We start from the raw sequence: 288358 nt of genomic DNA, 5'->3' as shown, positions 1-288358 counted from the left end.
ACAAAAGGCAGGCAGAGGACATGGAGGGCGAGGACCAAAAGGTCCTGCTTCCTTTCACTGACGTTCTAGGATTCCAGGTTTCCTCTTCCCTTCTTATCTGCTCACTTTTCTTTCCAAACTCTTAACACCTTTGTGGTCATGTTATTATTAATTTTAAGTTATTACATAGAAAGGTTAAATAAAAGAGAGAAAATCCTCTCTTCTTGTCCCATCACTCCATTCCCTATGTCCACTCTTTGTATCCATTGTTGACCAAAGTCTTGAACTACCAATATTGAGCAAAATCTACTGAAGCCCCCTTCCCAACACCTTTAGAAAGGTAAGACATTGGTTTATTATCCATTCCCTCTGTATTTCTCTTCCCTGTTTTTAATTAGTAAGATATTAATCTTCAGTTTGTCTATTGGTTACCTTTGTAAATTTAAGTAATGTGCTTCAACATTTATTTCCTGGTCCATCCACTCTAGTGAGACAGGGACTTTTTTGTGTTAGATGCCATTGGAAGAAACTTGTCCCTGCTGGAGTCATTTTGGTAAAAGACCAAGCCTGGTTTTTGCACTGTAAGAGCAGCACATCCAGGAAAACTACCTGTCATCAGGTTGGAGATAAATACTTTGGGACCAAGACACATTGGAAACCAATATCATAGAAGGTTTAGTAAAGTTAAAACTGATAAACTCAGGGTAAAAAACAAAAAATCAACATGATAAACAGTAATTGGGAAAATCACTCACTTAAAAAAGAAACATTATCCAACAATTAGCCGAATTAGCACCTCTATTGATTCTTGGAAGTATTTTCTCCCATTTAACCTACTCAATTAATCAATTAGCTTGGCATCTGCCTCCAACTTCATATATCAGTATAACTGTTTTCTCCTCAGCCTAACTGCTACTTAGGAGATAATGGGAGGGGTGGCCCATTTTACAAGACAATAACATGGTTCCTGGAGAAAGAAATCGAGAGGCTGAAGGAATCAGATTTATTTCCAAAAAAAGTGGTACATCCCTCCCTTGGTGCCTAACACATCAGTGGTTAAACAATTAAGTTTATTTTTGGATACAAAGTTAATTACTTTGAAAAGTCAGTGAGACTACCACTGACAAATACTACCCTTAAAACCCTTAGAAATAACAAGGCAGTCACTCAGAACTGCTAAAATGGCAGAATTTGGCATTTGTTATTGCAGGAATTATGGTCTTCCTGTGGAGTTACCTGATCATTCTTACCTTAACTGAACCTCAGCAGGGCAGGCTTTCGAAGTTATCTGGAGGTGGAGACTGAGAACCCCACCATTTTTCTTGTTAGACCCAGTGAATATTCCCCAAATGCCTCCACTAGCTGTCAAGCACCTTTCTCTCAGTTCTTAAGTCCCTTGATTTTAAATTCTGTTTAGGATTGAGGCTGGCCCTAAATGTCAAAGAACACCGTCACAATGGCCAATGAGTGGATTGAAACTTGGTTTGCTTTCTGCAAAGTGTAGCTCCCTGCTAGAAGCCAAGGATCACAAACAATGGGGAAGAAGATGAACCCATGTGCTATACGATATAAGATTTATATGGCCATTAAAAAAAATCTCTACAAATAATATTTAATGATAATGAAAATGCTGCAATATATAGTTAGGTACAAAAAGGCAGAAAACCAACTACCCTGTTTCTTTAAAACAGCTGCATATGGAACACCTGAAAAAAAATGGCTGGAAAGAAATAAGCTATGTTTATTTTAGGAAAGTGGGATTATGAATTTTTAAAATTTTACTTCTTTATATTTTCCCACACTTTTCAAATATTTATTTGACATCCATATCTCTATTAGCTGAAGAAATAGGCTATTTTTAAATAATTAAAGGGACACAAGGTTTAGAAATTCAAGGGCTCCAGACTCTTCTGCCCTCACCCTTTTCTACCTACTATTTCTTGACCTACCACAGGCAAGGAGCTGAATATCTCTACATTTCTCTTCTCTTTGCAGTTAAAAAAGGCTGATATCTACTTTTCTTTGCCATAGTGGGACACAATGAAGGATGATAAAATGATGTCTATTGAAACATTCACAACTTTAGAGAACAAAAGTTTATATACTCTTTTCTCTTCACTTTAAAAAAAAATTGAAGTACAGTTGATTTACAATATTGTGTTAGTGTCAGGTGTACAAAAAAGTGATTCAGAAATATATATATATTTCAGATTCTTTTCTATGATAGGTTATTACAAGATATTGAATATAGTTCCCTGTGCTATATAGTAGGTCCTTGTTGTTTATCTCTTTTATATATAGTAATGTGTATATGTTCATCTCAAACTGCTAATTTATCCCTTCTCCACGCCTTCCCCTTTGGTAACCATAAGATTGTTTTCTATGTCTGTGAGTCTGTTTCTTATTTGTGAATAAGTTCATTTGTATCATTTTTTTTTTTTGGATTCCACATATAAGTGATATCATGTGATATTTGTCTTTCTCTGACTTCACTTAGTATGATAATCTCTAGGTCCATCCATGTTGCTGTAAATGACATTATTTCATTCTTTTTACAGCTGATTAATGTTCCTTTGTGTATATGTACCACGTTGTCTTTATCCATTCACCTGTCGATGGACACTTATGTTGCTTCCATGTCTTGGCTATTGTAAACAGTGCTGATATGAACGTTGTATATGCTCTTTTCATATTGTGTTTCCTACGTGATGGTGGGTCAATTAGAGGCCCAGCAGGAGACAGAGGGCATAGCCACAAGGGATCATTGACAAGAGTTTCATAAAGTGGCTCTTTAAAAAGATGGCAGAAGACTTAAGGGAAACCAAAAAGGATGGTGGAACCAGGGAAAATACCAGTTGTAGGAGAACCTATACGAAAGTAGCGAATGTCGGTCTTTGTCGTGATAGGCCTGAAATGGAATACTACAATGCAATAACCTGTAATGAATTACTGATAGACTCAACAGCATAGATAAATCTCAAAATAATTATATTGAACAAAAGAGTTCGTACTCTGTGATTCCATTTCCATTAAATTCTAATCAAGGTAAAACTAATCTATACTGACAGAAATCAGATCCATAGTCACCAGCGCCCGGGAAGTCAGGGACTGACTGCAAGGGGAGACTACATAACATTTTGTGGTGATGGAAGGCTTTCTTTCTTGATTGCGGTGGTGGTTACACAGGTGGTGGTTACACATTTGTTAAGACGCATTGAACAGTACAAGTGAAAGGGGTTTCGTAACAGGCAAATAAAGTTGATAAAAAGAAAGAGAGAGACAGGGAGAGACAGAGAGAGAGAAAAAAGAAAAAAGTGAGAGGAGAGAGAGTGAGAAAGGAAGGAAGGATTGAAGGAAGGAAGGAAGGAAGCCACATTTAATGATAGGTCCAGCAGAAAGGAAACTGGGGGGATAAAATACAATCTTCCTCCCCTCCCATCATCTCTCATAGGTAGGGTAGCTACCCAGAAGCCAGAGGACCAGGAGTTCTGTGAGGCAGAGCTAGGAGGTCAGCCTTTTGGGGCCCAGAGCAGAGTAGGGAGAGATCCATAGGAGCAAGTGGAGAATATCCAGCAAAGAATGTTTTCACGCCATAGGAGATCCTTGAAGAACCACCGGGGAGAAAAATGTTAGGTAGGAAAATACTTCTTGGTTAAATGACTTGCAAATGGGACAATTGAAAATACAGGGCAAATTGATTGAGGGACCCTCTCTATACCAGGAAAGTACAGTGTGATATTGTAAAAGAGTCATCCACGGTGTGCCTCTGTATTTCCCATCACTGCACATAGAAAGAAAAATCCAGGCACCATAGTTTGAAACTTCTTTCTCACCTGCAGAACCCTCTGTCTGAGAGTCCCAAGGGACATGTGAAACATAGATGTGCCCGTCTTTCTGGATGTCAAAATCAAACATTAGGGGCTACTTCATGCAGCCTAGCACCCCTCAGTGATTCATTAGATGTCTGAGATCTTTTTTTAATGCATTTATTTAATATTTTATTTACCTGCTGTCACAAAGTTAGGGAGATTTATATTTGAATTCAATGGATGACAGAAATGTGACATTGTATATAATTTTTAATGAAGAATAACAATAAAATTTTTTTAAAGTTATGGCACATTTTCACGTTTAGAGAGAGAAAACGCAAAACATAATTTTTTGCATCTTTGGAAAGATTCAGTTTAATCAGAATACTTACGTACTTCCATAAAATAGGGATGCACTGATGTTATGTGTTAAGTAGGACTTCCTTCCTCTTCATTAAATGGCCTTGGAGTGCTCTTATTATTGTTTTTCAGGTGTTGTCTGATTTTTTGTCATTTGTCTTCTTTCTGTCAGACTAGTGCTTCCCAGTACTTCTAGCTTGTTTGACTATGCAACTGAGCCTAATCTAGAGAGGACTGAAAAATTACATTTCCATATTTGTTAGAATTGTGTGTAAACAAAAGCTAAACAGGCACCAAGAAACTAAAAGTGACAAATTTTCATGAATAAACATTGTGACACTTATTCTGTCTTTTACTGGACTTTTCTTCTCTTTTTCTAAGATTTTCAGATAAGCTCTGGGTTTTCAAATCCCCTTTCAGTTCTATATTTCTGAATTTCCATTTCATCCCATACCATTTCTCAGGTTTACTAGTTTCTTATGTTTATTACCTATTTTACACAGTCATTTTTAAAGTTTATTTTTCTCAAAATAAGTGACTCCTGCTTCCATATGGGCTTGGAGGATGTGGAGAAAAGTTTGAGATCTAAGTGTACCCCAATTCGTTTTAAAGGTTTAGTTATAGTCATGCTCGGTTAGAAATTCCTGCCTATAGGTTTTCGATCTCCCAACATGAGTCATTTGCTTTTCTATGGGATCCTCGTAGTTGACCCTCTCTGTATTTTTCCTACTCAATGATACTGTTTTTATTTAAGGCAAATGAGGCCATAAATCTTTTTTTTTTGTTTGTTTCTTTGGATTAGAAATTCTGAACCTGGGGTTTGGACCATATAAATCTTTAACAAGGTAGATATCATGATACCTATTTTACAATGAAAGAAATAGAGAAGTTGAGGCCTTGGAGAGATTTATTCACTTCCTCCAGATATCTTTGTTAGTCAGTGGAGAGTCAAGACTTATATACAGGCTTGTCTGGTTCAATATTCTTTTAAAATTATTATCAGATTTATTAAGTTCTCATTTGCTCAGAATTCTATAAAGGGTGCCACTATATGGAGTGATAAGAAGACTGTTGTGTTCCTTCTAGTTTGGAAGGTCCATTTTGGAGTCAGAGAATGTATCGTATTCACTTTCTGACACTTAGTGCCTTCAAAAAATTTTGTTAATTGAATAAGAATCTCTAATTTCTATACTTATATTTGTGTAGTTTCGGATTGCAGAGTAAACTAAAAAAAGTTGCTTTTATAAATCTCTGAATTCATATGTCTTAATTGCCAATCAAGAGTCGGAAGATATTCATTTGGTTACTTGAAGAACATTGATTGAGCAACTACCAGGTGCCCTACATCAGTGTGTTAGTTATCTATTGCTGTGTAATAGGTAATCCCCAAGCTTAGAGGCTTAAAACAACACGTATTCATTATCTCAGAGTTTCTGTGGGTTAGGAATCTAGGAGTGGATTAGCTGGATGCCCCAGATTCAGGGTTTCCCACAAGACTGAAATGAAGGTATCTTTGGGGGCTGCAGTCATCTCAGGCTCAGCTGGAGAAGGATCCACTTCCAGGTTCATTCACATGGCTGTTGACAGGTGCAAGAATGTCCACGGCCAAGCTCACTCACATGGCCATGAGGAGGCCTCAGGTCCTAGCTGGATGTTGATGGGAGACATCAGTTCCATGCCATGTGGGCCTCTCCTTAGGGCTACCCAACAGATAAGGAGGTTTTGTGTGGCAGTGATGAGTGGGCTCTATGACAGCCAAAAGATGGGTGTGAGTCATTTCCATTTCCCAAGAGAATTGCTGTGGCGTTGAAGAGAGGGCCTATAACCAACAGGAATTGTTAATTAATACAAGGCTGTGTGTAATTCTTTGTAAAAATAAGTGGCATTGCTTATTACAGATGAAGCATGTATCTGAATACCTGTGGTTTAATCTAAAAAATCACAAGTTCTGCAAGAAAGAGATTGTATAGGAGTAAAAAGAAAGGGAAGATGACTGCAGAATTAAGGTACTAGTAAAATCTAAAAATTTACCTGGGAACCCAGTCATAATTTTTAGGTTTCAAAGAAAGGCTCCTAATTAGTTTCATAAATTTTAATTCATTAAGCATTTACTCTGCATGCCCTGTGTATGAGACACTGCGCAAAATATTACAAAACAGAATCTTCTGTAATGCACATAACTCTGAAGGTAGTTATCATTACTCCCATCTTTACAGGTGAGTTCACTGAGACTCAATTATGCGAACTGGCATGCTCAATGACAGAGTTGGGATTTAAGTTTGCAATGCCATGTTGCAGGTACTGTATCATTCATTCTTTTCTTTTCCTTTTATTTGTTCAATACTTTTATCTAAATAAAAATGTCCCAGGATCTTTTTTTTTTTTTTAAATAAATTTATTTATTTATTTATTTATTTTTGGCTGTGTTGGGTCTTCGTTTCTGTGCGAGGGCTTTCTCTAGTTGTGGCGAGCGGGAGCCACTCTTCATCGCGGTGCGCGGACCTCTCACTGTCGCGGCCTCTCTTGTTGCAGAGCACAGGCTCCAGAAGCGCAGGCTCAGTAGCTGTGGCTCACGGGCCCAGTTGCTCCACGGCATGTGGGATCTTCCCATACCAGGGCTCGAACCCGTGTCCCCTGCATTGGCAGGCAGATTCTCAACCACTGCACCACCAGGGAAGCTCCCAGGATCTTTTTAAGGCCTTGGAGATACAGAGATGAACAAGGTAGAAGAGTGCCCTGATGTCTTGTGGTTTACATTCTAGTGGGAGGAGCAGTGGGCTGGGCAGACAGTTAAGAAATGAATAAACCAGAAAAACATCAGGTAGGGATAAGTCACTTATCTGTCTTTCCCCACTGGAAGGTAAACTTGAGAACAAAGACTTTATTAGTCCACGAAAGTATTCCATAAAACCTGGAAGAGTTCTCAGCACAGAGTAAGAGTTCAATCAATATTCTCAATTAATCAAAAATAAATTACCAAGTAATAGAATATAACAAGTAGAAAACAAAATCAAGATGTGATCGAGGGGGATTGAGGGATTATTTCAGATTAGCTAGTGAGGGAGTACTTCACCGAAGAGTTCAACATTAGATCTGAGGTCTGAAAGGCAAGAGGAAGTCAGCCATGCAAATACCTGGATGAAGAACGTTCTATTCAGAAATGAACAGCTAGTGCAAAGGCCCTGAAATGGGAGTAGGCTTTGTGATTTTTTAACAACAGAAAAAGGTGAGTGTGCTGAAGCATGGGGTATAAGGTGGGTAAGAGAGGAGGCCAAAGAGATGGGCAGGGCAAGGTCATGTGAGGCCCAGGAGGCCACTGGGTAGAGTTTGAATTTTACTTGAAATGTGATAGAAGCCACTGGAAGGTTTTGAATAGAAAAATAAGACAATCTTTTGTAAGAGCCCAGACAAGAAATAATGGAAGCTTAGATTAGCGGATAGCAGTGAAAATGGAGGGAAGGGGGCAATGTTACTCACTGACGGACTGCTTATTGATTGGTGGTTGGAATACTGGGAGTTGTTGGAGAAAATGAACAAATCAAGGATGACTCTTAACTTTGTGACCTTGGTATTTTGGGAAATACGGGTGATGTTTCCTCAGACATGGAAGACTGAGACAAAAATCTGTATGAGTTTGCTAGAGCTGTCTTAACAAAGTACTATAAACCAGGTGCCTTAAACAGCAGAAATGTATTGTCTCACAGTTTTGGAGACTAGAAGTCCGAGATCAAGGTCTGGTACGGATGGATCCTTCTGAGAACTGTGAGGGAGAATCTGGTCCATGCCTCTCCCCTAGCTTCTGGTGGTTCGTTGACAGTCCTTGGTGTTCCTTGGCTTGTAGATGCATCTCCCCATCTCTGCATTTGTCTCCATATGGCATTAGCAGGCTGGGGACAGGGAGGAGATCTCACAGTTTCTCTTTTGACTATGCTAACAAAGGTTTGACTATTCGATTCCAAGGAGTGATGCCAGTTACTACAGGAGAGCAGAGAAGGAAGAGGCAGATCATAGCCGGAGAGGTTTCATGGAAAAGTGCCTCGAGGATGGGTAGAGTTTTGGCAGCATTAAATTCCAAGCTTCTCTGGGACTCCCTTGTCATTTGGATAAGTAAACGGATAAGCAAATGTATTATAACCACAGAGAAGCATTTATATTGAACAGTTTTTCCTTTCACAGAGGGGAAGATTGCCAAGGAATTATTACACTTGTTATTCCAACAAATAAGTTGAGCCATTTCCAGATGGAGCTGACATCTGCCCAGGAGGGAACGCTGACTTATAAATATCCCTTGCTTCCCAGTGACAGCATCTCTCCTACAGTCTGGGTTAAGCGAGTAGGTCTCAACTGCTATTGGTTTAGTCTCGCCCATGTCAAGGAATATGAAATGAAGATAATGGGGATAACAAAATCACTGGATTGGGAAAGACTCCCAGCTCTAACATGGCATAGATATGATGTAAGGGATTGGCTAAAAATTCTAGTCTGATCATGCCCCTTCCTTGATTAAAGACTTTTAATTGCTTCCCATTGCTTTTAGACAAAACCCCCCAATCCTAAACTTTGCTTAGAAGAGCTTGCATGTTCTGGCCCTGCTAATTCTCTCTCTCTGTGAATTCCAGCCTCACTGGCCTTCCTTTATTCCCTCCTCCCGTCCACACATAGCTTACTCCCTTTTGCATCAGGGACTTTGAATGCACCATAAGGGCCTCTCCTGTAAATTTGAGTTTTCTTACCCTCCCCCTACTCCAACTTATGAATTCCACTTAGCCTCCAGATGACTGAAGTACCTATGTTTTTAGGGTGCCTCAGAAACCTGTTTCATCCTCATTTGACATTCCACACTCGTCTGCTGCTTCTTTTTGTAATATCTTTCAAAGAAGTAGGTAGGTTTTAACAAAACAACTCATTTGTAACGCAGGCAAATTTAGGATATTCCCTGCATCACCACTAGGGGGAGGGCTGCACTGCCCAAGTTTTCTGCTTCAGAACTTTGGTTATAGGTTATTTGATGGAATAAAGTACAAAAGAGAAAGTTCAGGGCAGATGCCCAGCTGCAGTGGAGAAGTGGGGGAGTGAAGGCAGTGTTGGTACCGGAGGATAACAAAACAGGACAACACAAGACAAAAATCAGAGAGGAATGGTTGGCGATTACTAGTGTTGAAGGGATGCGGCACCAGGCGTTAAGGATGTAATACTGACGGCATTTGAGAGGAAAAGACATCTTTGCAGAGGGCACTGCTAGGGTATTTGGTGCTTGGGGGCTCTTTGCTTACTATCTCCTGTTGCCACCACTATGCAAAAACGAGATAACCAAGCAGAAGGGCTAAAATGGGGATCTTACAAAACTCTTGCTAGGTAATCTGCAGATTTGAATTTTGTTGCACACAACAGGTCCAGAAGGTGGGGTTAAAAGCTTGGGCTGTGGTTCTGGAATCTCTGACTCTGAGTCCCAGGTCTGTCATCTACTTGTTGGGTTACCCTGGACAAGTGACATTACTTCTCTGGGCCTTGGTTTCCTCATCTGCAAGTTGGGAATAATGTGAGTCCTAGGAGGGTTATTGTGAGAATGATTAACAATTAAAAACAACATCCTGCTTATTATGTGTCAGGTGTTATTCTAAGTCTTTTATGTCTGAATCCTTTGGTTCTCAGGGCAACCTATGACAAAGGTATTATTATTATTATGATTATTATTATCCTAATTTTACAGCTGAGGAGTCTGAGGCATAGAGGAGTTTAGAAATTTGCCTGAAGTCGCTCAGTCAGAAGTGGCAGAGTCAGGATTTGAACCCACCAGGTGCTTGGAACAATGCCTGGCTTACATGAGGTGCTCAGAAAGGGTGCGATGTTCTGCTATTTCCTGGGAAGCCCCTGCCTGGCTCTATTTGGGTTCAGGAGCTAGACATCTAGTTTTCATAATTTGATTTTGTGTGGAAGGGGAAGTCCGGCGGGAGTGAAGGGAGGCTGGGGAAAACCTCAGATGCCTGGGAGATTCAGCTTCTTGGACTACTTTCTGTCGACTTTGAGAGGATTCTAGGTGCCAGGGTCCCAGCAGCACTTGCATGGATAGCCTGGGTGGGTGATCCTTCTCTTCGTTTCCGTGTGAAACGTGGCTTGGTGCCTCTACCTCTGCGAGTCCTGAGAGGGTGGCAGTGCTGTTTTGGGATCCCTCAGCTCACAATGTGGGGAGGAGGGACATTCTGACTCTGACCCCCAGGTGGACATCTTTGATCCCACTGAGGACCCTGGATGAAGTGAAAATGGGAGAAGCTTCTAGAAGAATAGGGTGTCAACTGATGGGCTGGAGTGGAGCAAGAAAACGCTTCAGAGGGTACGTTACACACCCGGGAGACCTCAAGAAATAACCAAGAGAGAATTTAGAGGAGGGAAATTGAAATACCTTTTGCATGCACGTCAGGTCATCAGGCATCCAAGAACGATTACTCTCAAAGGGAACATATTCACACTTAGTCTGTTATGTTTGGGGTTATGGGAGAAACAGGGATCTCTTTCCTTTTAATTCTCTCTATATTATAGAAACAATAGAACAATTCTCTCTATATTATAGGAGGGATATGCCTGATGTATTGTATGGTATTTATTCCCTGGGACATCCACCCAACATCGCTCAGAAATCTGCATCTTTGCACTGGAGTTTGACTGACGTGAAAGGAAGAGGCTGTAGACGGCACCAAGTTCAATTTATGGTTCAGTCTTGAAGCAAAATGGTAGTCAACACAAGTTTTAAGAACATACTCTCTTAGGAAAGTACTTAATACACTTCTACAGAATTTGCTATGAATAGAGACCACAGTAATAAGTGCTGTTGAAACCCAATATTTTTATGTTATATAACTGAGTGCTGTGTCTATCACATAGGAGCTAGAAGTGCACGCTTGAAGCCTATATGTATCCACAGACTTGGTATGTGTTTAAGCTCCTAGAGGGCAGGATGGCCTCTACTTCTCTGGTTTTATATGATGCCCAGAGCTCTGCTGGGAGTAGATGGATACTCCATTGATGCTATTTAAAGCTGCTGGTGCTGGTGATTTCTTTCTGTTCACTCACCAGAAAGCACAATTGGAAAATATATCTAACTCTCCTAAGAAATAATGACCCCATGAGATATGAAAGATTTAGATTCCCCTGCTAGAGATATGGATCAGAAGGACCCGTAACCAGCCTCAGAGATTAGAGGGATGTCAACGTGTACTGTGGTCGCTACAAATTAACATTATTTCCATCAAATTTATTACAGTCTGGTCAAGGTTAATAAACTTGTAGTTCATTTCTCATCAGCGTATTAAAGATGTAGAACAATAAACGATCATTTCTGCCACCTTCCTTAGAAGATATAATCACAATAACTGACTGTGGAAGGTGACAAGACATGGAGGTGGTAGGGGGGGACTGTATGAAACACAGAGGGAGTAAGCTGCCGCAACGATGAGTTTGTAAATATTCTCTCAGGTTGAGACAACTCTACTTGTGAAGGCGTTTTCAAATAATCACCCCTCCCCCCAGTGCTGCACAATGGCTCACTGTTACTGAGAGTAGATAAAACAGGAAGTGATGCTTCCAAGTTTGAAAAGATTTATTAGAGGTATACAGAGAAATGATTAGTAAAGTTGGATCAGAAATGCTTAGAGGGTTTCACTCAGCTTTGCATGTTTTACCAGAGTTTTTTTTTTTTTTTAACATCTTTATTGGAGTATAATTTCTTTACAATGGTGTGTTAGTTTCTGCTTTATAACAAAGTGAATCAGCTATACATATACATATATCCCCATATCTCCTCCAGAGTAGTTTTTAAAATGGTAAAACTCCAGTCCTAAGTATAACGATAATACCTAACATGTACTGAGGGTTTACATCTGTGAAAGGAGACAGGTGCAAATGAGACATTAGCCAAACTTGATACCTTTGTTGTTTTGATTTGTACACTAGGCAGGTGTGGATTTGCAGCTCTGAAACCAAGCGACCGGTTTTCCATTGGATACTAGAAGGTAGAGCATCGGGGAAAAGTCAGGTTGCTTGCTGTTTTCTGCACTGAAGTTTGGAGGCAAGGAAAGCTTGGCTATGGGACAGGTTACAGTTTAAAACGGGGTCAAGAGATATAGATAAACAGTCATATAGATAATTATGTAGTAATATAGATAATATAGTAATAGAGCAATACAGGTAAAAAAGTAATAATGGGATTCAGCCACAAAAATTTTAATACTGCTTTGCTTTCCCTGAATTTTCTTTTCCCAAATGGAGCTTTGTATCTAACAGTACAATTTTAGCTATTTTTTAAAAGATAAATAAGCTTGGAGATAGACTAGTATAATACAAAGAACACAGGATTAGCTCTAGACCTTAATGACTAAATAGCTTTGTGAAAAATAAAATCAAGTCAAACTCTTTCTGGGGTAGAATTGCCTTATTTGTAAAATAGAGAGATGATGATGATGATGATGGTGATGTAAAATGGAGAAACTAGATGACGTCCAAGATGCTGATTAGTACTAAATTATATGATTTATACTATGAGATCATATATATTCTTGACAGTTTGGAACCCAGCAGCAGTGCTATGTGACTGTTTTGCCAGGACATCTGACAGTCCTCAACTGCAACTCCAAGAGGCTGCATGAATCCACTGTTAATATGTTAGAGGAGCAGTAACCAGATCTTAATTTACAACTAAAACTGCAAACCCAGCATCGCAGGCAGAGACAGTTTTGGTAGAGATGCTTTAAAAAGTTGAAAAACAGTTATTTGATGCATTGAACTACATGTTACTGGGAGAGAAAAAAATTGTATTTACAGGTAAACTGGCATCTTAAAAGTGGTTGGAGAGAGAAAGAATAAAAGAAAATGAGACATAAAGGAAGGAAGAATAGGATGGGAAGGAGAAAGGAAAAGACAGGAAAGGGAAGAAGGCAGAAAGGAACAAAGTCGAGAAGGGAGAGAGGCTGCTGGCAGACTCAGTGCTGTGGTAATTAAGAGAATGGCTTAAAACCAATGCATTGGACTCTCAGCTCTGTCTCCTACTAATTGTGTGACTTCGGGTGGTTACTTAGCCTCTCTGAACCTCAATTTCCTCATCCATAAAATGTGTCTAATAATGCTTGGTGTCTGCACTTTCCTTACCAGAGTGCACACTCCATCGTGATGCTGTAAGGTGACACAGATGAGGTGCTTTGCTCAGCACCTGGTCAAATCTCTACAAACATTGGCTGTTACTGTATTATTGTTGTGGTGGTGGTGGTGAGGATTAAATGGTAAAATGTATCTGAATTCTTGAAAACAATGTCTGGCACCTGCTAAGCCGTAAATGGTAGAAAGAAAAAGGAATATAACTGTGTTTATGGAGACTATGGATAATGGTCTCTACTTGTTGAGAGATTCGTTGTCACCACCATGACATGGCAAGGCTGTGTCATCCCTTTCCTTTGTGCGTGAAAAAAATTGATGCTTGGAGATTACCTGACCCACAGCCATGATGCTGGGAGAGACACGTACTCAAAGATGTTCCAAGCCCTTTCTTCTACAGCATTGCCAGGCATCATCTTTGACTCTTTAATAGTTTATTCATTTATTGTTTACAATAACTCTGAGACATAAGCATTCTGCTTTTCATTTATAGAAAATCCCAGAAAGAGGATCTAAAGCCATAATTCTCAGATTCCAAAGCCTACTCACTTTCCATACTGAGAACATACAGATGCAGGGACTTCCCTGGTGGCGCAGTGGTTAAGAATCCACCTGCCGGTTCAGGCCCTGGTCCAGGAGGATCCCACATGCCACGGGGCAGCTGAGCCCGTGCACCACAACTACTGAAGCCCACGTGCCTAGAGCCTGTGCTCCGCAACAAAGAGAAGCCACTGCAATGAGAAGCCCGTGCACCGCAACGAAGAGTAGCCCCCGCTGGCCGCAACTAGAGGAAGCCCGCGCACAGCAACGAAAACCGAAAGCAGCCAAAAATAAATAAATAAATAAATAATAAATTTATTTTAAAAAAAAGAACATACAGATGCGTATTTTATAAAATGTTGAGTGTATAGCCCTTTGCACACCACTATTGTCCAATGGAAATAGAATGAGCCCCCAAAACAGGACACAGATGTGATATAAAATTGTCTAGTAGTCACCTTAAAACAAGTTAAAAAGAGAGAGATGAAATTAATTTTAATATATTTTATTGAACTCAATATATCTGAAATATTTTTACATGTAATCATGTAATCAATATGGAGATGACTAATGAGGTGTTTGCATTCTGGTTTTCCCCCTTGTGCTTAGTCTTTGATATCTGTTATGTATTTTATAGTTACAGCACATCTCAGTGGCGGCTAGCCACATTTCAAATAGTAATTGAAATCCTCCAGTGGCTCGTGGCTACCACATTGGATAGAGTAGCTTTAGACAGCAGCTCTGTCAATTTGGATGATTCTCCAAGCTATGGAAGGGATTGAACTTGGTAGCCACAGCAAGATTGTCACAGTATAACTAACAAAAAGGAAAATGTGATCAAAGATTTTATGCATCAATCCTGTCAGTGAAATTTTGGACTACACTCGCTAAATCTACAAAGAAAAGAAGAGTCTAACTTATTTTTCTCTTAAGAAAAAAAACAGATTTGTTCATTCAAAATAGGAACTCGGTTGCTTTTACTTTTTTAAAAGCAAATTTAAAAAAGGTAGTGAGGGGCTTCCCTGGTGGCGCAGTGGTTGAGAATCTGCCTGCCAATGCAGTGGACATGGGTTCGAGCCCTGGTCTGGGAAGATCCCACATGCCACAGAGCAGCTGGGCCCGTGAGCCACAATTACTAAGCCTGCGCGTCTGGAGCCTGTGCTCCGCAACAAGAGAGGCCACGATAGTGAGAGGCCCGCGCACCGCGATGAAGAGTGGCCCCCGCTTGCCGCAACTAGAGAAAGCCCTCGCACAGAAACGAAGACCCAACACAGCCATAAATAAATAAATAAATAAATAAAAAATTAAAAAAAAAAAAGGTAGTGAGGATTTTATGTAGAACAGGAGGAAATACTTAGAATTCGTTTACCGGATATTTAGGCAATACGAAACAGGGAGATGGGAGAATGAAAACTGTGAGGATGCCATCAAAGTCTTTTATCAGCAAAGCTGTCACTTTATAGAGATGTAATCTGACAGGCCCTATGCTGAGTTTGCTTTGGTTGAAAGCATCCACTTGTAAGGTAATTTTATGAACTATACTCAGAAATTCATGGGAAAAGGCAAGAGACAATATCACATGCTTCTGCCTCTTTTATTTACTTATGTCACATGAACCAGACGTCAGAACTCTTCAATTTGGAGATTTTTAAGTCCCGATGAACTAGATAATAAAGTTGACAGGGTCAAGGAGTTTCAAGAAAATGCTAAACTTCTGGCATTCAGAAGCCACAGTTACATAATACTTCACTGGGGTATTTAATAGTTCCAGAGAGCTACAATGGTGTTCTCAGAGTTTTCTCTCCAAACCTAGACCATAATCAGCTCCATTTTTATGTCTATAGTTCACCCAACCAAAATACCTGTTTGTGCCTGGGTTGTATGTAATAATTTTAGGTGCATCCTCGTTTAAATGTTGTTTCTTCTTTTCCTATCCCTTGCTTGATTTTTTTCATCTACACCATTGCTTTATCAAACTCTCCTTATTTTTATTATAATTCTAGAACAACTAGAAATACTAGTAATTAAATTGCTGAAATCTGCCTGGGTAGAGTAAGAACATTTCAATTCTATCAGGATGGGTGTTAATTATTTTAGGCAAGCTGTCATTTAGGCTTTCTAAAGTGGATTTTGTTCTTGCAGTCAAGAACATTGCTTAGCGCAGAATTAATTAATCATTATAAATATAAAACCTGCAGTATCAGCTCCTGTGTTCAGTAAGGTTTCAAGAGGCAAGGTTGAAAGAGTCAATAGTCTGCTGAAGGGAATCTTATCAGGCACACCCACCCCCAATCTGATAAAAGGACAATTAAACTATGTACTTCATTTTTATACAGGCTTTTACTTCAAGGATCATTCCAGAAACTGGAAATGTGCTTTTCTAACACAGATTTTTTTTTCTGAATATCTTCTTTTAAAAAGATTTTTAAAAGCAAGATTGACAAGGCAGTGACTGAAAATTAGAATTTACTTTGGTTGAAGGAAGATTCCTCCCACTCCGCCTTCCACAAAAACCATTTTTGTAGCACTATGCTAAATTGAACACACATCTTCTGTGGGCTCTGAATTTTCTCAGATACTCAGTAGCTACTTAAATGTACTCTATGATGACCACAATAATTGTATTCCTCGCGTTAAGGCTCACAGTCATCTGCTACAAGAGAAAAAGTTCACATTTCCATTGCCTTTCCCACTGGTTTTTAAAATAATGATTCTACAATATTGTGTCATATCTCTGCTTTAAAATGGAAGCAAAATTCAGCCAAGTTATACTGGAATACATTGACCAAAACAGGGAGATCATGCCTATATGGGTAAAGAAACCAATTGGTATAATAGTCTAGATAATGATGTTATTAACTAGCATTAATAAGCTCAATGATAGGCACTCTAAGTGCTTTAAATGTAATTGCCTTGTATAAGCACATTACATGTAATTGTCTCACTTAATTCTTACCACTCATAAGGAAAGGATGCCCTCAATATAGAAAAAAAATGGGCTCAATTTTTAAATGTAATTTTGCTAATACATCAAAATTTAAAAAGAATTTATTTAAAATTGTACATTGAGATTTAGTTCTTTCCAAGGCACTCTCTTAAGAACAAGGCATAGTGTACTGCCTCTCGACCTTGAATGTCTAGGCAAACTACCTGAGCATCTGGTCACACTGCTGATTCTGATTCAGCAGGTCTGAGTGGGTCCTGAGACTCTGCATTTCTAACAGATTCCCAGGCGATGCTAATGCTGCTGGTTTGAAGACCACCCTTTGGGAACAAGGACAGAGTCTATACTGGAAGCAATTTTGAAGTGATAAAGGCCAAAGGACTGTGTTATAGTTGTTCTAAGAAGCCAACTAGTAACTGCAGCTGAGAGAAGCGGGCTTAGCTTTGTCAGAAGAATAACATTTGAGTTGGATCTTGAATAAAGTAAGTAGAAGGGGGTGTTGTTTAGTATGTTCTTACTGGTGAATTAGTTGATAGAAAAGATGTAGAATGTGTCTGGAATCATGATGGGATATACATAAGGCTTTTGGCTCTCAGAAGAGAACCAGTGGGAATCTATACATTTTATTGGTGTCCACACCTGCATTTGACATGCCCTTCCAATTGTTCCTTCTTCAGTAAAGGAAGCATCTACCTGCATCTGGGCAGGTGGTGACTGAAAAGTACAATGCTGTCTATGTGGTACCAAACCTTAATTATGCCAGCATCCCCCATTTTTTAGTTTATTTTAAAAGATATCATTTTATGATTTGTATCACTACAATTATGTTCCTAATGGGATTTTAATTGATTTTGAATCCAATTAAAGAAAATCTATTTTTAAAGCACATCTCAGCTGCTGCCACTCGGAAGTCATGCCAGGCTGGCACAGTGTAAGTCATCAGAGTGTAATTTGAATGCATTCGGTGTGATCGGCCAGGGAGATTTGTGAGTGACCTATATTTAATATTGTTTAAAAAAGTGTCTTGATGCGTTTTGTATTTCTCAAGACTTTGTGTATGTTAATGATATAAATAACTATTTTTACTAGAGAGAGTTCTATGGTCTTTTCATTGAAAGTTATTGGTTCAGGTTTTGGGAAAAGGACATTTTCTAGGATGCAGTGCCCCTTTGTCCATATAATGTGTCTGTAAATTATGATTTTTTTTCCCCAAAGTCACATCTATTCTGAGCTCCTACAGAGGCAGATCATTAAGTTTTTTCTCCCAGACTTGGTTTAGTTATATTGCTCACAAACCTAAACGTTTTAGCAGTTCCTCCTTGTCTATCGAATAAACTCTGTAATCATGGATCTTAACAGTATGGTCTAAACTTAAACTGAAGTCAAACTCTAGTTCTTGCTGTCCCTTCCAGCCCACTACTGTTTACTCAGTGTTGTCACTTTTATTCTTCCTGCCTAGAATAAGCCCTTTAATAGTCTGACTTGAAGATATTTTGAAAGACCAGTCAGAGCCAACTTGAAGCCATGCGGTGATTGGGAACAAGGAAGCGGGTGGATTGGTGGCATGGAAAGAGCATGTAGCCCCTCCACAGTCCTTTCATTGGCCCTGTATACAGGTGGTTCAAAAGAGATGGAAAGTTCCAGAACTTCAGGCAGCAAACTTAACATCACTTCTTTATCCCCAAAAATATCAGTTAAAGGCTCAAACCTCATAGAAATAAAGCAAAAATAAACAAATGGGACCTAATCAAACTTATAAGCTTTTGCACAGCAAAGGAAACTATAAACGAAACAAAAAGACAACCTATGGGCTGGGAGAAAATATTTGCAAGTCATTAGGCTGACAAGGGCTTAATTTCCAAAATATAGAAACAGCTCATACAACTCAATAATAACAAAACAAGCAACCCAATCAAAAAATGGGCAGAAAGACCTAAATAGACATTTCTCCAAAGAAGACATACAGATGGCCACTAGGCACATGAGAAAATGCTCAAAATCGCTAATTATTAGAGAAATGCAAATCAAAATTGCAATGAGGTACCACCTCACAACAGTCAGAATGGCTATCATTAAAAAGTCCACAGATAATAAATGCTGGAGAGGGTGTGGAGAAAAGGGAATCCTCCTACACGGTTGGCGGGAATGTAAATTGGTGCAGCCACTATGGAAAACAGTATGGGGGTTTCTAACAAAACTGAAAATAGAGTTGCCATATGACCCAGCAATCCCACTCCTGGGCATATATCTGGACATAACTATAATTTGAAAAGATACATGCACCCCTACATTCATAGCAGCGCTATTTACAGTAGCCAAGACATGGAAACAACCTATATGTCCATTGACAGATGAATGGATAAAGAAGATGTGGTACATGTATACAATGGAATACCACTCAGCCATAAAAAGAGAATGAAATAATGCCATTTGCAGCAACATGAAGCGACTAGAGATTATCATACTAAGGGAAGTAAGTCAGAAAGAGAAAGACAAATACCATATGATATCCGTTATATGTGGAATCTAAAATATGACACAAATGAACTTATCTATGAAACAAAAACAGACTCACAGACATAGAGAACAGACTTGTGGTTGCCAAGGGGGATGGGAGCGTGAGGGAGGGATGGACTGGGAGTTTGGGTTTAGCAGATGCAAACTATTATATATAGAATGAATAAAGAAGAAGGTTCTACTGTATATAGCACAGGGAACTATATTCAATATCCTGTAATAAACCCAAATGGAAAAGAATATAAAAAAGCAAAGTACTTAATATTACATATTTTTATCCTTAAAATAAGGCTCAAACCTCAAAGGCCAGTAGTTTGTAGCCCAGTGGCACTTTCTACCCTTTGCATCTTAAAGTAGGGGCCTCAAGTAATGTTTAAGAAACATAATAAAAGTGGCATTAGAAAAAAAAAAAGAAAAGAAAACAGTGTTCAAAAAGGCAACATACAGCAGCTTTGCCCATTTTGAGAGGAGCCTTAATTGGACTGAAAAAGTCCCTTACAATGAATCCTTGCTTCAGCTGAGCCTGTTAGGCTAGGCATCCACGGAAGCCCACACAATTCCAAGTTTCCTAACCCCTGTACAGCCCCAAGCAGCCAGACAACTATAATTCTCCTGGTCTACCTTGCCACCAATGAGGCTTAGTGTTTCCAGGAGCCTGGCTGTACTGAGAGAAAGTGATTTTCCGCTCTATTACCAAAGATGGGTTTTACGTATGAAGAGGCAAGCCTGTCTCTCAGAGGTCATCAAGGCTACAGCTTGTAGAGGAGGCAGGCTATCACATCCAGTTGTCTCTTAGTATCTCTGGGGGATTGGTTCCAGTTTCCCCTGCCGACATCAAAATCCTGGGACGTTCAAGCTCCTTATATAAAATGGCATAGCATTTGCATATAACCTAGCATATCTTCGCATCTACTTTAAATCATCTCTAGATTACTTACAATACTTAATAAAATGTAAATGCTATGTAAATAGTTGCCAGCACATGGTAAAATCAAAGTTTGCTTTTTGGTTGTAGGGAAACCTGGAGAAGACTGGTTGAGTGGGAGGGGCTTGAGGTGGGGATGAGGATGGATGCGCTGAGTGTAGGCCACAAAAGAGACCACGGACCACAGTGGTGGTGTTAGTGCCATTTCAAAAGGATTCAGGTGTATCCAGCTAAACCTCACTGGATTCTGGGGCAGGACATCCCATGGCCTGGTGGAACAGTTGGACCACGTGAGAGTGTGTGGATGAAAACAGACCCAACAACTGCTCCTCTGGTAATACCATGAGGGTTGGACTTTCTAGGATTTTAGATCAAGTCCAAGGGGAAAAAGAAAGCAAAACGGTGGGCAGAGATCCTGAAAACAAAAGAAAACAACAAACAACAAAACAGACCATCCTTGAAGTTTGTTCAAACCAAAAGAAAGTGTTAAACTGGAAGAAATTGTTTCAATAAAAACTGATGGAACAACCTTGAAATGGTATGATTGAATCTTTTGACACCAAAACAGTAGGAATTAGGGCTCATGAGCAAATTAAGTTGAGTTATAGATAGTTACATGCATCAAAGAGTGTAAACCTCTATCCACCCTGTCCTATTTCTAATGTCTCCTTCTCCCTGATATCTTGTCCATTCCTTCAGTTGAATATTTTCTCTTACTCATAAAGAAGTTTCCAATATAACCTACTTTTTATTGTCTTGGTTCATAGAAATTGGTAGCCCTAAAATCATAGATTCTCAGAATAAAAAATGGCCATCATTTAGAACTATTCTCCTTTCCACAAGATAATTCTTGAAGGAAGAAAAGTCTTTCATTTGTTCTTGTATAGCTCAAGGTACCAGTGTAGATCTTTGCTCATCCTCGGTATAATCAGTGTGTGTTCAGCTTGTGATACAAAGCCTTGTGATTTTCTCATCTGTAAAACCATGAGAGACAATGTCATCTTGAAAGTGGACAAGGTTGACTCTTCCTTCAACCTATCTTAATTCCTTTGGAAGGAATTGACCCTTTTTTTGTGATAGTAAGGACCAGAGAGAACAACAAGCAAAGTTTTAAAATTGTGTATCCTTGTTGTTGTTTTTGCTGTTGAAACTCACTTGGGCTGTGCTGAGCCTAGTCAACTGGGGATTGAATGAACTGACTTTTAAAGCTGACTTTGACCTTTCAGGCTTAACTGAGACAGTGATTAGATTATAAGGAAAAGGCTATTTTTATTTTTTGTTAGAGCTCACTTCAAATGAGTAGATCTGCAACATGCTGACTTTTTATCTATCAGTATTTGTCACAATATCTTTATTGTTGTTGCTTTTATTGTGTTCTTACCTAGAACTTCAGAACAGGACTTGAAAATGCAAAGGGCAGCTAAGTTCCACTGGAACAGAAAAAACTATATTTTATATTTGAGCCTTTAAATTGTTTTTGCTAGGTATAAAGGGCAATAAATTAGCTGCCCCAATTCTGTTTCTTTTCGCTCTCTCTCGCTCTCTTTCATCTTTTCTGTGAACTACCAATAAAGAGGGTCAATGATAGGACTCTGGAAGGACCAACATCTTGGTTGCATGTGGATTGTTCACAGAGTCCTAGAGCCATTAATTCTCTCCCCCTTCCCACGCCCCCCCATCACGTTGTTCCACTTTGGTTCTAGACTTGTCAATTATAGAAGTTCTGACAATGGTTTTTATTCCAGAAACCTGGACACTGGTTTCAGTCATGGAAGAGTTGTGTGTTTTATTGATAAACAGATTGAGATTAGTGGTGCTCTTGATCCACTGGAAAGGTTTCTATGAAGAAAGGAGGAAAAAAAGTTGCATGAGATCATCACAAACCCAAAGGCCACAAATTTACCAAAGATAGCTTTTATCTGGAATGTCTTCTCTCAGGAATAAGTTGAACATGGGAAGAATGCAAAGACCTGGGAGACCAGATAAACCAAACTGAAGATATTTTAGATGAACGTAGAACCAGAACTCAGGCAAAGTTTTTAGCTCTGGAAACAGCAGAGAAACTGAGGTAGAACCAAAAAGTTAAAAAAAAAAATTAGAGGGAGCTGCTGAGAAGAGTTCTGTGATCACAGGGTACAGGAGAAAAGGGGGGATGTCATGGGGTCTAATTGCTCTTAAAAGTATTATTAGAAGAAGAACACAGAAGAGTTTGAGAATTCTGAATTCTAATTTGTCTTCCAGGTTGTATTTTTATCTAAGTAGGAGGATAGAACATATTGTATTTCATAGTTTGTTAACTTGATCTGTAACTTTTGAATGTTTAGACAATGGTATGAGGGCTTCCATTTGTATATATTCTTGCTCCGGGCCCCATAGTTATTAGGAGTGGACCTGCTGGAAAGCATAAAACATAGTAGTAACCATTTTACCACTAACATTCCTCCTTCACTTGGATGTCTTCACTTATTTGGATATTTCCTGCTTTACTAGGATTATACCCACTGCTAAAAAATGTAACTTTTCTTTGGGTACTGGGGATTGTCTTGTTCTCTAAATTGTGTGGACATGAGGGGTATTGTGATTATCTGTGTGTCCTATTGACTCTTCAGACTTTTGAGAGAAAAAAGCACACACACACAAAACTATATTGAACTAATTCTTTATATTGAACTAATTCATGGACGAATCACCTCCATTCCAGGTAGTACTATAGGACTCCTGGAGGAACACATCATGGAGAGATGTTCTGGTTGAGATGCAGCAGAATGAGATAAATTTGGGGCCTTAATTTCAGATTTTTTGGACTGTAATATCATTGGACGTTGACTTGAAAGGCAAGAACATTTAATCTTGAAGCCTTAATTTTTCTCTAGGAATGGAAAGATTTGTTTAAATCTGGAGCTCTTTTAGGTAGGTTGCTGATGTTGTATCATCTTAGTACCTTTATGTATTTATGTGATAACTTTGGGTTACGGGTTGAATTGTGTACTTCCAAAATATGTGTTGAAGTTCTCTCAGTACTCAGAATGTGAACTTATTTGGAAGAGTCATTGCAGACGTGATTAGTTGAGTTAAGAAGAGGACATCCTGCAGTAGGGTAGGCACTTAATATGACTGGTGTCCTTATAACAAGAAGAAAGGGACTACAGAAAATAGATCACCATGTGAAGACACAAACACACAAATGGAGAAGACAGCCATTTAATGATGGAGAGAGAGAGATTGAAGTGGTGCATCTATAAGCCAAGGAACTTAAAGGATTGCCAGCAACACCAGAAGCTGGAAGAAGAATAAGGATTCCATGTACAGGTTTCAGAGGGAGCATGGCTCTAACTGATTTCAGACTCCTGTCCTTCAAAACTTCGAGAAAAGAAATTTCTGTTGTTTTAAGTCACCCAGTCTGTGGTAATTTGTTTTGGCAGCCTTAGGAAACTAATACACTTTGTATAGCTCTGGGAAGCCATGTAGAATAATTTACTGGGCAAAATTTTGGATGATAAATAGACTAAGAAATAAATTTGCAACCGTGGGTGGGACTTGGCTTTGGTGTTTAATCAATTAAAAAAAAATATTTCAGAGCCTTCTCTAAGGAAAAACTCAGCTGTCCTGCTGCTCTTCCAAAGAAGCAGTGGTGAGGGGAACCATCTCATGAAAGTGGAGTAAGTTTGTTCCAAATAAAATGCTAATCTTCCACTCCTCCTTTATCTGCAGCCAGAAAGGTAGCTACATTCCGATTGACATTGTTGAAAGGTATTAGAAAGGGCCTCAATTCTCACTCCTTAAATTTCTGTGACTAGCAGCGTGAGGAATGCTGGTGGAGTGGGGTTCCACTACACTTACCGGAGGGAAAATTTTAGAAGGTATGCTTCTGATATTTCTCCATCACTCACTCCTTCCTCTCCTTTGGAGAAGTGTGACTCTTCTGACTGCTGAGATTGGAAAGAAGGTAAACATGCATAGGTGAATCCATTTCTGGTTTCTCCCTTTGGATCTGCCTGCCTACAGCACGGCTGCTTTCTGCCTTGGTTTTCCATATGACTAGTACATGTGAATCAGGGCTAAGCCTGGCTTCTAAAGGGTGGGCTGGAGTTCTGACTCTTCCTACTAATAAGAAAAAAGGCATGTGGTCCAAAGTTTCTGAGTAACTGTGTCTGATCTGCATGTCTACATTCTCCCTCAGGTGGGTCTTCCCAAGGTCCAGATTTGGGGGGTCAGTATTGGAAAGCCCTAATGTGGATGCCCATTTAAGCTGGCTTCTCTCTTCCACTTTTACCTGTAATAAAGGGGATACTTATTCTCCATCTACCTAACGTTTCTTCTCCTTTCTTAAGAAATGGATGTGGGAAATAGGTGTGATTATTTATGAACCCTAACACAAACACATATTAAAGAGTTTGTCCAGTAAAAAGTGTGATAAAATGCAAGGGAAATATTTATGTAATGAAAAGAGCATCAACCTTGGAGTCAGCCTTGAATTCAAAGCTTGCCTCTTTGACTAACCATTTATCAACCCAATTATTCAACCTATCTGAGCCTTATCTGTGAAATATCACTAACAAACCTATCTTACAGGATTGTAAAGATTAAATGATGTAAAATGTATAACTTCATTATCTCTCAATATCACCAAGGCTGGCATGTAGTAGAACTCTGCTTTGAATTATTTTCCTCATTTCTCTTCTCTTGAACAAGTAACATTTATTTATCTTCCACCCCCTCACATACACATCTTCTGTACATTCATAAGCCCATTTCACTTTATCATAATCACTTGACCTATTGTCGAGGGAGGACATGTTTGCTGGGAATACAAACGACCCAGGGCAGCATCTAGCATATACACATTCAATGAAAATTATGCTGTTTTTCTTTTTTTCTTACCAACACAGCCCCATTGAAACTCTGGGTTTTTTCCTTATGATATACCTGCATTTTAGAGTGTGATAAAAATGATTTAAAAGAAATTAATCTTAGTTACAAAATTATGGAATTTTATCATACGACTGGAAAGAAACCTTTCTGTTACAAAAGTATATAGTTATATAAAATGCCACAGTGTTATTACCCTTGAAACTATTTTGTTATGCTTGTTCCATATAATTTCCCTAAAAATTAACCAATGCTTGTGTTTATAGTGCTTTTATATTTTTCTTTCATTCCATAGAAGGATAGAGAAAAACAGAATTATTTTCCATTATCAGCAAAACCAGAAAAAATATGACCACAGTGGGTTATTATAAAATCACACAGAGGCACAGAAAAGCCTATTTAAATGTGCCTTTGCCATGGGTTCAGCCTATGTTGATTAATTATTTCATTCAATGTACATTTACTAAGCTGGAGTCTGCCAAGTCCCATAGGTACTGGGATCACCGACATGAATGAGATCTGCTCCCTGCCCTTCAAAGTCTCCTGATCAAAAAAGGCAAAATAAAGTGTAAGGTGGTGGCCACAGAAGACACATTACCTTGATATCAATTAGTCAGAGAAGCAGAACTGGCGGGAGATACATAGTAAAAGATTCATGGCAAAGAAATGGCTTATGCAGATGTGGGGACTGTCTAGGCAAGTCTCAAATGCATAGGATGGGCCATCAGGAAGGGCCTGTTGGAATCCATGGGATCAAGTGAAGCTGATGACACAAGTAGACTTGTACTTCATCAGGGAGGCCCCAGCTGCAATTAAGACCTTTCAATGGATTAAATCAGGTCCACCCAGATTATCTAAAACAAAGTCTCTTACTTGAAGTCAACTGATTATAGACTTTTACCCCGTCTACAAAATACTCTCAGAGCAACACCTAGATTAGTGTTTGATTGAATAACCCGGGGTTAGAGCCAGCCAAACTGACACATAAAATTGATTATCACAATCATCATTTGCAAAATCCTCATGAGTCAGAGATCTAATGTAAAGCTCTTCCAAAATCACAGTGACTGGTGAGCAAATATGAGAATCTGTTACCTAAAGTGCTAACAATTTTACTTCGAAATTATAATCACTAGTTTTACCTTGTTTTCAGAAGTTCAGGACTCTTGCTTGTATGTCTCTAGGGAGGAATTAGGTGGAGAAATGAGTTTTATATTACTCCCTTAATTCCATGTGTGTGTAGAGTGGGAGAAAAATACAAGCATATGGTATTAAAAAAGAAATATAAATGGCTATTTCTAATAAAACATACTATTTCGTTGTGAGTCGATGAATGTTACAGGGTCCGCCTTTCCTAAAGTCGGTTCCCCAGAACACTAGTTTCTTTTTTTAAAATATTTTGAATTTTATTTATTTATTTTTTATACAGCAGATTCTTATGAGTTATCTATTTTATACATATTAGTGTATATATTTCAATCCCAGTCTCCCAATTCATCCCACCAGCATCACCACCATCCCTGCCCGTTTGCCCCCTTGGTATCCATATGTATGTTCTCTACATCTGTGTCTCTATTTCTGCCTTGCAAACCAGTTCATCTGTACCATTTTTCTAGATTCCACATATATGCGTTAACATACGATATTTGATTTTCTCTTTCTGACTTACTTCACTCTGTAAGACAGACTCAAGGTCCATCCACCTCATGACAAATAACTCAATTTCGTTTCTTTTTATGGCTGAGTAATATTCAATTGTATATATGTACCACAACTTCTTTATCCATTCCTCTGTTGATGGACATTTAGGTTGCTTCCATGTCCTGGCTATTGTAAATAGTGCTGCAATGAACATTGGGGAGCATGTGTTTTTTTGAATTTTGGTTTTCTCTGGATATATGCCCAGCAGTGGGATTGCCGAGTCATATGGTAGTTCCAGTTTTAGATTTTTAAGGAACCCCCATACTGTTCTCCATAGTGGCTGTATCAATTTACATTCCCACCAGCAATGCATTTGGGTTCCCTTTTCTCCACACCCTCTGCAGAATTTATTGTTTGCAGAGTTTTTGTTATTGGCCATTCTGACTGGTGTGCGGTAATACCTCATTGTAGTTTTGATTTGCATTTCTCTAATAATTAGTGATGTTGAGCAACTTTTCATGTGTTTGTTGGACATCTGTGTTTCTTCTTTACAGAAATGTCTATTTAGGTCTTCTGCCCATTTTTGGATTGGTTTGTTTGTTTTTTTGATATTGAGCTGCATGAGCTGCTTGTATATTTTGGAGATTAATCCTTTGTCAGTTGCTTCCTTTGCAAATATCTTCTCCCATTCTGAGGGTTGTCTTTTCGTCTTGTTTATCGTTTCCTTTGCTGTGCAAAAGCTTTTAAGCTTCGTTAGGTCCCATTTGTTTATTTTTGTTTTTATTTCCATTCTTCAAGGAGATGGGTCAAAAAAGATCTTGCTGTAATTTATATCATAGAGTGTTCTGCCTATGTTTTCCTCTAAGAGTTTTATAGTGTCCAGTTTTACATTTAGGTCTTTAATCCATTTTGAGTTTATTTTTGTGTATGGTGTTAAGGAGTGTTCTAATTTCATTCTTTTACATGTGGTTGTCCAGTTTTCCCAGAACTACTTATTGAAGAGACAGTCTTTTCTCCATTGTATATCCTTGCCTCCTTTGTCATAGATTAGTTGACCATAGGTGCGTGGGTTTCTCTCTGGGCTTTCTATCCTGTTCTGCTGATCTATATTTCTGTTTTTTGCCGGTACCATATTCTCTTGATTACTGTAGCTTTGTAGTATAGTCTGAAGTCAGGGAGTCTGATTCCTCCAGCTCTGTTCTTTTCCCCTCAAGATTGCTTTGGCTATTTGGGGTCTTTTGTGTATCCCTACAAATTTTAAGATTTTTTGTTCTAGTTCTGTAAAAAATGCCATTGGTAATTTGACAGGGATTGCATTGAATCGGTAGATTGTTTTGGGTAGTATAGTCATTTTCACAATGTTGATTCTTCCAATCAAGGAACATGATGTATCTCTCCATCTGTTTGTGTCATCTTTGATTTCTTTCATCAGTGTCTTATAGTTTTCTGAGCACAGGTCTTTTACCTCCTTAAGTAGGTTTATTCCTAGATATTTTATTATTTTTGTTGCAGTGGTGAAAGAGATTGTTTCCTTAATTTCTCTTACAGATATTTCATCATTAGTTCATAGGAATTCAAGAGATTTCTGTGCATTAATTTTGTATACTGCTACTTTACCAAATTCATTGATTAGCTGTAGTAGTTTTCTGGTAGCATCTTTAGGATTCTCTATGTATAGTATCATGTCATCTGCAAACAGTGACAGCTTTGCTTCTTCTTTTCCAATATAGTTTCCTTTTATTTCTTTTTCTTTGATTGCTGTGGCTAAAACTTCCAAATCTATGTTGAATAATGATGGTGAGAGCGGACAACCTTGTCTTGTTCCTGATCTTAGAGGAAATGGTTTCAATTTTTCACCATTGAGAACAATGTTGGCTGTGGGTTTGTCATATATGGCCTTTATTATGTTGAGGTAAGTTCCCTCTATGCCTGCTTTCTGGAAGTTTTTATCATAAATGGGTGTTGAGTTTTGTCAAAGGCATTTTCTGCATCTATTGAGACGATCATATGGTTTCTCTCCTTCAGTTTGTTAATATGGTTTATCACATTGATTGATTTGCGTATACTGAAGAATCCTTGCATTCCTGGGATAAACCCCACTTGATCATGGTGTATGATCCTTTTAATGTGCCGTTGGATTCTGTTTGCTAGTATTTTGTTCAGGAATTTTGCGTCTATGTTCATCAGTGATATTGGCCTGTAGTTTTCTTTCTTTGTGACATCTTTTTCTGGTTTGGTATTAGGGTGATGGTGACCTTGTAGAATGAGTTTGGGAGTGTTCCTTCCTCTGCTATATTTTGGAAGAGTTTGAGAAGGATAGGTGTTAGCTCTTCTCTAAATGTTTGATAGAATTCACCTGTGAAGCCATCTGGTCCTGGGCTTTTGTTTGTTGGAAGATTTTTAATCACAATCTCAATTTCAGTGCTTGTGATTGGTCTGTTTATATTTTCTATATCTTCCTGGTTCAGTCTTGGAAGTTGTGCTTTTCTAAGAATTTTTCCATTTCTTCCAGGTTGTCCATTTTATTGGCATAGAGTTGCTTGTAGTAATCTCTCATGATTCTTTGTATTTCTGCAGTGTTAGTTGTTGCTTCTCCTTTTTAATTTCTAATTCCATTGATCTGAGTCTTCTCCCTTTTTTTTCCTGGATGAGTCTGGCTAATGTTTTATAAACTTTGTTTATCTTCTCAAAGAACCAGCTTTTAGTTTTATTGATCTTTGCTCTCATTTCCTTAATTTCTTTTTCATTTATATCTGATCTGATCCTTTTGATTTCTTTCCTTCTGCTAACATTGGGGTTTTTTTGTTCTTCCTTTTCTAATTGCTTTAGGTGTAAAGTTAGGTTGTTTATTTGAGATATTTGTTGTTTCTTGAGGTAGGATTTTATTGCTATTATCTTCCCTCTTATAACTGCTTTTGCTGCATCCCTTTGGTTTTGGGTTGTTGTGTTTTCATTGTCATTTGTTTCTAGGTATTTTTAAATTTTCTTTTTGATTTCTTCAGTGATCCCTTTGTTATTTAGTAGTGTATTGTTTAGCGTCCATGTGTTTGTATTTTTTACAGATATTTTTCGTGTAATTGATATCTACTCTCAGCGTTGTGGTTGGAAAAGATACTTGATAGGATTTCAATTTTCTTAAATTTACCAAGGCTTGATTTGTCACCCAAGATATGATCTATCCTGGAGAATGTTCCATGAGCACTTAAGAAGAAAGTGCATTCTGTTGTATTTGGATGGAATGTTCTATAAATATCAATTAAGTCATCTTGTTTAATGTATCATTTAAAGCTTGTGTTTCCTTATTCGGTTTCATTTTGGATGATCTGCCCATTGGTTAAAGTAGGGTGTTAAAGTGCCCTACTATGATTGTGTTACAGTCGATTTTCCCTTTTATGCCTGTTAGCATATACCTTATGTATTGAGATGCTCCTGTATTGGGTGCATAAATATTTACAACTGTTATATCTTCTTCTTGGATTGATCCCTTGATCATTATGTAGTGTGCTTCTTTGTCTCTTGTAATAGTCTTTATTTTAAAGTATATTTTATCTAATATGAGTATTGCTACTCCAGCTTTCTTTTGACTTCCATTTGCATGGAATATCTTTTTCCATCCCTCACTTTCAGTCTGTATGTGTCCCTAGGTCGGAAGTGGGTCTCCTGTAGACCGCATATATATGGGTCTTGTTTTTGTATCTATTCAGCTAGTCTATGTCTTTTGATTGGAGCATTTAATCCATTAACATTTAAAGTAGTTATCCATATGTATGTTCCTATTACCATTTTCTTAATTATTTTGGGTTTGTTATTGTAGGTCTTTTCCTTCTCTTGTGTTTCCTGCCTAGAATAGTTCCTTTAGCATTTGTTGTAATGCTGTTTTGGTGGTGCTGAATTCTCTTAATTTTGCTTGTCTGTAAAGGTTTTAATTTCTCCTTCGAATCTGAATGAGAGCCTTGCTGGGTAGAGTAATCTTGGTTGTAGGTTTTTCCCTTTCATCACTTTAAATATGTCCTGCCACTCCCTTCTGGCTTGCAGAGTTTCTGATGAAAGATTAGCTGTTAACCTTATATGGATTCCCTTGTATGTTATTTGTTTTTCCCTTGCTGCTTTTAATATTTTTTCTTTGTATTTAATTTTTGATAGTTTGATTAATATGTGTCTTGGTGTGTTTCTCCTTGGATTTATCCTGTATGGGACTCTCTGCACTTTCTGGACTTGATTGACTCTTTCCTTTCCCATATTATGGGAGTTTTCAACTATAATCTCTTCATATACTTTCTCAGTTCCTTTCTTTTTCTCTTCCTTTTCTGGGACCCTTAGTATTCGAATATTTGTGCATTTAATGTTGTCCCAGAGATCACTAAAACTGTCCTCAATTCTTTTCATTCTTTTTTCTTTATTCTGCTCTGCAGTAGTTATTTCCACTATTTTATCTTCCAGGTCACTTATCCGTTCTTCTGCCTCAGTTATTCTGCTATTGATTCCTCCTAGAGAATTTTTAATTTCATTTATTGTGTTGTTCATCATTGCTTGTTTGCTCTTTATTTCTTCTAGGTCCTTGTTAAACATTTGTTGTATTTTCTCCATTCTATTTCCAGATTTTGGATCATCTTTACTATCATTACTCTGAATTCTTTTTCAGGTAGACTGCCTATTTCCTCTTCATTTGTTTTGTCTGGTGGGTTTTTACCTTGCTCCTTCATCTGCTGTGTGTTTCTCTGTCTTCTCATTTTACTGAAATTAGTGTTTTGGGGTTCTCCTTTTCACAGGCTGCAGGTGTGTAGTTCCCATTGTTTTTAGTATCTGCTCCCAGTGGCTAAGGTTGGTTCAGTGAGTTGTGTAGGTTACCTTGTGGAGGGGAGGGGACTGGTGCCTGTGTTCTGGTGGATGAGGCTGGATCTTGTCTTTCTGGTGGGCAAGATCGTGTCGGGTTGTGTGTCTTGGGGTGTCTGTGCCCTTATTATGATTTCAGGCAGCCTCTCTGCTAATGGGTGGGTTTGTGTTCCTGTCTTGCTAATTGTTTGGCATAAGGTGTCCAGCACTGTAGCTTGCTGGTCGTTCAGTGTAGCTGGTTGTTAGTGTTGAGATGGTTATATCTGGGAAAGCTTTTGCCGTTTGATATGTGGAGCTGGGAGGTCTCTGGTGGACCAATGTCCTGAACTTGGCTCTCCCTCCTCAGAAGCACAGGCCTGACACCTGGCCAGAGCACCAAGACTCTGTCAGCCACAAGGCTGATAAGAAAAGGGAGAAAAAAAGAAAGAAAGAAAGAAAAATATATATAAATAAAATAAAGTTATTAAAATAAAAAATAAAAAAAAATTTTTAAATAAATAATGAAACAAAAGAAAAAGAAAGAAGGAAGAGAGCAACCAAACCAAAGAACAAATCCATCAGTGATAACAAGCACTAAAAAATGTACTAAAAAAAAAAAAAAGAACAGACAGAACCCTAGGACAAATGGTAAAAGCAAATCTATATAGACGAAATCACACAAAGAAGCATACACATACACACTCACAAAAAGAGATAAAGGAAAAATGTATGTTATCTATATATAAAAATAAAAGGAAGAGAACAACCAAATCAATAAACAAATCTACCAATGATAATAAACTCTAAATACTAAACTAAGATAAACATAAAACCAGAACCAACCTCAACTAGAGACAATGAGAAGCCAGTTCACTGCAGTAAAGAGTAGACAAAGCCCGGGTGCAGCAACAGAGACCCAGTGCAGCCAAAAATAAAAAATAAATAAATTAAAAAAACAGAAAAACAAACAAAAAAAAACCCCAGAATCAAATTAGATGCAGAAAGCAAACCACAAGTCTACAGTTGCTCCCAAAGTCGACTGCCTCAATTTTGGGATAATTCGTTTTCTATTCAGGTATTCCAGAGATGCAGGGTACATCAAGTTGGTTGTGGAGATTTAGTTTTCCACAACCTTAGAAGCTGCTGCTTCTGAGGCTGCTGGGAGAGATTTCCCTTTCTCTTCTTTGTTTGCACAGCTCCTAGGGTTCAGCTTGGATTTGGCCCTGCCTCTGCATGTAGGTCGCCTGAGGGCATCTGTTCTTAGCTCAGACAGGAGAGGGTTAAAGTAGCAGCTGATTAGGGGGCTCTGGCTCACTCAGGCCAGGGGGAAGGAAGGGGTACGAATGATGGGTGAGCCTGTGGTGGCAGAGGCCGGCATGATGTTACAACAGCCTGAGGCATGCTGTGTGTTCTCCCGGGGAAGATGTCCCTGGATCACGGGACAGTGGCAGTGACGGGCTGCACAGGCTCTCAGGAGGGGAAGTGTGGAGAGTGACCTGTGCTTGCACACAGGCTTCTTGGTGGCTGCAGCAGCAGCCTTAGCATTTCAGGCCCATCTCTTTTGTCCATGCTAATAGCCGCGGTTCACACCCGTCTCTGGAGCTCGTTTAGGAGGTGCTCTGAATCCCCTGTCCTTGTGCACCCTGAAATAATGGTCTCTTGCCTCATAGGCAGGTCCAGACTTTTTTCCGGACTCCCTCCTGGCTAACTGTGGCACACCCGCCGCCTTCAGGCTGTGTTCACGCAGCCAACCCCAGTCCTCTCCCTGGGATCCGACCGAAGCCCTAGCCTCAGCTCCCAGCCCCCACCCACCCTGGCAGGTGAGCAGACAAGCCTCTCGGGCTGGTGAGTGCTGGTCGGCACCAATCCTCTGTGTGGGAATCTCTCCGCTTTGCCCTCTGCACCCGTGTTGCTGCGCTCTCCTCTGTGGCTCTGAAGCTTCCCCTCCGCCACACCCCGTCTCCACCAGTGAAGGGGCTTCCTAGTGTGTGGAAACTTTTCCTCCTTCACAGCTCCCTCCTAGAGGTGTAGGTGCTGTCCCTATTCTTTTGTCTCTATTTTTTCTTTTGCCCTACCCAGGTACGTGGGGAGTTTCTTGCCTTTTGGGAGGTCTGAGGTCTTCTGCCAGCGTTCAGTAGGTGTTCTGTAGGAGTTGTTCCATATGTATATATATTTCTGATGTATTTGTGGAGAGGAAGGTGATCTCCACGTCTTACTCCTCTGCCATCTTGAAGGTCTCTGATCATATGGTTTTTACTCTTCAATCTGTTAATGTGGTTTGTCACATTGATTGATTTGCATATATTGAAGAATCCTTGCATCCCTGGGATAAATCCCACTTGATCATGGTGTATGATCCTTTTAATGTGTTTTTGGATTCTGTTTGCTAGTATATTGTTGAGAACTGTTGCATCATATTCATCAGTAATATTGGTCTGTAATTTTCTTTTTTTTTTGTAGTATCTCTGTTTGGTTTTGGTATCAGGGTGATGGTGGCCTTGTAGAATGAGTTTGGGAGTGTTCCTTCCTCTGCAATTTTTTGGAAGAGTTTGAGAAGGATGGGTGTTAGTTCTTGTCTAAATGTTTGATAGAATTCACCTGTGAAGTCATCTGGTTCTGGGCTTTTGTTTATTGGAATATTTTAAATCACAGTTTCAATTTCATTACTTGTGATTGGCCTGTTCATATTTTCTATTTCTTCCTGGTTCAGTCTTGGAAGGTTATACCTTTCAAAGAATCTGTCTGTTTCTTCCAGGTTATCCATTTTATTGGCATAGAGTTGCTTGTATTAGTCTCTTCTGATGCTTTGTATTTCTGTGGTGTCTGTTGTAACTTCTCCTTTTTCATTTCTAATTTTGATTTGAATCCTCTCCATCTTTTTCTTGATGAGTCTGGCTAAAGATTTACAATTTTGTTTATTTTCTCAAAGAACCAGTTTTTACTTTTATTGATCTTTGTTATTTTGTTCTTTGTTTCTATTTCATTTATTTTTGCTCTGATCTTTATGATTTCTTTCCTTCTACTAACTTTGGGTTTTGTTCTTTTTTCTCTAGTTCTTTTAGGTGTAAGGTTAGATTGCTTATTTGAGATTTTTCTTGTTTCTTGAAGTAGGATTGTATTGTTATAAACTTCTCTCTCAGAACCGCTTTTGCTGCATCCCATAGGTTTTGGATTGTCATGTTTTTGTTGTCACTTGTCTCTAGGTATTTTTTGATTTCCTCTTTGATTTCTTCATTGATTGCTTAGTTATTTAGTAACATATTGTTTAACCTCCATGTGCTTGTGTTTTCTACGTTTTTTTCCCTGTAATTGATTTCTAATCTCATAGCATTGTGGTCGGAAAACATGCTTGATATGATTTCAATTTTCTCAAATTTACCGAGGCTTGATTTGTGACCCAAGATTTGATCTATCTTGGAGACAGTTCCGTGTGCACTTGAGAAGAAAGTGTAGTTTGGTGTTTTCAGATGGAATGTCCTATAAATGTCAATTAAATCTATCTGGTCTACTGTGTCATTTAAAGCTTGTATTTCCTTATTAATTTTCTATCTGGGTGGTCTGTCCATTGGTGTAAGTGAGGTGTTAAAGTCCCCCACTACTATTGTGTTAGTGTTGATTTCCTCTTTTATAGCTCTTAGCATTTGCCTTATGTATTGATGTGCTCCTATGTTGGGTCCATGTATTTTTAGAATTGTTATATCTTCTTCTTGGATTGATCCCTTGATCATTATGTAGTGTCCTTCCTTGTCTCTTGTAACATTCTTTATTTTAAAGTCTATTTTATCTGATATGAGTGTTGCTACTCCAGCTTTCTTTTGACTTCCATTTGCACGAGATATCTTTTTACATCCCCTCATTTTCAGTCTGTATGTGTCCCTTGGTCTGAGGTGGGTCTCTTGTAGACAGCATATATATGGGTCTTGTTTTTGTATACATTCATTGAGCCTGTGTCTTTTGGTTGGAGCATTTAATCCATTCACATTTAAGGTAATTATCAATATGTATGTTCCTATTTTCTTAATTGTTTTGGGTTTGTTTTTGTAGGTCTTTTTCTTCTCTTGTGTTTCCTGCCTAGAGAAGTTCCTTTAGCATTTGTTGTAGAGCTGGTTTTGTGGTGCTGAATTCTCTTAGCGTTTTTTTTTTGTCTGTAAAGCTTTTGATTTCTCCGTCGAATCTGAATGAGATTCTTGCTGGGTAGAGTAATCTTGGTTGTAAGTTCTTCCCTTTCATGACTTTAAATATATCATGCCACTCCCTTCTGGCTTGTAGAGTTTCTGCTGAGAAATCCTCTGTTAACCTTATGGGAGTTCCCTTGTATGTTATTTGTCATTTTTTCCCTTGTTGCTTTTAATAATTTTTCTTTGTCTTTAATTTTTTGTCAATTTGATTAACATTCGTCTCAGTGTGTTTCTTCTTGGGTTTATCCTGCCTCGGACTCTCTGCACTTCCTGGACTTGGGTGGCTATTTCCTTTCCCATGTTAGGGAATTTTTCAACTATAATCTCTTAAAATATGTTCTCCGGTCCTTTCCCTCTCTCGTCTCCTTCTGGGACCCCTATAATGTGAATGTTGGTGCGTTCCATGTTGTCCCAGAAGTCACTTAGGCTCTCTTCATTTCTTTTCATTCTTTTTTCTTTATTCTGTTCCGTGGCAGTGAATTCCACCATTCTGTCTTCCAGGTCACTTATCTGTTCTTCTGCCTCAGTTATTCTGCGATTGATTCCTTCTAGTGTACCTTTCATTTCAGTTATTGTGTTGTTCATCTCTGTTTGTTTGTTCTTTAATTCTTCTAGGTGTTTGTTCTTTAATTCTTCCAGGTCTTTGTTAAACATCTCTTGCATCTTCTCGATCTCTGCCTCCATTCTTTTTCCAAGATCCTGGATCATCTTCACTATCTTTATTCTGAATTCTTTTTCTGGAAGGTTGCCTATCTCCACTGCATTTAATTGTTTTTCTGAATTTTATCTTCTTCCTTCATCTGATACATAGTCCTCTGCCTTTTCATATTGTCTGTCTTTCTGTGAATGTGGCCTGTGGTCTTCATTCCACAGGCTGCAGGATTGTGCTTCTTCTTACTTCTGCTGTCTGCCCTCTGGTAGGTGAGGCTATCTAAGAGTTTTGTGCAATCTTCATGATGGGAGGGACTGGTGGGGGGTAGAGCTGGGTGTTGTTCTGCTGGGCAGACCTCGGCAAAACTTTAATCCTCTTTTCTGCTGATGGGTGGGACTGAGTTCCCTCCCTGTTTGTTGTTTGGCCTGAGGCGACCCAGCACTTGAGGCTACAGGCTCTTTGATAGGGCTAATGGTGGACTCCAGGAGGACTCATGCCAAGTAGTACTTCCCAGAACTTCTTTTGCCAGTGTCCTTGTCCCCACGGTGAGCCACAGCCACCCTGCCTCTGCAGGAGACCCTCCAACACTAGCAGGTAGGTCTGGTTCAGTCTCCTATGGGGTCACTGCTCCTTTCCCTGGGTCCTGTGTGCTCTCCAAGAGTGGAGTCTCTGTTTCCCCCAGTCCTGTTGAAGTCCTGCAATCAAATCCCACTAGCCGTCAAAGTCTGATTCCCTGGGAATTCCTCCTCCCATTGCCGGACCCCCCAAGTTGTGAAGCCTGATGTGGAGCTCAGAACTTTCATTCCAATGGGTGGACTTCTGTGGTATAATTGTCCTCCATTTTGTGAGTCACCCACCCAGCAGTTATAGGATTTGATTTTATTGTGATTGTGCCCCTCCTACCATCTCACTGTGGCTTCTCCTTTGTGTTTCGATGTGGGGTGCCTTTTTTAGTAAGTTCCAGTGTCTTCCTGTCAATGATTGTTCAGCAGTTAGTTGTGATTCTGATGTTCTTGCAAGAGGGAGTGAGTGCACGTCCTTCTATTCCACCATCTTGAACCAATCCAGAACACTAGTTTCTTAAGATGAAATGTCTATTTGCAATATTGTTATTTATATATCTATCTGCATTGAAATCTTTATTTACATACAAATAAACATTTTATAAATTTATGCATTATTTACATTTGTATATATATTTATATATATAAAATTTTATGTAATCAAATACATGGCAGAAATGTTGGAATACATTTAAAAAGTCTTCTTTGCTGCTGGATTTTTCAGAGTCTTTAATATGTTGACATCATTCTCATCTTCAAGAGGGAGATTTGGAATTTAGCTTTAGTCAAACTCATTTGACCATGGAACACCTTTATTCATTGGCTAATGGTTTGGATTATTATTCACTGCCATGCATGTTGAAAAGCTGGGTAATAAAGTATTGTTTATGGGGGTTATGGGATGGGTTAGTAATTAAACAACTACATACTCAAATCCAACTGAAAGTTCTACCATAACATGCCAGGGATGGAAGAGAGCTTAAAGGTTGTCAAGTCCAACCACTCATCCAATGGATAATACTTTTATTTTCCTTCAATCACACAGACGGTCAATACCTCATATATAAAAGAAACTGTAGAGTCTGACAACATGATCCATCATATTGTCTCCATCATCATTTTGATAATGCCATTTGTCACTGTCAAAGTCTCCAAAAAAAAATTTCTAAAAAGAAAACCAAAAAAGTAAGAGTAAAAGCAGTGCCACGCAGTGTGGTCCATCAAGCATTTATTGAGGATTTATTACATGCAGACCATGGAGCAGCTCACCACTCTCTATCTGGGGAGATACAGATACTAATTGATACAATGCATTACAAGTCATGTCAACTTATAAACACATTACTACAAAAACACAAGTGGGTGAGGCCATTTCTTCCAATTGTAGATATGTGAGTATTGGGGGAGATAAGGGGACTTTATAGAGGTCATGGCTTTTGAAATTGGCTTTTTTGGTGAGTAAGATTTCACCAAATTGAATAAGACATGAAGGAAATTCCATATGCAGAGGGAAAAGAATGAGGAAACCCCTGGTGGTGTTAAAGAGTATAGGATGATTTGGGGACCTGAATATTAAATGGGATCAGAGCATAGGATGAGAAAATATTGGATGGGAGATGGGAGGTGTTATGGATTGAATTGTGTCTTCCCCCCAATTTATATGCAGAAGTCATAAGCCTCAGTACCTCAGAAAGTAACCTTACTTGGAGATAGAACCTTACATAGGTAATCAAGTTAAAACAAAGTCATTAGGGTGGGCCCTAATCCAATATGACTGGTATGCTTCTAAGAAGAGGAGATTTGGACACAGATACACATAGAGAGAAAGTGATGTAAAGAGACACAGGGAGAAGACAGGCATCTATAAGTCAAGGAAAGAGGTCTGGAATAGATCCTTCTCCCACAGCCCTCAAAAGGAACCAACTCTGTCAACACATTGGTTTTGGACTTCTAGCCTCCAGAACTGTGAGACAATAAAATTTGCTAAAGCCACCCCATCTGTGGTAGTTTGTTAGGGCCGCCCTAGGAAACTAATACAGGAGGTGAAGCAGGAAATGTAAATTGGGGCTAGACTGTGAGAGCCCTTCATTTGTGTGCCCAGCAGTCTGAGCAGCCGGGAGCTTCTGAGGTTGTCTGAGACTGAGTAGCCTGGTTAGAGGTACCTTAACAAGCTAACTTTGCAGCAGAGTGGAAAAACTTTAGGCTGAAGGAGGAGAGGGTGACAGCAGGACGCCAGAGCCCAGGGCTTCTTCAATGGGCCAGGTGAAAAATGTTGAAGACCTAAATTAGGCCAGGAGCTTTGGGTGGGATTTGTAAAACATTGCATAAGTAAACCTGATCAGCCATAGGACAGAGCTGACAAAAAAGGAGAAATCAAAACAGCTGCTAGATTTGTAACAGTTTTCTCCTCAGATTGATCACAAGTGGGTAACGTGAAAATTAAGAAACAGAAACCTTATTTATTTATTTTTGTGGATACAATTTAAAAAATTGAAGTACATTTTACAATATATTATAAATATTATAATTTACAATATTATATTAGTTTCAGGTGTGCAACATAGTGATTCAATATTTTTATGGATTATACTCCTTTTAAAGTTATTATAAAATATTGGTTATATTCCCTATGTTGTACAATATATCCTTGTAGCTTATTTATTTTATGCATAGTATTTTGTACCTCTCAATCCCCTACTTCCCCTTTTCTCTCTCCTCACTGGTAACCACTAGTTGGTTCTCTATATCTATGAGTCAGTTTCAATTTTGTTATACTCATTCTTTTATTTTTTAGATTCCACATATAAGTGATAACATAGAGTATTTGTCTTTCTCTGTCTGACTTACTTTACTAAGAATAATACTCTCCATCCATGTTGTTGCAAATGGCAAAATTTCATTCTTTTTTATGGTTGAGTACTATTCCATTGTATGTACATAGCACATCGTCTTTACCCATTCATCTGTTGATGGACACTTTGGTTGCGTCCATATCTTGGCTATTATAAATAATGCTGCTATGAACATTGGGGTGTATGTATCTTTTCCAACTAGTGTTTTTGTTTCACAGAAACCTTATTTAAAATGTAGGCAGGAGGCCAGAGGGGGAGCTGTCATGCCCTACCACTCCACCTCATTTGCAGACCCACAGGAAGAGATATATCTTGCATCTCCAACAGAAAGAAGGTTACTACTTTACTACTCAGCAGGAGGAAGGAAGAATTTTCCTTGTCTGGCAAGACCCCAGCCAATGAGAGACTGTCACAACTCAGTCATTGAAAAGCCACTGCACTTCAAACTCTCAGTTTCCTCCAATGGACTTATAATAAGCCTTCCCACCTCCCCTTTCTCCTCTGTAAAGAATGTTCCTCTCCTTTGTTCTCCAGACTTGCCTGTGGTTCGCCATAGATTGCATGTCCCGAATTGCAATTCTTTGCTGTTGTTGAATAAACCCATTTTGCTGGTTAAAATACCTGGCTGTTTTACTGTTTTAGGTCAATAGTAAGAATCCTGGGTCCAAAGGTAATGGATTGATTTTGAATATAACCCTCTCATTGGCCATGAGGCTTTGCAGATGCACTCTTACAGTCACTTTCTTTACATAAATACCCCATCCACTGGCTTACTTTGTGATCTGTAAACATTCCAAGTGCTCTCCCAGCCAGAGCCTTTGCATTTCCAAATCTCACTCCCTGGAAGACTCTTCCCTCACTCCCATCATCATCTGAATGGCTTATTCCCATCCTTCTGGTATTAAAACCAGCTCCTAGAGGGTTTGCTTCCTCTCCTGAATGCTCTGCTCCCGGGGTCCTTTGAGTCCCTACCCTGTTTGTTTTTTCCTCAAAGCACTTCTCATGCTCTGAAATCAAAAATCTTTGTTTGTATATTTGTTTATACTTATTGTCAGCCTCTCCCACTTCAACTCCCTGCCCCCCAATTATAATGCAAACTCTAAGCTTGTAGAGACCCTGTCTATTTAGTTCTATTGCTTCTTCCTGGAGTCTAGAACAGTCTCTAGCACATAGTAGGTTCTCATTAAATAGTGGTTGAATAAATGAATGGATTACTCTGTTTCAAACTGAATTATAGCATTGTAATTTCCTGAGAGTTAAAACCACTTCAATATTTTATATCATTTCACTTTCACTCAAAAGGAATGATGTTTTCGGTTAATACTTTTACAATTAAAGGCCTCATTCCTAATAATAATAATTTTAGAAAATATTTAAGTTTCAGAAGATGTAACAACACATTGCAGTGAGTAATGGAAAAGGTGAGCTTTTAATCTCACATTTTTCATAGAAAATATTTTATATTATTAACAGTTTTGAAAATTTGCATGAACATATGGACAAGACAAAGGAGAAGGAGTTTCATGATTGTATCTGTTGTTTACTCTCCCTCCCTTGATTCTAGGAGTCTGTAATTTGCATTAGGTTTTGCAACAGCAGATAAAGGCATCCTCTGACCTTTGGGCCACTTAAGCATTTAGACACCTGATGGCAATCTTTCACTAAATTTGGTATAGCAACAGTCATTCTGGCAGGTTGGAGAGAATTTGTTTTTCTTCAGCAATCTTCGTACCAAATTTCTGAAAATGTTTCCCAGTGACAGACAATACTGAGAGCTTAATGTTTTTTCTAGATGAGAATGGTGGCTTTCATCGAGAGAAAATGATGTGGGTGGATGAGCTCAATGAAAAGTAAAGAAAAGAGGAAGGGAAAATGAAGTTTATGCATGGTTCAGATACATTTATGGACTTGGGCAGCCTACTCAGAGAGAGAGCAGGATGCAATGATAATAGGCAGGAAACAAGTTCTGTGAGATTTATGTTGTGTTAAAATGCAGTATAATCCGGTGAGCCAGTGTTTCCTCCTCCTTCCTTGGTTTCTCCCCACAGCTTTCCACTTGCCTTAGGCTGGGAATAAAAGGTACAGTTTTGGTAAAAGGGTGGATGTTTCTCCCCAGCAAGAATGAAAAGAGCAGAATTGAATAAGGATGTTTTCTGAAGTCTCCCTACTCGTTCACTGGGTCAACATTTTCTGTGACCTTAATGAGTAATAATATTAGTTAAGGGCTACCTTTAATCAAGCACCAGCAACGTGCCTCAATTGCCTTTGTCTTCATGTAATGAAGAAACTAAGCCAGAGAGTATTTAGTAACTCTCCCAAGTCATTCTGGCAGAGGATGGATTTGACTCTGAGACCTAAGCACTCACCACTGAACAAACAGCCTTCCTCTGTGCTTAGTACCCGCTGATCCCATCCACTCCCACAGCACAACATGTCATCGTCTTACTGACGACTCCCTATTGAGTCCTCCTGTCTCAGTCTCTCTTCTGAGCAAGACCTACATACTCAGTTGCCTAAAGCCATCTCCACCCAGGTATCTCACAGGCATCCCAAATTTACTCAGGACCAAACTCTGCTTCACTTCAAGTCCTCTCATTTTAAGAAATAATACCTAATGCCAAGTATACCCAGTCTTCATTCCAAATCCTCAGGAGTCATCTTTGACACTCCCACCCCCAACACTCACATGCAAACCATCACAAAGTCCTGTCCCTTTTGCCTCTAAGATATACTACCAATCTGACCCCATATTTTAGTCTCCACCAGCTTGGACTAAGCCACCATCACCTGGACCAAGACAATAGACTCTTTTTTAATTCTTCATTTTTATTGTGAAATATAGCATACACACATTCTATTTTATATAATAGAAGAATTTAGAGGACTTAAATGTATTGTTTAAAAGATAATAATAAAACGACGTCCCTGTATCCATCAACCAGTTTAAGGTTTAGGAATCACCAACATCTTTGAAGATGTTGATTGCATGCGCCCCTGCCTCCTGAGAAAACCTCTATCCTGCATTTTGTTAATGATCCCCTTTTTTTCTTTATAGTTCTGCCACATATATATATGTATTTTTACAATATATTATACAGTCATCCCTCTCTATTGGCAAGGTATTGGTTCCAGGACCTGCTATGGTTACCAAAATCTGTGGAGGCTCAAGTCCCATAGTCTGCCTTCCCTATTCAGGAATTTTGCACCCAGGGATTCAGCCAACCATAAACATAGTAGTATGTTTTGAAAAACATCGTCATGTAAGTGGACTCACACAGTTTAAACCCATGGTGTTCAAAGGTCAACGGTGTTATAAGGTTGGCCCTCCCTATTAGCTGTTCTATATTCGTAGATTCAATCAACCACAAATTGTTTAGTGCTATGCTTACAATTCCTTCCAGGTTGGTTGAACCCTAAGATGCAGAATCAGCAGATACGGAGAGAGGAGGACAGACTGTGGGACTTAAGCATCCCTGGATTTAGATATCCAAGGCACATCTTGGAACCAATCCTCAGTGGATACCAAGGATTGGCTCTATTATAGTTTTGCTTGGTTTTGAAATGTAAACAAATGGAGTTATAACATGTTTTATTGCTACTTGTTCTTTTCATCCAAAGTTGTGACAGTCTCTCACTGGCTGGGGTGTTGCTAGGGAGGAAGAAATTCTTCCTTCCTCCTGCTAAGTAGTAACCTTCTTTTCGTTGGAGATGCAAGATATATCTCTTCCTGTTGGGTCTGCAATTGAGGTGGAGTGGTAGGGCATGACAACTCTCTTTTCTGGCCTCTTGCCTCCATTTTAAATAAGATTTTGGTTAAACAAAAACACTAATTGGAAAAGATACATGTGCCCCAATGTTCATAGAAGCATTATTTACAATAGCCAAGATATGGAAGCAACCTAAGTGTCCAACAACAGATGAATGGATAAAAAAGATGTGATACAGGGAGATCAGCTCAGTGCTTTGTGACCGCCTGGGGGGGTGGGATGGGGAGGGTGGGAGGGAGGGAGATGCAGGAGGGAGGAGATATGGGAACGTTTGTATATGTGTAGCTGATTCACTTTGTTATAAAGCAGAAACTAACACACCATTGTGAAGCAATTATACTTCAATAAAGATGTTTAAAAAAAAATAAAAAATAAAAATAAAAAGTCAAAAAAAAAAAAGATGTGACACACACACACACACACACACACACAATGGAATATTACTCAGCGGTAAAAAAAAAAAAGAATGAAATTTTGCCATTTGCAACAACATGGATAGACCCAGAGGTTATTTTGCTTAGTGAAATAAGGTGGATAGAGAAAGACAAATACTGTATATTATTACTTATATGTGAATCTAAAAAATAAAAGAATGAATATAATAGTAACACACTCATAGATATAGAGAACAAACTAGATCAGAATAACTGAGAATGATTCTTACTTTTTCTTTCTCAATCCCAACATTCAGACAGTCATCTGGTTCTATTGATTTCACCTCAGTGTCCCACAGAGTTAAAAAAAAAAGCCACTAGAGATGTGGATGGACCTAGAGTCTGTCATAGAGTGAAGTAAGTCAGAAAGAGAAAAACAAACATCGTATATTAACGCATATATGTGGAATCTAGAAAAATGGTACAGATGAACCTACTTCCAGGGCAGGAATAGAGATGCAGATGTAGAGAACAGACATGTGGACACAGGGGAGGGAAAGGGAAGGCGGGACGAATTGGGAGATTAGGATTGACATATATACAGTACCATGTGTAAAATAGATACCTAGTGGGAACCTGCTGTATAGCACAAGGAGCTCAGCTCAGTGCTCTGTGATGACCTAGATGGGTAGGATTAGCGGTGGAGGTGGGAGAAAGATCCAAGAGGGAGGGGATATGGGGATATATGTATACATATAGCTGATTCACTTCATTGTACAGCAGAAACTAACACAACATTGTAAAGCAATTATACTCCAATAAAAAAAGCAACTCTAAGAACTGAAATCTCCTGATTCTTAGACAACGTTTAATTTCCATCTCACCATAACATGATTTTTTTCTCCCCTATGTTGTATTGTCCAGAACATCAAAAGGTCATTGTTCAGTGCTGAACAAGTCCTGGTTGCTTTGCAGATTAACAAAATAGTTCTCTGTCCTTAAAACTAGAAGACGGAAGAAAAATGTGAGGAAAGGTTAAACATTTTCTGCAGGGTAAGGATCTTACCCATGACTGATCATACTTCATTGACTATTTTGCCTTGTATCGGTCATTATCTTAAGGGGACACAGATAAATAGCAATACTTCATAGATAATACTTACTGAGGTCATTCAGTGTTTCAAGCATAGTTGTTTGGATTTTCTGTACCTTATTCTGTTCTTATAATGACTCCATGATATAGGTACTATTATTATCCCCATTTTACACAAGAGGCCAATGAGGCATAGGAAGGTTAAGAAATTTGCCCGGGGGACCTCCCAGGCAGTCCAGTGGTTAAGATTCTGCGCTTCAACTGCAGGGGGTGTGGGTTCAATCCCTGGTTGGGGGAACTAAATTCCCACAGGCCGTGAGGCCAAAAAAAAAGAAATCTGCCCAAAATCTCATAGGAAGTGAAGGAACTCAGGTATTAACCCAGGAAGTTTGTACTTAAAGCCCACGATTTCAATCATGACACTTTAGAGCTCTCAACTGGAATAAAATACAATCCCTTTTTATGAGGATTTTATGGTTGGTGTGGAAGAGAGATCCATAAATATATGACAATATGGTAAGCTGTGATTCATTCAAGATATGATTGAATTGAAGATATGATAAGATATGATTCATTCAACATACCTTTCTGATGACTGCTATGTAGTGAATATTTTGTAATGTGCTTTCATTTACATAGTATAGAGCAAAGAATATGAACTCAGAAGTTAGAGAGTTTGGGGAGAGTTATTTAATGCCTCAGAACAGTTGCCTCATAAATAAAACATGGATACCAATACCTATTTCAAAGTTTTACTATTAGTGTTAAATATGTTAACATATATCAAATAGTCAGCACATAATAGGCCAACATGAAAACTTTTATGAATTGTGGGAGTACTAATAAATAGGAAAGAGCTATGTATAATGCATCAGATGAGCATTAAGGTGGAAACTATTAGCTTCGCCTGGGGGATAGGGGGATTCCCCACAGCTGATGAGCTGGGACTTGAAAGATGCACTTAATTTATTTCTCTGTTTCTCCTTTCAACATCCAGATTTTTCTCTGGGGAACCACTCTTTCCTCAAGGTGTGTATGCTCCATCCCATGTAGACTTTGTTGCTGCTGATATTCATCCTGTAACCCCAAGATGAACCTCCCAGATACTGAAATAGATACTGTAGAAGGCAGAGAAAAGGGATGGCAAGACGTGAACCCTTGATAATGCCGATGAGTCATTGGTTAAACCAACTTTGAATCCTGTCCACCTCTTGACTTTCCAATCTGTGAGCCGATGCATACGCTTCATTATTGAAGACTGTTTGAGCTGAGTTTTCTGTTACTTGCAACTGATCTATCCTAACTGCAGGGAATTCTAGATAGGAGGGCTACATGTGCAAAGGCTCACAGAGAAGAGGGCATGATGGGTTTGGAAATGTTACATTAAGAAATGAGACTAGAAGGCAGATGTCAGCTTTTCAAGACATTGACTTCCAGTTTAATGAGTTTGGACTCTAGCCTGTAGGCAGTGGGGAGCAACAGTTTCTGAGCAGAGAAGTGACATGATCAGATTTGCATTTTAGAAATATGACTCTGGCTGTGAAGTTGAGTTTGGATAAGAGCAGGGAAGGCTAAAAGTAGAGAAAAGAGTTAGGCAATAACTGCAATGTCAAGAAAATGGTAGTGGGGATAGAGGAAAGAACCAGGTATCATTTTCTTTCTACATCCACCTTATTATTACATACTTACTTTTATGGATTCTCTTTGGCTTTTATTTATGAGTTCCAGATGCCTCACCAGTTACAGCTGCATAGTGGTAGACAGGGGACTCTGCTCTCCAGGTGCACTGAAGAGCCTTCAAAATCCAAGACATGAGGCATAGGAGCTTTCTAACTTTTAATATTTCTTTGCTTTCCTTAGTTCTACATCATGGTGACGCTCTTCAGCTACACAGTTATAAAGTCTGTGATCATCACAGACCAAAGTTCAGGAACCCAAATTAAACATCTTTCTGAATGCATAGTTAAGTTCCCTTGTTTCTTCCCTTTCAGGCAGGTGATGCCCCAGCAGCAAGTACCAAAATATTGTCATAAAATTCATGTTTATTGCCTCTTTTTCCTATATCAGAAAATCTCCAACTAGTTATCATGGAGTTAATTTTTGTTCCCACTCTTCTGAAATCTTTGCAATAGAGGAATGTTGGAATTGTATGGGGGCAGAGATGCATAAACAGTTGGGAGCTTGGTTTTAAGTATATACATTTAAAAAAGCAGGCCTTTGTATCTAGTCTCTCTGGCACTATGCTTTCATTTGCTTCATGCAGTTTGGTGCAAGTTTGAATAGTCAATTAAACATCTGTTAATAGGACCAGGGAAGAGTTATAACTCCATGGTTCCATGAGTAATACTTTCTATGTTATGCTAGTCTTCTGCTGAACTACAAAGTCATAGCTAGAATCACATTGGGGGACTTCTAGGGATTTAGGCCAGGAAAATCCTTTTCCAATCTTCTACTGTCAGCACCATCATCACCACCATGAATTAAACCCATTCCTATTCCTCACCATGGATAGATGGGAAAATGACATCATTAAATTTTTAAATTATAAGTACTGGAAATAACCTGAGAAGTTATCTACTCTAGAATTATTAGTTAACCAGTTGAGTTGTTTTTGCTAATGCTAAAGATACTAGAAATCATACCCCAAAGAGTGGGGCTAGAACCCACCATGCAGGACTTGCCACAAAGGGGATGACTCAGTTCCTCATTTGTGAGATAGAAATGATTATAATACATACCTTTAATGGCTGTTAGAGGATTAAACAAATTAATATATTTAAAGCACTTCAAATGCAGCTGGCATATATTAAGTACCAAATTAAGCTATTATGACATGGTTGTTTGGAGACTCCAGTTTGCTGTCAAGTTCCAGCAAGAATGGGCTGGCTGGGTGAATGATCAGTTTGGTAAAACAAAGGCAAGTTTGCTGCATTGAGCCGCAGGCACTTAAGAGTTTGTGAGGGTAAAGGAAGAATTAATATTTTATATGAATCCATGTGGCTACACACAAGAGACATCTGCAAGGAACCATCTTAAGTCTCATCCAAAAGTGGTGAGCAGATCTAAGCAGGGAGAAGCTGGAGATGCTACAGGATTCCTAGGATCTGAGAAAAGGAGTAAGAGTCAGCCAAAATAGAAACGCATTCACCCCATCTATGGAACTGCAGGTGAGACCCTCAGTGATGGAAGGACACCAAATGACTCTTGAAAGCTTCATAAGGGAGTCAGTTGTCAACAGCTGACAACTTCAGAAAGAGTCAATGATAAGTCAACGTGATAGTGTCAGCTAATAAGAAATGTCCTTCTCCCTTTACTTTCTTCTCTTACTTCCCTAAATGTTGGGTTTGGGGGGAAGCCATCAAAAACCCTGTATGGCAAATTGGGGAAGAGGGAAAAATACTGTGAAAGGGAAAAGTCTGAGACAGAGGTGAGGGAGAAACTTTAATTTTAATTGAAGATATACTGTTTAATTGAAGATATACATGGAACTACACATTTTAATGACTGAACAGAGAGAGTGTTTTGTTACTTAAAGTGAAAAAAAATTAATTATAAACTGAAGGATGACCAAAAAAATTAAAAAGTCATGAATCCTGCAGAGGTTCCTGGCAGGACTAGAACCATGAGAGTGGGTTTAAAAGGACAATGGGAGACAAAGCAAGGTTGTTTGGTGATTGAATACGTAAATTTTGCCAGTTCAACATAATGGCTGCACAATTAGAAAATATTTATTGAATGCTACTATATGCCAGGCATTACTCTGGTGCTCAGGATATAGCAGTGGACAAAGACATATCTCTACTATCTTAGGAATTAGATTCTACAGGGGAAAGTGGATGACAAAGCAATAAAGAAATGATGACATAAACAATCATTCTGTAATAATCAGGTCCTTGGTGGGACATCATGGGAGTAAGAGAAAAGGAGTGAGGAGAGAGTAAACCTGATAGTGGGAGCACAAGAAGTTCCCTTCTGACTGCTTCTATTCTCTCAGTGCACTTGGAAGTGACATCATTGTGGGGAGTAAAGACGAGGCAGGAGGCATTGAAATTTTAAAGGGAAGGTATAAAATTGTCACCTAGGATCATGGGAGAGAAAACCAAATTGGGACCTGTCAGGCAGCTTTAAGGACCCTCTTGAGAGCCATGGTAATGATTGTAAGTGACATGAGTGAGCATTTGTGTATGTTTTTCTCCAACTAAGTTCAATTACCCTGGTGTAGGCACAGAGAAAGTGGGGGATTACATTTATTCAAGATTGAGGCTTGGCCCGGGAATCATGATGGAGGAAGATAGGGGAAGGGACTTGAACTTGTTTGCAAAGGACCATGGAGTTTAAGTTGGGGGACAGTGGGGAAATGAGGACAAAAGAAGAATGAGTGCTGGGATGGACGGTCTGCTGGTTCCTGTGGGGTTTGTTAATTCTTTGAGTCATGACATAAGAGTGAGTAAGCTGCACAGAGAGAATGTGTGGTATGAGAAGAGGATACTTGAAATGGAAACTATGGTGATGACTAAGTTCAGGAAATAGCCTAAGGATTGGATGGCTGAAGTTGAGTAGACAATAACATGGAGAGGGGAGGTCAAAAAACATCTAACCAAGAGGCTAGAGTAATAAAAGAACTGTCTAAATGGATATGGAAAGTCACCAAGAGTCATGACAGGAAGAATACTGGAGACTAATCATGAGTCAGGTACTGAAATTGTTAAGAAATGAGGAGTGACTAAGGGCTAGTGATTAAGAAGGAGGGTGGCAGTGGTAGCATTGTCCAACTGAGCTAAGTTTAAACCTGGGAATTTCAGTGAGAGGAAGAGACAATGATCTAGAAATGGCTAGGAGGTGCAAAGACAGCAGCCTGCCCCTAGGTTCAGTGGTATAAGGAGTATGGGTGAGAAAGGAACAAGTACTTAAGAGTGCTATGAGGGAGCCGGGGTCTTCAGCAAAGAGCAAGATTTCAGTTAGAGTAAGTAAGAGAAGCAGAAGGGAATGCAGATAAAAGGAAGGGGTTGCTGTCAATGGGCCATGAATTCTAGAAGGCTCATGGGGAGGAGTGGGAGATGGAGTCACATAGAAGATATGCAGAATTATAAGGTGGTGAAAGATGAGCTGGGAGATGGGGCATCTGGTGTGGACTGACATAAATATGGATGCAGGGTAAGATCAGTTCATCCAGATGTCCTGGTTTAGGCTGATTTGGGCAGTGAGGATGCTGGGCAGGAAGGAGTGGAGGTCTGGCTTGGAGAACTCATTGCTCTGGGTAGTGCCAAGGTCAAAAAGAACGTGATGATTTAGTCACGTTGGGCTGGACTAGCTGTAGTAGACCCTACACATCTGAGGCAAGTGTTTCACCATATATATATATGCCCAACTCTAATTAATTAGAATAGCTGCCTGGAGCCTCAGTGTGAGAAAGGGCTAAGAAGGATTAATGAGCTCAACCATGGACACCTGAGAGAGAAGTGGTTTACAAGTTGTAAGTGGGTGACCTTTCATTTTTACGTTTTAAAACACAGAGATACAGAAAGATAAGCGGTTTGCTCAAAATCACAGCTGTTTAATGAGAGAATCAGAAGCATTCCACCAGAAATACATGAAAATTCTTCTGAGGTAGCTCTCATCATCAAATACATCTTATTTTGTATTTTCGTTCAGTTGATGAAGATTCGTTGTACAGATACGGTGTCTTGGCTTTGCCACCAGCTACCTGTGTAACTATGGGCAATTTATTTGCTGTGTCACTTTGGGCTCTCTAAGAAGCAAACACCAAATGGGATTAGATGTGCCAAAGATTTACTGGGGGGGGGTAGTGTCTGTGATGGATAAGTGATGAGGAGCAGGAATAGGTGGAGGAGCGAAGTACACATCTGATGTGTTAAAGAAGGAGAGGGAAGCAGAAGTGAGTGGAAGGAACCTCAGCTTGCAGCTCAGTTGTAAGCAAAGCTCGCCTGTGAGAGGGGTCCTGCATTGGGCAGGACTGGTACAGCTCCAGTACCCCTGCTGTGCCCCATCATTGACTGGGAACAATCCACAGAGGGCATGGAGTTGGGACATAAATACTGTGGTAACTGGAGGCTGTCAGCCAACCACCTCCCTTGCAGCAAGTCCTCTTAGAGCAAGAGCTGAGTGGAGTACCTCCATGGCCACCACAGACTCTGTCTCATTTAAAAACTTTTATTATTTTTAAGATGGAGGTGAAATTCATATAACATGAAATTAACCATTTAAAATTATATAATTCGGAGGCATTTATTACGTGCACAACTTGCATACAACCATCAACTCTACCTAGTTCCAAAACATTTTTATCACCCACAAAGGAAACCTTGTACCCATTAAGCAGTTACTCCCCATTTCCCCCTCCCCCACCCCCTGGCAACCACTAATGTACTTTCTATTGTTGTGGATTTACTTATGATAGACATTTCATATAAATGGTATCATAAAATATGTGATGTTTGTACCTGGTTTCTTTCACTTAGCACAATGTTTTTGAGGTTCATTCATATTGTATTCATGTGTATCAGTCCTTTGCTCCTTTTTGTGACTGAATAACATTCTGTTACGTGGCTACATCACACTTTGCTTATTCATTCATCCATTGACACACATTTGGGTTTTTCCACCTTTTGGCTATTGTGAATAATGCTGCTATAAACATTTGTGTAGGCATATTTGTTTGAATACCCATTTTCAAGCCATTTGGGTATATGTACACCCAGGAGTGGAATTGCTGGGTCATATGGTGACTCTATGTTTAATGTTCTCAGGAACCACTAAATTGTTTTTCATAGTTTATAAGCCTCATTGTTCTCATCTGTAAAATGGGGTGTACAAAAGACCCCACCTCACAAGGTTGTTGCCAGACTGAATGAGAAAATGCTCAGAGAACACTAGCCCAGTGGCAGGTACATGCCAGAAGTCAATGCCTCATAAATGGCGGCTATTATTTGTAAAGGATACAACATATTTACCCAAGAGGCTAACTTACTTCCAGAAAAAGATGTGAGAGCTTCATTTTTTTTTCTTTCCTAAAGAGTGAAGGTGTGAAGCTGAGAATATTCTTTACTCTTAAAGAGAAATGAACAGTCGTTCAACATGGCTCACTGGGGTTTGTGAAAGTGAAGAGCCCTCAGGATTAAAAGCATGATCACAGCCTGTGGCTAAGGGTTTCTATTAGGGATGAGTTTGTGGGCCCTTCTCTCACTAGAGACCACACTCTTTGCAAATGATTCCCTCCTAGCAGAGCCGTCCTTGAAATACCATTCTGCTTTGTCATGCTGGTCACTGCCTCTCACAGCTCACCAAATTTGGGCAGGCCCTCACAGACTCTCATTTTGACACCTATTTTTTTAAGGGGGAAGAGGAAAGGAAATGTTTGATTTAAAAAATCAGTCATCACTTCGGTCTCCAGGGAGGGAAAGAAAGAGTACAGAAGATTAACTTTTCCACAAGTGATCTGGGAAGAGCAGGGGAAGAGAGTCACCAGCGGTGAGATTTCTTAGTAACTGGGTGGATTACTGAGGAACATGGTCTAATTTTTTGTCTACAGGTATTTAAAATACTAAAAACAATACTGAAAGCATCTCCCTTGTTCCCCACATAAAATCTTTGCTTTCCTCACAGTGATTACTGATATCGTGATAGGATAGTGTAAGGGATGACCCCGTGATGGACAGTTTTCCTTCCTACTTTTCTAGTTTTGTTTGTTTTCTGATCGACTTGTTTGTATCCCAAGCAATGTTTGGCATTCAGAAGGAGCTCCACGAATAGTGTTTGAATAAACTTTCCATTGATGGCTGTCATTACCTCTTTTTGGCATCTCTGGTTACTTGAGACTGTTTATAGAGTAGCAGTGGAATCCATGGGCTCCAGTATTGGACTAAGTGTGTTTGAATCCTGGCACTACCACTTAGGAGTTCTGTGATTTGGGGGCAATTAAGGTACAAGTGAAGATAATATTAATCACTCTCTCTAGAGATTGGTGTGAGGAATAAATGAGATACTTCATGTGACATGCTTGAAAAATGTCTAGCACATAATAAGTTAGGTTGGTGGATGTTAGCAACTAGCCTTATTGTCTGTTGGCCCTTCTGGCTTTGTTTTTATCCCTTCATGTCTTATGTCTCCCAGTAGAAATCTTAATTCTTGAGAATAAAGAGTGTGGTTTAGATATATTCAATACCTACATAGCAACAGACACACATACATGTAAATCTGATTTGATCAATGGATCTAATGCTAAAAATGTGCCATGGAAAGTAGTTAAATCCAGATTTTTCATAAGCCAAAAATTTACCAAAAAAAATATATAGAGATAAAAACAGGAAACATCTGGGCAAACAGAAGTAATGCTTCAGTAGAATGTAATCCCCATAAGGGTAGGGTCATGTTCTCCAGCACTAAGAATGGTGCCTGGTCCAGAGGAGGCATTTAATAAATTCTGATGGAATGGTTAAATAACATAATTAGCACAAAGAAATTCCAGAAATTCTGCTCATGTTCATTTCAAGTCTCACAAGACCTTAAGATATAATTGTCTCTATGTTAGTTAAGAATTGAGTTTGGCTGCAAGTTGGTGAGACCTGACTATAATGATGGCAACAACAAAGGCTTAATGTCATCAGGAGTCCAAGTGTCACTGACTAGAGTTTACGAGCTCATAGTTCAGGACCAAGATTTCTGCAATTCTTTCTGTTTTTCCTAGTAGTCCTGAGGTGGTTGCTGCAGTCCAGCCATCACACCCTGTTATAAATGGAAAGGAAAAATAACAAGAGCACTTTTCCCACCTAGGACATCTCCCTTTAAAGAGATATCCTTGATAAGCTTGTCTTTAAGGACTTCTACTTACTTCCCATTGACCACCACCATCTGCAAGCAAATAGGGAAGATATAGGGCTCCTCCTTTTCCTCTCATTCTTCTTCTCCTTTTCTTCTCCTTCTTTTTTCTCCTTTTCATCCTATTCCTGTTCCTGTTCTTGTTCTTGGCCTCCTCCTCCCCTCTTCCTCCATACCTGGGTACATCGTTGCCTCCAAAAACCATGGTTCTTTTGCTAAGAAGTAAGGAAGGAGACACTGGTTATGGGGCAGGTACTAGCAATCTCTGTCATGGTCTCCATTTTATAGGTGTAGGTAGGAAACAAAGGGTCCACCCTGTAGAGCTCCTTATTATTCTTACTGTGGCTTTAAGGATTTTGTTTATCACATCACACAGTGATCCCTTTGGAGAACCCCAGAACAAAACCCTGTTGCTAGTGATTCACTGAGCAGTCGGTGGCTTATGGGAGCTGTATATTTTGCAGATGGCTGTGTGTCCCTCTTTACTTATACTCACTGCTAAGAAGCTCTAGGAAGTATAGAGGTCTATCTGACAACCATTAGGGAATATTCTACTCTTGCTTCATTTTTCTTTTCCCAAAGCTCCTTGCTATACTACATGCGTTTCTTTAAGGCGCCTGCAGCTATTTTGAGGATAAAAAAGGTGTAAGTGAATAATAACATACACATACTTAAATATATCAATGCATAAAATGGAAGATCTGAGAGTTTGTATAATAAGCTTATGTTACAGACAGTTAGAGATGAGTCAGGAGTCCACTCTATCTCCCTAACTCCAAAATCTGTTCTTGTCCCTCTCCTGCAGGTGTTCTTAATCCTGGCTGCACATCAGAATCTGTTGGGAGCTTTAAAAAACCTCAGTGTTAAGGTCACAGCCCAGATGAGTTAAAAATCAGAATCTCTGGAGGTTGAACCTAGGCATCAGTATTTTAAAAAATCTCCCCAGATGATTTTAATGCACATCTAAGGTTGAGGATCACTACTCTTCAACTTCACTTAAGCAAAATAAATGAAGTGTAGGGTTTTCTAAAGAGAGTGCTTTTAAAAAAATTATTTTAACTTATCCCAGTGGTTTTCTCATCTGCTTCATTTTCTCCTGGTGGGATCACCACTGGGTAAAACAGATGAAAACAGAGCTTCCTTCACCGAAGAAGAAGGTGGTGGGTGGGGGGGGACCCTGGCTCCCATTCATCACCCCTCAGGCCGTGCATCCCTTGCAGATGGCCATTGTGCCCACGCCCACCCCCAGGACAGTGACCGACCGACTTCAATACATCCCATGGAGTAGAATTTTAAACTATCCAACAGACAATCTGACCATCACAATGACATGCACGACTGGGAAAAACCTTGGTCCTATTTGTGATCGTAGGGCCATCTTCTCTTCCTATGCAGATAAGCTTCAATTTCCACCCCTTTACCTGTGGTTGTTCAGAGGACAAGTTTGCTAAAAAGAGCTCCAGGATCAATAGCAGAAACACACAAGTATTGTTAAGGTTATGCTTTCTCTCAACTCATGTGGCCTCGTGTGTGTGTTGTGTGTGTGTGTGTGTGTGTGTGTGTGTATCCCCACAGCCCCAGGGGTGTAACTAATCATTTGGATTCATAAAGCAGAGTGCTCAAACTCAAATGCCTACAGAGGCCAGGCAGAAAGCTCAGCTTCCACGTTTAGGTGGATCCCGTGGAGAACAAGAGTGTATATATATCCTTCCTAAAGCCATTTGTATTAAAAAAAAGTTCTAAACTCTACATTGGCAAACAAATAGACAGACACATACACATATTTTCTGGGCATAAGTAATTTTGGTGATATGCCTGTGAGGGAAAATTTATTTTATTTTACTTAACTTTAGATTGTAGCTATAGGGGCTGTGAACTGCTTTGTTAGGTGGACCCAGCTAGTGAGCTTAGAGCACCATTGTATTTTCAGGGAAGAGTTAGTTTTGCAACTGTGTGATGAATGTGGATGCATTTGTGTGGGACTGAATATTTTGAGTCCTGACCAAGGCTACCCCTTCCTAATGCAGAGTTGATCAGACAAGTGTGGGGCAGCAAGTCTGCATAGGGGCCAAGGTATCTCCTAGAAGAGCAGATTGCAACTAGAATCTCTTTGATGGATCAAGATAGTCCCAACTGACTGGCAGAAAAGAACCCCAAGATCCCCAGAGAGACCATATTTTCCACAAGGAAAGAGGATGCGTGAGTGACAGAATCATGTGATGCCTAGGTGTTGCCATGTGACTGGCGTGATCCTGCATTTCACTGCCATTTGGAAGCAGAACTGGCCCACATCTTCAGATGAGTGCATCCCTCTAAACTGAAGCCTGTGGTGGAAGAGAGCCTCCAGAGGAGACCCCCGGACTCACTGCTAATAGAGGCACAGGGATATTTGAATAGTTGATTGGATGTGTGATGATATTTGTACCTTGAAATTGGGTAAGCAGGGCACAGGCGTGTCAGAATAAAGATTCTTAATGAAACGTAATCCCTTTTGACAAACCTTGTCACAGGTGCTGTAGGAACTGTGAAGATGATTTGAGTCCCCCATCATCCCTGAACTTGAAGCTCAGTCATGTGAAGAAGGGGATGAGGTTGGAGTCGATGGCATGGTGGTGTGTGGGTAGAGTTTAGCAGGGCAGATCAAATAAATTCTAAAACTACAACTCAAGGCAGAATGAAAATGGCCACAGAGTCACATTCATGACAAGCCACGGTGTTCAGTGGAAGAGGGGAGCCCACGTGGGTGCACACAGTTCCCCAGCATTAAAAAGAGCCTAAAAACGTTTCATAGTGGAAACCTGGCAGGGAGGGCTGCAGAGTTAAGGAGATAAGAAGAGGCATGGAGCAATCCCAGTGGATAGTGCAGAAGCGAGTCAGTAAGGAGTGACTGTCTGAGACGTTGGTAAATCACACCTGATATTTTCCTTCCTGAGTATGGAGCCAACGGAGAAGGAAATGCAGGAGTTAGAATCTGGATCAGCTTTGTGACTGATAAAGCTGATTGGTGGTGCAGCTTGGGTGTCTGTAACTCAACTGAATTCCTAAGACTTGCTTTTACTGAATTACAGTCACCCACTGAGTGGAAGGCACAGGGGGCAGTTGCTGTCTTGCTCTGCCTCACCAGGATCCGGTTTCTTACAGAAGTGCATCTTAAAGATAAACAGTTCTGAAAAACAGAGGACAGAAAAGACTAAGCCACACTTGCCTAGTGTCTTTGCCTAATTTATGAATCCCCTGTCTGTCCTTCTTCTGAAGGATCCATAAGAACAGGAAAGAGAGACCAGCATTTTCACTCTAATTGAATTTTTCTCATGAGAATACAAGGACAGGAGGATGGAGATTCTCTTCCAAACCTTTTACAGACTTTTTACCCCAAAACAAAGGAGCATCACACTTTCATTACTTAATTGTACTCAAAGGCTCTCTTTCTCTTTCTCTCTTTTTCACTAAAGTGGACCTTTGCCATTTATCTGTGGTCCCTCATGGTGTCTTTTAAAATCTTCAGTTTCTACAATGACAATAAGTTACTTGGTTTCTCTTAAATTCCATGTCTGTAGATGTTTTGTAATCTTTAGAAGCACAAGGCAAGTTATATGCCTTTTCAGCTCACACCAAAGTTTTATCTCAAAGAAACAAAGGTTTTGTCACTCACTAGAGTAACTATGTACACAAGATGAATAGAGAACAGTGAACCTGTACTGAGTTGCTGATGTTGGGCAGTTAGCTAGACTCACCCACCAAATAAACAATTAAACCTGACAATACAAATTTGTGTAAAAAGCGCCTTCATCTCATTCCTAAATATGTGAAACTTCAGTGAAGTCTAAGAATTCCCAAAGCCCATGCCCTAGCATTTATCTCCATGTGTTATAAATGAGTGTTTGTGTCTCTTCCTTCATAACCATAACTTGAGTCCCATGTCTTTTTTTAAAAAAGAATTAAGTCCCCAAAACAATGCACTTAAAAATATTTGTCATACAGATGGCCAATAGGCACATGAAAGAATGCTCACCGTCACTAATTATTAGAGAAATGCAAATCAAAACTGTAATGAGGTACCACCTCACACCGGTCAGAATGGCCATCATTAAAGAGTCTACAAATAACAAATGTTGGAGAGGGTGTGGAGAAAAGGCAACCTTACTACACTGTTGGTGGGAATGTAAATTGGTGCAGCCACTATGGAAAACAGTATTGAGGTTCCTCAAAAAACTAAAAACAGAGCTACCATATGATCCTGCAATCTCACTCCTGGGCATATATCCGGAGAAAACTATAATTCAAAAAGACACATGCACCCCTATGTTCATAGCACACTAAAAGACATAGAAACAACCTAAATGTTCATTGACAGATGAATGGATAAAGAAGATGTGGTATACATATATACAATGGAATACTTCTCAGCCATAAAAAAAAAACAATGAAATAATGCCATTTGCAGCAATATGAATCGACTCAGAGATCATCATACTAAGGGAAGTAAGTCAGAAAGAGAAAGACAAATACCATATGATATCACTTACATGTGGAATCTAAAATATGACAAAAATGAACTTATCTACAAAACAGAAACAGATTCACAGACATAGAGAACAGACCTGTGGTTGCCAAGGGGTAGGGAGGGTGAGGGAGGGATGGATTGGGAGTTTGAGATTAGCAGATGAAAACCACTATATACAGAATGGATAAACAGCAAGGTCCTACGGTATAGCACAGGGAACTATATTCAGTGTCCTGTGATAAATCAAAATGGAAAGGAAAAAATTATTTGTCAAATGGATGAATGGAGTCACTTATCAGAGCAGCATAGTATTTATCTTGTGCTCATCTCACATAACAATTCTTGGACTAGGTCATTTACGGAGATGCCCACATGGCAGAGCAACATCCTGACTCTAGGCAGTGTGCATTTATTGTCTGTCTGCAGGGTACGGAGTGAGCACATGTGAGTTCATGGACAGGGACAGTCCTATCATCTGTGTTTTCAAGTATAAATGAAGTTTGCCACATTGTACTTATTGTCTGTTAACATGACTGGGCTTTTGAGTTCCTGCAGTGATTTTATCACTCAAGAGTCTTAAACCTCTGAAGAATCCTGAGCTGTTATTATGTAGAGAATCAGAAAGGGTTGTGATAGAAAAAAATATGTCTTATGGTTTTCCTTGTCAGGATCTTTAGAAAAAACTAAACTCGTTCTCTGTGGATCTCCACTGAATCCTCTCACTTTTCAGGCTAGATCTGGCTAGAATTGGGTGCTGAGGCCTGGGACAGAGAAAGATTGTCTCATTGAATATTGGGGGATGCCAGAACCTCTGTTAGGAAATTAAGAGTCTATATTATTTCCTAGGGCTGCTCTAAGTGGGTGGCTTACAACAATAGGAATTTATTATCTCATAGTTCTGTAAGTCAGAAGTCTAAAATCAAGGTGTCGGCAGGTTTGGTTCCTCCTGGAAATGAGGGAGAGGAGAGGGAGAATTTGTTCATTGCCTTTCTCCTACCTTCTGATGATTGCTGGCAATCTTGGCATTGCTTGCCTTGTAGACATACCGTTGCAATCTTTGCCTCCATTGTTAAACAGAGCTCTCCCTGAGTGTTTGTGCCCAAATTTCTCTCTTCTTACAAGGACATCAGTCACTGGATTAGGTCCCACCCTAATCCAGTATGACCTCATCTTTACTTGATTTCATGGGCAAAAAACTTGTTTCCAAATCAGGTCACATTCTGAGGTTCTGATTGGGATACGAATATTTGGAGGACACTATTCAACCCAGTATAGAGCCCGAGAAGCTAAAAGGGAATTACACCAATTCCCCATTCTAACAATGGGGTCCAGGGTCAGGGCACTGGCACTGTGATAAAGGAGCAGGAAGTCAAAGCCAAGGAGAAGAGAGTAAGTACAGGCACTTCCATAGGAAGGAATGGGTGTGGGGGGCAGATCCTGTGATCATCTTGAACAGCAGCTGTCCTGTACTTTTAGCTTTAGTAAATCTCTCAGGTCCCCTCCAGCCTTCATGCTGTCCTTGGACTCTATTGCTCTGACACAGCAGTAAAATTGAGCATCTTTTTATTTCCCAGAAAAGTTCACTTACCTAAGATTATGAGTGATCAGTGTAGACCCTACTGAAGATTTCATAGAGGAGGGCTGTATACTATGTACCCACCAGCAAACAATTTGCAATTCACAGCTCACAATTTTTTTCCCTCCTAAAACGTTGCTATTGACAGTTTTTCTCTCCTGCCTTCTTCTCGTCTCAGTCCAGAGTCTATCTGGAATTCTCCTTCTGTTATTCACAGCAATTGAGTTCTCCCTCTGTCTCCCGCTTATTCATTTAAATACTCTCTAGAAAAAAATCTCTGCTTTTATCATTATCTAACCTTTTCAGAAGGCAATCTGGATTAGCCAAAGCAAATACTGTTCTTCTTTGTTGCGCCCCTAAACTAGGTAGTAAGCTTCTTTGATGGCAAGAACAATTTTGTTCATCTTCGTGTCCTTTACAGCACTTAGCATGGTATTGCCCACATGTTGGGTCCTTAATAACGACTGTCTAATAATGACACTACTGATGCATGAGTCTATACTTTTATCTTTCTATTAAAACTTTGCTGTGGTGCGTATAGACATCACCTTTGTTGTCTTTTTGAAGTGCCAAATTTATAAAGATGTTGGGAAGCAGAGAAATAATTTTTAAAAAGTTACTTATTCCCCCTCATGAACAAGTTTCTAAATACATTTGTATTTGTTCTAGGAGGGAGTCGTCCAATCCAAAAATATTTATTAAATGACAACTTGGTGAACATTAGAAAATTCAAAGAAATATGAGATATAATTTCTTTCTTGCACAAGCTTACATTCTAATGACGATTATTTTTGTGCATGTAGGAGGAATATAAATCCTTGTGATTTGCTATGATAGACCTGGCATTCAAATTCTTAATCTACCACTAACTGGTTACTTCACTTTGAACACATTTTAACACGTCTGAGACTCGTTTCTTTATCTAGAAAATGGGGATGAAAATAGTACACAATAGAATTATTGGGATGATAAAATCAGATAATGTTTCCTATGCACCAATATAGTGTGCACTCAATGAATGCTAGTTATCATTGTGATTACTATTTGATATTGATGATGACAAAAAGTGCTATGAGATTTCCAGAGGGAGGTCATTTTTATTGGGAGGGCTCAAAAAAGCTGCACAGAAGATGGAGTTTTTGAGGTGGTCTTGTAAGAATCATTAAGATTTCCATAGGCTGAAGTAAAATATTCTTGAAGGGATAGTGGTAACAGTGCCAAGATGCAGAGAAAGCTTGGTGTAGGCTCAGACCAAACTGGGGAAAGAAAAGTATTAGAGAAAAAGTAGCCATTCTCAAATGATGAGGATAAAGTTCTGTGGTCACACAATTGCATCTTGTTTCCACTCTTCCCATCTCCCAGGTCATACTGCAGTCATTAGTGACGTATTTCACATTCTATAGGTGTAATCACCTGGTAGATACAAACTAGTAGGAAGCATGAGGCTCAAAACTAGCTGAAAATCTCTAATTAACTAGTCCTAGATCTTGATGTATTTCCTGTGAGTTGTTGCAAGCACACATTTGACTACCTTCTAAAAGTTCAGATTAAAAGGAAGCAAACTTCCAAAATTAGACTTGTAATTAAAATTTGACTTTGATCAGTAGCTGCTGAGAGGGTCATTAAGAGCCATGAATGTACCGACACAGGGGGTTGTTGGGTGGATGAGGTGAGGAGAGAAGCAGAGAGATTGGAAACAAATAAAAAATTGTTAAGAAGCACTATCGAATTGCAAATATCAATTATTATGGGTCTGTGGATGAGCAATTATTACATTAAAAACATTCTTGGCAGGCAGCTCGTATGGGCGTAGATAGCTGCGTCTCCCTCAGAGCTGGGCTTTAATTTGATTTTTGCAAACATGTTTTTGGTTTCTTTACTTTTGAATGGTTTCAGAGAACCCTGGACAGCGCCTGGGTAGAAACTGCATCTAACTGTCTGTAAAACTTGTCGAAAGATGATTTCTGCCTCCTGCAAAGCTCAGAACATGTCATCTCTGAAGGAGTCATGTGAGGGAGAGTGGGAGGGGAATTTGGCGAAGGAAGAGGGGTTCTCACACTGAATATGGAAGAGACGAGGCTGCGTTTTCCAGAACCAAGAAGCAGTGATCAAGGAGGGACAGACAAAGAAACTCAGGGCTTGCTTTTCTTTCCTTGATTAAGAGTAATGACTCACTGGCATGAACGATGAGGGTTGATATGGCAAAACAATGCAAGAAAGATGTGGTTTTAGCCTTCTGTGAGCCAGCTGTGTGTTGTGGCTACCCAAAAGACTAATATGATCATAGGCTGCAATTATAGAGGATAGAAGAAAGTGATCATTCCCCTTTTTCTGCACACCTGGAGCGACACATTCCCTTTTAAGTGTGTGGCATGCCCCCTTGTTTGCCTGGTAGATTCCTATTCATCTTTCCAAAGCCAGCTCAAGGTCACCTCTTGTCTTCTATGACACTTTTCCTGACCCCATTCTCACCAGATTTAATCACTGCCATCTTGCACAGACTCAGTTGTACTATTACATTCATCACTTTTCATTGCCATGTTGCTTATGTGTCCGTCTGCCCTGGAGGCAGGATGCAGGTCTAATTCAATTTTTTACCCAGAGATCCTGGCACTTAGTAGGGGCTCAGTACATATTTATGGAATTGAGAGGAACAGACCAGCTGGAGCATGTTTGGAGAAGATCAAGTAGAAAGGTGAAAGGACTTGAAGTCGTGTTGAAACCCAGTTGGAGTCAGGTCATGCTAAGTTAGCAAGTTGACCGGTAGTGGGCTTCTTCCTTGTAGGGGAGGACGAGCTCATCCCCTCATAGGAAGTACTATGGAAAGGGTCTGTAAATTGACTGGGAAGAGAGACTCCAGGGGAAGCCAGAAGGTATTCTTTACCTTGTTCCAAGAGCAAGAATGAGAAAGCTATATGTAAAGGGATAAAGCAATTATCTGATGCAAAAAAAGAAGTTATGAGTTTTCTTTCTTCTTCCCAGCCATTTGGCAATACATGTCCATGTATTTTAAAAGGAATTCAGGTATCCAAACATACAATGGAATTTATGCCAGAAATGGAAGGATTTTCTTTGAGTCTTGGAAAATAATGCCAGTGACTGAAGCCCCAAGGATGATGAAGGCCAGAAACACCACATTGTATACAATGGAAGTCAAAGTGTAAGCAAATCAAGGAAACTTGAGATACCTCAGTCATCAAGAGTGAAAAAAGGATGTGTAGAACAGTGAAATTTTGTGGCATGGGGAATTCCAGCCTCCACTCACCATATGTCAACTCATTGGTTTTTGTATTTATAGTTTTACAGTTTTTCCTGTACCACCTTTACAAACCATTGCAAAAGCTCTGGAATAAAAATTGGGCAAGCATTTATCATCCTGTATTTCAGATATTTTCAGGAATACCTGACAGTGGGGGAGAAAAGGGAGAATGAGGGCAGAAAAATAAACATATGACACATAGCAGAAGTTGAGGAAAGGTGAGTTGGCCTCTTAAAAAGTCATACAAGGAAATAAAACTGATTGAAGAACATGCTAACTAGTCATGCATATGAAAGACTGTAATATTAAAGAGGGAGTATGCCTGTCTACATTTCTCCCAGTGGCTACATACAAGACCAGTAAGGTAGCAAATATGTTTTTTGGTTGAAAATAATATAAATTGATTTTTACCTAGTTTTAGGCAAAAATCAAATTTATGAGAAAGTACTGTGTGCTCACAGATCTGAAATTTAAGTTGAAGAACCTGTTCTTTAAGGAAACTAGGCTCTTCAAGGTACTGCCATTAGGATAAATTGGTTCCAACTCTTTTTCTCTCTTACCCCCTTACACTCAGAATTTAAATCCCTGGGAGGTAGATTTGGATTGTCATAGCTTGGATCACATGAGCACTCCTTGGCTAACAGAGAAGAGGACACCTCAGCTGATGGTACTATTAAGACAACATTAAATGCAGAAGGACAATTCCCCAAAGGAAAACCAAGGTGTATCCTCTGGAAGAAGAAGAAATGCAAGACGCAGAGCTAAAACATTAGTCATCTGCTGCAAATGCATAGTCTGTTCCAGGAATTCCTTTTGGCTCAAGGTACTTGGACAGGGGTTGAATGACTATTTGTCAAGCATATTGTAGGAAGAATAATTGAATAAATAATTGGATTGCATAACTTCCTCTCTACCCCTGAAATTTTTACATCTTTGTGATTTTGGAAAAAGGATCAAATCACGAGACTCCCTTTAGGAGGAATAACAAAACCATCTTTACTATTCCTATTCACAAGTTTATTTGCAAATATCCAGGATCAACCGGTATATACACAAACAAAAATACATCAATAAGCAACCCACAGTGCAAACAGCTTGTAATTAAAGAACCAGACTAATGCAACATTTTCCCACTTACAACTCTTCCCCACTGCTAGCATTCTGTAAGCCTTCTGTTATCAGATAAGTTAGTTATACACAATAAATACATACACATGTGTGAAGAGATTTAAATATATTTTCCCAAATGTAAATTAAGAATCTTTATCCACCCGCTCTGGATTTTGAGCCAGGTTTATAGTGGCTAAAAATTGCAGCTGAAAATAATTCCCCAGATAAGGTCCATTTCTTCTCATTTGAGAAGTACTGGGAAGGCTATAATAGGATTCTTTAAAGGTTTGAGATATTTGGGTTCAGTTACTTGACAGATATTAATGATGTTTTCTATTCTGATTATATTATGGGATCATAGATATCTCAAGGTGGAGGACATGTTGAAACATCCTCCTGTACGTGTCCCTGGGACACCAAGAAAATTACTTTAGATGGAATGGAGAGACACAAAATTTGGAGAGTTGGGCTCTACTCAGGGAAAGATAGCATAATATGGTTTGAAAATGGTTTCTCTCTTATTTCTAGTTGTAAGGAGCAGTCTTAGACATGTAGCCCAATTCTCTGAAATATAAGATCTTCAGGGACCATTTATAATTGAGGTATTGAAATAGTTCTCAACCTACCTGCAGAATTTACCTGAAGAATATTTTAAATTACCCTTAGCAACAGTAATTTACTAAGGTAATGCTTCTCAATGGTGTGGAAAGGGAACACTTAGGGACATCAAAATCTTGGGGGTTTGCAGGAGTGTGTTACAGCTCCCGTATAGTAACTCCCTCACTATACCTCATCACTTCCAAGTTGAGAGTAAGTGGTTTAGGGAGCAAATGATAGATGATTGAAATTGAGATAGTTCCTGAACCTGCAGTTTGCTGACCCTGAGTGTCTGATTGGCTTACCGCTAGGGAGAAAAATTGCAATAAGTTATCCTCATATTCTTCTGCAAATCTTCAAAGACTTGGGAGAAACAAATGAACTAACCTTTATAATGTACATAACACATGACTAGAACACGTCCCTTTATCCCCATCATCAATACTGTTTCCTCAGTTATCTCTGAATGCATCTCATTGTCACATTTAAATTGGTGTCTCACTATGGTAACCAGATATTTAAGTTAAATCTTGATCCCTATCGCTGAGAAACTGTACATCTAGTCTTTGTATCTCCGTGTAGGGGAGGACAAAAATTCTTTTCTCTTTGTCCCATCTGAGGTTCATTGGCTGGGCCCTGTAAATTAGATGGTCAGAAGACAGATTAACAAGAGAAAAACAAACAAAAGTTTATTAACATGTATGTCACACATACATGGGAGCCCTCAGTGATGAGTAACTCGAAGGGAATCATTAGAACTTGAGCTTACGTAGCATCTTAGCAAAGAATAATAATTTTGTAGAGAAGTGACAAGACAAAGAAAAAGGACTTTGAGCTTCTAGGGGTGACACATTGTGGGAAAGCAAATACTTAGGGAAACTAAGGGTAGATAAGGGCTGCTTTTAGGGAAGTTTGTTATGTAGCTTCCTCTGATGGGTGTCTGGGCTGGTAAGGTCCTAGAGTTGTCTCCAGTGATTTACTTCTGTCCCTCCTGATAGGGAAGAAGGGACACTTCTACAGATTATGTCCCACTGTTAGGCAAATAGAGGAAGATCAGAGAGCTTTTCTAGTATCTGCTTCTTCTCAATTGCCTTCAGCTCAGAATAATCCTTATGTCAAAGTGACATATTTTGGGGTGGCATATCCTGCTACACTTCTCTTGCATTGTCTAGTCTATCTGTGGCCATACTGTTCCATTGTTCCAGTTTTTTGGAGAGTTGAAGTCTTTCCCTTTTGTAGCCCTGATGACTAGCGATAGCTGGATGCCACTTGAAGAGAAAGACTGCTGCCACAACTACTTTCATGCTTCATGACTGTCTGTTTCTAAAAGGAAAATGTTTTCCTAGAGCGCAGTATAAGTTTAGGAATATCAAAGGCAGTCAGATACTCCGCATAATTATAGGTTAGTTTTGCCAACCAGATATTCAAATCATCTTCTTTTCATGGGAGGAGTGTGTGGTTGATTAAAACATTTGAGGCAGCATCTGACACAAACATTCCAGAGAGCATGTCAAGGAGATCTGGTAGTGGAAAACAGCCCTGTGAAGTCAGGAAGTCAAACTTCATCCAAATGGCAGTTGGGAGGGAAAGATGGTTCATATATGAGGCCCATGGGTATGAATGACTAATCTTTTGTGGCATTTTCTTTTTTTCCAGTTCATGGTTCTGAGACAATAGCTGGATTTAGGACAGAAATTCCTTGTCCTCTCTTACTCCTGGACACAGATGAATGATGATGTTCACAACCCATGCATGGGCAGGATTATTATTATAGAACTTCTGTGTGCTAACTGTAACTTCACACCTCTCTCTCTCACTCACAAAACATATCCATGTGCAAATGAGTAAAAGTGGCATTTTCCTTAGGGCCAGGTTTCTCAAAGAGTGATTTTAGGTAGTTCATAGATAGGAATCAAATAACATTGACGCACATAGCCACTTAATCCTATTTAAGTTCTCTTTCAAGTGTTAGATTACATCAAGGGGAAAGACTCAGTTTGTTGCCAGTGTTTCTTTAAACATCTCAGCTTTTACTATCTCCCTTTGAACAGATCAAAACCCAGCTCTGACTCAGAGTTCTCAGCTAGCAACAGTCTCTAGTGAGTAACAGTATCTAAGTAAAACTTAACAACATTGTGTGGTAATTTTATTTATTTTTATTTAATTTAATTTAATTTTTATTTTATTTTTTATTAATTTTATTTATTTTAAATTTTATTTTCTATTTTGGCAAGTGATACTGGTTCTCCATTTATAGTAGTGACATAAAGTTTCCTTCATAAATACATTTATTTAAGTCAAAAAGTGAGTCCAAAAAAAAAAATTCTTAAAAAAAAAAAGTGAGTCCATTTAAAGAAAAAGATTTAAGTAAATAACAGTAAAGATATATCCCATAATGCATAATAATGCAGATATGCTACAATAATAATATAGTTAGAGAGAAAATCCTGATAGTACTAATTGAATGATAGAAGTTTAGGTAATATTGCTATAGGAATAATCTTGAGTTAGCTCTAATTCTTCAAAAATAAATTCTTTTCAACTTTTAATACACTGAAGATTATTACTAACAGATTCCTTATGATATATTTCACAAACGTTTAAGATGTCCCAGTGTATTATATCACTCTGGTTTAGAACTGCTAACCTATGTAAACTTATTACATAGAAAAAGTATAGAATGTTGGACTATCTCTATTTTAATTTTTTGGAACACATTTCACATTTATGATCTGTGCCTGTGTTCTTAAAAAAAAAAGTAGCAGCAAATGGTTCTAAAAGGCTCTTGTTGGGGAGATGGCTAGTTTTCTCGTCAATGTTTCCTTTTCTCTTTTGCATTGTAACTAAGTTGTATCTGGATATGTGGATGACCAGTTACTTACATTTTTTCATATGGCAAAGTTCTTGCCCTTGGAATGTGAGCATGCCTCCTCCCTGTTCTCCATCTGCTTCCTGATGGCTGGAAACTGGATTTGGTAGAAACCCAACTTCAATCATACAGGTAACAAGATGCCTAAGGAAAGATGGAGCAGCAAGGGGTAGGAGCCTGGATGCTTGAGTGACCACGTGGAGCAGAGCAGCTCACCCTACCCAGATCATCCACACTGGAACTCTTGTGAGACAGAGGAATAAAGTCCTTTTTCCTTTAAGCCTCCATATTGCTTCACATCCCCTTGTTACAGCAGCTTAGCTTTTAATCTAATATAGTACTCCTCCACTACCCAAACCACTCTCTATTAATGTTACATGTAATTAGTTGGCATAATGAGAAAAGGTGGGAAAGAAGTTGTGTCACCTTGTGCCTTTGTCACTAAAGTACTTTTGACTCCTTTCATGCCATCTCCTTCCTCGTAAGACTCAGAATGAGTCTGGGAGAGAGTGTTGTGGAGCAACTATTTAAATACACATTATCTCAAACTAATAAGTGTGAAATCTGTTGCTTTACTCCTTGTCTAAGTCAGAGACTGACTCTAGGCAGATTAAGGAGAAACAAATCTATAAGAAGGATTCCAAAAAGCTCATAGAACCATGGAGAAACCTGGAAAATCCAGGTTTCATAAATTAGGTGGCCAAGAGCTTAGGCACTGGGTGGGGCTGGGATGGAAGGCAGAAACTGTCAGGGATTTCTTCCAAGCACTTGTTCTTTAGTGTGCTCCACTCAAGATTCAGATTCCTGGAGAGAGAATCTATTTGACCCACCTCAGTTCTATGATTACTCCTCAAGGCAGGGCAGGACGCCTTCATTGTGAGGTCCACCATGCCATGGAGGATGGGTTGTTCTTCAAAGGAAACTTGAAGCTCTCTTACTCTGTCTGCCCTCAGTAGTGTGCTGGAACCAACTTGCACTGGTTCATGATAGCTGATAGCACAGCTTTCCAGCTCCATGTTCAGTGACATCTCCCCGGGGGCTTGAAAGCTGCCGTGCTGGTAATATTTACACCAGAGACATGAGCAAAAGATACAAGTCAGGCCCTTCTCGTCAGACAGCTGGTTGTTAAACATTTGCATGCTCTCCATTACCTACACCTTTTTCCTTCTTTCCACTTGGTATTTTCTGTAGTATCCCATATTAGATAGACTGGCCTTACATCAGACTCAAGAGAAATGGGATTTTTCCATTGACTTAGGAAACCTAGCTGATGGACATAAAAATGTTAACTTTTAAACATGCATCTAAAGCAACATATTGTATTACTTGATTTGAAAATTAATTTCATCCATGTAGAACAAATGTCTAGTTAAAATGAGGTTTGTGGATGTTGTTATAGCTTGTACAATTCTGAGAAAGATTCCAGAAAGGCATTCTGTTTTGGTTTGGGAACAAAAACAGCCCTGCTTTTGTATCTGAGTAGCTGTCATCCCATATTCTTTAATTATTTAATATGTAAGGGTGGCCTTCAAGTGCATAGAATCCAATAGACAATCAATAAATGCAGGATGAATGAATGAATAACAAAATTGCAAGCATTTTAGGGAAAATATGGTATATTATACTCCTCTAGTGTTCTTTATTTTTTAATTTTTGAATTTAGTTATTTATTTATTTTATGCAGGAGGTTCCTCTAGTATTCTTTCACAGAGTTTATCACAGTACTGAGAACATGATTTAATAAATACATACTTGGTTTTTAACTTGAATTAGAGAGTATTTCTCAGGTAGTATAACAAACTGTAGTTAAATGAAAAAGCTAGCTATTTTGTGAACTGATTTTAATTTTGAGACTACAATGATCAGAATTTTTTGATCCCTTTTTTGGGGGGCATGGTATTTATTTCATTTATTCAATAAGTTTGTTTTGAACACCTATCTGTTGCCTAGGTTTTCAATTGTTTTGGATATATTTAGGGTAGAGTACATAAAGAATATATCCCTAGACAAAAACTTGAGGTTATGGTAATTTTTGTGTGTGTGTTTAATTTAAATTCCATTTCCTGAACCATTAGATTTTTTTTAAATTACTCTCAAATAGAAGAAAGTAGTTAACCTGTGTCATGTGAACTGTTCAAGCTAAAGGCATCTTTCTAAATGCAGATGTGTTTCCGCATAACTATTTAGTTATTGAGGAAATGCATATTTGTCACTTACTATGTGCCTAGCACTGCTGTAAGTAGTTTACAAATATTAACTCAATTAATTCTATTATCCTGATTTTACAGATATGAAAATCAAGGTGTAGAAAAGTAGGTAATTTATTGAAGATCACATAGATAGTAACGGCAGACCCAGATTTAAATCCAGGTGGCCTAGCTCCAAACTCTGAGCTCTTAACCTCACTCTGTTTTGTCTCCCTGAGATGACACTAGGATCTATAACCACAGAGAAGGAGACGACCAGAGGGAGGTGGATCATGTGGGAACTCAACTGAGTGGGAAAAGTGATCAAAGATGCCTAAAAATGCACGTGTAAGAGCATTTAATGCAGAATTATTCACATTAATCCCAAGTCATAAAAATATGCTAATGTCTGCCAACAGTAAAATACATTAAAAAGGAAAACAAGATGCACAAACAATGGAGTTCTATACAGTATAGAAAATGAACTGACTACTGTTACCTAAAATCAAGTAGAAAAGTATCACAAACCTAGTATTTAGCAAAAAACTGAGGTATGATATAAATGGTTACATGCTGAATTACGCCATTTATTGATATATAAAGATAAAAAAATGACATAAATGGCAAAAACAGTCTATGGGGCTAGAAGTAATGGATATGGCTACTTTTAAGGAAGATAATAATGATTAGGAAGGCATATGGGGGCTTCTGATTTGTTGGCAATCTTTTATTTCTTGACCTGGGTGGTAGTCACTTGAGTGTGCCCACTTAGTGATAATTCTTTGAACTCTACAGTTATGATTTTTTGCTTCTTTTGTATCTGTGTTATAGTTCAATAATAAATTAAGAAATATTGACTAGAGGGTTAACAGGAAAAAGTGGTATAATTGAAGCCAGAAACAGGGTTGGGTGAAAAACAAGAATGAGTTAAGAAGAAAAATTATTTATACATAGTATATTTATGAAATCAACCAATTAATCTTGATTGTTTGATTTAGGTATGGAGGATTCACAAACTTTTCCATAAGGAGCCTGATATAGTAAATATTTTCGGCTTTGCTGGCCATGTACAGTCTCTTTCACATAATATTTTTCTTTTTTTTTTAGCAACTTTTAAAATGTAAAAACCATTCTTAGCCTGCTGGCTATATAAAACAGGCCACTTTGGGTCATTATGATGTTTCCATGTAGATTCATAAATTGTAACAAATGTACCACGCTGGTGGGAGGTGTTGATCATGGAGGAGGCTATGCAGGGGTAGGCACAGGAGTATATGGGGAATATCTGTACCTTCTCCTCAGTTTTGCTGTGAGCCCAAACTGCTCTAAAAAATTAAAGTCTTAATTTAAAAACAAAAACGAAAACAAAACAGGCCACAGACCAGATTTGGTCCAAGGGCCATAGTTTGTGTACCCCTTAGCAAGTTCATGGTAATGCTAAAATGATTAAAATGCAGTTTTTGCCCTCCACATTTCATGCATTTATTCATTCACCATATCTTTACTGAATATCTCCTATGTGCTTTAAGTGAATGAGACAGCTGTATAAACCTGTAAATTACAGTACAATGTGATGAGTACCCTAACAGAGGTACAGTCAAAGTGCTTGAGAAAAAAAAATGCAAATTTCTCTTTTTGAAGTCAAATTTCAACTGCTCTTGAAGTAGGTAGGGATTTACCAGGTAGAGAAGAAGTGGAAGGAATCCAGTATAGTGGATACACCAAGGAGTAAATCCACATAGGCATGATATAAACATACATTTATAAAGTGTTTTTTATATTACTTCATGTGCCTGGAGCATCACATGTGTAGGGTGACAGAAGACGAGGCTACAGCAGTGTTTCCCCAAATTTTTCACATCATGGCACATATATGCCTTACATGTCTGTGAACCATGCACCTCAGATTGGTACTTGAACCCATGTGCTGGGACTCCAACCCACGCGGCTGGGACTTGAACCCAGCCAAAACTGAGATTGGTACTCCAACACACGCGACAGGGACTCGAACCCGGCCAAAACCCACGTTCTTTCAACTGAGATCACACACTTGGTTTCAGGAGTTAATGAAGCTCAGGTTCTTTTCTTTTCTTTTTTTTTTTTCTTCCTTTTTTAACATCTTTATTGGAGCATAATTGCTTTACAATGTTGTGTTAGTTTCTGCTGTATAACAAAGTGAATCAGCTATATGTATACATATATCCCCATATCCCTCCCACCCTCCCTATCCCACCCCTCTAGGTGATCACAAAGCACTGAGACGATCTCCCTGTGCTATGCAGCTGCCTCTCACTAGCTATCTATTTTACATTTGGTAGTGTATATATGTCAATGCTACTCTGTCACTACATGCCAGCTTACCCTTCCCCCTTCCCGTGTACTCAAGTCCATTCTCTATGTCTGTGTCTTTATTCCTGTCCTGCCCCTAGGTTCATCAGAACCACTTTTTTTTTTATTCCATATATATGTTAGCATACGGTATTTGTTTTTCTCTTTCTGACTTACTTCACTCTGTATGACAGACTCTAGGTCCATCCACCTCACTACAAATTACTCAGTTTCGTTTCTTTTTATGGCTGAGTAATGTTCCATTGTATATATGGGCCAAATCTTCTTTATCCATTCATCTGTCAAAGGACACCTAGGTTGCTTCCATCTCCTGCCTATTATAAATAGTGCTACAATGAACATTGAGGTACATGACTTTTTTTGAATTATGGTTTACTCAGGGTATATGCCCAGTAGTGGGATTGCTGGATCATATGGTAGTTTTATTTTTAGTTTTTAAAGGAACTTCCATACTGTTCTCCACAGTGGCTATATCAATTTACCTTCCCGCCGACAGTACAAGAGGATTCCCTTTTCCCCAGCATTTATTGTTTGTAGATCTTTCGATGATGGCCATTCTGACTGATGTGAGGTGATACCTCATTGTAGTCTTGATTTGCATTTCTCTAATGATTAGTGATATTGAGCATCCTTTCATGTGTTTGTTGGCAATCTGTATATCTTCTTTGGAGAAATGTCTATTTAGATCTTCTGTGCATTTTTGGATTGAGATGTTTGTTTTTTTGATATTGAGTTGCATGCACTGCTTGTATATTTTGGAGATTAATCCTTTGTCAGTTGCTTTGTTTGCACATATTTTCTCCATTTTGAGGGCTGTCTTTTTGTCATGTTTATGGTTTCCTTTGCTGTGCAGAAGCTTTTAAGCTTCATTAGGTCCCATTTGTTTATTTTTGTTTTTACTTCCATTACTCTAGGAGGTGGGTCAAAAAGGATCTTGCTGTGATTTATGTCATCGAGTGTTCTGCCTATGTTTTCCTCTAAGAATTTTATAGTGTCTGGTCTTACATTTACGTCTTTAATCCATTTTGAGTTTATTTTTGTGTATGGTGTTAGGGAGTGTTCTAATTTCATTCTTTTACAAGTGGCTGCCCAGTTTTCCCAGCACCACTTATTGAAGAGACTGTCTTTCCTCCACTGTATATCCTTGCCTCCTTTGTCATAGATTACTTGACCATAGGTGTATGGGTTTATCTCTCGACTTTCTATCCTGTTCAATTGATCTATACTTCTGTTTTTGTGCCAGTACCATACTGTCCTGATTACTGTAGCTGTGTAGTATAGTCTGAAGTCAGGGAACCTGATTCCTCCAGCTCCACTTTTCTTTCTCAAGATTGCTTTGGCTATTCAGGGTCTTTTGTGTCTCCATACAACATGTAAAATTTTTTGTTCTAATTCTGTGAAAAATGCCATTGGTAGCTTGACAGGGATTGGAACGAATCTGTAGATTGCTTTCAGTAGTATAGTCATTTTCACAATGTTGATTTTTCCAATCCAAGAACATGGTATATCTCTCCCTCTGTTTGTATCGTCTTTAATTTCTTTCATCAGTGTCTTATAGTTTGAGCATACGGGTCTTTTGTCTCCTTAGGTAGGTTTATTCCTAGGTATTTTATTCTTTTTGTTGCAGTGGTAAATGGTATTGTTTCCTTAATTTCTCTTTCAGATTTTTCATCATTAGTGCATAGGAATGCAAGATATTTCTGTGCATTAATTCTGTATCCTGCTACTTTACCAAATTCATTGATTAGCTCTAATAGTTTCCTGGTAGCATCTTTAGGATTCTCTATGCATAGTATCATTTCATTGCAAACAGTGACAGTTTTACTTGTTTTTTGATTTGGATTCCTTTTCTTTTTCTTCTCTGATTGCCGTGCCTAAAACTTCCAAAACTATGTTGAATAATAGTGGTGAGAGTGGGAATCCTTGTCTTGTTCCTGATTTTAGAGGAAATGGTTTCAGTTTTTCACCAGTGAGAACAATGTTGGCTGTGGGTTTGTCATATATGGCCTTTATTATGTTGATATAAGTTCCCTCTATGCCTACTTTCTGGAGAGTTTTTATCATAAATGGGTGTTGAATCTTGTTGAAAGTTTTCTTTTTTTGTGACATCTTCTTCTGGTTTTGGTATCAGGGTGATGGTGATCTCTTAGAATGAGTTTGGGAGTGTTCCTCCCTCTGCTATATTTTGGAATAGTTTGAGAAGGATAGGTGTTAGCTCTTCTCTAAATGTTTGATAGAATTCACCTGTGAAGCCATCTGGTCCTGGGCTTTTGTTTGTTGGAAGATTTTTAATCACTGTTTCAATTTCAGTGCTTGTGATTGGTCTGTTCATATATTCTATTTCTTCCTGGTTCAGTCTTGGAAGTTTGTGCTTTCCTAAGAATTTGTCCATTTCTTCCAGGTTGTCCATTTTATTGGCATATAGTTGCTTGTAGTCGTCTCTCATGATCCTTTGTATTTCTGCAGTGTCAGTTGTTACTTCTCATTTTTCATTTCTAATTTTGTTGATTTGAGTCTTCTCCCTTTTTTTCTTGATGAGTCTGGCTAATGGTTTATCAATTTTGTTTATTTTCTCAAAGAACCAGCTTTTAATTTTATTGATCTTTGCTATTGTTTTCTTCATTTCTTTTTCATTTATTTCTGATCTGATCTTTATGATGTCTTTCCTTCTGCTAACTTTGGTTTTTTGTTGTTGTTGTTCTTCTTTCTCTAATTGCTTTACATGTCAGGTTAGGTTGTTTATTTGAGCTTTTTCTTTTTTCTTGAGGTAGGATTGTATTGCTATAAACTTCCCATTTAGAACTGCTTTTGCTCCATCCCATAGGTTTTGGCTCATCATGTTTTCATTGCCATTTGTTTCTAGGATTTTTGATTTCTTCTTTGATTTCTTCAGTGATCTCTTTGTTATTTAGTAGTGTATTGTTTAGCCTCCATGTGTTTGTATTTTTTACTGTTGTTTTCCTGTTATTGATATCTAGTCTCATAGAGCTGTGTTTGGAAAAGATACTTGATATGATTTCAATTTTCTTAAATTTACCAAGGCTTGATTTGTGACCTGAGATATGATCTTTCCTGGGGAATGTTCCATGAGCACTTGAGAAGAAAGTATATTTTGTTGTTTTTGGATGGAATTTCCTATAAATATCAATTAAATCTATCTGTTCCATTGTATCTTTTAAAGCACGTGTCCTTATTTATTTTCATTTTGAATGCTCTGTCCATTGGTGAAAGTGAGGTGTTAAAGTTCCCTACTATTATTGTGTTACTGTTGATTTCCTCTTTTATGGCTGTTAGTATTTGCCTTATGTCTTGAGGTGCTCCTATGTTTGGTGCATAAATATTTACAATTGTTTTATCTTCTTTTTGAATTGATCCCTTGATCATTATGTTGTGTCCTTCTTTGTGTCCTGTAATAGTCTTTATTTTAAAGTCTATTTTGTCTGATATGAGAATTGCTACTCCAGCTTTCTTTTGTTTTCCATTTGCATGGAATATCTTTTTCCATCCCCTCACTTTCAGTCTGTAAGTGTCCCTAGGTCTGAAGTGGGTCTCTTGTAGACAGCATATATTCAGGTTTTGTTTTTGTATCCATTCAGCCAGTCTATGTGTTTCGGTTGGAGCATTTAATCCATTTACATTTAAGGTAATTATCAATATGTATGTTCCTATTACTATTTTCTTAATTGTGTTGGGTTTGTTATTGTAGGTCTTTTCTTTCTCTTGTGTTTCCTGCCTAGACAAGTTCCTTTAGGATTTGTTGTAAAGCTGGTTTGGTGGTGCTGAATTCTTTTAATTTTTGCTTGTCTATAAAGGTTTTAATTTCTCTGTTGAATCTGAATGAGATCCTTGCTGGGTAGAGTAATCTTGGTTGTAGGTTTTTCCCTTTCATCAGTTTAAATATGTCCTGTCACTCCCTTCTGGCTTGCAGAGTTTCTGCTGAAAGATCAGCTGTTAACCTTATGGGGATTCACTTGTGTGTTATTTGTTGTTTTTCCTTTGCTGCTTTTAATATTTTTTCTTTGTATTTAATTTTTGATAGTTTGATTAATATGTGTCTTGGTGTGTTTCTCCTTGGATTTATCCTGTATGGGACTCTCTGTGCTCCCTGGACTTGATTAACTATTTCCTTTCTCATGTTAGGGAACTTTTCAACTATAATCTCTTCAAATATTTTCTCAGACCCTTTCCTTTTTTCTTCTTCTTCTGGGACCCCTATAATCCAAGTTTTGGTGCATTTAATGTTGTTCCAGGGGTCTCTGAGACTGTCCTCAATTCTTTTCATTCTTTTTTCTTTATTCTGCTCTGCAGTAGTTATTTCCAATATTTTATCTTCCAGGTCACTTATGTGTTCTTCTGCCTCAGTTATTCTGCTATTGATTCCTTCTCGAGTATTTTTAATTTCATTTATTGTGTTGTCCATCATTGTTTGTTTGCTCTTTAGTTCTTCTAGGTCCTTGTTAAACGTTTCTTGTATTTTCTCCATTCTATTTCTGAGATTTTGGATCACCTTTACTATCATTACTCTGAATTCTTTTTTAGGTAAACTGCCTATTTCCTCTTCATTTGTTTGGTCTGGTGGGTTTTTACCTTGTTCCTTCATCTGCTGCATGTCTCTCTGTCTACTCATTTTTCTTAACTTACTGTGTTTGGGATCTCCTTTTTGCAGGTTGCAGGTTCATAGTTCCCGTTATTTTTGGTGTCTGCCCCCAGTGGTTGAGGTTGCTTCAGTGGCTTGTGTAGGCTTCCTGGTAGAGGGGGCTGGTGCTTGTGCTGTGGTGGGTGGGGCTGTATCTTGTCCTTTGGTGGGCAGGGCCATGTCTGTTGGTGTGTTTTGGGGTGTCTGTGAACTTAATATGACTTTAGGCAGCCTCTCTGCTAATGGTTGGTGTTGTGTTTCTCTCTTGCTAGTTGTTTGGCATGGGGCATCCAGCACTGGAGCTTGCTGGTTGTTGGGTGGAGCTGGGTCTTAGTGTTAAGACAAAAATCTCTGGGAGATCTCTCGCTGATTGATATCACGTGGGACTGGGTTGTTTCTGGTGGTCCAATGTCCTGGTCTCAGCCTTCCCACCTTGGAGGCTCAGGCCTGACACCTCGCCAGAGCACCAAGACCCTGGCAGCTACATGGCTCAGAAGAAAAGGAAGAGAGGAGAAAAAAATATAACCAAAAAATAAAAACGAACATACAGAACCCTAGGACAAATGATAAAAGCAAACCTATAGAGATAAAATCACACAAAGAAGCATACACTTACACACAAAAAGAGAAAAACAAAACAAAACGAAAAATATATATATTAAAAAAGAAGGGAAGAGAGCAACCAAACCAGTAAACAAATCCACCAATGATAATAAGCTCTAAATACTAAACTAAGATAAACATAAAACCAGAAACAAATTAGACACAGAAAGCAAACCCCAAGTGTACAGTTGCTCCCAAAGTCCACCGCCTCAATTTTGGGAACATTCGTTGTCTATTCAGGTATTCTTCAGATGCAAGGTTTATCAAGTTGATTGTGTGGATTTAATCTGCTGCTCCTGAGGCTGCACAGAAAAATTTCCCTTTCTCTTCTTTGTTTGCACAGCTCCTGGTGTTTAGCTTTGGTTTTTGCCCCACTTCTGTGTGTACGCCACCCTTAGGAGTCTGTTCCCTGCTCAGACAGGAGGGGGTTAAAGCAGCGGATGATTAGGGCTCTCTTTCTCACTCAGACCAGGGTGAGGGAGGGGTACGGTAGTCATAATTGGAATGTGGGCTGAGCCTGAGGTGGCAGAGGGCAGCATGACGTTAAGACAGTCTGAAGCGTGCTGTGTGTTTTCCTGGAGAACTTGTCCCTGGATCACGGGACCCTGGCAGTGGCATACTGCAGAGGCTCCCAGAGGTTGTGGATAGTGACCAGCGCTTGCACACATGATTCTTGGTGGCAGCGGCAGCAGCGTTAGCAGTTCATGCCCATCTCTTGAGCTCGTTTGGTGGTGATCTGTCTTCTGTGGGCACACTGGGAAGGAATTCCCTCTCCTTGTGCACCCCAAAACAAAGTTCTCTTGCCTCCCCAGCAGGTCCAGACTTTTTCTTGGACTCCCTCCCATCTAGCTGTGGCACGCTAGCCCCCTTCAGGTTGTCTTCACGCAGCCAACCCCAGTCTTCTCCCTAGGGTCTGACCTCCGAATCCTGAGCCTCAGCTCCCAGCCCCCACCTTCCCCAGTGGGTGAGCAGACAAGCCTCTCAGGCTGGTGCATGCTTGTTGGCACTTTGTGTGGGAATCTTTCCGCTTTTGCCCTCTGCATCCCTGTTGCTGCACTCTCCCTTATGGCTCTGAAGCTTCCCCCCGCCCACCCCCTGTCTTTGCCAGTGAAGGGGCTCCTTAGTGTGTGAAAACTTTTCCTCCTTCACAGCTCCCTCCCAGAGGTGTGCGTCCTGTCCTTATTCTTTTATCTCTGTTTTTTCTATTTTCTTTTGCCCTACCCAGGTATGTGGGGATTTTCTTGCCTTTTGGGAAGTCTGATGTCTTCTGCCTGCATTCAGTAGGTGTTCTGTAGGAGTTGTTCCACATATAGATGTATTTTTGATGTATTTATGGGGAGAAAGATGATCTCCACATCTTTCTCCTCTGCCATCTTGAAGGTCTCTGACCAAAGCTCAGGTTCTTGATGTCTCATTGCAGAAAGAATTCAGTGAGAGACAAGGTGATAGGTAAGAAGTGGATTTATTTAGAAAGAAACACACTCCACAGACAGAGTGTGGGTCATCTCAGAAGGCGAGAGTGGCACCAGGGTATGGGGTTGTCAGTTTTAATAGGGGTGGGTAATTTCATAGGCTAATGAGTGGGAGCAGTATTCCAGCTATTTCGGGAAGGTGCAGGGATTTCCAGGAATTGGGCCACTGCCCACTTTTTGATCCTTATGGTCAGCCTTGGAACTGTAATGGCACCTGTGGGTGTGTTGCTTAGCTTGCTAATGTATTAAAGTGAGCATATACTGAGGCTCAAGGTCTAGTGGAAGTCGACTTGTCCACCATCTTGGACCCATTTGGTTCTAATGAGTTTATGTCATGTCCTTAGGCTGTGTCATTCTTTCAAAGCTTGTGCCCTGACCTCTTCCCTCCTCTTTCATTTGGAGCACTGGGTTAAATAGATGAAGCCACTTGTGATGGAAGAATGGGCCCAGGGACTCATGCTTCCCTAGGTCCCACTAGGCTTCTCTGAGATCTGAGTGTATCACTCCACTCACTTATAACCCTTGGCACCCAGGTGGACGATTTGGAGTAACTAGGGAAGCAGTGATTGAGCAGGTAGGTTTTAGGTCAGGAGGAATTTTGGTGGCTTTGCACTCTCCATGGCTGAGGCTCAAATTCTTGTTTTGTCACTTTTTTACTGGATGACTTAAGCAACGTATTTTGAAACCCCTTTTCTTCCCTTTCCTCCTCCTTGTAAAATGATGATAGTACCTGGAAGGGATCTTGTGAAGCTTAAAATTAAAGAGATATTGTATATAAAGCTTTTGCTGCAGAGTCAACACTCAACAAATTAATTTCTTCTTCACACGTTTCCAACCTCCCTATGCACAATTAAAAATTCCTTGATAAGAAAACTTATGCCTTTTCCAATTTCTACACCTGCTGCCTGTGGATAGTGGTAGGGCATTCTGGCCTGGAGGGAGGAATGATAAGTGAGGAGTAACCATAAAATAATGAATAAATCTATTTTTTTTGGCACTCTTACTTCAAATGATAACTAGTCTTTAGAAAGAGAGAGGTCATCAACTCTTGGAACACATGATACAAGTTGTACTCTCTGTTAGGAGATACCTTTCTCTTTTTCTCTTTTTATTTCTTTCTTCCTTGCTTGCTTCCTTCCTTCTTTCCTTCCTTCCTTCCTTCCTTCCTTCCTTCCTTCCTTCCTTCCTTTCTTCCTTCCTTCCTTCTCTTTTTTTATAAGCCAAAGGTGCAGGGCCTGAGTGGGCTGTGCCCTGGAGGTGAACTAAGGACTCTGGTTAATGGCTTTGAAGGAAACTCATCAGCTGAGTTCAACAGGAACATCTGTGGGTTCATACTGGCCAAGTCCCTAGATATTTTTTCACTGCTGAACATGCTACTTCCCAACTGTTTAAGATAGTGGCTCAGAGCTGTGCACATATTTTGAGATGCATTCTGCTGATTGGATTATTTTTAAAGCCTATTTCTTATCTAAAGTATTTCCTTTAATTGCTTCTTTTTGGCTTGATGTTAGGTCTCAGTGAGGTTGTTCCAAGTCTAGAAACATAGAATACTGATTTCCAAAATTGGAACTAGCCACCCCATCACTTTCCAGATAAGGAAATTGATGCCCCTTGGGGTGAAAAATTGCTCAAGTCACACAGATCTCTCATTCTTTCTTCTTTCACTTCTTCCTCCCTTCCTTATTTGCTGAATAACTCCCAGATGCCATGCACTGTTTTCAATGTTAATGATACAAAGAGACATATGACACAGACAGCTGAATTCCTAGTCTAGTGCAGATGGAGCTATGTAAACCAATTATTACTCTAGACATGATAAGCGATCGCATAGAGGGGCACACAGGATTCCAAGAGCACAGAAGAGGGCCAAGTAAATTAGACTTGGAGAGTCAGGGGTATTGAGTGGAGTCTCAAATGTTGTATTGGGTATGAATGGGCTGTATAAAGAGTGAAGTGTGAGAACACAGGTGAGAGAAATGATCTTGCAGACAGAGGGAAGACTATAGTGTAATAGCATCAGATATTCATTTCATTTTCCTGAATTTATTTATTTATGGAGACAGGAAGGAAGGGAGGGAGAAAATTAGAAAGAAAATAAAATTCAACATGGAATGTCACTCCTCCTGTTCTCCCAGGCTGTGCTTTTGTGATGTGCATTGCTCTCCAGCTCAAGGGAGTCATAATTGAGTCTCACACTCATGGAGGAAGAGGGGCAACTTCACAGCCATCAAAACCTCTCACAGGCATGTGTTAGCATCTCACCAAGCCAGTGCAACCCAGAACTGTTTTGGTTATATGTGATTTTATAAGCGAAGTGTAGAACTGAAACCCCTGTAAGATGTTCTTCCACTTATAAAGGCATTCCTACCACGTACTTATCCATAGGGGTTTTCGTTAAGGTGAAATGTTTGCCTGGTTGGCTTTAGGAAATGCAATTCTTTCTACTGATTTGATGAAGATAAATTTTATGGCTGCCATGAACCATCTTCTCTGATTTCTTTCATTAGAGGCAGTGTTGTTGAAAGAGCTGTGAAGTCAATAAACAAAGTTAACTAACTGCACAACTTTTACTTTCCTAGCTCTGCATGGAACCCCAGAGTCGGTGTGATCCTGAGATATAGCCTTCCCATAGGTCATGCCCACGGGCTTCCATTATCTCTAAGCAGCACACAGTCCAGAGCATCTTATTAATGATATTTAATTACATTGAAATTAATGATGTTTTTCATCTGATCCTGGGCTGATTTTACAGCTGGGAGACAAGCTGGGGTGACTTTGGCTTTTCTATCTCTCCATCTCAGCAGTCAAGTGCCCCCTTTTATCTCTGTTGACTCTCTGCTTTTTCCAGGTGCCCCATTTTTCCCCCTGCACTTCCTTCTCTGACTACCACCCCTCCCTTTTCCAGGAATAATTAGCTACCCCAAGCCACAGAAATGATCCATTTCCACATGAGGGTTTCTGATGATATGGACAATGCAGTATTTCTCAACACAGTTTAATTTGCATATATGCTGGCCATACTTCATTAGGTTTAAAACATAGAGATTGTCAAATGAGCACTATCTGAAAGCTCCAACAATGCAATAGTTTTAGCAGACTCTAATCTCATCATTGTATACTTGAGTGCTCTGGGTTTTGCTGATGAAAATCTTTACAGAAGTTTAATGGAGTATTCAATTCTCAGGTTCAGGAATTGTTATTATTTCCCAATGAAAATAATGGGGATTGTAGATAGGATTTACTGCACTTGAACTGTATTGATGGTTTTTGTTTTGTTTGAGCAAAAACAGGTGTTTGGGGGAATAAGCATTTCTGTTGTGAACTGTAGTACAATAGCATTGAGAATGAAATGTTTAAAAACTGAGTATAGGGCCTGATGATGAACATGAATTGGATGGTGGAAATTCTTTCAGAGTTCAAAGTCTTATGTTAGTTAAAGGATTCAAAGAGTAAATTAGAAATATACTCTATTTGGATTTTTTGTTCTCGGTAAATGGTAAGAAATGCAGTCCTTGAATAATGCTTCATTGTATTGACAACCTAACTATTGGTTTATTAGGGCAGAAAACCAGAAATATTACATCAAATAATTTCCCTATTTATTTCTTTCTCTACTTACCTCAAATCTTCCTTAATCTACTCTCTGCTCCACCTCCCCCCAAAAAAGCCAAAAAGACCCATAAAATAATATCAAAATGCTAATATAATAATAACAATAATGACTAAAATTAAAATATCTCATTGCATTCATTCAGGTAAGCTTCAACATATTGTATAATTGAAAATTCCCCAATTATCTCTGCATCTGATCCTAGGATGCATATCTTTTTCTTCTTCCATATTCTCTTGGCTCATTCCTTCATTTATTCATTCACTGAACATGTAAACATATATTTGTAGACATCTGCTATATACCAGATATTATGATAGGCACTAGAGAAACAATGATGGGCCACCCCTTGTCTCTACTCTGATGGATGCTGTAATCCAGGAGAGAAGGCTGACATTAATCTGTAAATCACACCAATAGAGATGTAAAATTATAATCATGACATGGCTAGGAAGGACAGGTTTATAGTGTCAGGAAAGCTTAGAGAAGTGAGATTTGATCTATCCTTAAGTTTCTCCTTAAGAACTTGGTCTGCAAAGGAAGAAGCAAAGGGTAGGGTTTTCTTCCTGATGCCAACCCTCTTGCCCTCTCATTCTCCTTCCTCAGCCTTGTCAGAATTGACAAAGGAGTGGTAGACTAAAGAGGTCCTGTCTGGACGTGAGCTATGGGAAAGTGTGTGAGGGCCTTAAGTGTCCAGTTGTAATTTTCTAGTTGGCAGCAGGCTCAGTGGAAAGAGTCCTAGACTTAGACTCAAAAGATTGGACTTTGCAGGATGAGTCATTTAACTTCTCTGAGTCTCAATTTTCCTCGTCTAATGGGTGGTTGTGAGGTTCAAATGAGACAGCAATGCCAGAGAATATAACACATTTATTTATATATGTGAGAAACAATTTTATTTTTATTACTTATTCAGAAGTTCTGGGAAGGTTCAGCACACTTTTCAAATAGAATCTCAGAAGGAAAATTTTTCTCAGTGACCAGAATGTATATTTTTAAATGTATGTTCTAAAATAGTATAATGATACACTATCTCCTCAAAATAAGAATAGGACTAAAGGATGGTGTTGACCACTTGAGCTAGGGTACATCTTGCTGCTGTGTTTACTGGTGCAATGGATCGTTTGGGCAGTTCTGCTCACCGACTTGACTCTATTTAAAGTCTAAGTTCAATTCAGTCACCATATGTGGACACAGCTGGTGCTGGCTGAAACAGAATTAGATCACTTTCTGAGATGATTCCGATCTTCAAAGTACTTCAGCTGAAATACCAGATAAGTGAAGCAAAGGGTCATCTATGCTCTAAACAAAGGGCCATCTATGCTCTAAACAGAGACTTTATCAGAATGGGTCTCCTCTAGATCTGACACAAACTGACAAGTTTTAAGATCTTCTGGTCCTCACTGTTCCTATCACTAAAAGGACTGGAAAAGAGGGGACACCAAAAATTCATTTTAGCTCTTCTTTAACCACTATCAGGTGGTGTTAGAGTCCAACAGACTTGAATTCTTTGTGTGTTTTTTTTGACATAAAATACTTCAGTGTGCATATTATCTATAGAAAGAAGACCAAATTATAAGCACCTGCCAGAAACTTCAGGGGAAATTTTCCATTGAGCAAGAAAGGATGAGCAGACATTATTTCTACAGTACCCATTATTTCTAATTTGGATTTATGAGAGGTCATTGATAACACATTTACTTTATGTGTCATACTATTTTTTTTTAGTCAACTTAAACGTTAAGGGCTTTTGTTTTCTGGCTTGTTTACAGAAATAACATTTTTTAAGGAAAAATAACATTTGCAAACAAAAAGTATTTAGTGAGAAGAGTAGAATTGTCATACTTAAAAAAAATAACCTTATTGAGGTATGATTGACATACAAAAAGCTGTACATATTTAATGTATACAACTTGATGCCTTTGAAGGTAAGTGTGCACCCATGAAATCATAATCATGATTTATGCCATAGACCTATTCATTACCTCCAAAAGTTTTCTTCCACCCTTCTATACATTATTATTAATATTTTTGTGATAAGAACACAACATAAGATTTACCCTCTTAGCAAAATTTTAAGTATACAATGTAGTATTGTTAATAGTAGGCACCATGATATACAGTAGGTCTCTAGGACTTATTCATCTTGTATAATGGAAACTTCATATCCTTTGAACAATACCTCTCCTTTCCCTCTCCCCCTAACCCCTGGCAACCACCATTCCATTCTCTTCTTCAATGATTAACAGACCTGAATTATTATCCTGGCTCTCTTACTTATTGTCTGTGTGACCTTAGGCAAGTTACCTAGACTTTGTAAGCCTATTCACTCTTTTGTAAACCAAAGGAAACCTCACTGGGTTTCCATGAAGATAAACTGACATAAATATGAGATACGTTTATGAGAATCTCTCATGCATATTGAGCACTAAATAAATGTTTATGACCTTCCATTTTGTTTTCTTTTCCACTTAAGTTTGTAGGAGTGAATTTGGTCTATAGGAGCTTTTGTACTTCAGTTGGCCTCATCTAACTGAGAACTTCTTGAATGGGATTAAGACCCACCAAATTCTGCACAGTTCAAAGCCAATAACTGTTTATCAAATAGAAAATACTTGAATTTCCTCAACACTCTGAGAGAGAAATAAATTTCCATTACTTCCAATTATTTCACTTGTAATAATTAGATATCAATCTTATGACTCATGATATTGCCTTATATTGAAATATAAGGAAGACAAATTCTTAAGAAGGTAAGGAGAAAATGAGTGTGAGATATTAAAAAGTTCCTTATGCATTTCTGAAATAAATGTAGTGTGCTTGTTTTTGAAAGAATTGCTGCTTCAGGGGAGAAAGGTGAAAATCTATTAAAGGGAAAAAAGTTTCTAAAGAATTTGAGAGTTTCTGTTTATTTTCTTCAACAAATTCTTACTGCCAAGTATTGGCTCTTGGAAAATACAGCTAGCCACCTATAAAGCTGTAATAGAAAATAGTAAAAGCGATGAAATGTACAATTAAGGATCACACACCCTAGATATCTTCTAGTTCATTAGTCTTCCTATCTCCACCCAGGAGTTTTCTCAATCTCTTGCTCTTTACTCCCAGACTCAACTACAGTGAAACTGATGATAAGGTTCACTCTTCTTTATAGTGTTTCCTTGCACAAAGCAATGATCTCTTAAAGATGATGTATAATACTCCCTCAGGAAATGCTGTCCATTTTAGACTTTTTTCTGCATGGTAGCGTTCTGTTTTTCTCAGTGAATGTTGTAAGCTAGATCAGTAGTCGTAGGGATTTTTACTGGATTCACCAGTAGAGAGAGTTCAAACCAAGTTGTGTGAAATTTTGTGGAAGGGGTTGTTCTAGAATTTTCGAGGGTGAATTCAGGGGACTGAAGGAATCAGTAACCAAATGTAGATGAAAGCATTTGTTGATTCAACATTTACTGAGCTAGGATAGGTACTGGAGATGAAAAAAAAGGTAAGAGAATCTATACTCTCTTCAAAGAGTTTATGTTTATAGTTTGGTGGGGGAATGTCTATGTGAGCCCATTGACTACAATGCCCTTTTCTTGGTATAATTACACAATGTAAAAAAAAAAAAGTGGAACTTCTTAAATAACCAGATTGGTGGGGAGGGGGTTGTGAGAGGAAAGTCATGTGTTCAGTGTGGATCCCAGAGTGACGAGAAGTCAATCTTCTCTTCAAAGGCTCTGGTGAGCCAGGAAGGTGGGGCCATGGGTTCCATAAGTCTGGGAGTAGGATATTTATCAGAGACCCCAGAGGCTCAAGGGCTTATAACTTTCTTCCCCCACTGAATGGCTCTGTGACCTTAACCAATCAATTATTTAGAGCCTTATTCATCTATAACTGGAGTGGGATTGGTGGTTAAGTATCTTAAAGTCCCTTCTATGATGGATGCCTAGAAGTATGGCAACGGGAGATGGAGGTACAGAACATGGGACCCTGACGTGTTGCAACTTCACTGGTGGAATCACCTCCTTTTTGCCTCCTCAAGTCACTGTCCAACACTGTGGTGCTCACAAAACAAAGTCTCCTTAAATCGCTCTTCCTCATTGATGTCCTGAGGAATCAGGATTGTTCTTAAATGTGGGTTAGGAATAGCCCACTAAAAAACCCATATTCCCAGTTGGGACAGATTCATTCTGGTTTAGGGGACTTCCCTTTGTGTTTTCACAGGTATCTATGCTTACCTCTAGTGTAAGAAGTGCAACTGTGTATCAAAACAGGTTAGTTGTCTAGTCAGCTGTTTGGAGAGAGGAGGAAGTCTCAATAATCTCTCCACCCCCAGCTCTCAGCACAGAGGTAGGAATGTAGTAAATGCTTAATATTTGTTTGCCAGATGAATGGACGAATGAATGAATCAATGAGTGAATGAACTCACATTTTGCTGAAAGTCTGATGGTTATAGACAGTCTACAATTTCCCCCAGGTTATGATAATATTGAGCAGCCAGAAAGGTTAAGCTCCAGACATAACTATGATCTTTATTTCAAGTGCAAATAGCCTTTGTTTTGTAGAATTTTGTAGAAAAGTTTAGTATCATAAAGACCTTCTCCTGAGATTGATTTTTCCCTCAAATCTGTATCTGTGTCAAAATGCCACAAACAAAGTTCAGCAGAAAATGCAGTGAAAATTATTCAAGGTGGGCAAGGAGAAAATATCAAAGCAAGTCTTTCAGGTGGAAAGGTAACTTACGGCTTTAAGTAAAATCCTTTCTCCTTGCCCATCTTGAATAATTTTCACTGCCTTTTTCTCCAGTTGTAATCCTTTCTAATTTGTACCATATTCTCTGACTAGGGGTATACGCTCATTGACCTGTCATCCAAGTTATGTTTACACAAATAACTTTAACATTAGTGATAGTAACTGATATATTTGAATGCCAGGCTAAGTGCTTTCAGTGATGTTATCACACTAAAGTTCTATATTCTTGTAAGAAAACATTATCCTCCCTATTTTTTAATAATTAGAAAGTTAGAGGGTGAATAACTTGTCTAAGGTTTTGCACCTGGTAAGTGTCAGAGTTAGAAGTCACACCAAGATCTAATTTCATTATCTGTATTCTTTTAATTATTTCATGATGTCCCTCATGATATTAAATTCTTGATAGATGGAATATATTTTGTCTAATAATCAGAAAATCCAATGAAATAAAAGGACAATTATAAATGGTGAGTACATGGAAAATATCAGTCAGTTGCCTGCATTTTTCACCTATGAAGATCTTGTGAGGTATTATGATATATCACCAAATATTAGATTTTTCCATAATAAAATTAGAGATTCAAGGAATTTTGGAATTCATTTTTACAGAGAATATTTATTGATCACCTACTGTGTACCTGCTTTTCTGAGCTTGGGGCATAGAAGAACTGAACAAAATCCTTACTCTCAGGAAAACTGGGAGAACAACACAGATAAAATCCATGATCTTATGGAATTCTCATTCCCATTATTGTCTCAATTACAATTCAGGTGGAAACAAATTATCCCAAATTACACAGATAATCGCCTCTTTAGTCCATTTCACTGCTTCTGTAAACGTAACCAGCCTTAAGCACCTATTGGGACCTCAAATATTCCTTTGAAAATGAATTAAATTTGTAGAATGGAGAATAAAGAAAAATATTTAAAATTGTTTTTTGATCTGTGCTCTGTTTCTCAGTGGACAGTATTGAAGTAATATAATTTCTGCTTTGGTAAAATGGTAATGAGCCTTTATGCTCTAATATTATATGGGAATTAGGGGATTGTTGACAATAATTGTGCCTCAAAAATTTGTGAATTATTTAGTGAATTAAAATTTACTTCATTAGGGCTTCCCTGGTGGCGCAGTGGTTGAGAGTCTGCCTGCCAATGCAGGGGACACGGGTTCGAACCCTGGTCTGGGAAGATCCCACATGCCGCAGAGCAGCTGGGCCCATGAGCCACAGTTACTGAGCCTGCACGTCTGGAGCATGTGCTCCGCAACAAGAGAGGCCGCGATAGTGAGAGGCCCGTGCACCGCGATGAAGAGTGGCCCACGCTTGCCGCAACTAGAGATAGCCCTCGCACAGAAACAAAGACCCAACACAGCCATAAATAAATTAATTAATTAAAAAAAAAAAAAAAATTTACTTCATTAACTCACTCAAGTTGCACAGGTGTGGACAGTAGTCCCCAAGGCCATCGATGTGTACAAGCTGAACCCCTGTGGGCATGGTAGGTCAGTAACTCATCAAGACATGCCATGACACTTATTTAGGAAAAACCTTTTTTTTTTTTTTTTCAAAGAGAAAATTGGCCACCTATTGTGTTGGCCAAAAGGTTCATTCATTTTTTTCTGTAAGATGGCTCTAGTAGTACTTGGTTGTCTTTAACTTCCTTCAAAACAATTGTGTTTGATTGTATGTGATAGCTGTCATATCAGGGTGCATTTGAAAAAAGACATCAAAATTGGTGAATTTTTGTGTAGATATTTTAATATTGAAGATGGAAGAAAAAAAGCAACTTTTTTGGCATATTATGCTTTATTATTTCAAGAAAGGAAAAAACCCAAGCTTAATGTTAAAAAAAAAAAAAAAAAAAAGATTTGTGCAGTGTATGGAGAAGGTGCTGTGACTGATCGAACATGTCAAAGGTGGTTTGCAAAGTTTCATGCTGGAGATTTCTCGCTGGATGACGCTCCACGGTTGGGTAGACCAGTTGAAGTTGATAGCGATCAAATTGAGACATTAATTGAGACCAATCAATGTTATGTCATGCAGGAGACAGCAGAAATACTCAAAATATCCAAATCAAACGCTGAAAATCATTTGCATCAGTTTGGTTATGTGAATCGCTTTGATGTCTGGTTTCCACATAAGTTAAGGGAAAAAAAACTTCTTGACCGTATTTCCACATGCAATTCTCTAGTTAAATGTAATGAAAATGTTCTGTTTTTAAAACAAATTGTGACAGGGTATGAAAAGTGGATACTGTACAATAATGTGGAATGGAAGAGATCGTGGGGCAAGCAAAATGAACTGCCACCAACCACACCAAAGGCCGGTCTTCACCCAAAGAAGGTGATGTTGTGTATATGGTGGGATTGGAAGGGAGTCCTCTATTATGAGCTCCTTCTGGAAAAGCAAACAATTAATTCCAACAAGTACTGCTCCCAGTTAGACTAACTGAAAGCAGCACTCGACGAAAAGCGTCCAGAATTAGTCAACAGAAAACGCATAATCTTCCATCAGGGTAGTGCAAGACCGCATGTTTCTTTGATGACCAGGCAAAAACTTACAGCTTCACTGGGAAGTTCTGATTCATCCACCACACTCACCAGACATTGCACCTTCAGATTTCCATTTATTTAGGTCTTTAAAAAATTCTCTTAATGGAAAAAATTTCAATTCCCTGGAAGACTGTAAAAGACACCTGGAACAGTTCTTCGCTCAAAAAGATAAAAAGCTTTAGGAAGATAAAATTATGAAGTTGCCTGAAAAATGACAGAAGGTAGTGGAACAAAAGGGTGAATATGTTGTTCAATAAAGTTCTTGGTGAAAATGAAAAATGTGTCCTTTATTTTTACTTGAAAACCAAAGGCACTTTTTGGCCAACCCAATACTTATCCTGCATTCATCAGCTAATTGTTCCTTCTCCTTCACATGCCTTATAGATGAGTTATCCCCAGAAGAATCTTTGAATCTAAGACTGGCCCCTTTCATCAAGCAGCATCACTTGGTAGACAGGATACTCAAATAGCTCCAGTCATTGGTAGTGACTGTACATTTTAGTTATTTAGTCCATTAGTCCATTACCTGCAACCTTTGGGAATCCTGGGACTTAAGCTTTGTGGCTTTGACATGTTGGGTGTGACCTTGGATATCCCTGAAATGTAGTAATAGCTCTTGTTGTTTTTTTTTTTTCTGGTGTGAATTCATCTCAGCTGTCATTGAAGGCAAATGTGTAGGGTAATTAGGGCACTTATGGCAGTGACTTACTTTTATTCTACACATACATCACCAAAGGACTTTATGAAAATTCGTATCCTGGTTTTCTAGTTCCAGAGAAGGGCCTGAGATTCTGCATTTTTCTCCAAGAGTGCCAATGATGCTGGTCCTTAGAGCACCCTTTAAATGGAGAGTGAACCTGATCGACTACCCATGAATCACAGCTCAAGGCAGCTGTGTTGTTTTCCTTTTATTGTTACACGCCCAGTAATTGTAATTAAGGCTTTAAAGAAGCAACTTAAAAATTTGTAGTTGCAAACTGAATGTACTTTATGAAGAAAATATATGTTATACTGATGTTCACAATTCGGGATTAAGAAACTCTCACTTGAGATGGAAACCTCATTCATGTCAGGGGTTCATTTTGTACGTTTGGGGAACTCCTTCACATACGTTATCTTATTTGGACCTTACTACCACTTTGAGGTTGACCAGCTGAATATTTTGCTAACTTACTTCTACAGATAATTCAAATGAGAAACATAGCAGCGGGTGACACCCCCAAGATCACACAAAGCATTGTGACAAAGCAGAGGTATGAAACCAAGGATCCCAGCTTTTAGTTTGGTGGTAGAGCCATCTAACAAAATGCTTTTCATTTTATCCTTCCAAAACCCTCTAAATTGATTGCCTTGCTTAACATATTGTATGTTCAAACTAAATTGTTATATATGCTTATAATATACTTAGCTATCATCAACGTCATTACCATTATCACCCAAAACACTCCATGGCAGTGCTTCTGAAAAGCACTTATTATGTTTAAGGAATATTTTGTGTGGTACACTGGATATACAAAAGAACATAGGAGTCAAGGCCTGCTGTTCAAATAACACACAAATGATTTTCATGACAACATAAGAGAGGAGATTTGAAATATCAAATTACAGATATCAAATCAAATGAGCTAATACAGTTTTGTTAGATGCTTAATACCTAATGAACACTCAAATAATGTTACTATCAAACAGGTGTTTAAACAATAAAAGTTATAGAATATTGAAATATTTAGTGGTCAAGGAAATCTCAACAGATGAAGCAAGATTTTTACTGGCTCTTGAAAGAAGTAAAATCAAGGTGGTTAAGAGCAAAGCTCTGGAGTTTAGGTGCCTGGATTTGAATTACAGCCCAGCCAATCCCATACTCTGTGAATTTGGGTTAAGTAACTTGACTCAATTACTCTCAGAAGTAACTCTGAGCCTAAACTTGATCATTGGTAAGCTGGGGAGAGAATAATTGGTTCTACCTCAAGTGTTGTTGAGAAAATTAAATAAGACATAAAAAAACACTTAGTATACTGCTTGATACGTGGAAAGTGCTCTGTAATCAGAGCTAATTTTATTGATCATCTACCTGTTCTAAGCACTACTTACACGTGTCTACTCATTTCAGCTTGACAGCAACCCCATGAGGTCATGCATTATTATTCCCATTTTCAATATATGAATACTAAAGTCCAGAGAGATTAAATGACTTGCCTTAACTCACACAATTTGGTATTGTGAGAAATGTGGTTAAAACCCAGGTATCTGGCCTTAAATCTGTGTTCTTTACTAAACTATACCAACTGTACAGACATCAGTTCTATTATTACTTCTACTATACTACCACCACCACCATCACAATGACTATTTTTGTTGTTATTTTTGTGATTGCTGCAGTGGTTATTAATATTATTTGTATTGTATGCCATTACAGCTTTAGGAAAGCTGAACAAAGTAAGGTGAAGTGGGGTGCATTCTAGTGTGAGTAAAGGTAGAAAGGTGGAGATCCATCTGTCCTGATAGAGAGCTGCTGGGCCAGTATGACTGAGGTGGAGAGCTTGTGGGGTGAAGAAGTAGGAAATTAGGTGGAAGAGGGAGGTTGGCGCCAGACTACAGGAGATCTTTAATCTCACTCTAACTTGATAGGGCTTTGTTCTGAGGAAAATGGGAGATTTTTTTTTTTTTAATTGGAGTATAGTTGCTTTCGACTGCTGTGTCAGTTTCTTCTGTACAGCAAAGTGAATCATGCATACATATACATATACCCCTCTTTTTTGGATTTCCTTCCCATTTAGGTTACCACAGAGTACTGAGTAGAATTCCCTGTGCTATACAGTAGGTTCTCATTAGTTATGAAAATGGGAGATTTGGAGTCTTTTTAATAAGGGAATGATTAAGTTGTGTCACCCACCCATGTGCCCCATCCACTCTAATGCACATTAGGAATGTAGATAAAAAGGTCTTAGCTATTCTCAGGACAATAGATATGATCACAGACTCACAAACACATATGCTGTACACTAAGAAACCCACACATGAAATGTGGCTATAAAGTAATGATGCTAATTGAACAAGGCTCTTGTGGAATCTATCTTATTACTCTATAGCCCTGGCTCCTATATAAGAAATATATCAGAAAATAAAACTGGGGGAATCAATCACACTGCCTAGAAGTTCTTCTATGTGACTCACTTAGTGGGTATGTGATGGAAGAAACTTTTATGGTAGGGAAATTCCTATCAGTCACAGCTTTTATAACTGCTTATTGAAGATATACACAGCTCTACAATGGCAGTGCTAAAATTGGCTTTTACTTCCTTGAACCATCATTGTATTGAACCATGTAACCAGAAAATCACAATGTGGTGATCTTTCTCTACACTAATCCTTCCATGAGCGCTTAATGGCTTGTCTGTTCATCTTGGAGATAATAAACCTTGCATTGAAGCAATAGCTGTCTTGGCGACTTTGCATAAATCATTATTTGTAAAAGTGAAGGAAAACCTATAGATAGGAACCAAGGACTGGGATTGCTCAGCTTTTAAGAATTAGCTCTGGTAATTGCTGTGACTACATTAGAAATGCACTGAGCAAATAGACACAGACCAAAAAGTAAATATTATCTCTCAAAGTGATCAATATAACAACTTCCAGCACAGGAAGGGCAATTATTAAATATCCTAACAAGGTTTGTGGGAGCAAAACAACATTGTAATAAAATGCCTGCTAGGTAGAAAATGGGAAACAGACAAAGACCTATAGAAACATGGAGAGTTATTCTTCTATAGCTAAAAATCAAGTTGACGTGTAATAAGAAAGTGTACATAGAAAAGTGTACATAGAAAATAGTTGTCTTATTAAAATAGTACAACTCACAATTTTAAAACTAGTTATTTCCAATGATTTTAAAATATTGCCTCAATTAAGATAGTTTTCTTAAGGCAGGAGACCGATTGGCTTCCCACATGAGATTCGTACCATCCTGTTTTTCAGCTTCTCCTGTCATACCTTGAGTCACTGTTGAATCACTCCATTTCTCAGCATCCTACTAGGCTAAGAGAACACAAACGTTTTCTTGAAGTAAAGGCAGATAGAATTTTCTCCCAAACACAGATTCACAAGAAAACAAGACAAAGAGAGATTGAAGAGAGAAGTAGGACAGTATATTTAGGCCAGTTGCCTGATTTCCACCAAACTTTATCCTAATTTCTTTTAGGCTCTTGTCCCAGAGGCTGATTTTGTTGTTCAAGAAGCAGACTCACCTACAGTGGATAACTCAGCCAGCAAAAAATACTCTCAGATTAGTAACGGACCAATAAACAACACACTGGTGAGTCTGAAGCTGATAGAATATCATCCTGATGTGTTAGCCAATGGTTCAAAGTTTGCACAGGGAGGCTTTGTTTGTTTGTTCATTTCTTTCTTTTTCCATTTTATTATTTCTGCTCTTTATACACTTTTTTGCTTTCTCCAAGTTACCTCCCACCCCTATTCCTCTTCTTTTTTTCCTTTCTTCATGCTTTTTTTCATTCCTCCTACCTGGGCTGCTGCAATAGTCTCCTAACTGGTTTCCCTGATTCTACCCTTGCCCCTAAAGTCTGTGCTCAACACTGTAGCCAGAGAAATCTTTTTAGGACATAAGCCAGGTCATACCCCTCCTCTGCAAAACACCCTGCCCTGGCTTCCTATTTTACCCCAGTCCAAGCCAAAGCCCGTGCAGAAGCTACAGGGTCCTACAAGATCCAGTCCTCTGTTTACTTGCAGAGCTTGTTTCTTCCTTATTTCTCCCAGACAAGACAGACCCACTCCCAACTTAGTGCTCTTTTATTGGCTCTTCCCTCAATATCTGAATGACTGACTCTCACTTTCTGTAAGACTTTGCTTAAACCTCACCTTCTCAGTGACCACTGACTGCCTTGTTTAAAACTGAAATCAACCCTCCTCCTCTCCCTCAACTCTGGCAATTTTTTTTAAATTAATTTTTATTGGAGTATAGTTGATTTACAGTGTTGTGTTAGTTAACCCTGGCATTCTTGATTTCCTTTACCCTGTTCTTTTTAACATATTACACAATTTACATATTTATTATGTTTATTGTTAATTGTCTTTCTTCTTACACTAGAATGTAAGCTCCATTAGAAAGGAACCTTTGTTTGTTCAGTGATTTATTCCCTGAACCTAGAACAGTGTCTGAGAAAAGCAGGTACCTGATAAATATATTTTTCAAAAAATGAAAGTAACTATCTTCAAGGTAGGAAACAGACAAGATAGTGAAATATAAAACAATTGGTAAGTGTGATGATGGAGGTCTGTAGTTATTTTAAAAGTAAAAATAGAAATTTTCCTTCTCTGTTAACATGAGGGTGAAGACAAGCTTGAGGAAATGATCAGAGAAATGGTAACATTAGTGCAGGATTTGGGAGGATGATGAGAATTTCACCAGGCAGACTAGAATATCACAGGTGAGGGAATGCGTTCTGGATAGAAAGAACAACATATGAGAAGGCACTGGTGTGTGAGAGCCACTTTGTGTATATATTTGTGGAAAAAAGGTGCAAGCAATACGCTTAGATGTATTACAGGGAACATATAGGGTAGAAGTTGGAAATGAGGTTGTACAGGTAGAGCAATAGAGGAGCCAGATGATGATGGGTCTCACTTGCAAAGCTAAAGAGATTAGATTTGTCCCAAAGACAACAGGTATTCACTGAAGGACTGAACAAGGGAGAAATGATGCGATTTAAATTTTTAAATATAGTGATAGCATAGGATGGATGGGAGAAAATGCCTCTGGTGTCTAAGAAACCATTTGCAGGATACTGGTGGAGACTTCAATTAAGGCAATGGAATCAGAGAGCTGAGGGGTCATGTCTGAGAAAGATTTAAAAGGAAGACCTCTCACGAATCAGTAACTGATAGCTGATGAAGTGCAAGGAACAAGGCTGAGTCTAAGATAATTCTGACATTTTTAGTATGAGTGACCAATTGGATTGTGATAATATTAGCTATAAATGGAAAATTAAGAGATGAGCAGGTTTGGGGAAATCATGTTTTTAATGAAATGTTGAGTTTTTTGTGCTAGGGAACTCCCACAGGAGTCATAAAGTAATTAAAAATAAGTGAATTAAGTGGGTAGAACTTAGGATACACATTTAGAAAGGTGGTGATAGAGATCTGAGCAGGAATAGTTAATGACAGTTAAACCATGATGAGTAGTGTCATTGTCCCACCAGAATCTGCCGAGTGATAAGAAAGCCAAGGTTGGTGTTCTGGGGAAAGTTATTATTTTATTGTTAGGTAGAGGAAATACTACCTGTGAATGGGATATTGCATAAATCATCAAAGATTTGGGAAGATAAGGAGGGTGTAGTGGTGTCACGGAAGTCAAGAAAGAAAGGAATGACCCCCATGATTCAGTACTATAGGGAGACCACTGAAGATAAGGAATGGAGACCAAGGAGTTACCCACCTTACGAAGAAAAATTTTCAGAGGCGTTTCGGGAATGGAAGACAAACTACAGTGTATTGAAAAGTCTAAGGGGTATAATGGGTAGAAGATTATGTTTATAGATGAGTCTTTAAGAAACCAGATATGAAGGGTAGCATAGAAATAAGGAAACGATTTAAGGTGGATATAAGGTGAAGAGAAGATTATTTCTCATACAAGAGAGAATTGTTGGGCAGATAGATTCAATGCTGTCCAAGAGTTTGAAAATGAAGGAGAGAGAGACTAAGCTGTTCTCAGCCCTGCAGGAAGGGGCCCATTCTGTGTGGGGGAGAAATAGGAGTTGGGATGCAGATCAAAAATGGAGGCATTAACCCCCAAAAGAAAAAAAAAAAGATTATTTGTTCTTTGGAGTTGAGAGGAGAGGATGGTGGTGTTTACAAATAAACATATGGGGAACACTGGGGTATTAAGGAATCAACATATAACTCTCCCCACTCCACACCATGTTCCCTGAATTCAGAACCAAATGAAGAATCACACAATGGTTTTCATCTCTCTGAGGCAGAGAGGTGAAACTCAACGTGGAAGCTTTATAAATGATGGGTTGACTGGAAAACGCCCTGTGAGGTATGGGTCCAGAGACTTGTTAATATTCTAGCCATGAACTAGGAATTAGACAGGCATATAGAGCTGGACAGCTGGACATATCCAAGCTTCCCCATACAGAATGGGCCCCTTACTCTGGGGCCAAGAACAGTGAGCAGATGCCAATGTGTGCTCTCTGAAGATGGATCTCAAGGAGAGAATGGGTTGAAGTGAGCATGTCCAGTCCTTTCTCCCATACGAACCAATCAGATACTTAATTCTGGCACCATGAGACCGGTGATACAGGAAGTCCCCTTTCCAACAGGGAAAATTGATGAGGTTGAAGGAATTCCCACTTCGATTTATTATTTGAAGCAGAAAGTGAGTTCTTCCTATTTTTGAAGGAGGTGAGAATAGGGGTAGGAGGGCTGAAGAAACATAGTGAATGTGTGTAATGGCTGCTTTGAAGAATGAAAGAGTGATCCAGGGACATATGGAAGAATTGTTCAGGGGAATCAAAGCCCAGCTGAGGACAGAGAACATATGTTTACTCTTCTCCAGAAGGTCCTGGCAGGTATTGTCTAGGAGATAAATGCTTTAATTTATACTGAATTGGAAACTTTCATGGGAGTTGAAGTGGTGGCAAAAGAATGGTTGAAATCGTGAGGTCTAGACTTGAGTCTCGGTTCTCTATTTCTGCATAACAAATAACTCCTAAAGTGAATGGCTTAAAATAACAGAGATTTATTGTTTCTCATGGTCAGGAATCCAGGCAAGATTCAGCTGGACAGTTCTTCTGGTGAAATGCCATCACTTAGGTTACGCATCTGACCTAGACTGGGCTGGAAGGTCTAAGGTTAATTCGTTTACAAGTCTGGCACCTCTACATGGTCTTTCTTTGTCTCTCTCTCTCCCTTTCTTTTTTCCTTCCCTTCCTTCTCTCTTTCTCTCTCTCCACATTGTGTGTTATCATTTAATAATCTTGCTAGCTTCTTTATGGTGTGGAGGTTGGCTGCCTTCGAGAGCACAGAAGGGAAAGTTGCTAGACTTTTTCAAAGTGAGGACTGAAACTCAACAAAGTCAGTTCTGCACATTCCAGTAATTACAAGGCCAGCCCAGATTCAAAGGGAATGACTGAAGTAGACACTCTCTCTCTTTCTTTTTTTTAAATCAGGGTATGGTTGTTTTACAATGTTGTGTTAGTGTCTACTGTACCGCGAAGTGAATTAGAGTTCCCTGTGCCATATAGCAGGTTCTCATAGACTCTCCCTCTTAATAAAGGGACAAGCTGCATATACAGGGAGAAGGGCAATTGATGAGAGCCATCTTTGAAGACTATCTACCACCACAGGAGAGTGGGAAGAAAATGCATCCAGCTTCCTGATATGCAAAGAGAAAACCCAGGATTTCACTTGCCCATAGAAGAGGCTAATGGCTGGAGTTTATTTTATGGGTGAATTTCTCCTACCCATAGAGGGAACTGTAGTATTTCTGTTAGAAGGCAGAAATTCTTTCATAATGCTATGGATTTTCTAGCAAAAGTTTCAGGGCTTAGGGGAAAAAACACTAACGTATTTGAAATTTCATTTTGATGTTCTTTTTTTTTTTAACATCTTTATTGGAGTATAATTGCTTTACAATGATGTGTTAGTTTCTGCTTTATAACAAATTGAATCAGTTATACATATACATATGTCCCCATATCTCTTCCCTCTTGCATCTCCCTCCCTCCCACCCTCCCTATCCCACGCCTCTAGGTGGTCACAAAGCACCAAGCTGATCTCCCTGTGCTATGCGGCTGCTTCCCACTAGCTATCTATTTTACATTTGGTAGTGTATGTATGTCCATGCCACTCTCTCACTTTGTCACAGCTTACCCTTCCCCCTCCCCACGTCCTCAAGTCCATTCTCTACGTCTGTGTCTTTATTCCTGTCCTGCCCAGCTCACTCTGAGGAGTAAAACTAGTTTGGACATGAAAGTGTCACACTAAATTAGGCTCTGCTTGGCCTTTGGGGAGATGGTAAAATTAGGATTTGCCATGAAAACATGCAAGAATTTGAATCTCGTAGGTAAGGCTGCTGTTTAGGAACTATATGAGGCTGGTATAGGTGATGTAGGATGCCCTCTTCCTCTGAGGGTTTACTCCTTCTATGGCAGTGCTTAGCTCCTTTTTGGACCCAGGATTATTCATTATCTAGGGCTTGTCATGTATGGGCTCATATCCTTTTAGAAACTCCTGGTTTTCCTTGGATTTTCTCACCAGAGTTAGCGTTTCCACTTTGACCTTCCATGCAGTTTCTCTACCTGTTCCTTAGGGCTTTAAATTCTGGAGTAGATGTGCAGCTCCATCTCTATTCTTGTTAGGGGAACAAAACTTTTTTTCATATTCTTTGACTTTAGACCAACTAAATTTTCACATGTAGAGGCCCCACCTTTTTTCCTATGGAAAATTGAACTTACACATTCTTGAGGTTTCCTATGACCACTTCCCTGAGGTTGTACCAAGGTTCTGGGATCATCACAAAGTACCAATGCACTGGTTCTTTTGAGAAGTGCATGGTCCCAGCCTCCACAATGCACAATGTATTTAAGGAATCTTTGGTAAGGTTGTGAGCCCTGGGCCCTAGTCTCTCTGGGACCCTATGGAGTCATTCACTGAAGTTTTGCCCACCATCTGGTACCACAAAGAGGTAGGTTGCAGGTATCCTCAGCATGGAGAACCATGTGACTTTTTTTTCACCAACTCTCTTCCATCCAGGAAAATTGCTTTTAATTATTGGGTATCCCTCTTATTTCAAGCACTACTGTTCTTAATGAGTTTAGGCTTTTGACTATAAAAACCAGGAGACTTGTCACAAATCTCTCTTGGTGTGATCCTGTTGCCTGCTTGAATGTGGGCAAAAGACATGGGAAAGACAGAGAAAACATAAATTAATAATGCAAAACTCTTTCTGCTACATTTTCATGTCACTACCAATCAAAGATGATTTGTCCATGTGTCTCTACCTCCCAGAGGGACCGCTAGGTAGTCTGTTAAACAGTTTCATCTAAGTGAATATAATAATTCAAAACAGTGATAGAAGCTGTTTGAGCTCCTACAATCCTCATCCTGGCATATGTGTCCGTTTCAATAGTGGCCTTCTGGAGAAAATGCCTAATTTTGTTAGTCATTCAAAGAAATGACAAGCCTTTCAACGTAGGTAGAATCAGAGGGAAAGAATGAGACAGATGAGGGTGGGCAGGGCAGTACAGAATTATCTCATTATAATACTTAAGTATTGGATTATTCAGCCTATTGTAGAATAGGGTCTGTTGATGTGCCCACACTGACACAAATAACAAAGATGCTAACATTTGAATATCACTTTACAATATCTGCAGCACTTTTCTACCCACAATTTCATTTGAACCTGGATTCTATACTCATAGAATATTGCCACTGAAAGGAATTTAGTTACCTCTCTTCCCATCCAACACAAGAATCTCATTAAAAAACCTAATGGACATGTGCAGTTACTTGTCCTTGAAAAATTCAGGTGACGGGGAGCCCATCACTTCAGGATGCCAAGTATTTTAATAGTACAACTCTACTTGCTCAGAAGAATTTTTGTTTTGAACAGAGCTGATAGCTATATCATCCATAAATTCCATTCATTAGCCTCAGTGTGAGAAAAAGAGAGCTAGCCTTTGGAGTCAAAATCGTGACTTAGCCACTGACTGGTGATTTGGGGCAAGTGGCATGAACTCTCTGAGTATCCACTGGCTCACCTGTAAAATGCTGATAATCTGCTGACCACGCAGAATTGCTTTGAGTATTAAAAGAAATGGTGAACTATGAACCTTAAAGATAATACCTCATTTGGTTCTCACCCAATGTAGGGGACTTTATGACAAATGTCACTTATTGTTTCATGCTATAATACACCAGGTTTCCTTTCAGGCTTTAAGCCACTGCTTTAACTGTGAGTGTATCAGCTTCATGAAGCCTCTCCTCTCTCATGTACTGCTTCCAACATGCTAAAATCATGAAACATCATGCCTTCCACCTGAGGGTCAGTCAAGAGCCAACCTGTGCTGAGTGAACCTCACCAAAGTCTGTGTGAACTCAGACCTGACTTTTGCAGACATTATTTCTCTGGCTCAGCGGTCTTTTTCCTTTATTTCTTAGTTCTGTCAAGCTCTTGATTATTGACCTTATTGTACATTTGATACTTTTTCTTTACAACCTACTCCTTTTTCTACGTATCACATCACCATGGATAGCACACCCATCTTCTCAGTAACTTGCAGCAGAAATTGGGAATCATATTTGCCTTCATCCTTGGCCCAAGTACCACATTCAATCAGTCACTAAGTTCTGTCAATTCTACCTCCAAATTATATCTCAAATCTGTCCCCTTCTCTCCATTGCCCCTGCCCAGTCCAGACGTGCACCATCCCTCCCTGGAACTATTGCAAGGGCTTTGCCGAATGGATGATGTCAAGTCAACTAAAAAACTTATAAAATTAAATGATAACCCAGCCTCTATTTAAGGAAACCAAGGTCTATGTAAAATATTTAGGACTATCTCTAGCCCACTCTCTCCTTTTTTTTTTTTTTTCTTTTTTATTATTAAAGTTGTAAGTTTCAAGTTATCTGGAAAATTCAGTTATATGGAACCCCTTATTTCTTAACTGTGCTAAGTGAGAGGACTAATATAGTGTATTTATTCAAGATTGATTTTTGCAAAAGATTGTTCCCATATGGGGACTGTGCTTGTGACTCATGGAGTCTCTCTTTTTTCTCCTGGCTGCTTTGAAAAGCCAAGCAAAAGTTCCTTCAAGCCCAGCAGTTAATTGTCACAGTGATGTCTGTTTGATGACTCCATATTTATTTTAAGAGGAACTGCATCCCGTTGGGCCTGCCAGGATGAGTTAGCTGCGAAATGCATTCCTAAATAGCTAAATGATTCAGCGCAGGATCCCATATATGACATTGACTTTGTAATGCGGCTGCATGTCTGTCTGTTGGAAAGTCTATCTATTTCGGTTCTGTGCTTTATTTTATAGTTCAATATTGCATATGAATAGGTAATGGAGGGAAGCTTTCCTGCCTCACAAAACCCATGTTGCAACCAATATGTCGTTAAAACTTTGGGCAGGTACTTGGAAGCTTCCTATAAGGAGAACTCAGTTATATGGGGTCAGTGTCTCTGAAGACATTCGGAATTGCACACTGCAGTTTACAAATAACAACTAGGATGCTCTTGAACTGAGAAACCCCCAAGAGGGTACTTACCTCCTTTGCATCAATAAAGTACAACAGCTTCTTATCAGAGGCTGACTTTTGCTTACAGCTAGAAATCTGGCTAAGCTCAGTTTCTAACCACTTAGAGACTTCAAATAATTCCCAAATTATACCTTCCTTCAAAGGGAATATGCTTTAAATAAAGTGTATAATGTTAGGAAAATAATAATTCACACACTTGCACAACTTAGCAGCCTGTTTAAAGACAAAGAGAACAGAGAGAGGCACAGATTGTGCCTTGGCCACTGGCCTCCCCACTTCCCCCCAAAGTGCTCAGGGAATGTGCTTCTTTTTAAAGAGTAAGGATTTAATCAGCACTGAACCCCAGAGTGGCTCAACTGGGCATTTTGCTCAGCAAGTAATATATTGAGGATAAAAATGTCGGTGTTTCTCTGAGATAGCATGAACCCTGGTAAAGTAAGGTTGCTTGCTTGCAGCAAAGGGTCAGAGCACTAACTTGGTTTTCAGCAAATTCTCTAAGTGTGCTTCCCTCCATTTCTACCAAAGAACCCAAAGTCTACAAAAGGACTGTGTATTCTACCTGTGGTTCACTGTATTCTGTGGACTGCCTGTTAATTCTGAGGGGAAAACAATCCTTCATGTTGACAAAAGGAGTGGCTTGGGTGGAATAAGAGATGCAGCATGTTTCCAGGGACAGCCATCTCCACTAGAGGTCCAGGGGGTAACACCCAGCACTCTAGGTATCCAGGTACACATGAACTTGTCTTCTCTCCTTAGCATCTGAAATGGTGCTAGGTACCCTCTTTGGGAGAATAAAGAACATATTCATTCAAATGATTTTTCTGAGTTCTGTCGATTAGATAAGGAACCCCAGATGAGAAAGGCTGGTTAAGAGTCATGATACTCAATTTCTAATTTTGGTATGTCATAAACCTATGAGATTTTGAGAAATCCATTTAATCGCACTTGGTATCATTTTCTTTATCTGTCAAATAAGAGGACCTGGTCAATTTCTGAGATGGCTTGTTACTCAGAGAGTCTCAGGTGAATGAGAAGGGAGGTATTATGCAGAGGGGTTATTTATATTGATGGTGTGCTCAGCGGTTTTGAAGCTTCATATTTTAAAATTTTTGTGCACACTTTTATGCTGGAGTATTTTTTTCTTAGATCAAAATTAAGAAGAAAGAAGTATCATGGAATCTAGTCTAGTCTTGCAGCCAACATTTGAATTTCTTCTAAAACACTTTTACTAAATAACTATATATTCCATACTTGAGTGCCTCTAGTTACAGAATACCCACAATCAGCAAACTTACTCATCTTTGAAGCACTCTAACTGTTCCACCTTATGTAATATGTTCTTTCCCTCACCTTACAATGACTACAAAAGGTTACATTCCTTATATACAAAAAAAAAAAAAAAAAGCTATCCAAAAATGGTCTACATCATGGAAACTGACTGCACTCAGTACTTCCACTGTCAGAAGTACTCAAGTACTCACTTTTGTTTCAGTACTGCCTTATAAATACCCGGAGTACCCCCATCTGGAGTCTTCCATGCCAACAGACTTAGCTTGCAATGGTTCAAGTTACCATGTTTTGGGGAGGGAAGCAAATTAACATCTGGCTTCCATACAAGAAGTACAGTACTGGGAGCATACATGGGGGCATCCATGCCTGAAAGAAAATGTTGTTTACACCACCAAGTGGGACCTACATCAGTTGGGGGACATAGGTTGACAGTGCCTCCAACATGGTCCCCTGGACATCTAATAGGCCTAAAGTTTCCCAGTTCAATTTGAATAATTGTGTCTAGTCCTTTTTCCTGAAGGGACTACCCAAGAATAGTCCATCCAATCTGTCCTGTTTGTCTGCACCACCACCTGTTCAAGAGCTATGGCAATGGAGGTGGGGAAGACATCCTGAGTTGCTGATGGGGGTTTTGAGTGGGAGACACAGGGACTGGGGAATCCCCTGATGTTTCTGATAGACTCCTCAGTAAGGTTAAGGGGGATGTGATCAGATTGTGTTCAGAGCTGTCTGGCAGGAGATGGCAGGCCCAGCAGTCATTTAATCTGCTTGTAGTACTTTGGAAGAGCTGTATGAGGGTGTTTTCCTTAATGAGAAAAGTTCTAGAGGTGGCTATGAAAGACAAAAGACCATCAATGTCCCTCCCTCTGAGGTACCTCACAGGGTCTAAGCTACTGGGTGCTGGGGTGTTGTTCTCTCTCCACTGCCACAAAGTCAGTATGCTCCATTCCAGTAGCTGTAACTTCACATTTGTTACCAAGCATCCTCTGTTCATGCCCAGACCTTTTGCTTGGAACAGACTGTTGTAAAAGGGCTAAGAATATTTTTATAAAATATACAGACACCTATTACATACTCAACATTTTTGGCTTACTTGGGCGATGGTAGAAAAACTCAGCGACCATGTATTTATTATCCATCTGATGTAGTTTCATGTCAATCCAACAGGAGAATCCAGGAGGCTGAACCAGAATTCACTGTGAGTCCTTTCAGCCTTTATGTGGTCAGACATCTTGAAGGTATATCATCTAGGTCATTCTGAGATTGCTGTTAAGGGAAAGAAGGTAGCTTCATGGCTAGGAATGGTCAGGATGAAATCCTGAATTTTCAAAATAGGTCTATATAATGCCCACCACTTTCTTCCTGACAATTACCCTAGAAGCAGATAAGAGGAGAAACTCTTTTTCTGTGGACAGTTGTAGTGAACAAATTGACTTACTAAGGTGTGTGGACCAGGAGGAGTTAAGAAAGGTAGAGTCAAAAAGATCTTTGAGTCAATTTTTGAGGAGGCCATTGAAACCATCAACAATACCAGATGCCTCGGGATGAGATGGAAAGGTCTATCAAATACCTTGACTATCAGTCATTGTTGAGTGGCTTCAGCAGTAAGAGGTGCAACATTGCCAGATTGCATATAGTCCTGAAAACCCAACACAGATTAGTTTTATAGGTTGCAATGGCAGGAGTAGAGCCGACTGATTAGACTGACAAGTGACTTACAACATGAAACAGTGTCTGCATTTGTGAGGCATCGCCAATAGTCCTGAGAAGGTCAAAGGTCTGACATACTCGATCTATAGCAAACAGGTGGGGGCCACGCCCTATGCAATGTGGTCTTCCTCACTTCAAAGCAAACTGGTAAACTTTTGGGAGGATTCACAACTCTGGCATGCAATGGTAGCTTCTGCTTCAGATATAGGGAATCCTTTGTGTTGTGCCCAGTTTGTGATGATGGATGCATTTCCAGTACTAGGATGGTATCTAGGCAGCACTAGTGGCAATCTGGGAATTGCTCAGCAGCTTTATTCCACTTGGTCTGACTGACGCTTACCATAGGCATTTTTGTGAGTGACTCATGCTTCCATCATCAGCTATGATTTGTCTCTACAGTTTGTGGTTCCAAAGAGGGCTGTCATTAATCTGCCAGTCTACGGTTTTCCAAGTGGTAGACCAGACAGCTAGGTTATTGGCAACAAGAGCCCCAAGCTCAAGAGTTAGTATAAGCTAAGAATGACCTTGAGTTTTGGCCACTGAGCCAAAGAATCACATCTACTTTCTGTTCAGTTAGTGTTGATGTTGAACTGCTGTGGTAGCCAGTGGACACCATTGAATTTCAGGTGAGCTGACCCATCAATAAACCACACTCAGGAATTTAGGGGAACTTTGGCACGTGGAAGTCCCATTGAATCAGTAGTTTTGTGGGGTAAAATATTCCCCTAAAGGGATAAATGCCACTTTTTCATGCAAAGTTGAGATGCTGCTGGGACCAAATTGGCTGCATTTTTGAATATATCATTTCAATTTGACAAGCATGTCTTGTTGGGATTCTTCTACATTCTACCATTTAGTCTAAGTAGACCCAGTCTAAAATGGGAATGCCAGTCCGGAGGGTCACAAGGATTCTATGTGCCAGGAGTTCATTTATGTCAAGAGCCTAGTAGCAAGCTAAAAGATAGTTCTCAAAAGGAGTGTACTGGTAGTCTTTAGAGATAATGAGTCCAAACACCAAGGGGCTCTTCTGGGTTGAGGCTACCACCTGTTGACAGAGGCTCCACTTCACAGACTCTTCAGTCACAGAGACTTTTAGCTTAAATGGGTCATTAGGGTGGTGAGTCCCAAATGTATTAGTACTTCTCTTCATCTCGTTCTTCTCAATCTGGAGAATCTCCTGTGGCATTTACAGGATGGGGCAAATAAGCATGTAGATCATTTCTTTCTCTTATACATTTGGATGAAGAAGCAACAGCAACAGTACATTAAATCAGCCCGAAGCCTCCATCCACAAGGTCATGTTCACTTTCTTTTTCCACTCTTAACCCAATCAAGGTGCCCTGTCTCCACTACTGCACTGAATCAGATGATTAATTGAGTATCTTTACCCAAAAAAGCCATAGAAGCTTGTGCCCCTCTCTCCCCAAGGTTTTACTGCCTGCTCAAAGGTGAATATGGCCTTCAGTTTCCTTTGGAAACAGTGAGATCTTTGACCTACGCCTCATCATCTTTGTCCTTAAAGCAGCCAAGATCAGGGTAGGAGAGGATGGAGGAATAAGGCGCCATGGAGAGGGAATGACTCTGCACCAGTAAAGAAGGCTTTGCACTTTTAGTTTTAAGTGGTATAGCAGCAGCTCATGGTTCATCCAAACAAAGGTCCAACGTTTTCAGCCATAATACTTTATATCAGGTGGGGAGGTCATCATTACTGCCATAACCTACTTCAGCTTTGGATGTCCCCTGATCCAGCAGTCATAGCCACATTGCTTTCTGATGTGGCCCATGGGGTTTGTATCTTGTGGCTGATGTGGGATTTACTAGCACAGCGTCAATGTTCTTTTAAGGAGTTTATCTTGATCTGGGACAATTCTACCCCATCATCAAGATAACACCACTTAAATTCTTGACCACTTTCAGCATAAGGCCTAAGGGAGTTTTCCAAGGCAGTGTGGCTGACTTCAAAAATTTATCTAGGTTTATTTGGATCAGTTTCCAATTCTCCAGTTGGGTCACATTCATCAGTTCTATGAACCCAATCCAGCCATTAAAAGTCTTAATATTAGTCAGTGCTCCACCTATGGTTTTTCACAGGACTTTTTCATTCTTATGGAAATCTCTCTGAGAGGACCAAAGCTTTCTTATAGCAGCTGGGACCCACTGCAAAAAAATCCGAGAACTTTTACTATCATTTCTGATGGATTTTAGCTGGCATGATAAACTACATTAGGGGATGAACTGTAATATTGCCCATCCTTCTTTATCAAGTGATATTCATCAACCCCCACCCCCAAGTTCCTAAGCCAGTCAGACAAAGTTCTAATGATTTGCTTGATTTCTGCCCACAATGGTCAGAATTTTTCTCCTTTCACCTTCAGTGTAAGTTCCTGTCTTTTTAACTGTGCCTGAAAGGAGGTAGAACCTTCTGCCCAACTAGGGCAAATCTTATACTAGTTGCTGCAATGTTTTTACAGTAGGGTCGACCTAAGACTGATCACCTGATTAACCAGGAACATCCCACGTGTCCCAGAGGAGAGTCAGCAGCAACCAAGGCAGTTTGCAGGCAGTGCCAGGGTTTTTATTCATTCATTCACAAGTACTTATTGTGTGTTTACTGTTGCTAGGCACTTTTCTGTGTGCTGGGGATTTAGCAGTAAATGAAATAGTCAAAAATCTGTTTGAAGAATCTAAGCTCCAAGTAAGTGAGTTGCAACAGATATTAGAAAGTGGCAAATGCTGTGAAAAAAAATAAGAATAAGAAATGAAAAAGATAACAGGATATTAGGACTCAGGTGTGAGGATGAGGGTGGGATGTAATATGATGGAAGCAGGATGTAGTGTTCAGTTGGGAGGTCTGAGTCAGCTTTATTGAGAAGGTGAGAATTGAGGAATTTTTGATATTTGGGAAAACTGACCTTTGTGAGAAGAACATTTTGTTCCCTCTTGTAAACCTGCCATTTAGAACAGTGCCTGACACACAGTAAAAATTCAATAAAAATGTGCGGATGGAATGGAGATGCAGGCATCATCTGATGAAGCCAGTCTTGTTCACAGATTTACATGGAAGATTTAGATTTGGTCTCCAACCTTCCTGTGAGCAAAGTGATGAGCAAGAACACATAAACTCATTGATCAAATAATTTTTAGTTGTCAGAAGAGCATTTAATCAATCTGGGATATTTCAATCACATCAAGTATCACTTAGGAACAATCAGCAGATTCTTGTCACCTGCATGACCAAAGGAACTTACCAGAGGGATTGCTCCCTGAACAAAAGATGGATCTGTTTCAAAGGCAAATCCCATTCTCTAACTCGGAGAGCAGAAATTGCTGGAAAGCTTCCAAATCGCAATTTTCTAATTTAAAAAATGTTGTGATTTGACCAACATGTGTCTCCCTATATTTTACTCATTGGCCCAGTCCTACTTCTTGGGGCCATAATGAGTAGAATCCCTCTTTCATATAAGGATACTAAAATGTTTGAGGTAGACTGTTATCTTCACTGAGTTTTCCCTTCTGGGTAAATAACTCCATTACCCCCCCTGCCCCCCTTTTTAATGCTTTCACTTAAGACATTGGATTTTCTTCACCATCTTATACATTGTCTTCCAAAAATGTTCCAATTTGACTTACATTGTGATACTTAGAATTGGGTTAGTACACAAGTGTGTTATGAGTAGTGTAGAGAAAAGAATGTTGCCTTCTCATTTGTTCAAGATACATATTTTATTAATGCAGCTTAAGATCACATTAGCTCTTTGGGGGGCAGTTTCATCTCATCATAAGCATTCCTTGAGCCTATTGCTAGCTCCAACAATTATTTTCACCTGCTATATTAAGCCAAATTGTCCCTGTGTTCTACTTGTGAGGTATTTTATTGGGGAACCCCAATAGTAACTAAATGTTTTTCTTCCTGTTAAATTTTAACTTACTAGATGTAATACAGTGCTTCAGTCTGTCAAAATATTTTCCATTTTGGTTTCATCAGCCAATGAATGGCTGTTCCCCCTCTCCCCAGTTTCATGTCATTCTCATATTTTGATGAGCCCATCTTTCTAATTATTATCTAAGGTAGTCGATTAAAATTTACATGAACAGAAAGTTTTTTGAAGTAAACTGTTACACAACATCCTAAAATGTGAAAGAGACATTTGTCAGTATAATTTTATTTTGCAAGTTAAATAATTAATATTTATTCGTTATGAAGTTCTTCATGTTAGCTAAGTGAGGAGGTTATTGTTGAACACAAAATTTCAAATCAGTGTTTATGGATGACAGCTGAAATCAGATCAATCTTATCATCTAATTTACTTGAATATTTTGTTTGGTTGCACAGTATTGAGAATATTGTGATTGAAACAGAAGTAGTTGCAATAGTTTGTTTGGTTAGTTTTTAACTCCATTGTTCTTATAACTACAAGATACTTTTCAAGTGAAATTAATCAGATGTTTGAAAAAAACAGTAGAAATTTTTGCTTTAAAACTAAAGCACTCTGCGATGAAGAGCGGCCCCCGCTCGCTGCAGCTAGAGAGGGCCCTCGCACAGAAACGAAGAACCAACGCAGCCAAAAATAAATAAATAAATTTATAAAAACAAACAAACAAACAAACCAAAAAAACTAAAGCACTGGTAATATTTACCAGTGGTTCTCATTCATTATTCAATATTCAAACATTTCTTGAGAATCTACTATATGAACAGCATTATTTTAGTTGGTAGGGATATAGTGATGTATAAGATAGAAAAGTATATGGCTCATACAACTCAATAACAAAATAAGGACAACCCAATCAAAAAATAGGCAGACGACCTAAATAGATATTTCTCCAAAGAAGACATATAGATGGCCAATAAGCACATGAATGGATGATCATCCGCACTAATTATTAGAGAAATGCAAATCAAAACTACAATGAGGTACCACTTCTCACCAGTCAGAATGGCCATCATTAAAATGTCTACAAATAACAAATGCTGGAGGGGGTGTAGATAAAAGGGGACCCTCCTACACAGTTGGTGGGAATGTAAATTGGTGCAGCCACTATGGAAAACAGTTTGGAGGTTCCTCAAAAAACTAAAAATAGAGTTGTCATATGATTTAGTAATCCCACTGCTGGGCGTGTATCTGGACAAAACTATAATTTGAAAAAATACATGTATCTCTATGTTCATAGCTGCACTATTTACAATAGCCAAGGCATGGACACAACCTAAATGTCCATCGGCAGATGAATGGATAAAGAAGATGTAGTATATATATACAATGGAATAGCACTCAGCCATAAAAAAAGAATGAAATACTGCCATTTGCGGCAACATGGATGGACCTAGAGATTATCATACCAAGTGAAGTAAGTCAGAAAGAGAAAGACAAATACCATATATCACTTACATGTGGATTCCAAAATATGACACAGATGAATTTATCTACAAAACAGACACAGACTCACAGATATAGAGAACAGACTTATAGATGTCATGTATGGGAGTGGGGGAGGGAAGGATTGGGAGTTTGGGATTAGCAGATACAAATTATTATATATTGGATGAGTAAACAACAAAGTCATACTATATAGCACAGGGAACTATAATTAATATCCTGTATAAAAAAGTAATTGGCTCTTGGAGACTACATTCTGATAAGGTGAGACAGAAAATAAATACACACATATGTGTACATAAGCATATAAATGAATACATTTCATTGTATACATGTGTATGTACTAAAATCAAAACCTGCATCTGTGCAGTTGAATAGGGGCTGGAGAAAAATACACAATGTGCTGACTCTTCCCATTTTATATTTATTTCCATTAACTTGAAGAGGACTCACTGCTACTTGGTGTTTATACTACACTTCCTCAGTCTTTTACTTTTTTACTTTTCACTCTTTTACTTTTCTAGAGAACTGTTTTACACTTTTTCTCTTCTTAATCCCTAACACAGTTTTTCTGTCCTCCCTTTAAGCTAATGACCTTGCCTCTCACTTCTTTAATAAATTAGAATCTATCAGAAGAGAATATCTGTGGGGCACCATCACATCAATTCACCTTCCAACGTCTGTTTTCAGTACAACCTGCTTATTTCCAAAGATGAAGTAGCCATGCTTCTGTCTGAGGCCAACCCTTCTACTTGAGCCCTGGATTCCATCTCTTTTTGCCTGTTCAAAAACCTTGCTTCAGAAATTCTCCTTTATTTCTCCTGCATTTGCTTTCTACAGAATCAGTTTCTCCCATAAATCTTCCTCTTGAGTTCACTTCCCCCAAGAGCTACAGCCTCATTTCTTTACTCCCTTTTGAAACAGAACTCCTCAAAAGTATAGTCTATGGTCATAATCTCTAATTCTTTTTCTTCATAATTAACAAATAAATCCTTAGCACAAATATGATTTCTTTTTCTATGAGGTTGTTTGTTTGTTTTTGAAGAATGATTGACCTACAGCACTATATTAGTTCTTGTTACACAGCATTGTGATTCGGTATTTCTATACATTTCAAAATGATCACCACAAGTCTAGTTACAGTGTCACCATACAAAGATATTTTATAAGTAATGACTATTTTCCCCATACTGTACATTTTGTACCATGACTCATTTATTTTGCAACTGGAAGTTTGTACCTCTTAATCTTCCTCACTTATTTATCTCCTCTCCCCATACCCTCCCTTTTGGCAATCACCTGCTTATTTTCTGTATCTATGACTCTGTTTCCATATGGTTATGTTGTTCATTTGTTTTATTTTTTTGGATTCCTCACATCAGAGATCAGATTTGTAGTACCACAGGTGGGAAGTGGGGGGATGGGGAATTGGATGAAGGCAGTCAAAAGGTACAAACTTAACAGTTATAAGATAAATAAGTACTAGGGATGTAATGTACAACATGAATATAATGAACACAGCTGTATGTTCTATATGAAAGTTGTTAAGAGAGTAAACCCTAAGAGATCTCATCAAAGGGAAAAAAATTTTTTTCTATTTCTTTAATGTTGCATCTATATCAGGTGATGAATGTTCACTAAACTTATTGTGATAATCATTTCATGATGTATATATGTCAAATTATTATTCTATACACTTTAAACTTAGTGCTGTGTGTCAATCATATCTTAATAAAACTGGAAGAAAAAATGAAAAAAATCTTATCTCGTAAAAAAAAAATTAAGACTATTTTTTTAAGGGCAGCTTAAGCTTACAACAAAATTGAGAGGAAGGTACAGGGATGTCCCATATATTCTCCCTGCTCCCCAATTTTTAAAATTGCTTAAATTTTTAGTATCTTTCTACTGACTTCAGATTTTTTATTATGAAATATAATATGCAAAAATTAGCTAAAAGTGAGTTGATAGCTTAATAAATTATTGTAAAGAAACTCTCATGAAAACCGTGAAGATCAAGAAATTAGATATTGCCATCATCTCAAAAGCCCTTCATGTGTGTCTTTCCAATTACTGCCCTGGTGTCTTCTAATAGGTAATCACTATTTGATTTTTCAAAAATATCAATCTCTTTGTGATATACACCACATACTAGTTGTACATATCTAAGCGGTTTAGTTTAGTTTTGTCTGTTTCTGAACTTTATATAAATAGGGCGATATAGTCTTTGTGCCTGTGTATTCTTTGTATCTGGCCTCTTTCCCTCATATTATGATTGTGATCCTATTACTTCTATGCAGTGTATAGTAGGACTTTGTTCATTTTCATTGCTGCACACTGCACTAACCACAGTTGATTTTTCCATTCTACCATTGATGGGCATTTGGTTTGCTTTTAGATTTGAATTATTTTGAATAGTGCTGTTGTGGACATTCTCGTACATGTGTCTTGATTATTGTGTGTATTGCATTTCAGAGGTATATATAAATGGAAGTGAAATTAGGGATGCATAGTTTCAGTTTTAATAATGTCACACTACTTTCCAAAGTGTGTCAATTTACATTCTCACCAATCTGTACATGAAAGTTTCAGTTGTTCCAAAACCTTGAAAACACTTAGTAACTTTAGCCTTTAAAATTTTTGTCATTCTGGTAGGCCTGCAGCCATAATCCATGTGTTTTAAATGTACATTTATATTATGACTACTAAGGATGAACATCTTTTCATATGACTACTATTTAGAGAGCCTCTTTTGTGAAGTATCTATTCCAATCTCCATTTATTTCTATTTGGTTGCCATTACTTCTTATTGATTTGTGGAAGTTCTTTATATATTCTGGATACTAGTTTCATGTCAGTTATATTTGATGAAATGCCTTTTCCCAGTCCATCTTTGTCTTTTTATTTGCTTAATGGTGACTTTGATGAACAAAATATAGTCAAATTTATTATCATTTCTCTTATAATTACAGTTCTTATGTCCTATTAAAAATTTCCCAACCTGATGTCATGAAGTTATTCTCCTATTTTGTCTTCTAAAAGCATTATTTATTTTGAATTTTACATTTATATCTTTACTCCATTCAAAACATTATTTTTGTTCATGGTATGAGGCATGAATTAATATTAATTTTTTTCCCATGTGGGCATCCAATTATCTTTACATATCCATCAGGCTAACATCCTCACTTGCTTCAAGTTTCTGCTCTCATGTGATCTTTTCAATGGGACCTACCCTGACTACTTAAAACTGCAACCTCCAATCACTCCCCAAACACAACTCTCGATTATACCACTTTATTCCCTTATGATAAACCATTCAGTTTACTGTTTATTGTCAGTGTCTCCACTAGAATGTTAGCTCCACGAAGGCAGAAATATTTGTCTTTTTTATTTGCTGCTATTTCCTAAGTACCTAGATGGTGCCTGGCACAGGGTAGCTGCTTAATCAATATTTGTTGAATTAAATGAATGAGTAAATGAAAGCACAGAAAATGGCAGGAAACACTATTCAAGTTAGCAACTACATGGATGTTCACCTGACTGTATGATTCATTGTATTGCTGGTATCCAATATGTGAAATTTTGAACTGTAATGCATGTGTGCTATTTTTATAACAGATTTTGAAATAATTAAAATGTTTAAAATAAATATTTATTAAAAATAAAATAAATTCTTATTAAAAAATAAATACTTAAAAAAATATTTCAGAAGCCCCAAAGCTGCCCTGTGGACATCTAGATTTCTGTGGCATGTCCCTTTATTCAACAAATATTTACAGAGTACTGCTAGGTGCCAAGTACTATGTTAAGTTCTGGGGAAGAAGATTGATGAAGTCCTTGTCTTCAAGGAGCTTGCAGTTTACTGAGAATGCCACTTAAAACCACAAAATTAAGGAATTTAAATTTAACTCCATCATTTGATATTTAGGTTAGATGACTCCAAGAATGTTGGCTATTTCCAAAGAAGGCTTGAAGGAACCATTAAAGAAAGTTACTTTGAGTCATAGGATGAGTCCCTTAGCCAGATCAGATCAGAATCTTCAATATATGCAAATCAAATGATGTGATACACCATATTAACAAATTAAAGAAGAAAAACCATATGATCATCTCAATAGATGCAGAAAAAGCTTTTGAACAAAATCAACACCTATTTATGATAAAAACTCTACAGAAAGTGGGCATAGAGGGAACCTACCTCAATATAAAAAGGCCATATATGACAAACCCACAGAAAATTCACCAAATTCTCAATGGTGAAAAACTGAAAGCATTTCCTCTAAGATCAGGAAGAAGACAAGGATGTCCACTCTCATCACTCTTATTCAACATAGCTTTGGAAGTCCTAGACATAGCAATCAGAGAAGAGATAGAAATAAAAGGAATCCAAATTAGAAAAGAAGAAGTAAAACTGTTTGCAGATGACATGATACTATACATAGAGAATCCTAAAGATGCCACCAGAAAACTACTGGAGCTAATCAATGAATTTGGTAAAGTTGCAGGATACAAAATTAATGCACAGAAATCTCTTGCATTCTTATGCACTAACAATGAAAGATCAGAAAGAGAATTTAAGGAAACAATCCCATTTACCATCGCAACAAAAAGAATAAAATACCTAGGAATAAACCTACCTAAGGAGGCAAAAGACCTGTACTCAGAAAACTATAAAAAACTGATGAAAGAAATCAAGGATGACACAAACAGATGAAGAGGTATACCATGTTCTTGGACTGGAAGAAACAATATTGTGAAAATGACTATACTACTCAAAGCAATCTACAGATTCAATGCAATCCCTATCAAATTACCAATGACATTTTTCACAGAACTAGAACAAAAAATTTTACAATTTGTATGGAAACACAAAAGACCCTGAATAGCCAAAGCAATCTTGAGAAAGAAAATCAGAGCTGGAGGAATCAGGCTCCCCGATTTCAGACTATACTACAAAGCTACAGTAATCAAGACAATATGGTACTGGCACAAAAACAGAAATATAGATCAAAGGTACAGGATAGAAAGCCCAGAGATAAACCCATGCACATATGGTCACCTAATCTATGAAAAAGGAGGCAAGAATATACAGTGGAGAAAAGACAGCCTCTTCAATAAGTGGTGTTGGGAAAACTGGACAGCTACATGTAAAAGAATGAAATTAGAACACTCCTTAACACCATACACAAAAATAAACTCAAAATGGATGAAAGACCTAAATGTAAGACCAGACACTATCAACCTCTTAGAGGAAAACATAGGCAGAACACTCTTTGACGTAAATCACAGCAAGATCCTTTTTGACCCACCTCCTAGAGAAATGGAAATAAAAACAAAAATAAACAAATGGGACCTAATGAAATTTAAAAGCTTTTGCACAGGAAAGGAAACCATAAACAAGATGAAAAGGCAACCCTTAGAATGGGAGAAAATATTTGCAAACGAAGCAACTGACAAAGGATCAATCTCCAAAATATACAAGCGGCTCATGCAGCTCAATATCAAAAAAACAAACAACCCAATCCAAAAATGTGCAGAAGACCTAAACAGACATTTCTCTAAAGAAGACACACAGATGTCCAACAAACACATGAAAAGATGCTCAACATCACTAATTATTAGAGAAATGCAAACCAAAACTACAGTGAGGTATTACCTCACACCAGTCAGAATGGCCATGATCAAAAAATCTACAAACAATAAATGTTGGAGAGGGTGTAGAGAAAAGGGAACCCACGTGCATTGCTGGTGGGATGTAAATTGATACAGTCACTATGGAGAACAGTATGGAGGTTCCTTAAAATACTAAAAATAGAACTACTATATGACCCAGCAATCCCACTGCTGGGCATATACCCAGAGAAAACCATAATTCAAGAAAACACGTGCACCCAATATTCATTGCAGCACTATTTAAAATAGCCAGGACATGGAAGCAACCTAAATGTCCATCAACAGAGGAATGGATAAAGAAGTTGTGGTACATATATACAATGGAATATTACTCAGCCATAAAAAGGGACGAAATTGGGTCGTTTGTAGAGATTTGGCTGAACCTAGAGTCTGTCATACAGAGTGAAGTAAGTCAGAAAGAGAAAAACAAATATCGTATATTAACACATATATGTGGAATCTAGAAAAATGGTACAGATGAACCTATTTCCAGGGCAGGAATAGAGATGCAGTCATAGAGAATGGACACGTGGACATGGGAGGGGAAGGGGAGGGTGGGATGAACTGGGAGATTAGGATTGACATATATACACTACCATGTGTAAACTAGACAGCTGGTTGGAACCTGCTGTATAGCACAGGGAGCTCAGCTCGGTGCTCTGTGATGACTAGATGGGTGGGATGGGGGGATGGGAGGGAGGTTCAAGAGAGAGGGGATATATGTGTATACATATAGCTGATTCACTTCGTTGTATAGCAGAAACTAACACAACATTGTAAAGCAATTATACTCCAAGAAAAAAGAAAAAAAATCTATCAAGTACTTGGTCAAGTGTCTGGGTCAGTCCATTAGCACCATGGCTTTAAGTAAGTGCTCTGGGGGTGTATTTCAGAGGACTTAAATTTTTCTTGGGTGATAGGGTAATAGAAGGAGCCTGCACTGGAGTCAGAGACTTGTTTTGAGTCTTAGTTCACTTAATAGTTCTATTTTTCATTCATTCACTAAATATATATTCAGCACCTACTATGTGCCAGGCTCCATTCTGTGTATTTTTCGTGCATTAGCTCATGCATCTTGCATCTTTTCATGAGGAGGTAGGTGCTGTTATCCCCATCATGAAGAAACTGAGACTCAGAGGTGTTAGAAAACTTGCCCAAAGTTACAAAATGTTTAAGCAGCAGAGCTGGACTTCATACCTGGGCTGTCAGTCCAGAGATAAAAATTTTGATCTCTCATCCACACATCAACTCATTAACTGATTGATTCATTTATTTATTTAGCAGCTACTTATTGAGTGCCTCACATTCCAGATATTATGTTAAGAGCTGGGGTACAGGAGTGAACAACAAAAATTTATTCCCATCTTTCAAGAGCTCACAGCCAAGCAATTATTCACATGCAATGTGATTATAATTACACTTGGACTTTCTTCATCACAGTATCGTTTTAAGCCTCAAAACACAAATGAATTTGAAAACATTTTGTAAACCACAACGTTCTCTACGATCAGGGATTTATTATAATTATTGTTATTTATTCAAGGGTCATATGATTAAATAATACATTAAAATATTTTCTTCTTACAACTTGGCATTCCTTCTATCATTCTTCTTTGATCTCTTTCTTTCCTTTTTAACCAAGAAGGGTAAAAAAATCATTTACAAGGTGACATGTTTCAACTGAACCCAGTTATGGGAATTTGAATTTCTAGTAATCTTTTATTTATTTATTTATTTATTTATTTATTTATTTATTTATTTATTTATATTTTTATTTTTGTCTGTGTTGGGTCTTCGTTTCTGCGCGAGGGCTTTCTCCAGTTGCGGCAAGCAGGGACCACTCTTCACCGCGGTGCACGGGCCTCTCACTGTCGCGGCCTCTCTTGCTGCGGAGCACAGGCTCCAGACGCGCAGGCTCAGCAACTGTGGCTCACGGGCCCAGTTGCTCCGCGGCATGTGGGCTCCTCCCAGACCAGGGCTTGAACCCGTGTCCCCTGCATTGGCAGGCGGACTCCCAACCACTGCGCCACCAAGGAAGCCCTGAATTTCTAAAATGTACTTCAAAAAGTAATTTAAACAGTAGCTCTCTTAATTCGTTTAAAATACTATTTGTGTACAAAAGTATTGGATTTGCACAAACATTTTCAAGAATGTATATATTTGCTCTAGCTGGTAGATTGCTTATATTGGAGCCGTTTTAAAAAGATGGAACAACAGACAAAAAACACTTTGTCTAACACAAAAAAAGTCTGGCAGCTCTATTCAGTGTTTTGATTCCTTGATTAAAAATGAAAAAAAATGTTGGGTGAGGGGAACATACATTCTAGTTAGTTGCGCAATAAGTGCCTGGAGTCTGGAGCAGATGTCAAAGCTTATTAGCTACATGACCTTTGGTGAATCATTCAACTTCCTGATGCATTAGTTTCCTTATCTGCAAAATAGGAATAACCATAGTAAACTACTTCTCAAGGTTCTTGTGAGGCTCAAGTGAGTCAATATAAGTAAACTCTTTGTAGCTGAGTCTAGTGCCTAGCAAGTGTTATTTTTATTTCTGCTAAAAAAGAAACCTTCAATCTTTAAATTAAAAACTTACTATTAGATTTAGAAAAATTGGCTGTATTGGCTGTATCAATTATTTTCTGAGTTTTGGTTGTTAAATATCATTACTGTTTTTAGAGAGAGAGGGAAGGAGAGAGACAGAGACAAAGAGAGAGAATAGCTACGTGTGAGTCTTCAAAGCTGAAAAGCCGAGTGCAAGTTAGCAGCCATGAATGCAATTGCCAGTTTTGAAGAGAAACTTAAAACGTAAGTGTCTGGACACATTTGTTAAATTGTCTTCAGCATTTTCTGTAGATCCTATTATTTCTGCAAATTCCTTCATAATATTGCACTTTTTGTCACAATGAGCACAACATGTCTTATCTCAGAAGTGGAGTTTTCCAGCTGTTGGACTGAGAAAGCTCTATTCTTAGCATTTTCATATGGAAGCAGTGATAAGAGAGACAATGCTGCTGTATTTTGACTAGTTGCCCTGATGAAAAGCTTCCATTGTCAGGTGGTGTAACACCAATTGTTATTGTTAATCAAAGAGAATCTAATAGCTTAATGAAATCATTGGTATTAGATGTTCCTGGTCCTCCAGCAAATTGCTGACCACATTATAGAAGTTTATTTTTCACCTATTAGAGTAATTATCCTGTAGACCTCAGCAAATATATTTATCATTTTTTTGTTTTGTTATGTACTAAAGGGATCCTCAGTTCCTATTTCATATGCTGTATGTAGCTACTGCATAGGTGAGGGAAACACTGTGTTTTAAGCTCTCCATTGATGTAAATCTTTGGCAAAACCCTATGGTCATACTGTTTCTTCCATTCTTCCATCTTGAGAGGAAAATATTAAAGGGGACATATTTATAACCTGAGAATTGTCAAGCTTCCATTTCAAATGTTAATTATGTAAAATTTTGGTTATTGATTGATTACTGTATTAGCTCTCTTGTTTTTTTGGCATCTCATAAACCATTTCTAGGATAGTTTCTATAACCTTAAAATGTAAACTGCCTATTAATGAGCCAGAAACCATTTATTAGTCAAACTTTACTGTAGGAATTAAATTTTCAAATTTTACTGTAGGAATTAAAGACCTAAAGATGTAATCTTAATTTTTTAACACAATTTAAACTAATAAATTCTAATAAAACAATACACAATTTTTGATTACAGAAAATGGTGAGCAGCTGACTAACTTCATAGCTATTTCTTGAACTGCACAATCTAGCCTTTGTTAAAAGGTTATTATGTATTAGTCTCTAAGTTAATTAATGTTGCATTTTTGTATGTCAACTATATGGAAAGGAAAGTGTTTTCTTCATTTGTTATTATTATCTTTCCAATAAGATTGTAAGTTTTCTGTTAACCAGGAAGATGTAATTTATTATTTTTATTCCCCTGCTTCTAAAACATACATGCTTATTAAATACCTGATAATTGTATTAGCTATTGCTGTGTAACAATGTACCTCAAAATTAAGTAAATTAAAACAGCTATGATTGTGAATCATTCAACTTCCTGATGCATTAGTTTCCTTATCTGCAAAATAGGAATAATCAGAGTTATGATTGCAATTATGTTTTTATTGAGATATAATTGATGTATAACACTGTGTAAGTTTAAGGTATACAAAGTGTTGATTTGATACATTTATATATTGCAATATGTTTACCACCTTAGTTAGCTAACACTTCTACTGTATTACATAATTAACATTTTTTTTTGTGATGAGAAAAATTTTAAGGTTTTATAATACTCAGTCACTCAGTTTGTTATCTATAAGAGAAAATTCAATCTATACTGGCTTAAATAGAGAGGATATTTTTTGCTTACATAAAGGGGAAGTCTAGGAATAAGATGGACTTAATCTAGGTACTCAACAATGTCATCTAGGACCTACTTTTTAAAAATTTTATTTTTAATTAATTAATTTTTTATTTTGTTGTCATGCTTTCATCCTAAAATGGACTCCTTACATAGTGGCAGAATGGCTGCCGAATTCTCCTGGGAGTTTCATCTGTATCCACGTTCATTAGCTGAACATTTTTCTGGTTGGACCATCAGTGTGGTAAAGGGGAAGGTATTATTCTCAATGTGTCCATCATTTAAGACCCATCTCAATAAGCAGCTGCTTTATGATGAGAAAAGGATGAAAAAAAATGTAGGAAGGAACCATAATGTCTTGTACAGGGACAAATATTCATGTTTATTAGAATTAGTAGCTCTGACTTGATCTAACCAGATACATACACTCTACCAAAATGGGCATAACTTATACTGCTCTTCTCTTCTAAAAAAAGAAAAAAAGAAAAAAGAAAGAAAAGAAAATAATGTTTTTCAAATTCTGGATGTCTCTCCCAAATACCTCTTAAAGAGTATATTTTTCTGTTTATTCACTTAACAAAATATAGAGATAAATTTATATTTGCAATGCTAATACCTCACTTTCAAAGGAAATCATCACTTAAATAAGTTTTCAATTATTTGAGGTTTACATATTTGGGCAGGGATGATTTTGGTCACTTGCCAATAAGTAAGAAAGTTGAATTTGCAAGTAGAGAGATTCAACAGTTTTCCATAATTGTAATTAGTTTGTTCGCTTGTCTTTCTTCTTCAGTTGACTGTAAGCTTCTTGAAGTCATATACTATGCCTTTCCTTTCTCTTTCCTAGGATCTGCTGTGTGCTTAGACCATAGGAGAAAAATCAATAAATAATAGTAGAGTAGATAGATGAAGTTCATTATTATTATTAATACTATTATAGAACCCAATCCAATGTATGGTACTTGGGGTCAATAAATAGTGTCTGTCTCCTTAAATAATTGCATACACACACATTAAAGGCTAGGAATTGCAGTTGAAACCCATCACTTTCCAATTTTTTCATTTCCTAGGACTTAAGTGAATTTCTGTAAAGAGCTCGAAGATTCCTCCGATTCTAAATCCAAATTGTCAGGATAAAGCAGACCTGAGTTCAAATCTGTGCTTTGCTGCTTAGAAGCTATATGACCTTTGACAAATCTGATGAACTCTCTAACTTGCTGTTTTCTCTATTGCAGAATAATTATGGTCCCTACCTCATAGGAGTGTCAAAGGATTAATAAGGTAATGCATGTACCTCCCTGACAATGGTTTCTCATACATGGTACACTCAATAAGAAGCGGCTATTATTATTATTAGTCACACATGGAGATATTGTAAGCACTTTACATAACAAACAAGCAGATTTCATAATCAAGGTTCAAAGTTATTTGAAACTCTGAACTACTTTGTGAAACTTCTTGGCATTATCACGCTTTCACTAGGGGAGGACTGGGTACTATAGGGCAGAGGGGTGGTATTTAAAATAGAATATAAGTAAAGAACAAGGATTTGGAATTCAAATAGGTCTGATTTGGTTATTATTGTTGCCACTTCCTAGCTGTGTGAACTTGTGCAACTTAATTTACCTCTTATGTCAATTATCTCTTGCTGCATGACAAATCACCACAAACTTAGTGGCTTTAAAAAACATACATTTCACAGTTTCTGTGGGTCAGGGGTGTGGACACATTTTAGCTGTGCTTTGTGCTTAGTGCCACACGATGCTGCAAATAAAGTTTAAGTCAGGATTGCGTTCTCATTAGAGCCTTGACTGGGAAAGGATCTATTTCCAAATTCCTTCAGCTGTTGTCAGTATTTCCTTGTGACTGTAGGATTCATGGCAACTTGCTTCTTCATAACCACCAATAAAGAATGTTATTAAGATGGAGTCTTGTATAATGTATTGTAATCATGGGAGTGATTCATCACGTTTGACATATTCTATTGGTTAAAAGCAAGTTTCAGATGTCACTCACACTGAAGAGGAGGAAATTATACAGGGCATGGACACCAGGAAGCAAGGAACATGAAGGCTACCTTAAAGTCTGTCTCTCACAGTTTCTAAACTTTCATTTCTTCTTCTGCATAGTGGGAATAAATAATGCCAACCATGTGCAATAATCCATATAAAGTGCTTAACATTCTGCTTGGCACTTGATGGCAGATTATATATTAGTATCATCTATTAGTTGCTCATTTGCTGAAGGTAAAAATGAATAATTAGCCAGAGTGAGCTATTGAAAATCAGGGCAACTTGAATGTAATTTATCTTCATTGCCTCTACTACAAGTTTTTAAGTTTATGGTATTTCTCTTTCCATTTTGCAATACTTCTCAACAGTGTTGGTATTTTTGATGTCATGAACCCCTTTCTTCACACTTCAGTGGGACAAGTTCCATTTTATTTCCTCAGATAATAAATATTCTGGTAAATTAATATATGAAAATGGGCAAAAGTTAAAGAAAATTGTTCTTCTGCCTTTTGTCCCTTCATCTGTCTCTTCCCTCCAAACAGAAAGCATATTTTAATCAGTGCCTTATTTTCAGACAGAATTTAACAATTCACAAAGAGCTCTAGCACACTTTACACATTAGGAAACAGAGCCTTTGAGAGGCTGAGTAGTCCTCTCTCAACTCTGAATCTTGAGTTTATGCAGCTATACTACTCTAAAACTCATATGGCCATCTGCAAAAATATGTGCCAAACTGAATTTTAACTGGTGTCTCTTGAAGGGTATGTCCCTACATGTACTGCAACATTGAAATAAATTAATGGGAATTTTGGACCAAGGGAAAAAACCATCAAGAGGCTTCATGATAGATGGGTCATGGATTCTTTAGAAACAAGCTTTTTTGGCAAATTTAAATCATACTGAGTAGGCAGAACCATTACAGTGACTCTCAAACCCAGACTAGGGCTTAGGAGTCAATGTAATATAATTCATTCACAAACATGAATAATCTACATTGAAATTTCTTTACTTATAAATCATATTAAAATATAATAGAATACTAGATAAGACCATTACATCATAATCAACCACAGACAACCATAAAATTGGACAAAATATATGAATTATTGGATTTGAGGCCTTCAACAACGGCAGAACAATGATCCCTGAAAAGGGGAAATTTGTAAGGGGAATCCTGTGATTTCTCTGGTTCTCTGCCTGGGACAAATCCCCAACTGTGTAGCTAGAATCCAAGGAGCTAGAATCCAAGAAAATAAAATGGCTCCTGCTGAGCCAAAGAAGTTAAGATTTAAGTATGAGGATCCTGAAGAAGCTGGAATCTACAAGACAGGGCACTGGAGAGAAAGAAGCTCTTTGTGATAGACAAGTCCAGTATTTTCTGGGACAGGAATTCCCCATGAGTTCCTGACCGAGTCCTGGGTACACATACACAGCATAAGACTACCCAGTTTTACTAGAGAGCAGCTGCTATGGGTTTGATAGTAGAACAGAGATACAAGAGTTTGAATAGTGCCAGGGGACATTGGTGTTCTGGCCCAGCTAGAGTAGAAAAATCTCATTAACATTTTTGGAACCTAGCTGAGATACCAGAAAGTAAGACTCCTCAGGAGTAAGGCCCTTCAGGAATTACTTTCCCTCAGAAATAAGGCCCACATCTTTAAGCTAAATCTATTCTGGACCAGCCTTATCCAAGCCAAAAAGAAGCCCTGAAAAGATCTTTAGAGTTGGGAGTTTGGAAGTAGAGTCTATAATATAAGAGAGACTAAAGAAAATGTCTTTGGTTTTCCATAGATCTATCTAACAACACATGAAATTAAGCTGATACAATTTAAAGATGAGAAGCCACAATTGAAATGCCTAATAGAACAAAAATGAATAACTTTAAGAGGAAAATAAAAGAATCTGGTGTCTACAATATTATTCATAATGTCCAGTATATAATAAAATAGCTAGACATGCTAAGAAGCAGGAAAATGCAATCCAGATTTAAGTAGAGGAAAACAAACAAGCATTAGAAACCAAATCCAAGGTGCCCTGATATTAGACTTAGCAGACAAATACTGTAAAACCAATGAATAAATATGCTCAAAGAATTAAAATAAAATAAGTTAAAATAACTAATAGAAATATGATCTAAATACATGAATAGATAGGACATCTTAGCAGAGAATGGAAACTACAGGAAGGAAAGAAACAGGAATGGGAGAATATAAAGGAAAATCTCATTTTTTTTCTCATAAGTTTCTTAAAACTTACACTTCTATTTAGTGTAAAAATAATATTGAAGTCAGGGTTAAAATATATGTAGAGATAAAGAAATAATGCTTTAAAGTATACTTTATGGTACAAGAAAAGGCAAAAGGTTACTAGATTTGCTAATTGGGAACTGTGAAGTATAAAATAGGAAGTTTGTCAGTAGCGATGTGAGAAACGATAAAGCTGAATTATCAGGTATGAAGTGTGAGGTAATACAATATTGGCTCTAAATAGACTTTGATAAGTTAAGTGGGGATATTGTAAATGCTAGAACAGTCATTAAAAATAAAAGAAATGTGGCTAATAAGCCAATAGAGGACATAAAATAGAATAATAAAATAAATCCAATTAATCCAAAAGAAGGCATACAAGAGGAAAACAGAAACGAAGAACAAGTGAGATAAATAGACAAATAATAGGAAGTATATAGACTTAGACTCAACCATATCTATTGCTACATTAAATACAAAGTGTTTAAACATTCTAGTTAAAAGCAAAGATTTTTAGAAAGAATTAAATATAAGATAGCTATATTTTGTCTTCATGAAATGTACTTTAAATATAAAGATATAGGTAGGTTAAAAGAGACAAGATAGAAAAACATACTATGGACATACTAATCAAAGAAAAAGCTCTATTGAGTTTATTTATATCAGACGATATAGACTTAAGGACAAGAAATATTATTAGAGATAAAGAGGGACATTTTATAATGCAAAAGGAGCAATGCAACAGGAAGACATAACAATCCTAAAGATGTATGCACCTAATAACAGAACTTTAAATTTCATTACACAAAAATTGGCAGAAGTAAAGGCAGAGATAATAATAGTTGAAAATTTTAACAACCCTCTCTCTTTAAGATGCAACAAGTAGAAAAATATCAGTAAGGCCATAGAAAATTTGAAGAACACTATCCACAAAATTAATTGATTTGTGGAAAGAAATATTAGAGATTTCTTAGAGGGAAATTTGAAGTATTAAATATTTATATTTGAAATGGAGACCTCTTTAAATTAATGACTTAATTTTCTACCTTGAGAAGTTAGGAAAAAATGGTAAATTAGTAGACAGTAAAAAGTAAAATAGGAAAAACAGTAAATATGTGAATGAAAAAAATAACTGAAATCCATGAATTAGAATAGGCAAACAATAGAGAAAATTAACAAAGCCAAAAGTTTATCCCTGAAAGGATTACTAAAATTGAGAAACACCTGACTAGAATGATCAAGCAAAAAACAAATAAAATACAAATTAGCAATGCCATAGATGAAAAAGGGAATATCATTACAGATCTTGCAGACATTAAACGTAATATAAAGAATAGTATGGACAACTTTATGCCAATACTTTCAATAACTTAGATGAAATGGCCACGTACCTTGAAAAATATATTTTACCTAAACTGACAAAAAATGAAGTAGAAAAATCTGAATAGCACTATATCTGAACACACAGTAAGAAATGCACTCCTAAGGAAAATTTTAGTTCTGTGTGATTTCACTGGTAAATGCTATGAAACATTTATGCAATAAATAATATCATTTTTAGAAAAAAATCTTTCACAAAATAGGAGTGGATAGAATGCTTTTCAACAAATTTTATGAGGTAAGAATAATGCTGATACCCAAACCTGACAAACACATTATTACAAAGATAAGTACACACCAGTATCCCTTATGAACCCAGACACATTCTCAAGAAATTATTATCAAATTGAAAACAACAATGAATTAAAAAAGATAACACATTATGGCCAAGTGGTATCTATCCCAGGAATGCAAGGTTGGTTTAAGCATTAAAAATCACTCAGCCAACTAAGAATAGAAGAGAATTTCCTGAATTTGATAAAAAACATTTATGAATTTCTAAAAGTGACATTATGCTTAATGGTGAAAACAGAGTAAGAATGGGAATAAGGCAAAAATGTCTGTTCTACTCAATTCTATTCAATATAATACTGGAGGTCCTTGCAAGTATAACAAGAAGGAGAAAACAAAACAAAACAAAACAGGAGCATACTTGTAACTAAACAGATAGGAAGGGAAGATTTAAAATTGTATTTATTTACAGACCATATGAAGAAAAAGAAAGTACTAGGGAATTTTAGGTAATCTACAAAAAAGTCTTCTTCAATTGATAAGTGAATTTAGCAAGGTTTAGGATATAAGATTTATAACAAAATCAATCGTATGTCTATTATATCTGAAAAATAAAATAACAATAAAACAACAATAACAATGGCATCAAAATACCTAGAAATGAATGTAAAAAAAGGCATGCAAGACTAGTACATTGAGATTGACCAAAAAAATTACAGAATAGAGAGGGTTACAATATTCATGGATTGGAAGACTATGTTTTTAAGATGTAGATTCTTCCTGAATTAAATTGAATGTAATCCCCATTCAAATTCCAGAAAGTTTTTTTTTCATAGATTTTATTAGGCTTATTCTACAATTTATATCAAGAAGATAAACTATAATACTTCTAGGAGAAAATATAGAAAAGAATCTTCACAAACTTGGGGTAGGCAAGTATTTCTCGGACAGTTTCATAAAAAAAAAAAAAAGTTTTACTAACCATAAAAGGTGATAAGTAAAGCTCAATCTGTAGTAAAACAGTATTAAGAATAAATATCAAGCCACAGATTGGGGAAAATAATCACTGTATGTAATTCTGACAAAGGACTTTTATCAAGAATATATTAAAAAATTGACAACTCAATAATAAGAAGCTAACAAATCAATTAAAAATGGGTAAAAGAAAAAAAAAGGGTAAAACATTTGAACGAACACTTCACAAAGGTATACAAATAGCCAATAAGCTCGTGAAATTTTCTGAAAATTATTGGGCATCAGAAAAATGCAAATTAAACCATTATGAGATAACATTTCACACCAAGTAGATTGGCAAAAATTTTAAATAGACCAAGAATAGCAAGTATTGGCAAGGATGTCGAGCAAGTGGAATTGTCATACCTTGTTTATGAGATTGTAAAATTATACTGGAAAACAGTTTTTCAATTTTTATAAAGCAGAGCATAAAGTTGTGTTGTGACCGGTTCCACTCATAGATGTTTATTTACGAGAACTGAAAGCATATACCCACAAAAAGAATTGTATACATATGTTCACAGTAGTTTTATTCATGGTTGCCAAAATTGGAAACTGCTCTAATGTTCAACAGGTAAATGTATAAACCAATTGTGGTATAACAATACAATGAAAAACTCCTCAGAAGTATACAGGAACACATTTAAGATACAACAACAAACTTTAGAAGAGACATACCACCACTTCTATCCTATTCTATTGGTCACACGGTTGATCTTATTACATGCAAGGAACTACACACAGTGTTTTGACGTTGTGAATTTCAGAAGGTTGGGATCATTTTGGAGGCTGGCTCCTTCAGGTATTTTCCAGAGGTGGCTATCTGGTAGACATCTGATGGTGAATTGGTATATAGGATGTTTGAAGTGGGATAGTCAAGTAAGACTGGGGAAGAAAAGTTGTAGTCAGATTATGAAAATTTGACTTGTATGTGGCAGAAATAAAACTGACATTGTCCAACATAAATTGTAAAAGGAACTCGACTGCAGCAATGAGACTGCAAATAACGTTGGATAAAACTCTTTCAAAAGGACTTAATTTTGGAAGCAAGGCTAGGAGATACATGGTCCTCTTGTGTCCAAAGGTATCCAATTGGCTTGGCTCATTGCTGTATGTCTGTTGATGTTGATAGATAATTTGCAAATTGTGTTGTCAACACAACATTTAATCTGCTCTGAGCAGCTCATAAACAACACTTTGATTAATTCTTTCAGTCCGTGTCTTCTGGACAAGATTTACAGAGCTCTGCTTATTTGGATGAAAAATAGAGAGAGACAAGCTGTCAGTAGAAGGGGAAAGGGGATGGAAAGATTTCCTTTTCTCTCTTTTGGTTGAATTTGAGAAGTGTTTTTTAATTAGGATTTTAAATGTTTGGTTCCACAAGGGAAGGATTTCTCAGTGGAACTCAGCAACTGGCATGAGGCAAGGCTCAGTGTTAAAGTGAAGCAAGTCAGGACAGACAGAGGCAGACTGGCAGTGGAACACTGCAGAGAGGGGAGATTCAGCCAAGCCTAAGGCAGGAGATGCCTTTCTGAATTAGCCAAATAGTTCCAGAAACCTGTTGGACAATTACAGCTCAGAGAGCTTGCCATCCACACTCTCTATGGAACACTGAAATATTGTGTTGAATAGAATTCTGTTCAACAAGCACATTTTAAAAAAAGAAGTCTAATTAAAGAGAAACTTTTATCATATGAAATATAAAGACAAACGTGCATTATTATTGAGCAATTCTCTGTGTGTGTGCATGTGTGTGTATGAGAAAGAGAGAGAAATAGAGAGATTGATTTTGTCGCTATCCTTTGTATGTTATTATATGCCAGTTTTTCCCCAGGCCCCTAAATCTGTTTAGTTAAGCAGTTTCTATTAATTTTGGCTTTGAAATAATTTTCCATTGAAACATGCCGTTTAATCAGCACCTCTCTACCTTTGTTGATTTTTCCTAGCCAAGATAAGTGAATAGAGTTCTAAAACACTGTTTCTGGAATACTCTTATATCACTTTGAAACATGGTGATCATCCAGCAACTTAGGCATAAAAACCTGGAAATGAATGTCATTTGGAATAAGGTCCTTTCATAGCAATTATGACACAAGATGTACAGTCTGTGGCTGATAGGGAAAAAAAGATCCAAGAAAATAGCTAGCTAATAATTTCAGTACTATCAGCAATGTAAATAACTCAACACCACAATTCCTCCTTGAATTTGTCCCCTTTTATGCCTGTCTCCTCTCAAAGGGATAAATATGATTTTTATGAGCTGCGTTTTGAAATGCACATATTTCCAGCGATCATGCCAAGTGTTTCTTTTGTTGTTCACATCTGCATCTTTCGATATGATGAAGAGTCAACAAGAAAGTAGATTTGGTTTTGTTCCTTTGGCAAAAATAAAGTTCACTTTGGGACACAATTGTAAAAAAGCAAACATTACATCCACACCAGAAAACGAAAGTTGAATTTTCCATTAGTGGTAGTTATGTGTTGTAACTTATATTCAAGGCCCTTGGAAATATTAACCCAGATTCAGAAATTAGTAATTGTATTGACCTTGACATCTGTCCTCATTACCTTGTTCCCAGCTCACACAATTAGTTTAGCTGAGACTGTCATCAAAACCCTGTGTTTTAGATTTATTTCTAGTAAGGAACTCCTTCAAATCATTGCCCCATGAAAATTACAATATTAAGGACACAAAGGTATACGTGTGTCTAACTGCAGTAATTGTGTTGTGAAAAGAATTCACATAAATCTCCTTTAGGGGCTTCATTCCATTTGATGGCCTTAATGTACTCTCTTAAAGCTAAAATGATTTCAAAGTATTGTTCTACAAAAGATTATCAGCAATTATTGTGTATGAAAAGAGACAGGGTGAAAGAACAATTTGAGAGGTTCACATTGTGAAATAAACTTCAGGCTTTTAACGGAAGGATGGCAGAGGCTGACTAAAGCCCTGTGATTCTGGAGCTCCCTTGTTTCCTGTGCTTACTCTGTCTCCTACCCCTGGATCACAATTTGTTGGAAGCATCATTGTTGTACAAGCAATACGCTGACAGTGTCTAAATGTAACACTACCCTCCTAAAAAATGAGAGAATCATGTACTCATACAAAGAGGCAACTACCTAGTGATTTTCAATGTTCTGAAAATAACAATAGTCTATTGGGTTTACTTCATGATTATAAAAGCCTAATAATCTATGATAGCTGAAAGCAAATGTGATTTATTAGGGTCTCTCACAGGCAGAAGATAAACCCATAATGTGCAGGCAAACATTTTTTCTTTAAAGGAGTGTGTTAAAAAGAAAATAGTCAACAGCTTGCTTACTCTGTAGCTCCAGAAAATGATGATTTGAGGCTCTGAAATATCAGAGTTGATGAATGGTAGAAGCAAAATACTTGTTCTATGGTGAGATAAACTTTCACCTCCGTGAAGAAAATATAGATTACTGAAACTGATTGCAAGCAATCAGCACTGTATATTCTTCTTCCCTAACTGAGCAATGTTTGAATTTGTGCCTTTCAGACAAATGCATTAATAACATTTAACCACTAGATATTTGTGGAAGAAATTGGAAATTGTTTTTAATTTGTTGGTTTGGTGAAGCGATAATATGTTGAGCCATAAGGGAGGGGGTAAAAAAAAACTATTGGTATAGGATTTCGATTTGCATATGTAAATATGTTAATACCCACAGAACTATGTTGTTCTTAGAAACTCTCCCACACAAAGCAAAGGGTTAATAGACAGGGAGATCTAAAAAACTGCATGACCATGTTGTGAAATATGGATTTAACACATAACTCATTGGAGGCCCCAATGAGTTATGGACCTCATTTACTGCATATTACAGACATTTTTTCCACATTCCTTTTCAACAAGGCATATGGTTTAAATTAGTTTCATCTTGGGTTTTCTAGGATCTTTTGTGGGCTGTTTTCTACAACAAACTGTAATACTCTGGCTCTTTTAATTCTATAGTAAGATGATATTAGGTGCAGTTCTTTAATTACCATGTGAGGCAATGCCTCAGGAGCATATTCTGTAAGAGGCACAGCAGAGTAAGGGTCTGAATGAAGATTTCAGACTCAGCTGATGAAATTAAAGAAGCTTAAAATTCTTTATGGATGGGGGGTTGGGTAAAGGTCAGTGTTAGCTGGGGTGGAGTTAAGGGTAGTTTGGGCTGAAAACATTCAGACACACCTTCAGTTAAATCAGGTAAGGGGACTCTGTGATAGGTAACAACATTCTGAAGAACTAAGGATATTAAAGGGCCCCATTTCCCATAACTTAGCTCATAAATCATATTTTCAGGTACTTTACATGATTTATGAAAGGCTGGCTGTCTGCATGATCAGTAAGTTGCATTAAAATGGCAATTGGTCCTTCTAAAACAGAGCCTTATGATAACAATCCAAATCTCAGAGAAGGCAAATCTCAGCAGACAAGTCACCTGAATGCTGGGGTAAAAAGGAGTCTACAGTTCGTTCTCCATCTCTGAAATTCAAAATATAAAATCAAAATACTGAGTGGGAAAAACATTGGGCTGAAATCACGACACTCAGGCTTTTGTTTTTTTCTCACTACTGTAACCTTGATTAAGTCATGTATTGTCTTTGGACCTCAGTTGCTTCTCAGTAAACTGAAGGATTCAGGTCCTTCCTGTTCCTAAATATACATTTTCATATGTATAAATTATATATTCCTATTATGTGTATATATTTATATGTTATTTCATATCTATGGGCATATTACATATTATGTGTCATATATCTGTGTATATATAGATGTGATATTTCCTTAAAGACGTGAAAGGAGCTGTAGCAAACACATACATCTTTACATGTGCATACATAAGAAATATATATGTGTATGTGTTCATATGTATGTATGAAATATGTACGCATATTATGCATAGGAAGATTGGTCTACCATTCCACACTATCAGCTTAGGGGTTCTTGTTACCTAATTTTACCTGTTATTCTGAAAATCATAAATGCTGGCTCCTTAGAATGTTACATTTATGAATGGGATTGTAAAGTATAATCAAGCACTCTATTAAGTACTATAGATGTGTAAAGGTACTATGTCGCTTTCCTTTAGAAATAAAAAAAAACTTACAGGAAATTGCTAGTTGACATTGATCTTGGGTAAATGGAAGATTAAAACAGAAGTTTATAAAAGGTGTCTTGTTACTTTATATTAGAGAATAAACTCCATTTCAAAAGTGAATTAAATTCAGTTTGTTATTAGAACTTTATTCTAATGCAACTCATCTGTATTTGGATTTTATATTGGAGGACTGCTACATCTTTTGAAGCTTTCTCAGCAGGAGAAAATTCAGCATATATTGATCACTTTGCAAAATGGACTCTCTAACCCATTAGATTATATGGAAGTTGTGTTTTCCTGAGCACATGACCATGAATAAGACACAACAGGTCACTGATAAGCTGGGAAGTAGAATATTTATGAGCTCAGAATTATTTGACACATTGAATCAGTTGAGAATGATGAAACCTAAACTTTTTATTATTAGGAGGAATTTAGGCACAAGTTTTCCCCTTATAAACTGTCTATTGTCTTTGTAAGTCAAGAAAGTTGCTGACCTCTGGTGCCTATGCCCATTAGCTAGAACAATTGCCCCTATCTCAAGCTCTTAATCAGTCACCTTAGACCAATATACCTTCAGATTTTGTTATTTGGGATTGTTTTAGTCAGTTCAGGCTGCTCTAACAAAATACCGTAGACTGGGTGGCTTAAACAACAGAAATTTCATATTCACAATTCTGAAGGTTGGGGAGTCCAAGGTCAAGGTACCAGCCAATTCAACTTCTGGTTGGCAGAGGGACACCTTCTTGCTGTATCCTCACAGAGTGGAGAGAGAGAGAGGAAGCAGTTCTCTTGTGTCTATTCTTATAAAGGCACTAATCCACTTAGGAGGGCTCCATCCCCATGACCTAATTATGTCTCAAAGGCTCTGTCTCCAGATACCATCATATTGAGGATTAAGGTTTTAACATATGATTTTGGAGGGAACACAAGCACTCTGTCCGTAGCAGGTAGCTGGCCCCTTCTTCTGGACAGACAACTCTACTGTTAGACCCCTATAGCTTCCTTACCCACAGCTCTCAGTTCCACTCACTGTCAGTCAAAAGTTTTCAATGTGTTTTTCGACTGAGGATCTTGTTGGTCATGATGTTAATCTTATTCATGACTTTGGCTCAAGCATGCTTGTCATCACTTTCTTTCATTAGAGTCTTGGGCAGGAAGAGCCAAATTTGAGTTTTCTACATGAAACCAGGAGCCATTAAATAACAATATATAATTGTTATATATATCATTGTTTTCATAAGTACAATACTGTACAATTTTTGGAGTTAGTAAGTAGAATTTATTAAATTTGTTTAATGTAGGATTTTACAGTCTCTACTGTATTAAAGCATTCAGAATAAGAAATATAATAAATCAGAGACTGACAGATACCTACAAAAAAGAGATGAACTGTAAATCCCTCAGGTCTTCCAGGCTTTTGGTATTTTTCAAAGGCTAGGTCACTGATGGCCTGTATTGTATGTGTGTGTGTATAAAAAGGTTGGAAGTATAACTCCGAATGGTCAATAGTTATCTTTATCTGAATTGCAGAGGAAGAATGAGAGGGGCAAGAAGCATCCATCAAGTACTATGTTTGCTTTTTAATCAATATACTTTTATATTGTTGGATTTAAAAAATAAAAGCACATTTGCATATTGTATGTTTAATTTTAAAATATGTATTGAGAATATATTGCTATTTCATAGAAGGATTTTGATCAGATAAATGATCTGGGTAGATCATCTAATGATGAATTTCCTATTTTTATTTTAATGCTTATTAATTTGTATTGAATATTTAAATAGTAGTGTTCTTTCTGAACCCTGTGCTTAAAAAATTTAAAAATATGTCAATATATATAATATAATTGAATGGTCATAGCAGTCATGAATATCGTGCTGGCTATTAGGATTTAGCTGAGTGCTGTGTTTAAGATATGATGTATTCATCTGATTTCCACTCAAGTCTCCATTTGTTCAAATAGTACACACTAAGAAGTTCTCTGAATCTTTAGTGTTCATGATGGAGGTGGGATGGAATTTATGCTGGTGTTTTTTGTGTTTTAATTTAAAAAAAACAAAGAAATGGGTATAAATATCATTTGTAGCAGGTGCTTTCAGTGCCTGACTTATATCCTCCTGGCCCTTACCATTTACATTAGTTATGGTTCTCCAGAGAATCAGAATATATATATATATATATATATAGAGAGAGAGAGAGAGAGAGAGAGAGAGAGAGAGAGATACAATACGTATTATAATATATAATACATATACTCACTATATATGTAATGTATGTCTATATTACTCATACATACATGTGAGAGAGAGAGAGAGAGAGATTGATTTGAAGAAATTGACTCATGCAATTATGAGGCTGCCATCTGAAATCCCATAGGACAGGCTGGAAACTCAGGCAGGATTTGGTACTTCAGCCTTGAGGCAAAGTTTCTTCTTCTCCAGGGAAGCTCAGTTTTGGCTCTTAAGTCCTTCAGCAGGGGGAATGAGCCCCATCCACATTTTCACACGTAATCTCCTTTACTTAAAGTCAACTGATTTTAGATGTTAACCACATTTACAAATTACCTTCACAGCGGCACTTAGATTAATGTATGATGAACTAATTGGATAATATAACCTAGAGAAGTTGACAACTAAAACTAACCATCATATCTTTTCAATACTCAATGTTCAAATGTGAGTGTGTGCAAGGTTTTTCTAAGGGCTTCCTCTGACCTCTGCAGCCTTCTCTGAGTATGTGGCTAGAGTTATGGAGAAGCCAACACCCCGAGAAACCCCTCTTCATTCTATGGCTAATGAAAGTTGGTGTTTAAATACCCCAGCTTCCTTGTATAACTCTAAGACACATGTTCTCCCTCTGCCAGTGTTTCATGAAACCATCTCTCATTTAAATTAGCTCCACTTCAATCTCAGCAATGACTGTTTCTGGTATAAGCAAAACTAACACACCATTACTTTAATAGGTGTGAATATTTTGGAATGATTTCTTGAAACCTAGGGTAGTACACAATTCACTAACTAGAAAATGCAGATCTGTATTAATGGTTCCTTTATTTATTTATTTATTTATTTATTTATTTATTTATTTATTTATTTATTTATTTATTGGTTTTCAGTGTCAAGAACTCTTTCATGTAACAAATGTTCAGTATCTTCAAAAGAGAGTAGTTGTATATTTTGTATCTATTGAATAAGAAAATTAAAATGCACATCAAGTTTTGAGAACATTTTGCAATAAATTCTCTTATTTGATTTTTTTTCTTTCCTTATAAAATTGAGGTTTTGTTAGGTCACAATTGTTACTTTGTTCACTACTGAATTTCCAGAGGCTAGAAGAAGGACTGACACATAATAAGCATTCAATAAATATTTCTGAATGAATGAACAATGTAGATGCCCAAGAGTTCTTCTTTGTGTTTGGCTTAGCTCCAGTAATTTGTAAACATGGCTGCATGAAAATTTCTGAGAAATATTTAAAAAATAAAAATCCTAGATACCATCTCCTCAAATCGTAAATCAGGAGGCGTAGCGTAGGGCCCAGGAATCTAGCTGTACCCATTCATACATCTCATACATACATACACTTATATGTGCATATGTATTACAGATTTCTGGGTTTTAATAAATAAATACATTTATGGTTTTAAATAAATAATTTATGGTTTGGTAATCAAAGGGAATGCATTTTACACGTTTGCAAAATAAGACATTGTCAAATTTCCCTCCAAAAATCCCATACAACTCAATAATGAGAATGTTTCTTTTAAACACTCTGACCAACACTGGATATTAACAATTAATTTTTGTTTTTACCCGTCGGATGAATATATATCTTTATTGTTCTAATTTAATTTTTTTCTAATTATTTTAGAGTTAGATAACTTTTTCTGGTTTTTGATCATGTATATTTCTTCATCTATGAATTTTTTGTTTAAATGCTTTGCTTATTTTCTATTGGATTATTTGGTTTTATTTATTTTAAAGGCTTACTCTATTTTATTAATATAAATCCTTTGTTACATGTGTTGCTAATATTTTTATGTATGTTTTATTTTGAGGCTTCTTATGATCATTTTCAATCACACAAAAATATTAGTGAATTAAAATTTACCTCTCCCTACCTCCTTGCTGCTATTTGTTTTTGCATTTTAAGATTTTCCTAAACCAAAGTGATAAAAATATTTGAAACTGGTGAACTAATTACTTCAACATTAATAACTTGTTTATACTCTGCCCACTAAATTTGATATAGTATCAAGTTTAACACATAATACAGGCATATATGTGTCAGTCTGTTTCTAGACTGTATAATTTTTCTTCAATCTATTCCTCTATACTCATACCAGTATCATACTATTTGAATTTCTGTAGGTGTGTAATATATCTTATTATCTGGTAAAAAAAGATCTCATCATTATTCTACCTTAAAATTTTTTTTCCAGTACCTCTTGCATAGTTTCTCTTTCAGAAATAGAATCACCTTATTAAGTTCTATAAAAAAATCTTGTTGGAGTTTTAATAAGTCTTTAACTGAAATTTTAGTTTGACGTGGGGGAAATTAATATATTTACACTATTAGGTCTTCCCTTCCAGGAACATAACATATCTTTGAATTAATTCAGATGTTCTTTTATGGCTTACCTGGCTGAAACTTGAAGAGGTAGTGACAATTGAATCCAATTTGGTTTTTGATTTATTGGAATAAAGAGTGTTTACATCTTCAGCCTACTATTTGCCAACTGCTGGCAAAAAAACCCCCCAAAAACAGTAACATTTATATCCCATCATGTAGAAAAAAATCATAAGCAAATTAAAAAATAAAACAGTTGTTTCTTTTAAATGCAGTTTTCAAAGACTCCACATTATAAGTCACTAAAAAGTTTTTTGTCTTATGTTTTTATGGTGTGAGGCATAGTTAAATTTCAATCTACATTTTAATACTCATTAGTTCTCCAAACAAAAACAATATATATCATTTTTGAATTTATTTGTTGACAATTCATGCTTTTCATTACATAATTAATTCAAAGTAAATGAAACAGTATGCATCACTTGTTAAATGGGAAAAGTAAGAATTTGTCTTTATATAGCATGAATACTATTAAAGATTATATTAGCATCTTTATAGTATGATATTTAATAATATATGAATACCTAGCCACTTATATCCTAAATCACTTATCACACCCACGGAAAATGATAAAATGATACAAAATAATGAGAGGAGGCTCAGGAGGTGATAGGTGATAGGAATGGGTGTTTTGAAAGATATGGAAGATTGGATGTGTTTCTAGAATTTTCTTCCTGTTTCCTAATTTGGAGTTTAGTGCCCAGGGCACATTGTTTCTTCTTCTGCCTCCCTAGCTTTTCGTTCAAGGTCTCCATCCATGCCCAGAATGCTAAGAAACTGGAGAATGGGCTGGACAGAAATTAAGGAACTTGGCAATCATATAAGTGTTTTTCACTGAGTGAAGGTTGCTATTTTTCCTTTAGAGCCTAAGCTATCAGGCTAAACATAACAATAACTTTGGCTACTTTGCATTCCTATCTAGTGACTTCATTTGAGTAACAGTATTAATATTTTATCAGGAAGTCAGCATTTTCTTTTAAATATGTACTTTTAAAGCTTTATTGTACCCGCACATGGAATTTATGATATCTTGAGGATCAGATATTTTCTATTGGAATGGTGTTCCCAATCTTTCACAAAAGTCAATTGGTGAATGGAATTCAAAATACAGAGCTTTCTTCTAGGGATACCTAGTGTCACTGTCACTGTTTGGAGAGTTCAAAAACTGCTCCTCAGATACAGCTTTCTGTAAGCCCAACTGTCATCAAGGAACCTTCCCCATTATTTGCATTAGGTCATGAAGAAGTCTTGCCTTGAGTCCTCTGAGTTTCTAACAGAAATTTCAGGATGGAACTTTAAAATTTTTATTTTATTTTTCACAAGTATTTCAGTTCTTTTTCAGAGAAAAGTCAGAGAAAGCCTATGGGAGGGTGAGCTGAACATAATTTGATGTATTAACTATTTTCTCCCATTATTTTTTTCTTCTTCCACATGTTCAAGCTCTGTTCTTTAAAGCTCAGGAAGAAGAATGTGGCAAATCAGAAAAAGTAGCAACCTGCAAGACTTCCTGTTTTTTTGCATCTAAAAGACAAAGAGCATTAAAAAACAAAACAAAACAAAAAATAAAAACAAAAACAAAAACAAGGATGGGGTAAGATGGAATAAGATGGAGTGTTTCTAAAAAGCAAGAGAGAGGGAGAGTGCTAACCTCAGTCCAGAAAATCATTTCCTGAGGCTGTGGGGAGGGGAGGGGTATGTGTGTCCCAAGGTAGTACCTTGGCACTACCCTGAGAAAGTGGCATACAGTTGGAAGTACTCAGTTGTTATCTTAGGCCTAGGCTCCCAATCTTTACAAATGCTTGAGCCTCAAAAGCAGTAGGGAAGTGTCTCAATGACTAACCTGAAAAGACCACATAAGCAGGGCTCATATGCATTTCATCCATAACCATTGTTGGACAGTGGCTGAAGACTGCAGTGAGCCATCCAATGCTTGCCACTGGAATTGACCCTAGGATCTTGGCATTACCCTGGGGAAAGCCCGAACAATAGCTAAGGTTACTCCCATTAAAAAAGGGAGGGAATTAAAGGAAATAAGTTGGTATTTTTCAGCACATATACCTCTGCAAATTCTACTGAATCTGGTAAACTCTTCCTCATCGGTGATTACTTGTTCTCACACAAGTCTAAAATTCTGAATATTTCTCCCCACAAACTGACCTCTTTTTCCAGCTGTTACAATGTTTGTGTATGTGTTTATATCAGAGAGAGTTAAAGATGACCTTTACCCCCAGGCAGTGCGTAATGGGGAGCAGGGCATAACAATCTGTCTCTTGGGCTACCAGTAAGGGAAATCATTTTGAATTACTTTACATAATAAGGGAAAATTTTTTATAAGGAAAAAGTGGTATTTTGGGGATTTTAGGGCATAAATGCAGATGGACCTTGAAATGGGACTGAAAACAGGAAATGGGCAAGTATTAGAAACTCTCTCTGCTTTCTTCTTTTGAATGTCTACCCTTCTCCCCTCCTCTCCTTCCTCTCCTCCTTCCCTTTCCCCTCCTCCATCCCCTCTCTTTCTCCTCCTCCTCCCCTTCCCCCTCTTTCCCCTCCCCTTCCTCCTGTTTTTCCCTCTCTCCCTCCTCCTCCTTTCTTCTTCTTCTTCTTCCTCTTCTTCTCCTCCCCCTCCTCATCCTCCCCCGTCTCCTCCTCCTCCCCCCTCTCCTCCCCCTCCCCCCTCTCTCCTCCTCCTCCTGCTTCTTCTTCTTCTTCTCTTTCTGCTTTTCCATCTCCATTACAGAATCTTGCATCGTAGCTCTTCCTCATTCTGCAGCTGACTAAAGGAATCTAAGCTCTAAATTTTGAAGAGGTAAAATCTGATGAGACAGGAGGCCTTTCTCACTCTAGCACTTAGGAGTGTTCATGTATTTCTTCTCATTTTAATCCTGAGTTCTTCATGCAAACAGACCACTAACCATCCAGATCCTCATCCTTCTTGCTATGGCTAAAACTGCCTGATTTGGCTGCATGTATTCATCTAAGGCTGTCATGTAAGGCTCCCTATTTGAGTATTGAGTATTACATTTAAGTAAAACCTTTGTAGCAGAACATATACCTATGAGAAACACATAAAAGCTCACATGAAAGAAACATATAAAGCAATCAAGTTTATTGATTATGCCCATAGAATACAACCTTTTATTTCCCTTACTTTTCCAAATGTTCTTCTATATGGTACTTAATGGCATGCCTAACTTTCTTCTTTCTTCTTCAAAACTAACCCCAAACATATCTCCACTGGTTTCTTTCTTAAAAACTATGCTTTTCTCCTTGCAATTGCACTTTTCAAAATTCCTGCCATGTATTATTCCAACATAGCTATGTAATGATGTTTGACGTGAATTTCTGTTCACCTTGCCCCTCTACCTCCCTGGCATTCTTCACAATGCACAGGAGACTGATAGAGCCTATTTGCTAAATCATGGCTTCATTAATCTCATTCCTTTACCTCAAATTTCACCCCCTTAACAATTTGAAATGGATCCTGAGTTTTCCACTTCCTACTGATTTGCATTTTTCTTGGTTGTGTGCTGTTGAACAGCTGCTGCTTTCTCCCCAGAAGGGGGTGGGGGGTGGTTTCTATGGAGATGGTGATGACTCTGCTCAGATGTGGACCTCTCCAATATTCCTACTGCATTTGTAATTTCTAACATCCACTCCATGTGGAGCTCCTGAGTAGTTTCATTTCCTTTTGGCAATAAACTCCTTAGAATTCTGACTCTAGAACTCTTTAATTGGCCCTGGTTTGTGGCCACCAATTTATTTAATTGTTATAAAGATGTATTTATTTGTCATTGAATCTTTACATGGTTATGTGCTACATAAAGCAATTGAAACAGGCACAATGTCTACTGTAAATAGGACACCTTGCCATAGTGCATAAGCCATAGTGGGCATAAAAATGCATATATATTGATTTGTGGCAATATAAAGGAAACTTTTAATCCCATTATATTGCTGCAGAAGAAAAGAGACTAAATTAGAATCAGTTTGGGAGCACTGTTAGCAAATTCATTGCTTACATTCTGTTTCAGTCACACTGTAAGTCTTACAAAATGCCGAGTTTAGAGTGATTTTGCCTAACTCCATCATGAAAAATAATTCAATAGTTTAGGCAAGACAGTTGGAATTATAGGAAAAGCTTGAATAGGAAAGAAGGCCATATTTGCTGAAGCATTGGTTGTTCAAAGAGTGAAAATATGTAGAAGTAAAGAAGAAATAAAATTAAGACCTATATTATAATCATGTATTTATTCATTCCTTTATTCATTCAACACATGTTTATTGAGGTCCTATTATGTACCAGATGCTGCTAGGCACTACAAATAAAGATGTGAGCAAAATATCACCTCTTTTCTGTGGAACTTAGAGTTTAATGGAGGATACAAATATTAAAATTATAAAAACTCATAAGTGTATAATAAAAAGCAGTAATCATATCTCTGAAAGAAAAGTGCTGAGTGATATGAAAGCTTTAACAGGAAGGCAGAATCTAGACTGAGGTGTGTGTGACCAAAAGAAATCTAAAAGCTGAGCTGGAGCTAACTGGACAGGGCTCAGCGTGGGATTTTAAGCAGAGTTCACATTCCAAGCAGAGCTTACAATTGTTAATATTTGGTGTTCACTTAGGATATTTTTAAGGCACACAGCAAGTCCTTTACCATGAGCCAGGCTCTATCATTACCTCCACATATGAAGAAATGGAATGTAAAGAAGTTAAATACAAGGCGAGAGAGAGGTGAGGCCAAGATTTAAACCCAGGCAGTCTGAAAATAGAGCGCACATACCTAATGACTACTCTGTACTCTCTTACGTGGTGAGGAAAGACAATTATAGAGATTTTTGTTCTAACAATCTAGTGATTTATGTGACTATAGATATGAGATCTGGACCCAACCAAAAGTTTTATAATATTTGTTATTTGCTATGTAGGCATAAAATTAGTTGACTCTATGCCAGTTGGCAGTGTACATATTAAATTTATCCTGGAACCATAGAGGGATGTGAGGGGCTGTCACTTGTAGACTGTGCAAAGTGTTGATCTCACATCATTATTTCCAGATGTCTCAAGTTTGCTCTCTTTCTGCCCTTCCTTAATAATTGATATAAGTAGAATAATATATTTTAGCAATGGTCAATTTTATTTTTTGTCACTAGGAAAATTTTTTTTTAAGTTATAAAAAGCCAGAAAATACTAATGATTGTTTTTTTTTCCCCCCTAGGAGCCAGAGCAGGAATGGTAGGATGGGATGTTGTGGTTTAAATTTGGGCTCACCCATACTCAGGGCAAATATGTGATCCAGGTTGAGTGGAGGGAAACCCCAATTTGATAATGATTATGTTTACACCATGTGGGTGGATGAGGTCACAAGATGCAAATACACTTTGGTTGTAAAAAAATAAAGTTACCAGTAATTAGTCTTAAAAATTCAATAGAAATAAGATATCTAAATGCAATATCTTGAATATAATATGGTGATTACCTATGACATACCAACTGAGCATATCAAAAAAAAATAAAGACAGAAGTTGGGTTTATTTAGGCACATGGAAGTAGAATAATATCTACATGGATTTCATTCAGGAGAGTTAGTTTGGGAAACTGAAGTCCTCCCAACGTTCTTCTGCTTCCATAGTTGATGTTTTAAGCCATTATGTCCTAAGTGTCTGGATGTTTGCCTGCACTCCCCACTCATTTGACCCAGGAATAGACATAGTCTAATGTTGTTATTGGTCTCTTTTGGATACACTAAGAGTTTAATTGTATTTTAAATTGATTTTTAATGCCCGGACTTTCCCTAAGTGAATTTTTTAAATCTGGAAAATAAATACAAGTCTGCATTATAGCAGTGAAGTGTTCCCCTTTATAACACTGATGTGTCAGAAGACTGTTAAGAAATCTGATCGTTTAATGTCTGTAAAATGCTTTAAGAACATTAACTACAGGGTTCAGACCAAAAACAACAAATAGTGACACATATTTTTAAACACATTATCTCCTTTAGTATATATGGCACAAATATATAATTTGATATGCTTTTATATAAAAAATATTGAAAAATAATTAAAATTGACATTTGGTAAACTACTGACAGATTGTCTTATATTTTGTACAATATAGAACTCTTCTACATTATAAAAAATTTTAAACCCAATTTGAACCTCACAGTAATGCTGTGAAAAAGCAAGATTGGTAATATTAATTTGCTGATCAGTAAGGAATTAAAGTTTGGAAAGGAGAATGAGTTTTGCAAAGGTTGCTGCTACAAAGTTGGAGATATCAGTGCTCGTTCTACTCTACCATAAAACAAAAGAATTACATATATTTTGGAAAATTTTGTGTTGTATTAATTCTTTACAAGGATCAACTTGACTACCATCAAGAATAATCTAGAAATAAGCCATCAAATCTCCAGATAAATCTCCAAGTCAGGGAGAACCGTGTCTTTTGGATAACAAATAAGTCACTACCAAACTAACTACTTATATAACTTTGGTGGAGCTCTGTTTTACTGGTTGTAAGTGTTAGAAATACAATTCAAACTAACTTAAGCAGAAAGAGAATTGGTTGATTCCCATACCTGCTTATTCCAAAGATAGCATTGCCTTCAGTCTTATTTGAATCCATGAGTTCAAACGGTGTTATTAAGACTTTCTGATCCCCTCCACTTGGTTCAGGTTTCCTCTATTTTTGGCTATATTCTCAAGCTAGTTGTGTTTGTATGACAGCCAAGGTAACTACTGGCAGACCTAAGGCTTTCATATATTTTCAGCTTGACATTCCAGAAGAAAGCAGCACTTCTGGGGAAGACATTGGACATTTGGATGATGTGATTATGGTGAACTAGCCACTGTAGTGAGGGAGATAGAGCACTCTAAATGGGCAGTCTTGGGACATGTGACAATCCCAGTAGCAAGATTTTGTGACGTCATCTCCTCAGGATCTGAATGGGATTACTAAAGATTACCTCAACCAAAGATGCTCTACTTTTCTCTGTTTTACTTGTTGAAATCCTTTGGATTTTGTTTGAAGTAAGGGTTCTGTGGCTTCAAAAATTTGTCAGCTACTGCTTTAGCAGAATGTTGCTTGAAACTAAGAAGGATTTAATTCTTCTTATTTGATATAATAGAAGATATTTAGGATATGGAATTGGGAGACCTGGGTTTGATTTTTGGCTTTTCCATTTATTAACCATGTGCCTTTGTGTAGAAAACCTGAGTCCATATGAAAAGTTTTGCAAAGGTTTGTTGCTGCTGTTTTAGTTGTTATTTGTTTTGTTAATTTAAGCTGCATATCAGTCCAAGTTCTTAAATAGAGGGAAATAGATGACACAGTCAAAAGGAGTAACTGGAGATAATTTTATTAATAGAGTATTTACAAAGTTATGGGCAGGGTTAAGGGAACCAACAGGGGAGAAACACCCTGGAGCTAGCAAATATAGGAAACCATTACTTCTCCACAAACTGAAAGATCAGAGAGAAGGAAGTGTTGCCACCACGCAATGAGAACTAGAGCTATTGGAAGGGCTGCCAGACAGAACCTGTGGCTTTAAGTACAGAAACATAACCACTAGCAAACCACAGCTCAGCAAGGAGAGATGAAAGGATAAAGACCCTAACATCTCTCTATTCTTTCACTCCTCTCCTGATGGCGCTTCCCATTGGCCAAAACCAACTGGAATCTAGAGGGCAAGGGACCCTGATGAAGCATTCCTTAGGGGTCAACCTCCTGGGTCAGAGAACTAGGTAGGGGAGGGTGGAGAGAGGGGCTGAAGGGAGAAATGAAGAATATCTGGTACAGCTTCCCTTTCACCTTAATTGGTATATTTTATTTAAGAACATCAAATGCTTTAGTGTTTCATTTAGTTTCTAGATAATTAGACTTTAGTGATTGTAAAAAACATACAAATATGAGTTCAACAAGAAATGTCATTTACTTTAAAACTTGTCCTATTTTATGATCTATATATGTGGGCTTAAAGAGTACTCTAAACATTCTTCAATGTCCTATGAAATTTCATCTTGGGTGGTCAGGACCATCGCTCATTCTGCTTGTGAAAGCAATGCAGGGTCAGCTGTGTAATTTTCTGTAGTGATATTTTCAGTTACACTTTAAATTGAGTATTTCAAATAAGGATTTAATTTAGGTTTAATGAGGGAGTTATTATATGTTAATTAAATATAAACTGATTATTGTGAATATCTATTGGTGCATAACAACCTCTTTTGTTAAGATGAATATCTCTTAAACAATCAAAGCTTAGTAAATATGCTACTGATAATTACTTTTAAACTAACATTCAATAGAAAGAATACATATAAAGGCACTGCATTGAGTGTAATGTGGTTATTACCTATTAAACATCAATGTATCATTGAGAATACAGTTATTGAGTTTCAACTCATAGATCTTGAGAAACTGCTAGTTGTGCCTAAATAAAACTCCATAAGTCAGCTAGTATTTAATTAGCAGAAGTATTTATAGCATGGCATTTACATTAGCATATTTATAATCAAATAAATAATATAATAATGCTTTTATTAAATCTAAATTAAGTCCTTGCCAGAGGCATTTAAAGAGGAGTGAAACTACATTGGCTATGTGGTCTTTAATATTTATTACATGATTTTTAAACTTTACTAATATATTAAACAATACCTTAATATATGATTCATTATCTAGGGACATTATGAAGTTGCACATACTCTATTTGGGATGAAAAAATATTTAGATTAAACTGGATAAGATAATTCTCTAAACCTTTTATTTTGGTTCATTACAACTAGGCACAAATACGGGATACAGACAAAATATGTCATCATAGTTGTCTATGTTTATTGTTGCTAAAGAAATTTAACCAATATGAGCAGTTGGCAGGGTTGGCATTGTGACATGTGAGATGTCCATAAACGTTTCTGTAAGCAAGAGTTTGGATGCCAAGTTGCACCCACAAGAAAAGAAGCCCTGAGCAGGTCCTGCATATGTACAGTTTGTTGAATGTGCACAAAAATAACACTGCTATCACTCCACAGATGAATCGGTAGTTGTCTGGCACAGTTAAAAATGGAGCATAATTTCCTCTCAAGAGTGAGGAATATATTCCAAACTAATTTTATTTCAATATTGAAATGTCGTAATTAAGTTTCTCTTTCACCCGAAGAAGGCAAAGATGCACAGAGAGCGTTAGAGTCAGGCTCGTCTCTTCCGAGGAGTCTGGTTAGCTTTTCCATCATCCTTGCTCTGGGTGGAGGGCTTGTTTCAGGGAACTTGTTCATTTCACTTTCTCCTGGAAAAAAGCTTTGACTCTGAATACATTTATTTCAACACAAACACTAGGAAATAATTCTGTGAGGACGCTAACAGTGTGATATTAATTTGTGGAGATGTGTTTATATTGGCCAAAGAAATCAAGGAAATGCTACAAATAAGTGGGTCCAAAGTATGGATGAAGAACTCCACACTGTATTGGGTGCTGGTGAAACTCACACCTGCCCATGCTCCTTGTCCTTAGGTTGTTGTGAAGTGAAGGAGACATGGGTGAAGATGGTAATGATGATGTTGGTAATAAAGAGGAAGAAGAAGAAGGAGGGGAGGGAGAGGCGGAGGAGGGGAGAGGAAGTAGGGGGAGGAGGAGGCAGAGGAGGAGGAGAAGAGGGGAGGAGGAGAAAAAAGAAAAAGACTATGATGAAGAAGGCAATAGTGGTTTACATTTATTACACTCATGGGGTGCTAGGCAGACTTTCTGCCTGCTAGGCAGCATTCTTATTGTCTTCGTGTGAACTATCTTATTCAATAACTTGGTCTCCACTCATAGGATATTAAGGATATCTCTTTCTTCCTCTCAATAATGCCTTCCTCCAAGACCAATGGCCATCAGATGATCTTTTGAAAATCACCATGCCTTTCCCAATTTTGTGTCCAAGTAACTTTACAAGGACAAGGTACAGAGAGAGGCAGGAGGATGGATGAGGAAAAGCCCTGGTCTGGAAACCTGCTGTCTTGATTTCTACTCTCACTGCTGCAGCTAACTAGCTATATAACTTACCAGATTCTTCATATATGAAACACCAGGGTTTAGATCTCAGGATTTCAAAATCTCTTCAAATGCAGGGCTTTCATTCTTGTGGACATTAGGGGTTCAGTTGACCACACCTGTTGCTAGAGTTTGGAATATAAAAAAACCTTTAGAAATGTTAGTCTAACCATGTGTTTTTATTGCTCCGGTGAAAGCTAGTTATATATAGTCTTATTTTTCAGTAGCATTAAAACAGTCTTTATGCATGTCCTGAAAGGAGAAATAAGGATGATTATTATTGAATCTGTACACTGACTGTCTCAGAAGGGTTTAGTTACTTTCCACTCCATGTATACCAAAGGGAAAACTATTAGGATAAGGAAAGCTCAGCATTTTGAAGGAGGCTGAAATGTAGCTGTCATGCTATTTTACTTTTATATACCATATTTCTCTCCACGATCTACTGATAGACTCTTTCAAACTTTAGCTCCTGCAGAAATAGGAATTTTGATTCTTTGGTTCAGCATTATAGATATGAAGTTTTCCACTTTGTCTCTGCTAAAGATTTTCTGAAACAGGGTTCTTTAAGAAGGTAGGTGACCAAGAGTGTTTTTCTAGGTAGTTAAGCCAATTGGATCAAGTTCCCAATGTCAGGATTGGCTTCTTTATGTACAGAGGCAAGAAAACTCAGTGAACAGAAAGCCACTAGATTCTCGCTACCCAAAAGCTCGATGTTTCAATTCCAGACTACATGGCTAAGGGGATTTAGGGAGGAAAGAGACAGCTTAGATGGGGTCTTATTGGGAAACAGAGAAAGCAGCCTGGAATCAGTTTCTACCTTGAAATTTGGCTTTTGCATTTTTATTTCTTTCCATATCTTTGTTAGATAACTTCTTTAAGGGACTCTCAGTATCACTGTACTTTGAATTATAGTTTTATTTAGTGATACATGAATAGCACTATCAGTTTAGATGTCTTATTCCAAAGTCAGATGAGGGATTTAAATGATATCAGTTACACTGGTATGTCTCTTTGGCTGCTTTTCTTTCTGGTACTGATTAGTTATGGTTCTTCAAAATTACAAATCATGAGTGGGATTGATTTTGCTATTTATATCCCATTTTATATCATGGTAGTTTCTCTAAGTTTAAGATGATCTTTGCCAGAACCCTTGAACAAGGAAATCCAAGCTATCATTTAATTTTTAAACCACATATGCTGATATAATGTTTTGTTAGCTACTATTTCAGTTATAAAAAGTATGTAAAATTAACCTGCTGTTTAAAAAAAAATTGCTCAGCTTGGGTCTGTTTGTACCTATCTTGGTTTAAACGCACATGTAATTTTAGCATATGTTATCCTGTAGTTTGAGTATTTGCTTTTGTGGATTTCATGGAATCTGTTGGAATCATCTTGGAAACTGAACATAAAAATAGATGTAAAAACCACCCTCTCATCTAATTCCCAAAGAAAACAGGACACTGCGTTTTATTAGAGGTCAGTCAACAACTACATACTCGTTTTAAGTGCAAAGCTCCTCTTGATCTCAACAGCTTGTATTGCTTGTATCCCAAATATGTGATATTAAATGACTTGATCAAACAGCTTGCCTGGCAAAAAGCAGATAAACCTCTCTTTAAGTGGTAAAGATGAACTTACTTTGAAAACACATTTACGGGAGGGAAGGGGAAGTTGGGATGAAGTGAGGAAGTAGCATTGACATATATACACTACCAAATGTAAAATGGTTGGCTAGTGGGAAGCTGCTGCATAGCACAGGGAGATCAACTCGGTGCTTTGTGACCACCTAGAGGGGTGGGATAGGGAGGATGGGGATATGACGATACATGTATACATATAGCTAATTCACTTTGTTGTACAGCAGAAACTAACACAACATTGTAAAGCAATTATACTCCAATAAAGATATTAAAAAAAAGAAATCAACTCCTAGGATCAAGATTATTCCAATGTAGCTTGACTATAGGAAAAAGATAAAGAGAGACTTGAGGAAGAGAGACAAGAAAGCTCTTGGACTGATTGAGAAGAAAATTAAAACACCTAAAGTAAAGCACAATCTTGTGTTACATGACTTTGTTACAAAGGTCTTTTCTTAAAACTATAACATCCAGATTTCCATATTTTTCCTAACATGCTCTTTCTAGGATGTGTGTTTTACCCACAGTGTTTTGGTTTTTTTTTAAACTTCTTTCTTGGAGTATAATTGCTTTACAATTGTGTGTTAGTTTCTGCTTTATAACGAAGTGAATCAGCTTTACATATACATATATCCCCATATCTCCTCTCTCTTGCATCTCCCTCCCGTCCTCCCTATCCCACCCCTCGAGGTGGTCACAAAGCACTGAGCTGATCTCCCTGTGATGTGCGGCTGCTTCCCACTAGCTATCTATTTTACATTTGGTAGTGTATATATGTCCATGCCACTCTCTCACTTCGTCCCAACTTACCCTTCCCCCTCCCCGTGTCCTCAAGTCAATTCTCTACGTCTGCGTGTTTATACTTGTCCTGCCTCTAGGTTCTTCAGAACAATTTTTTTTCCCCTTAGATTCCATATATATGTGTTAGCATACAGTATTTGTTTTTCTCTTTCTGACTTATTTCACTCTGTATGACAGACTCTAGGTCCATCCACCTCACTACAAATAACTCAATTTCGTTTCTTTTTATGGCTGAGAAATATTCCATTGTATATATGTGCCACATCTTCTTTATCCATTCATCTGTCGATGGATACTTAGGTTTCTTCCATGTCCTGGCTATTGTAAATAGAGCTGCAATGAACATTGTGATACATGACTCTTTTTGAATTATGGTTTTCTCTGGGTATATGCCCAGTAGTGGGATTGCTGGGTCGTATGGTAGTTCTATTTTTAGTATTTTAAGAAACCTCCATACTGTTCTCCATAGTGGCTGTATCAATTTACATTCCCACCAACAGTGCAAGAGGGTTCACTTTTCTCCACACCCACTCCAGCATTTATTGTTTGTAGATTTTTTGATGATGGCCATTCTGACTGGTGTGAGGTGATACCTCATTGTAGTTTTAATTTACATTTTTCTAATGATTAGTGATGTTGAGCATCCTTTCATGTGTTTGTTGGTAATCTGTATATCTTCTTTGGAGAAATGTCTATTTAGGTCTTCCGCACATTTTTGGATTGGGTTGTTTGTTTTTTTGAAATTGAGCTGCATGAGCTGCTTGTAAATTTTAGAAATCTCCAAAATTTACTTTGTCAGTTGCTTCATTTGCAAATATTTTCTCCCATTCTGAGGGTTGTCTTTTCATCTTGTTTATGGTTTCCTTTGCTGTGCAAAAGCTTTTAAGATTCATTAGGTCCCATTTGTTTATTTTTGTTTTTATTTCCATTTCTCTAGGAGGTGGGTCAAAAAGGATCTTTCTGTGATTTACGTCAAAGAGTGTTCTGCCTATGTTTTCCTCTAAGAGTTTTATAGTGTCTGGCCTTACATTTAGGTCTTTAATCCATTTTGAGTTTCTTTTTCTGTATGGTGTTAGGGAGTGTTGTAATTTCATTCTTTTATATGTAGCTGTCCAGTTTTCCCAACACCACTTATTGAAGAGGCTGTCTTTTCTCCACTGTATATGCTTGCCTCCTTTATCAAAACTAAGGTGACCATATGTGCGTGGGTTTACCTCTGGGCTTTCTATCCTGTTCAGTTGATCTGTATTTCTTTTTTTGTGCCAGAACCATACTGTCTTGATTATTGTAGCTTTGTAGTATAGTCTGAAGTCCAGGAGCCTGAGTCCTCCAGCTCCGTTTTTCTTTCTCAAGATTGCTTTGGCTATTCGGGGTCTTTTGTGTTTCCATACAAATTTGAAATTTTTTGTTCTAGTTCTGTGAAAAATGCCATTTGTAGTTTGATAGGGATTGCATTGAATCTCTAGATTGTTTTTGGTAGTATAATCATTTTCACAATATTGATTCTTCTAATCGAAGAACATGGTATATCTCTCCATCTGTTGGTATCATCTTTAATTTCTTTCATCAGTGTCTTAGAGTTTTCTGCATACAGGCCTTTTGTCTCCTTAGGTAGGTTTATTCCTAGGTACTTTATTCTTTTTGTTGCAGTGGTAAATGGTATTTTTCCTTAATTTCTCTTTCAGATTTTTCATTATTAGTGTATAGGAATGCAAGAGATTTCTGTGCATAAATTTTGTATCCTGCTACTTTACCAAATTCATTGATTAGCTCTAGTAGTTTTCTGGTAGCATCTTTAGGATTCTCAATGTATAGTATCATGTCATCTGCAAACAGAGACAGCTTTGCTTCTTCTTTTCTGATTTGGTTTCCCTTTATTACTTTATCTTCTCTGACTTCTGTGGCTAAAACTTCCAAAACTATGTTGAATAATAGTGGTGAGAGTGGACAGCCTTGTCTTGCTCCTGATCTTAGAGGAAATGGTTTCAGTTTTTCACCATTGAGAACGATGTTGGCTGTGCATTTGTCATATGTGGCCTTTATTATGTTGAGGTAAGTTCCCTCTATGCCTACTTTCTGGAGGGTTTTTTTTTAATCATAAATGGGTGTTGAATTTTGTGGAGGGTTTTTATCATAAATGGGTGTTGAATTTTGTCAAAAGCATTTTCGGCTTCTATTGAGATGATCATATGGTTTTTCTCCTTCAGTTTGTTAATATGGTTTATCACATTGATCGATTTGCATATATTGAAGAATCCTTGCATTCCTGGGATAAACCCCACTTGATCATGATGTATGATCCTTTTAATGTGCTGCTGGATTCTGTTTGCTAGTATTTTCTTGAGGATTTTTGCATCTATGTACATCAGTGATATTGGCCTGTAGTTTTCTTTCTTTGTGACATCTTTGCCTGGTTTGGTATTAGGGTGATGGGGGCCTCATAGAATGAGTTTGGGAGTGTTCCTTCGTCTAGTATATTTTGGAAGAGTTTGAGAAAGATAGGTGTTAGCTCTTCTCTAAATGTTTGATAGAATTCGCCTGTGAAGCCATCTGGTCCTGGACTTTTGTTTGTTGGAAGATTTTTAATCACAGCCTGAATTTCAGTGTTTGTGACTGGTCTTTTATATTTTCTATTTCTTCCTGGTTCAGTCTTGGAAGGTTGTGTTTTTCTAAGAATTTGTCCATTTCTTCCAGGTTGTCCATTTTATTGACATATACTTGCTTATAGTAATCTCTCATGATCCTTTGTATCTCTGCAGTGTCAGTTGTTACTTCTCCTTTTAAATTTCTAATTCTATTGATTTGAGTATCTCCCTTTTTTTCTTGATGAGTCGGGCTAATAGCTTATCAATTTTGTTTATCTTGTCAAAGAACGAGCTTTTAGCTTTATTGATCTTTGCTCTCATTTCCTTCATTTCTTTTTATTTATTTCTGATCTGATCTTTATGATTTCTTTCCTTTTGCTAACTTTGGGGTTTTTTTTGTTCTTCTTTCTCTAATTGCTTTAGGTCTAATGTTAGGCTGTTTATTTGAGATGTTTCTTGTTTCTTGAGGTAGGACTGTATTGCTCTAATCTTCCCTCTTAGAACTGCTTTTGCTGCATCCCATAGGTTTTGGTTTGTCGTGTTTTCATTGTCATTTGTTTCTAGGTATTTTTTTATTTTATCTTTGATTTCTTCAGTGATCTCTTGGTTATTTAGTAGTGTATTGTTTAGTCTCCATGTGTTTGTATCTTTTACAGATTTTTTTCTGTAATTGACATCTAGTCTCATAGCTTTGTGGTTGGAAAATATACTTGATACAATTCAATTTTCTTAAATTTAGTATGGCTTGATTTGTGACCCAAGGTACGATCTATTGAGAATGTTCCATGAGCACTTGAGAAGAAAGTGTATTCTGTTGTTTTTGCACGAAATGGCCTATAAATATCAATTAAGTCCACCTTGTTTAATGTATCATTTAAAGCTTGTGTTTCCTTATTTATTTTCATTTTGGATGATCTGTCCATTGGTGAAAGTGGGGTGTTAAAGTCCACTACTATGATTGTGTTACTGTTGATTTCCCCTTTTATAGCTGTTAGCATTTGCCTTATGCATTGAGGTGCTCCAATATTGGGTGCATAAATATTTACAATTGTTATATCTTCTTCTTGGATTGATCCCTTGATCATTACGTAGTGTCCTTCTTTGTCTCTTGTAATAGTCTTTATTTTAAAGTCTATTTTGTCTGATATGAGAATTGCCACTCCAGCTTTCTTTTGCTTTCCATTTGTATGGACTATCTTTTTCCATCCCCTCACTTTCAGTCTGTATGTGTCCCTAGGTCTGAAGTGGGTCTCTTGTAGACTGCATATATATGAGTCTTGTTTTTGTATCCATTCAGCCAGTCTATGTCTTTTGGTTGGAGCATTTAATCCATTTACATTTAAAGTAATTATCCATATGTATGTTCCTCTTACCGTTTTCTTAATTGTAAGAAGCCCATAAGTCCACAAGTACATAAGTCTGGACCAACCTCTTTGCTTTTTTTACTTTCTTAATTGTTTTGAGTTTGTTATTGTAGGTCTTTTCCTTCTCTTGTGTTTCCTGCCTAGAGAAGTTTCTTTACATTTGTTGTAAAGCTGGTTTGGTGGTGCTGAATTCTCTTAGCTTTTGCTTGTCTGTAAAGGTTTTAATTTCTCTGTTGAATCTGAATGAGATCCTTGCTGGGTAGAGTAATCTTGGTTGTAGGTTTTTCCCTTTCATCATTTTAAATATGTCCTACCACTCCTTTCTGGCTTGCAGAGTTTCTGCTGAAAGATCAGCTGTTAACTTTATGGGGATTCCCTTGTATGTTATTTGTTGTTTTTCCCTTGCTGCTTTTAATATTTTTTCTTTGTATTTAATTTTTGATAGTTTGATTAATATGTGTCTTGGCATTTTTCTCCTTGGATTTATCCCGTATGGGACTCTCTGCACTTCCTGGACTTGATTGACTATTTCCTTTCTCATATTAAGGAAGTTTTCAACTATAATATCTTCAAATATTTTCTCAGCCTCTTTCTTTTTCTCCTCTTCCTCTGAGACCCCTATAATTCGGATGTTGGTACATTTAATGTTGTCCCACAGGTCTCTGAGACTGCCCTCAATTCTTTTCATTCTTTTTTCTTTATTCTGCTCTGCAGTAGTTATTTCCAATATTTTATCTTCCAGGTCACTTATCTGTTCTTCTGCCTCAGTTATTCTGCTATTGATTCCTTCTAGAGAGTTTTAAATTTCTTTTATTGTGTTGTTCATCATTGTTTGTTTGCTCTTTAGTTCTTTTAAGTCCGTGTTAAATGTTTCTTGTATTTTCTCCATTTTATTTCCAAGATTTTGGATCATCTTTACTATCATTACTCTGAATTCTTTTTCAGGTAGACTGCCTGTTTCTTCTTCATTTGTTTGGTCTGATGGGTTTTTACGTTGCTCCTTCATCTTCTGTGTGTTTCTCTGTCTTCTCATTTTGCTTAACTTACTGTGTTTGGGGGCTCCTTTTCGCAGGCTCCAGGTTTTTAGTTACTGTTGTTTTTGGTGTCTGCTCCCAGTGGCTAAGGTTGGTTCAGTGGGTTGTCTAGGCTTCCTGGTGGAGGGAACCGGTGCCTGTGTTCTGGTGGATGAGGCTGGATCTTGTCTTTCTGGTGGGCAGGGCTGTGTCTGGTGGTGTGTTTTGGGGTGTCTGAGACCTTATTATGATTTTAGGCAGCCTCTCTGTCAATGGGTGGGGTTGTGTTCCTATCTTGCTAGTTGTTTGGCATAGGGTGTCTAGCACTGTACCTTGCTGGTCGTTGAGTGTAGCTGGGTCTTCGCATTGAGATGGAGATCTCTTGGAGAGCTTTTGCCATTTGATATTACATGGAGCCGGGAGTCTCTGGTGGACCAATGTGCTGAACTCGGCTCTCCCATCTCAGAGGCACAGGCCTGACACCCAGCTGGAGCATGAAGCCCCTGTCAGCCACACGGAATAGTCCAAGTCATAGAGGCAGAAAGCAGAATGGTGTTGCCAGGGGCTAGAAGACCATCTGTTCATTTTCCATAGACAACTGATGTTGAACCTTTTCTTTTCCTTTATGCTTCGTCCAGTCTCACTTGCTTGTAGGGCACTGTGTACAGAAGCCTCACACCCAGACCATCAGATACTAGATTACCCATAACTTTTGTATTTCTCCTGAGGCTATCATTTATTCTATACTTCCCCTTCTTTTCTGGAGTGAGAACACATTTTGATTAACCTCTCTTAACTCATTCAGATCTTGTCTCTTCTGTTTGTCTTACTGTGATTTAATTCTTCTTGCCTATGTCCACTTGGATTATGGATACTTTCTTCCATTTGCTATAAGCCCGTCCTTTCATTTTACATCTATGAATCATTCACATGCAAGGTTTAGAAGAGATTTATAAGATCATAACGTAATAACTCAAAAGGTGTACGGCTATCAGATATCTGATTTTCAAGGGAATAACAAACAAGTTCACCTCATTATAAAATAAAACAAGATAAATGTAAGTTTAATCTTGACTTTAAACTCTTTGTTTTGTTGTCACCTTCAAAATTATTTTAAGTTTAGTTCAATGATCACTGGGGTTTAGAGAGAACATTTGGGTGTTTTATATTTACTTCAGTATTTGAATTTAATTATACAACTTTCCAAATGCATAGAATTTGTTTATTCTTCACAGATAAATGGGGTCAGCCTCAGTTTCAATTCTTCCAAGCAATTCCTTCCTAGGACATTTCAGCTGGATACACTGAACTGGAATCCATACACTGAAGCAGGTGGAATATAAAGTTCAATATCTCACATATAGTGGAGCTTATTATTTAGCCACTCATCCAGACAGAGTCAGGTTCATCCAAGGGTCAGGTAACCCCTATAAGGATGCCATTCCTTTCTCATTCTTCATGCTATATCTCTGCAGGTGGTCATTTAAATGTTCTTCATTTTGTCCATTCCCATTGCCAAAGTTAGCCTAAGTCACCATCAATTGAACTATGGTTACATTTTTATTCACTTGTATATTGGTTAACCAATTATTCAGATGTTAGCTTTGAGGTTGCTAGGATCTGGTCTGTCCTTTTTCTTTCCACTGTATCTCCAATGCCGAGAACAATGAATGCCTTATGTTAGGCACAACCTATATATTGGGTCAACTCAACATATATTTGCTGAATTTCCCTTTAAAAAAGTCATTAAAAATATTATACACAGTCTTTCCAACAAACTTGTCTTCTATCACTTCAGACTTCTACTCTCTGTCATTCTGTTTTCTCTAGACTTTCACTTCCTTAAATGCTGAAGCTGTAGCATAAGTCTGGACCAACCTCTTTGCTCTTTTTACTTTCTGCAACACTCTTTTTCCTCTTTCCATTTCCTATTTATCATCTTTAACACATCCTTCCATTTTGAGTTTAGATCTAACTCTCCTTATTTCATTAGTGAGGTAGACATTTCTTCAATATTTAACCACCGAAATCCAATTCTTCTGTACCATTATGTTTAGTATGTTTTTCTCTCTCTCACTTCAATGTATGTTTCTGGAAGGCAGAGACCATCTTGCTCACTTGTATGTTTCTAGGTCCTAGTAGATGCTCAGTAAATATCCATAGAAGGCTGAATGAATGTTCTCAGATTCACTTCATGCCATCCATCATGTTGCCCCAGTGCACTGAGCCAAGATTTTGCCTTATTCCTTGCTTCTAGGTTTTGGGTTGTACTACTTTGTATTTACCTGGCTTCCTTATGGGGTCAAAAGCTTTATTCCACACTCAGAAAAATGAATGGGCTTCTGTTCCCTGAGGATAGACCTTTATCATAAGGAAAACACTACTGCTTGACCTCTGTGTTCTATCCACGTAATCAGAAATCCCCATGGCTAACAAATTTTGGATGGTTTCTGATGAGAATATAACTCTTATTCTTCCAAAATAGATCTTATGGCTGTAACTCAACCATCATGGTGCTTGCTCAAGCCTCTGGTAATAATATGCAGAGCAGAAAGGAATTTCTCACTGAACTCGTTAGTTCTCTAACATGGCTGTGCATCTGAATCAACTGGGGAATGTTTGAAATGTACAAATCCTGCCTTTACCAATGAATTCAAAATTTTCAAGGGTAAGCATCAGGAATTTAGAGTTAAAAAAAATGTCCCCTGGTGATTTTGATATACAGCCAAGCTTGGAATCACTGATATTTATTTTTATTTTCTACCTGAAGGACCACTCTTATAATTCCTAAACTAGAAAAATATAATTACATTTCCCCATGGTTTAAGAAAAAAATAATAAAATACGGTCTAATTTTTCATGAGAAAGACAGATAAAAATATATGTGAAATAAAATTCAATCAAGATATCCTAGGAAACTCAGTTAAGGGACATGGATACCCTCCATTTTTTTAAGGATAAAAACCAAAGTTTCCAGTGGCTTTCCTGTTTCACTTCATTTGTTCGTTTATTCACTAACAATTATTTATCGAGTGCCTACTACTGATCAGACACTATTCTAGGTTTTAGGAACATAAGAATGAGCAAAAAACTGACAAAGTTCCTACTCTTATAGAGCTTACAAGTGGAGACAAGGGACCAATAAATGAATAAACAAATAAATGATGACTTTTTCTTGACATATTAAGTTCTTTGAAGAAGGATAAAGCAAGGTAAGGGGATAGAGTGATACTATTTTATCTGGGGTGATCAGGGAATAAAGACTCTCTAAAAAAGTGGTATTGAGTAGAGAGGCTTGAATGAGGTGAAGAAGAGAGATGGGAGATAGCTGAGAAAGTGTGGCAGGGAAGAGTAATCTCAAAGGAACTGAGGCAGCAGTGTACTTGGTACTTGGAACACATTAAGTAAGTCATTTATCCTTCTTAGCTTCCATTTTCTTCATTTTCCCAGTGAGAATGATAATTTCATTTTGCCACTCTTTAAGTACAATACTGTGTGTATTGAATTAGGCAATGTACATAAAAATACTTTGTCATAGGATATTGAATATAGTTGTCTGTGCTTTACAGTAGGACCTTGTTGTTTATCCAGTCTATATATAAAAGTTTATATCTGCTAACCCCAATCTCCCACTCCATCCCTCCTCCAACCGCCTGCCTCTTGGCAACCACCAGTCTGTTCTCTACCTCCGTGATTCTGTTTCTGTTTCATAGATAGATTCATTTGTGTCATATTTTAGATTTTACATATAAGGGGTATCATATGGTACTTGTCTTTCTCTATAAACCATTATGGAAAAGGATATAAAAAATGTATATATATGTATAACTGAGTCACTTTGCTGTACAGCAGAAATTAACACAACATTGTAAATCAACTATACTTCAATAAAAAAACAAAATAAAATAATCAAATAATTTTTTTTTTTTAGCCATCTACTCTTTTATTTATTTATTTTTTTGGCCACACCTCGTGGCATGTGGGATCTTAGTTCCCCAGCCAGGGATCTAATGCACGCCCCTGGTAGTGGAAGTGAGCACTGAGTCTTAACCATTTGACTGCCAGGGAAGTCCAAAAATAAAATAATCTTAAAAAATACTTTGTCAAATCAGAAGCACCATATAAAGGGAATCTATCAAGTGTTAATAGGCTGATGGTGATTAATGTTGTCTTTACCTAGAATAAAAAGCACAGTTTTAGATATAATAGTGCAGGAAAGAACCTCAGGAAATCTTTTTACTTTCTTTAGGCTTTAAAGTGAGAATGATATTATTAACCCATTTTTCAGGTCACACAATTTCATCATGGAAAGATTAAGTGGCTTGCCCAAGGTGACACTGATAGTTAGGACTGGAAGAGGTCTGATAACTCAGTTTTCTGCTTGCAGTGCTCTTTCTACTAGATTCATTTTCCATATCATATTATTCAGTCATTTTGGCTAAGTACTTTCTAATATGTTTAAACATCAAACTCTGGTGAATAAAATGCAATCCAGTCTCTCCACAGTCACTGTCCAGACTCAAAAGGGGAGACAGAGAGCCTTCTGGTACCATTGTTAAGGTCATAAATATCTCTCTTGCCAAATTAGCACTGGGGCTGCAATCCTTGACTTCAGAAAATGGTTTCTGCAGCCGGGCCTTCCATCACTGTGAAGTGACATATACATATATCATCACCCAATATGCATTGGCCAACATAAAAAAAGCTCTTATGCACACAAATATTGAGACATTTTACTGAGAAATGGAGCTTGAGAAATTGCCCAATGTCATCCCTCCTCCAACCCCCACTACCACCACCTCCCCTGCCCCTCCCTTCCCTCCTGGGGGAAATGGATATACATGACTTAGAGAAAGCTGTGTTTTAGGAGAACTCCATTGGCCTGAAACTAGGAGAGCTGACTGCATGATTTTGGGGGATTGAAGTTGGCACTGAAATCCCTGCAGGGAAATGTCCTAGAGGGCAGATATCACATTGGTTTATCCTACATAGAGCTTCATTGAGCAAACCACACAGAAAGGGTAGCATAATAATGCAATCTCTTTGTGCAAGAACTGGTCCATTTGGTAAGCTCTCTGAACTCATCATGCTGGCCACTTTGGGACCTTTGAGTAAATTATTGCCTCACTGGGAGAAGCTGGCTCATTAGGCTGCCACATATATAGCAACGATAGCTTTATATTTCCATTCCCAGGAATGTTTGATAGATATTAATGGACTCTATTAAAGACTGGAAGCAGAAACGATGTCTATTAGAAAGATAGCCCTTTATTTTATTTCTACTGGCTGTGCTTTCAATCCCTCAGCTGTGCAGGGGGAACAAACACATTCATTGAATGCCTACTATGTGCTGGCAATAATTACATGGTTTTCTCACTGAATTCTCCTGACACTCCCTCTTTTATAAATTAGGGCATTAGGGCTCTGTATTAGGCTTCTCCAGAGAAACAGAACCTATGTGTGTGTGTGTGTGTGTTTGTGTGTATTATGAGGCATGGGCTCACACAGTTATGGAGGCTGACAAATTCTAAGATCTGCAATTTGGAGACCCAGGAGAGCAGATGATGTACTTTCACTTTGAGTCTGAAGGTCTGAGAACTAGAAGAGCCAATGCTGTAAGCCCAGTTTGAAAGCCACCAAGCTTGAGAACAAAGAAGAGCCCTTGTTTTGGTTGGAGACCAAAGGCTAGGAAAGACCCATGACCCAGCTCAACAGTCAGGCAGAAGTTCCTACTTACTTAGCCTTTTTGTTCTATTCAGGTGTTCAATTGATTGGGTGGGTTCCGGTCCCACCCCCAACATTAGAGGTGGAAACCTGCTTTACTTAGACTACCCATGCAAATGTTAATCTTATCCAGAAACACCGTTGCAGACACACCCAGAATAATGTTTGACCAAATGTCTGGGCACTCTGTGGTCCAGCCATGCTGACAAATAAAATTACACAGGCTCAGAGGGGAAAGAAACTTGCTCAAAGACATATAGACATGGGCGAACATGTTTCTATGTCTGGAAGCTTGAATCCTTCCCTTGCATCTCACTACCCCTTACCACTTCCTAACTTGTCCCTCTATGTGGAACAGTAGATATTTTAATAGTGTGATTTTTGTTTTCTAAAGGTTTCATGAACTCCCCCTGCAACTCCATTTCCTAGTATCCTCCAACGTTCATATTCCAACTCATTTAAACTCATGTCATTGTCAATTATGTGTTTATGATCAATTGTATATATATGACTATGACATAAAATATATTCTCCTTGAATTTCCCTAGAGTGAATGGGTCATCCTTTTTCTTGGAACCCTGGCTGATATATCATGGAATGCTTAAATCAACCTTCTCAGGAATATACCATTATTGCCTCATTTTACAAATGAGGAAAACAGTTGGGCTTCAGCAATCTGCAGAAGATCACAAATCTTGTGAGTAGAATAGTTGGGATTGGAACACAGGAAGTGTAGCTTTACCACATTATAACGCTTTAATAAAAAAAAATCCTTGTTCCAAATGAACACTCTACCTAGAACGACAGCCCAGTTTAAGTCCCCTTTTCTTCTAAAACATTCTCATTTTATTTGACCACTATTGTTTTGTGATCCTTACCCTTCAAATTTATTGAGGATCATCCTTAAATCTTATGCTTGTATATTTGTTCTACAGTCACAGAAAGAACATACTCGTTGGGGACAGAGACCACTGGTTCCCTTTTTAATTTTCAGCAGGTAGCTTTGTCCTAGGAACAAGATACATTTTTAATAAACATTTGCTGATTGATTCAGGTTCATTTACATACAATAACTCAACAAGGAATATCTTCTTGAATATGTCAGAATATGGAAGAAAGTAGGCTGCTAAGGTTGAGTGGCAAAATCATGGGTTTGGAGGCAATTCTTCCTTCCCAGCTATATGACTTTGGAAGAGCCACTTAATTTTTTTGTGTGTCAGTTATTTCCATGAGGGCAACTACCATCTTGTGCCCCTTGCATCTAGCTTGGACCTTGGCATCTATTAGACATTTGAAAAATATGTGTTAAATGGACAAATAAATGCATATTTTAAAAATAAACTTTATTTTTAGAAGAGTTTTAGATTACAGAAAAATGTTAAGAGAACAAATAGTTCTTATATATCCCACACCCAGTTTCCCTTATTATTAACATCTACATTAGCATGGTACAGTGTTACAATAATGAACCAATACATTATTGGTTCCATACTTATTCAAAATCCATACTTTATTCAAATTCCTTAGTTTTTATCTAATGTCCTTTTTTTTTTCTTTCTTTTTGATTCCAGTTTCCTATCCAGGATACCACATTATATTTTGTTGTCATGTCTCATATTTCCTTTGCTCTTGGATGCCCTGACAGTTTTGAGTAATACTAGTCAGATGTTTTGTAGAGTGTCCCCTTATTGGGATTTGTCTGATGTTTTGTCATAATTATCCTGGGGTTGTGGTATTTTCATCACATCATATCAAGGGCACATATTATCAAAATGACTTATCACTGTTGTTATTGACCTTGATCACTGTTGCTGAGGTAAGGTTTGTAAGGTTTCTCCACTGTAAAGTTTTCTTCTTTTCCATACCATGAAAGAAGTCACTGTGCTCAATCTGCACTTAAGGAATGTTGGTTTTACTCCACCTTGCTGAGGATGAAGTATCTACATAAATGATTTGGAAGTCTTCTACTTGGGAGATTTGTCTCTTCTTCCTCATTTACTCAGTTATTTCTTTTTTATCAGCATGGACTTATGGTTATTTATTCTATGCTTTTCTTTATAATCCAATACTACTTGACTTTATTGTTCAAATTGTTCCAACTTTGACCATTGGAAGCTCTTTTGATTGGCTCCTGTGTCCCTTTGACATACCCCATCATCGTGGTTTGATTTTCTTTTTTTCAGAATATCCTTACTTTCTGGCACTACATGATGCTCTAGGCTAATTTTGTATATTTTCTATCTCAGTCCTAGAATCACCAAGAAGCCCTGGTTTCTTTTATCAGAAATGGTATTAGAAACCAAGATTTGGGCACAAGGTATACTCAATAAGTGTGTCTTTGATGAGGGGAAAGGAATAGTAAATGCTTCCCAAGCAAGTGTTCCATGCCACTGAAAATACCAAAGTGACTAGTGATGCCTCAAAGGTGCAGTCTACTGGATGACATGGTGGAGGCATTTATACCTTTACAACTTTCTTCTAATCCTTATGGTTCAAGGAGAAACCTTCCATTTGATCCTGGTAATCTCAAACTTGAGAATTTACTTTTCTAACAGAGTGAGTGAACCTCAGGCCCTGAGCTTCAGGCAAGCAAAAACATCAAGTTAGAATCTATTAATATCATTTTGTTTTGGTTATATTCATTTGCATTATCATCTTCAATTATGGCAGATTCAACTAGTTTTCTATTTGTAATAGCAATATATACGTTCCTCAAAGTATATGAGTAAAAATGTAAATACATTTACAGGAAAAAATAATAGTATGTGAATGGTTGGTGCAATGTGGTGAAAGTGGTGAGTTTGGAAAATGATTCCAAATGATTGAGTTTGGAAAAAATTGGAAGGGATAATTTTGAAAACCTCTTGCAGCTCTAGAATTTGATATTCTGTCAGCCAGTATCTATTATCTCACACCCATAGCTGTGTGCAGTATTTGAGAGTGGGCAAATTTTGAAATCTGAATCACAAAGAAAGCAAGAACACTGTTGAGAACATGAAAATACATGCAGTCATTTTTTTGTAGCTGTTCTTAGCTCCAGAACAGATCTAACAGCCAGGCATTGGCAGAGGGTCAGGTGAGAAATCCTGGGTAGTGCCTCAGGAGAGCTGTGGCACCGAGATCAGAGAACTACAAACCAAGGGGAAAGTTGATTTTAATAGCATCAATGGATATCCTCAAAATGTTCATGAAAAATGAAAATATAAAGCAAATAATTGTGACAAGCATATTGTCTAATTAAGATGAATGGGACATGCTTCTTATGCATTTTTAATCTGTTAAATAAACAGCATATTAATAAGGCTTAATTATATCACCACATACTTAAAGTGACTTTCTAAAATAAAGTTTATTTTGATTTAACATATGCTTTTTGGTGTGTTTTTGTAGAACTTTTATAAACATCTTACACAAATAACATCTTGAAACAAATCTCCTGGATGTGACCATCATCTTGATCATAATTTCTTGGAAAATTCAGGACTTACAATTTCCATTTCCATATGCTTGTGTATTGCAAAAATGATCCTCTTATCTTTGACTGTGTTTCTTCATGATTCTTACCTTTCATTTCCATTCCACACACTGATGGACAACATATCCTGCTGATTCTTAGACATAGCTCCTTAATCTGTCCTCCACTCTTTACATGTATGGAGGATAGCCACAGATTCCTTGACTCTCTTCCCTTCGAAAGGTAGGGTTAATTTCCCTTCCCTTTGAACCTGGACTGGACGTAACTTCTTTGACCAATGGAATGCAATAGACACATGAACTTCAGAGGACTGGCAGCTTCTGCCTCCGTCTTTTGGAGCCCTGAGACACCAATAAGAAGTCTGACAACTCTGCTCGAGAAACCATGTGGAGAAGCTCTGAGACTACAGAGAAGGGGACAGGAACCCAGTTGAGCCTAACCTCGTAGCCAGCAATTCAGCAGGGCTTGTCTTAATTTTTTCACTTTTGGATGTGTAGTTCATGCTGTTTGGCATATACTTTCCCATTTATCTACCTGGAATATCCACTTTAAGTGGATTCACATTTACTTTGTGAGCCTTTCTTGGTTTTCTTAGACAAGATTAGCTCTTCTCACTTTAGTGTTTCCATAGTGATGAAGATGATGGTGATGATGATGACAGTGAAGAGAATGGTGATGACACAACCCTCTTTATATGCCAGGAATTGTTTTAAGTATTTTACAATTTTCAATAACCTCATGAAGCAATCTTAGCATTTCCATTTTATTAGTGGGGAAACTGAGGCACAGAGAGGTTATATAAGTCACTCAAGATCACACAACAATTAAATGCAGGAGACAGAATTTGGACTCTGGAGGTCTAGCTTCTGGGTCTATGCTCTCTGTTGCCACACTGCACTGTACTTACCATTCAGATTGTTACGGTAGCATTTTATATTGTAATAAAGTAATCTGTTTTCATGTTTGTTTGAGTAGACTGTGCATTTCTGCAGTCCAGACACCATGTTAGTCATTTTTATATCCTTGAATATAACACAAAGTCAGGCATGTAGAAATTCAGTAAATAATTTTCAATAGCTAAAGCAAGGTTTGAATTTAGATCCTAGAACTTTAAGTCCAGTTCTTTTCTTTTTTCTCCATCACATTAGTCACCTTCATTTTATGTTGTTTTTCATCTTACTATTATAAATGAATTCTGGAAGTGCATCTGTTCTATTAGTTGAAATAGTAGCTAAGACATTTATTGTAGAAGACTACTAATTCATTTCAATTATTTCCTTTAATGTTACAATAATTATGATTCAAAAAGGAATGCTAATTTTATGGAAACTTGTTGTGCATGTTAAGATGTAGTCTAACCTCGTAGCATCTCCTTCAAGGTCTCACATTTCTTTTCTGGATTGTTCCCCACTCCTCTGTCCTAACTTATTTTCTCCATTACAAATTACCTGTGACCTTTTGGTTCATGGTTTTTAACTACTATCTTGTTTATAAAGCTATTCTTTTCACTGACAACCCCTTTTTTCACTAGGGCATATTGATTCTTCTCCTTCCATATCATTAAATTTCTCTGGAAATAAAAATTCTCCTAATACCAGTCATAATCATCACCATCCCCCTCCTCCCTTCTTCTCTTCCCCCTCTTCCTCATCACCATCATCATCCAGATATGAGCTGAGATTGATCACCTCCCCTTAATATTTCAGAAAAGTAAGATTCAGATCATGACCAAAACAAATTTTACACTTATCCTAAGGTTTTCACGTTCTAAAATTTTTCATGTTCTACTGTGTTTCTGAGACCCTACTTTTTTCTGAATTATTTCAGTTTAGACAGTATCTCATTTCTGGACTTTATTATCCTTCAACTCTAACGCATGGACTGAGAAACAGAACTTTAACCATTTTCTATAATTTCTACTAAGAAGACTTACTCACCATGATTTTGTGTGTGAAGCAGGCTTTCTAGCATATAGGTTTGAGGGATTTACATTCAAGTCAAAGTGAAAATTATAACTTCAGCTGAGGCTTCTGATGTCCATCATATACTCTTTAGTCATGCTCATTTCTTCCATCTTTACCCTTCTCTGCTTGACTATCCCCCAACACAACGTTTTGGTTCAATTCTGGCCCAGGTACCAGAATTGTTCAATTCCAGTTACCTCTCTTTTTACCTTGGTTTCTCCCAGCGGATGCCTCACCTTCTTCCAGCAAGCAACCTCTTAAGGTATTTTCTCTGCACAGCTTCACTTCTACCCTAAGAGACAGTCCTGTGTTAGTTATTAAGATATTTTATTTAGGTTTTCTACAATAATACATTTTCCCCTTACATTTAGGTAATTATTTCATAGATCTTTAAAGTGCTTTCATATTATTCCTATGAGATAAGGAAGATAGGGTCAAAATACAAAGTTTGAATTTGACAAGGCTTAAAGTCCTCTCCATATATTTCTATTGAAATGGAGACTTCAAGTTGAAAGAGCATTCAGGGATCATCTAATTTTAGGAAGATAAGCTATGATGATCTGTACTTTACACATGAGATCCCCGGTGCCTAGAGAATTTCAGTGGTTTGCAGAAAGAAAGAATAAATGGTGAGGGTGGCCATAGAACTCATTGTCTTCTACTTTTGGGGCAGTACTCTTCTTATTTCTTCAGCAAATGTCTCAGTTCAGTGCAAAGTGTGGGATGAGACAGTAGGAAAGCAGCTGAGCATGCATATGGTGCCCAGATGTAGATCCTTGGGGGAGAGGATGTATTGGAGAAGGTTTAGAAATGATTCCAAGGAAGTAAATTGTTCATTTAAGTGTAGATGCAGCATAAGAAGTGTCTATGAAAATGATGATTTGTGGACATGCATTATTAATGTCTTTATTAGACTTCCTGCTTCTTTTGCTTTGCTGCCAGCACCTTTAGGTGGTTAAAGTTACAACAGAAAGATAGAAAGTTATGCTCTCCTGTTAAGATACCAGATCTTATGAAGACAGGCAGCTAAATGTTTCACCAAGAGATGCAGTCACCTCCATCAACATATATTTATACATTGAAGACTTTTTAAATTTCTGCAAAGGAAATAAAATAAAAATTTTTATTTCTGCACTTTTTAAATTTCTGTCAACAAATTTAGTTTATCAAAGGGAATTCCATTATCTCATTGACTTTAAACAATGAAGACCTTGAAACATTCAGTCAATACAAATCTCAGAAAAGAACAAAGGAAGCATCTGAAAGGAGGATTAGTAAATTACCTGCCTTCAAAATTCAAATAAAACTGCACAAAAGCAGTTCTCTATATTTGCTGGTAATTCAACAAAGAAAGCCAAATGAAGCCCATAGTTCCAGGTTATGTACAGATGTTCAGCAAGCTGAAGGTTGCACTGGATGGATGTTCAAATAAGGATCATTTTAATGAATACAATTATGAGATGGCTGATATGCAAAATGAATAATTTAAAAAATATGGTGGTTTATGTATGATCTATGCATAATTACAGTAACACACCATTTGGGATTATAAAAAATAACTGAACTGAAATTGTTGGTTGGAGTGCACAGAAGGAAAAAACAACCCCACGAAATTCTTTGAACACCTACTATGTTATAAATATTCTCAGATATGTTATTTATTTATTTATTTTTAAATTCTTAACCAACCAGAGAACACTGTAGCTGAGGTCATTATGACTCAGTGGTTAATCAGAGAACTTCTTTCACTGTTCACATTTTCCTATTCCATTTTTTAATTTTCCCTTTATTGGAACAAGATTTAACAATGGGAAAAGCTAGAGATGAAGAGGAGGTACAGGAGCAGGGACAGAAAGGAAAAGAAAGCCAATTATTTTCTTTCTCCCTTTTCTTACCCCTCTAGAGTGATGGAGACGGTTAGAACACTGATCTTCAGGGGATGCACCTTAAACCAATTTAAGTAAAACAAAAATAAATATCTGAAGCCCAGAGGCAAACATCAATTTATAAGACAAACATCTTTATAAGAATTGTGCTAGGTTTCTGTTGAGGTAAGGGATTATTGAGAGAAAACAGAAACAAAAAGTTTGTGAGAAGAGTATGGAGATGTATTTGAAGCATGAACTTTACCTTGGCATGGAAACCAAATAATGGGTAAACATGGCCAGTTAACCTTTCTCTGGCTCAGTCACTGTATTTTTTAAAAGGCAATAATAAAATATTTCTTTACCACCTCTCTTAGGATAAACAGGTTTCTTGGATACCTGATGATACATAAATCACATTTCCGTTTCTTTTGTTATCATTATCTCTAGGAGTAGAAAGAGTAATTAATTGCAGGGTTGTCATGATCTTATTAAATATGTTAAGGTATTATTAGGTTATAAACAATAGAATTAGGACTATTTATAATATGGCTTTGAAAGATTGAAAAAAAGGCATGGAGCTACAAATTTAGCAGACAAAGGTAGTCAGCAGCAGGTTAGAAGGGAAGGCAAATCCCAGATGACTGTTGGGTGGAGGATATTGATGAGTTGTAAGGCAGGTAAGCCAGCCTGATAGGCTAGGTAAGCATAATTAGCAACTTGAATGTAGGAGGATAAAACGGGTAGTGAGGTTAGCACTCTGGGTTCACAATAAGAGCATCATTTGGGGATGGCAAGTTGACTGGCTAAAGACAAAAGAGCCACCCAAGTACAAAGAACAGGTAAAGGGGTAGACAAGAAGCAAGAGCCATGTTTTAAAGCCATGTGACAGCACTGCTTATTTTCTCCAATCCTTACAAGGTAATAATGTTGCTTGCGTAGTGGGCACTCAGATTTTTGCCGGACTCAACAAAAGAGAATCATACTACATTTCTAAAAGAGAAAGGATGCATTAATGGTTGCTGTGGATTGGACTTACCCACTTTATAAAATAACTTGCACCTCAGAGAAAATGATCCCACTCAACACTTCTTCTCTGAATTGCTCTCAAAGGCTTAGTGCAGAGCAGGAAACTGTTTTTATCTCCAAGAATCGCTTTCACAAACTAAATATCTCTTGAATTTCCAGCCAGACCTTTGACTCTCATCATCTTTTATCTGTCTTATATTGCAATGGTCTCCGAATGGGTGACCTCACTAAATCTATTGTCCATATTGCCACCAGGGTTACCTTATAAGAAAGTGTATCTGATCATGTCATTTTCTTGTTGAGAAAGCTTCGCTGGTCCTTTTCTCCTGAGTTGCTCTTTGTTTGGCCTTAATCCTTCTCCAGGAACTTTTTCCCTTCCAGCTGCAAACCTGAGCCTTCAGTCATAAGAAATGCCTTACCAATGCCCCAAAATGCATGACTGTGTCTTTGAAGATGTATGTATTTTCTTTCCCTTTGTCATATGAACTCTTAATTGTATTTCAAATTTCGCATCTTCAAAGAAACCCTTTCTATGTATGCCAGTGTTTCCCCTTGGCACATCCAGGTGATTCTGAGACTTCCATAGGCTCTGGCACTCTTTCTTTTGGAGTCCCTACCCCACATTATATCAACCCTATAAACATGCATCCAAATCCTACATTCAAAATAGTATATTTTGCCAGTGAAAATTTTTATGAGGATACTTATAATGGGCCTCAAAATTTTGGGGCTACAAATATCTAATTTAATTTAAAGTCAGCTACAATTTCTCAGCAGTCTTTGCTCACACTCAGAAATTTTTGTGAACCAAGAAAATCTAACCTACAAGTTGATTTCAAGTGTAAAGGAATGTTTATGAATGCTGGATATCATCATGAATGAAGCTGACACAATATTATGTTTATAGACATCTGATTAAGCCACTGTGAATTTGACTTGGCAGTTTTGATTTCGTCTTTTAGACCATAAATTTGATTGTTTAATTCAAGACTCAACTATTTTCTTGGTCTCTGAAAAGTTCATGGGCCTGAGCCATTGTGCGTGTAGTGCCTAATGAGTAGAGCTTCGTAGGTCATGTTGCTAGTTATGGTATGGCATTCCCTGTGTATTCTGTTCCGTTGAATTCCTTAGTGCTTGATACTATACCAGCATTGATATCTGACACATAATAGTTGTTGAATATATTTACATATATGTTAATAGACATAGATGACATAGGTAGGCACAGACATTTACATAGATATATGACATATGACATAGAATGGCATATGGCTGAAGCCAGCCAGTCTAGTCTATTGCTGTCTATTGGAACTCAAGGGTTCTTGATTTCCAGTCCCAGCTCTAGAACTTATGAAGCCTATTTTTTGCTCCCTTAAGAATTCCTCATTTGCTTCTCGTGTTGTGTAGGTTATTTTCACTGTGCCAATTGAAATTGTTTTTGATCAGTCAGTTGGTGCTTTAGAATGAGGCAGTGAACTTTACAGATTTGAATGGATTATTTTCTTTTTACATATTATTCCTTCAAGAATTGCATGAGAAAGTATGCATTGGTGTGTTCTACTTGATGAATGATGTGTTTTTCCTGTCTCATTATCTTTATACATTGAAAACATTTCCAGGAAATTCTTTAAGTACCACATGAAACTGATACACAGCACATACATTCTCAGATTTATTTGCCTTACTGCAATGTGATTATTTATTACCATCCTGTAGCCTTTTAGAGACTAGTGAAGTGTCAAAGTTTTTCCATTAGCTGATTAGCTTACATTGCTATCTTATATGGAGTTACATGAAAATTTGTTAAATGTTCCCTGCTAATTATTAGTGAAGCCTAAATGACAGAGTTCATACTTTGACATCATGTTTGACAGTGAAAAGTAATTGCAAATCCTCTGACATAGAGACTAATTGAGGTACTATTTGCATTTTCCTATAATCTAAATATGATGTCTATAGTTTTTATGTGGTTAAGTTGTATATCTTTGTCTATTAACATGGAAAGGGTATTTACAATCTTAAATTTACAATCTTAAATTTACAATCTTAAATTTATCTTAACTGAGCCAGACTAAAAATTATTTGAGGCTGTATACTAACCCCATTTTTACCTGAATGAAGCAGGTAAAACTTTTTTTTTCTGGATTGTACCTTTTTTTTTTACAACATCTTTATTGGAGTATAATTGTTTTACAATGTTGTGTTAGTTTATGCTGTATAACAAAATGAATCAGCTATATGTATGGAATCTAAAAAAAAAGGGGGTTCTGATGAACACAGGGGCAGGACGGGAATAAAGACGCAGACATAGAGAATGAATTTGAGGACACAGGGAAGGGGAAGGGTAAACTGGGACGAAGTGAGAGAGTGGTGTGGACATATATACACTACCAAATGTAAAATAGATAGCTAGTGGGAAGCAGCCGCATAGCACAGGGAGATCAGGTAAAAATTTGAAGTGAGTAGAAAATTCAGTATAGCTCTTGGTATATTTTTAGAATAGGTTGTGGGCAGCTGGATTATAACTCCCATTAATAATACTTGGATTTGAACATCTAAATTCCTATAAAAGGTGATAAAATGATATTCAGACTTTCCCAGGGAATATTATTTAAGACTTAGCAAGCAAGGCTGTTCATTTCCCAGCAAGTTAGCCAATTATGGACAGGCTTTGGTGTGTTATTGACTGCTGCATTGCATTTATCAGAACACTTATATCCATTAAGCACAAAAAACAAAGATTAAATAACATTATGGTTCTGACACAAATGAACAAAAGGAATTTGAGATTAAAGTCAATGATCTGTACTTTTATGATTTGCTAGCGTAGGTAGCGTAAGTGAATAAAATAGCTTAAATTGAAGACAGAATTTCTTTTTTTGACTTAGTGTTTCTGCCATGAATTATGATTATTTTCAAGGGGAAATTTAAGTGCATAAGTGCCATACTTTTAAGGAAACTTTAGACAATTCTCTATAGGAAATATGACTGTAGGGGTGTAGACCACAAGATCCATGAGGGCAGGGAATAGGTCCTGCTTAAACGCTGCTCAATTCCCAGTACCTAGTCATAGTAGACACTCCGTAAGTATTGCTGGACTTATAAACTTATAAATTCTATAAACATATGCTTAGTCACAATGCAACTTTTTCCGCATATATTTCGGCATGTAATGCACAGTATTAAGTGTAGATGTGGAGGATGCAGCAGTGTATCTTATTTAAAAAATAGGATTTATTTCTGCTCTCATATAGTTTCCAATCTAGTTAGGGTAGGTAGTCAGAAATCAAACAAATAATAATCACAAACTGTGTAATTACTAATTGTAAGGAATGTGCTGTAGGAAACGAATTGGAACTTTGAATGATTATTACAAGAGGTCCTCATTTTCACTGAGGAATCAAAGAAGACTTCTCTGATGAAGTGCCATTTACACTCAGGCCTGAAGGATAACTAGGAGTTCACTCATTGCATGGTAGAGACTAGAACACTTCCAGCATAGGGAAAAGCCTGTGAAAATGTCCTGTGGTTGGAAAGAACATGGCATGTTCAAGGAATTGAAGGAAAGCAAGCCAGTGTGTCCGGAGAACTCTGAAGGGGAGGGTGGTATGAGTAGAGGATGGAGGGGCATGAAGAAGTCCAGGACGTGTGTGTCATACCCAAGTTTTGGGATTGATTCCAAGGTTTCTGAGCAAATATTGAATGGTTTTATGCACATGCAAAGGAATACTGTGGCCTACTGTGGATTTTATAAAGATCCTTCTGGCAGCTTTGTGGACAATGGAACAGAGGGAGGCTAGAGAAGAAAAGGGTATCACTTAGGAGGCAATCACTGCACTCTGAGAAAGAGATGATGGTGGTTTGGACCAAGAAGGTGAACTTAGAGTTGGAGATAGTAGGCAGACTTGAGTTTATAATTAGAAGGTAGAATCAATAAAACCTGCCCATGTTGGTACAGGATTGTTGAAAGAGAAGAAGGTACCAAGGACAACACCTAGATTTATGATGTGATCATTTGGGTGAATAGAAGTTAGTTTCAGTTGAAGAGAGGTACACGTCTGTGGGAGGCATGCAAAGTTTGAGGCGCTTGTGAGATTGCTTTCCAAGTCTACATGTTAGAAGAAATGTCTAGGCTAAAGATATATATTTGGAAACAGCAACATTTAGAGGCATTTAGAATCATATTATTGGTGCAGCCCCTTAGAGAGGCAGTAGCATGGAAAGATAAGGGATCTCAGGAGTGAGTCCTGACATTACCCAAGTTAGCATAGGAAGAGGAGCTAGACAATAAAAATTATTGCCAAAAAAAGTTTATATATTCATAGACTATATGGACTACAGGCACTCCAGTTCAATGACTCTTAACCTGGGGCTCAGGGTACCTAAGGAGTATGTCTGTGAATAAGCATCAGGGAGTTTTAACCATGTGAAAATTCTATGAGAGATTCTATAAATTTGTACACGGATACTTTTCTGAAACTAATATTAATCCATAAAAGCTCTCTAGGTTTCTGTTGACTGGATTCCTTGATTTCATTTATTTCCCAAATCTTACTTCTTTAAATTTTTCACCCTTCAATGAAAGGGAAGTTCTACATCTTATGTATTCTTGCCTATAAAGATAATTTACAAAACACGCTTGTGAATAAACACATATATTCTTATGCTCAGTGATGGATTGGTAAATTATTAGGGAGAGCACTCAAGCCCCAGGACTTCTGCTTTTAAGAAAATTACTCAGCCATACTACTCACGCAATTTTATAAGCACCGTTTTTAAAAAATCCCAGCACTGTGCTTTCATCATGGATTGCAGCATATCACATTCTAATGTATATATAATATAAATATAAATTATATATATATGATATATGTACATCTATATGATATATAGATATATCACCATTGCATTTTTCTTTGCAGAATTTTCTAAATACTGCTATATTTCACCAAGCTACAGTCAATATGTCAAATTGCACAACTCCCATGTGCCATGATAACGTGCTAGATTTACTTTAAATTGATGCCTACAAATGAGATAAAGCAGCTTTAACATTTGGTACAACAATGTTGAGTTCCTTAATATGGCTGTCATAATTCTATTAAAAGTTTTGAATGAATTAAGAGTTAAGTAAGTCAGTCCTTTCCAGGCACAAAATGACTCAAGGAAAAGGGGACTAAGAGTGTGGTGCCATGGACATTTGATTAGCTCTCTTAGGAGAGAGAAAAATCTGGAACAGAATTGAGAGTGTGGCTATTGGTGTATGAAGATGATTAGAGTCAAACAAACAAGTAAACAAAACAGACACTAGCAAGGTATTTCAGAAAATTGAATTATCAAAGCTGCAGACAGCCTGAATGCAGGCTTTGAACAGATTATTACTGTTCAAAATATAAAATTGCCTTTCAGTACACGCTTCCCTACTGGGCTAAGAGAGGGTTAAATGCAAATTCTTATTCATATATGGCCGAGGTAGATAATGAAACAGGAAGACTCTCCCAGACTTCAGAACTGCTTTGGACCAGCACTGCTGTGTTCTTCAGGGTTTTCTCCTTTCTGAAGGAGAGGGATCTTTGCATTTGTTGTCCATTTTTGGCAAATAAGCATCAGATAGATGGTGAACGACCTGTTTTTTGTTTGTTTATTTGTTTTCAGTTCACAGGACTGTGAATTAAGTGAAGCCACATTTATGCATTTTACAGACCAAGAATCCAGTGCTGTGACTGCATGAGACCTTAAGAGTGTATTCCATGAATAGAGGTTAAGTGAATATTTTTCGCCGGAAGGAAGCCTATATTCCTTGTATAAGTAGACTGAAATAGATTGTACTGTTACTCCTGACGATTTGTTCCTCCTTTCCCTGTAAGATGATTGTACATCCTCATCCTCAGCCATTGCCCTTTATTTGGGAAAGTGCACAGATTTCCCCACAGATGTTGGGAGTGGCCATATGGTGTGGGTTTTTAAAAAAAATTTTATTGGCATATAGTTGATTTAAAATGTTGTGTTAGTTTCAGATGTACAGCAAAGTGAATCAGTTATGCATATGAATATATCCACTCTTTCTTAGATTCTTTTCCCATATAGGCCATTACAGAGTACTGAGAAGAGTTCCCTGTGCTATACAGTAGGTTCTTATTAGTTACCTATTTTATATATAGTAGTGTGTATATGTCAACCCAATCTCCCAATTTATCACTCCCCATCCCTTACCCCCTGGTAACCATAAGTTTGTTTTCAATAAGCTATGTCATATGATGTTTGTCTTTCTCTGTCTGACTTACTTCACTCAGTATGACAATCTCTAGGTGCATCCATGTTGCTGCATTATTTCATCCCTTTTTATGGCTGAGTAATATTCCATTGCATATATGTACCATATCTTCTTTATCCATTCCTCTGTTGATGGACATTTAGGTTGTTTCCATGTCCTGGCTATTGTAAATAGTGCTGCAGTGAACACTGGGGTGCATGTATGTTTTTGAATTATGGTTTTCTCTGGATATATGCACAGGAGTGGGATTGCTGGCTCATATGGTAGCTCTATTTTTAGTTTCTTAAGGAACCTCCATACTGTTCTCCATAGTGGCGGTACCTATTTACATTCCCACCAACAGTGTAGGAGGGTTCCCTTTTCTCCACACCCTCTCCAGCATTTACTGTTTGTGCATTTTTTGATGATGGTCATTCTGACCATTGTGAAGTGATACCTCATTGCAGTTTTGATTTGCATTTCTCTAATAGTTAATGATGTTGAGCATCTTTTCATGTGCTTTTTAGCCATCTGTATGTCTGCTTTGGAGAAATGTCTGTTTAGATCTTCCACCCATTTTTGGATTGGATTGTTTGTTTTTTTGATATTGAGCTGCATGTGTGTTTGTCAAGCAACATGAGCCAGCTTGATTTAGGCCACTTGCCAGCAGAGGCTTTTAGAGGTATCTCATGTTTCCTCCAACTCTCTTGCTCTTTTCCCTTCACCACAAGGAATATATATCCTAGCAAGAGGCTGCTTGTTCACCTGGAGAATGGAATCAGAAGACACATGCCATAGAGACACAGTCGCTGACCCACAGCCACCAACATGTGAAGTGAGTGAGAGCTAAATTTTTCTGTAAGTTCTGGCATGTTACGTTGATCATTAAAGCTGACTAATAGAAATGGCTTCGTCTTTGGGTACCAGGACGCAGGATAAAATTTTTGAGCCTGAAAAACACTACTTGAATTTTAAATAATCAGGAAAGGAAAAATTTCCCTATGGGATAGATGTCTTTTTCCCTCTGTGGTATTCTAATCTTGCTCTGTTTTCATGTAAGAGGTTTTATTTATTTCATATTTCTTCCTTTCTGGACACATTTCCCCCCCAAGATTCTTACATAAGCTTATTTCCTCTGACATCATTTGCTTTTTTTCGGTATTATACGAAAGAAATATTTGTAGGATTTATACTTGGTTTTAAATCCATTTCTGCTACTTGCCAGCAGCATGACAACTGGGCCAGCAGAGGGTGACACTGAGCTCACTCTAAGGACAGTATCACAGCAAAAGGTGGTTGATCAATATGTATAATTACTATTTTTCTTTTTCTAGGGACGACTTTCTATGCTTAGTAATCCTGGTGTACCTTTAAGCATATCCCAAGCTCTCTACTTTTCAGCAATCATTCCCACTGTAAATATTATATAAGGAGCACTTCTAAACTGTTTCTTCCTGAACTAAGCTTTTAAAAGTAGTACCTCTTCACCTCTATTCTCAGTATCTGATCTACATTGTTTTCTTCAGTCCAGTTTCATTATAAGAAACAGTGTAGTGGTGGTTCCTAGCTGTTTGGTGATTTTGGCTCTTAAATTTAGTCCTTTTATTTCTTCCCAATGAAGGCTTTTGTTCTGGGGTAAATCTTAGTCTATTGAGTCCCTGTATATCCATGTTTCTTTCTCTTTTTTCTTCCCTGCTTTATTAGCTCTGGAGACTCTGTGATTCATACCTGTCAATACTCCCTGGAGGTTTTTGGTGAGATGCCCCGTGTTTCTGTACCAAGGTTTCTTTCCAGTGAGACAGTGTGAAGAAGCACTGTTGAGGGCAGGGGGAGCCATAAAGCCCTTAGTTTCTTAGCAAGATGACTGGTTTTAATTCTGAAACTATTAACTCTGCTTTTTTCCATTCCTTTTCTCAGTCTGTTTTTCTCTCTGTATAATGGATGAATCTCAGAATTTATAAGACTGAAAATAAAGTAATTTTTGGAATAATTCACTTAAAAATATAAAGTATGTGTATGAAGGCTTTACTTTGACTCAATTAATGATAGATTATCTACTTCAGGGATGTTTTTACACTTAATGGGCAAATCATATTTCCCTCTTTTGGCCTTTCTAAGAAGAACTTGAATTATATGTTCATTTAATTTATGTGAAGTCAGCTATTCTCATTCAGCAAGGATAGACACAAAGAAAGAGAGATGACACACAGACAAGACAGAGATGAAAAAAACCCCTTCATCAATAGAAGCAACACTAACATATTGCAACGCTTGAATGTTGCACTTGCTGAGAGATGATATGTCAACAACTTCCTAAAGGAATTTCAAGGGTACTTTTTAGCTTCATGAGATTTTTACCTGCTGTCTTAGCCCATTTGGGCTGCTATAACAAAATATCACAGAATGAGTAGCTTATAAAAACAGAAATTTGTTTCTCACAGTTCTGGAAGCTGGAAGTTTAAAATCAGGGTGGCCAGAATGGTTGGGTTAGGGCTCTCTGCTGGATTGCACACTTCCTGTAGCCTCACATGACAGAAGGAGCACTAATCCCATTCATGAGGGCCCCACCCTTAAGACCTAACTGGCCTCTTAAAGTCTCCACCTACAAATACCATCAACTTTGGTGGTTAGGATTTCAATATATGACGGGGACACAAACATTCAGACCACAGCACCTGTTCAGGATAGGCCCCAACTCTATATAGGATGTAGGTCCTCTGTACTTCATTTGGCATCAGTGGAACCTTGGGCACATATGTGTCCTCTATTTCTCCATTCAGGCTGCTCACTATGTGTTTTGCAAGAATAAGGTCATTTGTTGAATGTCTACAAGTTACCATGCACTTTACATATATACATACACCATTGCTTGCCTTGTAATGTAACTTATTTGTTCCATTTCCCCCTAATAAAATTGAAACTTAAAGATATTTAGTAACTTGTTCAATGTCACATGGAGCAAAATTCTTGCTCAAGTGGCATGTTTCGAATTCACATATCATCATTTTCAGGTCCAGCAGGATAAAGTGCAAGTTTTTTAGTGTGGCATGCAAGAATCTTCACAAATTCCCATTCCCTGCACCTCCACTTTCATTACCTCCTGTTGCTACATCCCTGACATTATCTACTGCTGAGAAATAATCATCTTCTTTTCCCATACCATGCTGTCCCTTTCTGTCTGCAGGGTATGCCTCATTCTGCATGGGTAACTGCCACAAGTCCTTTTGGGTTTAAGACACCAAAGATGCAATTAGAGTGATTAAGAAAACACTCAGTTCTGTCACTTTCTAGTTGTGTGCCTTTGGGCAAGTTATTTAATTTCCCCATATCTCAGCTTCCCTGTTTGTAAACAGTGATAAAAGCACACTACAGGATTGTTGAGAGGATTAAATGAGTTAAAATATGCAAGTATGTGGAACAGTGAGTGGTATAGGGTAAAGCATTATGCAAGTGTTTACTCTTACTAGCTTTGCCTCAGACATAACCTCCTCCAGGAAGCTTTCCTTGATTCCCTCTCTTCTCTCTACCAGACTAGGTTTGGTGCTTCTTTTATAATCGACTACAATATTAACTTGTTTTAGAATTATCTCTATAGATGTCTATCTCTAACATTATATATGAGTTTTTTGAGGTCAGGGAAAAACTTATTTTTGAGCAGTCAATATCTAGCATATTAACTGATACATAATAGGCATTCAAAGATGATTCATAAATGAATTAAATAACTATTATATTCTTCAAATAATTATTCATATTCTTCTTCTTCATCTGCTTATTATTATTATTAAAGCTAACCTTTATGGGCTACCTCCTCTGTGTTAGGCACTATTTTAACTACTTTGCATGCATTCTCTAATTTAACCTTCATACAAATCCCATGCAGGAAGGTATCGTGATTAACTCCATTTTACAGAAGAGAATACAGATTGATTAAATAATTTGCACAGGGTCAATCACTAGTATACATGAGGATAAGAATTTAAACCAAGTAATCTGATCCAAGAGTTCACATTGTTAGCTACTTTTAGTGGCTGTCTCCAAATGAGTTTAAAGAGAAAAGGGAGGGAAGGAGGGTAAAATGAAAGAAAGGGAGAAAAGAGAACTGAACATCCATAGTGTTGGCTGATACCACTTGAGTCCTTATGGAATTGCCTTCACTGAGTTATGGATTTATGTTATATTCTTGGCTTTTCACAGAAGTCACTATAAAAACTAGTCATGTGGAATCTACTTCTCCATTTGATGTGAAAAATTATTTGTGAGTTTTACCCATTATATCATTTAATTCTTCTGCATAATACTCCACATAGGAAAAAACACTTCCAAGTTTGTTTCTGGTAAAACCTTAATATCTCTTGAGGAACTAGACTGTTTCCTTCTGTCTGATGATTAAAGTTGTGTAACTAGCTTTGCTTTGGCTGCTGGAAAACTTAGAGCCAGACTTTATGCTTAGTCACAGAAATTGTACTGATCTTCTGATTGGAATGGTTGGCTTTTCTCCTTTGACCATCTTTCCATCCTAAACTTTATTCTTATATAATTGTATTATATTTATCTCTTCTGACAGCTGGCTATTATTATTATTTTTAGAAAGAGGTGGATATAGTGCAATTAAATGCAGTGAGGTAAATATCTGTATGAGATGATGACTTCCACTCTGTCACCTGTGGCTTGATGTCATGTAGAACAGTACATACAATATCCAATATACTCTTTGTAACCATCTTAATAATAATTTGATGATAGCAATCTTTTGAAGATAAGGATCAGAGAGTTCCATGACTTTGCCCCAAATCACAAAACTAATTAATAAGTTGCAGAGTCCAGGGAGAAATTGAGAATTTTCAACCCTATTTTGCTGCCATGGTGGCCATTACTCCTGGTCTCTTGAGGGCCATATCAAAATAGGTGACTATGCTTCCTACAACACATTAAAAAGTCACTGTTAGAACTGGCTTGCAAGGCAGAAATAGAGACAGATGTAGAGAACAAACATATGGACACCAAGGGGGGAAAGTGGGGAGGCGGGTGGTGGTGGTGGGATGAATTGGGAGATTGGGATTGACATATATACACTAATATGTATAAAATAGATAACTAATAAGAACCTGCTGTATAAAAAAAATAAATAAAATAAAATTCAAAAAACGAAATGGGGTGCTAGGATCGATGGGACAATATTATGACTTAGTATAGTGATATTTAAGCTCTTAAACAATTTAAATATATTAGTTAACTAATTTAACTCCTACTTTTGGCGTTTTAAAAATTATTTTTGTATTGAGATATGATTGGCATATAATATTGTGTAAGTTTGAAGTGTACACGGTTTTGGTTTGATACATTTATATATTGCAATATGATTCTACTTTTAGCTTTCAAAATTAAATTTATATTTCCTCCATCACAAAAGTTGTGAATGTCCTTTATAAAAAATATAGAAATCCAGTAAGGTAGAAAGAAGAGAGAAAAAAAATTACTCAAATCTTACCATTTAGGGTAAACGGGTGTTACGTTTAACATTTTAAGATTTTTTTCTATGTATAATTATTTTTTAAACTTTTCTTGGTTTTGATCATACTATTTTCTACTCTCATTTCCTCCTTAAATACCATAGATATTTCTCCATGTGATTATCAGCACTTTACAATAGAATTTCAAATAGCTGCAGACTAATTAGAAATGTAATTCATGATAATTCCCTTAACATTTCCTCTATTGTTGAGCTTGTCTTTAATATTACTCATAATGTTGCAGTAACTGTCTTGGTGCATGTAATTTTTTTGTAGTTAAGTTATTGTATTAGGTCAAATTAGCAAAGATCTGATTACTTTACCAAAAGTGAGGTGGTGTGATGTGGTAGACAAAGCATGGGCTTGGTGCTAGAGAGACTTGGACTGGAATTCTGTTTCTGCTTCTCTCTAGCTCTGTGGCTTGGACAAGTTACTTAACTCACAGATCCTTTGGGTTTACATTTATAAAATGGGGATACTCATATCTGCTTCACTGTGTTGTTTTAAATATTACATGAAATAATGTACATAAAGCTCTTAAATAGCTTGTAAGGTTTTGATGCTTGTTATTGAACCATTCTCCAGATGGTTGCTCCAAGTTACCTTCTTATAAGTAAAGTATGAAAAATTCCCATTTCATCACACTCTTCTTAGCATTTTCTTTTACAGTGATTCAATAGATAGAAGGAGTGTCTTGTTATTTTTCAAGTCCTGCTGCTTTGCTTCTCGGAGAGAATGAGTATGTTCTCATAGACTGGTTGCCATGTTGATTGGGGTCACTTACTGACTTAGGAGAATTTTTTCCTCCTCAGAAAAGAAGTTTTATGTATGAAAGTGTTATTATTCTTGGTTTACTTTTTCCTTTATCATGAATTTTAAAATGTCTATTCCTTAACATACTCCACAGTTTTTCTTCATGTCTTTCTATAAAGCCTTTTGATTACAGGATAATTTAAAGACCTGGTTCTTTTCCACATATGACACATTTTATGTCTATGCTTAGTGGCACCTACAGGTGGGATTACAGGTAGGATCTAATGAAATCTTACCTTAATGACTCCAATCTTATTGGCTTACTCAGAGTCATTCACTATCTGCAAGAAATTCTATCCAATACTTTGTGTCTTTAGGTATGGTTCTTTTGTCATGTTTATTTCAGTTTAGTGAATATTTATTGAATGTATACTACTTACCAGCCATTGTGTTACTCTCTAGGTCAGGAGTTCCATGGACTCTGAACACTGTGGTTGGAAACCAATGTGATCTGTGAACTTGGGTAGGAAAAATAAATCTATCTTTGCGCTAAAAATCTCTTACTAGCTAATCATTAATTCTCCAAGTTGCAAATGTAAAGCAGCTAATTCCAGCAATATTAGCAGTGTCTGTGATTTTTGTCATCATTAGAAATCACAAATATTTTATTGTCACATTACAGTTATTGTTGAGATCTAGAAATGTTACCTTCGTTACCATAGTTGACCTTTGAACAACACAGGGCGTTAATCTGAGTATAATTTATAGTCAATCCTCTGCATCTATTGTTCCTCTATATCCAAGGATTCAACCAGCCGTGGATGGTGTGGTACTGTAGTATTTACTATTGAAAAATATCTGTGTATAAGTGAACCTGAACAGTTAAAACCTGCACTGTTTAAAGATCAACTGTATTTTAAAATTATGTTGGTTATTTGATTTACCATGAGATTTTATTTCATAATGTATTACTAAAAAAGAACACACGTTACTATATCATAAATTTTTTCTCTAATTATTTCTATGATTGGTTAATATAAAATATGCAAATATTTCCCTAATTGTTTTCACTTATAATCCTATAAATTTTATTTATGCATTTAAAAAGTTTATTCTGAGAAAGTTATTTTCCACAGATTTCATCAGCTTGACAAAGGCATGGCACAGAAATGGTTAAAAGCTCCTGAATGGGTGAATAAAGTATTTATAAAAATAAGGTCATCATAACTTTAATTCTGTGGGTTTTCCACATGCCTTCTCTACCTAATACAGATTTTCTTTGGGGAATGGTGCTTCTTGGGTATCCTTTACTCTTTCTAACATGACTTTAAAGTCATAAATGTCTACTGAACTCTTACAACGTGTGTCAGATGCTTCACTTTACCTCCATTGTCTCATTTAATTCTTCAGAGCTTGCTATGAGATGGATACTATTATTTCCCTCATTTAACAAATGATGAAACTGAGGCTCAGAGAAATTAAGTAACTTGCCTATTCACGGCGCTGTTGAGTGGAGGAAACTGCTTGGGCAGGTTCTGAGGTCCATGGTTTTAAATGTGGCCTTGTTAAGCCAAGAGTCACTTGACATAGTTAATTTTAATCAAAGGCCACTGAATTACATAACCCCTATCCTATTACCACAAGAATCCTAAGAATTAATAGGAGAATGACATGCTTCCTTTCTTCATCATGTAGACGAGTTTCTGTGCTGATCATTCTCCTTTTTCCCTCCAGATTCTTTTTTTTTTTTGCTCTTCTCATCCCTGTACTCTGTCCCAAAAATCTGACCTCAAGAATGGCGTAATTTGGGCTCCACTTTTCTCTACTTCTAATTGGCTTCTGCTAATGGAAGGCACTGGTGAGAAAATGGAGGAAGAGCTGGGGGAGAGCTACCAATATTTCTGTCTCTACTTTCCCCTGCTGGGCCATGTTTTTTACAGTTACTGTGTTCCTTTTTCTATGGTTACATATCCTATGTGGAGGTTCCTTTTCTCTTGCTACAACTTTTTTTGAGTACCAGTAACATTTTTCCCTCCTCTGCCCCTTCAGGTCTCGGTTGATAACAGCTTCCTACTATTGCTAGTCCCTGGGTGCTCCATCATCTCTTGCTAGTAATCTTGACTTTCTTTTCCTCTCAGTAAATAATGACTTCATTGAACCTTCCCCAATTAACCCTTTGAATGGACCATCTGATTTTTACCAGCACCACCATTGATACAGTTTCCTGTTGTAGATGGAATGACCAACTTGTCCATAGTTCAAGAAAGGTAAAAGCAGTTTCTCTTCACTAAACATTCACATTCCTCTGCATGAAGATTTTCATGTTTGACAAAAGTATGTTTTGATGGATGAGCAGTTGGGCAGGGGAGAAGCATCAGTGGAAAGATACTAGACTAAGTCCAAAAACTATGTCTGCTTTTGTATCTGTCCATCTTCCTAATGTAAACTTGGGCAAATTCTAGAACCTCAGCAAGACTCAACTTCTTTATCACAGCAAAGACAATAAGGATGCCTGTCAGAAGGCTGTATGAGGAACAAATGAGACGATCCAATGAAAAGACTGTATTCTATAAAGATATGTATAAAGTGAGGTATTTTAAACTTGACTAATTGCTCACACACTGTGTTCATTAAAAAAAAGATAATAGATACGGGAGCACTACAATAATTGGGCATTTTATAAATGTGATTTAATTCTATATATTGTACATTTCAGAAATCTAGGGGCCTATCATATACATGGGTATCCTTTACTCTTTCTAATGGGACTTTAAAATATAAATGTGTACTGACCTCTTACCATGTATGTCAGATACTTCACTTTACTTCCATTATCTCAATTAATTCTTCAGAAAATGCTATGAGATGATTACTTCCCTCATTTAGCAGGTGATGAAACTGAGACTCAGGGAACTTGCCTATTCACAGTGCTCTTGAGTGGAAGAAACTAACTCCAGTGCTAGCAGACTGCCTGGCTTGTATTAGCTACTCAGTAAATATTTCAAGAGATAGTCACTAAGTGCCTAAGAAATGATGCCTAGTCTCAAATATCTATTTTTTTTGTCTTGCAAAAAAAAAAAAAGAAAAAGAAAAAGAAAAAAAGCTGACAAACACATGCATGTAAAACGAGTTACCTAAACAAGAGGACACTTGACTCATTCTGACCAGGCAGGAGGAAAGACATGAGAGAATAAGATAGAATGGCAAATGGAAAATGATCTGGTGTGACTGTAACATAGGATGACTATGAGAGGTGCTGGAAATGGTGCAAGCTCAGGCAAAAGTACTAAGGTGTAAATAGAAGCATAGAAACAAAATAGATTTTAGGTCAAGCTGGAAAAATTGGGTTGACTGCATGTAAGTGAGAGGCAGATGGTATTGATATAATCAGGGAGAGGGTCTCAAAATTTCTGACTCATATTCCTGCATGGCTAGTGGCACGCAACTGATGCAAGGATAAGTTTTGAGGTTAGTTGTCATAATATGAGTTCAGACATGTAATAAGAAAAACCATTGGGATACTTAAACAGAGATGTGATGTTCCCAAACTTTTTAAAATCTGGATCTAAAAGTTAGGAGACAGGTCAGGACCACAGAAATATAATGATATTTCATGAATACTGCAAAGAATGAGTTATTTTTAAGAGTTGAATTTTTTGAATAGTAAGAATTCATTACCGTAAGCACTAAAACTTTAAAAAAGTAATCACTTGGATGATCGAAAATTTTATTGCACTTTTTTCTGCCACCTTAAATGATGCATCTTGAACCAAATTTATTTTTTTCTTGATGGCTTAGGGTCATCACTATAATCATTTGTCATGATACCATGCTATAATTCAGTGATGCTGCTGGAATAATTGAGATAGATAGAACTGTTTCCCTTTGTTAAACAACTTCAGATCATTGTTGTGCTTTTTCTTCTTGAGTTTCATTTTTATCATTTCTATGATTTCTCATTTGCTGTCAGCTATCACTTGCTGCAGCTATCAATGTGTCACCATGAACTGATACACTGTATCCTTTCAATCACTTGCTCTTCAGCTAACACTAGTTGGGAAACCAGATAATCATGTATACTGGAGCTTTATGCAGAGCCTGCCCAGACAGTGTCAGAAGGAGGGACAGAGCATCTCCCTAAGAGGAAACTACATGAGCCTTAATGAAATAGATTTGGGATACTTCTTTTGACTCTTCAAAGGACTTCTGTGTTTACTTTTTAGTTCTCAGCTGTGTTTCACAAATGTAGCATCGCCAGAATTTGAGTTCTGGATTAGTAAATTGTTTTTGTATGCATCCCAAAAAGGATAAGATAAACCAATAGTTCAGGACAGTACAGTTTAATGCATAGTTTTAATTCTCAGACATAGAATCTGCTCTGATTTTCATCAATTATATAGGATTAAGTGTTCATACTACTTTTTCAGTTCATTTGCTACAAGAAAAAAACAGGGTCTAGTTGATTAGCAGGTCTTTGGTGGTGTTTAAATTGTGTAAGGTCAGTAATTTAAGTTAGAATACTTAGTTAATTTTTTCAAGGTGATTAGATGAAACCCAGTTGATTGAATATTCCAGTGTTTCTGCAGGTTGAACCCTCATGTGTTGGTCCATGTGCTTTTGCATTGTTTTCTAGGCAGGTTTTATTGTGCTCCCCTATGCTAACACCCTGGAATGCGTTGCCGTCTCTTTCTCTAGTTAAAGTAGTCCTTCTCCATTTGTCACTGTGTGTCACCACAAATGTTGCTTTGAAGCTCTTTTTCTCTCCCATGTGCACATTTGTTAGCAGTTTCTTGATAGTGTCTACTGGGTTATTTGTCTCCGAGGAATATCATTTTCGGTTTATTTTTCTCTGATATTCATTTAATGACTTGTCACTTTAACTCAAGCTATAATTTCCTGTCAATTATATTGTAAATTTCTCATGCATCAGTCAGCATGTCTTTTGATGTTCCTCCTGTTATGTCTTGTCTACAGAAATTTTCTTCTCCCCATGACCTTTGATTTCCTGAGAGTAGCATCTTGTCCTCTCTCTACTGTATGGCCAGGAATCTATTGCCTATTTTTACTCTGGCAGCTAAAAAGATAGCAAGGTACATACAAGCATACGAAGCAGCTCCCTCCACTCTCACCTTTTGTATCTTTTACTATCTAGACAGACATACATGCACAGGTAGAATGCCCACAAAAATTGGAGTTATGCGGCCAAAAGCCAAGGAACTACCAGAAGCGATGATTGAGGTCTGGAACAGATCCCTCCCTAGAAACTTCAGAGGGAATATGGCCCTGCTGACACCTTGATTTATATGTGGAATCTAGAAAAATGGTACAGATGAACCTATTTGTAGGGCAGGAATAGAGACGTAGATGTAGAGAACGGATGTGTGGACACAGGGGGGAAAGGAGAGGGTGGGATGAATTGGGAGATTAAGTTTGACATAAATACACTACCATGTGTAAAATAGATGGCTAGTGGGAAGCTGTTGTGTAGCACAGGGAGCTCAGCTCGGTGCTCTGTGTTGACCTAGAGGGGTGGGATGGGGGGGGTGGGAGGGAGGTCCAAGGGGGGGGGTATAGGTATACATATTGCTGATTTACTTCATTGTACAGCAGAAACTAGCACAACATTGGAAAGCAATTTTACCCCAATAAAGACGAAAAAAGACTCTGAGAGAATACATTTCTGTTTTTAAGCCAGTCAGTTTGTGGTACTTGTTACAATAGTCCTAGATAATTAATCCAACCCCCATTATCTGACTTTTTTTTTTTTTAAAGGCATAGATTAAGTCAAAGACAAATATTTTGGAGAATCTATCTGCCTTGCCCACCTCAAGAGAAAGACACTATATTTTACGTATTAAAAAATGTAGGGCTTCTCTGGTGGCGCAGTGGTTAAGAATCCACCTGCCAGTGCTGGGGACACAGGTTTGAGCCCTAGTCCGGCAGGATCCCACATGCCGTGGAGCAACCGGGCCCGTGGGCCATAACTACTGAGGCTGCGAGCCACAACAACTGAGCTCATATGCCACAACTACTGAAGCCCACGCACCACAACAAGAGAAGCCACCGCAATGAGAAGCCCGCGCACCACAACAGAGACCCAGTGCAGCCAAAAAAAAAAAAAAAAATGTAGAAGGGCTTTCCATTTAGTTCAAAGAGCAACTTTCGAAGACAGTGGTTCCCAAACCTGGCTACGTACCAGAAACACTTGGGGAAACTTTTAAAAAATGCAGATGTCTAAGTTTTACTTTTTGGAGATTCAGATTTAGTATGTTTGGGAAAGAACCTGCTTTTCTATTTTGAACAATCTTTCTAGGTAATTTTAATGATTAGATGAGTATAGGAAGCACTGATCTAAAGGGTTGAGTAATGAAGGATATATTTCAATACCTGGGCATATAATTCTTGGAAAAAGAGATCATCTAATAAACTTTCGAATCCCTTGCCTCCAATTTCATTGATTTTAAGATTGAATAAGCTAACCAGAAAACCTCTGCCCTGAACTTCATTCTTGTGAAGCAAAAGAGATAGGGACCTTGGGAGAGAGTGAATGTAATAAACTTCTAGGGGCTTTAACAGCCAAGGAATGAAATTTTGGGGATAGTTGAGTACTTTAGGAAGTCAGTTTTCATTCACAATTCATTCAGCAGAGTTACAGAAGACCTACAATGAACCAGTTAATATAGACTCAGGCGAAGATGAGATATGCTCCTTTGAGCAGAACTTCTATAAAGAGAGATGGCTCAAGAAGTAATGACAGCAAGCTTTAAAATGTAATTCTGCAAATAGGACCTCAGGTAGCTACAGAAACCAACATGGCTACACAGGGAGCCCTCTCATGCATCCAGATTCTAAAAATCATGTGCAAAAGATGGGAGAGGGACACATAAACAAAAATACAAAAGAAGAGCATGGGGCTATGAAAATTGCGTTAGAAAAGCTTGAAGTAGCAGAGCAGGTAATATGGTTTCCGTTTATACATAAATAAACTAAAATTAAGGAGGTAAAGCATCTTGGTTATATCTTGGACCTAGCCAAATGGTACTGAGTCCTATTCCTTCATTTCCTCCACTGCTCTGTTGCTCAAAGCTAAAACGTGATGTTCCTTGTGGCATAAACCTAAAGGAGTCAACTGGAGGCTTTTTTGCAGAAAATAAACCCAGAATTGCCACTTCACTTCTTGTACATACAGACCTCCTATCCATAAAGGAAAAGGGAGTACTCATAAGTCTTCAAAATAATATTTTTAGCTAAAACCTACCATAAGATATTCTCTAAGAGAAAAGGGATATCAATGTCCCTTTTTCTGATGCCCCAAATCAGAATGTCACTACGTTTTTGTTTTTTCTAAGTCAGTTTTTAAAACCTTCCATATTTTTTTTGAATCGCTGTAGTAAACTCCCTGATTTTGAAAGGATACTTTAATGTCTTTTAGTCTCAGGGCTCCAGGGTCCAGAGATGAATCTCTTTTCATGACCAATTAATTACATCCTCTTTCTGTAGAGATACTGTTATAACTTAGGCTTTTAAAGCTACTCTTAGTTTAGTTTTGATGAAAATGATTGACACCACAATGAATATAGATTTTTGGCTGTAAATGCCCCAGTCCAGGGCTGTGAAAGACTAGGAGATAGACTTCTAAATCATTAGTTGACTGCTTGATGTATATTGGACAAGATCAAAGAGTTTGGTAATTACCTAATCAATCCTTCCCACAAGAGTTTGAGGTAGGGGGCTAATAGCATTGAACTCATTTTGCCAATGGGAAACAGGCATTGGGAGAATGTTTAGTGTTGACTTCTATTCCCGTGTTACAAGCAATTCTGGAAAAAAATACTTGTTTTCTTTCCCACCTTCCATCTCTAGTCTAGAACAGGTTATTTTCCAACACACAATGGGAATCAGAGTGAGAGAGAAAATACTAAATAGTAAGAAGCTAATACAGAGCCTGTTGGACTAAGCTTGAACATAGAAATGGATTTTTTTTAGAAAATCCTTCTATCATCACAGATATATTTATAACGCTTGCCTAAAACATCAGAACTGACTGACATACTAAACTGTTGAATCATGATCTATTTTGGAAGGGAGAGAGAGCACAGTCAGGATGTTGACAAAAATGCAAGTGGATGTTCTGTTCTATTTGAAAGGAACAATGAGGGTCATGACCCATAACTTACAGAGAGTTCTATGCACTTTTGGCAGAATTTAAAGGGCATCAGAAATATATCATGGGATTTCTGGGCAAAGAGCAAAGGAAGGATGTGCACAAAGAGATCTTTCTAAGGAGATGAGTGATCTGAACCCAGTCAAGAGAGTCAAAGGGGACATGTAGGTGAGGCTGGAGGGTGGTTGTAAGGAACTAGTGAGAGTCCTTAGTGTTTCATTGAATTTCCCTGATTGCATTAGTCAGTTGCAAGTGTGCATAAAAATGCTGTGGTGAGGTCTGCTATTCACCACCATCTATTCCAGGTGTCCCTTAGAATCCTCTATGTGGGAGCCCACAGGGACCTTAGAGGTCACTGAGTTCAACACTGCCATTGTACAGATAAAGAAATCAGATACAGGTGAAAAGACTTGCCCAAGGTCACATAACTCATTATTAACAGCCTATGGACTGGAGCCAAGGGTATTGAGTCCCAAAGTTTTTATTTCATGTACTCTATATTATCCCTACTTTTTATCAATTCATTCCTTCATGCGACAAAATATTTCTCAAGTGATCAATATGTTCCAGGCACTCTACTAGGCACTGGAGATTCGAAGAAAAATAAAGTAGCTTCTGCCTTAAGCCGCCATATCCCTGTGGAACAGTCATATTTGTGTTAAGATACAGCCACAAAATGATAAATATCATGAGAGTGACTATGGGAACAGAGAAGAGGGATGAGTTTAGAATTACACAGCATATTCTTTCTTTATAGGCTTGATTTTCCAAAATTAGTTATTTACATTGGAATTCTAATTCAGATCATTGACCATTTAAGAAAACATAAGCTTAGATTTTTCTTTGCTTATGAATGTGAATCAGAGCCATCATATTTTTGGAGATTTGATTTCTTTCCAGGCTTCTATTGTGGATTGAATTGTGTCCCTCAAACAAGAAATGTTGAAGTCTTAACCCCTAGTACCTCAAAATGTGATTTGTTTTTGGAAGTAAGTTCTTTACAGAGGTAATCAAGTTAAAATGAGGTCCTTAGGATGGACCCTAATCCAATATATGGATTATAAAAAGGGGTGTCCTTATAAAAAGGGGAAATGTGGACATGCACAGAGGGAAGATGATGTGAAGACACACAGGGAGAAGTTGGCTGAGTGACTAGAGTGATGTACCTACAAGCCAAGAAATGCCAAGGAGTGCCAAGGATCCACTAGAATTCCAGACCTTTTTGATTTTGGAATTCCAGGCTTTAGAACTGTGGGACAATAAATTTCTGTTGTTTAAAGTCACATAGCTTTTTTTGTTTTCTTTGTGACTGCAGCCCTAGGAAACTAATACAGCTTTCTGGACAGTGATCAAAGAGCAGGATTGATTTCTATTCCTAATATCTTGCTCCAAGACTTAAATAAAAAATAACTGGCAGCTGTGCAGCCACTTTTGACCAAGTCATGTGGACTCTTGACTCTAGATCCAGTGCAGTTGGACACTTGCACAGGGTTCTCTAAGGGCTGAATCGGGTTTTGGGACATTCACATCCTCCCACCTCGTTCAAATCACTATTAATATTCCTTCAGTAAGCTTTTAACATTGAGTTCTTAATGTGGTCTCACAACTGTCTCAGGTTCCTAAAAATTATAAAGAACTGACCTAGCTAAAAATATGAAAGCTCCTTCAGCTCTCTGGCTTTAGAATGCCAGGCTTTTCACACTGAAATGACTGGGCTGTTTCCATCGAAAACTTCTAACATGACGATTGTCGTCAAAGTAAGCTGGTATTTTAAAAATGATTTAATGACTACAACTGCAGTACAGGGCATAGTGCTTTTTGAAACCATATAACCATGACTGCAGATGTCATTTCAAAGATATACTCCTCCAATTCATGTAAAAACATCTAAGAAAGTTATTAGGCAGCATCTTTGAGAGCTGTGCAATTTTACGTAGAAGAATGCTACAATGGCTTAAGAACTAAATTGCCTAGCAGGTTAGATTAGAAACATCAGCTTTCTATACCTTCTGCAATTGACCCGCTGTGCACCTTACACAATGCACTTCTACTCTCTGAGCTGCCATTTCATGAAGCAGAAAACCTAGGCAATGATATTCATTTCCTCCTTCCTTAGAGTATGGTGAAGCTATAGAAATCTGTGTTTGGGGTGCTTTTGGAACTCAACAAGTGAAAAAAAAAAAACTTTTGTTTATAATTTTCAAAACTTTCTCACACAGACTTGTTTTTAACTGATGGGGGTGGGGAGTGACACTACATCCCGCCACATATAGAAGTCTTCCTTGAAAAGCCTGTTGCATTCATCCTCATGGATGTCACAAACTCACTGTGGGAAATGCTGGTGAGCAATGAGTCACAGTGAGGTCACAAGAATGGACTTGGATCTAAAGCCTTGGTCCCCAGACACAGCTAAAAATTGTGCCCAGCCAGTCCTAGATCTGGGAGACTCAAGCCTCATGTTGCTCTAAGACCTGGTCATGTGACAGAGTAGAATCTGAATATCAATGTTAATACCATGGGCCATCAATAGTAATACAAAAGCACAACTGGGAATACAATACTATTGAAGGTCTTCTTGGATGTATTACACAACCACACAGAAGATAGCCTGATTAGAAATTTCTTAAAGGGTAATTACTTACCTGTGCTACATATAGCGAACATCCAAATCTTGATTTCAATCTTCAGGTAGAGCTCATCCTTTCCAGGTATATATCTATTTATATCTATAGATAATAATATTTAGATAGGCATGTTAACTTGAGATTTCATAAAGAAAAAGCTTTATTGAGAATGACTGAACCCATCCCTATGGTAGGGAATTGTATGCAGTTTATTCCATACACACACACAATGAGCCGTACAGGATGTTTCTAAACGTTCTCATGTCAGTGTCTAATTCTTCTTGACTAACAGACTGGTGACACTGTTTACCCAGTGTAAGCAAGAATATTGTCTCTCTTCTGTCCTTATCTGCTCTACATCCTTTTGTGGGCATTCTAAGCCATCTTTGCCTTGTGCTTTCTGCCATGGGGCACCGTTTCTCATTTCAGTTCTCTTGGTACTAATCTCTGAAGCTTCTAGACTTTTTTATTTAAGTCTGCCAGATGCTGCAGCTCTCTGCCTCTTTAAACAGAGTGCACTGAGACCGGGTTCTCCGGGGGCAGTTGGAGTCTTTTGGTAGGAATACTATTTTCTCTGAGCTTAGCGGCATTAAAATGGGGGCAATTAAAAATTATAGTGGAATTATTGTTTCTGATGCTGGCCATTTGACAGTACCATGCCATTCCTTAGGCAGCACTATTATATTCTCACTCTATACCCCTAACAGCTCAGGGACATGACTGTTATAGCTCAATTCTGTGTTGCATTATAGTTCCTTTCCTAATAAACCTCTTCTATTTTCTTTCCTTCCTCTCTTTTTCTCTTTCTCCTTCTCTTTTTCCCTTTAATTCTCACTGAGCATTTAGTACATGCTAAACACTCTACTAAGCACCAGACATACAAAGATAAAATAATCATATTTATTGCATCCTACTCCAAGCTCACAATCTAGTGAAGGTGATAGTCAAGTAGACAAAAAGCTATAAAAGAGTGTGGCGCATGCTGAATGAGGTAAACTACCATGGAGATAATATTGTTGGGGAATCAGGGATCTTTCATGGAGAAGATGTTACCTGAAATGAATCTTGAAGGGAAGTACATATTTCATCAGAGAGAAGGTGTTAGGTAGAATAAGAACAAATTACAAGTGTATCTTTGTATATGATGTGCTACCTACTGCTACTTTTCAGTCCAAGCCATCATCAGTAATAGTTATGGTAGGTGATTGTACATTGTGTATATTCCATGTAAAAAAAATTCTTTAAATATCTACTTTAAATTTTCTTGTCTCCAGGGTACTCATTCCCAATTTTTCATCTCTTTTTCATATGATGGTTTGTCTTCCCTCTTCCCTTCTATACCCCACAAGTACACGTACATTCTCACTCTGCTCTCTGTGAACATGTTCAAGTTTGTCATCAGCCTTTGTCTGAGAATGTCTGTGAAGCCAAGAGAAGAATAATTCTACTTGCTAGCCTACAGAGGACACACAAGCCTTCTTCTGTAGCAGTCTCCAGATAAACACTGATGGATCCTTCAGGTCAGTGCAATCTGTTTTTCCAGACAGTAGATGGATAGGTCCATGGGCTGTTACTAGACAAAACTGTAAGAATATATCCTGCAATATTGCTGCATTTTGCTTGCTGCTACAAAACGGTCTCCAGCTCTCCACTTCTTAAATGTTTTCAGTTACTTAAGTCTAGAATGCAGAAGGTGGGGCCACTGTTAAAGGTCTCCATAGTTCATCATAATTATAGTTCTTATATTGGTTTTAAAATTCTTTTTGTTCCAAATAGAGTATAACACAATTAAATACCTCACTTTGGGTCTTGGAAGAAATTCAAGCAGGCATCATTTGGCAAGATGCCTCCGACCATTACAAACTTTACTATAGCAACTAATTCAATGTAATTCAATAAATATTTGAAGACCTATTATATGGATAGACACTGTGCTAGGTTCTGAGGAAAGAGGATTGTAAAGATGAATGAGGCATGGTCCCTACCTGCAAGAAGCTTATAATTCAGTGGCTAAAATAAATATTCACAGAGCAAATCATCACAGATACATAAAGAGCTTTCTATGGGAAACAAGGAGGCAGAAACATTACTACATTTACTTAGTAAATGTGTACAGGAATCAACAAAATTACCCCTTTTGAACTGAGAACATTCTAGAAGACTAATACTCATTTACAATTCCAGTAATCCTGGATATATTTGCCTGAAAAAGGAGAATTTGAACCCTGACTTGACCACTTACTGCATTGCCTAATACAAATTGTTCAACCATTCTTTGCCTTAGTTTTGTTTTACTTTTTGTCTACATTTTTAATATGAAATAATAATAACCTCATAGGTTATTGAAAGGATTAAGTAGGATATAGAGGGGAAAGGTGCTTTGCCAATGATACAGAAATTAAGTTTCTAATTGTTACTATTTTTTTGGTTAACCTCCAGGAGTGAAATAGGAAGCATCTTCTTATAGAATACTATACATAATCTACTTTAGTTAAGAAGTAGAAATCATTAGAATTGCAGTTCTAACCTGAACCAGTGCCTTCTCCATTACTTGTCTAATAGTAGAACAGTGGCTGAGCTTGGGTAGTCCAGTTCTTGGCTTTTAATGGTGTGATACAAAAGCAATTAGTTGTATTCCTGAGATTTCCTGGGATGTTTCTGAGTTTAGCTGTATTGTTTGGAAAGCATTAGTGTGGAAGGACAAATTATACCCTGGTACTAGATAAATTTATTTTACATAGCATCTTCCAGAGCTCTACAAATTGCTTCACACTGAGAAATGGAACACCACGTTCTCAATCACTAGTTGAGGTACCCAGGCAGGTCTTTGTTCACTTCTTATTCTGTAGGCTAAACCAGAGCTCTTTTTATTCTCTCCATGACGATCATCAGAAACAAAGACCTTTAGTAACTTCGTTGAAGATTTGTAACTCTCTGAATTGTGTACATATTACTGAAGCTTCCTTGCTTTCCAAAGTGAGCCTGTGGTATTGCTCTGGAGTCTCAGTTATCTCCCTTTGCTATAGAACAGAGATGCCAGGTAAGATTTCATTGCTTCTTGCCACCTCTCAGACAAATGAAGAACCAGCAGAGCAAAAAAGGAATATCAAACTCATTAATGGGCTTTGAGGGTCACCAACTGAAATACTACCTAAATCAGTTGGAGGACGAAGAGGCTGAATTATAAGAAATGGGATGACATGCTGACGAGTCCTATCTCCATGAAAACAGATGATTCTGTAGGTTTCTGAACAGATGGACATTCATCTTATATTTTGCTGAGGCTATTGGCAAGTGCCTCTGGCTGAACAGTTTAAAATAAAGGTGAAAAATCATTCCAGTTCAGTAAAATCTCTGCATGGACCTTTCTTGGTCTTCTCCAAGGAATCATTTTGTGAAAATACAGAGTATCAGTCCCTTGGGTCTTGGACCACTGAAAGTCTGGCATAAACCAGGAGGACCCCTGATCCCAGGAAATAATATCTACCTGTGAATACCTGGCCTGTGTTTAGTATTTTTTAGTTTTATGCTTGTGGAATTAAAATCAGCATTGTGGGAATTCCCATTCTTCTGTCTTCACACCCACACAAACCAGTAGTTTTTCTCCTCTCCACAAGTGGATAGTTCCAGTTAAAAGAGATAATTTGGTGCCCTCCAGTGGCTCAACCTGACAGCCTTTCTCTTGACCTCTCAAGCTCTTTTATGCCTGTGGGAAAGGTGCATCTCAGTACATCTTTGGAGGGCTTTTTGGTTGCTTACATGTAACCACCACTCTTAGGAGAGGAATCCAGCATCCCCTTAATACTGTGTAATTCTCAGAGGAGAAGGAATTGGAGAACAAAGACAAACTTCCCAGGCTTTTCTTTGTACAAAGAACTAAAAACAATGAAAATCAAGCATTAAAAAAAATCCCAGTCCTAGCACCATCACTTTTAATTATAGGGTCTTATAAAAGCTACTTATCCTTTTGGCCCACATGTATTTTCTATGGAGTAAAGGGTGGGGCTAGATGATCTTTACCACTCAGTGATTCCGAAATCCTATGGAAGGGAAAAATGTTCCTAGATTACTTTTACTCTTCAACACTTGATAGAATGGTTTTTATGATTTTGACAACTTGATTTGCTTTAAGGGTTTAGAAAAGAAGTTGCAATAAAATGCCCACATAAGGCATGCATGGTACAAGTGAGTATGCATCTAACATACCCAAAGATTCTTGTTGCTCCTGCCCTTTAGGATGATTAGATAGTACCTTGAAAAGTCATCAAGAGAAAGCATTCTAACTTCTTTGTTTGCTGAGGATGGAGAACATATAATTGCATTCCTACAGCACTAAGTTAGTGCTCGGTCCATTGTGATCAATAGATCACTAAACTAATAAACAAATGAATGGAGGAAAAAAGGAATATTTGTCTTAACTCCTGTAATGCATAAGCAGAGAAAGCAACAATATTTATGCTATAAGGAGCAAGAAAAAAATCCACCTAGGCCTTAAATTATCATTTTTCTTTCTTTCCCTGACCCCTAACTCAACTTGAATCTTACCATCAGAGTGAAATTTATCCCTTAGGGTAACAGCAGTCTATTTCCAGCTATCCTCTTTATAGAAGCAGTTGTCTGGGAAGAATAATGAAACCAGTAGTTTTTCTCCTCTCCACAAGTTACCTACTATGGCGGGTAGCAGAAGCTCAATAAAACGTTGTTGAATAAATAAAGGAATGTATCAGGTATTATTAGTCATGAGCATTCTTGCAAGAATTGAGTTGGATATTAGTGGATCAGTCCCACGAATAGAGGTGCAAAGTGAGAAGAAGCTGGCGGTAGTGGTGGCTGTAAAAGTGGGGGCTTGGTGGTGACGGTTGTAACCCCCTAGAGCATGAAAACTTGTTTAAGGCAAGCAGCTCTGTTTGGAACAATGTCTGTGGGGACATTGGTTAGGCAGAAGAATACACTTTTATGCTAGACTTCTGCTGCATAATACAGTAGCTACTAACCACACGTGACTATTGAACACTTGAAGTATGGCTAGTTCAAATCAAGATGGCTAGTCTAAATTAAGATGTGCTCTAAGAATAAAGTACACACTGAGTTTTGAAGACCAGATTGTAACAATGGTAAGAAGTGATTGGATTCTGAGTATATGTTGAAGTTGACACCCACAGGATTTGCTGACAGATTGAATGTGGGGTTTGAGATGTAGGAGTCAAGAATGGGCTCTAAGGATGGATTTTGCTATTAACTGAGGTGAGGGAGTGTACTCCAGAGGAGGTATGAAGAGAGTCAGTCTGGAAGATGTTAAATGATTCCTCCAAGGTTACCCTGGTAAGACATAGAGAAATAGAGCTCTTCAGGATGAATAGGAACTCAGAGATCTGCTGTTTTATCTTTTTATTTTATAGATGAAGAATTTGAGGTCTAGTGAAGAGGAGTGACTTCATCAATGTCACACAGCAAATGAAGAACAGAGTTTCTAAAGTAGATTCCCTGAGGATAGGCTAGTGATTCTTTTCTTGCCATTATGCTACCCCTATAAAAATTAAAATGAAACCAGGTTTGACTATGTTTTTAAATACATGAAGGAAAGAAGAATCACTAAAGACACTTTTAAGGAGAACCTTAAAAATCTCCATGTAAAGCAAATGCCAGACTCTTGGTTGTTAGTACTAGCTAGGTAATTGGCTACCCCACTTGATTTTGGTATGAATGAATTGCTCCCTCTTCAACACTTAAAGTCAAAGAGAACAATGGTAACTATCTCTTGGGAGAAAAAGTCTTCATAAAGAGTCACAATTTTCTGGAATTTCCTGGTGGTCCAGTGGTTAGGAGTCTGCGCTTCCACTGTAGGGAGGCACCAGTTGGTTCCCTGGTCGGAGAACTAAGATTCTGCAAGCCATGCAGCGCAGCCAAAAAAAAAAAAAAAAAAAAAGAGTAACAAAAAATTTCATCCTCAGCCCTAAAAACTCTCATGGCTTACATCAAAGCAAGGGAGACAGAAAAATATAATAGATCATGGACTACAAAGCCATATTTTTAAAATCCAGAATGAGAGCTCAGTATATATTAAAGTGGTTGAGATTATATATCTGCTTGAATGTGAGACCCAGATGTGTGATTGTCTCTTCATCTGATCCTTATCCCCATTGATTTTTTCATTAAAAAGTTGAACCAGTATGGTATTTAGTGTTTTGTTTGTTTGTTTGTAATGGACTTTTAGCATCAGTCAGCTATTGCCACAACTATGCTGCATAACAAACCACCTGAAAGATTCAGTGGCCCACTGTGTAATAAAGAATTTGGCTAGCCTTTGTCCCCAATTCCTAGGAGGTAGACCCTAAATCCTTGCAATCTTCTGAGGGATAGGATTGGCTTTGTTAGTCATGGTAGGTCCTGGTAGTTTATGCTAACTCAGGATGGGGGCTGGCCATGCCAAAAAGACCAACCATGTGATTAGAGGGTTGGGGAAGCCATGTGATACCAGTCGGACCTCTGGAGAGAGACTGGAGAGTGAACCACATAGGCAGTGATTTAGTCAATCATGACTATGTGAACATCAAAGTTTGCCTGAGCTCCCCTGGTTGGCAATGTTCTGAGTATTGTCAAATGTCAGTGTGCCAGGAGGGCAATGCATTCCGACTCTATGGGGAGAGAGGACAATGAAAGTTTCATGTTTGGAAACCTCCCAGACCTTGCCCTACACATCAATCCCTTTGGCTGGTTCTGATTTGAATCCTTTTCTATAATAAAACTGTAATCATAAGTATAGTGCTTTCTTGAGTTTTTTGAGGAATCTTGACAAATTATTGAACCTGAGGGAGTAGTGGGGACCCCCAAATTTATAACAAGTTGATCAGAAATGAGGGTATCCTAGGGATCCTCAAACATGTGACTGGTGTCTAACAAGAAGGCAGTCTTAGGGAGGATTGTGCCCTTAACCTGTGAGGTTTGGCTTAACTATAGGTAATTGGTGTCAGGAGTCATGGCACTTACAGATATAAACATTTTCATTTCTTGTCAGTTGTGCATCTGAGGGTCAGCTGGGACAGCTCTATTTTAGACTGTGGATTGTTCAGATCCAAGTGGTAGGTCTGACCCATGTACCTCATTATGGATTTCAGGCTGAAGGGCAGTGGATACCTACAGTATGTTCTCCTCATGGTGATGACAAAAGCACAAAAGAATAAACCCAACTGCACAAGCACATTTTAAACATTTACTCACATCACGTCTAATAACATTTCATTGGTCTAAACAATGTGGACAATCCAAACGTTAGTGGGTGGGATATACAATCATACCTATGGTGAGGCCATGGCAAGGGTGTGGATGTGTAATTCTGCTATGAGGAGAATGATGAATTGAAACCATTGTTTGATATTCCATACATTTACTGAGGATGTCATAGTGAGAGGAAGCCTGCATTGCATACTCAGAGCAAATGCTCCACAATGCTGTGTCATCTGATAGCTCTGGTCTCAAGTTTACCCTCTCCCAAGGCACTGCACATGTCTCTTCTTAGGAGTTCTCTCCCACAGTGCTCAATGTCTCATTTGCTGCCCTGAGAAACTCTCTTCTTATTTTAAATATGCATATTCCAAAATAACAACAACAACAACAGACTCAAAGCTCTAGTGCTAACAGAACTCATCTTTCTTTAGATGCAGTTTTGTGGTCATTTTGTAGCTGTTGTTGACTACCAATTGTTATCCATATGATCTCAAGCAAGTACATAACATTCCTATGCCTTGGTTTTCTTATCTGCAAAATGGACATAATATTACCTGCCTCACAGGATTGAAGTGACAATCCAATGAAATAGTACATTTAAACTCTTAGAACAATGACTGAAACAGTCATTGTTTACTTATTATTATTCTTAATAATAAAAAAGAAGTAAAGTTTCCATAGAACTTATGTGTTAGACATTCTTCTAAGACCTTTACATGCGTGAATTCATTTAATCTTAAAAATAACACTATCAGATAGGTATTTTGCAGTTTGGTTTTTCTTCCTCATTTTACACAGGATGAAATTGAAACCCAGGGAAATTTAGTGATTGGCTTAAGTCACGTAGTCTGTAGGAGGCAGAGATGGAATTTGAACTCAAGCAGTTAGGTACCTGTATCCACACTCTTAACCTCCATACACTATGTTGTCATCTCGAGAGCTCAATGAATGTTGTTGTTGCTGTTGTTTTTGAGTATGACTTTTAGATCTTACCCCTGCATGAAGAGTCTTATAAAAGATGTTCTTTCAAGCACATTCAGTGATATTCATAAGAATACCTTAGGTAAATATAATTTTTCCCCCACCTCTTTGCATTTATTTATTTCCACTTGGTTATAAGCAGGGTTTCATGCCTTTGAATATAAAAACATACAATATGACAGGAAAAACAAAGAACTTTGGCTTAGAAAGGGACTACTTTTTTCATTTAGTAACAAATTTAACTAAAGTTCTTCCATGGGCTCTCAAAGGGGGATGTGTGTGATGTCTTGGAATATGCTGTCAATGACATAGCAGTACAAAAACAGTGGCAAGTAGTGACTGAACTTTTCTTATAGCGTCTGTCAACCAAACCCTCCAGCAAAGTGCCAAACACAGTATTGTATGAACAATTCTGTGAGAGGCTAAATCATAGCTAGTGTTGTGCAGCCTCGTAACCCAGCTTGAAGCATCTAGCAGCAATTCTTCTCAAGTTCCAAGTGTAATTATAAAGTAGTATGATTTATTTTTTAATAAGGACATTGGAATTGTACATCCAAATGAGTGATATCATTCCAAGTCATCACCTTGGGAGGTTGTGAATCTGTGCTAATGATGCAACTGTGGCTCAAAACTGTTTCTGAAAATATGCATTCAGTGCCAGCTTAAGGAATCAAAAAGTCCATGGTTTCAATTTTTTATAGTCCTAAATTGCAACATTCAATTTTGTCCCCAGCCATCTGACCCACCACACTCATCTCACCCAAAGATTTATAAAATATCTTTGGCTCTTTCAAAATATAAAGGCATCCTTAAAGAAGGTAGATTTGCTGCCAGTAAAGATGATCAAAATAACTTGATTGGAATTTCAAAGTGCCAATATATAACATCCCTATCTTCCATTGCTGAATTTGGAAGCAGCTAAGAGACAGATGCAGGAGTTCCATAGTTAGAGAGCAACTTACCACATTAACAGTGTTAATGCTGATTGAAACATCTGACTTGAGATCTCTGGAAATGTGTTGCCTTGGTGATCTATCAACCCTGGTATAAGACAGAGGGATCCACCCAAGCCGTGACGGATGGGGCAGAAGCAGATGTCTGGTGCAGGGGCGGGCTCTTTGCCCATAGTGACCAGAAGAGTATGCACATCTTGGGCCACCCTGCAGTAATGGAGGGAGGAGAGAGAAGTGTAGGAAGACAGTCCCCAGGGCCTCCAGGTTTGTATTAGATTCATTACAGCTAAATGAGAAACATGGGCCAGTAAATGGCACCTAACAAACAAGGAACTCATCCCTGCTCCTAGGAGACACTGCACTGAGGTAAGCAGCCAGCATTTGATGTTGATGTTGATGTTGCCTCATGGAAACATGAGGCCAAGGGAAAGGAGGGGAACCCCTAAATAATATCCCTAAGACTGTGAATGCAGAGAGGTTGTGAGAAAACTCTCCAGTTCTAAAATGAATACAGACACTCTCAAGGTGACCATTCTCAAGGGAATAAATTTATCTGGTTGAAGAGAGTTTAGCATTTTAGTAAAGTGATCATTGCAATGGCTTTATACAATCCGTTTACAAAATCTAATACATTGTACATGTATACCATAGGTATGAAAGAAAGTCATGTGCAAAGCTTGCAAGTTAATTGGGCTGCTGTTTTGCAGGACCTAAAATGATACTCCAGCAGTGAGGGGTTCTGATCACTGGAAAAGAGTCTCAGGTGTTCATCCTCAGACATTAGCTGGGCTAATCACATCAGGGCAGAAGACCATGACTCTAGAATGTGTCAGAAATACACAGAGAGATTCCCTAGTCTGGTAAAATCAATGCTTGCAGGCCTAAAAATGTTTGTTTTTAACCCCATGGACAAGATTATTGCGCATGATGTACTTATTTATGAACATTCAAAATACAATGATTAAGTAAAGGTATAATGAGAGGAAGAAAAAATGAGAAATTATGAGAGAAGGTACCATTTCTCTTGTACAAAAGTTTTTAATGCATCCCAAATGGATAAACACATTTGATAACTCCAGCAAATATTTATCTATACCAATAAACAGTAAATAGAAAAATGTAATTCTTGAATTAGATATTGTTTAATAAAACTATAAGATTAAGTACATAGTATATGTGTTCTAAATTGACTTCTGGCAGTTTATTTAAGATATCTCCTAGTGTTAACAAATATTATAGTATTTCTGAGTATTTGAAGACCGGTTTACTGATCACCTTCTAACTATTGCCAGTCCCTCTGTCCAAACCCTGTTTCCCTCTATTTTTACCCCCATTCTACTGTTTCCATCTAATCACACCTATATGAGCTCCTTTCCACTTCTAATTTAGTCATTTACAGGCAGGTATGGTGTTGTACTCTTTAGGTTATATAAACCTGACTCAGAAACAGGTACTTCTTTTAGTGAGATTATAATCTAGAAAGGGAAAAAAGGATAAATTCCTCTGACCTAAGCAGAGTGTAGTCAATACTATGGACCAAAACAGAAAATGTGCTGTAGAAATTCAGAGATGAAAGTGGTTATTTCTCTCTGGCAATATCAAGGAGGGTTTCATGGAAGAAGTAATGTTGAAGCCGGATCTTGAATGGGTAAGGCCTGAGCATGAAGCGATGGGGAGACGGAGGCACAGCCAACAGAAGGCACTCAGGTTTGGAAATAGAAACTTGTAGGACATTCCCTAAGATTACGCAGTAATTGGTTTGCCAAAGGGTAAAATGAGAAATAAAATTGGAAAGAGTGTAAGGTCAGGTTTTAGATGATGTCAAACGCTTAATAAGTAACCAGAGCAATCAAGCACCATCAGATAGGAGACCAGACCTGTGTGGTCAGACCAGATCTGTGGCCCTGGTAGAATAATCAAGCATCAATAAGAAAAATGCATAGAGTATCAAAAGGCTGAAGATGAAGGGGAAACTTTGGAGGCTGTTGCAAATGTCAGGTTAGAGATAATATTCTTGGGTTTACTCAGAACTCTTTTTCTCCACTTAACGGCTTGCTTCACCCAACACATGATAACCCAGCACAGAATTCTTCTCTGACTCAACAAGTTTGTGTCTCTCCTTCAACGTAAGTCAGATCTTCACTGGCTTCAATGTAATCAGCCATCTGTAGATTGAGATCCCCTGCCATCTGACACACATGTGTGCACGCACATCCGTGTACGTGTGCACATAACCAGTTTTATTCTGGACCTATGGATGTCTCCAAGAAAATAGGCAAGTAATTATTCTGTTAAAGCATGAGTTGAACCAGACCTATGTTCTCTGTTTTAATCTTTACAAATTGCAAAGTTTACCTCTCACCGTTTTTTCTTGTCCTGTGCCCCTTCTATTCTCTGTTTTTGAAACTCATGACATACGCAAGTTACATAGAATGCCAAGTATAGGTCAAAAGCCAGCCTTACGAAAAACAAGATAGAGTCTGCTGTTTAATGCAAGGTAGTTTAATATTTCAGATAACACATTTCGATTTTGTAGTGGAGAGGCAATATGAAATGACTCTTTTTTTTTTTTTTTTTTTTTGGCTATGTTGGGTCTTCGTTTCTGTGCAAGGGCTTTCTCTAGTTGCGGCAAGCAGGGACCACTCTTGATCACGGTGCGCGAGCCTCTCACTATCGCGGCCTCTCTTGTTGCGGAGCACAGACTCCAGACGCGCAGGCTCAGTAGTTGTAGCTCATGGGCCTAGTTGCTCCGTGGCATGTGGGATCTTCCCACACCACGGCTCGAACCTGTATCCGCTGCATTAGCAGGTAGATTCTCAACCACTGCGCCACCAGGGAAGCCCATGAAATGACTCTTGAATCTCTTACTTCTACTCAAAAAATTTGATCCTAACCAAAGTGTCCAATTCTAGTTTTCTTGAAAGAAAGACCAGGCCTATTCATCTTCATATTTCCAGTGTCTGGCACAGGCCTGGTACACAGTAGGTACCCTCAAAACACTGGCTGAATGAATGGATGGATGAATGAATGAATGAATGTATTATTGTTTTCCATTATATTTTATAACATTATAAAAATAGCATTTTGTTGGACTGTTTATACTTTGGCTTGGGCCATAGAATCTTTCCAATTATCTCTGTTTTATTCCTTTATTATTATCTTGAACCATTTATTCACTCCTTTCCTTTGCTTTCCTGTCTCCCTCAATTTTCCACTTCGCCTTTAAAGAGCATGATGAATATTAATTATGTTTTAATATATAAAAATAGCACCGTCATTGCCTTTGATTTTTCTTTGACTTGTCCTTACTCTTTCCCATGTCTCTTTTGATTTCCCATTATTTTATGCGAAGTTAAATCTATGAGCCCCCTTTTCTTATTTTATCCTCTCACTTCTTGCCTTTGCAGCTGCCTTTTCCTTTACTTTGCTTTAACTATTTTTTTTCTCATTGTCTTCAAATTGTTTATGGTCATATCCATCACTTTATACAGGTAGCATCTAAATGCAAATATTCTCCCAGAAAAATTACAGGGTGGCAGAGGAAAATAATGCTTTGAAATAAACACTGTATATTCAATTGGCTTCTGAATCGGCTACAGCTAAACAAATGCCTAATAGCAGTCCTTAGAGAGACAAGATTAGTATGTTTTGAAATTAGAAGTTATCTTTTTCTTTTTCTCTATCTTCCCTTTCCTTTTTTTTCTTTTATGATATCATAAAGGATTCTTGCAAATGAAGAAGGAGATTTTAGTTGAAACTTTTGGCTTCTTATCACAGAGTGCATGTGTGTCTTTAGACACACAGATGAAGAAATGGAATCTGGGAGGGGGAAATAGCAATTTAACTTGCACATAAGTCATTTTAGACCAAAGGAATGAAGATTTTCTATGCCATCCAGTCCTTTTGTCACGTATGTGACTCATAAAAACGTTCTTAAAGCGTTCAAAACCGTGAGAATCATCAACTGTACTTGACTAAGGTAAACCTCTGGTTAATGATGGAGCTGGTATTGTCTAAAGTCGGATCAGAGTCTACCTATGGAAAGAGCACAGGTTTAGAGACACCAAACTAATTTAAATGTCGTTTTGGCATTTACTAGCTCTGTGGCTTTGGGCAAGATGTAACCTGTTTGAGCCCCCAAAACAGGGTGAATTCTAATGACTTCAAAGGATTTATGAGAGTGAAATGAAGCATTGCCTACAAAGAACTTATGAGAGTGTCTAACACTCTTTGGAACTGTAACTTGTAAAGTCACACCACTACTATTATTGATAATAACATGTATGTAATAACTATAAACACTCACTCTTCTTGAATATGCAGTGACATTTCTCACATTCTTGCCTTTGCACATGCAGCTCTCTTTTCCTAAAATGCTCTCCCTTGAGTTCATCATTTAACATAGTGAACTTTTATTCATCCTTCAAAACCCATCTGTTCATAAATCATCTCTTCAGGAAGTTTGCCCTGACCTACTTGAGGAGAACTGATGACTTCACTCATTGAATCATTCAACCAATATTTACCCAGTGCCTTCTGTGTCCACACACTATTCTAGCAAATAAGGAAATGGTTGAGAACAAAACATTAAAAAAAAATCCCTGCCTCATGGAGCTTACATTCCAGTAGGGGACATGAACAATAATCAAAATAAGTAAGTGAAATATAGAGAATGAAAGATAGTTATCAGTGCTATGGAGAAAATAAAGCAGGAAAGAGTACAGGATGCTAAGGCTGGGGCGAGGGGTAGTTTCAATCGAAACAGGTTGGTTGGCAAAGACATATGAAAAAAGATGTGAAGGAGGAGAAAGAATGAACCACTTGGAAACTAGGGGAAGAATGTTCCAGAGAGAGAAACAGTAAATGCAAAGTCTCTGGAGAGCCACTTTTTCTTTATGTTACCTCTGTCCCATATCTAATTCTATTAGTACATTGATTAAAATATTTAGTAATTATCGATTATTAAAATTTTAATTAAATATATTTTTTATTATATAAAGTATATATTTTAAAATTATGTATTTAAGTGTCTGAGGCTATGAGGCCAAGGATTGTGTCTTATGGATCTCCGTATTCTTATTATGTGGTATAGGATCTGGTCTTCACCGGGTGCTCAAAAATGTCCATTCAATTAAACTTAATAATGACGCTAATCTTCCTTGACAGAGCCGGTGCAGCGTTTCAACTGCTGACTGATCAGGTCAGGAGGTTTTGTCATGAGGTGGTATTTTGTTGTTGGTTACAAAGCAGTGGACATATTCCTTTGGGTTCTCTTGCATTTTCCTCCCCTTTTGTGAAACAGCTTCCTCGAAGTTTACTCTCAGATCAGAAGAAGGAGATTTGGGGTGCAGTGGCAGCAATTGGCATTGTACAATAGAATAGACAATTGGTAGATTTTAGCTTTCTTTGGTAGCAGTTCTCACTAGTTTTGCTGTTTGCAGTAATTAAGTGGGAGGCATGGCATCTTAAGGATGGAAGGGACCTAGTAGCAGCTAGTTCAGGTGTCATGAACTCCCACGCCTTACAGAGTCAGGTAGGTGACGTAGAGAAGTGGGATTCTGGCTAATGGAGAGCGACACGTTGTTTAAACATGCCAACTGTACATCAAATCCAGACATTTGGCCTCAAGCTTAAATGAAGGTTGAGTATCTTTAGGGTGTTCTGAAGCAGCTGTAAATCTGTATGTTGTGTAAAAACTCTTAATTTTTCAACGTTGGCAACATATTTAATTTAAAAAATTATATACATATATATGCCAAAACAAAATGCCAAACAAAACATGCCTGGGTCCTGAATACAGCCATTTTTAGTCTTATATTTAGTTAAACTCTCCCATTTTATTGGTAGGGAAAATGAGATGTAGAAAAACCAAGTGCCTTGTCCAGTCACAGAGCTCGGGCAGGGGCAGGGGCAGGAATGGAAGCTCCCAAAATCCAGGCAAGAGTGGACATGATTTCATGTCCTCAAATGCAGATCATGTCTCCTTGTTTTAAAATAAACATGCAGCTCTGATATTCAAATGCATTCATAAACCTCATATTTCCTTTTGCTTTCAGTTTGTTTGAAGGCTTAGTGTAGAAACAGTTTCTGTTACATCAAAGATCAAAACATCGGGGTTTGGAACATTATGTGCTCATTAGAGTTAGTGTCAAACCTATCTCCCAGGCTCATACCTACCTGCCGTTGAAGGGAACACATGTCATCAACTATTTATGGAAGACCCCAGGGGCTTCCTCTTGAGAGAAGCTGAACGTGTAATTTTCACCACTGCATGGCAACTGCCACATTTCCTCCACCTCTGCCTCTGCTCTCAAACAACCCTTTAATAGTCACTGGTATTAACACTGATGTAAGTTTGACCCACCAAATTCATGATTCTTAAATTGGCTCCCTTAATTTTGCTTGAGGCCAGTGTCTCTACACTAACAGCACGCTATGGAAAAAGGGAGAATTCGGTCCCTACTCACACATTCCGTCATGCCATTTTTTGTTATGCTGATACCAAGGAAATCTTTGTTGCCTTTCCAGTGTTCCAGAAAACTGTGTGTGTGTATTTGTGTGTGTGTATGCATGTGTGTGTAACACAGAGAGAGAGAGATTGATCTTTCAGTTTTAATTTATAGACATTATCAAAGGATAATTTACTGATATGAGAAAATAATAATGATACAATACTAAATACTAATTAAATGTTTTTTGATAATTTCAGTTTTCATAATCTGCAAACATTTATTAGAAGTTAATTGTTTAATTAATTAAGCATTTCTTGGTCCATTTTTTTGAGTTAGGTTTTTTGCAATATAATTTACATTACTAAAAGTTACCCTCTTAAGTAGACAGTTTGATGAGTTTTGACAGATGTAAACAATCTATAACTACAATCATAATCAAGATATGGAACAATTTCTTCCCCCCAAAAGTTTCCTTGAATCCTTTTTCAGTCTATCTCTGCCTCTCACCTCAGTCCCTGGCAACCAGTGATATATTTTGTATTTCTATAGTATTGTCTTTTCTAGAATGTCAAATAAATGGGCTCATACAGTCATGGACTCATATGCAGTCATTCACATATGCCTTTTTCCACGTAACAAATGCTTTAGAGATTCCTCCACAATGTTGTATTATCAGTAGTTTGCTCCTACTGTTGAGCAGTATTCTATTGTATCAATATACCACAATGTATTTATCTATTACCAGTTAATAGAAATTTGAATTGTTCCCAGTAGTTGGCTATTATAAATATCACTCTTATGTGCATTTGCATGCAAGTCTTGGGGGAACAAGTGTTTTCATATCTCTTAGAGTAGGATTGCTGGATTGTATGATAAAGGTATGTATAACTTACAAGAAATGACCCCACTATTTTCCACCGTGGCTGTATCATGTCCACCAGCAATGTATATGACTTGGAATTGCTCCACAAATTTACCCACATTTGGTATTATCAGTCTTTTAAATTTTAGGTATTTGGGATGGTTAATTTTATGTCACATTGATTGATGAAGCCACAGGGCCCAGATATTTGGTCAAACATTATTGTGGGTGTTTCTGTGAGGGTGTTTTGAATGAGATTTACATTGAAAATGGTGGAATTTGAGTAAAGCAGATTTTTCTCCATGATGTGGGTGGGCCTCATCTAATCAGTTGAAGGCTGGAATAGACCAAAAGGCAGAACTGCACTGAGCAAAAAGGGGTTCTGCCAGCAGACTTTCTTCATATGCAATATTAGCTCTTCTTGCTTTTCCAGCAGCCTGCCTTTGGACTTAAACTGCAACTTCTTCCTGAGTTTCACGTCTGTTGGCTTCTTCCATCAGATTTTGGATTAATTGAGCCTCCACAATTGCAAGACAAAATTTCTTAAAATAAATCTTTTTCTCTATATATATATATACACATCCTATCGGTTCTGTTTATCTAGAGAACTCTAATACAATGTTGTGGTAGGCTTATGATGATATATTATTGTAGTTTTAATTTGAATTTCTCTGATAACTAGTGATGTTGAACATTTTTAATGTGCTCAGGGTCATTTGTATACCATCTTTTATGCAGTGACTCTTCAAATAATTACCCACATATATTTTGGGGGAATGGAGAGAGCAGGATTGTTTGTCTTCCCATTATTAACTTGCAAAAATTCTTTACATATTCTGGATACAAGTCCTTCATATGATATGTTCCTTCCAATCATTTTCTCCCCATGAGTGGTTTGTATTTTCATTTTCATAATAATGTCTTCAGAGGAACAGAAGTTTTAAATTTTGATGAAACCCAACAATCAATTTTCTTTTATGGTTCATATTTGTGTCCTATTTAAGGAATTTTTACTTATTCCAAGTTTGCAAAGATCTTCCCCTATATTTTCTTCTAGGTATTTTATAGTTTTAGGTCTTATATTTAGGTTTATGATTCATTTAGAGAAAATTTTTGTACATGTTGTAAGGTAAGGATTGAGATTCACTTGTGTGCACATGGTTATCAAATTGTTCCAAAACTATTGTTGAAATCAGGCTATCTTTTCCCACTGAATTACCTTTCACTTTTCAAAAAAAAGCAACTAATTGATATTTGTTGTTCTATTTATGAATTCTCTATTCTATTTCACTGATCTGTATTTCTCTTCTTATACCAATGATACTGTAAATTTAGAGTGAATCTTGAGGTCAGAGAGTATGACTCTTCCAAATTTTTTCATTTTCCAAATTATTCTGGCTATGATAGATCTTTTGTATTCCCATATAAATTTTATATTCAACATGTAATTTTTGCAAAAACATGCTGTGGTTATCACTGAGATTATGTTAACCATGTAGATATATTTGGAAATAATTGATGTCTTAAAAATAATGAATCTTCCAATTCATGAGCTCTGTATTTCTCTCCATTTCTCTATGATTTCTTTAATTTCTCTCAGCAATGATTTGAAGTTTTCAGTGTTCAGATCTTGCACATATTTTGTTGAATTAATCCCTAAATGTTTTATGTCTTTAATGCTATTGTAAATGGCATTTTAAAAAATTGATTTCCAAGTGTTCACTTATTGTGTGGAGAATTATAACTGACTTTTGAATATTGAGTCTCTATTCTGCAACCTTACTAAACTCATGTATTAGTTTTAGTAGTTTTAAAATTTCTTAGGATTCTCTATATAAATGATTTTGTTGTCTGCAAGTGGCAATAGTTTAAAATAATTCTTTAATTAACTGATTAATTCTTTCACCATTAAGTATAATGTTATATATAGCTTTCCTGTATATACTCTTTTTCAGGCCCAACAAGTACTCTTGTATTCTTAGATCACTGTGAGTTTTTTTCATGATGAATGCTAAATTTTTTAAAGTGTTTTTTCTGCATTTATTAAGATGATCATTTTTTTTTTTAACATCTTTATTGGAATATAATTGCTTTACAATGGTGTGTTAGTTTCTGCTGTATAACAAAGTGAATCAGCTATACATATACATATATCCCCATATTCCCTCCCTCTTGCATCTCCCTCCCACCCTCCCTATCCCACCCCTCTATGTGGTCACAAAGCACCGAGCTGATCTCCCTGTGCTATGCAGCTGCTTCCCACTAGCTACCTATTTTACCTTTGGTAGTGTATATATGTCCATGCCACTCTCTCACTTTGTCCCAGCTTACCCTTCACCCTCCCCATATCCTCAAGTCCATTCTCTAGTAGGTCTGTGTCTTTATTCCCATCTTGCCCCTAGGTTCTTCATGACCTTTTTTTTTTTTTTTATTCCATATATGTGTGTTAGCATATGGTATTTGTTCTTCTCTTTCTGACTTACTTCACTCTGTATGACAGACTCTATGTCCATCCACCTCACTACAAATAACTCAATTTCATTTATTTTTATGGCTGAGTAATATTCCATTGTATATATGTGCCACATCTTCTTTATCCATTCATCTGTTGATGGACACTTAGATTGCTTCCATGTCCTGGCTATTGTAAATAGAGCTGCAATGAACATTGTGATACATGACTCTTTTTGAATTATGGTTTTCTCAGGGTATATGCCCAGTAGTGGGATTGCTGGGTCATATGGTAGTTCTATTTTTATTTTTTTAAGGGAGTTGCATACTGTTCTCCATAGTGGTTGTATCAATTTACATTCCCACCAACAGTGCAATAGGGTTCCCTTTTCTCCACACCCTCTCCAGCATTTATAAGATGATCATTTGTTTTTTCTTTTCTTGTTTGTCGATTTAATGGTTTACATTGATTAATTTTCAAATGTTGAACCAAACTTTCATCCTTAGCATAAACCTCACATGTTCATGATGTATTATCTTTTTTATGTATTGCTGGATTCAATTTGCTAATTTTTTGCTAATGATTGTTGTGTCTACATTCATAAGATATATTGATCTGTGGTTTTTTGTTTGTTGGATTATCTTTATTTGCTTTTGGTATTAAGGTAATATTAACTTAAAGAGTTGGGGAGTATTCCATTTCTTCTATTTTCAGGAAGAGTTTGTTTCAAATTTGTAATATTTCTTCCTTAAATATTGGGTAGATTTCATTAATGAAGCCATCTAGGCTTGGAGTCTCCCCAACCCCTTTATACCTCTGATTGAAGGCTTTTAATTATAAATTTGATTTCTTTAATAGATATAGGGCTATTTATATTATCTATTTCCTTTGGAATGAACTTTGGTAATTTGAATCTTTCAAAGAATTTTGTCTATCATATCTAAGTTGTGACTATAGTCACAAGACTATAGTTTTTTTAAGTTTATTGAGCCACATCAGAGAGTAGATACACAGAATAATTTCCTATCTCAAACACCAGAAGTTACACAGTTTTCATAGTTTAAAGTAAAGGACCTACACAGGTGGACTAGGAGAAAAAAATAGAGATTCTGAGATCTCATTATCTCTTAAATATTTAACTAATAACCATGCTTTGAGAATGTGATTTTATACAATTACCTAAAATATTTTCTTACAACATTTGATATCTGCAATGATGTAGAGTTAGATGAAATTATTCTTAAAGTAGATTAAAAAAGAGGCTATACATAGTAGTGATCTCTCTTATCTCCTTCAGCCTTGAGGGCAAGTGGGCAAGGGCTTGTGAACATCATAAGAAATAAAAGAAAACAAACAGTACTTAGTCTGTGAAAACAAGATTGGAGATTCCTATGCTCATAAGGTGTTCAAAATATTCAAATCAGGGTCACTTGTTGCATTGCGTGTGGATTAATCCAATGTTCCTGAGATTTCTTCAGATTTTCTCTTTAATTTATGCAGTTTTTATTCTTTTTTAAAACAAGTATAGTTGATTTACAACATTGGGCCCATCTTTGCTGTACAGCAAAGTGACTCAGTTATACACGTATATACTTTCATTTTTTTATATTCTTTTTCAGTATGATTTATCCCAGGAAATTGGATATAGTTCCCTGTGCTACATAGTAAGACCTTGTTGTTCATCCAGTCTAAATGTAATAGTTTGTATCTACCAACCCCAAACTCCCAGTCCATCCCTTTCTCTCTGCTCCCCTCCCCTTGAGAGGTTGTGAGATCAATCACAAGTCTGACCTCTATGTCTGTGAGTCCTTTTCTGTTTTGTAGGTAAGTTTATTTGTGTCATATATTAGAATGCACATATAAGTGATATCATATGTTATTTGTCTTTCTCTTTCTGACTTACTTCACTTAGTATGATAAGCTCTAGTTGCATCCATGTTGTTGCAAATGGCATTATTTTGTTCTTTTTTATTGCTGAGTAATTATTCCATTGTATACATGTACCACATCTTCTTTATCCATTCATCTGTCAATGGACATTTAAGTTGTTTCCATGTTTTGGCTATTGTGAATAGTGCTGCTATGAAAGAAAGACTCATATTTCTTATTCCATATTTATTCTTTTTAGTAAGGAGGCTTATGTTATCCTATTTGTTAAAGAATAGTTGAAGAATTAGCAGAAAACAATTTTCTAATTGTTCTGTCACCCAAACAAATGCATTCAAGTTTTGCCATATTTTCTTCCACCTCCCTTTATGCCTTACCCACTCTCCGCCCCTGGACAGGTGGCATCTGTTTGGTTTTCACAGGGTTGTAATGACATTTATCTGTATTTCTGAATCTGCCTCTAAAACAGAGAAATGTTAAATGTCTACTTTCTTTCATTATAAGTATTCTTATGATGAAAGATAATGAATCAAAACAAAATTCTTTTCATTTGACTTTTTCTTTCCAGATGGTATTGTGAAATATCATCAGTGCCTCAATATTCTTGGGGATTCATTACTGGGACCAATTCAGTGAAATTTATTTTATAAATTGATGTTCCTTCTTAGCTTTGTGGGGAGCAGGTTAGTTTTTGGACTAGTGGATATTCGTACAGGAAAATCCACAACCTTTTTATACCAAAATTTATTCACTATTCAGGTGTTAATTTTGTTCAACTTTTGGTTGGCTGATAAATACATGATGTCTTTGCTCAGGCTGCTATAACAAAATACTGTTGACTGGATGGCTTAAACAACAGACATTTATTTCTCACAGTTCTGGAGGCTGGTAAATATGAGATTAGGGTGCTGGTATGGTGGGATTCTAGTGAGAACTCTCTTGTTTTGCAGATAGTTGCCTTCTTGCTGTATCTTCACAAGGCAGAAAGAGGAAAGAGAAAGTAAGCTCTCTGATCTCCTCTTATGAGGGAACTAATCTCATCATGAGGACTCCACCCTCATGACTTCTTTTAAACCTAATTATCTCCCAAAGTCCCCCCTTCCAAATAGCATCACATTCACGGTTAGGCCTTCAAGATATGAATTTTGGAGGGACACAAACATTCAGTCCATAACACACACATATATGAAGATATACATATATATATAGACAGAAAGATACATATGAAGATATACCAATAGACAGATGAAGATACAACTAAGAAACCTATATATATATAATGTATCTATTTATATATTTCAAAAATGCATACATGTGTATATCTATATCATCATATATACCGTCACATATATATCAGCCAACCAAAAGTTGGAGTACACACACACACAGTCATATGTAAATATAAATGTAATGGTGTCTGAGTTTTCATATAACTAAGAATGTATTTTTCTTTTAAGCATGAAGGGGAATGTGGTAGAAAGCTTCTTGTAAAAACCCTTCTCCTGTAGCCCTGTAAATGTTGTTGCCATATTGCCGTCAGACTTTCACTGTTTTAGATGAGAAGCTGGAGGTTAATTTTTTTAAATAACTAAATTTAGTTTTTGTTCCTATATAAATAACCCCCTCCCATTTTTTTATATGTAGGACATTTAAAAAAATAATTGTAATAGAAAATTTCTACTGGAATGTAATATAAAAATTTTGCCAGAGCAGATATGCTTAGTCTTTTCATTTGTTTTGCCAGTAACTTGATAAGCCTATCACCGTTGTATTACTTTTCTATTGTTGAATAACTAATGACAAACTTAGCATCTTAATACAATACCCATTTATTATCTCACAGTTTCTGTGGGTCAGGAGTCTGTACACAGCTTGATTGTGTCCTATCTTATGGCCTCACTAGGCTACGTCTAGTGTTGACCGCTTCCAACTCATTCAAGCTGTTGGCAGAATCCATTTTCTTACAGTGGGATGACTAAATGCTCTGGATTTTTGCTCCTTGTAGGCTGCAGGTTGCCCCCAGCTCCTAGAAGATTTCTGGTTCCATAGGCCCTCTCACAACATGGCAGCTTGCTTCTTAAAACCAGCACAGAGAATCTCTATCTGCAAAAACAAGATTTTATATTACGAAGTGTAATCATGAGAGTGACATTTTATCACCTTTGCCACTTTCTTTTGGTTAGAAGTAAGTGATAGTTTCTGCAGGTATTCAAGGAAGAGGAGTGTAGAAGAGTCACTTTAGGGTGTGTCCACCACAAACCCACTCAGGAAATATTTTCTTTAACTCTAATGATTGGTTCTCCAAATATTTCATTTTCTTCCTTAGCAACAATAGTAATTCATAGTTTTCTTAGACTGGGATTCTGTATTTGTAAGGATCATTTAGATGCTAGTGACAGAAATTCAGTTCTAACCAGTTTAAGCAAAAACAGGAGTTTAATGTAAAGATGCTGGGCTAGGTTAAGGACCACAGGCTAGGCAGAGTTGAAAAGAGCAATGGAAAAGTCAAAAAGTAGCAGGAACAATGGAAGTGAGGAAAGTCTGTTCTTTCAGTGGTTCTTGTCTCATCTCTGCCTTGCCCTACATGTTGCCTGTCTGTTTCTCTCTCTTGCTACACACTGGCTTTCTTTGCCTCAGTTCTCAGGCTAGACAACAAAGGAATAAATGAATTAGCAAACATAATGCCATTGGAACACTGTTGGTAATGACTAGTGTCCAGCAACTGTGAGCTACTGTTTTGTTCTCTTATTAGTGTTAGTTTTATTATTGTTGTACCTTACATATTCTGTTGTACCTGGGGAGAAGCTCCATTGCTAAGTAAGGCTGGAGAGGCAATCTCATAGTTCTTCAGGAGAATTTCAACTTTCTCTCCTTTTCAGAAAATTTTATTGTTTGCCTTTTTCTTGTGCATTCTCTAAGATCTCAAATCTTTCTTCTCTATCACCCATTCTATTTTCTACTATATCAGTTATACTAGTCACTCATTTCAATGCAGAATTTCTGTAATTAACTCCATCTTTCTTTCTCCCCAGACTTTCTTTTCCAACTGTTTCCCCTTTCTTCATATGCTATTGGTCTTTTTATCACAGTCTGTTCTCTCCTATGGCTTTCTGCTTTGCTTACATAGAGGCCATACTGTTTATATACTTGTAAGAATACAAAACATTTTCCAAAACTTGTTTCTAGCTATTATAATACATAGTTTTCAGAGATATGTTTCTTCTCTGTGCTCTTAAGATGAAATTGTTTTTTTTCTTAATTTCAAAATCCCCCACCTCCATGAGGTTGTGATTTTATGTTGAGTTCTCTTATGTGATGAAGATAGACCTTTCACAACAGGTACATAAAAGATGCTGCTGTATCCCTTCACTACTCTATCTCTGGGCTGGCTATAGCTTCCTACTACAAGCATCTGGGATTCTGCACCTGAGGCTTCTCCAACATGCTTGGGTACAGAAATGCCAGAGAATTGGCATCCCTGAGGGTAGTCCTCATGGGGGTAGCCCAAGGTGGAATGGGAGTTTCCCAGCTTCTTAAATTCTCAGTTGGGACAACTTTAAGGCATGCTCTAAGCTCTTTTCCAGAGGTCTGCAGTGGGTCTGAGCACCAGTTTCTCATAGCAAAACTTGCTTGTTAATACATTTGTATTGGCTGCCTTCCCTTTTGTTCATTACTTCTTCATTCCCTGATGGAAGCTTCTTGGGACCTCCTCCCGTATAATCTACTTGCACCCCAACCTTATCTCAGTCTCTTCTTCTAGGGGACCCCATCTTAAATCAAGTCATCTGTCAACAAATCAGGTGAATAATTTCCTCTTGGGTGCTAATTAGATAATTGTTTTGGATTTAGAGCTGGAGAGCAAAGTGAGGCACATTGTTCACAATCTCAAACAGATTTTCATTTGGCTCTACATTGATCAATTACTGCTCCCTGCCAGTGAACAAAGGTCAGGAAAGTTGTACCACCGAATGTACTCTGTTTTCCCCATCTTTGCCTCACTCACAGTCCTTTACTTGTAGGGCTTATAAGTTGTAGTGCACTGAACCCTTTGTCTTCATGTTTCCTCTTGTTATTATCTGAAACTTTCCATCTAGGACTAGATACAGAACAAGATGTTGTTTAAGTTGGAATAACACTCTATCCAAAAGAGCAGAATCTACAGAGAGATGGTCTGAGACCCAGTTTTTTGTGTTTTTTTTTTAATTTTATTTATTTATTTTTGGCTGTGTTGGGTCTTTGTTTCTGTGCGAGGGCTCTCTCTAGTTGCGGCAAGCGGGGGCCACTCTTCATCGTGGTGTGCGGGCCTCTCACTGTCGCAGCCTCTCTTGTTGTGGAGCACAGGCTCCAGACGTGCAGGATCAGTAGCTGTGGCTCACGGGCCCAGTTGCTCCACGGCATGTGAGATCTTCCCAGACCAGGGCTTGAACCCATGTCCCCTGCATTGGTAGGCAGATTCTCAACCACTGCACAGCCCTGAGACCTAGTTTTTGAATGCATTCAATTCTTTATGAAAATGCTGTGTTCTGAATTTGCTATGGTCAAGAGGAAAAACATCAATTCTGCTCTAAAGAAATGCATAATCCAGTATTGCTTAATATGTAGTCCATAGACCAGCTGCTTCAAAATGATTTGGGGAACAGATTCCTGGCCCTCATCTCAGAGCTACTAACCCATAATTTCAGAAACCTGGGTACTTCTTGTGAATTCTAAAGTTTGTTAAATGACTGATCTAGTGGTTAGTGTAGACTTTTTATTTAATTAAGAGAAACTGAGTAAGAGAAAAATGGTCTTCTAAGCAAATCATTTTTTGATTCATTTTCCACTAATGTTAAGTCATTTAAATTCAGTGTTTTAATTAAAAAGAGTACCTATCTCCATTCTCCACCCATCATCTTTGAAGAGACCGTTTTGGTATTGATTTTTCTGTTGGTGTAATTCTGCGGCAATATATTCTCATGTAGCTTCTAAAAATGGTGTGTGGGAAACATTTCCTGAGTCCTTGCTTGAAAATATTTTACTTCCAAATTTTATGGATAATTTGGCTGGGTATAATACTCGAGGTTGAAAATAATTTTTTTCGTAGTATATTTGTGACACCATTCTATTGCCTTCTAGCGTATGGTGTTGCTGGAAAAATATCAGTCTGATTTCTCTTATTTTTGTGTGATCAGTTTTGTCTCTCTAAGAACTTTTAGAATCTTTCTTTTATCTTTGGGGTCTTAAAATTTTACAGATTTTAAAATTTGGTGTGGTTTTCTTTTTATTTATTATGGTGGTACTCAGTAGGTTGTTTAAGCTTAATGCCCTATATTCTTTTGTGTCTCTGGGGAAATGTCTGTCTCTTATTGCTCCAATAATTTATTTATTTATGTCTTTTTAAAAAATCCTTTTATTTTGGATGTTGAAACATCTATATCGGTATTCTATACATCATATGTTTGATTGTGTGCCATCTCTCTCTTATCCTTTGTTTGTCTCTACAGTCTGGGGATTTCTGAATTTTATTGGTCATTCTTTATATAGAATTTTGTTTATTTTGGCTTTTTGTTCTTCATGCTGATTCTTTGGAAATTTTTGATTTTTAATTCATATTTTAAAAAAGGTCTGTTAATCCATGTGCATTTATTTTTCTTCTGTTGTATAGTTTGTATTCCCATTGACCTTACTGATAATATTAATTCTTCCAAGAGTCTAGCAATAAGTTGACTTTAGTTTTAGATTTTGGTGATGTTGTGAGACTGTTTTATATCTCTATTTGGAAATTTTCCTAAGAAACTTGGAGTGCCTACATCAAGAGCCACTAGTCATATGCCAATTAAAACCAGAATCAGATCCTGTGTTTTTCAAATTAAGTTTACAAACTTGGCTCTTAAATTAATAAACTATGGAATAACATTGGCAGTGTATCAATTCCTCCCAACTTGTGTTAAGTATTCCCTCACTGGTAATTTCCTCGTCCACATATTGGCCCTAATTGAAAAAATTTCTACCTAACAAATGTGATGGATTCATACTTCCAAGACATTATTTGCACATCTTGGGGGGTATTTTAAGTCAGAGGCTTAAAGCCAAGTAGTTTTAATGACCTGAAAAGGAAGTTATCCTGACGTAATTTATTAAGTGTATGTATGTGTTTTTTAATCTGTTTTTGTCCACTGGAATCCTTAAATAGAAGAGAAACCATCCAAGACAGGTATTTTCAGGCTAGAATACCATGGCACACATCTGCCTAATAAAGTTGTTGTTGAAGCCCTTCCTGTTGACTTTTAACCTCAGGGTCTGTGTAAAGTCCCTCATTCATTAAGCAGTTGATTCCATTAGCAGCAGGCTGTGTCTGGGATCCTGGGGACCTTGCACCTGGCCTGCTTTATTCCTGACAAATCATCTGATTTTATTGATAGCCACCTGGAAAATTACATTTAGGGCAGGGGGCGTAAGCACACAACTTAGAACCCACTCAAAAGAAGCAGCAAGAGGCAACCTACCCTGGTCACCTCTGCAGCCAGTTCACAGAAATAGGCATAGGCATTTATGAAGGAATGACTCAATATTACTTTGCCACGTTCACTCTGCTATTTCATCCTCTAAGGGGTATTTTAAATGAGGCAAGCTTCTCTTCCAGTTTGCATTGCAGAAGGGGAAAGGACAGCTCCCAGTCTGCCATCAGAAGCCTTCAGCAGCTCCTTGACTGGAGTCCCTTGTCAACTCCTATATTATTCTGTCCCCCAGGCCTCACATGATGCTTGTGGGGTGGTGCCTAGCAGTTCTGGAATAGCAATGCTTCTGACCCCACAGCAAGTCTTCTTTCTGGCTGCCACATTAGATCAAAAACTGTGTGGGATTATCCCTTCAGGAGGCAGTTCTCCTTTTTCAGTTGTTAGCAGGTGTTGCTGAACAGATTCACACTCTCTGGGGAGATGGGAAGCGTGTCGGTGTCAGAGGGAGAGATTTGCTTTGGGTTAGCAGTGATGATGGCACACCTCCACACACTTCATGCAGCTCCCCGAGTTTCATCCAGAGCTCAAAAAAGGCAGAGGCAAAATTGGTGAAAATGTTTTCCTTTTGGGGCAGAAGGAGCCAGAAACCTCCTAATTACTACAGGAAAAGGAAGAGGCTTTGTCAATTATTTTTCCAAGAAGATGGAAAGCTTGAGGGCACTCCCTGAAGTTGAGTCAGGAAACTTATTTTGAACAGGAAAAAAAAAAAAAAAGATTGCACATAGTCTTAGAAATGAAACCATCTGTGACCCTGTTTCTTCAGATTTGAAAAGAATGGAGCTTGAGGTTTCTGTGGTTTTTTTAGCAGCTTAGGTCTTAGGAGCTCAAGTCCTCAAAAGCGTGCTTCTCCGTAGCACTCTACAGTTGCATGTAACTGATCATCACTGATTGGAGGGGGGATTGACTTAGTAAGAAATCAGCATGGTTAAATACTATCAAGAAATAATAGCTTTTGCATAGATTATGCAGCCTTACTGCTTTCAGGAACAAGCAATTACTAGAACTAGACCAAGTAAAGTATTGCAAAGCAGAGCTCTTCAGGAAACCTGTTTTGACATATACCTTTAAAATGGTTTATAATTCATGCAGCAAATAGCAATAATAAATGGTGTGATAATTGTTTGCATGCCATGCCTCTTGGAAAGAGTTTGGAGTGGAGGAAATTATACTTTCTTTGTACTGGATGGACCTGGGTTTAAATTCCTTTCATACTACCCATTCATTGTGAGATTTTTAAGCCACTTAGCTGCTTAAAGATGTGTTACTCACATCTCAGTTTGACAAAACTTCAACTGTTATACATTACAGGGGTGTTAATAGGAGTAAATTTTTAAAAAGTACATCCACAATGGTTGAAAAGTTTTAAAAATGCAAGTTAGATTCTCATTGCACTTAGAAGGAAATCTCAACTCCATGCTAGGAGCAAAGGACCTTACATGCTCTAGCTCCTGCCTCCAATTCCAACTCATCCACTCATTCACTCTTTGCTTAGCTCCTCGTCCTCCTCAGCTTAGTTGATTCCCACTATATTCTTCTGACATCAGTACCAATGGTTTCTTCTTATATATAGTGCAATATTGTGATTTATAAGAAATATATACTCGGTCATTTAGATGATCAAAATATATTTCTCATAGATATTTGGTCTTAGTCCACAGTTCTGGCTCATAGTTCCCCAAACCCTTGGAATTTCCTTTGAAGAGAGTAATAAATGTGGCTTCTGTTGTGTTAATGAAGTGACTTTGAGACTGTACTTAGGGCTGGGGGAATGATTGTCCAGAGAATCAACTGTATGTTTTAGGAGCTTCAGGAGGGGAAGGAGCTGGAGATAAAATCAATCACCAATGGCCAATGACTTAATCAATCCTGCCTATGCAAATAGACTTCCATAAAAACTCAAAAGGAGAGGGTTCAGAGAGCTTCCGCGTGAACATGTGGAGATTTGGGGAGAGTGGGCATGCTCTGAGAGGGCATGAAAGCTCTCTCTGCACACTTTCCCCATAGCTTGCCCTATGTATCTCTTCTATCTGGCTCTTCCTGAGTTATATCCTTTTACAATAAACTGGTAATCTAGTAAGTAAAATGTTTCTCTGAGTTCTGTGAGCTGCTCTAGCAGATTACTCAAACCCAAAGAGAGGTTGTGGGAACCTCTGGTTTATAGCCAATCGGTCGGAACCACAGGTAGCAATCTGGACTTGTGACTGTTGTCTGAAGTCCAAGGAGGGAATCTTTGCATTCTCTAATTTATAGCCTGTAGATCAGAAGCACAGATGATAACTTGGACTTACAACTGGCATCTGAAGTTGGGGTGGGTAGTCTTGTAGAAATGAGCCCTTAACCTGTGAGACCTGATGCTATCTCCAGGTAGATAATGTCAGAATTTACTTGAATTGTAAGGCACCCAGCTGGGGTCCAAGCATTGCTTGTTGATATAAGGGAACCACACCCCACCCACGTGTATCTTGAAATTGGGGACCAGAATTCAAATTAGATACCTTCCCTTACCACCTGTCTCTATGTAATAGGTGGTCCACAAGCACTACCTCATTGATTCATTCATTTAACCATATTTATTGAGCACCTACTACATGCTGGGCATTGTTCTAATAGAACAGTACTAAACAATATTGTACTAACTAATACAGTACTAATCAATCCCCAGTAGGTCCTTGCTTTCATGGAACTTTCATTTGCATGGGGGAGACAGATAAAAAAACAAGTAAATAGTAGGATGATTTTACATAGTAAAAAGAACTATTAAGAGAACAAAATGAAGGAAGGAGCTGGTGTAGTTCGGGTAGTCAATGTCTCCAATGAGGAAGTGATTTTGAGCTGAGACCCCAGCTCAAGCCAGAATCCTGTAACAAATAGGAGGTAAGTCCCCGTAAAAAGAGGAGTTTCCTATCCTGCTCTGTGTTAAAGGAGCAGCAGGTTTTGTGAATAAAATAAGCATGGCTAAAACTGCACTTCTGCAAGACAGACTTGAGCTGTCACATCACTCTTTCCCACCGAGTTCCTTGTCTTTAGGTGGTTAATAAAACTTTCCCAGGAAACCATCGTGATAGCTGGGGGAAAAGACCTATAATAGGGTCCAAACTTATGAGGTTTTACTATACATCATCTCAAAAGGGGAACTTTTGAAAGCACAGAATTGGATGTGTGGCTGTTGTTCTTTTTTATTGTGAAGAAAGTTGCGTTCCCCTGTCCCCGTTCCTTGGATGCCCATATCTCCAAGACAATCATTACGTGGCCAGCAGAAGGGTCCTCCTCACTGAGTGTACAGATGGGCTGTCCATGTGGTCTAAGGCTGGTACTACTGCTTTTGGGTTCATTAAGCATTTATTCAGTCAAAGCCATCCTCATTCTGACTGCTTCCGGCCAGTCGATCTGTCCACTGTGGCTATTTCTCCCTCCCTCCCTTAAGATCTCTCCCTCATTGCTTTAATATGTCTTCAGGGAGTTTCTTCTCTCCTCAGTGTGGTGCTGGGAGAGTGTTTTTCTTGAGTTCTCACTTAAGGAGAATTATGAAGCACTGGAAAAAAGCTCTTCTGTTGATTAGGCTTTTTTCTCCATTTTGGGGAAATCAAATGACTGAAATATAAATTTGATTTGAACAGTTCTTCAATATAGTTTTTTCAACATTGACAGGAATTTTGCCTCTGCATTTTGATTTTGTACATTTAAAAAGTGAACCAGAAAGACTCTTAACCACTAAAAGTAGAAATTGCAAGAAGCAATCTAAATACAAACCAGCAAAAAGGATTATGATAAAATGTCTTTTTGCATGTCTGATCTGTAAACACATTTAATGGCCCACTCAGAGGATGATGGTATTTTTATTGCAAGTAACATATTCTTGGAAGGTGAGTCCCAAATCAATTTTTAACTGTTCCAAAGATTTGAAAAGTCTGTCAAATATGGTTTTAAAAATTGCAGCACTCACATAGACCTGTATTTTATATAAATATAGAATTTGGAGAAAAAAAAGAAAGACAGGGGAAAGCCTTTATACTTTTGCTAATGGGCTAGGCATGCATAAGTCTAAAGAAATATTCACATATTTCATAAAAAACATAATACGGTGTTGCTCCAGATTAGTGGTAGGTTTCAAAATTATTCTGCCTATTCTCACATTGTTCAGGAATAAGAGAATTCTTTTCCTATGCCATTGCTCCTGACATATTCTACATACTCTCATCCTCTGAGTGGTACATTGGATGGGTTCCTTTCCACAGTTAGTTTGTGTAGAGCCCTGTATAAGTGTCAAAGCAAAGACACATCACTCCAAATGAGATGACCAACATGAGATGGACTGCTGAGGCTGAAACTTGAAGGCAACTGAAAGATCCTCTAGATGATGACTCAGAATGCAGCCAGTTCCCTTGAACTGTGGTCTAATTCTCTTTCTGCAAAAACTCACTGTTTTCCAGTGTCATCTTTTCTCACCTGAGTGGCTCCTCTTTTCCGCTTTTCTCCATTTTACAACATCTTAATATCTAGACATTGGGAGTGAGGGAAACTAGCTCTGCCAGAGTACATGGAAATCTTTCACCTCCCTTACATAGGCACCAACTGAACTTCATAGCGGAATTTCTGGTTTTTGTGTCTCTGATTCTAAGCTGTGGTACTCACATTTAGCTGTTTAGGTTTAAGGATTGGAGCTGAGCAGAATGAGGTCCCAGCTGAGCCCCAGCTGAATGTGGTTGTCACCAGGCACAGACCAGAAGAAACACCCAATGACACCTGGCTCTCAACAACTTTGGGTGGTTTATTGTTCAGAAAGATGTTTCTCTTAGGGCTTATATGTTAATGTGTTTATAAACCCAAAACCAAAAAAAGTGGCATGCTTATTGATGGATGCATTAAAGAATATTGGTGCATCAAAATACAAAGCTCATATCTAAGATAAAAGAGGAAGGAAAAAATTCTCCCCAGGATTGTTGTAGCCCAATTTTTGTTTTCCTAAGAACTTGAGAGTCACCAGTCCACAAATTTGAATAGAGGGAAGATTTGGAATATACTTATGTGAAGAATGTACTCATAATGCCCATGGTGGCAGCATCTTAAGTTTTGAAAATTTGGAATAATTATAAATGAAAGTCTTCTTGTCTATGGTGTTTACATAAATTGTAGGCTCCCCAATGATGCTGTGTCAAAAACTGCTATTCTGTGTAAAAATAAGAAGAGATAGTTTGAGGATTATAGCCAGGGGCTCACATACAAAAGTAGTGAATTAGATTCATTTGTCTCAACCTATTTAGCTACACTTCTGATGGTAATATTGCTACTTGATACATCATTTCTCTTTTTTGAAATTCTAAACTGTCACCTTAGAAACCTATTTATTATTACATGCCATCCTTCAAGACCAGAACAAATCACAAAAGGAGATATATAAGGTATTCTTTTAATGCCAGGATTTAGTATAAATCACAATTTCTTCTTTTCTCTGGAAGAAGAAAGGGGCAGAAGACAGCGATGACAGGGGGTACCTGTGCTTAGTTGCAAATGATTTGAGACGAGTTAATAGCATGAAATATATTCATACAGTGAACTTCTGCAAATGTGAAATTTCTCTGCTTCACCATCGAAATTCATTACCAATGGAAAGGTTTAAAACCAGAGAAAATGACTGGGGAAAGCTGCTTGAAAACATACCAGGCTTGAAAAAACAAGAGAAATGCAAGATAAAACTAAAAAGAATGATCTGGCACTAAGAGAGTTTAGTAAAATTTTATATATATGTACATTTATAAAATCTTCACAGATGATCATGAATGTATGGATGAAACTATGATAGAAAAACTTAAACGCTGAAATTGTACACATATTAAAACAGAATAATGGCAGCATTTATGGAGGAAAAATACTATATAGGTTCAAATTTATGTTGGCACTAGCCATAAGACCTCTCTCCTTCCACAAATGTCACCATTTAAAAATCTTGGTTCAAATTCACATTACTTTAATTCTGACATGGAAACTAGTAAAAAAAAAATGTTTTAACTTGGATTAATTTGCAAGTGATCTCATTAAAGAAATGAGGTACATTTGAAAAGGGGAAATTTTATGACTTTTAAATTCACATAGTAATGAGAGTCAGGCTGACATGTGTCAACCCCCTGCCCCACTGCCTTTCATCTAAAGACATTTATCAGTGTATTTGGCACTGTGTCTCATGTTCTTTCATTCACTCAATTGTTTATTCCATAACTATTTATCGAGTACCTATTCTGTGAAAGGCATCATAGAAGGTGCTTGTAAAGCCATAGCAAGAAAAAAACAGACACTGTCCCTGTCTTCGTGAAACAAACAATCTAGTAGAGGTGATGGACATAAACTAAAAATTAGAATTGGGATACATACTCTGAAGGAAAGGGACATAACTGTGCAAGATCATAGTAGAACTTGACTTGAGAAATCAAGGACGATTTCCCTTTCCCTGAGGAACCAGCAACAGAAGAGTTAATCACTGTAAGGGAGGTGTGGGCAATTCACCAAGAAAGAGTGTCTCAGGCTCAGAGAACACTGTGTGCAAAAGCTGGTCCTGTGATAAGAGGGGGAACTGTGCTTCGGATGAATTAAAAGGAGAGTATGGCTGCCACTTGGGCGTTCATTGGGATCATAGAATCATAAAATGTTAAGGCTGGAAGGACACTCAGAATGCTCTAGATCAATCTCTTTATTTTACAGGTGAGGAAACACTCAGAGGGGTTAAGTGACTTGGCCAGGGTGACACTGCTAATGAGTGGTAGAGCTGGGATCAGAGCCCAGGGCTCCTAATTACCCTTTTAATGCTTTCCCACCACACCATGCTGATTCTTTGTATCTGTGTTAATGAGTAGATCAAGATGCTGTGAAATTAGCATAATAATTATTTGTATATAAATACTGCATTTAAAATACTGCTGTATAACAGAGTTAATCTTTTACCATCCACACCTGCAAACTGTCAATGTATTAGTCCTAAATAAGTGAATAATAATTGACTTTTCATCATAAAAGGGGACAGATCACAACCTAGGCTTGAGATTTGCCTGAGTTAACGCAAATCCTGAATTAAGGGATTCTAAATTAATGATATTTTACTATAATTCATTACCTTATTCAATAACTATAGTACTGGGTCCTAGGCATTGTGCTGGGGCTGAAATCGTCCCATTTTAGTGAATAAGATCCAGTTACTACTTTCAAGGAGCCTGCAACCCAGTGATAGCACTTACACACAACTTTTTTTTTTTTTTTTTTTGCATCCGAAATCTGATATCAGTGTTTTGAGGTAAGGCCTGGCACCAAAAGGATGAGATTTCTGGTCAGAATTTTGAAAGAATACCTCCCAAAAGAATGTTTAGGGCAGATAACCATTCTAAGCTGAGGAAGCTTCTAGCTTTGGGGTGGGGAGGGGGGTTAGGGAGAGAGGAGTGGGAGGAGATTGCAATTGTTGCTTAATTAGACCTTGGTTAGGTCTCCAGATTGAAATTACCAATTGTATTCCTATGACAGATTGTACTACCCTGGAGAACTGGTGATGAAATCCCGCCGTTGAATTACACTGAACTATAAACTTCATTTGTTCTTAGGTGCTTAATGATTTGCTGTAATAATGATCATCCATTTGCTGGACAGCTGAGATTTTTTAAAAGCTTGATTGTTTTTGGCATTGTGTTATTAGTCCTGGAAGAATGCAACACATTTGTAGCAATTCTCAGTTTGTACAAGCTAGAATATCCATCTCTTACAAATGCTGGCCATTCAATAACTGTGCTTTAGACCCTTGTGTTTTTCCTGGCCATTCTACCACAGAGTATATACTTTTGTTTTTCATTAACACCACCAGGAATATGCCCGTCTCTAAAATTTGAAGGGGATTAATCTGAGCTCTGTTTTATGGACAGAAAGGCCAAGAAAAGTCCCCGATGAAGGGTACATGCTGTCGATTTTCTTTGGTAGATGAAAGCCAAACAATTTCAGACAAACCCCTTTCTAAGAAATGCACTGCATACTTCGATCCAAATACTCATCTGATGAGAGTCTAAAACCCCTACTGAATTACACTGGATGAGAACCCTGATTCTTTCAAGATCACTGAAGAAATCGACTCTCATCTCTGATTCTGATACTTTTTAGCCCATCCATCTTGAAAATGTCTATGGAACGATTCTGTTGTACCTTCAGAAATGAAATTCATAGGCATGGATTTTCTCACACAGCAACTTTATATACAAAGATGAGAATAGCAGAAAGGTCATTTCCAAAGAAAGTGACATTTATTCTGTATTCACTGAAAAGCCAAAAGAGTTTTCTCATTCACCCATACCGACTGAGCCCTGCATCTCGCCCAGAAGAGGTGAAAGAGGCTGCTCCTATCTGCTCGTGCATCGAACTTCAGGCTCAAGACCTGTCCAGACAAAATGGCTTCTTTCAAGGATGAACCTGCTGTGCTCATCAGAGGCTTTATTTTGTTTATAGACCAAGCTTGTTTGACAGGTTTTGTTTACTTTGTTCAATACAACTAAGCAAATGCCTGCCTCCTTTTTGGATTAGTTTTGCACTAGTGTTACCCTCCACTATTTTCTCTTATAGGGTAAGGCATTAGCTGTGCAGATTTATACATACATATATATGTATGTATCTCATATATATGGATATATAGGTATGTTAGTGTATATACATATATGCATGTATATGAATGTGCTGTTTATATATGTATGCATATATATGTATCGTTCAATGTCAGTGATTTCAAAAGAAATGTAGCTAGGCATCAATTATTGATGCTAATGGAGACCAAGACCAAGAATAGCTGCATGAAGTCAAATCAACAAAGACTGTCCAAACCTCGTATTAACAATGGTTTTGACCTCATTTGCAACAAAATCTTTTCTCAAAGCTCTTGCTGCCCAGACTACCTGCACTGAGTTTGGAACAGCAAGTGCTGCAGAGAAGTCATGCAAGTGCTTTATGTGAGCTTGAGAGACAGTTCCCTCTATTCCCACAGTGCTGCTGAGGAATGGGGGATGTGGGTGCTGGAGCAGAGAAAGGGGGAGAATGCCAGTGGGGCGGAAGGGTCTCCTTGCATTCTAGTTTTTCCTGAATCAGAGCGTTATATCCTCTATCCCACATAATGAATAATTAAGAGTTTATTGTATTTTCCTCAATTGAAACTTATTTCACTGGAAGACAGTGTTGCAGAAAGATTTAGCATATAGACTCTGAGTGTAAAGCATGCCTGTGTACCCACCTACTAGCTGTGGAAGTCTGGGGACACTGCTTAGCCTTTGTGCTTTTGAATTCTCATCTGTAAAACAAATTTCATAATGGTCCCTGCCTTACTGGGTTATTTTGATGATTAAATGAATTAATACACGTGAAGCAACTGTAACAAATCTTGACATATAGTAAGTGCTCAAAATTGTGAACCATTTGGGAATGCCCCATCAGAGACAATTTAGGTTGTTGGGAAACTAAAAAGTTTGAGATGTGAGAGACAATGCTGTTAAACTTAGGGCTGACCAGGACCGTAAATCTGGCTGTTAAAATAATAAACAGAGTAATTATTAGAGAATTAACAGCAACTCTTATGAAATTACATTTGAGACTTGAACCTTGCTCGAACTTCTTTAATGTTTAAGACCTATAAATGTCAGAGCTCACTAATTTCTTTGGCTTTCAATAAATGCCAGTGACTTTGAGAATTGCTATCCCTTTAGCTTATCTGGCAAAAGCACAAGCTTAAAGGGTATCCAAGAGGGCAGTGATTATAGTGCTGACCCATCCTCTTCTCAGCAGAAAATACAGGTTACTGAGTTCAACCAGCCTTTCAGACCACAGAACTTCTGGGGGAGCTTTTGTGTAGAGTCACTTGAACTAGGTGCTGAATGGGATTTCCAAGGGCAGAGAAGACACAGCCCCTTCTGTTAAAGAGTGCTCTATTCACTAGGAGAAATATGTTGACATACATATAAGTGTATATATATATATACACACACTAATGTCTACTTCCTCTGGGATCTGCAGAGAACAAGATAATTTTATCCAGTAAAATGTTTCAAGTAACCAAACTTGTCCCTTTTGGGCCTCCAGAAAGTGATTTAAATATTTCAAATGGAAATCTTCCTAATAGAAGTTGAACACACTTGAGCAGAGACTCAGGAGAAGAATTTTGCATTCACTCAATAATGCAGGATCATCATTACAGACATCAGTTATTGAACTGTGCTGTAGTGTAGGGGGCTACTGAGGTATGAAGGACTGGTTGCCCCTGTCCTAAATGACCCCAGATGGATATCCTTTTTATGGTGTTTCTGTTTCTTTCCTTATGGATACACAGTTAGCTTACCTTCACTTTCTCTCTTTTCCTAGTGGGTTGGATATCCAGAAAAAAAAAAAATGCAGATTGTCAGAATTCTGCCCAACAGAAATTAATTAGGTCTACAATGTTTTTTTTTTTTTAAACAAGGAGACCATTATCTCTTGAGTACCTCCTGTGTGCTAAGCATTTCTGCATACATCATTATCATTTAGTCCTCTAACAATTATTGCAACATAAAGGATGTTACTGGGACTCAAAGGGTGTCCTAATTTGACCTAGATGAGTGCTTCTCAAAGTTCAGTGTATATAAGAGTCATGAGAAGAGCTTGGTAGAACAATTTCCTGGACACCATCTCCAGAGACACTGATTCAGTAGGGCTGGGGTGGGGCCCAAACACTTGCATTTCTAACAAGCTCCCAGATGATGCTGCTGCTGATGGTCACTGATTAAAGCTGCCCTTGATGATACAGCTGGGAAGTGTCAGATGGAATTCCAGCCAATGAGTGTCTAACTCCAGAGTACATTATTTCATAAAATCACACTGTCTTGACCATGTTGCCATAAATTTTGGCTGGGGAGACGTACTTTTGGCTTGGAGTGTGAATTATGCTACATATAGGTCCATTTGGTAGACAAGTCAATAGCTCCAGACTCAGAGATTTGGTTACCTAATTGGCTCCTATGCTCTTACGCATATGTCAGTATTTATTTCATTTCCATACATATTGTTGGCTAGGTATTGCTGTAGGTGCTGGTGACACAGCAGGAAACAAGAGATGCACAAATTCCTTTTCCTCATGGAGCTTACATTCTTTAAAGGGGAGTTAGACATAAAAAGAAAAGCAAATACAAGAACAAGGTAATTTCAGAAAATGATAAATGCTCTGAGACAACTACCAGGGGCTGGAAGGATAGAGAACGATGACTGTGGGGAAGTTACTCTGGACTGGGCAGACAGGAGAGGCCTCTCTGGGGAGGTGATATTTGAGCTCATACCTTAGTGACATGAAAGAAGCAGGACATTTGAAAATCTGCGAGCAAATTCTTTCAGCCAAAGTGAAAGGCTTCTGATTTGGGGAATTAGCTTAGTGTGTTCAAGAGAGAGAAAGAAGTCCAGTGTGTTTTTGGGCTGTGCTGGTGGGGGGGCGGGTGGATGGGTGAGTGGGAGAGCAGTAGGAGACCAGGAGAGAATTAGATGGCACAACAGAGTTGGAAAACTAATCTTTGTACAAGTGCTACATCATGGGAAGGAAGAAAGATAAAATCATGAATATGAATAGAATAACAAAGAGATTAGGAGAAAGGCTTTGAGAAGGGCTTTTTATAAACAAGGACCTGATGGCAGAGAAGGAGTACTTACTTGGTTAATATAGGTATGAAGGAAACAACTTGGAGAGATTCATTGAGAAAAACAAGCTTGTATAATGGAATGAGTGAAAAATTGAAGTACTAATTCCATTAGATGTTAATATCCATTTATGATCAGCGCTTATTTATAGACGCCTGGCAAGAGTTAAGGGCAATAGGAATGGCCTGGAATTTAGTTTGGTTATATGTACATATGTATTTAAATAGGGCTTAATGACCGCTATGAATTAGAATCACCTGATGCTTAAAGGATACAGCTGCCTGGACCCCATTCCAGATGAACTAAATTGGAATCTGTGGGTAGTTGGGCCTGGGGTGCTGTGTGTAGTTTTGAGTCACACACCACCCCCAGTGCAGAATCATTACCCTAGAGCAGGTGTTAGCAACCTTGACTGCACATTAGAATCACTTGGTTAAGCTTCAGAAAATAACCCATGCCCAGGTCTCACCCCAATCAATTCATTCAGAATCTTCGGAAGTTAGAGGGTATTAAAACAACAACAACAACAAACCTTCTGGCCAATTCTAACATGCTGCTGCCCTTAAGGGATACTTTCTAGGGCTACAAAGATAATGAAACCCCCTCCTTGCCCTCTGAGTTTATACTCTAAAAGAGAAGGTGTGAATCAATGCAATGTAGTGTGCCCCTCATAGAAACACTAAAAGTAAAAAGCGGAGGAAAATTAGAGGTAAGAGAGATTAATTCTGTCAGTGAGGGGTGGGGTAGGGTGACCAATCTGTCCCAGCTTGCTTGGAATTCTCCTGGTTTTAGCACTGAAATTCTGAGTCCCTACAAACCTCTTAGTCGCATGCAAACTGGGATGGTTGGTCACCCTATGTGGTAGTAGAAGTTGCAGATGAGAGATTTGAATGGTAAAATGAGCCATGTGCCAAGTGGGCCATATGGAGGTACAAGTAGGGGTGCGGATGGGGAGAGGGTGGGGAGTCAGTGGCAGGCTGTGAGGACAACGTGCAGAAAGGCACAGCATGGGTTGAGGGCTTGGATGCATCAGGAGTTTAGTTTCATTGGTAGAAATGTATGAAGGGATTGTGCAAGATGAGTCTGACGATGCAGTTCAAAATCATCGAGGGTCTGTCTTATGTGCCCAGAAGTTTTGCATTTTACCCCAAGGCATTGAGGGGGTCATTGATAATGTTGAAGCAATTGGTGAGGGAACATAGTTGTAGTTTTTGATTTTTGATTTTCATCTTAGAAAGATCCCTGGATGAAGCTTTGGTGTCACATGCTTATTTCCATTGAACACTGCTGACTCATTGGGGCACTAACTCCTTTAACCTCTCTCAACATGCAGATTCATTAGGAAAATGCAGGGGTCACACTGGCACAGGGCAAACTTCAGATGAAACCGTTTTCATTACTTCTATGGATTCTTCAGATGAAACAGCCTAGAAGTTGCTGCGTATTCAGACACTGAATGCATGAGTTGGGTCTCAGCCCATCTTGGCTTAGCCACATGCCCTAATAAGCTCATCAACTTGAGTCTTGAGGTAGCAGCTCTGAAGAACAGAGCTTGTCCCCTAACACAGATGGTACTGGGAGGATTAATGAAGGTTAGTTTCAAAGGGTTTTGTACTCTTGGAGGAAATTTCCTACATAGATGTTTCTTTTATAGTACAAATAATAGTAGAATTGCAGCAAAATAAAACATAACTAATTTTCCCAAGTCAATGTATTTCCTTGCTGGGAAAGACCACACAAATAATAATCCAATTTTAATACCTGAAGCATCGTAATATAACATTAATGTTTGGTGGATGATACATTTTGATGTCGCTATTTTACCAGTTTCTCTGCTCCTTCTCCATGCACTGGCCCATTTAATGGAATGGGCATTGAATACACTCCTTGTTGACTTTCAGCCGTATCTTTTAGCTTTGTTACTCTCCCCTGATTTAAAATAAAATAAATAAACAAACAGTATACCATGCCCTTAGTTAACAACAATATCACAAATAACATAAACAGCAATAATAAAAATAAGTAAATAAATAAATAAATACAAAGTTAAACATTAATCCTTGAAGGAGATATATCTACATAATATAAATTATTTGGAATGCTTCTGTATGAGAGATTTGTTTCTTTTCCCCATTTACTTATTTATTCAATCACTTATTTATATCAGAACGGGCACATGGATATTTATTTTTCATTATTTTACTTACATGAACCAGGAATCATGAACTCTATAACCAGGTGAGGCTAATGGCTATCATACTGGACTGAACAGTCACAGAGTCATTCCATGATTGCAGAAAATTCTACTGGGCAGCACCTGCTAGAGTATCAGCATCCTAGGAAACAAACAGCATCCTTCATGCCCAAGTTGGAAGGCACTTGTGCAGGAGATCAGCTTCTATATCCTACCTCCTTCCCTCATCCCAAGTGAAGCTGTTGACTCTTCTTAGTATAACTGGACACCTCCCGAGGGAAATGTAGCTCTTACCAATAATTGCCATGGTATCCCAGGGATGCCCAGATAATGCCTTCCTGTATAAGCAAGAAAAGCAACCCATGAGCCCAAGTTTCGCTCTTTCTTTTCCTTCACCAGCAACTTAGAGTGGATGCATTCTGCTTTTCATTCTTGTCTCAGAATTCTTTCTTGTTAGTCTTGTAATATGGAAGCTTATCCAATTTACATCTGCCCTTCAAGGGCTTATATTTGGTTGAGTTTTTTTTTTTTTAATCTCTAATTTGATCTGGGACTAATGTCAGATCATTTTTTCACAGCTCCAGTATATATCTCTCATAGATGCACATCACCCACATCTGAAGACTGAAACAAGGGGGCACACTCTTGGATAATGCAGACAAAGGTTGCTTGTGCAGTTGTTAAGAGTACAGAGCTATCCTTTAAGGAGAAGAAGCTCAGTTCCTGAGTCAGAGCTTGTGTATACTTGGGGCTTATTCAGATAGTCAATGGAATTCTGAAATGCTCTCTGAATTTCTAAATGAAAGCCTCTCTCCACAGAGCTGCTCTTTGCAGGAGGGCAGAGGGGTATGAGTAGAGGGAGGAAAAACCATATGTGGGGTGTGTGTGTGTGTGTGTATGTGTGTGTATGAGCACATATCCAGGATCCAGGAAGCAGGCAGGGAGCAAGAATCCAAGTGCCTCACTCCCTTTTGCTGCTGTTATTGTTGTTTGGCTTTTCACATTTCCTTTCAAGAAACTTTGTGACCAGAAGGCTGTATGCTCACATTGGGCAGTTAGCACAGCGGAGAGTGGTCAGTATTGTAAAGGCCTTTCCTGTTTTGAGAAGTAGGAGGGGTAAATATGATGGATAAACTTGAGGAATGCTAGTGAAATGCCCTTGGAGGCTGAAAATGTTCAAGCCAGCTAGCTTACTGCACCTATCTTTAGGGCTTAGTAGAGCTATGCAGATTTCCCTGACATGACAGTCAAATACGAAGTGATTAGAAGCAGAGGAGAAACAATGACAACCAAAAAGATGAATTGCCTCAAGGAACTTAAATAGAACAATAAAGAAAGTCTCAAATATCGTATCATAGACCTTGGTTTCTGAATGCCCTTAAAGCACCAGTTACCTTAAATGAGAGACTGAAACCCAGGAGTTTCTTATTAACAACTTAAAGCAAAGCTCAGACCCCTTTATAAATCTTCAGTTCATTCAGGGCTTTCACTCTGAGATGGAGTGCTGTGTGATTCTTTCCCCTGCTGGTACTGAAGAAGACCTGATTTGGAAACACCACAATAAAACTAACTCAAATTCCCAAAGCAGAAAATGCAGAAGCAGACATTTATTTCTTCTTCAATATAGTGGAGATTTTCTATAAATTTAACTTCTGATTAGAAAACTTCTTACATGGGAAAATTTCAGCAATGAAATTTCAGTAATAAGCCAAATGCAGGTCTGCTTGAGGTCGAATGAAATTTAGATGAAAAGTCCGGGATTATCAAAAAGAATGAGGGAACTTCAAGTTTCTGTACATTCAAGGTCAACGGGTTGGATTCTTTCATTTTTAATTTTTATGGCAGCACATAATTTCTGTTCTTATTTGGCTCCCTGCTTTTTTTTAAGTAATAAATTTTGGGTTATGATAGTAAACCTCACTTGTAATGAAGCCTGTATCTCTCCCTATCTGAATATTTCTATAGCACCTATCACTTCAGCATGCCAGGGATCACTACTTCCTTGTATAGAAAATAACAAAAAAAATGTAACATGATCATTTGATTTTCTGGTTATAGTTTATAGCAGGATGTTAATCCAGTCATTTAGTTATTGAGAAACTGAGGCATAAAGAAATAAGGTCAATAGTAAACAAGTCCTATTGAACTCATCCTCCTCTAAAATAGGATGCAATACTCATGAAGCATCAACTTCTATGGGTAGTTTGTCATTTAATTCATAGCACATACTCTCTGTACCCACTGTTGGAAAATCATTCTGGTACTGCCTGTGTTCCTCTCTGTGTTGTTGCCTTGAATTCTGATGTCATTACTATACCTTTCTTATTCACTCTTTTCAATCAGTTTGTGAATTATTTAAGGGCAGAGATAGCGCTTTGAGCTTGTGTGTTTCTCTGTCATAATGCCTAGCATAAATACTCGAACACCGTCCAATCCAAATGACAGTTGTGACAAGAGATGCCCACTGGGCCATTGCTGGGGACCTCTAGTTTTTACTCAAGGGCTCTCACTTGTTCTGTGCCTTTATAAAGGAGTGAGTAGAGGCTGAAGGTTTTGGGGGAAACCAGAGAGAATTCTCATTCTACAAGATTTTTCCTGAGATGGATGATGTCTACATTGTTCGTCCTGTGGAAGACTTACCTTTTATTCATTCCATATTGAATAAAAGGAAGGACTCTACCGAAGGGATTTATGGCTGAAAGCTTCCTTAATTATAGGCTAGTATAATAAGTCCTTCCACTATCTTAATGATTGGGGAATTAAGAAGCTCCTTAATAGAAATTGACAGGATCCATTGTCATTGCAAAGAAGGTTCTGTTATGGTCTGGAGTACCCTCCCAACCATCCCAGGATTTAGGGTTCCCCAAAGGCTCATTAACATCTCAAGACCATAAGGTCTCTGAAGGAAGCACTAATGGTCCACCTCGTTATGATCTGAAGATAATGACTGCATGACATCCGTATCCATTGAGGTGATAATGGCCCTGTAAAAACTGTTACGATGTCAGCAGCAGAAAAAAAAAATCTCATTTACACTTTATAATCTTTGGTTTCTAATATACCACAGTATCTAAATTATACTAGAATTATTTTACAAATCTGGCTTAATAGAGGCAATGCATATGATACTCTGAAAAAAAATCAAAATTCTCTCTTAAAACAGCTGTTATCACCCTTATATCACTGCATAAATGAAGGGGAAGATTAGTAATGCTCTCATAGCACTGAAATACTTATGAGTAATGGAATAAAATACAAAGACTTAGATTTCCCTAATTTACATACTCATTTACTCCTGGGAGTGAAAAGCAGTTCTGTTTTTAGAACGTTCCGAAACAGCAGAGAGAAAAGCCCATAGTAGTAATAATCCTAATAGGAGCTATTGTCAACCCATACTGAGTACATATTATGCATTATGTCCTATGATAAATAATTTTCCTGCAACATCTCCTTTCAATCCTTGCAAAAGCATCTCTGAGATGGGCATTCCCATTACCCCTACTGTACAGATAAGAAGAGAAAAGTGCGGAGTGGTTAAGGATCTTGTCTATGATCATCCAGACGGTCCACAGTCGAGGTGGGATTCAAACTCATTCAGCCAGACTTCAAAGTCATGCCGTGATTACCAGGATGGTGTGTTAGGAAGAGTTGTTAATTTCTGAATCAGGAGAAATGGACTCATGCTTGGCCACTAAATGTGCGACTTTGGACAGATTCTTCCACCCCTCCAGACTTTTGAGCTAGTAAATCTTTGGAAGCATTTTTCAACTCCAACATTTTTACTGACAAGGACATCACAATAGCAGAGCTGAAATCAGAATTTTCACGTCACTCCCACTATAGCTACCGGTATTTACCGGTAGTGATATCGTTGTTTTCCCATTATAATCCAGTTCAGCTGAACAGTTTTCCCCTTTGGTGCCAAATTGTGGATTTTAACATAACCTAACTGTTTATAGGAAGCATATGAGAAAAGCTATCTTCTGTTACTGTTTAACTTTGTAAAGTATGCAACACACCATTTTTTCAATCAATCTCTATTTGACTCTGAACAAGGGAAAAATGGAGATGAATATAAACAGAACTCTATTAGTCAAATGCTAGTATTGCCTCTTTATAGCTCTAAGCATTTTCCGGTGTATAAACATAAGAAAGCAAATGAACATTTTAAAGAGATTTCTCTTTTGGCTTATATTTAATAAAATCAGCAGAAAAAGGGGAATCTTACAATAAAAAAACGCTGTAGGGGTTCTTCCAGCCTTAAGCTCAGTTAGCTATTTGTCAGAACTCAATCTGCAATACCCACATCCTTCCACTAGAGGGGTGAGTTGTTCCTAATGAATAAGGCCTCAGTGTTTGGGGAGGGTAGAGCCTAGGGCTGATAACTTATTGTACGATAATATCATGGGCTCTGAAGATACACTTGGAGTGGCTTTTACCATACCATTCCTACTCAGTGAAGCTAGCTAGAGGATAGAGAGTTCTTGAAAAGAGATTTTAAATATCAAGCCCTAATGGACATATAATCTATTTTGATATGAAATTATTTAGGCAATGGATGGAAAGAATTTGACCATTATACCTAAGATACAGCAAAAGAAGATAATTTGGCTGCACGATGACATGAAGATGGGGACTTCTGAATATCTGAGAGGAAGCTCACTGAGAACCCCAAAGCATTTACGGCTTCTACAATTGTTTTGCAGCAAAAGAGTCATTACAATTTTTACACAAAACATGACTCATTAGGACAGCAATAGGTCCAGGAATAGAGTCCAAGATACTCTACTTTGTTTTTGAAGGTGAAGGGGATGCATTACTGCAGAGTTTATATCCTCTTTGCTACTGTGCTCACCAGAGACGTTGAGCCTCTGACTCCAGCAGGCAAAATGTTGAAGGACAGAAGTGCCATAATCTAAAGGATTGGTTAAAAATGTATATTAGTATATCCTGACAATCACTGTTTAAAAAGTAAAAGCCAAAAACTAGTTTCTAATGCTCTGGCAAAAGCAGAAATGCTTTAAACAAATTTCAAGTTCTTTCCCGTCCGGTGTTGTACTTTGGCTTTATGTGCACAGAATGTAGTCATCCTTTTGACATTCTGCTGTTGAAAGAGATGCAAAGATATAAAAATTCATGGAAAGAAGGCAGTTCAAAGGAGACATATTATTAAAAGAAAAAAGAAAGCAGGTCAAATGTTAGGAGTTTATTCTCTAATAGTTTCCAAACTTCACAAGATTTTCTAAGGATCCTTTCCCAAGGAAACTTCACATGGAACTTTCCATCAATACACAGTCCTTTCTGTTTGTGGCATGGGACAGTTTCTGATACATAAAGAAATATTAGCTGGAAGTTGGGATAGCTTTTAAATTTGTGACAAACACATACACACACAGAGCCAGTCCTCATTATTCACAGATTTTGTATTTGTGAACTTGTCAACTTGTTAAAATGTATTTGAAACCTCACAATCAATACTCATGGTATATTTTGGTCATTCACAAACCTGCACAGAGTGGATAAAATGTGAGTTGCTGATGTCTGAGCTAAGTCTAACATGGTGATGTTTTGTTTCCTTGTTTCAACTCTCATACTATAAATAAGCGTCCTTTCATGGTCTATTTAGGGCCACATTTTTCATATTTTTGTGTGCTTTTTTTTTTGGTGATTTCGCCATTTAAAATTGTCCCCAAGCACAGCACTGTCTAGTGTTCATGAGTGCAAGAAGGCTGTGATGTGCCATAGGGAGAAAATACATGTGTCAGGTAAGCTTCGTTCAGGCAGGAGCTACAGTGCAGCTCGCTGTGAGTTCAGTGATAATGAATCAACAATATTATTGAATAAGGTGTTTTTAAACAGAAATACAGATAAAACATGGTAATGTATTTATGGGTTGACAAAAATATTGTGACCAGAGTCTCATAGGAACCTAACTCTGTATTTCTCCTAGGAGCAGTGGTTCGTAATTCATTGATTCAGTTTTTGTGGAGATTTTATAGACATAGTGAATGTGTATAATGAGAATCACTTGCAGAGAGAGAGAGAGAGGGAGAGAGAGAGAGGGGGAAAGAGAGAGAGAGAAAGAGAGAGAGAGAGAGAAGAAGGAGGGAAGGGAGAGGGAGAGCAGAGAACAGAGAAAAGAATAAAAAATGTGAATATTAAAATGGTATTAAAATGTCTTTTGTTTTGGAATATTCATCTCTGCTGACAAAGGCATTTATTTTAATTTTTGCATTAAATCAAATTCAATTGAAGTAGATCAAATACTCCACAACCACAAGAGAAGAAAAAAACAACATGACAACGAAGGCTGGTTTGAAATCATTAACAGCAATTCAGTGTCTACTTCATAGCTGACTATGAAGGAATTCCCTTAAATATGAGTAGTGAAATGTCAGAACAGAGAAGAAAGAAGCTGAAATACATCAGCAATTATAAAAAATGGAGATGTGGATTCCACATTAAGGATATGTCTGCCAATAGCAGAGACTTAGGTTCTAGGCTGACCTGAATTCCATCCCAGTGTTGCCAGTTACTACAAATGTGATCTTGGGTGATTGGTATAAAAACTGTAGCCTCAGTTTCTTCATATAAAAACTGGAAATAATAATATCCTACTCAGGTAGTTTCTGTGAAGTTGATGTAATTTATGTAACACACGTAGCATAGTGATTATTTTACCTATGAGCATTGTTTCCCTTTTTTCCTTTTTGCTAATGTAGTGTGTGTTTGTTTGTTTTTTCATGTCTCACATTTGAAGGAAAATGAGACCATGATTCAAAACTTTTTATTTAGGATAAGTCATTTATTGTGTCCAGCCTCATCCAGGTCTGCAGCAGTTCCCTAAAATTCCTGTGTGGGTCTTTTGTCAGCTCCTGTACCCATTTCCTACAATAGCTATCTGGAACTATCTCCAATTTCCTCATGCTTCTCCCCTACCACTTCCTCTGTTCCTCTTTATAGATAGCCTGAATGCCTACTTCAGAGAAATAAAGACTCTCAGAAGAGAATTCCCTCAGCTTTCCCTGCCCCATCTCTTATGACCAAGTTATATGCATTCACCCCTATCATTTGGTATATATATTTTATTAGGTTCTGGCCAACTTGTGTAGTGGTATGCTAAGTGCTTCACATATTTATCTTATTTAATCCACACAACAGCTTTTTGTAGTAGTTATGACCCTTGCTACTCCAAGTGTGCTGAGTTGAGGAAGATTCTAGGCTAAATCAGAGGATGAAGTGAAAGAGATCTGTGATGAATTACTAAGTGTGCTGTGGGCACATGAATAGGTTTTGGTGGTCCTTATGCCGCGCAGCTGGCGTCTCAATTCTTGCCAATGTTTCAGTCTCCTAGTGGAATTCTTCTTTCTCCGCCTGCCCCTTAAATGTTGGCATTACCCAGTGTCATGCCATACCTTTCCCTTTGTGACTACCACTTCAGTTGCATCAGTTGACTCAATCACCAATGCCAGACACTTGGGAGTCATTCTCAAATTCTAGCTTTCCCATTATCCTGCATAGTCAATCAGTCAAAAAGTCCTGTTGATGTGATGCAGACAATATCTCTGAGATCTGTCCTTTCTCTTCTTTTACTCTACCATTAACTTTGTTCAGATTCATATCATTTCTTACCTGGCTTATTGCCACAGGCTTCTAATGGGTCTTCCAGCTTTTTATCTTGATCCCTGCAATCTATTCTCCCCAGTGCTATCAAATGTGAATCTTTCTGAAACAGAAATCTGATATCACTGCTTTGCTTAACTTCCCACAATGCCTCTTTATGACTCTTGCCTAAAGGAGCATCTCCTTGGTTAGGTCATAAAAGTCTTTCTGGTCTGTCCCTTACCTACCTCTACAGGCTTTCTTCTCATCATTTACCCCTAATGCTCACTCTTTTTTTTTCAGGCACATCTGACCACTTTCAGCTCCTTAAACATGATGACATACTGTCTCTTGCCTCCAAGACTTTGTACTTGTAATTCCTCCTTACTGGAACCCTCCATCTTTTGGTTGTCTAGCTAACCTCTTCATACTTTCAAGAATGCACCTCAAGGGGAATTCCCTGGTGGTCCAGTGGTTAGGACTCCGTGCTTCTACTGCAGGGCACCCAGGTTCAATCCCTGTTCAGAGAACTAAGATCCTGCAAGCCATGCGGTGTGGCTAAAAAAAAAAAAAAAAAAATGCAACTTAAATACCACCTACACCAGGAAATGTTCTTTGAACAAAACCCCTTACAACGTGTATTAAATATCAATATTTCTGCAAAATCCCACTCTTAACTCTCTTTTATATATATATATTTTTTTATTTTATTGAAGTATAGTTGATTTACAATGTTGAGTTAACTTTCCCATAGAACTTCACACATTGTTTTGTAATGGTCTATTCACTTGTCTGTCTCAGTATTTGAGTTCACTCAGAAGCAGATGCTGACACAAGAATCTGAGTACAAATAGTTTATTAGGGAGCTGAGTCCAGGCAACTCTGGTAGGGGAGTGGAGAAATGAGTCAGGGGAAGGAGGAAAGCCAATAAAGTGTGCATCCTCATACAAGTTACCATTTTGGCAACCGGAACATAAATCAGCTGAGGAACTCTGGAAATCAATGTCAAACATATGTCTCAGTTGTTTCAAATGGAGGGTGAGGGAGCTGATTATTTATACACCAGTATCCACTCATCGCTGTTTTGAGGGGCTATTGCTAATGGTGCAAGAGTGTTGGTGGACAGGAGATAATTCCAGGGCACCATCAGCCTGCTGTGTACATAATCCCTTAGCAAAAAGATGAAGATACTACGAGTTAGAAGTTAGGCTGGTGTGCACAGAAATAAGGCCTGAGAGTATATGGACAGAAACTGACAGCCCACACAACTACTTGTACAATAGCCTACTTGAGAACTAGGGCCAGGTAACTGAATGCTTAATGTTAAAATATTAACTTCTCCAATGTAGCACATGTCGTAAAACTTAAGTAAATATTACAGTCCAGTTTTGTCTGACTTCAAATTCTGAACTCCTTTGCTCACACCAGACAGCCACGCATCCCAACACAAAATAGGAGAGAGGATGAAAATGAAGAGTGTAAAAAGCAGCTTACTATATACAACAGGTACACTTGGGTGCTTTAGGGATGCTAAAATGTGCTTAGAAAATTTCAGTTCAGCTTAATTATGTGCAAGGAACTAGGTTCTTTCCTGTGGGATCACAAGGATTAAGAGACTGCCTCATCCTTCAGTATCTCACAATCATTTATGTGTGTTTGTATTTGTATATATGAGTGGGTAAGTGTGTGGGGGGTGGTATAGTAGGCAGGCAGATATGCCAGTTCAAGAAAATTTTCAAGAAAAAGATGCCCACTCCACCAATCCAATTTTTTTTTTTTTAATCTTTTAATGCTTCACTATGGACATAAACACTTTTCTGGGATGAAATTGCTTATCAGGGATAAACCATAGTATAGTGAAAAGAGCAGTCAATCGGGTGTCAAAAGCCATGGATTCTAAGCTTGACTTTGCATCAAGTTGCTGTGTGACTTTGGATTCATACTGATTTTCCTGGCCTCAGTCTCCTTATCTGTGGAATGGAGTGGTGGTGAAGGGACTTTATTATTTTAGGAGCTGTAAGGTGACTTCCAGATTTATAGCTGCCGTGCCATGCCTGAAAACAAGCTGTAAGCCAGGCAGTGTCAAATGAATATGTTTTCATTTCTTTTTTTCCAAAATGAGTTTTATGACAGTTTAGTATTTACTTTTTCAAAGAATCTTTGCGTTTTCCTTGTAATGATTAAAGATAACTCATTGATATTCCAAAGAGGACATTTGTTAAGCTTTTATTTCACAGTGTGACCCCTTGCACATTAATAGTCAGAAAACTAAGACTTAAATAAATAGAAATTACTGTTTGTCCCAAGGATTAAAGGAGAACAAGTTTGTTATTGTCAAATAGATTTCACAAAGAATATTAGAAGGCCATGCATAGGCTTTATAATAGGACAGAACAAATTCAATTTTCCAAATTAAGGCCTCAGAAAAGAAAGCTTAATATATAAATAATATACATTTTTAGAGTACATATATTAAATTAAAATTAATTATGTGTATATTTATATAGTGTATAAAGTTTTTAAATAAAAGTATACACATATATGTGAATAAATACACCCAACAAGATGAGATTCAAATATGGCATCTTATGTTTGTCTGGTTTATTTCAGATCAGAGAATAGCAATAAATATCTAGTAGGTTCCCCAAAATATTGTTGATTATTTAATGAGTATTTTCTGCTGTTAGGAGCCCCCCCCTCAAAAAAAAAACCTTTCTGTAGTAGGTTCACAACCTTTTAATTTCTTAGCATCTTGAGTTGAAAACAACTCAAAAATGAAAAACATAGAATTAGTCCCCAGAATAAGAGAGGGCATATACGTGACTAGAAATATTGAAATTATCTATATCATATACTAATTGTATATTTAATATATTATATATGTTAATACATATTATTAAAAACGCATTAGAAGTGTTAAGATTGCTCTCATGTAAGAGCCAATCTTATGTGAGGTCTACTCCCCAACCTGTTTTCTGAAGTTTGCATTTCTTTCTCAGAGATGCTCAATAATCATTATGTTTTGATTGTAGTACAAGGCCCCAGCTGGAGGCTACATTTTGGTTCCTTTGGTAGAGGAAGCCCTGTCTGGGAGAAATAAAGTTTGGGAGAACATAAACATGGCTGCTGAGGCACTAATTTCTGCCTTGGACCCTAGAATTCTGTTTAAGCCTTAGGAGAGAGGAAATGCAGACAGAAATCTAAGACAGTGTTTTCACATGATACTTCCTCTATTGAGGAGAGCCCTTCCACAAAATCCCTGATCTCCTATCTCTTAGGTAAAATTATGCATAATTCAGGTTTAAGCTTTTGGGGTCACTTACTATGGGAAACATTTCCTTACATCCTTCCCAGCTTCTGATCAGAACAGATATTTATGTTATTCACTCTATAGCTCGCTACACTTCTTCATAGTACTCATCACATTAATAATTGACTCTTAGAGTCTTTCTCCATGACAGCAGCACCCAGGCTTATCTTGTTCCCTATGTCCTCAGAACCCAACATGATGCTAAATTATGTTTGTTGAATGAATGATGAATGGTCTAAGCCTGGCCCAAAGAAGAAACCCTATCAATTGAATATCTAATTAATCTTTGACCATTTCAAAAGCAAGGAGGTCACTAACTTGCAAATAGGTCATTTTGATTTTGAATATTTTATAATAACAGAAAGCAAAGGAAAATATAAAACAAGACCACCGGGAAATAAATTTTATAACAACTTAATTGGCAAAAATTGTCTGTTAATACCAAGTGTCTGATAGATTGTAAATCAACATGATCTCAAACACATTTCTCATATAGACATATTGGAAGACAAGTTGGCATTGTCTCTCATGGCCCAGTAGTTCCACTCTTACATATAGACCCAAGAGAAATACTTCCACATTTACCATAAAAGGCATGTATGAGAATGTCCATAAGAAGTGCTATGCATAAAAGCAAAAGACTGGAAACAACTAAATGCCCACTAATAGGACAAAGAATAAATAAATAAATTATAATGAATATATTTATATAATGAAATATTAAACAGCAGCAAAATAAATAAACTCAGCTACATGCAAAAACATGAATTAATTTCAATAATAGGATACTGAGCAAAAATGTCCCAGATGACATGCTGAAAAATACCCTTTATTGTAGTTAAAATTAGGACCTAAAGTAAACACATATACTTGAGGTATATCTGTGCACATAATAATATAATTCTATGAAACAAAAAAAATGATAAACACAAGACCCAGGATAGTTCTTACATCAGAGAGTGGGCAAGTCAGAAGGCAAGGAGAGTGTTTCAAGTCTTAGGTTGGATACTGCATTCACAAATTTTCATTATAATACCACTACAATTGGATGCAGGAATTCATGCATGAGTAGATGAATAAACCAACAAACAAATAAGCAAATAAGCAAATAAGTGAGTGAGGAACATGAATATACTACTATTCACAATCCAAATGTACTAAGGTTTGTGGTTAACACAATTTTGTGCATCTGAAGTCCATTAATACTTAGAGCAAATTATGAGAGATGACATTTTTTTACTTTAATTACCAAGATTTGATTATTTTTCTGACAGAGACCAAGATCAAATACCAGTCTTTCAAACAAGCAGAAAAATTCCTGAAACATGATCTTATTCTGTTCTTTTGGTTCATTCATCCATTTATTCAACCTCATTCTAGAAATATTTACTGAGCATTACTATGCACTGGCAACTATATTCAGTATACTGACATCAAGAAGTTTATAAACCCAATCCCTAAGACACAAACTAAGGTTCAATCCCAGAATCAGAATAAACCAATAATTATTATAATGGTAAATGCTTCAAAAGTAGAAGTAAATCAGATCTACTGTGGGAGGATTCTGAATGCTTCCAAAGTGAAACTCAAAGATTGAAACTAATCTTGGTTATCTGAGGAAACTTCTCAGGTGAAAGGACATTTGAATTGAGACCTGAAGAATGCATAAAAGATATTTAGGTGAAAAGGAAAGTATTTCAAGTAAATAAACAGAATGCTAGAACACCTGGAAATGAGAGAATGACTCATTAAATGAAATAAAGTAAGTCTGGTATGGTCAGAGACAATGAGAAGAATAGCAAGAGATGAAATCGGTGAGGTAGGCTTAGTCACATTGATGAAAGCCTTGAAAATTATGTTATAAAGTCTGAACCATACCCAGGAGAAATGGAAGTCCATTTAAATTTTACAGCAGAAATATTGTAATAGTGGATTTCCACTTCTTAAAGATCTTACTTTCTTATAGATGAGGAAAGAATTGGAAGAGGGACAGGAGTGGAGGATAGGAGATCAGTTAGGAAGCTTTTTCAGTGTTTCATGGGAAGGATAACAGATGCTTTGATTTAGGGATTTGTGATGGAGACAGGAAAAAGTAGTCAACTTTGAGAGATATATCAAAGGAAGAATATATAGAACTTGGTTTCTGATTAAGATTATTCTTTACTTTTGTTGTTTTCTTATTGTTTTAGTCTGATATACATAATATTTCTATTTATTTATTTATTTTTATTTATGGCTGCATTGGGTCTTCGTTGCTGCACGTGGGCTTTCTCTAGTTGCATTGAGCAGGGGCTACTCTTCGTTGCAGTGTGCGGGCTTCTTATTGTGTTGGCTTTTCGTTGCGGAGCACGGGCTCTAGGTGCGTGAGCTTCAGTGGTCGTGGCTCATGGGCTCTAGAGCACAGGCTCAGTAGTTGTGGCGCATGGGCTTAGTTGCTCCATGGCTTGTAGGATCTTCCCGGACCAGGGCTCAAACCCGTGTCCCCTCCATTGGCAGGTGGATTCTTAACCACTGTGCCACCAGGGAAGTCCCCATAAGTATTTCTTATTTACCATGCTTAAGATTCACTGGTTTTCCTGTGTCTCAGTCAGGGTAATTAATACTAGCTGCTGTAACAAATAACCTCCAGAGTCATTGATTTAACATACTACAAGTATTATTTCTTGCTCATGCAAATTTCAATGCAGATGTTCCTGGGTAGTGGCTTTCCTGGGCTATTGTCCTCTAAGGAAGAACTCCAAAATCCAGGTTTCTTCAAGTCTGACATGACTTCATCATGTTTAGTGGAGAGAGAGAGAAATTGGGAATGGGAAATGTGCACCTACTTGTAACTATATAAGTCAGAAAATGACCATTTCATTTTTTTTCTGCTTACATTCTTTTTCTGAGAACTAGTTGAATGGCTCTCCTAAATGCAGGGGGGCTTGAAAAACTAGGTTACTGTGCCAAGAGCAGTCTCCCACACTGAGAATTAGAATCTTTGAGCATTTCACAGCTATTAACCCTTCAAATATTGTCTCTAGCTCCTTCTTTGTATTCTCTCCTTCTGAAACTCCATTTAGAAGCATATGACCTCATTACCTTCCATATTTTAAAACAATCTTTCATACTTGATACCTCTGCTCCTTTGTGCTGGATTTTAGGTATTTTTTTTCAGGTTTCTTCCAGGTTACTAATTCTCTCTTCAGCTGTGATTAATCTTACATTTAACACCTTTACTGAGGTTTATAATTTTAATGATTACACTTTTTTATTTTGAGAATTTCTGTTTTTTCAACTCTGCTTTTGATAGTCTAACTTCTTGCTATGTTTCAATTCTACTTTTTATTTATTTTTAAAAAATGCTTATTTAAATTTTGTAGCTGGGAATTTCAGTATCAGAAGTTCCTGGGAAGTCTACTTCTATTATTGGTTGATTCTTCTGACTTTTATTCTAGTGGCCTGTTTCCCTTTGTGTTATTAATTTTGAATCACAAATTCTTGTTCAAATGGTTGGGCTTTATCTGGAGAAATTCTGCAAGCGTTCTATTAGAGCACATTTTTCCAGAGAATATCTATGTTTGCTTCTGCTTGACACACTAGGGTTCTACTAACCTGAAATCATTTTGAATTCATTATTTTTTAGCATATAGTTTGTCAGATCATATAAATAGTACAAATAATTCCAACTCCGCTTGAAGGATGGCTTGATTTTAATAAATTCTCAAGAGAAACTTTTGTGTTCATCTAAGTCTGAGCTAAAATATATGTTTCCTTTGTTTCTCTCTTTCCTTTCAGGCAGATTTTTTTTCTTGTGGTCCATACTTTCACATGGCCCCTTAAGGACTCTGGCTTCTAATTCTAAATCCGTAGCTTGAGTGAGCCCAACATCACTGAAACACAAGTCTCTGGGTGACAGAAGATTTATACATGCAGTCAGGGTAGGTATAGCTTCATCACCCCACTTATTTTCTTATTTTCAACTTCTTTTATGATCTTGTCCCCCTAGAGAAACCTCTTTTTACTTGCAAGCTCAGCTATGTATTTTTAAAGATGATTATTATATTACAATTCAATACTCTTAGATGTTTCATAGCAGAAAACTTTTTGGGTATCTAGTTAGCCACGTTTTCAGGTGTGGCAGTTCCTTGTAACTAATCAGATAGATAGAAAATCCTCATATATATACTTCCACAGTTTCATTTATATTGCTGACTGCTAAAGCTATGTGTTTTTCTATTTTTCTAAACCACTGACTAGTGTCCCCAATTTCATCACAGTTACCTCAAACTCGTTATATTTTAAATAGTATGGCTTGTCTTCCTCTTTTCCCACTTTGATTCTCCCACATCTGTGTTTTGCCTGACTCTCACATCTCTTTCTCCTAGTTAGGTCTATGAGAGCAAGCTCAGTTCTGCCACATTCTTTGAGGTTATCTAGACTGAGCACTATGTATTCCCAGCAATCTAAGTGCCACCATCCAATGAAAATCATAATTAAGCCATATTTCCTAATCTTAGGATCAATAGCTCATTGCTAATGAAAGAACATTAAAGACACCCCTACACTGTGAGTTAACCCAAAACACTGAGTTAAGTTTTCTCTTAGTATTCATTGGTAATACTGGGTGGGGATGCAGACAGAGGGACCCCTTTATTTCAAAAAGGACCATTGGTACTGACAAAGGGAAGTGACAACAATGTGGGAAGTGATAGTAATGTCACATTCTAGCAGAAATGTCAAGGTCAAGTCACAAGGCAGAAAAGCAGCAGATTCAGGGTAGTTGGTAGGGATGAGGTCGGCACTAGTAGCTTTATCAGAATTTGAATGGCTGCCAAAGAAATCACATGAGGTACTTGGGACTCTGCCTGAAGAAAGAGGGAGTTAGAATGCTTATATATTAGAAATTACGTTGAATGGAAACTCAGAGCCACAGACCATATTTATGACTATCACGGATGTGCTCTTTCAGGCTGGAATAATAAGAGTTATCTAAATATTACTCAAGTACACTTCAAGAGGAAAATTGTAATATAAATAAATAGAATAATACAAATAAGTGCTGTAAGAGTATAGAGAGCTGGAGATGTAATCTGTGGGTCCCTGAGAACAGAGAAAACTGATGCATTTTGGCCATTTCGAGGTGTAATATGAAGAATTAAATTACATGCATATAAAAAAATGTGGTTTGGGATTTCTCACACTGAAACAATTTGAAATGGTTATTCAAGGTAGGATTTTCCTAAAACAACAGTATTAGGATAGACATCATTATTTTGTAGTAGCCAAAAAAAAAAAAAAAAATCAAAGTCTCAGTGGCTAAACTCAGCAAAGTTTATTTCTCATTCAGGCAAAGTCCACTGCAAGTCTAGTACCTTTTTAAGGGCAGCTTTTCACAACAGAACTGTTTTTTTTTCAATTCTCTGTAGGATGATACATATGATCATCATTCTAGATGCGTAAGAGAGAAGTCAATTTGCCCTCACAAATTAGTGCTTAATTGTCTCTTGAGGCCTCAACTGTAGGGCAACTGTCCTCCACTTACTAAGGCAGCCATCTAGGCTGAGGAAGATCCCATCATCCTATGCCTGCATAGACACATGATCTACTCAGTCAATGTGGTAGAGAAACAAGAGACAGTTGGAAAGGTATTGACCAGCTCTTTTCTACTTCTGCCCAGAAATTCACATGTTATATCTGACCACAGCCACTGGCCAGATCTAGTCTCATGAATTCCTCCAATTGCATGATGACTGAAAATTAGAATGAACCAGATATTGGTGAACACTAGTAATGTCTACCAAAACAAATTATGGTGATAGGAAATAATGAAGTCTGGCTTTGATTTGGGCAAGAAAAAAATCAGATATTGAATGCTTTTTAAAAGAATCATGAGAATAAAATTCTTTAAAGATAATGTGATTTTCCTACCAACAGAGAGAAGGCAGTCTTAGGATTTTATATAATGGGAATAAGTAATATGGCTACAAACTACTAAAAATACTTTGTGAAACCACATTTTTAGAATTAGTATATAAAATGTCAGTTTAAAAATACATTCCTTGTGGAGTTACTAATCAACAAGTATAAAGTCTCAGTTAAGCAAGTAGTAGGGTTCTAGAGATCTGCTGTATAATATTGCACCTGCAGTTAACGATACTGCATTGCACTCTTAAATTTTGTTGAGGGCTGAGCTCATGTTAAGTGTTCTTACAACAACAAAAAAAAAGAAAGAAAAAGAAAAAAATTGGAGGATATATGCTAAAATATTGTCAATGTTTATTATTTCAATGACAGGATTAGTTTTCTTCTAGTTCCTCTGTATTTTCTAAATTTTTGACAATGTTCATGTATTTGTACATATATAATGTATTCCTGCATGTAACACTACAATGTATATGTATTTCTATGATGTATATGTATTACTTTGCAAAGTAAATATATATATATATATATATATGAAGAAATAAAAAAATACATTTTTTTTTTTTAAATTTATTTGTTATTTATTTTTGGCTGTGTTGGGTCTTCGTTTCTATGCGAGGGCTTTCTCTAGTTGCGGCGAGCGGGGGCCACTCTTCATCGCGGTGCGCGGGCCTCTCACTGTCGCAGCCTCTCTTGTTGCGGAGCACAGGCTCCAGACGCGCAGGCTCAGTAGTTGTGGCTCATGGGCCTAGTTGCTCCGCGGCATGTGGGGTCTTCCCAGACCAGGGCTCGAACCCATGTCCCCTGCATTGGCAGGCAGACTCTCAGCCACTGCGCCACCAGGGAAGCCCCCAAAAATACATTCTTGATTCAAACATTAGAAGTGTGCAAAAATCTTTTAAAATATGGTCTAAAAGTTGGCTTTATTTTAAAACTTTGAAAGTTACATTGATATTTATGCATTAGAAAACATAAATATTATAAAATATAAAGTGAAAATATCTTCCTATTTGATCATGCTATGTGGCAGTTCCATTTCTAAAATATGGAAAGTTTTGATTTGTGAGAGTGTGTGATTTACCAAAGATTGTACAACGAACACACAACAAAGCCTGATGAAAATCTCAGTTAATTTTGACATAAAAATCTTTGCTCTTTTCATTATAACATATATGTGTATAGAGTAAATTAAAATATGTAATTACTTTTTGTAATTGAAAGATGCTGTTCAAATTAAATGATGTACATAGATGCACTTCAAAAATTCTTAATACTGTATTAAAGACAAATATTATTCACATTTTCATATATTCCTTCATTACTAAGGAGCCTAATGGTATATGAGAAGTCAAACACAAAATATTCCCTGGTTTCTCTCTTTCCTTTTCTTTTCTCTATTTATTCAGTCTTAAATCCAAGTTCAGCAATGATATTTCTTTATGGTCCCAAGATGTCTACCTGCACCTCCAAGGGCTACTACACCCTTTGTATATATGCAGAAAAGCAAAGTGCACCTCTTCTCTCAACCATGGAACCAAAAAGTCCAAAAAGTCTTGGACTTTATTTTGACTGGCTCTTAGGTCATGTACTCATCCCAAAATAATTTTGCTGTGGCCAAATGGCTAAGATTTTACAAGGCCCACCTCTATGAGAGGATAGAAGTCAGCTTCTCTGAGGCATGTGGACTGTGAGGTGGAAGAATTAGTATCTGAGCCAAAAGTAGGGTACTGTACCAAGAACAGGGGAATGGATGCTAAGTAGCCCAAAGTGACCAATGTTAGAAATACAGGTATACCACGATGAAGACCTAGACTATGCCTAGACTATGATAGGGAAAGTGGGAAGACAGTGATAATTAATGCACTGGTTTTGATGATGGCTTGAAATAGGAAACAATAAAGACACTGGACTTAGTGATTGATAAAGAGCATTTGAAAGCATAAAAGTTAGGGAAGATGACCATGTCCATTTGCAGATTGTCAGATATGTCACTTTGAAGACTCTTGAACAAGAGAAGAGGTAGCAATAATGCCCCCACTGGTGTATCATTTTTAAAGTCAAATACCAATCTTCTAAGTAGTTGAAGTTTGCAAGTGACAGATTATGTAAACTATTTTTAATATAAATCATTATAAAAATGAATTATTCACCTACTTGTCTTCCTAAAAAGAGTTGTATTTATATGTAATTTAAATCTTCCTCCGTGATTTTGGGCCACCATTTCTTTTTTTTTTTAAAACATCTTTATTGAAGTATAATTGCCTTACAATGGTGTGTTAGCTTCTGCTTTATAACAAAGTGAATCAGTTATACATATACAATATGTTCCCATTTCTCTTCCCTCTTGCATCTCCCTCCCTCCCACCCTCCCCATCCCACCCCTCTAGGTGGTCACAAAGCACCGAGCTGATCTTCCTGTGCTATGCGGCTGCTTCCCACTAGCTATCTATTTTACATTTGGTAGTGTATATATGTCCATGACACTCTCTTACCCTGTCACATCTCACCCCACCCCCTCCCCATATCATCAAGTCCATTCTCTAGTAGGTCTGTGTCTTTATTCCCGTCTTGCCACTAGGTTCTTCATGGCCTTTTTTTTTTTTTTCCTTAGATTCCGTATATATGTGTTAGCATACTGTATTTGTTTTTCTCTTTCTGACTTACTTTCACTCTGTATGACAGACTCTAACTCCATCCACCTCATTACAAATACCCTCCATTTCATTTCTTTTTATGGCTGAGTAATATTCCATTGTATATATGTGCCACAACTTCTTTATCCATTCATCTGTCGATGGACATTAGGTTGCTTCCATGTCCTGGCTATTGTAAATAGAGCTGCAATGAACATTGTGGTACATGACACTTTTTGACCTATGGTTTTCTCAGGGTATATGCCCAGTAGTGGGATTGCTGGGTCGTATGGTAGTTCTATTTGTAGTTTTTTAAGGAACCTCCATACTGTTCTCCATAGTGGCTGTATCAATTTACATTCCCACCAACAGTGCAAGAGTGTTCCCTTTCCTCCACACCCTCTCCAGCATTTATTGTTTCTAGATTTTTTGATGATGGCCATTCTGACTGGTGTGAGATGATATCTCATTGTAGTTTTGATTTGCATTTCTCTAATGATTAATGATGTTGAGCATTCTTTCATGTGTCCGTGGGCCATCTGTATATCTTCTTTGGAGAAATGTCTATTTAGGTCTTCTGCCCATTTTTGGATTGGGTTGTTCGTTTTTTTGTTATTGAGCTGCATGAGCTGCTTGTAAATCTTGGAGATTAATCCTTTGTCAGTTGCTTCATTTGCAAATATTTTCTCCCATTCTGATGGTTGTCTTTTGGTCTTGTTTATGGTTTCCTTTGCTGTGCAAAAGCTTTTAAGTTTCATTAGGTCCCATTTGTTTATTTGTGGTCTTACTTCCATTTCTCTGGGAGCTGGGTCAAAAAGAATCTTGCTGTGATGTATGTCATAGAGTGTTCTGCCTATGTTTTCCTCTAAGAGTTTGATAGTGTCTGCCCTTACACTTAGATCTTTAATCCATTTTGAGTTTATTTTTGTACATGGTGTCAGGGAGTGTTCTAATTTCATACTTTTACATGTACCTGTCCAATTTTCCCAGCACCACTTATTGAAGAGGCTGTCTTTTCTCCACTGTATATGCTTGCCTCCTTTATCAAAGATAAGGTGACCATATATATGTGTGGGTTTATCTCTGGGCTTTCTATCCTGTTCCATTGATCTATATTTCTGTTTTTGTGCCAGTACCAAACTGTCTTGATTACTGAAGCTTTGTAATATAGTCTGAAGTCAGGGAGCCTGATTCCCCCAGCTCCATTTTTCATTCTCAAGATTGCTTTGGCTATTCGGGGTCTTTTGTGTTTCCATACAAATTGTGAAATTTTTTGTTCTAGTTCTGTGAAAAATGCCAGTGGTAGTTTGATAGGGATTGCATTGAATCTGTAGATTGCTTTGGGTAGTAGAGTCATTTTCACAATGTTGATTCTTCCAATCCAGGAACATGGTATATCTCTCCATCTATTTGTATCATCTTTAATTTCTTTCATCAGTGTCTTATAATTTTCTGCATACAGGTCTTTGTCTCCTTAGGTAGGTTTATTCCTAGATATTTTATTCTTTTTGTTGCAATGGTAAACGGGAGTGTTTTCTTAATTTCACTTTCAGATTTTTCGTCATTAGTGTATAGAAATGCAAGAGATTTCTGTGCATTAATTTTGTATCCTGCTACATTACCAAATTCATTGATTAGCTCTAGAAGTTTTCTGGTAGCATCTTTAGGATTCTCTATGTATAGTATCATGTCATCTGCAAATAGTGACAGCTTTACTTCTTCTTTTCCGATTTGGATTCCTTTTATTTCTTTGTCTTCTCTGATTGCTGTGGCTAACACTTCCAAAACTATGTTGAATAATAGTGGTGAGAGTGGGCAACCTTGTCTTGTTCCTGATCTTAGTGGGAATGGTTTCAGTTTTTCACCATTGAGGACAATGTTGGCTGTGGGTTTGTCATATATGGCCTTTATTATGTTGAGGAAAGTTCCCTCTATGCCTACTTTCTGCAGGGCTTTTATCATAAATGGGTGTTGAATTTTGTTGAAAGCTTTCTCTGCATCTATTGAGATGATCATATGGTTTTTCTCCTTCAATTTGTTAATATGGTGTATCACATTGATTGATTTGCGTATATTGAAGAATCCTTGCATTCCTGGGATAACCCCACTTGATCATGGTGTACGATCCTTTTAATGTGCTGTTGGATTCTGTTTGCTAGTATTTTGTTGAGGATTTTTGCATCTATGTTCATCAGTGATATTGGCCTGTAGTTTTCTTTCTTTGTGACATCTTTGTCTGGTTTTGGTATCAGGGTGATGGTGGCTCGTAGAATGAGTTTGGGAGTGTTCCTCCCTCTGCAATATTTTGGAAGAGTTTGAGAATGATAGGTGTTAGCTCTTCTCTAAATGTTTGATAGAATTCACCTGTGAAGCCATCTGGTCTTGGGCTTTGTTTGTTGGAAGGTTTTAATCACAGTTTCAATTCAGTGCTTGTGATTGGTCTGTTCATATTTTCTATTTCTTCCTGGTTCAATCTCGGCAGTTTGTGCATTTCTAAGAATCTGTCCATTTCTTCCAGGTTGTCCATTTTATTGGCATAGGTTGCTTGTAGTAATCTCTCATTATCTTTTGTATTTCTGCAGTGTCAGTGGTTACTTCTGCTTTTTCATTTCTAATTCTATTGATTTGAGTCTTCTCCTTTTTTTCTTGATGAGTCTGGCTAATGGTTTATCAATTTTGTTTATCTTCTCAAAGAACCAGCTTTTAGTTCATTGATTTTGCTATTGTTTCCTTCATTTCTTTTTCATTTATTTCTGACCTGATCTTTATAATTTCTTTCTTCTGCTAGCTTTGGGGTTTTTTTGTTCTTCTTTCTCTAATTGCTTAGGTGGAAGGTTAGGTTGTTTATTCGAGATGTTTCCTGTTTCTTGAGGTAGGCTTGTATTGCTATAAACTTCCCTCTTAGCACTGCTTTTGCTGCGTCCCATAGGTTTTGGGTCGTCGTATCTCCATTGTCATTTGTTTCTAGGTATTTTTTGATTTCCCCTTTGATTTCTTCAGTGATCACTTCGTTATTAAGTAGTGTATTGTGTAGCCTCCATGTGTTTGTATTTTTTACAGATCTTTTCCTGTAATTGATATCTAGTCTCATAGCGTTGTGGTCGGAAAAGATACTTGATACTATTTCAATTTTCTTAAATTTACCAAGGCTTGATTTGTGACCCAAGATATGATCTATCCTGGAGAATGTTCCATGAGCACTTGAGAAAAATGTGTATTCTGTTGTTTTTGGATGGAATGTCCTATAAATATCAATTAAATCCATCTTGTTTAATGTATCATTTAAAGCTTGTGTTTCCTTATTTATTTTCATTTTGGATGATCTGTCCATTGGTGAAAGTGGGGTGTTAAAGTCCCCTACTATGATTGTGTTGCTGTCGATTTCCCCTTTTATGGGGAAATTTGCCTTATGTATTGAGGTGCTCCTATGTTGGGTGCAATAAATATTACAATTGTTATACCTTCCTCTTGGATCGATCCCTTGATCATTATATAGTGTCCTTCTTGTCTCTTGTAATAGTCTTTATTTTAAGTCTATTTTGTCTGATATGAGAATTGCTACTCCAGCTTTCTTTTGATTTCCATTTGCATGGAATATCTTTTCCATCCCCTGACTTTCAGTCTGTATGTGTCCCTAGGTCTGAAGTGGGTCTCTTGTAGACAGCATATATATGGGTCTTGTTTTTGTATCCATTCAGCCAGCTGTGTCTTTTGGTGGGAGCATTTAATCCATTTACATTCAAGGTAATTATCGATATGTATGTTCCTATTCCCATTTTCTTAAATGTTTTGGGTTTGTTATTGTAGGTGTTTTCCTTCCCTTGTGTTTCTTGCCTAGAGAAGTTCCTTTAGCATTTGTTGTAAAGCTGGTTTGGTGGTGCTGAACTCTCTCAGCTTTTGCTTGTCTGTAAAGGTTTTAATTTCTCCATCACATATGAATGAGATCCTTGCTGGGTAGAGTAATCTTGGTTGTAGGCTCTTCTCCTTCATCACTTTAAGTATATCCTGCCACTCCCTTCTGGCTTGCAGAGTTTCTGCTGAAAGATCAGATGTTAACCTTATGGGGATTCCCTTGTGTGTTATTTGTTGTTTTTCCCTTGCTGCCTTTAATATGTTTTCCTTATATTTAATTTTTGACAGTTTGATTAATATGTGTCTTGGCATGTTTCTCCTTGGGTTTATCCTGTATGGGACTCTCTGTGCTTCCTGGACTTGATTGACTATTTTCTTTTCCATATAGGACATTTTTCAACTGTAATCTCTCAAATATTTTCTCAGTCCCTTATTTTTTCTCTTCTTCTTCTGGGACCCCTATAATTCGAATGTTGATGTGTTTAATGTTGTCCCAGAGGTCTCTAAGACTGTCCTCAATTCTTTTCATTCTTTTTCCTTTATTCTGCTCTGTGGTAGTTATTTCCACTATTTTATCTTCCAGGTCACTTATCCTTTCTTCTGCCTCAGTTATTCTGCTATTGATCCCATCTAGAGTATTTTTAATTTCATTTATTGTGTTTTTCATCATTGCTTGGTTCCTCTTTAGTTCTTCTACGTCCTTGTTAAATGTTTCTTGCATTTTGTGTATTCTATTTCCAAGATTTTGGATCATCCTTACTAACATTATTCTGAATTCTTTTTCAGGTAGACTACCTATTTCCTCTTCATTTGTTAAGTCTAGTGTATTTTGACCTTGCTCCTTCATCTGCTGTGTGTTTCTCTGTCGTCTCATTTTGCTTATCTTACTGTGTTTGGGGTCTCCTTATCACAGGTTGCAGGTTTGTAGTTCCCGTTGTTTTTGTTATCTGTCCCCAGTGGCTAAGGTTGGTTCAGTGGGTTGTGTAGGCTTCCTGGTGGAGGGAACTAGTGCCTGAGCTCTGGTGGATGAGGCTGGATCTTGTCTTTCTGGTGGGGCACGTCCACGTCTGGTGGTGTATTTTGGGGTGTCTGTGGCCTTATTATGATTTTAGGCAGCCTCTCTGCTAATGGATGGGGGCTGTGTTCCTGTCTTGCTAGTTGTTTGGCATAGGGTGTTCAGCACTGTAGCTTGCTGGTCATTGAGTGATGCTGGGTCTTGATGTTGAGATGGAGATCTCTGAGAGATTTTTGCCGTTTGGTATTACGTGGAGCTGGGAGGTCTCTTGTGGACCAGTGTCCTGAAGTTAGTTCTCCCACCTCCGAGGTACGGCCCTGATGCCTGGCTGAAGCACCAAGAGCCTTTCGTCCACACGGCTCAGAGTAAAAGGGAGAAAAAATAGAAAGAAAGAAAGAAAGAAAGAAAGAAAGAAAGAAAGAAAGAAAGAAAGAAAGAAAGAAAGAAAGAGGCTATAATATAGTGAAGTAAAATAAAGCAATTATAAAGCAAAGCTATACAGACAAAATCTCCCCCAGAAGCATATACATATACACTCACAAAAAAAGGAAAAGGGGAAAAATTAATATATCCTGCTCCCAAAGTCCACCTCCTGAATTTGGGATGATTCGTTGTCTATTCAGGTATTCAACAGAGTCAGGCACATCAAGTTTGTTTGTGGAGTTTAATCCGCTGCTTCTGAGGCTGCTGGGAGAGATTTCCCCTCCTCGTCTCTGTTCGCACAGCTCCTGGGGATCAGCTTTGGATTTGGACCCACCTCTGCGTGTAGGTCGCCTGAGGGCATCTGTTCCCCGCCCAGACAGGACGGGGTTAAAGGAGCAGCTGCTTCGGGGGCTCTGGCTCACTCAGGCGGGGGGAGGGAGGGGTACAGAGGAGGCGGGGCGAGCCTGCAGCGTCAGAGGCCAGCGTGACGTTGCACCAGCCTGAGGTGCGCAGTGCGTTCTCCCGGGGAAGTTGTCCCTGGATCACGGGACCCTGGCAGTGGCGGGCTGCACAGGCTCCCGGGAGGGGCGGTGTGGAGAGTGACCTGTGCTGCACACAGGCTTTTTGGAGGTGGCAGCAGCAGCCCCAGCGTCTCACGCCCGTCTCTGGGGTCCGTGCTGATCGCCGCGGCTCGCGCCCGTCTCTGAAGTTCGTTTAGGCGGCGCTCTGAATCCCCTCTCCTCGCGCACCAGGAAACAGGGAAGAAAAAGTCTCTTGCCTCTTCGGCAGCTCCAGACTTTTCCCCGGACTCCCTCCCGGCTAGCCGTGGCGCACTATCCCCCTTCAGGCTGTGTTCACGCCGCCAACCCCAGTCCTCTCCCTGGGATCCGACCGAAGCCCGAGCCTCAGCTCCCAGCCCCGCCCGCCCCGGCGGGTGAGCAGACAAGCCTCTCAGGCTGGTGAGTGCTGCTCGGCGCCGAGCCTCTGTGCGGGAGTCTCTCCGCTTTGCCCTCCGCACCCCTGTGGCTGCGCTCTCCTCCGTGGCTCCGAAGCTTCCCCCCTCTGCCACCCGCAGTCTCTGCCCGCGAAGGGGCTTCCTAGTGCATGGAAATCTTTCCTCCTTCACAGCTCCCTCCCACTGGTCAGGTGCCGTCCCTATTCTTTTGTCTCTGTTATTTCTTTTTTCTTTTGCCCTACCCAAGTACGGGGGGAGTTTCTTGCCTTTTGGGAGGTCTGACGTTTTCTGCCAGCGTTCAGTGGGTGTTCTGTAGGAGCAGTTCCACGTGTAGATGTATTTCTGATGTATCTGTGGGAAGGAAGGTGATCTCCGCGTCTTACTCTTCCGCCATCTTCTCTCCTCCCCTGGGCCACCATTTCTAAGAGAAAAGGACTTTCTAAGAGACAGGATATCCTCTACCCTGTTTTGTTTTCCTTTTATTTCTTCTGTCTCGCTATGAGGCATCAGCTTTCTCTTTTTTCACCTGTCTCATGCAGTGTCCTACTCTCCTAATTTTCTGCCTCTAATGTGGTACAAAAGGAAAAAAAAAAAAGCCTGTTGAAAATTTTTGTTAAACCAGTCAATAGGCAGCAAATGAGGGTCAGTAAAGACTGGATTTAGGATTGGGGCTATGATACAGCTACTATGAGAGACCTGAAATATCTTAGACTTAACTCCAGATTCATGCCTGCAGTTGAAGGTTAAGATCCTAGAAGACTTCTGTCCAGATAAGAGGGATATTGAACTGAGTTAATACTGATTAATAATTAATATTTGTAACTGGAAATATTACTTCTTTCTATACCTCTGTTGGATATGTAGAGGGGATCTGCCAAGGCTAACATACAGGGTGTAGGACAAACAAAACAAAACAAAACAAAAATAGAGAAAAAACAGGCCTACTAGGTTTCAAATATGGCTTTGCTACTTGCAAGCTGTGCGGCTGTAGACAAGTCACTTATCTGCTCTAAGCCTCTGTTTCCTCATCTGTAATGTTGGGAAAATAGCAATGTCTGCCTCATAGGGGTGTTAGGAAGATACAGTGTACACAGAAACATTTTAAATACACTCAGCCTCCAAGACAGTGTAGTGGTTCATGGTATACTATTCTAGGTAATAAGAACATGGAGGTGAATGAATGCCCCTCATCAAGCTTACCTTCTAGTGTAGAAAACAGATATAAATGGCAAACACAGATCAAAAGACAAGTGTTGGCAAATATGTGGAGAAATTGGAGCCCTTTCATACTGTTGATAGGAATGTAAAAATGGTGCAGCCACTATGAAAAATATTATGGAAGTTCCTCAAACAATTAACAATAGGACTTCCCTATGACCTAGCAATCCTGCTTCTGGGTATTTATCCAAAAGTACTGAAATTAGGATCTCAAAGAGACATTAGTACTCCTTTGTTCATTGGAACACTGTTCTCCATAACCAAGATGTGGAAACAACCTAAATGTCCATCGACATATAAATGGATAAAGAAAAATGTTTTGTATACATACAATGGAATATACCATTCAGCCTTAAAAAAGAAGGAAAGACTGCAATATGAAGCAACATGGATGAACCTGAAGACGTTATGCTAAGTGAAATAAGTCAATCACAGAAAGACAAATACTGCATGATTCCACTTATATGAGATATCTAAAATAATTAAATTCACAGAAACAAAGAGTGGAATGGTGGTTGCCAGGGGTTGAGGGGGTGAATAGAGAGAAATGTGGAGCTAACAATCAATGAGCATAACGTTTCAGTCAAGCAATATAAATAACTCTAGAGATTTGCTGTATAGGACTGTACTATAGTTGACAATACTGTACTGTACACTTAAAAATTTGAGGGTGGGTCTCATGTTAAGGGTTCTTATCACAATAAAATCAAATTTTAAAAATAAACACAGATATAAATATAATTGCAAACTGTGATAACTGCTATGAAGTGTTAGATTTTCTATGCAATATTAAGTATTTGGGAGTTGGATGAAAAGAAAAAATTGTATGCAAGACATGATAATTTTGAGATACATATAAAGCTTCCAAATGAAGATATAATAATATTTCAGAGAAAAGGAAAAGAAAAAAGCTATTGGAAAAATTTTTTTTAAAAACTGTCGAGATGTAGGAAATCAACTTTAAAGTTTGTGGTAGCCTAATGCACCATTTTCTCTGATCTACATGAATGCAAATACCACAATTTTATTAAGATAGAAATTAAAACAAAGGTAGGCTGAGGAGTCATTTTATGGAGAGATTGAATGCCAAGTACACCTTGAGTCTCCTTTCCATTTATCTGGTTTTCTATGCTTCTCCTATCCACCAGTCCAGTCACACGATAATTCTTGAACTTCAAAGTACATCAGAATCATCTGGGGAGTTTGTTAGTAATCCAGACTCAGGGCCCACTCAAGAGATACTCTGCGGCTGGGGGTGGGTATTACACTTTAAAGAACTTTCCAGGAGATTCTGACTAATGCATTCATTTGTCAAATCATTCATTCATTCAACAAATATTTATTAAGCATTTAACATGTACCAGGCACTGGAATATAGTAATAAACAAAGCAGGTGAAAGTCCCTGATTTTCCCTTGGGATGGGGGTAGAGGAAGAAGTGACAGTTAAAAATATATAAATATAGTGTATTTAAAAATTGTAAGGTTGCCTTGCATATTGCCTTGCATTCAAGTTCTCCCACATTAAGTAGTATTTTGTCATCAGTGGGATGGTCCTGAACAAGTATTTTATATTCTCATGCACTAAGTATAAAATTCACTATCACAACACTCTATGAATGCAAAGTTCAAAGACTTACTTTTCATTATTTCTCTATGTCTGAAATAAACTTAGTTCTCAAGCCTCTATTTCTCCCACTGACTTAAAACTGAATTTTGTTAATTCACGGTCAGTTTGGGAACTTCCACTTTAAATGAAATCTCTCATTCAGGATTCTCCTGTCTTTCTTTTCTTTCCCTAAACTCTGTAGCAGGGTGTACCTATTATCCTGGCAAAAATGGAGGGTTGTGTTCATTTTGGTTGCCTCTGGGTTGGGCCTCCTCTGGTGACATTTGTTTTCTTTGTATCAGCAAAGCTGGGTGAGGAGATCACTTTCTCCCCCTGCTGCCTGGGCTCCTGCTCTGGCTAACACTGGTTCTCTGAGATGCAAATCTCTGTAAATTTCATCTCGCACCAGGCATGAGTTGTTCATCCCAAAACTGATCACAGCAAGCCCATGGGGCATCCACTGAATCTCTTTAACCACCATCTCTGACACTGTGGACATGCGGGAACTTGTGTTAAATACCTCCCTCAGGGCAAGTATTCTTAATAAAAAAGTATGGAGGTGATCATTTAACTACAAAATAGGAAAGAATAATTCTTAGAGTATACTTTTTAAAGAATATCTTAATAAATTGTCTGAGTCAGTGATATTGATACTTGGAATATCCTCTGGGGTGTTTCATAAAGTAGGCCAGGCTCTCCTTTGTGAAGGGAACTCATGCAAGTTTGGTGCTCTTAGTAACTGCTATTATGTTATTATCTTTGAGGTGACATTTCCCAGTGCTGTTGGAAATAGTCTAAATTTAAAGTTTATTTTATGTTGCAGGTATGAATAATTTTCAGACCTTATTCAAAAAGAGAAAAAGAAAAATAAATGTTGTATTTTTGAGATCCGTCGATAAGTACAGATTATACACCAATGTAAATAGACAAAATTGTTATGTTTATTTCTCTTCTGATGAATATAGTTAATAAATAAAGTATAATAAGAAATATTAATTGATTTAGGTATATCTTAAATGAAATTATTTAAAGCCAGACAAGCTATTTTTTTTTTTTTTCCATCAGTTTGAGACTTTATCTGAGCTGAGAGTTCTGGAAATGTTTATACTCAGGCAGTGGCCTGAGATGAAAGTTTGCCTGTGAGTAATTATAATTCACATTTGTATTTTTGAAAGCCCCTCATAAACTAAAGTCATATTAGTTATTGACAACCTAGTTAAGCAGTTCTCAAAAATAGAGTCTTGGGATACCTGTGGATCCTTGACGCTTTCAAGAGCACCAAGAAGTCAAAGCTATTTTCATAATAGTACTAAGATATTGTTTACCTTTTTCACTCTTATTTTCTCATGAATGAATTGTGGAGTTTTCCAGAAGCTGCATGAAATGTGATGATATTGCTTTGATGGTGAAAGGCATGCACACATATATTCTAGTATTTTAAAATGTCTCTTTTAATTACTAATACAGTAAATATTGATAGATATAATCCACATAAACAAAAACTTTTGGGGATTCTCATTAATTTTTAAGAGTTTAAAATTTGATCAAAATGTTTGAGAACTGATGAACCTAATTCATTGAGTTGACATATCTTTTCCCCTTAAATTAACAGTGATCATATATTTTCTTTGGAGCTGGTAAACTCAGGGCTTGTTTTTGTTGTAGTTGTTTGCTTGCTTTTCTTTCTTTCCCACTCCATGTATCTTCTAGACTTTGTTGTTTTTCTCTAGCTTTTCTCCTTTGCCTGGTGCTTCAAAATACAAAACAAAAGTGGGATCTGAGGAAGTTCTTTTTCTGAGGAAGAAAATATAATAGTTATAAAAAAATTTAAAGGTGCTGAATTATTAAAACAGAGATTTGGGTTCAGATGGAAACTTGCACATATCAGGTAATATCATGAGATGTGAGACTGAGCATCAAATAGAACTTATAGTAGTGTCTGGGTACTAACTAGCAAACTCTCCCATGCTTCACTTGAGGTGTACAAAGGCATCAGGGGAATAATGGAGATGGGAGGCAAGATGTCTTTGGGGAACACTGAGGTATTAGGCCCATCCAACCCCCCAGGGTGAGAGATGGGGTTCCTTCACCCTTCACCTCCAGTCAAGAGAGAGCAACTTAAAGGGACCACTAAGAGCCTGATGTGAAACTCCTGCATTTTGAAGAGGATGTAATTAATGATATCCAACTTTCGTAATAGAAATCTGGAAGACCTGAGATCGATTAACCACTGCTATCCTGCTGGATGGACCAAAGCAGAGATGTTCAAGATGAAGATGAACCTTCACACCTTGGGGGAAGTTTGTGTGAGTGATTCTACTGGCCCAGACATGAACATGTGTTGTCATATATATCATCTATTATACTATGATATGCTGTATTATGAAGAAAACAAATCTTGGTGATAGAGATTGAGTTTGATTGATGGGGGCTTACTCCGAAACAGTTGGGTAGAAGACCAATCTGAACAGGTAACATTTCAGTTAAACTATGAATAACAAGAAGGAGTGAGCCATGAAATGATCAATGCAAAGAACATTCCAGCGGAGTGAATAGCCAGAATATGCATGGGTTCTGCATGCTCGAAGACTCTGGTCTTTGAAATCCACTGAGGCTAGAGCCCAAGCTGACTTGTGCAAGATGAGATTGGAAATGGAGGCAGGGACCAGATCATGAAGGGTCTTATAAGCCAAAGTAAGACCACACAGCTCTGCTGATGTATTCTTCATGCTTTCTGTAAGTGCTACAATAATTTTCCAGACCCTCAATAAATTGGAGGTTCCATATTCTTTTTTATTTTAGAGTTTTCAAGGGAAGTCATGGGAGCTATAATTTGATGGGTTATGGAAAGGCTGAGTGTGTCTGCCTCTTAAGTTTTATTAATATCTAGTTAATACCATAAAGTCCTCTAATAATGGTCCAAAACATTAATTTTAGCAAAGGCTGTATTCACTACATGAATGCCCCAAGTAGCAGCAGAGATTTGGGACCAGGTTTTATAATTCTTAATCTATTTTTATTTCCCTGATCACCATATTAACTCTTGATTTTAATAATGCTTCTACTAGAAAGCATCCCGTACATTTGGCTGGTACATCCAGTTTAGAAAAATTAATCCAAGTCAATCAATTTCCTTGGTAATATCATGATTATAACTTTACTTTTTATATTGAAGCTCTTCTATATAATCTTTTTGAAGGATCTGAAGCATTCTTCATTTGGCATTATTTTATCCAATCAACAAATATCTCTTATCTATTCTTTCAGGTGATATTAAATATGTATTAAGTATACATTAAAATATATATATCAAATAAATATAAATATATAAAAAGCAATATATTTATGGTTATATATAAAATAATCTAGTATAATGGTATAAAGATCAAGGATACTATAACTAATAAAACCTGTAGAAATTGAGAGACAATGGAACATCTTCCTTCAGGAGGAAAAATTTGAACTTGGCCTTGAAGGAATGATAGGAGTTGGATTAGGAGACTGTGAGATGAATGAAGCATGTAGGCATGAGTTGATATAAAGCGTGAAGATGAAATCACATGAAGCTTATTTTGGAACACTGAGAATGTCAATTTGGAAAGATGAATATATTGGTGAAAAGAATTGTGAGTAATAAGAAAATTGGAAAGGGTGTTTCAAGCAGAAATAAGTTATCTTCCCTGATTTAACTATGGATGTGACAGAACATTTAGAAGTTACTCTGAAGAAATATTTTGGATCTGCTTGGAAGTTCCTCCTTTTTAGTAATATGTCAGTCACCATGAACAGCCTTTAAAATACTCAATCAAGATTTCCCATTTACCCGTGACCTTTCTGAGAAGCATGTTCACAAAATAACATTTAAAAGATTATGGACCATACTGCAGAACTAGCAAAATTTTGTGGGATGATCATTTTAGTCTGACCATTATAAAGTCATGATTCAGCTTTGGAATTCACCAGAATTATTTATAATGGCCACAGATATTAACACCTGCTCTCATGGCAATTCATCACTAAATGTCACATGAGGAGAAGGATGAAGAAATCTTGTTTTCTTTAAAGTCAACCTATATCTCTTTAAAACAACATTTTTGATTTGACAGAAAACTCTATAACATGGTCACAAACTGGAAGAAAGTAATACTCTTAAATTTAGGGTCCAACTCTCAGAGCTAGATTTGAAGGGACAATCACACACAGCTCTCTACCTGTGTCTTGCCTCAATTTTACTCACTGTGTCTGCCGTTTTTCTTGGCATGAAAGTTAGCACTTGTATCTCCTAATATTCCTGCTGAAAATTAGTTCACGTGTCTTACAAGGAACATTAATGTTGTTTTTAGCTTTGCTCTCCTTCAACTCTTTCTCTATGCTTTCAACAGAATGGTCTTTCTAAAATCTGAGGCAAACGCAGATCTGATTATGCTATATCTTGTTTAAAATCTTCCAATGATTCTTGATTCTTTCAGGAAGAAGGTTAGACTGATCATGGCAAAAAAGATCACCTCACTAGCTTGTAGATTTCAGCTTATTTATTACATCTTCAGGGAGGCTTTCCCCGATCTCTTCACCAGGTCAGTTTCACAGCACCCTGCATTTTTTACAGTTTTAGCACTTATCACAATTGTAAATGTACAGCTGTGGCCATGATAGATAAAATGTCTGTTTTCTTTACTAGAGTGCAAGTTCTATGAAGACAGGAACAAAATGTGCTTTTTAAACCCATTCCATCCTTAGCCACTATCACAGCACTTTGACAAACTGAAGAAACTCAGTACATAGTTATTAATATTGTTGATGATGTTTCATGAGTGAGTGAATGGATGAGCCTATGATATGTGCAAAAACTATAGCCATCACCTATTACATTCACAGAATCATAGTGCGTTTGGGAAAAAAAGTACTTTTGAAAACTTTTATTTTAAATCTCTCATTAGGTAGGGAAATTGAAGCCTAGAAACGAAATGACTTGCCCAAGATTGTACAGTTAATCACAGTGACAGAACTGGACTTAGAACCTAGGTTTTCACTACTACTCTGAACTCTTTTTATTATGTTATAGCTCCTCTCATCTAACCTCCTCATTCCAAAAGTGCAAGCTCTGAGCCAGAATTGCAGGGAATTAGTGCAGGAGTTGGGTGGCTTCAGTGTCTCCACACTCCTCTATACTCAGGGACTATCAAGCAAATATTTGAATGTTGGTGGTCTGGGAGAGTGGTTTTTGGCTTACTGACTTCATGGTTCCAGGAACTCTTACCCTATGCTTTATTAGTCTAGTCATTCTTAATGTACATATATCATGGTCATGGAAGAACTAGGAAACTGAGTCTGAATAGAACAGGGAAATATCCATACTTCCAGCCAAAGAGCGAAACGGTCAGGTCCAGTGATGGTAATCCCAGCCCAGGCTGTTCACATACAAAGAGCAACAGCCATACATGAGAACTTGGACCTATTAATTCACATCTTCAGCTTTAGTTTATCCATCTTTAAATCCATTCACGATATTCTTAATTCTAAGATGCTTTGATTCTGAAAATGTTTCAAGAGATTCTCTTCCTCATCATTGCTTTCTTTTTTTTTTTTTTGACTTTGCCTTTTCTGGGTCAATTTCCATAAATTTGTTGCCTCTTAATTATAGCAGTGGAGCTCAGTGTGAAGAAAACACCACACAATGAGTCCCCCATTCATCATAATGTCCCATTACTGCGAGGGTCAGATCACCTAATGTCTTCGCTCCCTTGGGTAGCTCAGGGTTACCCCTAGGTAGTCAGGTAGAGTAGCAGGTTGGCCATTTAATCTCACCCCATTCTCCATTTCACTCCCTTTCTTGTGAACACAAAAGAACTTTAAGCGATCTATCCGGCAGCATTGAAATGCCAACCTTAGTTGGTACTTTGAAAACTCAAAGCCTTTTACAAGATGAATAGCAAACTGTGGATGACAGCTCCTGTGGAGCCATTATTGAATTGCAGCCCTGATGACTGCATTACTTTGGATTTAGATAAAAGACTCCATACAAGACAAATGGTGGGAGGACATCAAACAAGACTGTGTCCATACAGTGACAGAAACAATCCAATTGAAGAAGCTGTTGATTTCCCCAAGGCGCCATACTATTTCTTCCTGAGTAATTTATATTAAAGAAGTAAAGATTGTATATTCATCTTTTATTTATATTTTTCTCTAAAAATACGAATGTCCAGTTGTCAAATCGAAGTCTCACCCCTGCTCTTGCCTGGAAGAGAAATATCGATATAGGAACATGTTAATTATTTTGTATTGTGTTTTATTTAACCACAATAGCAGTGTGTGTAAAGGTTATAGACTGAGAGTTACAATCTATAATGATCAGATAAAAAGAGTAGTCAGCAAATCGATAGTTCCCTGTACCAACAGGAAGCTCGGTATATTCAAGGCAACAATGAGTACAAAGGGTACAGATAAACATCGGGCACCTTTATTTAGATGAAAACTAATTCTAGAGAACTTCCACTACCTCATTAATTATGTACCAAGCTTCAGGAGGCTGAATTGGGTGAAGTATCATTAGGGGCTTTTGGAATGTGTTGAAAATGCTTCTGGCTCTATGAAAATTGCGTGAAATAAGAGCTTTTCTTTCTGTTGGTCTGGCAGATGTTCACACAAACCCAGTTCCTCAAAAGGGCAAGGGTTTCATGGATAGAACTTGCATACATTTTTTATATCCTAAACCTTGGGAACAACAATGCACCAGGCTTTATCTTGCGAAGCACCATCAACATTGTGTAAAACAGAGATTTAAATCTTAATCTACTTAATAAAGAAATAGCACCCTTCATGTAAGTTTTATCCTAAGAAAGCTATGTTGACATCCTTTTTTTAAATTTAATTTTATGCTTTTGTGATGACACTGCTCTCATAAAATTTTACACTAAGTGTGTCCTTTGCTTTTTCTGTTTTATTTGGGATTATCTACCTTTCTCTTACCCTTCCATTATGTAAAAACTAATCTATTAATAAGTGGATTTGGATTCGCTGAATTGTGAACTTTGAATAGAACCTTTGTTGTTGAATGGGGAGAGTTGTTTAAGATCTCTTCCGGAATTACATGTAACTTCATTCATTTGCATAACCACGTGTTTTGAATGGGAACTCCCCTCTTAGCATCTTTGACTTGGAGTATTTTCCAAAAATCAGAATCGCTCTCTTCTGGACAATTATTCAATTACTCAGGAATTCATCAAGATGAAAGCAGAATGTCATTCATTTGGAATAGAGTCATGTAGAAGATCAAGTTTCAATAACCTAACAACTCAAAAATACCTTCAGTGGTGTCTCATAGGTGATTCCTGCTTGACATCAATAATTAATATAAAAAAGAAAGAAAAAGAACTGAAGAATTGACATAATTGAGCTCATAAGAAGTTTGGTTCTCTTGAAGCCATCTTCAGATATTACTTTACATGGTTGCTTTTAGAAAATATTTTTCCATTCAAATTTTCCATGTTAGAATGGGCAAGTATTAATTTACTTCTTCGGGTCAGAATATACCCTTAGATGTGCTCCTGCAACTCCCTCATACTGAATCTCCTATGAAATACAGCCTATATTTGTTCCTTAAATACAAAATTCCAGAATTATGTGTATATGTGTGTGCTGTCAGTCTCTGGGAAATTGTAAACAAACCTAGCTACTGCTGGACTGTCAAAAAAGAAACTGTGCCACCTTTCCTGTTTCCTTTGGATGTGTATTTGGGAACATGTTCTGTTCAGTGAGCTCACCTGGGCTGTGGCTATTGCACAGCAATTGAACACTGAAGAAGGTTCTGATTAGTTTTCAGTAGAAACCAATCAATGGCCTTCTGGCTGATTGGCTGAGACCTGGCATACTAGCAATCCTTATCACACCTCAGGGCACGACTAACAGTTGGGACTGTAGTTTAATGAAAAAACTTTGAATTCAAATGTCAACTTAGCATGAAAACTCAATTCCTCTGTCTCCCTTCTTCTCCCTTACTGTTTCCTTCGTTTCACTCCATCTTATTGTCTTTGTTTCTTCTTTCTTTCTCTTATTTCTTCGTTTCTTTCTTTTCTTCTCTTCTTTTCTTTCTTTCTCTTTCTTTCTTTCTTTCTTTCTCTCTTTCTTTCTCTTTCTTTCTTTCTTTCTTTCTCTCTTTCTTTCTCTTTCTTTCTTTCTTTCCTTCCTCTCTCCCTCCCTCCCTCCCTCCCTTCCTTCTCTCAATGCCACTGTGACATTTCACGCTCTACAAAGTAATTTCACTCTCTGCCACTGCCATGCTTCAGGCCCTCATTGTTTCTTGTCTGCATTGCTACGGAAGGCTCATAACAGCTCTTGTTCCTCCCCTGACTGCCTCCTGCTTCCACCCATACAATTGCTGTGCCCCAGTATTCCATCCTCCACGATACAGTCAGAGTGATCTTTCTAAAACACAAATCTGCTGACAACATCCTTCTGCTAAAAATACTGCCGTGGTCCCACACCACATCTAGGGTAATGATCAGACTCCTTCACAAGGTATCCAGATCCTTGCCTGGTCTGGCCCTTGCTGACCTCCCTGGCTTTATCTCCCATGCTGTCGCATGTACACATTGCCAGGTACACCCAGCCTTCTCACACATCCTTCTTTTACACTTGCTGTGCAATGTCCATCTTCCCTCCCTCATACCTTATCCTCACCTGACCTTCTATTTGGCCTGGCTAATTCTCACCTCCTCGTCAAGGCTTAGCTAAAGCATTATTTACCATTGAGATCTTCCAAGACTAACCTCCCAGGACTGTTCTCCCCAAAACCCCCATCTCACAAATACACACACACACACACACACACACGCACACACACACTGACCCAGACTGTGACATTATTCCTACCACAACATTAACTACACTGCTGCGATAACATTAATTACAAGGTATTGGAATTGTTGATTTACTTCAATATCATTTTTTCTAGAGCCAGGATTCTTAACCCTTTCATACCATGGACCTCTTTGGCGATTTGATGAAGCCTGTAGACCCATCCTCAGAACCATGTTTTTAAACACATAAAGCAACAAAAAAATTTGATTGCAAAGAAAAAAGTATAATGATATAAAGTTACTAAAATATTAACAAAACATATTCTAATATATTATATGTTTTAAATATATTTAATAAAAATATTAAAGTATTAATTAAGAAAGCCTAGCAGCAAGTCCACGAACTATTGTACTTTAGAAGTGGTGGTTACTAAAAACAATATTTCAGGATATCTTCTGCCACTCTAATATGATATTTGTAATTTCTACTTGTGCCAAAGTACTACTGTGGCTTGTTGTCTACATTCCTGATTTTAACAAATGCTAAATTTTACTAAAGGTAAGCAAAACTAAATATATAATTATTATTTCAAGCCAAGTTCATAGAGAACCTGAATTCTAGAATCTTTGTTTCAATTTTAGACCATAAGTTATTTAAGGGTTTCATTTTAATATACCCAGGACTTGTATAGTACTGGAACATAGAAAAAACTTAAAATGTTTGTCAGCCAAATGTATGAAGGAAGAAATAGTTTAACATTTCATCTAACTTGAACTTTACAGGCCTGTTCCCCCATTAATTAGGCTTTATTCTTCTGATCACATATTCAAAAATTGAAACTCAGAAAGGTTAAGTGTATTTCCCTAGTTCACAGGGCTTAAAAATGTCTATTCCAACATAAAGTGGCCTCCCAGAATGTTGTGTCCAACCTATCTGGTAATCAAGAGAAAGAGAGCAAGTGTGGAAAGGTTATGCTATCAGTGCCTACAAGGAGAAGTGATTTCATACCTTTGATAACTCTTGACTTCCATTATATTAATGTTCCATCAAGTTGGCCAGTGGACTATGTGATATTCATCTGGACTTGATGAGAAAAGCTAGGAACTTGGAGAAGATGATCCTGCCATCCAGGAGAATCTGTCTCACCAAGAGAAATGCTTACTCGGGCTCAGAAACAATCTGAGAATAGCAGGACTAAGGATGGAAATGCCACTTCCCCCGCAGCTCGCTCAGAGAGCAGCACTTGTACAGACCTCGCTTTTTGTTTCATTAGCTCCCTTTGAGCCGAAGAAGAAAAGCAAATGACTGAAACTAGGACAACCCTTTTCATGTTTCAGGATATGAGCAAAGGACAGTTTGGGGCATTCTATTCTGCCCTGTGCATTGAAATACTCGGACCATTGTGGGACACAATGGCTCTCCTTTCAGGAAGGTAGCTTGTTACTGTGTCTTTCTGTTGCTCTGTTTCTCTTCTATCCTTTTTCCTGCTTTAGTTTTTTTCAGTGTCTAGTCTACAAAGAAACTACTCACTAGCAATGCCTGGGCAGGCTCCTTAAGGAAAAGAGAAAGAGAAATTCTCTCTCCACTCCCCAACACACACACGAGGGAAAAGAAAGAGAGGGAGGCAGTGTCAGCCCTGGGATGTACAAGCTATGAGGATGCAACAGTACAAAGTCACTTTAAATACTCCAAACCCTTGTTTCCCTGGCAGTGATAAATCAAACCAAACAAGGAACAACTTATATTGTCAAGCTCTGGGAACTTGCTATAAGAATAGGTAAGCTCTTGACATCTGAAATGTCTCTGGTTTAGGTATTTCCTGATCTTTTACTCTTTGCCTATATATTTGATGAGTCAAAATACATATATCAGAAATCATACCACAGTTCCTGGGGGACTCCCACAATAAGATGTGTTGTATAATATTATTTATATAAGGCAGTGAGACCCTGAATAATTAAGATACTTTAGAACAACACTAATTTAATTGTGAAGCCTTAAGATAACCCCTCTTAGCATCTTCTCATGCTATTACAATTTTTAAAAATACTTTACATTATCTTTTTCTATTTTACTACTCAGCCTCGTTAATATGGTTGTCCGGAGAGTTAAATAGGATAATGTATGTACTATGCTTAACTCAGTGTCTGGCACACAATATGAATCTAATAAATACAGAGTAGCTAGTATTACCCAGGTCCTGTTGTAAACTTGTTTCATTGTGATCTGTCTTCAAATGGCATGCCCAATAAGGATTATTAATATACAACTAATACTTGTCTACACTTTACTGTTTACAAAGTATATTTAAATACATCAATACCTTTAAGTCTCATAAATTCCAAGATCCATTATCTTTCTTATTTTACCAATCGGGTGACTGAATCTTGGATAGGATGTGATTTCCTGAGGGTCCAAGCAAATACACAGTAGAGTAAGAACTAAAATTGCCTTTAGGATTCCACTTAATTGGTTCTCGTTAACTGAAGTTTTACCTTAGATGCAACTGAATCTCTGATAAGTAGAATTATTTTTCTTTTCTCATTTCTTATAGTCACTTGTATGGGCTACTAAAGGCTACAGTTTTAGTGTGCAGAATAGCAATCTGGCAAGCTGATTAAAACATAGATTTCTCTCCCCCTTCCCCTTCCAGACCCTAGAAATTCTGGTTCTAGAGATCTGGGACGGAGCAGAGAATTTGCGTGTCTAATAAGCTCTCAGGGGATGGAGAGCCTCTTGTTTCAGAAACCTCATCTTCAGCAGCACAGCCGCAGCTGATTTCACCATCAGTGGATGTCTTGAGATATGTTTGTCACAATCCAGAAACCCATCTGCACAGGAAACTTCACAGCCATGCTGTATTGTATATATTTTTAAATTTTTTTTGTATATCATGATGCTTTGCCATATTAAAAAACGTTTCTGGCTGGGGAGAGACTGTCCCTCCTGAGGCTAGCCAATGCTTAGAGACAGCAAAGGACTCAGCTGGGAGCATACCTTTGATATGTAAACTAACTAGTCCAGATCCAAATCGCCTCTATCTGGCCCATGCACCGAAGGAAGCAATATTCCTCTGATTGAATCGTCCCAGGATTAGGTACCAGGCAGCTAGAGACCACCATTATGACCCAAAGCCCAACAAAACTATTCAAACTAGCCAATCCTAACTGTTTTCTCTACCCTGTTTTGACTTTCTCATGGAAACTCCAATAAAGCTTTTTGCCTAAGCTTTCTGCTTACTCCTGTCTTTTGCTATTTGATCAAAACGTGGCACTTCCCCTGTGACTCCGCATGGCATGCGGTGATCCCCTCTTTAGGACCTAGGAATAGAATAAACTTGTTTTCTTCTGTCCCTTCTGTGTCCCCTCTTGTGGCTACACCTAACTGCCCATCAACTAAAAGAACACAGAATGCATGCTATCTTCAGGCAAGAAAGGAAGGCGCAGCTCTCTTTTCCAAATGAGTTATCCTGAGTTGTGCATTTTCAGCAGTACATTTTGTCCAGCTCACAATCAGGCACCTATAGAATAATGTCATTAAGGACACTGGTGATCAAGGCACCCCTGCAGGTTTCAGGCATGGTTTTAGCACGTAGGACTTTCCATTGTCTTCTGACGGCAAGTTCAGCTTCCTGCTGCCCAGCCCCTATCTCTCATTAAACCTCTTTGAATAGCCCTGCTGCAGCCATGAATCATACACTGAGGGCTTCACACAGGCTGGGTTTATTGAGCTGCATTATAGGAGACTATATCTCAGATTGCCCCGGTGCAGCCAAAACAATCTGTCTCTTTTAATTCTTCCTGTCACCTCATTAAGTATATGGCAACGTTGACAATAAAACACATTTTCGCACAAACACAACACACACACTATCCCCAAAATGTAACATTTCCTCCTCTTGTATTCAGATGTGGTTGTAAATATCCAGTCACTGAAAGATTCATTAAGCAAACATATGTGCCAGGGTACTGTATATAACTGACAGAGGCAAAGAACAGTCTCTACGGACACATAAAGCAATTAAAAATAACTGTGCTTCAAAGCAGGCTACTATAATACAAAGGTCAGGTCCATAAATATGAACAGGATGGCAGTAATGTCTCTATCCAAATATACCCCCAAAAACACAACTACAACAGGTCAGAACTCAAAGGTTAATGTAAAAAAAAAAAAAAAAAAAATCTGAAATTATGCCATATTCTTCTTATGCCTTTTTCTTCTTGTCTTTTCATCAAAGGTTAATATATGTGAATCCAGTGGAAAAATTGTATCAGGGCCAAATATGTGTCATCAGCCAGTATTTTATTCAATGCAAAATATTTATCCTTGTACACATGACAAAATGAAGGAGCTCTAGCAAATTTTCTGTGGAAGGTAAATGTCTGTCACTTTCTCTCTCATTTACCAGGTTGCTTGTTTTTACATGAACTGCGCTGAAGTTTGAATTCCACTCAAAGCTGTAGAGAGACTGTTCTGAGGATCGGGATAAGTTTTGCAGTAACACACAGAGTGTGATAATAAGGTTTATGCACGATTGTAAAGAACGTGCTGACAGATGGAAAAGGAACCACCTTGGTCTGCCCAGCATTCACTTTTATATATATTTAAAAAATCATACTTCACCTGACTCTGGTTCAAACAGCAGTTCTTCCTCCTGCTGTCTTCCAGGAACAGAAATATTTTAGAGTATACAGAAAAATTCCAACCCCCAGTGGACTGATTCGCTAAAATTTCAAGTTCTATGCACATCAGAGTATCATAGGTCCTGTATTACCATTCAAGATGTCATGTGCAATGAAAAACTTATTCCCTCCAACATGAATCTCTGTGTAGTAAGTGCCTTAGATAGCGAGCAAATAAATGCAGCAAAGAAAAAAGATGTGAACAGAATGGTTCCCACAATGGAAAGGCACTTCCCCTCTGAAAAGCAAAATGCCAGCTTATTTGCCAAGGATTAGTTTGCACCAAAGGAAATTAAAATATGAATGCAGATTGTATGAGAGAATTCAGGTCATCTCTACCCCTCCATGATGTTGTGACATCTCACAGCATATTGATTAAAGGAAAAGAGCACCGTGAGGTAAATTCCTTACTCTTAAGAATAAGGAAGCAAAATGACCACCCCATCCAATCCCACCTCCTTGCTTCTCTAAGGTGTGGTGTCACCTTTCTAAGGGAGAGAAAACCAGCTCCTGTTGGCTAACTTCTCTCTCTTAGACCTTATAACTATGTTCTTGGAAAAACCAATTCCATGCTTAAAAAAAAAAAAAATAGGAAAAACAAGAAAATTCAACCACTTTCCATTCATCCTTTTGACCAAATATACCTATATTTTCTAGGGCTGCCATTACAAAATGCCACAAACTGAGTAACTTAAACAACAGAAATTTCTTGTCTCATAGCTCGGAAGGTCAGAAGTCTAAAAGCAGGATATTGCCAGAGTTGGTTCCTTCTGAGGGCCATGAAAAAAGATCTATTCCAGGCCACTCTCTTTAGCTTGTAGATGGCTGGCATTTCCCTGTCTGTCTTTTCACATCACCTTTCCTCTGTGTCCAAATTTCCCTTTTTCATAAGGATGTCAGTCTCAGTAGTATTGGTTGAAGGCCCATCCTAATAGCTCCATTTTCACCTCTGTAAAGACCCGATTTCCAAATAAGTTCACATTCTGAGGTACTGGGGGATTAGAACTTCAGTATGAATTTTGAGGACACACAGTTCAACCCGTGATGACTACTGGATGCCAGATTACTTCTGTATGTGTGTGGCAGGGAGGAACCATCCAACGACTATTAGCTCCTGATCTCTTTAACTCGAGTGAACTTCAGCTGCAATCCACTTACACTGCCTAATCATTTGCATGCTTTATCTAGCCTGTACACTGTATACACCCATCAGGTCTAAAAATTTAAATTTAAATACTCGATCCTTTGACCACTATCTGCTCATACCAGTTTTCTCATTTCTCTACTTCCTTTACATCATCAGTTACAACTTATGTTATTGTATGGAACGTTAGTGTTTTAGTATGGTTAATGGTACACAGAGGAAGATAAATGGTGTGTGGTCAAATACATTTAGAAGAATAGGGTTAATAAAAGTAGAAATACTTCTTTACTGAAGAAATTTAGTACACTAACATTTATTCTGAATAACCAAGATTTGTGACAGCTTTAAACTAATTTATATGAGCAATTAAAAAAATAGCAATGAGGCCTAGTGATCCACAGAACATCAGTTTGCAAATTAGTGTATTACAACTGTTCTTTAATCCAGAACCCCTATTTCACTCTTTCCCTTCATTCTAGTTATGTTTCTCCTCCTTAGGATTCTTGGATATATCGCTTACCCATTTGTTTGCTAAATAGTCCTTCCATTTAGTCTTATTTTCAAAGCCACCAAGCAACTCTGTGCCGTGTCTATTACCACATGCACACTCATGTTCTCCAAACTTCAATGGGCCTCCAGAACTGCAAGCAAGAGTATCCATGCTACATCCTTTTCCCCCCAGATAGAATATATTTATCGCTGTTTACTGGGTCACCTGCTCACCTACCTCACTCTCATCTCCTACATCACAGGGAAAAATGATAGCCCTCGTTGCCACTAGGTTGGGATTTGCTCAGCTCACAGACTTCTCACTTTCTGTCTATAAACAGTAAAAACAACATGCATGGACACAGAGCTTCTGCCACTGCCCCCTCCATTATCAGTGAAAAGCCATTCCTCCCTGAAGGCAAATCAGTCCTCCCTGTCTTTATCCCTATTACTCCTGCCGTCTCAGGGATCACCTCCATCTCTTTCCCGTCTTTATCTCCTGTATCTTCAATTCTACTAGTTCTTTCCCCTAGTGTATTAAACCAGATCAAAGGGTCTTGTTTTAATTTTGTTTTCCTTTTTTCACAACTCCCTTCTTGAGTTCTGATTTAATCTTCCTTTTTTTATTGTTGTTTTAAATTTTTTTTGTTGTTTTTTTAAAAAATTTCTTGTCTTTTTAAAAATTTTCTATTTTTTTATTTTTTGGTCTTTTTATCTACCTTTTTTTTTTTTCAGTTTAAAAAGCCAGTCTTTTTTTTTGAATCAGCTATACATATACATATATCCCCATATCTCTTCCCTCTTGTGTCTCCCTCCCTCCCACCCTGCCTATCCCACCCCTCTAGGTGGTCACAAAGCACCGAGCTGATCTCCCTGTGCTATGCGGCTGCTTCCCACTAGCTATCGGTTTTACATTTGTCTACCTTTTTTTTTTTTTTTTTTAAATATCTACCTTCATAATTTCCATGTTCTTACCTCCAATAACTTTTCCATCAACATTAGTACTGTTTTCTAAAGATGTCTCTTATTTGCCATATTCACTGGGCACAGAGAAGAAAGTGTGGATCTTGGGTTTACAGTCTAGGATTTCAGTTCTATTTTTAGCTTCTTAGCGTTGTGATCACTGACGGTTTTTTTAGACTCCTTCAGCTTCGGTTTTTCCTTCTTTTAAGGGGCAATGTTAATTTCATCTGAGCAGGATCTCTGGAATAATAAATTAGATATTATATGAAAGGCTTCCAAAAAAGAATGAAATAATGTCATTTGCAGCAACATGGATGCAACTAGAGATTATCATACTAAGTGAAGAAGTCAGAAAGAGAAAGACAAATACCATATGATATCACTTATATGTGGAATCTAAAATATGGCACAAAGGAACAGACAGAACAGAAACAGACTCACAGACATAGAGAACAGACTTGTGGTTGCCAAGGGGGGAGGGAGGTGGGAGAGGGACAGAGTGGGAGTTTGGGGTTAGTAGATGCAAACTATTACATTTAGAATGGATAAACAACAAGATCCTACTGTATAGCACAGGGAACTATATTCAATCTCCTGGGATAAACCATAATGGAAAAGAATATTAAAAAGAAATGTATATATGTGTATAACTGAGTCACATTGTTGTACAGCAGAAATTAGCACAACATTGTAAATCAATTATAATTCAATAAAAAAGAAATTAAAAAAACCCACCACAACTACAACGACCACCAACACAAAGGCTTCCAGGAGCCAGGCAGTAGTGGTTAACTCCTTCCAGGCGACCCCCTCTCCCTAATCCTATGACACTGTTCTTTATTGTCTCATTGAAATTCTCTCTCCCTGTTCATGGAGTAGCATCACCTCTTGAGTCTCTTCTTAGTGCTTTGGTTGCTCTAACCTCTCTCCATTCCTTCCCACGTAGTGTGGATATCTGTCAAATTTTTTCTCCCTTGAGTTTTCTTTCCTTCTTAATCTAAATTTTCACAGTTTCAACTCCCATTTTCTAAGGATTCACTTAAAAAAGAAAAGAGTTTGCAACCTGAGCAATTTGTCTAACTCCAAACTAGTATATCTTAAGTATTTACTGAGCATCTCCCCTTAAATGTCCTATAGGAAATTCAAATATAAAATGTCCAACATCGAATCCATTGTCTGTGTGCACCAGAAAGCTGCCCCCCTCTTGTTCCTTTGTCTCAATAAATGACACCACTTTTGGTATACATAAGATAATTTTAGGTGCTATACGACCATAACAATAGGTACCATTTAATTAGTTAATAAAAATAGTATTCACTTTTCATTTTTTAAATTCAAATCCTTCAAGCTACATCAAAGATAAAGTTTCTGTTTTGGACTTAATATGTCTTTAGTGCTTCTATAGTATTTCAGAAACTCCCATTTTAACAAATAGAGATGTTTCAGAAACTTTAACAAGTCGGACTTTGAGAGAGTTGACTTTGTCAATTTTATGTTTAAATTCTATCAGTGATAAATTATTCTCATTTTACACTTATAGCTTGGATATGTTTCTAATCAAAATGTATTTAAACGACAGTCAATTTAAAGGAAGATATTAAATAATATTACATTACTATACTAATATAGGGAAAAGCATGAAGAGGATATGCAAACTATGGTGTTTGGGAAACATAGTATAACTTACCTTCTTCTCTCAAGACCCCCTAATATTGCCTTAGCTTAATTTTCCATAAGTTTTTACATGAGATACTGCAATGATTTTCTACTTGGAATCCTTTACTCTTGTCTCACTTTCCTCCTATTTACCTTCTAAGTCACTGCCAGGATAAGTATTGAAAAGCCTGGATTACAACACCGTGCTTTCTGTGATTAAGATCCTTCACTGAGGACTTATTGATTTTTTTTCTTCTCAGCACCCTACAGCATTTTGGTCAGACTGCTTCCTGCACTTTACATGTCCTTATGCCCCAATGTGTCTGCCTGTCTCCCATTGGTTCTTTAGTGCTTCAGTCAGAATTCCTGAATAAAGATGATGGGATAAATACATCCATATCTTATTTTATCCCATCCCAGATTCTCACTAAAATGATAAAAGAAAAACCTAAGCAGAAAAGTTTGTTGTTGTTGTTGCTGTAGAATAAAAATAATTGGAAAATATGTAAAGGACTCAGAAAATGACACCACCCACAGAAGTACTCCTACTGACATATGAACCAACTTCCTCAAGACATAGGATTAGCTAAACAGCTATGAGCAATAAACCAGTAAAAGTTTCCCAAACAGCTACTTTAATATCGGTTTTAAATTGCAAATATGAAAATACATTCTTGAAAGAGGCAATTTTGATACTGTAAAATGTCAAATAATAATCATAATCTAAAACACCAGATTATAAGAAAAAAAAGTAATAAAAGAAAGTAATTTTGTTTTAATTATCAAGGGATAGTGATTAGAAACATGTCATTTAAAAAATAACCTTTTTATTTTAGAACAGTTTATACTTACAGAAAAATTATAAAGATAGTACAGAGGATTTCCATAGAATGTGCATGGTGTCCTCTATTATTAGCATCTTACATTTATTACGTTTAATGGTGCATTTGTTACAATTCATGAACCAATATTGTATATTATCATTTAAGTCCCACTCTTTATTCAGATTTCCTTGGGCATTCCCTAATGTCCTTTTTTTTTGTTTCCAGGATCCCACTCTGGTACCATATTGCATTTACTTACTGTGTCTCCTCAGAATCCTTTTGACTGAGATAGTTTCTATGATTTTCCTTGTTTTTGAAGACCTTGGCAGTTTTGAGCAGTGCTGGTCAGATTTTTTTTTTTTTTTTTTTGATGTGGACCATTTTTAAAGTCCTTTTTTAAATTGAATTTGTTACAGTATTGCTTCTGTTTTACATTTTGGTTTTTTGGCCGTGAGACATGTGGGATCCTAGCTCCTCGACAAGGATTGAACCCGCACCCCCTGCATTGGAAGGTGAAGTCTTAACCACTGGATCACCAAGGAAGTCTCCTGGTCAGATATTTTGTAGAAAGTCCTTCAAAGGGATTTGTCTGATGTTCCTTTCATGACTAGATTAGGGTTCCTTTCATGACTAGCTGAGGGCATCACTATGTGGGTTTTGGGGAGGAAGACCACAGAGGTAGAGTACCATTTTCATCACATCATATCAAAGATACATTCTATCCACAGGACTTATCATTGTTGATGTTAACTTTGGTCATCTGGCTAAGATAGTGTTTGTCAGGTTTCTCCACTGTAAAGACTGTTTTTCTACCCCTCATTCAATACTATATTCTTTGAAAGGAAGTTGGAATATACAGCCCACAGTCAAGACGTGAGGAGTTGTGGTCCACTTACTTAAGGGTGGGTAATCTACATAATGTATACAAATAAAAATGTCACTTAGGTGGTTAGGAAAATCCCAGGATGGAATGCAGAATATGACAAAACAATCTGACTGTATTAAAAATTTAGGAAACAACCTCACTAAAGGAGATGAGAGAAAAATGTGCTGATCTAAGTTAACTTTGGAAATTAATGGAATCTGTAAAGCTAAAGTCAAAAACAGTACATAATTACTGTAATTTAGTTGATAATGTTGCTTTCCTACAGGGTTATTAGTTTAAAATTATCATACTGCTATACATGTATACAGGAATTGAACAATTAAGTAAATGGATGGTAAATGGTGAGAGCCAGGTGGAAAGTGAGAATTTACAGGTAAGAATGTTTTAATGGATTAGAGTTGAGGGCATCACCATGTACTCATGTTTACCTTAATATACACAGATAATAGCATATAGAAATATTTACAGAGAGGTGCACATACACTGTTAGTATATACATATATATTTCCTTGTTCTGTCAGCTGCGATAGTCTGGAAGCAGCAATGTCCCAGTATCAACAAGTATATCTGGTACCCAGGTCTTAGTTCCTCAGTATTATTTTTCAATAAAAGAATGTAGAGTTCCTCGGAGAAATGGCTGATTCGTGGACTGGGGCAGGAAATATAAAAGATGAGCCTGAAGTATTTTGCAGTGCCAGAGGTAAGGAAATGCTAAGAAAAAAATATTTTAAACCCTATTATGATGGGACCATGTCAAAGGACACAAGAGATATTAAAAGAACTCCCAGTGGCCAAAGTTGTAACAATGTGAGCAAAGAAAATAATGTTGGACTATAAAATAAATATCTGTGAGTACACATGGGTATAAATAAATTTTTTTAATAAATAAATGGGGAGAAGAGACAAGTCTCCTATACAGAAGAATTCCAAATAAGATATGTGTGATTTTGGCATTTGTAATTTTGTGAAAGAAAAGTCCAATTTTTTTTCTCTAATATTTTAAAGTTAACCTGGGGGAAAATATATGATGAAAACAAGATTTCCAAATTCCAAATCAGCATTAAAAATAACAAAAAAGTAGATCATAGGCAGCAAAAAAGAATACTCATAGAAGAAATTTAAAATGAAGGACAAAAGATCAAATTCAATATTCATTTTATTTTCCCATATCAAAAATATTAATTCACTAGTTCTTTGATTGAGCTCAGAGAAGTTTATATTGAAAAATTGTCCAGGCTATTACAAAGTATATTGGACGTTGTGAGCTACTGACATTGAGAAAATTTTGACAAAGATAATGAAGACAAAGAGATAATGCACTTATGTTGCATTAGGAAATAAAAGGAATGCAGCCTCAAATATGGAGGACATTAAAGATAATTTAAAATTCTATATATTTTTGAAAGTATCAATGAAATAGAAAATTTTCCAGAAAAGAATTTATTATAAAAATTGATATTTTATGAAGAAGCTTAAAAATAATCTCATAAACATTAATGAAATAGAAAATGTTATCTAGGAAATAATTACCAAAAGATTATTCTTACCAATAATTTTATGTTGAGTTCTTTGAAACCAGTTTTAAACTATTTCTTATTACAGTAGTTGTTGAAAAGCTTCCCAATTTCAATTATAAACCAAGAAAAATTCTCTATCAAAACATGAGAAAAATGAGTCAATTAATAAAAAAGACTAAAGATATTTAGAAACATCACTGCAATATATTAGCAAATCAAATGTAGCTGGTTATTAAAAGATAACACACTGTGACCAAATAGGTTTTTATTCCAGGAATGCACTAACAATTCAATATTAGGAAGCCAAGTAATAATTCATAACAATAATTGATCAATGGAGAAGAAAGAAAAAAATTATCTTGATAGGTGTTGAAAAGGCATTTAAAAATAATTCAACATCAATTATTGATAAACAAATGTTAGTCAACTAGCAATAGGAGATAAGAATAAATCCCCAAGGTGATGAAGGCTACCTATTTCAAACAACATTATAGCTAATTGTAACTATAATGTAACATTATAGCTAACTGTAAAAAAAATAGGGGCTTCCCTGGTGGTGCAGTGGTTGAGAATCTGCCTGCCAGTGCAGGGGACACGGGTTCGAGCCCTGGTCTGGGAAGATCCCACATGCCGTGGAGCAACTGAGCCCGTGAGCCACAATTGCTGAGCCTGCGCGTCTGGAGCCTGTGCTCCGCAACAAGAGAGGCCGCGATAGTGAGAGGCCCGTGCACCGCGATGAAGAGTGGCCCCCGCTTGCCGCAACTAGAGAAAGCCCTCGCGCAGAAACGAAGACCCAACACAGCCATAAATAAATAAATAAATAAAATTAAAAAAAAGATGGGCCCATCAAATGACATTTAAAAAAAAAAAAAAATAGAATCTTTCTATTTTGTCTTGAATAAGACAAAGATCGTTATTACAGTTTGTTTAATTTTTAAAATGTTGTTTATTGATGTATATTTTATAAACAATAAAATTCACTCTTTTAAGTGTTTAGTTTGATGAGTTTAAACGTGTAGTTACATAATCATCAGAATAGTAAAAAAAAGGAGTATTTTCTTCACTACATATGTTTTCTCTTGTCTGTTTCTCTCACTCTGCTCCCAGACCTGATGACTACTCTTCTACTGTATGTCCCTGTATATTTATCATTTCCAAATTCCCTGTAAATGGAATCATATAGTATATATCTTCTTTACATAATGCACAATGCTTTTAAAATTCATCCATGTTGTCCATCCATATGTCACTAGTTCATTTTTATTGCTTAATAGTATTCTACTATATGTATGTATTACAAATTATTTGTTCATATGTAAATGATGCATATTTGGGTTATTCTACTGTTTGGTTACTATAAATAAAACTGCTTTAGACATTTGCATACATGTCCATAAGTGAACATAGGTTTTCAGTTCTCTCTGCTAAATATCCATAAGTAGGATTGCTGGATTTTGTTTTATTTTATCTCTCTATCTCTGTCTCTGTCTCTCTATCTCTATATCTGTATCTTTATGAAAAATTGCCAAACTATTTTCTAGAGTGGTGTACTATTTTACCTTTCACAAGCAATATATGAGGAGTTCTAGTTTTCCACATCATCATCAACACTTAGCATTGTCAGTCATTTTAGTTTTACTATTTCAGTAGGAGGTAGTGATATCTCATTGCGTTTTTAATTTGCACTTCCACAGTGACTGATGATGATGAGCTCTTTTCCTGTGCATATTTGCCCTCTGTGATTTTCTGTGTTCACAATTATCCTAATTGTGAATAAATATAGTTATTTTTTCCCTTACTGTATCTTTATCTTAAAATCTTGACATCAGGTAGTGAGAATTCTCTTTTTCTTCTCATTGAATTTCTGCACAAATTTTAGAATCACCTCAATTTCTAAAAACAAAACAAAACAAAAACAAACCTGATGTAATTTGAATTGAGATTGCCTTGAATCTATTGATCAATTTGGCAAGAACTTACATATTAACAATATTTAGTCTTTGGACCATGAACAGTGTATTTTTTCATTTATTTAGGTCTTTAATTTTTCTTAGTAATGTTTTATAGTTTGTAGTGTACAGGCTTTGCACATATTTTGTTAAATTTATCCCTAAGTAAATAATGTCTTATGATGCTACTAAAAAATGTATTCAATTTTCTTTTTCGATTTCCAATTATAGACTGTGAGTATATAAAAATACAATTGCCTTTGTTCCTATTGACCGTGTACCATGTGATCTTGCTAAAGTCAGTCATTTCTTTTTTTTTTGTGATATCTTTATTGGAGTATAACTGCTTTACAATGTTGTGTTAGTTTCTGTTGTACAAAAAGTGAATCAGCAATAAGTATACATATATCTCCATACCCCCTCCCTCTTAAGCCTCCCTCCCATCCTCCCTATCTCACCCCTCTAGGTCAAGAAGAGACATGTACCACAATGTTCATTGCAGCACTATTTACAATTACCAGGACATGGAAGCAACCTAAATGTCCATCAACACAGAAATGGATAAAGAAGATATGGCATATATACACAATGGAATATTACTCAGCCATAAAGAGGAACAAAATTGACTTATTTGTAATGAGGTGGATGGACCCAGAGTCTGTCATACAGAGTGAAGTAAGTCAGAAATAGAAAAACAAATACCATATGCTAACGAACATATATGGAATCTAAAAAACAGTACTGATGAACCTAGTGGCAGGACAGGAATAAAGACGCAGTCATTTCTTTTTGGAACTTTTTGTTTTGTAGATTTGTGGTGATGTTCTGTGTATAAAATTATGTTATTTTTGAATAAAGATAGGTTTTTTTTTTCTTTTTGTGAGCATTTTGTTTCTTTTTCTTACCTTATACTCTTTGCTAGAACTTCTGGTTCAATGTTAATTAGAAGTGGTAAGGGCAGACATATTTGCCTTGTCTGTGATCTTAGGGCAATATCAGTCTTCCACAATTAATATAATGTTATCTGTGGATTTTTAATAAAAGCCAATTTTTAATGTTAAAACTTCTAACATTAATTGTGAATTCAAATATAGTTTTTATATTTCTATGATTTTTATGTATTTATTTTAAACTCATTAGAGTTTTTATTATATTTTTGTTATATTTTCTTGATAAATTCAACCTGTTATTTTTATGTAGTGTAATACTTCTTTTTCTCAAGTCTAGTTTGTCTGATATTAATAAGCCACTCCAATTTACTTTTGATTAGAGTTTGTGATGTATATTTGTGCATTCTTCTACTTTTAACAAATTTCTGTATTTATATTTAACATTGATTTCTTTTAACAAATGTATGTCTTTATATTTAACGTTAGATATTGCTTTTTGATCTGCTCTACAGTCTATCTCTTTTAATTTAGTGTTTATACAATTTGCGTTTAATATAATCTATTATCTGGCACTTTTTTTCTATTTGTCCCATCTATTTTTTGTTTCTTATTTTCACTTTTTGACTTATTTTAGATTGACCCCTTTTCATATTTTTTATCTTCAATATTAACTTATTTATTATACTTATTTTATCAGATGCTGTCATGTTTACAATATGTCTTTAATTTATCATAGTATGCTGCCAGATCATATTATATAACTTTATGTAAAGCATAAGAAACTTAAAATGGAGTACGTCAATTTACTCCCTCCTACATTTTGTGCTATTTTTTGTCATATATTTTATTTCTACATAAGCTATAAGCTCCATGATACTTTGGTATTATTTTTACCTTAGACAGTCACTTATCACTTAAAGAGATTAAAAATAATGAAAAAATATTTTATATTTACCCACATATTTATTCCTTTTCAGATGCATTCTTTTTTTGTGTAGATCCATATATTCTTCTGGTCTCATTATCCTTCCGCCTGAAAACTTACTTTAATATGTCTTGTAGTGCAAGTCTGTGATAAATTTTTTTAGCTTGCACATTCCTTAACACGTCTTTGTCACCTTCATTTTAAAAATTGTATTAATAAACTTTATTTTTAGAATCATTTTAGATTAAGAGACATTTTTAGACTTACAGAAAAATTGAGTGACTAGATAGAGATTTCCCATGTACTCTCACACAAAGTTTCTCCTGTTATTAGCATCTACATTACTTTGGTATATTTGTTATGATTCATGAACCAGTATTAATATACTATGGTTCATAGTTTATTCAGATTTCTTTAGTTTTCAATCTACTATTCTTTTTCTGCTCCAGGATCCCATCTAAGATGCCACATTACATTTAGTTGCTATGTCTCCTTAGACTCCTTTTAGTTGTGACAGTTTCTCAAACTTTTCTTGTTTCTTGATGACCTTAACAATTTTGAGGAGTGCTGGTCAGGTTTTGTAAAATATCCTTCAATTTGTTTTATCTGATGTTTTTCTCATGATTAGACTGAGGTTGTAGCACTTGGGGAGGAAGATCACAGAGGTAAAGTGCCATTTTATCACATCATTTCAAGAGTACATTCTATCAGCATGACTTCTTATCACTCTTGTTGTTAGCTTTGATCACCTTGCCGACATAGTGTTTTTCAGGTTTCTCTGCTGTAAAGTTACTTTTTTTTCTCCCCTGTTTTCATACTGTCCCCTTTGGAAGGCAGCCATATTGTGCCATCTACTCTGAAGGAGCGAGGAATCAGGATCCACCTCCTTTAGAGTGGATTATCTACTTGGAATTCTTCTGCATGGGAGATGTTTCTCTTTCCCATTTATTAATTTATTCAATCATTTATTCATACGTGTATGGATACACTGATATTTGTTTTATACTTTGGTTTATAATCTAATACTATTTTATTTTTTTGCTCAAATTATTCCAAATTTGGCCATTGGAATCTTTTTCAGATAGCTCCAGTACCCTTTTGACATCCACATCAATTTAAAAAATTTTTATTTTATGCACTTTCTTACTTTCTGCCATTATAAGATGCCCCAGGCTCATTTTGTACAGTTCCCACCCTGGTCCAAGAGCCAATAAGCCCTGTTTCCTTTTATTGGAATGGCATTAGAAACCAGTATCTGGAGGTTAGATATACTCATTGCTACTAGAGAGTTGTTTTGGGTTTTTTTTTTTTGCCTTCTTAACTGACAAAGCAAGGAAATATATGTGTATATGCTAACCCGTGTATGCACATACACCTATAAATATTTCTTTATGTAGGCATTTGTGTTTATATTAAGTTAAACATGAGTTCATACTGATGGCTCCAAATCTAACTATTAAAACATGGATCATTCTAGCTTCTTCCCTTAGCCAACATAAATTTCCACTCCAATAGTTGCAAATCTAGCTTCTGCCATCCTATCCTTCATTCATTTACTTAATTGTTCAGTTCCAGTATACACTTATAGCAGTATCATATTTGTTAACCTATACTTCCATGGAAAACTACTTTAACTACTAAAGGACTTAAGTACAGTTCCTTTTGCCTTTAGCCTTGTGGACTTCATTCATTTCTAATGTGATTTAGGGCAGCACCTTTCCCCTACTTTCTTCACTGAGGTCATTTCATACATTTGTAATATAATTAGCTTCTCTTGTCATCCTCTGTATTCTCTACTAGGATTCTCTGACCTCTTAAAAGATTTTTTAAAATTTTCATACAATATTTTTTGTGTGTCAAACTATTGCTGGTTTTAATAATGTATAATGTCATGCGTTCATGATTACAGCATCCTAGAG

The 288358-nt window shown here is 37.5% G+C and overlaps 1 long non-coding RNA gene across 7 annotated transcripts; it reads left to right on the top strand.

Annotated features, from left to right (window-relative positions):
* The first annotated feature begins 59641 nt into the window (after nt 1-59641).
* On the top strand, nt 59642-280742 carry LOC118895177. 7 transcript variants are annotated; one of them, XR_005019895.1, is made up of 6 exons: nt 59642-59744; nt 94097-94210; nt 118911-119039; nt 121846-121891; nt 263916-264021; nt 280498-280742. It is a non-coding gene; the product is annotated as an uncharacterized LOC118895177 (long non-coding RNA). The 7 variants fall into 7 exon arrangements; XR_005019896.1 differs by lacking the exon at nt 59642-59744 and adding an exon at nt 91119-91151; XR_005019899.1 differs by lacking the exons at nt 59642-59744; nt 94097-94210 and adding exons at nt 175711-175814; nt 181708-181768 and having other exon boundaries at nt 118742-119039.
* The last annotated feature ends 7616 nt before the right edge of the window (nt 280743-288358 follow it).

Source organism: Balaenoptera musculus, chromosome 5, assembly GCF_009873245.2.
Source record: "Balaenoptera musculus isolate JJ_BM4_2016_0621 chromosome 5, mBalMus1.pri.v3, whole genome shotgun sequence".
NCBI lineage: Eukaryota > Metazoa > Chordata > Mammalia > Artiodactyla > Balaenopteridae > Balaenoptera > Balaenoptera musculus.
Note: the sequence above shows the minus strand (reverse complement) of the source record. Positions and strands in the feature narration are given on the sequence as shown.